This window comes from Homo sapiens, chromosome 16, assembly GCF_000001405.40.
Source record: "Homo sapiens chromosome 16, GRCh38.p14 Primary Assembly".
Taxonomy (NCBI): Eukaryota; Metazoa; Chordata; class Mammalia; order Primates; family Hominidae; genus Homo; species Homo sapiens.
The window spans coordinates 17,812,535-18,100,892 of record NC_000016.10 but is presented as its reverse complement, the minus strand read 5'-3'; the positions used below and the strand labels follow the sequence as shown (position 1 = coordinate 18,100,892).

Genomic DNA, 288,358 nt, shown 5'->3' with positions numbered 1-288,358 from the left:
GAGGCCCCTATCTCTACAAAAAACAAAAAAAATCCTCGGATGTTTAGAATTAGGTTAGTTATAATCCTTGCTCATGACATACTGTCATTATTTCTCTGAGAATGGATCTTTTAGTTTAATTGATTAAAAATTTAATAATCTAATAAATACCCCTGATCTCATCATTCAACCAAGAGCAATCACATTGACAGTAACACACATCTGTTCCTATTTCACTGTGTAGTGGGTTTCTGCTGTCTTTGCTTACTCATCAACCATTCTCCATTGTAGTAACCTAGTGAAAATTAGATGAGCTTAGACATCATCTAGGACAACCATTTTTAAAAGAATCTCCCTTTTAAAGAATTTCTCTAACCAGCGATGGGAAATTCACAGCTCCAGCAAGCAGCCAGTTTTATGATAGCTGTTAGAAAGCGGGCCCTGCCTGTAATGCCTGCCCACTGTTTCCAGCTGGGCTGTCTTTTAATTTCCTTCCATTTACCTGGAACCTGGTAAACATAATCTTCATTCAACCTGTATCAAGCACCTGCCTTGTATAAGGCGCTGCAGGGAATACAAAGGTGGTTAAGACAAGGTTTTTTCTGCCCCTGTGGAGTTCATAGTTTAGCAGAGGAGATAAGACAAATACACAAATAATTATAATACAATGTCAAGAGTGCTGTGTACTATAAGAGAGAAACAAGCAAAGTGTTATTGAAATTCAGAGAGAGAGAGAAAGAGACAGAGATTAATTCCAGGTAGAGGAAGTTGGAAAAGCTGCATGCAAGAAGTAGCACTGGGGCTGTGCCTTGATGGGAGGTGAAGGTGATGGTTTTACAGACTGGGGAGAGGGAACCAGAGAGTGCTATCCATACAGAGGAAAAAACATGGACAAAGATGTGGAGGTGGGAGAGTGCAGGGCTGATGACCCCCAGGGACTGTGGACATAGATCCTCATTGGCCAGGAGTCTCACTGTAGAAGTCAAAGTCTAAAGCAGATGCAAGGGTACTGGGGCCACAGCCTCTCACAGTATGAATTGTTCACCTGCCAGTATTCAACATTACTAATTCTTCCTCATCCTCCTCCTCCAGGAAGCCTTTGATACTTCCCCAGGTTGGCTTAGGCGCCTCCCTGTATACTCCTTAATTTCCCTGGGCTTATGTTTGTCATAGGCTTTAGCTCTGTCCTGTCCTGGTCATGGCTCTAATGTGATTGTGTCTTGGCCTCCTCCCTAAGACCATGAGCAATTGAGGGCTGGGATAATGACTTCTACACCACCGCCTCCCCAGTGCTTAGCACGGTGCCCGGCGTAAGGTAGGTCTTCATTATACAGTTACTAAGTGAATGAATGCTATTTTGGTCCTATTGCTGCCTACCTCTGTCCCTCATTATCCTGCCCATTAGACTTGGAATATGTATTTAGCTCTCTCTACTTTTTTCTCAGCTATCATTCAAGGTCTTGACTTTGCCTTTTTATAGTATATATTTTCATTTTATGCATTACCTATGGAATCAGATTCAAACTCTCATTCTGGTCCAACCTGCAAAGTCACAATCTGGATAAAGCCCATTTCTTCAGCCGACCTGGTCTGCTTTGAGCCCCAATATACCCCTCCTTAGGCATTTTTCAATTCAACGATTATTTATGGAGTGCCTACCCCATGCTGGGAACACACAATGAGGGCAGTGTTAGGATGTCCCTGGGTTAACTCACATTTGGCTGTATCTCTGAATCTCACTAGAAAAACTCAGAGGCTGGAGAAAATGGCAAGTTCCCACGGAGGAGAGAGGTCTGATATATCAGCCAGATTAATTCTTCCAGTGCCACTATTAGATGAGTGCTTGGGTCCATCAAGCAAGTCCTGATGGCAGCTACCTCTTCCGATACTCATCTGGGAATCTATCTGGGCTCTTTCAGGGGGAACAGGAGATTGTAATTCTGAAGTGGAACAGAAAGAAATGTAATTGGATCAATGGGCTATTAATGATGCTATTGAAGAGTGCTCTGCCAGAGCTGTGTTGTGAATGGGGCTGGCCACAGAGAACCCGGCCACGGCCACGTGCGAGCTCGACTTTGACACAAAGCCTTCTGCACACTGTGAAGGTTTTTTTTTTTTTGTATGTGTGATCTCATATAATTCTTTATAATTTTCCCTGGCCAGAAAGACTGTTTTAGTGGGGTCAGGTAAGGCCTGCTAGGCATTTGGCTATGTGTCTGCGGATGGGAAGAAAGATTCACATGGATATTTGTGCTGTATAGGGTGGTTGCAGGCATCAGATGACCTCCTGTTTGTGGCTGAGTTATTTCTGACGGGCAGAAATGGGAAGCAAAGTGAGTGCTCATCCATGGGGGAGTGGCTGACTAAGCAATGGGGCTTCCACCTATGGACTGGTACGTGCCCAATAAGGACAGTGAAGGTGAGTGATATCAGGGGTATTGGGGGCTTTCTTTTCTTTTTCTTTTTTTTTAGTTTAATGGGGTACACCTGCAGGTTTTTTACATGGGTATCTTGCATGATGCCGAGGTTTGGGCTTCTGATGATCTCGTTGCCCAAGTAGCAAACTTGGTACTCAATAGGTAATATTTCAGCCCTTGCCCCCTCCTTCACTTCCCCCTTTTGGAATCCTCAGTGTCTCTTGTTCCCGTCTTTCTGTCTTTGTGTACCCAGTGTTTAGTTCCCGCATGTAAGTGAGAATGTGCAGTATTTGGTTTTCTGTTTCTGCGTTAATTTGCTTAGGATAACAGCCTCCAGCTGCATCCATGGTGCTATAGAGAACATCATTTTATTCTTTTTTTGTGGCTGTCTAGTATTCTGTGGTATATATGTACCATATTTTCTTTATCCAGTCCACCACTGATGGACAGCTGGGTTGATTCCATGTCTTGGCTATTGTGACTAGCACTGCTATAAAGATATGAGCACAAGTGTCTTTTCGGTAGAATGACTTATTTTCCTTTGGGTACATATCAACGATGGGATTGCTGGGTCCAGTGAAAGTTCCATTTTTAGTTCTTTGAGAAATCAACTTGGAGGGCTTGCAACAAGGAATTGTTGAATACATGGGAACGGTTGGTAGAATATGATCCCATTTCTATAAAACAATGATTGCCCACACTCATGTGTGTCTGTATGTCTGTCTAGAATTAAATGAGGATGGACACTATATAGAAGACCACTGACTGGACTGTCAGTACAGGTTTTCTGGTGGGGCAGGTGTTGGAGCAGGTGGGGAGATGGCAATGGGGGTGAGAATAGAGGGGCAGGGCAAATGAGCCAAAATTGGTAGCAAAAAAAGTTTGCCGTCTCTCTCTCCCTGTCTCCTCCTCTCTCTCTGTTTCTGCCTCTCTCTCTCTCTCTGCTTGTCTCTGTCTCTTTTTCTCATACACACACACACACACACACACACACACACACACAAAGGAATGCTCACTTTTTATGCATTTATGTAAAATTTATATATACATGGATATATATGTAAGGCTAAATAATTGGAAAAAGGTACAAACAAGAATCAAGGGACATATTAACATTTCATTTATAATTGACACATATAATTATACATGTTTATAAGTATAGTGTAATATTTTGATACATATATACATTGTATAATGATCAAACAGGGTAGCCAGTGTGTGTCCATCACTTCAAACCTTTACCGTTTCTTTGTGGTGATCATTTTCAAGCTCCTCTTCTCTGACTATCTTGAAATATGCAATGTATGGTCATTAGCTCCAGTCGCCCTACTGTGTAATAGAACACAGGAACTTATTCTTCCTGATTAACTTTGTACCCCTTGGCCGACCTATCCCCATTGCTCCTTCTATGTCCCTTCTCCTGCCTCTAGTAAGCATCAAGTGACATTATTTATTTTTATGCACAAAACATGTATCGGTGGCACACTCTGTGCCAGGCATTTTGCTTGGTATGAGCAATACAGTGATAAGACCCAGGATCTATCCTTTAGAAAGTATTTTGTAATCTCTCTCTCTATGTATAAAACAACTAGCAGGGTGCAGTGGCTCATGCCTGTAATCCCAGCACTTTGGGAGGCCGAGGCAGGTGGATCCCTTGAGGCCAGGAGTTCGAGACCAGCCTGGCCAACATGGCTAAACCCCGTCTCTACTAAAAATGCAAAAAAATTAGCCAGGTATGGTGGCACATGCCTATAATCCTAGCTACTGGGGAGGCTGAGGCAAGAGCATCACTTGAATCTGGGAGGCAGAGGCTGCAATGAGCTGAGATCGTGCCACTGCATTCTACCCTGGGTGACAGAGTGAGACCCTGTTTCCAAAAATAAAAATAAAAAAAAATTAAATACAAATTAGAGTGGTTTCCAATTCTGCCTACACGTTGGAGTCACCACTGAGGGCTGCAGCTTTAAAAAAATACTAAAGGCCAGGGTCCCACCCTAGACTAATTAAATCAGAATCTAGATTGTAGGGACCTGAAGTTTCAAAAATCTACCCTAATGTAAAGATTGACAACGGTTGAGGGTGATTGTCTTAGAACCTGAATTCTAATACTGTAAGATGTATTATCTTAGACTCAAATATCTGTTAGTAACTTTAGGCTAGGCTTTTGCACAGATTGCTTTTATTTAATAAAATGCAAATGCAATTTCAGCCGTGTGGAAGCAGTACCTAAATGGCTGTGTGGACCCATCATTCCCAGGGTGCTGAGCTAAAGGGGCAACCAGGGAGGATGCTAAAGGTTGATGGCTAAGGGTGGTTTGATCTCATGACCCCTCCCTGTGGTTTCTCAAGGCCGCTCCCTGCCATCTGCTGAAGGTTGGTTGTTTGGCTTGGTGACGTTCAGAAAAAAGCAGTACCCCCTTGGACCGCTCTCTTATGTGGCTGAAGCAGTGTGGTTCTGAAATTAACTGGAGGATTTACCTCCTCTGAGATGTTGGCACTTCCTAATGAATTGTTTTCCCACTTAAAAATACACACTCATGTCATTTAAGGAAACTCAACAGGTGAAGCCCAGTAATTAAGGATCTCTGCAGGAAGAGGAAACTGAAAGCAGCAGCTGGATCTCTTCTTAACAGCACCATTAATCAGCACCACCTGCACAGGGAAAGCCAGGCATCAATTGCTATGCAAGCCCAGAGGGCCAGGCTAGTGTCCCAGTCAGGATGGTCACTGTCCAGCATGCATTTCAGGTTTGTGGAAGAGAAGGTACAGGGCCCCAGCTGTGGTGAGGCAAGCGGGGTGCTTAGGATGCAAATTAAAGCTGCATTCACCCTGCACTTGCCTGAACTTGGATTCTAGGTACCCTGCTCTTAAGGAAGTACCCATTCTTAGGGTCATGCTTGTGCAGTCAGCCCCTGAGAGTGAGTGCCACCTTAAGTGTTGCACTTTCTTGCCTGATCATAGTTCAAGCACTGGAAAGGCGTGTTGGTTTGGGGACTGTTTGAATCTTCACTTTTCCACTTTCTAGCTCAGTGATTTAAAGCTAGTGATAATGTTTCTCTCTGAGCCTCAGTTTCTTCATTTGGAAGATGAAGAAATGAATGTAGCATATCATATGCCAAGGTGCAGGTTTAATAGTTGACATTACTATTATTTAATAGAAAACTTCTATTTCAAAAGTTGGCTGCTGTTTGAATTAGTTGACCTAGGAGTATCATGAGGAATCCTTCTGAGACAACTGCATATTTTCTTTTCCCAGAAAAAATACTTTAATTGGTGTGGTTTTCTTATTTGCAGGGAGGTTTCCTCTGGAGTACGGTAGAGATGAGAAAAGCTTAGATTAAGAAGAGTTGCATTGGTATGCATGACAAAAAAATAGTAATTTGAGGTCTTTTCCCAGCTCAGGGAAAGAGGGTCTTGGGTGTACTGACCATTGCGAAAAATTAGAAGGAAATAGAGAAGAGACTTGGTAGAGGACCCCCCCACCCCCCACCAAAATGACAGCAGTTGGGCTTTAAGGAAAGGTTGGGGAATGTAGGATTCAAGAGACTTAGTAGAGGATCCCCCCAAAATGACAGCAGTTGGACTCTGAGGAAAGGCTAGGGAATGTGGAATTCAAGAGACTTGGTAGAGGACTCCCCAAAAATGACAGCAGCTGGGCTCTGAGGAAAGGCTAGGGAAGTGAAATTTCCTACGGCAGGGGTGAGTGAAGAACTTCAAGACAGAGATAAGTAACTTTGTGGAAGTCATGGCTTATTGCATGCTGTAATCCCCCTCCATATCCTGAGAGCTTCAGTAAAGTCAGCGGCATGAGACAGCTCTGTCTTAGAGATCATTGGGAGAAATGAAGGAAGAGACAGGTTCCATGTGAGTTACAGCAGGATGGAGAGAGGCCATCAACAGAGCTCACTACAGAGAGGTAAGAAATCTTCAGGAGTGGGAATTCAGGCTGAGGTGTGAGTTTGAGCAGGAAACCCTTGAAAACTGGGCCAAACCAAGTTGGAATGAGCAATTTCATACGTGTATCCCAAGCACTTAGGATAATGTCTGGTGCCTAGTAGGTGCTTTGTAATTATCGGTGGAATTATTGATGTTAACAGAGGGCCAAGAGGGATTAGTGAGCAGGAATTTCAGGCAGGCAATTTTCAGCCTAAAGTAATGTAAGTTGCTTGGAGAAGTAATGACTTCCCTGTCACTAAATAGGTGAGGTGCATGAAAGGCTGGACTAGCTGAGTTCAAGCTTGTCTGGACTAGATAGCTTCTAAACTCATCTGTCAGTTGGATATACACTGGTTCAGTCCATGTTTTTAAGACTGGATGGGCCTGAGTTAAAAGACTGACTCCTGCAACTAGCTGTGTGACATTGAGTAAGTCACCCAATTCCTCTGAGCCTCAGACTCCCATTTGTAAAATCAGGAAGGTGGGAGTGCCTACCCCCTCGAGATGCCTGATGCCTGGAGGGTTAAAAGAGAAGATGTCGGTAATGTATGTAAATGGCTTAGAGCATTTCCTCCCTGCCAGTAAGTGTATCCTTAAGAATAAATAACACCTCAGAGATTGTACAGCTCTGTTACTCTCATTTCTAAGGCTGGGGCTGGTGAAGTATCTTCCCACAAGTCTGAGAATGCACAAATGGAACCTAAGTTTTCTGACTCCCATCCTACTCCTCATCCACTTCACTGGCGTGACTCCACCACACAAAGAGGAATGGATTGGCCTGCTAGGGCTGGGTGAGGGGCAGGCATTTCTCAGAAGACCCAACCTCCTGAAGGCCTGATGACAATAGAGGTGCTATCCAGTGAAGTCATAAACAACCAATAGTCTAGATTTTCTGAGTTATTGGAAGGGCACCAGAGGAGAAACAGTGGTCACGAGGAGTTGCATTTGTCCTCACTGGAAGGAGAATCTTTAGTTAAGGGACATTAGTTTGTTTCTTAAACAAGGATGGATACACAAGGGCAGACCATCACCTTATGCTATGGTGGAGGAATAGTTTTGTCTGGAGATATTTCGTCAAGCAGTGGCTGTAAAGGTTGCTTATTGTGAGCCACTAGGCTGTGTGTGCATAGAGTAGGAGCTCCATAAGTACTTGTTTAATGAATGGATAGTTTCCACTACTAATTGCTTCATCTGTCTTCTTGACAACCATAGGCATAGGAAGAGACTTGTAGCTACCATCTGTATTAGTTATTTATTCCCGCATAACAAATTATCCAAAACTTAATGGCTTAACACAACCACCTTGTTGGTTTACTTACAATTCTGTGAGTCAACAATTTGGGCTGAGCTCAGGTGAGTGGTTCTTCTGTTGGTCTTTCCTGGGGCTATTCCTATTCTGCACACATCTGGGGACTCCATTAGAGACAGATTGTCTATGATGACTTCACTCCCAATTCTGGCATTTGGGGCTGTCTATTGGCCAGACCTTGCTTCACATAGTTTCTCACCCTCGAGGAGTCTAGCCCAGACTCCCCATATGTCAATCTCAGGGTAGCATTTCAAGAGGGATAAGGTAGACGTTTCTGGCCTGTTGTGGTGTAGTCTGTGAATTACCATAACATCACTTCTTTGAGATTTTCTTGGTCAAGGCAAATCACATGACAAGGACTCAAGAGGGTAGAGAAATAGGTTCTACTATTTAGTGGAAAGGACAGCAAAGTGACATCACAAAGAGGAATGCATATAGAGATGGGGGGAATATGTGACCAACTTTAGTAATCACTGTAATTCTGAATTGACTCACAAACACTATCAAGACAGATCATTGTCATACCCTAGTTCAAAAAGCAGTCCTTGCAGCAATATAGAACAGATAGAAGTGAAGAGAATGTGATTTTGCTAAAAATGACATATTTACATGACCAGTGATGGGTGAGACCTATGAAAAATCCCCAGAGAATCTCAAGAACTCATAAAGTGCATTTCCATATTTATGTAGAATATCAATCTCCTGCTGTCTTTAACTTCACCTAGTATATTCCTAGGTATGTGTATCTAAGCCCAAGTTGGTCTCACGTTTTTGCCTACTTCCGAGTCAATATGTGACATGCCATCCCATCTTTTTGTGTTACCACATTATTATAACATAAGAGGTGGTTATGTTTCCTGGTTATCTTGAGCTCGAGCAGGTCCTTCTTGGTGATAGCCCATTGGTTTCTTCCAAGTGTGCCCATGTCATGCTATTTTTCTCCAATCTAAATCTTGCCAGGAACTAAGCATTATGTCATCATCTCCTTTACATACCTGTTGGTGTTAAATCAACTTTTATAATTTTCCCTTGTCCTAGTATTTTTGGGATATGCCTGTTTTTTTCTCAGGTAGTTAAGTCTGTCTATTTAAAAAGTAATATTGAACCCGAACACTCTCATCTCTTTTAGGTCTTCATTCAAAAGTCACTTTTCTGGTGAGTCCTTTCCTGACCCTATTCTTTAAGAACTGGAACTCTTCCCAGCCGGTCCCAAGACGCTTTACTTGATGTTGCTCTCTCCATAGCACTTAACACCATCTATAATTCTATATATTATTTTTATTTTTTATAGTCTCTCTCTAAGCTCCGGGAAGGTAGTGGATGTTTGTTTGTTTTTGTTACTGTTATAACAAACAGTTATAAGCTGGAGCAGTGCCTGACCTAAAGTAGATAATAAATACTTGTTGCAAAAATAAATAATTACCTCTCTCTCTCTCTTTAACGATGTCTCTATTTGTCTGTATCTAGTTCTGTCTATATCTATCTCCATCTATACATCCATCCATCTATTTTTCCATCCATCCATCCATCCATCCATCCATCCGTCCATTTGTTCATCTGTCCATCCATTCATCCATCAACCTACCCACCCACTCACTCATCCATCCATCATGCTAGTGAGCCTGCCTGGTTAACACTGTCGCATGTTTTAAAAAATAGAATAACTGAAAACTAGGAGCAGATCAATTAATATCAGAGAGTTTCTGTGGATCCTCAGGCTCCTTTCTCTGACTGAGCATCTGTCTTTGAGGCAAGGGAAGTCTGTGGTGAAAATGAAGGCAATTCTTCAGTGAAAGAGAGACCAGGTCTTGCTACATCTGAGGGACATCATTAGGGAGCAAAAGCTCTTTCATGCCTGAAACTTTAAAAATTGAAACTGCATATATTAAATAATTTCTCTTTTTAATCTCAGAAGCTTTGGTGGCAGTGGGCTGGGAGAGTCATTGCAGTAGGGTGAGAATCTTTCATCTTTATTTTATTCTTGAGATTTGTGAGTTGTTCTCTGCCCCTGTGTACTTTGGGGGTCTTCTCTGTTTTTAAGCATTTGCTGAGAAAAAATTTTTTTTTTCTGGTGACTTTTGGTTATTAGACAGTCAGGCCAAAAGTGAGAGAAAAAATACATTCAGGTCAGTTTTCTGGGACTAGTTTTGTTTTAATAACAATGACATTCGAGGAATCCACTTTGTTTCCCTGTCACTGGTGGCCAGTTTCTGCCTCATGGGGTGGAGGTGAGGGCAGAGTTTCCTTGTGGCTGCATTCCTGAGAGCATCATTAGAAACAGAATGCTCAAGCCATTGTTTTGTTTGGCTCATACAGTATTGATTTTATTTTGCTTCTATCCATCCATGTGTCCATTCATCCATCCGTCCATTCGTCTATCCATCCATTCATCCGTCGGCCTACCCACCCACTTATTTATCCATCCATCATGCTAGTGAGCCTGCCTGGTTAACACTGTTGCATGACTTAAATAATAGAAGAATTGAAAACCAGAAGCAGATCCTAGTTTTAAAAAAATTATTTTATTTTATTTTTTTGGATCACAGGCTCGTGGCACATCCACATGGGTCTCTGCAAGGACCCAGGGCAAGGGAGAATTAACATAGTCAGCATGAGGTTGCCATCTTTAGAAAGGCTTGCTTTCAGGCTTGGCTCTTCACTGGCATCTGGGAACTTGGCTTTTGCATTGTTATCTAACTATGTAAAACACTGTTTTGCCCGCTTAGCGCCCAGAATACCTGCTTCGCGCCCAGAATACCTGCTTCCTTTCCAGGAGCCTGGAATTTCAATAGTTGTTACTAGTTTTTGTGCTTATGTGACCAGCTCTCAATAAAACACCCAAACTTTGAGCCTAAACGTGGGCTTCTCTAGGCAGAAACACTGAAGAGGTGTTGCTGAAAGAACATATTCACCGTGATCCCTAGGGCTAGAGAGAGGTGGGGAGAACACTGGGAGTCTGTGCATGGATTCTTCCAGATTCTACCTGCTGTGTGTCCCTTGCCCCTTGCCGATCCTGTAATAAACCATAGCTGTGAGTACAATCGCTTCTCACTCCTGTAAGTCTTCCTAGTTGCATTATCAAATGTGTCTCTCACTGATTTGTCTCTGGGTTCATTTCCTTTCATCCCCACCACCTCACTCTAGTTACTTACATTTCCTACCCTTAATAGGCCATCGTGTGTGCTTAATGTATATCTTTTGTTTGTGTATATTCTTGAAGAATATATATTGTGTGCGCGTATTTGTTTATTCCTAATATAGTTATTAATTGTGGAATATGACTCTGAATCAATATCTCATTTATTTTATACTTTAAGTACATATAGTAAAGTCGACTCTTTTTTTGATGCATGGTTCTATGAATTTTAACACATATATAGATTAATGTAACCACTTTGAGCACAATTAAGATACCGAACACTTTCATCATTCCAAAGAAGTCCTTCATGTTATTCCTTATAGTTGCATGCTTCCCCCACCCATAGTCCCTGGCAACCACTGATCTGTTTCCATCATTATGCTTTTGTCTTTTCAAGAAAGTCATGTTGTGGGCTGAATGTTTGTGTCCTCCTGCAAATTCCTATGCTGAAATATAATCCCCAATATGATGCTATTTAGAAGTGAGGCTTTTGGAAGATAATTAGATCATGAGGGTGGAGCCCTCATGAATGGGATTAGTGCCCTTATAAAAGGGACCCCAGAGAAGTCTCTCATGCTCTTTCTACCACTTGAAGATATAATGGGAAGTTGGCCATTTGCAACCTGGAGGAGGGCCCTCAATCTAGAGGAAGGCCCTCACCATGCTGGCCCCCTGATCTTGAACTTTTAGCCTCCGCAACTGTGTGAAATAAATTTCGTTTGCTTATAAGCCACCAAGTTTACGGTATTTTGTTATATAGCAACCTGAATGGACTAAGATAATAACCTTTTGAGGCTGACTTATTTCACTCAGGATAATGCCTGTGAGATTCATTCTGGTTATTATGTATCAGGAGTTTGTTTGTTGTTTAATTGCCGAATAGTATTCCATGGTGTGGATGTTTGTTTATCCACTTCCTCTTTGGAGGCTATTTAGATTTTCTCCAGGTTTTGCTAACTATGAATAGAGCGTCTATAAATTTGTGTATCTGTGTATAGGTTTTCCTTCCTTCCTTCCTTCCTTCCTTCCTCCCTCCCTCTCTTTCCTTTTCCTTTTCCTTTTCTTTCCCTTCCCTTCCCTTCCTTTTCTTTTCTTTTGTTTCTCCTTTTCTTTTCTTTTGATGGATTCGGCTCAGTGGCACCATCTTGGCTCACTGCAACCTCCACCTCCAAAGTTCAAGCAATTCTCCTGCCTCAGCTTCCTGAGTAGATGGGATTACAGACACCTGCCACCACGCTCGGCTAATTTTTGTAATTTTAGTACAGATGGGGTTTCACCATATTGGCTAGACTGGTCTCGAGCTCCTGACCTCAGGTGATCTGCCTGCCTTAGCCTCCCAAAGTTCTAGGACTACAGGTTTGAGCCACCCGTACCCAGCCCTGTGGATGGGTTTTTGTACAAACGTGTTTTTATTTCTTTAGGGCACCTGGGGGTGAGATTACAGGGTCACATTATAAGTGTATATTTAACTTTATAAAAAACCGCCAAACTGTTTTCCAGAAGGGCTATGTCATTTTGCTTTCCTACTGGCAGTATATGAAAATTCCTAATTACTCTGCATGCTTGCCAGTGCTTGGTATTGTCAATTGAATCCATATCTTTTGAAAGTCCTCCATCCTAAGTTTTATTTGTAGTTAAGGTATAATTAACATAAAGAGCACAGACCTTATGTGGACTGCATGATATTTTCTTAGATACGTATAGATCTTGTGTAATCACCACCTAGATGAACATATAGAATATTTCTCACACTGCAGGAGTCTCCCCGTCAATCCTTAAAGTCTATCCTTTCCAGCCGGGCGTGGTGGCGGGCGCCTGTAGTCCCAGCTACTCGGGAGGCTGTGGCAGGAGAATGGTGTGAACCTGGAAGGCGGAGCTTGCAGTGAGCCGAGATCACGCCATTGCACTCCAGCCTGGGCGACAGAGCGAGACTCCGTCTCAAAAAAAAAAAAAAAAAAAAAAAGTCTATCCTTTCCAAAGGAAACTAGTGTAATGACCTCTAACACTGTTGATTAGTTTTGCCTGGTTTTGAACTTCATGAAAGGAAGCATTCTGTGTCTATTCTTTGTGCCTGGCTTATTTTGCTTAATGGGATGTCTATGAGATGCATCCGTATTTTCATTGTTGTATTGTATTCTATTGTATGCATATACCTCAATTTCTTTATTAACAACTGGCTGTTTCTGGTTTGGGGCTATTATGGATTAAATGTGTACATGTCTTTTGGTGGACACAAACACTCATATCTCTTGAGTATAATTCCAGGAGTGGAATTTGCTGGTTCAAAGTATTTATATTGAGCTTTAGTAAATACTATCAAATAAATTTCCAAAGTACATGTGCCAATTTACTCTCCCAATGTGTACACTTTGAAAAAGATTGATGCATGTGGAATTGTATTAATCGTCTCATGCTGTTTTTTTTTTTTTTTTAACTCCCCCTCCTCACTCTCATTAAAGCTGTAAGGTCTATCTCTATTGCTATTTGTACATCTAAAATGTTACTTCTGGCCAGGCACGGTGGCTCAAGCCTATAATCCCAGCACTTTGGGAGGCCGAGGCAGGTGGGTCACCTGAGGTCAGGAGTTCAAGACCAGCCTGGCCAACATGGTGAAACCCCCCTCTACTAAAATACAAAAAATTAGCTGGGCGTGGTGGCAGGCAACTGTAATTCCAGCTATTCAGCAGGCTGAAGCAGGAGAATCACTTGAACCCAGGAGATGGAGGTTGCAGTGAGCTGAAATCATGCCACTGCACTCCAGCCTGGGCTGGAGTGAAACGCCGTCTCAAAAAAAAAAAAAAAGAAGAAAAAGAAAAATTAAAAAAAAAAGGTCACTTCTAATACCCCATGGTATTTGCTCATCCACTTTTATCTGCCTAGTTCCCCAATGATAGACAACCTCGTTACCTCCACCTTCCACAAATAACCTTGCAATGATTATTTCCGTATGTGTCTTTCTAAGGAGCTTTGTAAGACTTTCTTATAGAACTGCTGGTCCTTGCGTCTGTGAATCTTCCTTTGACTAAATAGTAACAGGTCACACCAGCATACCCTCCACCAGCTGTGCCTGAGGGTTCCTATGTCCCCACTTTTCTGCCAATATTTGTCCTTTTTGAAATTTGTCTGCTTGCGAGGTGTGAAATATCTCATTAATGTTTTAATTTGCATTTATCTGCATACAAATACATTTTAACATCTCTTTATATATATGTTTAATGTTTATGCAGGGTGAGCTGTGTTACTTAAAAGCAGCATTTTTCAACCTTGGCACTGTTGGCATTTTGGGCAGGAAAATTTGTTGTTGGGGACAGGGGCAGGCTGTCCTGTGCACTGCTGTATGTTTTGCAGCATCCCTGGCCTCTACCCACCAAATAGCAGTAGCACCATCCACCCCAGTTGTGACAACCAAAAGTGTCTCCCGATATTGCGAAATGTCCCTTAGGGAGCAAAATTGCCCCGGTTGAGAATCAGTACTGTAAAGGGACCAGATGGAGCAGACACTGATTAAGAATCAAATAGCATTGGTATAAGCCATTGAATTTAGCACTGGATAGTGGAGTTAGACGGGGATGGAAATTTGGGTTCCTAGGATGTCAAATTATTATCTTCTCTGACCTAACTAATACCAGTAGCATCAAGATCTGGAGTTCTAGTCCTTCACATTTTCTTATTCTCATTACCCATTGACTTCTGTCTTAGAGATTTGCAGCTTGAGAGCCAGGCAAACCTGGCTGACAGTGTCACTTAAGGGGATGGTAGGGCACAGAAGTGGGGGATTGAGAAGGTCAGGACGTACCCAGGGGAGCCAATCAGAGAACGATTCCAATTGCAGTTGAGGCAAAATGAGGCAGATGTGGCTGGAGAAGCTGTGCTCCTTTTCAGAGCTAGAGGTGAACCTTGGGGTCTGGAGTTGGGTAGATCAGGAGCCGAGAGGTGCAGGGAAAGTGGCCCTGTGTACCTTCGTGGTATTGGAGGCTTGCTTTTGGGGATGCCAGAGGCACCACTGGCCGCCTTCTTCTTTTTTTTTTGAGACAGAGTTTTGCTCTTGTTGCCCAGGCTGAAGTGCAATGGCGCGATCTCAGCTCACTGCAACCTCTGCCTCCCGGGTTCAAGGGATTCTCCTGCCTTAGCCTCCTGAGTAGCTGGGATTACAGGCCTGTGCCACCATGCCTGGCTGATTTTGTATTTTTTTAAATAGAGACAGGGTTTCTTTATATTGGTCAGGCTGGTCTCGAACTCCTGACCTCAGGTGATCCACCTGCCTCGGCCTCCCAAAGTGCTGGGATTAAAGGTGTGAGCCACCGTGCCTGGCGGCCTGGCCTTCTTTTATCTTTCCTGAACACTATGAGGTTGTTCCTGCCTCAACACCTTCAGGCATGATATTCCCTCTGCCTTGAAGGTTCTTCCTTTTAGGCTCAAGGTGGCGAAATTCTTCTCACCATTTGGGTTTTGGCTCGAATATCACTTTGGGCCAATCTATTGTTTACTGCCGTATTCCTAGCCTTGAGAACGGTGTTGAATGAATTATAAATTTACCATGATCGTTATTTTATAAATGAGAAAAAGATGTAGAGAGCTGAGATAACTTGTTTAAGGTCACATAGCCATTAAGTGGAAGAGTTGGGATTTGAACTCATGGTCTTCAAAGCTGTGGTCTTACCACTATACTATATTTAACCTCTGCGATGAAGGAAGAAGTATATATTTAGTCTTTGTCCTGGTTCCTGACACAGAACTTCTAAAACCCTTGGAATTTCCTGAATGATGGGTTTAGGGGAGCATCTTTTGTTGTTCATAACAAGTCCCTTTCAACGATTCCTGAGTTTTCGCAAATGAGGGGACTCTTGGTGAGCTCTAGATAGATTCAGGATGGGGCTGGCTATAGAGAAACCAACCTCATGATTAAAAGGTTGGAGGAGCTATTAGGCTCATTGCCCACCCCAAATCTTACTTCCCACCTCAAGGAGAGGAGAGAGGCTGAAGTCAACAACCATTGACCTAATCACCAAATAGCCAATGGTTTAATCACACCTATGTAGTGGAACCTCCATAATACTAAAGGATGGGGTTCAGAGAGCTTCTGAGTTGGTGAGCGCATGGAGCTGGGAGGCTGGTGTGCATGGGGCCCTTCTCCCATCCTTCCCCTATGCTTCCCTTCCATTGGGCTGTTATTGACTTTCATCCTTTATAATAAACCAGTAGTAGTAATTAAAACACTTTTCTGATTTCTGGGAGTCATTTTAACAAATTATCAAACCTGAGAGTGGGTTGCAGGAACCCCCGATTTATAGCTGGTTGCTTAGGAGTACAGGTAGCAACCTGGGATTTGCAACTGGCCTCAGAGGTTGGGGGCCTTCTTGTGGGTTGGAACCCTTCACTCATAGGGTCTGACGGTAACACCAGGTAGGCAGTGCCAAAGTTTAATTTAATTATAGAATACCCAATTGGTATCCACAGAGAATTGGAGGATTGTTTAGTGTGAAAATTCCTGTACATTAGGTGTGTAAAAAGTTCATAACTTCCATCTGTGAAATAAGATGATAACTCCTATCCAAATTAGCAAATATTCAAGCATGAGTCTGGCAATGCCCTAGACACTGGGATACCATGGGGAAGAAGAAGGCAAGGGCTCTTGCTTCGTGGAACCCACAGTCTGGTGATTCACTGCAAGAAGAGTGTGGTGAGTGCAGACAGGGGACACCTGGGGAGCAGGTGCTGGCCAGAGTTGAAGACTATGGCATGATGGAGAGGACTGTTCTAGGAAGAGACGTCATATGTGGCAAGAACCTGGTGACTTTGAGGAGCTGACAAAAGTTCTAGTTCACTGGAGGGTAGGTGAGCAGTTCAGGGGTGGAAGATGGAGTTCCTCAAGGTAAGAACCAAAGGGACAGAGAACTTGAACTTTATCCCAAGGACACCAACCTATAACAGAGACTCAGGTCTCAGAATATTGAAGACATCTGGCGTCAGGGCATTTCTAGGTAGCTCTTATTTGCCTTCATAACCAAAATACCCAGCCCCAGGTTTGATGGTGTTTCTTAGCTAGGTGGCCATATGGGGGCCCAGCCTCAGGAGGTAAATTAATTAACCATTTAATTAACCACCCAATCAATCAGTCAATCAATCAATCAGATAACTAGCCAACAAATTAACTCAGCAGTTAGGTACTGAGTGCCTGATATATGCTACATACTGTTCTAGATGATTGGTGAGGGAACATTGAATGAAAAAGCACAAGTCCTGCCTTCATGGGGTTTCTCAGGGGAAGAAAGAGTAAATGGATAAGTACAATGTGCAGTGTGTCAGGTGGGATAAGAGTGGCGGGAAGGGATACAGCAGGAGGGAATAGCAGGTGACAAGGAGGAGAGAGGCTTACAGAAATAAATAGAGTGAGAGAGAGGTGACATTTGAGCAAAGTCCAGAGGGAGCTCAGGGAGAGAGCAGGTGCAAATGACCTTGAAATGGAAGCGTCCTTGACATGTTTGAGAAGTGGCAAGGAGGTTGGTGGGGCTGGAGTGCAGGGAGCCTGGTGGTCAGTAGTTGAGATCAGATGGAAAGAAGCAAAGCCCACCGTCTCTGGAACTTGAGAACAAGCATCCCCAAAGCCCTCCTGGAAATTGTAACAAGGTTTTCCAGGCTGTGGACCTGTCATCTGAAGCAGTTGGTGCTGACTGGCTGGTGTTAATTACATGTCTCCAGCTCTAGCTCCTCATCCAGGGTGGCTTAACTTGGATTAAGTCTTTGATTTAATGCAAGGTTTGTGTCCCATGTGCTTAGGAATGTGGCTTGATTTAACTGTGGAATCTATAAATTGACCTTCCAGCTGGGGATCTTCTTTTTAATCTTTCAATTAGATCTAAAGATGCTCACTCTGTTTGCAGAGGGATAGATACCATTGCATGTCAAGGACTTTCACATCTGTATAGGAGACCCAGGGGAGATTCAGTTGACTTGGGCTATTCTTAGAAGAAGCCCTAGCTGTTCTGGGGATAACCTTCTCCTTTGCAATATACCCTACGTACCTATCAGGAGGCAAAATAAGAAAACCCCAAGCAAGAACTTAAAGGGAGAAAAACACTAACACGGAGGCTCAGTTTTCTTGGCATGAAAAAATAGCCTATTGTTTTTTGCTTAAAAAAATAAGAGGAAGAGGGGTTGGGAAGAGATACCTCCAGGTTTGGCCATTCAGTCATTCAGACTATTTATTGAATAACTTTCATGTGGCAGTCACTCTCCTGGGTGTTGATATGACAGTGAGCAAAATGGACAAAAGTTCTTGACCTCATAGATCTACATTCTAGTGGGATGGTGGGAAGGGAGAGACATTTTAGAAATAGGAATAATGCTACATGTTAGAGGTCAGAAAATGCTACAAAGAAAAAGCAGAGCCAGGGCCCAGGACATGTTGAGAGGGGTGGAGTCCCAATTGTAAATAGGGTGGTGATAAGGTTTGACTCTGTGTCCCCACCCAAATCTCATCTCTAACTGTAATCTCCACATGTCAAGGGAGGGACCTGGTGGGAGGTGACTGGATCATGGGGGCTCTTTCCTCCATGCTGTTCTTGTGATAGTGAGTGAGTTTTCAAGAAAGCCGATGGTTTTATAAGTGGCTGTTTCCCCTGCTCTCCTCTCTTGCCTGCCGCCATGTAAGACATGCCTGTTTCCCCTTCTGCCATGATTGTAAATTCCCTGAGACCTCCCCAGCCATGCAGAACTGTGGGCCAATTAAATCTCTTTTTTTTAATAAATCACCCAGTCTGAGGCAGCTCTTTATAGCAGTGTGAAAATGGACTAATACAGGTGGTCAACATTTTCTTTTTGTTACTATAAAAGAAATTATTGGGAAAATTGGTGACATATTAATAAGGTTTGTGGATTAGATAATGGTATTAAGTCAATGTCAATTTCCTGACTTTATATGGTAGTTACCTAAGAAAATGACCATGGTCTTAGGAAATACACACTGAAGTGATTAGGGGTAAAGGAATATCATGACCCCAACTCATTCTCAAACAATTCATAAAAAAATACAAATGCAATATGTATGTATCAAGAAAAGATGATAAAGCAAGTGTGGTAAAATATTGACGATTTTAGGAAGACTAGGTAAAACGGGTTTATGAGAATTTTTTTAAGACAGTGTCTCACTCTATTGCTCAGGCTGGAGTGCAGTGGCACAGTCACAGCTCACTGCAGCCTCGACCTCCTGGACTCAAGCCATCCTCCCACTTCAGCCTCCCAAGTTACTGGGACTGCAGGTGAGCACCACCATGCTTGGCTAATTCTTTCATTATTATTATTATTTTTGTAGAGATGGGGTCTTGATATGTTGCCCAGGCTGGTCTCGACCTCCTGGCCTCAAGCAATGCTCTCAGCTCAGCCTCCCAAAATGCTGGCACTACAGGTGTGAGCCACCACACCCAGCCTGTATATGAGCGCTCTTTATACCAAGCTTACAACTTTCCTGTTAGGATCAAATTATTTCAAAATCTAAAAAAAAAAAATTACAAAAATAAGCAAGGTGTCAAGGAACCATCACAACTTCTTATGCTCATCTCCCACCCCTCTGCTGTTCCATGTTCAACACAATCACTTTACTGAATTATGTGTCACCCTCTTCTTCCCTCTCCGCAGCTCCTGTCAAACATTCACTTTCAGAATTTTCTGCTTTGGTTGGCTCTGCCAGAAATGACCTTTTCTCCTTTTCTCCCTGGAAAACTCCTATTCATCCTTTAAAGCCCTTCTCTGTAGAAATGTATCTTTGTTGTTTCCTATTCTCTCAGAAGAGAAGAAATAACCCCTTCCTCTGTGTCTTGTTTATTATTATATTATTGGATGTGAAACATTATTGTTTTTGTTTCAGTGTAAGTCATCTGCTCTCTCCTCCTCACTGTGAGTATCATGTGTCTCATAAGGCATGGGTCTCATTCATCTTTCTGTCCCCAGCCTAGCCTGCTACCCAACCCAGAGTGGAAGCTCAATAGAACTTTGCTGAAATGAATGGAAAGTTCTGATTGTCTGATTGGAGCACAGGAGCTTGGGGGACAGTTTGCACAGTGAAAGAAGGGGTCTTGATGGAACAAGCTAGCATCAGTTCAGTTCAGTTCAGAAAGGTCATAAAGACCTTTCTATGGTGGCGGACATTGACATATCTGTAGTCAAGGTAAAGCTGTCTAGGGAATCTTGCAGGGCAGAGACACATCTGCAGAATATTTGCATCATAGAGCTGAGGACAGTAACTGGGGGCAGGGCAGGAGAGTCATGGGAGTGAGGTCATGCATAGAAGTATGACTTAACTTGGTCTAAAAATAAATTGCTGGTGGTAGGTTGTCCAGTTACCCTTTGTCATTAAATGACTGAGACTTCTTTTGACCAGGATTCTTGTTAAGTTTTCTTGCCAGGCTGAACTCTAAAAATGACACGCATTCAGGGCTGAACAGAGGCTCACAGATCATTAATCCAAACTCCATGGAATGCTCGCACTCCCTCATTACTTTGATACCCCTGGTTTTTAAGGCTCAGAAGAAGGGTGACCCTGAATGTTAACCCTCCAAGTGGAATGTAAAACACACGACTGTTAACGGACCTATTTCAGTCTCTCTGGGTACCTTGGGAACAGAGATTCTATGTGATACGTGACACAATTTTCAGTCATTGTAGCTATCGATATAGTTCAAGCGAGGCTTTTGCCCAAAGTGGGGAGACTCAGGCAAAAATAAATTGGGGCAGGAACAGTAGAGTCATGTGGGTTCTGTAGGAATCTGCTAATGAGGGAGAAAAAGAGAATACCATGAAATGGAATAGCTTGCTGGTTTTAAAAAAGAGTCTTTAAGAGTCTTGGAGACAAACAGCTCTTGGCTTGAGTCACAGCCCAGTCATTCACCAGCCGTGAGACCTCAGGCAAGGCACTCATCTTCTTTGAGCTTTAGTGTCTGCATCTATGAGGTGGGAATAATCATCACAGTTACCTCAAACGGTCCTTAAAAGGATGAAATTACTTAATGCTTGTAAAGTACTTAGTATAGTGTATGACATCTAGGAAGGGGTCAATAAATTTTGTTAGTAACAACAACATAATAAAAATTATTATTTTTTAATTTATCATCATCATTATTACTTAGAGACAGGATCTCGCTGTGTCACCCAGGTTGGAGTGCACTGGCATGACAATCAGTCACTGCAGCCTCAAACTCCTGGGCTCAAGTGATCCTCCTGCGTCAGCCCTGAGTAGCTGGGGCTACAGGTGTGCACCACTGTACCTGGCTATTTTTAAATTTAATTTTTTTTTAAATTAAACTTCTATGTTGCCGAGGCTGGTCTTGAACTTCTGACCTCATGTGGTCCTCCTGCCTTGGCTTACCAAAGTACTTAGGGGTTACAGTGCAAAGGGATTAAAGACGTGAGTGTGCCACTGCAGCTGGCCTGATTTTATTTTATTATTTATTTATTTTATTTTATTTTATTTTATTTTATTAGTTTTTTTAATTTAATTTTTTTTTTGAGGCAGAGTTTTGCTTTTGTTGCCCAGGCTGGAGTGCAATGGTGTCATCTCAACTCATCACAACCTCCGCCTCCTGGGTTCAAGAAATTCTCCTGCCTCAGCCTCCCGAGTAGCTGGGATTACAGGCATGTGCCACCACATCCGGCTAATTTTTTGTATTTTTAGTAGAGATGGGATTTCTCCATGTTGGTCAGGCTGGTCTTGATCCGCCCACCTCAGCCTCCCAAAGTGCTGGGATTAAAGGCTTGAGCCACCACGCCCGGCCTTATTTATTTATTTTTAAAATTATACTTTAAGTTCTGGGGTACATGTGCAGAATGTGCAGGTTTGTAACATAGGTGTACACGTGCCATGGTGGTTTGCTGCACCCATCAACCCATCATCTACATTAGGTATTTCTCATAATGCTATCCCTCCCCTAGCCCCCCACCCCCTGACAGGCCCCAGTATGTGATGTTCCCCTCCCTGTGTCCATGTGTTCTTATTGTTCAATTCCCAATTATGAGTGAAAATATGCAATGTCTAGTTTTCTGTCCTTGTGATAGTTTGCTGAGAATGATAGTTTCCAGCTTCATCCATGTCCCTGCAAAGGACATGAACTAATCCTTTTTTATGGCTACATAGTATTCCGTGGTGTATATGTGCCACATTTTCTTTATCCAGTCTGTCATTGATGGGTATTGGGTTGGTTCCAAGTCTTTGCTATTGTGAACAGTGCGCCTGGCCTAATTTTAAAACACAAATAATGGACCTCATTTTCTAGCCTGTCTCCTCTATTATTCCATGAGCATTTCAGAGCAGTGCTGTGTCTGATATATCTGTGACATCACCTCATCCCCTGCAAAAGCTGGCACAGAGAAGGTGCTTGGTGAATGCGTTTCTTGAAGTGAGTTAAAGCCACCATTCTTGCAGCCTAGATTTTGTTTCTAGGAAGGGCACCATGTCCACCTGGTTCACAGCTGTGTTCTGAGCACGGAGCTTGGCACCTCGCACATGGTAGGCAGTTAGACATTTGTGGACTGGTAGAGGAAGGAATGATAGGAGCAGCAACAAGGTTTCTGAGAACCATGCACAATCATGCCACATGCATGCACCAGAGACTATAGCCAAGGCTGCTGGCTTCTTAGGTGTATATTTCAGCACTTCTATATAACTTGTAACATTGTATTAAGTCTGATTTACTGATGTGCGCACAGTAAACACTGTGGAAGGATAGGTACCAAACTGTCCCCAGCAGTTTCCTGGGGGTTGGACCTCTTGCTTTTTATTATACACTTGTCTATTGCTTGATGCTTTTATAGTAAGCATGAATTACTTTGGCAATGAAAACACCAAATAAGATAAAGAAATAAAATATTGAAAAGGGAGAGGGGGAAGATGAAGAGGAAAGAAGAACAGAAATGAGCAGATTTTTTAGAAAGAAAAATGTCAGGCACAGGTGGGAGGGAGTAACCCTTGGTTGTGAATTTTGTCCCTCCCAGACCTCAGATATTACCCTCCAGCCCTGCAGGGAGCACTGTCTCCTCTTGGTGTGCCTTTAAATGTCAGGGTCCCACTGCAGAGAAGGGGTGAACTGAGGACATTTTCACACTTTTAGGGCAGTGTTTTGTTTGGAATAATGCTAACAACTCATGAGAGGAAAGATTTTTGCAGCTGGACAGATCTGGGTCAGGATGCCAGCTCCATTATTTGCTAGCTGGACAAGTTATTTCACCTCTTGAGATCAGTGCTTTAATCTCTAAAAGGGGACTAATAAATATCTACCTGCTAGCACTTCAGCCTTAGAGGACTAAGTAAGGTAGTAAAAACCTTCAAATACCTATGGTGATGATGATGATGATGGCATTTAGTTGGTATGGATAGACAATGAGCTACTAATTCACACCCATGTTTCTTCTACCTGTCTTTATCCTCAGAACACAAACATGGATGTTTTCAAATTTTCAAATGCGTTTCTGAAAATAGCATATGCTTTTTTTTCTTCTTCTTTAAGTGACAAGGTCTCACTCAGGCTGGAGTGCAGTGGTGGGATCATGGCTCACTGTAGCCGTGACCTCCTGGGCTGAAACGATCCTCCTGCTTCAGCCTCCTGAGTAGCTGGGACTACAGGTGTACACCACTGTATCTGGCTAATTTTTGTATTTTTCATAGAGACAAAGTCTCACTATGTTGCCCAGGCTGGTATTGAATTCCTGGTCTCCAGCGATCTTCCCACCTCAGCCTTCTGAAGTGCTGAGATTATAGGCATGAGCCATCTCACCTGGCCAACAGATTGTTTAAATATTTTTTTCCTTAAAAATATTTTTAGATTCGGGGGGTATATGTGCAGATTTGTTACCTAGGTGTATTCTCTGATGTTGAGGTTTGGGGCTCTGCTGATCCCATCATCCATATACTAAGCTTAGTACCCAATAGTTAGTTATTTTTTGTGCTATTTTAAAATTGGGTTTTATCGGGCTTCCCTAGAGCTCCCAATCTCGTAATCCTGTGGAGTGTGTTTTGGTACCACACGATCTTGGTAAGTTTACAGTAGGTTTTATTGATCAGTCTTCTCTAAGCCTTCATAAATCTGCTATTTTAGAATTTGTTCAGTAATTTCCTCAGATAATCAGTTCAAGAGATCTGTGGTTCAACATGGTGACTATAGTTAACAACAATGTATTCTTGAAATTTGCTAAGAGAGTAATGTGTGAGGTCATGCATGTTAATTAGCTTGATTTGGCATTTTAAAATGTATATATATTTCAAAATATGTTGCACGCAATAAATACAATATACACAATTTTTATTTGTCAATTATAAAACTGATTAATAAAAAAATTTCCTCAGAAGTCAATGCCTGTATCTGGTTCTCGGATGTCAACTTCCAACCCATCCCCTTTGTGAAAAGAGAGACCCCAGCGGCCTCTCTCCGGTTTGGTTTCTCTGAAAGGGATCACAGTTCAGGTCTTTGGAGGTAGCTCCATGGATATGAACATGGGTTCTGAGACTTGTGCACGTGGCCTAGAAATTTGAATTCATTTAAAGCAATGTTCTCTTACTTGCTGTCCATCTATTTCAGATTTCATGTTCTTCTTAATGATATACATATATATTTTTTCATTTTGCTTATTTATTCATTTTACTTGAAGAGATGGGCACACATGAATTTGCAATTTTCTCTGCTGCCTGCTGTTTTGCTGCTGAATGCTCAGTCTGTTTTCCTGGTACCTGCTTTTCCTCTAGAATAGTGCGCTTCTGATGGTGTTGGTTCCACCCCGCCACTCAGGGCATTGCATTCTCAGGTCTCTAGGGATTGTTGCAGAAATGAGCAGGTGACTCAGTTGGTATGCAATGCATACTGTTGCCTCTGCTGGGGAAGAGGCACCTTTGGCTCTTTTCTTCTAGAACTGCTTAAAAAAAAAAAAGCTACAGTGAACATGGCCTTCTAGGAGCCACTACCTAGGGCCTGATATTTAGAATGCCCCAATATGGTGCCCCAGGTAGAGAGCTGAGTCAAGAGGAAAAAAGTCAAGATGTAAGTGAGGCTAGGCCCATTGGCTCATGCCTCTAATCACAACACTTTGGGAGGCTGACATGGGAGTATTGCTTGAGGCTAGGAGTTCAAGACCAGCCTGGGCGATATGGTGAGACCCTGTCTGTAGACCAAAAAAAAAAAAAAAAAAAAAAAAAAAAAAAAAAAAAAAAAAAAATTAGCTGGGCATGGTAGCACATGTCTGTAGTCCCAGCTACTTGGAAGGCTGGGGTAAAAAGATTGCTGCAGCCCAGGGTTCAAGGCTGCAGTGAGCTATGATCATGCCTCTGGACCCCAGTCTGGGTGACAGAGCAAGACCCCATCTCTAAGAAAAAAAAAAAGAAAAGAACAAATATGAGTGAACAGGACCAAGCTATTCTAAAGTCAGTCTTTTCTTTCCCCTGAACTTTTTGATTATTTAAGCCAATAAATTCCTTCTTTTGCTTAACCCAGTTTGATTTGAGGTTCTTGTTAATTGCAGCAAAGTCCTAACCAAACACTTAAAACAGCAAACCTCTGAAAGTTGCTTTAAGGCTTGATTTTGAGAGCCCATTGGCTTTTTGGGTTTTGGCAAATTAGTGTAGGGTTTATGCCTTCCTGACCACATCTTTGACATTTTTGTCATTCTCTGATGTCCTTTTGTGATCACGAGTCCCTTTTTATATGCGTTCTAGGATTTTAAATATCTAAGCAAACCCCTAGCCTGGATCCAGGATTTCTTTCATTTTAAAATGTCTTTTTTTCATGATAAAAGTATTTCATTGTACCACACATCTAAATTTAGAAATAGAGAAAAATGGGAGGAAAGAATTACCCAGTGATCTTCTACCCAAACAAAACTAGTGAACATTTCCCAAAAATTCTTTCCCAAACTTTCTTATTCCCACATAGATCATTGGATTCTACTCTATAAATAGTTTGACATATTGCTTTTAAATTTTTAAAAAGTTAATACATCCATATGCCATAAAATTTAAAAGATAGCACACATTCTTCTGCATCTTACATTTAAAAACATTTTCAATCAGCAAATAAGTACATATATTTATGGGGTACAATGGGATGTTATGATATGTGCATACATTGTGGAATAATTAAATCAGGTCAATTAACATACTCCTCCCCTCACATACTTAACATTTCTTTGTGGTGAGAACATTTAAAATCTACTTTTAGCAGTGGTGGTGATCAGAGGGTGAGGATGTGGTAGATGGGGAAAGAAAGATGTTGGCCAAAGGGTACAGAAGGAATAAGTTTTAGTGATCTATTGCACACTATGGTGACTATAGTTAATAATAATGTGTATTTCAAAATTGTACCTTGCATTATTCACTTAACGGTTAATCTTGGAAATGGTTCTATGTCAGTAGAGAGTGTCCTCATTCTTCTTTTATATGTATGTACGAGAGATTATTTAAGCCAGCCCCTACTATTGGAACACAGTTTGCTTCCAGGTTTTAGGTCATTGTAACCAGTGCTGCACAGCTTTTTGCATGAAGCTTTGGTGCTAGTTCCAAAGGATTCTCTGAAAACAAAGATAGTCAAATGGCAGGGATATTTTGGAGGCCATTGATACCGTTCTGAAATTATCTCTCCTTAGGGCTGCTGTTTTTGCTACTTCCTCCAGGAGAAAATGAAAGGGCTCTGTTTGTTTATTTTTATTTTTTATTTTTTCTGAAATCATTCTTTTATTCTTTTCATGAAATTTCAGAAAAATTCCAGGAGAGCTAACAACAAGGACTAAGGTTAAAACCAAAATTTAATTTTTGGTACCACTGATTAACAAAACCATTTTGTTGAATCTTAATGGAGTGACTGAGTAACTTAGTATTAATAACTTAGAACTGATTGAATACTACTGATTCTGTTTAAGTTTTATTTGAAAGTTTAAACATGTTGCTTTAAATAATTTGATCTATTTACTAATACCTTCATATCTGCTTCATATTTAAAACTCCATGTGTAGAAAATATCAAACTTGTACGTTACTTTACAATTATTTTCTAGTAAGAGAACTCAGTTACTTGTTTATTTATTCTTATTCAGCACTGAGATCAGTGCTCGGCACATAGTAAGTGTTTAATGTGTTAGGTTTTACAACTGCTGCTATTATTATTTTTTCCTTTTGACTCTCCTCACTCTTTTCTCAGTATCACTGGAGAACATACCAAGCTATATCTCAATTATGCAGACCTCTCTTCCAAGCCTAGGGACTGGAATCATGGATGCATAATGTTTCCTGTGAACTGTAGGAAACACTCCTCACCCCTGTCAGGGAGTAATATAGGATGTCGTTCTGAAAAAGAAAAAAGAAGAAGGAAACAGTGATGCCTCCCTTGGTTAGGCTGAAATCAAAGATAAGACTTTCTCCCTTTTCTTGTTGCTTCCCATTTTTAAAGGCCTAATCAAAATCCTGCTTCCATAGCACAGAACCTGGCATATAGGAGGCTCTTAAGTTTTGAATGAACGAATGATTGATTGTTGTACCCTTTGACTGATCTCTCCAGTAGCCAACTGGAAACTTGACGAGGAACATGACCATCTTTTCTTCTTATTTCTTGCTCACCAAAAATGTCATAAATACATAACAGATACTTGTTAAACAAATGAATGTATGCATCCAGATATCTGAATTGCTACAAAACTAATTATAATCTTCAAACAGTCCAAAACCTGGCTGCTTCTTCAGCAACATCATCTAAGATTTAGAAAAGAAAAGAGAAAAAAAGCTAATGGGCCAGGTGTGGTGGTTCATGCCAGTGATCCCAGCATTTTGGGAGGCCAAGGTGAGAGGATTGCTTGAGCCCAGGAGTTTGAGACCTGCCTGGACCACATAGCAAGACCCTATCTCTACTTAAAAAAAATTAGCTAGTCGTGGTGGCATGCCTGTAGTCCCAGATACTTGGGAGACTAAAGCAGGAGGATGGCTTGAGCCCGGGAGGTCAAGGCTGCAGTGAGCTATGATTGTGCCATTGCACTACAGCCTGGATGACAGAGCGAGACACTGTCTTAAAAAAAAACTTGCTAATGGATTCCCAGGCAACACCTTAGACTTACTGGACTATAAACTCTAGGGATGGGTTCTAGATTCTCTATTTTAACCCCCAATCCTTCACCCCCGGCCAGTGATTCTGATGTAACCACCCTTACAGAAGATTATGGTACAGAACTTGAGGACCACTGATTTTCCTACCCTATCGCAGGATCCCACTGCATTTTGTTTGTTTGTTTGTTTCTGAAGTGGCCTCTTGGCTGCTCTGGGGGTGATCTTATCTGTGAGTATACACTATTTCACACTGATAAGCCACTCTGACTCTCCAGCAGCTACCCCTGGCTTTAATCCTATTAATAAACCTGTCCCCTGGCCTCCAAAGATGTGCCCTTTATCTTGCTCATTAAGGCTGCAGCAAGCGGCTTTTCCTTGCTTTCTACCACAACTCAGTTTTATTACAAAGTTCTGCTCTCTTTTGGAGAAATAGACTTGATGCTCACACTTTCAATCACCAGGTCCTTGCTGGCCAAATGGCTCATCCCGTGTTTTTATGGGGCTCTAGAGAGTCTGCCATATTGTAGAAGTAGCAGCTGGAGAAGGAATTAGCATTGGATCATCCCCTTTGATGGAAGACTCTGTGGTAGGCATGCTATAGGCATTTAATTCTTATGCCAATGAGTGGGTATTGTTATCCCACTTTTCAGGTGAAAAAACTGAGGTCAGCGAGATTAAGTAAATACCCTGAATATCAGGATTTAAACCCAAGTTTTTAAAATTCCAGAGTCCCAGTGTGGAGCCTGGGAGGGCTTGGGATGCAGAGGTGTTTGAACCCCAGACCATGGGAGACTGGGGAGCATCAGGATTGGGGTTCTAGGCAGGCCCAGTCAGTAGGGTGGGATGACTAGCAGCTATCAAATGCCAAAGAAAGAAAAATTCAGTTTCAGAAGGTAGAAGCAGGCATTGTAGGAATGGCTCAAAGCATCAAGTTCAAAGGGAGCTGGACAAGATGCTGGAACTAGAGCTGATGTTGGGGGATGGACCCTTGGCCAGGAGGGACTGAGAGGATGAGCTGGGAGGGGCTGGCTGAGGATTGAAAGAAACTTATAAAAGGGCTCCTGAGCCTCTGCCTGTGGGAAGGAAAGAGCAGCCTAGGGCACTTGGGCAGTGGGTCTGCAAGCTGATCTGGATCATAATTTGTCACCAGCTAAGCTTGCCATTTAATGCAATCATTCAACAAACATTGATTGAGTCCTTCCTGTGTGCTGGAGATGCCGGGTGCTGAGAAAACAAGGCAGCAAAGGTCCCCGCTATTTTGGAACATATGTAATACTCTATTAATAATCATTATCATAGCAACCAACAGTCATTCAGCACTTAAGTGCTAGGCACTGTTTTAATTACTTTCCATGTATTAATACATTCAATCTTAACAACTACCCTATGAGGCAAGTACTATTATTATCGCTACTTCACAGTTGAGAATGCTTTTGTTTGGAGAAGTCGTGCCGCATGCACGATGGAGAGAGGCTGGGTAGGGACTGGGCGCTGGTGGCCGTTGGTTTCTGATCCACTGGGCTGTATAGCCTCCCATGTGGAGGTAAGTTGCCATTTCTCTCAGCTGCCTTCAATAGCTTTTGATAACTTCCAGTTTCATTTACCACGTTTTGTACTCTTAATTGTTCTCAGAGGCATTTCTCAAACAGTCTGCCTTTTAAAATGTAAGAGCACTTAATTGGCCTTTGTGGTGAAAAGGCAGGCACCTGCATTTTCTAGAATGTCATCTGTATGCAAATTTCCAAATAGCCGAGTAGTCATTCCGCTGCATGAAAACCAGGGGTCCAGGGAGACCCACTCCTAGCTTCATCGCTGACCCGCCCCTGCTCCTGTGACCTGAGATATTGATTTGGCATCTGTTCAGCTGTTCAGTTCAATATGACATGCTTTTCTTTTCTTTCTTCCTAAGTGCCCAACACAGTGTGGGTGCCCAAAGGATAAGAAGCAAGGAATCTGCCTTTGAGAAGTCTGCAGTCTAGCCATGGAGACAAGACGTACCCAGGATGAAATACGGGTGAAATACTGCAATACATAATTAAGTACTAAATCTATGGTGAGCTATGGGATTGCCAGATGCTGCGCAGGTTCAAAGAGGGGAAGTGATAGCATGGATTTCTCGAAGGAGAGAGGTGAGCTAGGTGTTGAAAGATATGGATAGGTGGAAGTAAAATGGAGGACATTTCAGGCAAGAGACCTGCAAGGGCAAAGCGCATAGTGGTCAGGGAATGGCTTGACTTCTGAAAATCAAGAAGGAGATTGGATTTCCTGGAGCGAAGGTTTTTAGTGGTGTATAGATGGTAAAAAGCCTTCAACGCTACTCCAACAGTAACAATACCTAATATTCAAGGGCTTGAAATGTGCAAAGCACCATTTCAACTCTCCATTTTGATCCTGAAGACACTTCATAAAGTTTGTGGTGTCTTCATTGTACTTTGTGGAAACTGAGTTTTAGAAAGCTGATGTAACTTGCCTCAAGCAACAGTGTAATGCCAGAAGTGGAATTTGAACCTACTCAGACCAATGTTACCCTCCAAGCTATGTTATATTCCTAATATTGCTTCGCATTTTCCAGATGAGGAAAAAAGACTCAGGGATGAAGTTAGTTCGCTCTTCTTGGTTGCAGACAACAGAACCCACTCAAGCTAGTTTAAACAGAAAGAAATTTATTCAGTGCTACCAGGGAACGTGCAGACTCTCTCAAAGGGCTAAAGGTTGGCCTTGCCAGAAACCCCACTGCAGGGCTGGTCTTTGCAGATCCCACTCTTGCCGCCTCTGGGCAGGGGCACCAAGCTCTTGTTACTGACTCTAAACACAGTTCTGATGCCCTGAGAGCCACCTGCCTCCATTGCCACCATTGCCAGACAGATGGGCACTACATGGTGCCATCTTCCTCACATGTTGGGCTTCTGAATTGATATTTCACATAAGCACATCTGATTCTCAGAGAATTACATGAGCGAGTTTTGGGGCTGCCCTTTTGGGGAGGCAGGACTCATCAGTGGGAAATGCCCCTGACATAGGAAAGCTATTGTCCAAGAAGTGCCATGCAGCTGGGAAACATGACATTTTTTCCATAGTGTTAATAAATGCTCAAGCTGGCCTCCAGGCCTGGGCTACTCTGGCTCCAGGGACCATGCTTATAATGACTATACCATGACTTGCAAATAATAGACCCTGGTCTGAGGCTGGGCTGCCTAAAAGAGAACCACCTGGGAAGTTTATTAAAAAACACAGGGTCCCAGGCCTCTCCTCCAGAGATTCTGATTCAGTGAGTCCAATCAAGGTCTGGGGATTTGCATTTCCCAAAACCCTTCCAACCATTCTAATGTGTAGCCAGGCTTAGGAGTCAAGACATTGCATGATATTCTCAGTGACACTTTTCTTAAATATGCTTCATGTATTAAGGCTGTAGTTCTCAACTGGGGACAATTTACACCCCCCTCCTTAGGGGGACACTTGCTGGAGTACAGTGGCACGATCTCGGCTCACTGCAACCTCTGCCTCCTGGGTTCAAGTAATTCTCCTGCCTCAGCCTCCCAAGCAGTTGGGACTACAGGGGCGCACCACCACGCCCAGCTAATTTTTGTATTTTTAGTAGAGACAGGGTTTTGCCCTATTGACCAGGCTGGTCTCGAACTCCTGACCTCGTGATCCACCCACCTTGGCCTCCCAAAGTGCTCAGATTATAGGCGTAAGCCACCGCGCCCGGCCCAGAGATACTCTTAGACATCCTACAGTGCACAGAGACATACTGCCAAAACACAGAATTATTCAACTCCACATATCAATAGAGTGAAGGCTGAGAAACCCTGTATTACGGGGTGCTCAATTTTGCTGAGACCTCACAGCATCATTCTCTCCGGAGGTGTTATGCTCCCGTTAAGACAGAAAGGCTTGTAAGAGCTTTGGAGGTGCCAGTCCCTTTAAATCTTGACCATTGGAAACATAACCCCAGTGTCCCTGTGCCATTTCATGGAGAGAAAAGTTTTCAGAGCAATGTCACTGTGACCACTTGGTGTCCTCTGTTCTCTGGCTCTTAAATTCCACCTGCTCTCACTATGACTTGGTATCTGATAAAAGCCCTGGAAAAGTCTCTGCCGTTGCAGTCCTCAGCCCTCTTGATAATAAAGTTTCAGGGAGGTGGCATAGGGTAGTGGTTTTAAGCTTGGGCTTTAAAGGAAGATCTGAGTTAGAAACCCAGGTGTGCCACTTACCACTCTTGGGCAAGTTATTTAACTTCCCCAAGACTGTTTCCTCCTCTATAAAATGGAAATAGTGACAGTGCTTACTTACCTGGACTGTGGTGTGGATGCAAGGAGAGAATCACATGTCTCAGTCAGCTCTTGCTGCAATAGCACCATGTAATGAACATCCTCAGAATTTCAGTGGCATACCACAATAACTGTCTATTTCCTGTGCATGTATTGGCAGGTTGGCTATAGTTTGGCTGACCTAGGCTGGGCTTGCCTCTAACCCTGTGGATTGGTGAAGGCTTGTTCTACATATCTCTCCTGTTTCTTGGACCAGCCACTACCCAACACTTATTCTTTATAGAGCAAAAGGAAGAAGCTCAAGAGGGCAAGCCCAAGCAAACAAGCACATGTCAAACTTTCATTCACAACAACATTTGCTTTTATCCCACTGGCCAAAGCAAGTCACACGGCCAAAACTCGGATTGATGGGACTAGGAAGTATACCTTGCCTACAGTAAGAAGGAGAGAGGAACAATAATCTAAATTACTCATGTATAGCAAGGGTTCTAGAAATGTTTTCTGTTTACCTTAATGCTGGGAGTCATCATTTGAGCTAGCTTAGTCTTTGTTCTTCCCAAACCTGGTGCTCTAACCTCTATCTTGATCCATGTATGCATTAGCTTCAACCTCTTCCCTGTGAACCAGTCTCAGATCTGTTCCTCTTGTCCTTCCAGGGATCTCAGTTTCTTCTTCTGAGCCTTCTTGTTGAGTTGTGTAAATAAGCAGTCATCCTCTGCTGCTTCCTGGTACCCTATCACCAGTGGGTGCAGTTGATTTGAATTCACTCTGGACTTGGTTTATTGAAACTTCTCCACAGTCACTTTCTCTCCTTTTTACTTATCTTAAGTTCTTCCTGTCTTTGTAGGAACTGGTCAACCAGAAAACCTTTCTATTTATTTTCTTAAATTTTTAAAATTTTTAATTATTGTGAACACATAGTGGGTGTATATATATTTATGGAGTACATGAGATGTTTTGATGCAGGCATGCAATGTGAAATAAGCACCTCATGGAGAATGGGGTATGTATCCCCTCAAGCACTTATCCTTTGAGTTACAAACAATCCAATTATACTCTTTAAGTTATTTTATAATGTACAATTAAGTTATTGTTGACTATAGTCACCCTATTGTGTTATCAAATAGTAGGTCTTGTTCATTCTTTCTGGTTATTTCTTTTTGTGCCCATTAACCATCCCCACTTCCCCCCAGACCCTCGATACCCTTCCCAGCCTCTGATAACTATGCTTCTACTCTCTATGTCCATGCGTTCAATTGTTTTAATTTTTAGATCCCACAAATAAATGAGAACATGTGATGTTTGTCTTTCTGTGCCTGGTTTATTTCACTTAATGTAATGATCTTCGGTTCCATCCATGTTGTAGCAAATGACTGGATCTCATTCTTTTTTATGGTGGCATAGTACTCCATTGTGTATATGTACCACATTTTCTGTATCCAGTTATCTGCTGACAGACCCTCAGGTTGCTTCCAAATCTGGCTATTGTAAACAGTGCTGCAACAAACACAGGAGTTTTTTTGTTGCAGATATCTCTTTGATATACTGATTTCCTTTCTTTTGGGTATATACCCAGTAGTGGGATTGCTAGATCATATGGTAGCCCAATTTTTAGTTTTTTGAGAGACCTCCAAGCTGTTCTCCATAGTGCTTGTACAAATTTACATTCCCACAAACAGTGTAGTACAATGGTTCTCTTTTCTCCACATCCTCACCAGCATTTGTTATTACCTGTCTTGTGGATATAAGTCATTTTGATTGGGATAAGATAATAAGTCATTGTAATTTTGATTTTCATTTCTCTGATGATTAATGATACTGAGCACGTTTTCATATGCCTGTTTGCCATTTTCAGGTCTTCTTTCGGGAAACAAGTATTCAAATCTTTTGCTCATTTTTTTGAATCAGATTACTAGATTTTTTTCCTGTAGAGTTGTTTGAGCTCCTTATATATTCTGGTTACTAATCCCTTGTCAGATGGGTAGTTTGCAAATATTTTTCCCATTCTGTGAGTTGTCTTTCACTTTGTTGATTGTATCCTTTGCTGTGCAGAAGCTTTTTAACTTGATGTGGTTCCATTTGTCTGTTTTTGCTTTGGTTGCCTGTGCTTGTGGGGTATTTCTTGAGAAATTTTTTCCCAGACCAATGTCCTGAAGATTTTTCCCAAAGTTTTCTTGTAGTAGTTTCATAGTTTGAGGTCTTAGATTTAAATCTTTAATCCATTTTGATTTGATTTTTGTATGTGGCAAGAGATAGGGATCTAGTTTCATTCCCCTGCATATGGATATCCAGTTTTCCCAGCACTGTTTATTGAAGAGACTGTCTTTTCGCCGGTGTACGTTATTGACACCTGTGTAAAAAATCAGTTCATTGTAGGTGTGAATTTGTTTCTGGGCTCTCTATTCTGTTCCATTGGTCTATGTGTCTGTTTTTGTGCCAGTACCATATTATTTTGGTTACTGTAGCTCTGTAGTAAAATTTGAAGTCGGATAATGTGATTTCCCCAGTTGTTTTTGTTATTGTTGTTGTTGTTTGTTTGTTTCTTTTTGCTTAGGATAACTTTGGCTATTCTGGGTCTTTTGTGGTTCTATATAAATTTTAGCATAGCTTTTTCTATTTTTCTGAAGAATATTGTTGGTACTCTGAAAAAGATTGCGTTGAATCTGTAGATTGCTTTGGGTAGTATAAATATGTTAGCAACATTAATTCTTCCAATCCATGAACATGGGATATGTTTTCATTTTTTGGTGTACTCTACAATTTCTTTCATCAGTGTTTTATAGTTTTTATTAGAGATATCTTTCACTTCTTTGGTTAAGTCAATTCCCGGTATTTAATTTTATGTGTATCTATTGTAAATGGGATTACTTTTTTAAATTTATTGTTTACATTGTTCCCTATTGGCATATAGAAATGCTACTGATTTTTGTTTGTTGATTTTGGATCCTGCAATGTTACTGAATTTGTTAATCTATCAGTTCTGATAGATTTTTTGTAGAGTCTTGAGTTTTTTTCAAATATAAGATCATATCATCTGCAAACAAGGATAGTTTGACTTCTTCCTTTCCACTTTGAATGTCCTTTATATCCTTCCCTTGTCTGATTGCTCTAGCTAGGACTTCCAGTACTGTATTAAATAATAGTGGTGAAAGTAGACATCCTTGTCATGCTCCAGATCTTATAGAAAAGGCTTTATGTTTTTCCACGTTCAGTATGATACTAGCTGTGGGTCTGTCATATATAGCTTTTATTATGTTGAGATATATTTCTTCTATACCCAGTTTTTTGAAGGTTTTTAATTATGAAGGATGTTGAGTTTTATCAAATGCTTTTCAGCATCAATTGAAATGATCATATGGTTTTTATCCTTCATTCTTTTGATATGATGTATCACATTGATTGATTTGCATTTGTTGAACCATCCTTGCATCCCAGGGATAAATCTCACTTGATCATGATGCATGATCTTTCTAAGGTATTGTTTAATTTAGTTTGATAGTATTTTGTTGAGAATTTTTGCATCAATATTTATCAGAGATATTGGCCTGTACTTTTCTTGTTTGATATGTCTTTGTCTGTTTTTGGGATCAGGATTGGCATTAGTTCTTTAAATGTTTGATAGAATTCAGCAGTTAAGCCATCAGACCCGGGCTTTTCTTTAGCGGGGGACTTTTTATGAAGGCTTTGATCTTGTTACTTGTTATTGTTCTGTTCAGATTTTGGATTTCTCAGGAAACCTTTCTGAATGGGTTCAGCCTTCAGAAATCTATTCTTGGCATCATTATTCTTTTCCTTGCTCTGATCGTTGAACTACTACTCTTCTGTAGGGTGGCTACCCTCTTTCCATGAATTGATCTGGGCATGTGGACAAGGCTCAGAAATCAATAGGGTTCTTAGGCAATATTTGATGGTATTAAGATTTTTCAATAATAATTATCTATATTCCCAACAAATGACAATAGATTTCTGTATATAGAGAAGCAATATAGCACTGTGTTTGAGGACATAGGCTTGTGAGCATTAGTTCTCAATCTTGGCTACACCTTATAATTGCTGAGAACATTTAAGAAATACTGATGCCTGAGTCCCACACTCAAGGATTCAAATTCAATTGGTTTGGGGCGTGGCCTGGACATCAGGATTTAAAAAGCTTCTCATGATTCTAACATGCCAAGTTGGCAAGTGCTGCTTTAGAGTAGGTCAAAATTTATTTTTAAACCTTGGCTTTGCACTTAGGAGCTACAGCTTGGTCAAGCTACTCAGTCTGTTTGAACCTAATGTCCTCGCCTATAAAATGAGGCTGATAATATGCACTATCCCGGGTTATGTAAAATAGAATGAACTGGCCATATAACAAGCATGTACTGAGCACCATTATATTCCTTTAAAATGGAATTTTGTTTTATTTATGAGAGGCAGTTTCATTAATGAAAATTAGGGCAATATAGAAAATGAGAGAGAGAGAAAAAATACTCTGAGTTCTACTCCTGAAGCTTTTCATGTGTTGCCTTTAATTTTGGGGCTTTTTCATGCCGCATATATTTTTATTTTTCTTTTAACCAAGGTGGAAATCATCGTGAAATGCAATTTATACCCTGCTTTTCTTCACTCAACTGTTATGTTGATGAGGTAATAATCATAATTTCAAATTTGCTAAGGTTTCAGAATCCTGAATGTCGTACATAGTTAAGTTGGAGCTCCTGGATTGAGAGTCACAGAGAATTGTTGGCCTCTCTTCTTGTGATTTTCCTGGTGACAGTTTGGTCCCTAAGAGGCCATCTTTGCACACTCTGGAGCTCTGTGTTCAGGGATCAGCCCTGAGGGCAAGTGTGCACCAGTCTAAGCTGACTTTTCATCTGGAAAATCCTGCTGCTCTTTGCATTACAGGAGGGATGCAATCTACCAAATATGGTGCTATTTTTATGAGGGATTAAATTTTACTGGGATAAGAGCATCTCCTCCCTGTTGCCACTGTGCAGGGATGTCTGCATTCACCCCATTCTGTCACCAGCCCAATTTTCCTTCCATGTACCAAGGCTCCCACCCTTCATTTCCAATCATACAAACAGTGTCTTGACTCAAGGCAGAAAGAAGCATTCCTGTTTTCTGTCCAGTCGCACTCACCTACACACCTAGGCCCTTCTGGAGTTTAAGGGTTGTTGAAGAGACAGTGTGATGCATGGAGAAGACATTGATCTTTGGGATGTAGCAGCCCAGATTTTGAATCTAAGATCTGCAACTTGATATTTGACCTTCAGAGAGTTGCTAAACATGCCAAGCCTCCATTTTCTCACCTTCAAAAAGGGTAACAAGGTGGCAGTCTACCTCACAGAATTGTGTGAAGGTTAACAATGAACTCATTCATCCATTCAAAAACATTTATTGAGCACCTATTATGTGCCATGCACTGGGTTAGGTGCTGGGAATATGGATGAGCAAAAGCCAGAAAGTTCATACCTGTGTGGAATTTGCAGCTTGGCGGGGTGGGGGGTGGGGGTGCAGATAGGAGATGCTTAAAGCACAGATTACGATCCTGTGTGTTCAGGTTTTGATGGGAGGCACAAGATACTCTAGAAGTGCACTGCAATGATACCTGATTTGGTTTGGGAGGGGTGGGATTTAAAAAAATCAATACAATGAAGTGAGCTGATGTGGCAAATTAATTCTCACTGCTTCTCTTTAATTACAAAGAAGTGTTGGGTAAAAGAAGTGTAGCTGAGCTTGGGAAAAAGAAGGCAGAGCTTCAAGCAGCAGAAAGAAAGAGGAAATGAAAAGCTACAGTAATGAACAGGAGCTTCAGCTCAGCAGTCCCAGGCGTGTCTTGTGTGTGCATAGCTCCCGGCTTCACGCGGAACTTAGCCACCAGGGAAATGGGAACTCAAAACTCTCCACCTGCTGGCTTAAGAGTGCAGCGAGGAAGCTGAACTTGTGTCTGGGGCCTTAGGTGGGAAAAGTGTCCTCTGTGAGCAGCCGAAATCACGTGGGGCCCTGTGGGTGGATGTTCTGACTTTGCCCATTACAAGGTGAGGGAGCTGGATGTGGAGGGATTCACGTAGAAACTGGGGGCGCACCTGAGATCACCCGCAGAGCCCCTCCCTGCCCCAGGGCACCCTGCCTTTGCTGCGCTGGGAGCCTTTGTGCAGGCTGTCTCCTCTGCTAGAGGGCTCGCTCCCTTTCCTCATCACGGTCATTGCCTCCCCCAACTCCCGACTGGCTTCACTGGCCAGTATCTTGACTCCAGTGTCATTTCCTCTGAGAGGTTTTCCAAGATTTGATCGGGGGCTCCCATTCTGCTTTCCAGATTCATGCCTTTCCCCATTCATAGCCCTTGCTACAAACACAATTTAATAATTGTGTCATTTTTGTTACATGACTGCCCCTGCCCCTCACCGAACTGTTAGATTATAAAAGTAGGAACCACACACGTCTGTGTCTGTTTAACTACATTTTATTATTTCCTGGATAGTGCCTGGCGTATAGTTCCCAAGAAATAAATACCGAGTGAATGAATGAATGAATGAATGAATGAACTTGTTAACCCTCAATGAACATGGCCACTGCTCCTATTTCCTACCAATCCCACCTGGAAATAAAACAGTAACAATTTATTATTTATTTATTTATTTACAATTTCCTTCATGACCTGTAGTTATTGGAGAGTGAAAATATGTACTCTAGGCTGGGCGCGGTGGCTCATGCCTGTAATCCTAGCACTTTGGGAGGCTGAGGCAGGTGTATCATGAGGTCAGGAGTTCGAGACCAGCCTGGCCAAGATGGTGAAACCCCATCTCTACTAAAAATTCAAAAATTAGCCGGGCTTGGTGGCGCACGCCTGTAGTCCCAGCTACTTGGGAGGCTGAGGCAGGAGAATCGCTTGAACCCAGGAGGCGGAGGTTGTGGTGAGCTGAGATCGTGCCATTGCACTCCGGTCTGGGCAACAAGAGCGAAACTCTGTCTTAAAAAAAAAAAAAAGAAAAAGAAAATTTGTACTCTACTATGGCATTGGTGCTCAAACTATAGTATCCATCAGTGTCACCAGGAAGGCTTGGTAAGACACAGATCTCTGGGCTCCACTCCCAGAGTTTCTGACTCAGTAGGCCTGGGCTGGGACCCGGGATTTGCATTTCTGACACCTTCCTAGGTACTGTTGATGCTGAGGTCCGTGGACCACGCTTTGAGAACCACTGCTGTACAGCATCATGATTTTGATTTATGGGATTTTCAAGCCAGAGCTATCAAATACACTACCAATGACACTATAGCTTTATGTCCTTAAAAGACATCATACATGGGTGATGAACATGACCCATGCCTGATGACACAGAAGTGCTCTTCCTGGGAAAAGTGGGCTTTCTGTTTCCCTTGTAAATAGGGGAGAAATTGGAAAGGCTCAAAGGTCGGGCTCTGGAGTCAGATCTGCCGGGGATGCAACTTTTGCCACTTCCTGCGAGTGCTAAATCTTGTGAATGTTATGGAACCTCTCTCAGTTTCCTCATCTCTAAAATGGGATGAATTGTAGGATCTGCTTCCCAGGGTGGTTGAACAGCAAAGATGTTTTGACAGCACCTGGTGTGTAGTGAGTACTCTCCAAATGTTAGTTTTGATGGGGAAAGTAAGGCGTATCTAATAGCATCTGCCTGAGGGTGTTTATACACACTGTCTCATTTAAGTCTCCCAGCAATGCTTTGAAATAGGTATTATTAGCCCTATTTTATAAGGGAGGAAACCGAAGCACTGAGAGGGTAAGTGATTTAAGAATGCATATACAGGAAAAACATGTAGGGTTGCACCACACTCCATTTTTCTGGCAATGCCTGTCCTCCTGGGACCGCCAGGAAGCAGGTGTCTTGGCGGGACCGACAGCCCCCACAGCATGGAGGGGGGTGTTCCTGTCCATCCCATCGGACCAGGGGCCACTCATCTCCTAGTCAATTTCCTTTTCTTTCCACGTGTGCGCACACCATTCTGATATCCTCTTCCCAGCCCTGCTGAGGCTCCAGCTCTGTCCTTTCTCATCCACACTGAAGGATGAGCCTGACATAGAAAAATTTCAAAGGAGCACGAGCCAGCTGAGCTGCACTGTCTGTCTGTCATGCTTAGAGAGTGACGACCTCGGTGGGCTTCACCCGCATGACAGGGACAATGCTCCCCTGGAGAACTGTGCCAGGCAGGATCAGACAGTTACAACTGCCCAGATCCTCTCCTTTCAAGTAGGCCTGTGAGCAGCTGCCTGACTTGCAAAAGAAACAGGCCCCTGGCTCCCGTCCCAGGGAGGGACATGGCTTTGGTCCTCATTTTCCCAGTGGAGGCTAAGTGAAAGTGACAGTGTCCTCTCGAAACAGCAGTTGTGACTGACAGGTTTTGAGTTGGCCCGGGGTCCTGATCTTAACTGGTTTGGATAAAATGACTTTGAAGGTTTTACTGCAGAAGCATCCTGGTGAGAATGGGGCTGAGATGCAGGTGTGCAGGTGGCTGGGACTGCACCCTGGGCTTGATGGCTCCTTAGCTTTGTGCCCTCAGATGAGTCACCTGAATGCTCTGGAATCTCAAGGACCTGCTGGAGGGTGGGACCACCTTGGCCTGGCAGGTGGGCACATAGCCTTCCTTGACTGGGGAGCTTTTGTGCATGGACTATAGGCACCCTTTTCCAAGGCACGAATTGTGGATGATAGAAAGGTGCTGGAACCATATGTTTTATTCATTTAATTTTTTAAAACAATGGATTATGGGATGCCCCTGTCAATAACCCTCATGGCTGCCCGCTGCCCTCAGAGTGAAGTCCAGGATGGCTTACATGGCTGTCTCAGCTTGGGTTGGCCTAGAAGTAGACCAATGAGGTAACGGATGTGAGACCAGGTCTTTTTTTTGAGGAAGGGCTCAGGAAACACCCAGATAGGGGTGTGAAAGTGAAACAGGAAGGAAAAGAACCAATAAAGGGTCGCTATGAAGCACGGGACCACTGTGTGCATCTAGAGCTAAATCCTGCCAGGCAAAGCTGAAGAGTGGCACAGAACACACATGTCAGCATTATCTCCCCCGAGGGGTGAGGGAGCTGGGGTATTTATCCACCCACCCCTGCTCAGACATTGATTGGAGGACTCTGGGGGTGGGGAGCGTGAATTCGCTGGCACTGCTGACAGTGGGGACAAGGGGGGACCCAGACCCAGAAAAAGTCCCCAGGCAAAGCAGAGCAGGTTCTGGCATTTGGAAGTCGGGCAACTTTCATTGAAGAAGGGCAACCAACAGTGTCTTCTATATCATGTGGAGTCTGACTCAGCCTACCCCTTTAGCCTTATCACCCACACATACACACACATACACCTCTCACACCCCACAACCCACATACACAACTTGCAAACTCCATAATCCACACTGATGCACAACAAATACACACAACTGCTCACACCCTATAGCCCCACCACATAACCCAAAATACACACCCAATGAATGCCACTAACAACATACAATCTGCCACACAATTACATACATGCAACCCACAACACACACATCCATACAACCCACAGCCCATACACACACAGAACCCCTCCCACATAACCTAAAACTCATACTCACATACATGCAACCTACAGCATACACACATACAACCTGCAGCATAAGCATAACACACCTCCCCCATATAACCGCACTCCATACACAACTCCCCACAACCTAAAACCCACCACATAACCCAGAATATGAAGCCACACACCCACATGCATGTGACCTACAATGCACATAACCCACACCACACACAACCCACAACATACAAACACAACCGCAACACACACAACTCACAACCCCTCCCACATACCCTCAAACACACATGCAACCTATTAACAGACACATAAACCTACAGCCTGCACACACTCACAGCACACACAGCTATAACACTCTCTCTCTCTCACACACACACGCACATACACACACACACACACACCCCACACTGGACTTTTAAAAGTTCATTTAACATGCAAAGCTCTCTCTTAATTCCTGATCCTTAAAATGCCCTCTTCCTTTTACTGGACAAACCCTCCTTCCCCTGCAGGTTTCAGTTACTCTACTCTCCTTACATGGGACATCTTGACCAGTTCCAGTGGGGTTGGTTCCTGTCCCTGTAAGCACCCTCAGCTTCTTGCACTTCTTTGTTCCTGACAATTATCCCATTTGAATCCTGAGATAGTTTGGACTTGTCTCTGCTCAAATCTCAAATTGAATTGTAGTCCCCACTGTTGGAGGTGGGGCCTGGTGGGAGGTGATTGGGTCATGGGCATGGATCCCTCAAGAATGGCTTGGGTCATCCCCTTGGTGATAAGTGAGCCGTCTCTTACTCTGAGTTCACACAAGATCTAGTGATTTAGGCCAGGCACTGTGGCTCACGCCTGTAATCCCAGCATTTTGGGAGGCCGAGGTGGGCAGATCACGGGGTCAGGAGATCGAGACCATCTTGACTAACACGGTGAAACGCTGTCTCTACTAAAAATACAAAAAATTAGCCAGGCGTGGTGGCACACACCTATAGTCCCAGCTACTCAGGAGGCTGAGGCAGGAGAATCGCTTGAATCCGGGAGGCGGAGGTTGCAGTGAGCCAAGATTATGCCACTGCACTCCAGCCTGGGCGACAGAGCAAGACGCTGTCTCAAAAAATAAAAATAAAAATAAAAAAGCATGTGACATCTCCCCCTCTACATGTCCCAGTCTCTCTCTCTTGCTCCTGTTCTCGCCATGTAATGTGCCTGCTCTCTGTTCATCTTCTGCCATGATTGGAAGCTTCCTGATGCCTCTCCAGAAACAGATGCTGCTATGCTTCCTATACAGCTTGCAAAACCATGAGCCAATTAAACTTCTTCTCTTTATTAACTACCCAGCCTCAGGCATTTCTTTATAGCACTGCAAGAAGGGCCTAATACAAATCCCCACTTTAAGGTTGGCTGTGCCTGCCAGATTGCAAACTCCAGAGGAGCAGCCCTCCCAACTCTCCCATCTAGGGTTTATTCCCTAGCACCTAGAACAGTGCCTGGCATATCATAGGTGCCCCATATGTATTTGCTGAATTTATTTGAAAAATAATCTTTAACAATATATAGCAGCAACCTACGTATATAGCATTTCCTTATGTGTCCAGAAATTTCATTTATTCCTTAGAACGTGGCTGTGAGGCAAACATTAGTACCCGACTTTATGGATGTGGAAAGTGAGGCTCATGGGGCTTTTGAGTTATTCGAGGATTTACATTCAGTCTGTTGTCTGTGAGGACCAGATCTTGGGTTTCATGTTCCCTGATCAGCACTTTTCCCACCTCACCCCATGAGATTGGACGTGAACCCTCTTAAAGTGCTCACCTTGGGACGCGCTGTGTTCACTCAGATCAAGCCACTGTTTCTCAAAGCACTTTTCTTTTTCAAAATCAAAATATCTATGTTTTAAGTAGAAAGCAATATATGCTTTTCTCCTCGATTTTCTTTTGGGGGTGGGAGAAGGCCTTTAAAATGAGAAAAAAAATTGTTTTATTTTAGTTTTTAGGAAAAGCAGATTTTTTTGGGGGGGGGCTTTAGCTTTCTTATCTGTAAAACAGGGATAATAAAATAGGTCAGATTTCTTCTTTGTGGGTCTGTGACACTCCTGCTAGATCTGGGAGTCTTCTGAAACTAGTGAAAAAAATTTGCATGTAGGCACATTTTTCTGGGAAGAAATTGTGGCTGTCAGAGAAGGCTGTGCTCGATCTGATGTTTAAAGTAAGAGTGAATGAGGATTTGTTCAGTGAATAAGGAAGGGAAGGGCATTCCTGGAAAAGGGATGTTGTGGACTGAATTGTGTTTCTCCCCTTCAAATTCCTGTGTTGACGAGGTCAAGAGATCGAGACCATCCTGATCAACATGGTGAAACCCCGTCTACTAAAAATACAAAAGATTTGGGTGTGATGGTGCACTCCTGTAGTCCCAGCTACTCGGGAGGCTGAGGCAGAAGGATTGCTTTTACCTGGGAGGTGGAGGTTGCAGTGAGCTAAGATTGTGCCACTGCACTCCAGCCTGGCGACAGAGCGATACTCTGTCTCAAACAAACAAACAAACAAACAAAAAATAAATTCCTGTGTTGACGAGGTCAAGAGATTGAAACCATCCTGACCAACATGGTGAAACCCCGTCTCTACTAAAAATACAAAAAATTAGCTGGGCATGATGGTGCACTCCTGTAGTCCCAGCCACTTGGGAGGCTGAGGCAGGAGGATCGCTTGAACCTGGGAGGTGGAGGTTGCAGTGAGCCGAGATTGTGCCACAGCACTCCAGCCTGGCGACAGAGTGATACTCTGTCTCAAAAAAACAAACAAACAAAAACTCAACAAATTCCTGTGTTGAAGTCCTAACCCCTAATATCTAAGAATCTGTCTTCAGGGTCCTTATAGACCTCTGAAGGATTAAATGAGGTCATTGCAGTGGGCCCTAATCCAATAGCTTTTTCAGAATATTAGAGTTATGTGACCCCAAAATGTTTCTAGATATTCCGTTAGAGCTCTTCCAGAGGAACGGTGTTAAAATCTCTATGAAATGTCAGCAGATAACATAAACCTGAGAACCAACAATCACTTTTTAAGAAGTACAGTAAGAGGATAGGAAAGAGGTAGTATACCTTGTGTATTTTGTATCTAACATTCAATAGTCTTATAAATTAAGAGAGATTTTGGTTGTTAAAAACACATTGCTAGTGAGAGTTCAGTATAACAGGCATTTTCATCCACTGCTGGGGGCGAGGTGTCAATTGACCTAATCTTTTGGGGATGCGGTTTAACAAAACACATAAAGACTTTCCAATGTGCATATCTTTGATCAAATAACTCCACCATTGGTCCTGTAACATCTTGGAAAATAAAGGATTATGAAAATCTGTAGCATAGAAGAAAGTATTATATAAATCTTAAGATCATCTCAGATCTTAAATACTGATAAAATCGAAAATATTTGATAAAATCTGACATCTCTCACTGATAATAAAGGCTTGAATCTGAAAATGCATTTTTAAAAACATAACCAAAATATTATCTAAACCAAACGAAGAGCCAACCAATGTTATGCCTGTTAATACAGGGAGACTCTAAAGGCATTTTCTTTCTTTCTCTTTGCTTGCTTGCTTGCTTGCTTGCTTTTTCTTTCTTTCTTTTCTTTTCTTTTCTTTCTTTTCTTTCTTTCTTTCTTCCTCCCCTCCCCTCCCCTCCCCTTCCCTTCCCTTCCTTCCCTTTCTTTTTCAGAATTTCTTTTGAGACAGAGTTTCACTCTTGTTGCCCAGGCTGGAGTGCAATGTCGTCTCACTGCAGCCTCTGCCTCCTGGGTTCAAGCGATTCTCCTGCCTCAGCATTCTGAGTAGCTAGGACTACAGGCATGTGCCACTACACCTGGCTATTTTTTGTCTTTTTAGTAGAGACAGGGTTTCACCATGTTGGTCAGGCTGGTCTCAAACTCCTGACCTCAGATGATCCACCCACCTCAGCCTCCCAAAGTGCTGGGATTACAGGTATGAGCCACTGCGCCCAGCCCCACTAAACACATTTCTATCGAATGTGGGAACAAACTGCTCTCTCAGTCATTGTTTATTTATAATTGCTCACCAAGGCAATTATCGAAGAAAATGAACTAGGAATAAGTCTTGGAATCAACATGGAAAAATAATCGTTACTTAAAATGATAAGAATATCTATGTAGAAAATCTCATGGAATCAACTAAAAACTTATAGAAGTAATAAGAGGGTTTAGTCGTTTGGCTGAATTTTTCCTTTTTTTTTTAACCAACAATAATCAGGTAGAAAATATTATCATTTAAAAAGATTTCATTGAGTGTAGTTACCAAGTAATAGAAACCACCTAGCAGAAGATAATTGATATGCAGGACATAATGGAATATATTTATAAAGTGTACTGAGTGTTTTAAAAGACCACTTGATGTATTTTAGAATGATATGCTTGGGATTCCTAAGCCACCTCCCACTAGATTAATCTATAAATTTGACATTGTTACAAACGTAATGTAAATTTTTAATGTGACAAAAATGATTCTAAATTTTGTATGAATAAATATGTGAGGACACAGAGTTCCACGGATGAATTTTGTTTCTGCATTTTAATCCATTTAATACATTCTACAATATGAACTTTATACATTGGTACCCAAATAGCATTTATTTTTTTAAAAATTATGGACAACAGATAGGAAGGGAATGGACATTACTGTGGCCATGCTGAGCTCCCGCAGGCTTTGTGCTTTTAGCAGAGCACGAGTCCCAGTATGCTGATACCATGCCTTATTACTAGAGAATTTCTAGAAATGGTCCTTCTCTTCCTTAAAGGCTGATATGGGCTGTGATGCACCTGAAATGGGCATCATTTACACAGTGCGAGTCCCGAGGCCTAATCACCCGCCCTTACCCCATTCTCCACTGCCCCGTAAATTTATCCAAAAATTGAATGCAGGAAAATATACCTCATCTCTAGGTCTGTCCACTGGCAAACAGACCCCTGGCTGTGGGAATTTTGAGACCGTGGGATGGGAGACATTTGGTGGGCTTTGTCTTGGTTGTCACGTCTCTTCTCAGGGATGCTGTGAGGTCTCATGATTTAAGGACAGGTGAAGGGATGCAGTGACCCAAGTTTCTGCATCATTAAGTGACATGAGCTTTCAGGACAATGGGAGCCTTCTTTGACCTTCTGCATAATAACTCCCTCAGCAACTCAGAGTAAAGAAAAAATCACAAAATTTCAGGTTTGAAAATGTTCTCAGGGTTTTAGACCCCTCTTCTCCCATTCTTCCCAGATGAACGCATTCTCCCCATGGCATTCAGTTTAAGGCTTTTTGAACACCTACAATGGATTAAGCACAGTGTTTGCAATTTATCACGATTGCTTTTTGACTTATTTACCATTCCTTTCCCTTACTAGAATATGAGCCCATATAGTCAAGGACCTTGCCCGTCTTGTTCGTTGCTGAATCTTCAGTGGCTTTAGCAGTGCATGGCACATGGTAGGCCCCCAGTAGATATTTATTGAATAAACAGGGATGAAAAAAATATAGTTACTGCCACCTAGAAGCTGACAGTTTAGTGGAAGAAAGGGGGAATAGAAATCATTGAAGTGCAAGATAATAGTTCTCTAGTAAAGGTGTATGTAAGTTGCAAAGAAACATATGATAGAAAACCAACCCTGCAGGGGCTGTTGGAGGAGGTTGTGCATGGTCTGATTCCTGGAGTAACAATGCATATTTTTTAGGTAAATACAGTAGGGAAAGGCACTCATGGAAGGGGGATGTTAAGAGCTGAATTGTGCCTTCCCACCAAATACTGAAGTTCTAACTCTAACCTCCAGTATTTAAGATTGTGACTGTCTTTGGAGATAGGTCCTTGAAGAGCTTATTAGAGTTGAATGAGGTCATTGGGGTGGACCCTAATTGCATAGGATTGGTGTCCTTGTAAGAAGGGGAGATTAGACACACACACACACACACACACACACACACACACGCAGAGGGAAGGGCACATGAAGACACAAGGAGAAGACGGCCATCTACAAGCCCAGGAGACAGGCCTCAGAAGAGACAACCCTACTGTCACCTTAATCTTGGACTTCCAGCCTCCAGAACTGTGAGAAAATACATTTCTGTTGTTTAAGCCACCAAGTCTTTGGTGCTTGTGATAGCAGCCCCAGCAAACTAATGTAAGAAGGTAGCGTGCATGAAAATGTGGAGGTGGGATGGAGCGCGGCTTCTTTGGGGACTCTGTCTTGCAGTATAGCTATAGGAAAACTGTTCTAGGAAGAGGGCCGATTGGCAGAGAAAGAAGGAAGAGCAGGGCTTTTCAAACTCATGCTTGTACGAATGAAGCAGGACAGGTGTAGGACAATAGGGGAGAGGTGGAGTCTGTGGCTTTACCTAAAGAGGGTGGATGTGCATTGATTGTGGCTGCTCATTGTCAATGAAGGGCCAGGTGTTGCCAGAATTTCCTATTCCTCAAGATAAGTCATAAATATGAATTTTTATATATAGTCTTATCATTCTATAAAAAGTTGGCCACTAATTTAATATTTCAAATTCAATTTAGGCCACAATAGAAATATACGAAGTAGATAAAGTCTGTTGCCTGCTAAGTTATAATTCCTGAACTAGCTAAGAACCCATTCATAAAGAATGAGGCATGTGTGGCAAGGAATTTCAAATTTTATTAGTTGGCAGGAAGAATGGTTGATGAATTTTGAAGGAGAGAAAAAGACATGAACTTAACTGGTGGTGGTTTAGAGCAGGAGACAGCGAACATTTTCTTTTTTTTTTTTTTTTTTTTTTTTTTTTTGAGACGGAGTCTCGCTCTGTCGCCCAGGCCGGACTGCGGACTGCAGTGGCACAATCTCGGCTCACTACAAGCTCCGCTTCCCGGGTTCACGCCATTCTCCTGCCTCAGCCTCCCGAGTAGCTGGGACTACAGGCGCCCGCCACCACCCCCGGCTAATTTTTTGTATTTTTAGTAGAGACGGGGTTTCACCTTGTTAGCCAGGATGGTCTCGATCTCCTGACCTCATGATCCACCCGCCTCGGCCTCCCAAAGTGCTGGGATTACAGGCGTGAGCCACCGCGCCCGGCCGAACATTTTCTTAAAGGGCCAGAGAGTAGACACATTTTTTGACTTCACGGGCTCCATGAGCTTCATCTCTTTTGCAGCTACTCAGTTCTGCTGTTGTGGCATAAAACTGCTGTAGACAATATGCAAACAAATGGCATGGTTGCATTCCAATAAACTTTATTTACAAGACAAGCAGATGATAGGCCAGATTTGGTCCCATCCTTCCATGGGCTGTACTTGCTGATCCCTGGTTTAGAGGGCTGGAGGCTCAAACTGGAAAGAGGCGTTCAGAAAATGGGTAAGAGATGGACGGAAGCTGTGGTCATGGGAATGAGGAGAGGGTGCAACAGATTCAAGAGGTACTTAGCAGGTAACATTGCCAGGACTTGCTGATTGATGGGGTGTGTAGGAAAGAAAGAGAACTGTGGATAATGCCCAGGTTTCTGGCTTGACGGATGATCAGTTTGCATCCCGTTAATTTGCACAACCTCCCAAGCCAGCCCATTCCACATGGGGGGTAACCCTGTTGAATCCCTTGTCCTCATGGGCCAGCCCTGACTTATGGAAGAAACTTCTTAGATCCTAGGTATCCCTAGAATTGTCCTGCCCTGCCACTACGACTGAAATTGAAAACTTCTTTCTCTTCAGAGCAGAGGCAATGAGACAGTTTAATATCTCTTGCCTTCAGGTTATTGCAGAGTCTCTGGCCTGTGGTCTTGGGATAGGAAAATGGGTCTCTAAGCAATTAGAGCAGCAAGGTGCTGCAGAGATCAAAGCATGCTAGGACTTAGGATGCCAATTACCAAATCTCTATAGGTCCCCACTTCCCAGAGCAGTATGGAAAAAAATCTGTTAAATTGTACTCTGAGCAGAGGTGGCACGGCCAGACCTCAAATGCATCTGCCAGGCTCTAGTTCGTGCCTGCAAAGTCAGGAGCCCACTTTGATGTGCTCCAGGTGGCCACTGGAGCCATGGCTGAATATCAGGGGATGCTGGACTCCTCTTTTTACTCAGCCAGAACCCACAGATGCCTCTTAGAAACAAGAGTGCTGAGGAAGGTGAGCACCAGGACCTGCGGCAGAGCTAATGAATTCTGCGTACAGGTTTACAGTCTCTGCTGCAGCCGCCGCTGAGAAGTGTGTGCAAAATTGTCCTGGGCACTTAACATGAAGAGGAGGAAAGGATCTATAGCCCAGCATGCAGGAGGCTGGGCGGGGCTGCTTCTGACTTTGGGAAAAAAAAATGGTTAGGACTGGACTTTGAGAGATTGGCCCTGGAGGATGGGAAGGAACCTACGTGGGTTCCTTCCCACATAGGTTCTGACTGTGTTTATTTTGTCACCCACCAGGCCTAGTCCTGTAGCCAGAGGTCAGTGAGACCTTGAAAATCCAGGAGGCTAAGGGAGATGCAGTGGGGTGTAGAAAGAAAGCTCATCCATTGGGCACAATGGCAGAAAATGGGTCCCTTGACATGTATTTTATTCTTGACTCCTAATAACCCTAAAGCCAGCTGTAATGTGTGTCAACTTAATACATGGACATATAAATTAATTTATGGGATTGATTTATCACATCCCTGGGCTAAGGGGTACCAAGATAGCTGGTAAAATGTTATTTCTGGCTGTGTCTCTAAGGGCGTTCACAAAGAGATTAGTATTAGAATCTGAAGGCTGAGTAAAGAAGATCACCCAAAAGCGCTCCCTATGGCCTCTGCACCTGCCTGTCTGCCTGGTACCCCTAGGGGTTTGAGCAGCTGAGCAACCGAAGGAGCGAGCCGCACCCCTGCTGCATGCCTTGTGAGAGGGATAAGGGAACTCTCCTCTTTCACTATGATGTCTGCTTTTCTGCCCTGGTACATGGGCTAGGTGTGGGCTCTAGGGAGAATCAAGGGTCTTCGTACAAGCTGAAGGGGGCATGTACAAGCTGAAGGGGGCAAGTAGGGCTGCCCCGGGGCCAGTGTGACAAAGTGCAGCACCCTGACCAGTGGACAAAGGGGTGGTTCTGACTCAGTGAACCCAGAAGGGGAAATGCCATCATTCAGCTCCCTAAGGGCAGGGCAGTTACAGAAGAGATAGTCAATGTTTCCCTCCCTTCTTAGGAAACCTAATCACCAATGCCACACCCCCTTCACGGGCATCCTAACCCACCAGTGAGCACCACTTGATGGGACTTATTACTTATGGTCTTCTACAAGTCAGCTGCTAGTTGGCCAGAGAGGTAGGAGACACCTACCCACAAGCCAGAGGATTGGAACAGTTCAGGTGGCCAACTGTGGGTCTGGAGAAGCTTTCACGGTTGAGGGGGCTGTTGGCCTGGGTCTTGTGGAATAAACAGAGTTTAGATAGGTGGATGGGGGAGTGATTCCAGGTGGGGAACTGGAGGCACAACGTAAGAAAAACATAGTGCAGAACAGGGAGGAAACTGGCCCAGTGGAGACCCATGTTTCCTGTTAAAGAGCGCAGGTGGATTAATTCATTGGCTCTGTGCATGCCCCATCCCACATGACTTTATAGCTCCTTGTGCCAAAATACTGGAGTATAATATATTTCCCCGACCTTTCACTTTGGGCTTGGCTGTGTGTAATGCTTTGGCTAGTAGAATAAGGTGAGAGTTACAGCGTTCCAGTTCTGAGCTAAGACTTAAGGGGCCTCACATGTTTCTGCCTGCTCTGTGTCACTGTGTCACTGTCATTATCACGAGATACATCTACCTGGGATCATCTTTCAGAGCTGGAAGAGAATGAGACACATATGAAGCAGAGGCAGCCACTGCAGCCAAGCCTAGACAGAATCAGCCAGGCCAGCTGAGCCTGCATCAGCGCAACTGCAGATGCGTGAGCTACAAAAATTCTTCTTGTTGCACCCACTGGGATTTTGCGGTTGTTACACAGCAGTAAGCATGAGAGCTGTAGCCACAGTAAACTGAGAGAGGAGAGAAGGAATTCATGGGCATCAGCAAATTCTGAAAGGGTACATTTGCTTCTAAAGTCTGTATGCACAAGTTCTGGGCTATTTATATTAGCCTCTTTTTCCTTTTTGTGAAAGCTTCCCAGAGAGAGTAGCTGATTTCCTCAAGGCCACACAAGTTAGCAACAGAATCAAGGCTAAGATAGAACACTCCTTAGCTCCAGGGACAGAGTCCATCACACCACATGACTTTCCTGTTCCAGATATTCATGTACAGCATGGTCTGGAGACCAGGAAACCTTTCCTTTCTCATTGGTGAGGTCTTAAGGTTTCAGCCAACACCAATGCTCAGCCATTAACCAGATTGATATGGCTATTTGCCATAACATTTAGCAACCTCTACATCAAATAAATGGCCAGAGAGACTCCTGACACTTCCAGTATCAAAGAAAGAGAAACCATATTCTGTAGCTTTACAAGGTTGTCTGAACAAGACCTATTAAAGGGATTGGAGTGAATTGAGGCTCTGTGGCAGAATTTGTGGTGTTTCTCTGCCTCACAGTCCTTCAGAGTGTTCTCTGGATGGTACAGTCAGATAAAAAGGCAGGGGCGGCCAAACACACAGCCATCTGGCTGTGTTACCCGTCCTCTCTGGTCCTTCATTTCTTCATCTGTCAGATGAGCCACTTTGGTACTCTGTGATTTTATCATCCAAAGGACTTCCATCATGAGTGATGGAAGGAGTAGGTGGGAAGATCTGGGGAGAATAGCAGGCTTGGTGTTAAGGTCAGGGATTCCCTCATTTTCCTTCTTCCCTTCTCACTGTATTATTCTGCTCTTCATTCTAGTTTTCTCTCCTGCTGGCAAGTCTCCCTGAAGGACCACATCAACTGGTGTTTCTTGCACTTCTGAAACATATGCTCAAATGGGTCCCTCCTAACTTCTCCACCGCCCTCTCTCTGCAAAGCCTGCTAGGAGACAATGGGCCAGTTGTTTAACCTCTCTATGCCTCAGTTTCCTCATCTGTGACTTAGGGTTATTATACGAGATTATGTTATTATACATACATGGGGTTATATATTATACATGTATATTACATATATACATATATTATACATATACTACATATATTACATACATATATGCGTATACATATATGGAATACAAGTACATATGTATATATGTCGACATGTACATGTAGACATACATGTCTACATATATAGATAAAATGTGCATGTATACATTTATACATGTATACTTACATATGTACATGTACACACATTTATACATATGTATTCATATGTACATATGTGCACATATACACGTGTGTACACGTACATGTGCATACGTATATGTATATACATGTGTGTGCATGTAAACATATACACATGTGTGTATATGTATATGGATGGATATACATATGTACGTATATTACATACATATATTACATATACTATATGGGATCATGTTACACATGTGGGTTATTATATGAGAATGATGTATTCTCCTATAATTTGTGAGAATTATATGCGTGATACAGACATGCAGTGCTTAGTGAAGTGTTGGGTGCATAATGAGTACTGAACAAACGTGATCTATGACTAACATCTTCACTGTAACCTTCTGGCAGAGACTGTTATTACATTTATTCTACCCAGGGATTGATGTACTATAGAGAGTAGGATATGAAGGGATATGAAGTCAATATCTTGGAGTGGTGAGCAGAGTCCTTGAGTGTATCTTGACTTCAAAACCTTCTCTATGGAAGGAAACTCTGGGTTGGGAGACAGAGATCTGCAGGGAATTACAGATGGGAGAAGAGAGCCCAGGAAGAGGAAAGAACATGGTCCAAGGCCCTGAGTAGGAATGATCATGGGGATCAAAGATCTGCAAGTCCAGCACAACTGGGAAAACAGGGTATTGTGGGAAAGAATCAGGAGATGAGGCTGGACAGGAAAGAACCACAGCTATAAAACTGTGGGCTGGCAAGAGAGAGTGCTTTATGAAGAACCTTTTAAATACTTCACTAGGTTTAAATTTGAGAGTGGAGAGGGACTATTTTACGAAAGATTTAACCATGTACAACCAAATGTCATCAGGCTCATTATCATTACTTAAGGCACTATTCAGTTGTAAATTGCTGGTATTGCTGCATTTAGCCTTATGGTAGAATTCTTCTTTGGAGTTAAATATGCTTAGTAACAATTTGAATTTTCTTTTGACATTGGAGTGATTTAATATGAAATGTGCCCAACAACCACATGTCAAAAAGACATAAAAATTCAAGAGAGGTTGAGAGGGCCTGTGTGTGTATGTGTGCGTGTGTGATGGTGACATTGGTGGTGAGGATGGTTTTGGTGGGGAAAGGGGTGCTTTGGAAAATCTGACTCCATAGAGCTGAAGAAGGTGGAACTAATTTCCTCTCTCAGTCTCCAACCTCAGAAGCCTCTTGAGTCTTAAGTGGCAAAGAGTGAGAAAACATGGAAAGGGTTGAAGGACTCTCTTACATCCTCGCTATTCTAAGTGTTGTCTACCTGGGTGCTTCTTAGAAATGCAGAATCTTAGCTCCCTCCCAGACCTGCTGAATGAGAACCTGCATTTAACAGGATGCCCGGATGATCTGTGTGCACAGTAAACTTTAAGAATCTGTGACTTACATGACGATGATGAAAGTGGGGAGGCAGAAATGGTTTGTTTGATTTAGATGATATAAGCATCGAGGGTTTGTTTAGGTTGTCAGTGTGGTGTGAACTTTGAAGTTGGATGGACTGGGACTTTAATCCTGGCTCTCCTATTTGCCTTGGGAGAGTCCTTGGCCTTCTAGTGTCTCAGCTTCCCCATCCAGGCAATGGGAATAATAGGACCAGCATGCAGTTTTGCTGTGAGGATTAAATAAGAAAATACAAGTAAAGCATTTGGCACACATCTGAGGTTCAGTAAATGATAATTCTGTTATTCTTCCCCAAGACACTGACACTTGTTCTTTCTGAATAGGTGAGCAATTACGAGGTAACTCAATGACAAAAATAACAAACAAACAAACAAAAAAACCCTAAAATTTATTGAGCACCTTCTATGTGCCAGGCACTCTCTGCTCGCAGAGTGGTCACTAAGCAGTTTTAGTCTGCAGCCAGAAAGCCTGGTGCAAAGCTTGCTATGAGACAATGGGGCAGTTAGAGAAACTCTCGGTGCCTCCGTTTCCCCATCTGTGACATTGAGATAACAATTTTGCCTATTTCTGTATGAGAATTATATAAGTAATCCACACATGTTCAATGCTTAGTGAAGTGTTTGATACATAATGAATACTGAATAAATATTAGCTGTTATTAACATGCTTATTTTATCCTTACTGTAACCTTCTGGAGGAGAGGGCTATTATTTCTATTCTATAGTTGAAAAAGTGAGAGGCTAAAGAACTTTCTGAGGGCCATGTGGCTAGTAAATTGTAGAGCCAGGATTTCAACCCATATTTATTAGCCTCAGATACCATGTACCTCATCAACTCATAGTTTTGTTCTAATATTCACAAGCCAGGGGAGTAACCCTGCAGCCAGACCAGCTGCCCCAGGAGTTGCTCTCAGCTTCCTTCCTTCTCGTAGGAAGTGGGAAACCAAACGGAATTGGAAGAAATCAAAGTGCCAGCCTCAGGATGTAGAAAGGCAGATTCTCAAAGCACTTGTGCTGTATTTAATGCATCCCTTTGAAATGCTCTGCTCATAACCTGTCAAGGGCAATTTGGAAACATGTGCTCAAGGAGGTGAATGTTGGCTGCTCCCTGACACTGTCTCTTCTATTATATATACAGTGACAGCCACACAGATCAACCTAGGCACGACTTATTTATGGGGCAGCCCGGCCCCTGCTGAACGAGTCCTCAGTGCGTGCAATAGATTTCACTAGAAAAAAGAGAATGTGCAATTTGGGAAGGTAATTATTTTTTTGTAAGTTCATTTACAAAAGTGAATTTTCCAATTACCAGTGGAAGGAAAGAAATATTTTAGGTTAAAATTTCAGGTTGAAATATATAAAGGGACCTTGTACTAGTTTGGAAACCAGGAGTCTTAGGTTCAGTGTAGCTCAGGGTATTCCTCTGGTTGCAAGTCTGTCTCTGCATCTCACCAGTTGAGTGACCTTGGACAAATGGCTTCACCCTTCTGAGTTTCAGTTTTCTAGTCAGTAAGACCAGCATTCTGATTGTCCTGGGAAGGTTAAATAAGATATCACACTTGGACAGCTTTGTCCAAAACCTAGTGCAAGTAGGTGCTAATGCATATCAGCTGTTAGTAATAACAGTGGCAGTACTGGCTTTGTGACCTGGGGTAAGTTAATCCCCTTTTCAGGGCTTTACCTTTTAAAAATGAGAAGGTGGGGTAAGATTATTTTTTGGTTTCCTTCAGCCATATTGCATATTTTTCTTTGGTCTCTTTGTTTTGCATGCCCTCATGGACAGGAGAAATACTCTATCTGAATTTAATTCATCTGCGTATTCATTTCTACATCTGAATTTATCTCTGCATCTATCTATCAATATCTGTTGTCTGACTATCTATCTATCTATCTATCTTTTTTTTTTTTTTGAGACAGTCTTAGTTTGTCACCCAGGCTGGAATGCAGTGGCACAATCTTGGTTCACTGCAGCTTCTGCAACCTCTGCCTCCCAGGTTCAAGTGATTCTCATGCCTCTGCCTCCCGAGTAGCTGGGATTACAGGCATGCACCACCACACCCAGCTAATGTTTGTATTTTTAGTGGAGATGGGGTTTTACCATGTTTGCTAGGCCAGTCTCAAACTCCTGACCTTATGTGATCTGCCCACCTCGACCCCCAAAGTGCTTGGATTATAGATGTGAGTCTATCTATCCTATCGATATCTGTCTATCTATCTATCTATCTATCTATCTATCTATCTATCTATCTATCTATCTATCTAATCTATCTATCTATCTATCTATCATCTGTCTGTATAATCTATATAATCATCCATCCATCCATCCATCCATCCATCCATCCATCCATCCAGAGGCTCAATCCCTAAAGACTCAAGGAATAATATGAAAAAGTTTTAAAACATTTCCATACCTTGAGACTAAGCAGAGTATAAACTTGCCATTTGGGTGGATACTGAATTTCAGGTAAAACATTCCCTTCCCAACTCATTACCACCTTTATAAACAAATTAGAGATCTTGACCTTGGATTAATTGCCAGGTATTTGCTGATTGTCCGGCTTTCTTTCTCCATCTTTCTGTTTGGTGACAGTTTGAAAGGAGTGGTCTAACAAAATCCACCTTAGTACCAAATGGCTAAAGTCTATCCCCTTTTTTCCCCCTTAGACTAACATCTCAAAATAAAATAGTGATTAACAACACTTTCAAGGTAGGCTTGTTGTCTGAAATATTTTAATGGATTTCAATGAAATTTATTCTGTAAAGAGAACTAATGGAGAGATGTAATTTTCATGTGTAATAGTTATCACAGACATCATTATGCTCCCCAGGAAGCGGGAGAGAGAAGGAAAAAGAGAAGAAAGAATGAGAGGATAACTCAAGGTTGAGAGTGTGTTGTTATAAATGACAGTAATTATTCCTTGCATGTGAGTGCTGTGCTATGGCATTCAAAGCATTCATACATACCCTTTCTTATTTCACTCTCACAGCCACTTTGTAAAGATAAAGTGATTTTTTCACTATGCAGATTGGGAGCTGAGGTTCTGAAAGGCTTGCACAAATAGTCACTGCTCTGGTAAACCAAAGAGCTAGGGTTTCCATGCAGTTTTCTAGACTCAAAGATCAGTATTCTTTAAATTACAACACAGCCTTCCTAGCATAAGCCCATTATGATGGTTTCCATCTTGTTTTCCCCACCTCCTTGGCCCACGTGCACTGGAATGGTTGAGAAGTGGGTTATTTGGTGAATAGAATATCCAACTTAACTGGGAACAGTCCCAGAAAACATACCTTTTCAGCTCATTTTTAGAAAGTTGGAACACACTTTACTGTAAAACTTCACAGGGGAAAAAAATCTTTTGATTCAGAGAGCACTTCAAAATCTCATAAGGGCTGAGCATGTTATGGTTAAGAGCATCAACTCTTCTTTTAAAATTCTGAGAAACCTTTCTGGTTAGTTCGAGTTCCCTGGTTGCTCGTATTCTGAATAAACAGATGTTTGCTGAACTCGCTACACTCAAAATAAATACTCCAGTATTGCAGGGGAAGCCTCTTCACTTTCCTCGTTTCCCCTGTGTCTTTCCAGTCTCTTGCTGCGTTGGCATATGTATTAGTCTGGAGCAGTGTGACTTACTAATTAATTGATTAATGAATTCAGTCAACTATATTAAACAGGGGAACTTAGGGCTAAATGCTCTGAAAGAATTTCCTGTGGTCTGCCCACTTCTTGGATGCAAGATCAGAGATGTGGAGAGCATCTCCTTCAGTTTGGGAAAACGAGCATGGCAGCTTTTTTTCCAAGACAGCATCTTTGTTGATGGGATCCAGAATTTTCCAGGCCATGAATTCTGGCCACCTGCTCGCTCATCGACTCCAGAAGAAATAGGAAGGAGGAGAAGATGGAGAAGGAGGAGAGAAAGGGAGAAGAAGGAGGAGAAGGAGGAAGAAAAGGAGAGGTAGGAGGAAGAGAAAGAGGAAAAGAAGAAGAGCGGGGAAGAGGGGAGAGGAGGAGGAGTCAGGGGAGAAAGAGAGGAAGATGAGAAGAGAGCAAATCTTTGTACAGGGCAGACAAATCTAACATCTCCTTCTCAGGTTCCTCCAAAAGCCTTTCTCCTTCCAGCTGGGTTTCTTGCTTTGCATTCACAGCAGGTCTGTTTACAGGACTTTCTATGCAAACAGAAAGTAGTTTTAATGCAGCATTTATATCTTTGCAGGGCAAAGGTAGTCCTAGGTGGATCTATGTTGTGTCAATAGATGTGCTCATTGCTTTAACTGGAAAGAAAAGAGTCTATTCCTGAATAGAATTGCCTCTTTCCCCACTTCCCCGTGCTCCTCGCCTCCTTTTTTTTTTTTTTTTTTGTTTTGAAGGCTCATGTTTGTTTGATTCTGTGTTTATTTGGTTAGCCTGCCAGTTTGTTGGGTCTGGGATAAAGGCAGTACACAGAAAGTGCAAGAGAAACTAGACTTTGATTTCTGTTCCTTAGAAGGAAATAAATGTTAATCCTAAATAGCATTTTGGGTAGTGCAGAGGACACGTGTGTCTGTGATGGAAGGGCGTGCTTGGCTGTATTACATGTTAATTACTCAAGTGCTGGCATTGAGTGGGCCAAGAAACAAAAGAACCATGGGGTTTGATTAAGGCCACACAAGGAAGAAGAGAGAATGCTAAGGTAGATTTCCCAGAGATCCCTGACTCTGAATTCTGGTAGTAAAAATTGAGCTTCCCCTGGTCTCTCCGGGCATTGCTATCCATCTCACATCACTGCAACCTTATGGAAAACTGCAAGGTGGTTATTTGTATTAGAGCAGCGTCTCTGGAGCAGAGGATGCTTTTAGATGGTTCCTGAATAAACTTAAAAAACATTCAGAGTTTTATGTTTATTTTAATGACTATCAGAAGATGAAATATAGCTAGTATGCTAACCCCATGTTCTCAGCAGTAATATAAAGTTTCCTTTCAAAATGAATCAAGTAAAATGTAGAGTCTGTTTGAAGAGAAATATTAAGCAAATAATAGAGCAGTGATGCACCCATATGACAGAAAATTGTGAAGGCAGCACTTGAATGATTGGAGCATGGAAAATAACCACTTAAAGAAAAAAAAATCCCAAATGATACTTTCTGTTAAGGTTTAAAGATACTCAGATGAGGAGCCTGGGCTTTGATTATGCTTACTTGGCTAGAAGCAATACCTTGTAGCCTGGAAAGAAAAACACGCTATTAATGACAACATTTATAAGGATTCAGGTAAGGGTAGTAGGTAGTGGATGTTTATAATTTTTTGGCTACTCAATGTCTAACCCATTTACTATGTTTAGGGAATCATTTATAGCTGATCTTGAAGATATCCTTGGCAGCTCCTTCTGCTATAGAACCTGGAAGGCCAGTATTTGCTTCCCATGATCTCTGGATGATAGAGTATGGGCTTTTTAGACCTAAGTTCAGCTAATAATATGTTTCTTCCTAGGTCCTTGAATCTCAGGCTACTGACATAAAGCAGCGAGCTGCAGAGGAGGTGGAGACACTCTTTTTTTTTTTTTTTTTTGAGACAGAGTCTTGCTCTGTCACCCAGGCTGGAGTGCAGTGGCACGACCTCGGCTCGCTGCAAGATCTGCCTCCCGGGTTCACGTCATTCTCCTGACTCAGCCTCCCGAGTAGCTGAGACTACAGGTGCCCGCCACCACACCCGGCTAATTTTTTTTTTGTATTTTTAGTAGAGACAGGTTTTACCATGTTAGCCGGGATGATCTCGATCTCCTGACCTCGTGATCTGCCCACCTCAGCCTCCCAAAGTGCTGGGATTACAGGCGTGAGCCCCCGTGCCCAGCTGAGACACTCTTAATGGGCTCTTCTGGGGGAGAGTTTAGATGATTTTGGCCACTTGGTTTCCCTTGATTTTTTCCCCCACTTTCAAAGTCTAATTTTCTCTTTGATTCTGTGAGCAATTGGGGAAACTTCTAATAATCCCTTTACTGTTTAAGTGAAATAGAGTTCATTTCTGTTGTTGACAAACTGGAACATAGTATGAGAAGGTAGTCTAGCTGGTGGTTATGGCACAGACTCCAAAATCAGGCTACTTGAATTCAAATCCAGGATCTGCCGCTTATGAGTTGTGCACCTCTAAACAGACTCCTTCAAAATGGGGATTGTAATGGGGTCTACCTCAGAGAATTTCAAGCAGATTGAGACAAACCTCTAATATGGACTTTGTCACAGAGCAAGGGCTTAATAAGTACTAGCTATTACCATAACCAGAATTTGGAATTATAGAGGAGTAAGAATGACTTATTGCTCACTCTTTGTGACTACATCAAGCTTCTCCGAGAAGCCATAGAACAGCTGTTGTCTAGTGATATGGAAGCTACTCAGAGGTATTTACAAAGGAGTGCTTCCTTTGCCCATGAAACGAACAAGTAATCTGAACATCAAGAATTTTAGCACCAGGGACAGCACCACCCCTCAGAACCAGAGAGTGAAGACTCCAGTCTAGAGTGGTGTGCAATTCAATATGGTGGCCACCAGCCATAAACTAAAAATTAAGTTCCTCAGTCACACTAGTCATATTTCAAATGCTTAATAGCTACAGGTAGCTAATGGCTATCGTATTGGACAGCACAGAAGAATGTTCCATTGTTGTGGCAAGTTCTATTGGACAGCCCTGATGTAGATTATCTGGTTTGGCATAGCTACCATTAATAATGGAGTATTGCATGTGCCAAGTGCTGTGTTAAGCCCTTTATATGTGTTATCTCATTGAATCCTCACAACAAGACAGTAAGGCCTGGGCTATCATTAACCCCACTTTACAGATGAGAATACTGAGTCTCAGGGCCAGGCACGGTGGCTCATGCCTGTAATCCCAGCACTTTGGGAGGCCGAGGTGGGTGGATCATCCAAGGTCAGGAGTTCGAGACCAGCTTCACCAACACGGTGAAACCCCGTCTCTACTAAAAATATGCCATGCCGGGCGTGGTGGCAGGCACCTGTAATCCTAGCTACTTGGGAGGCTGAGGCAGGAGAATCACTTGAACTGGGGAGGCAGTGGTTGCATTGAGCTGAGATCATGCCATTGCACTCCAGCCTGGGCAACAAGAGTGAAACTCTGTCTCAAAAAAAAAAAAAAAAAAAAAAGTCTCAGATCACCTTTGTAACCTGTCCAAGGTCAACACAGGTAGTTAAATGAATGAAGTGATGTTGAAACCAGATGTTACTCTGTTATATGACATGAATTTCCCATGTTCTAAAGTATGTTTTATTCATATTTAGCTTATGGCCCTGCAGAAGCCCCTACATTGTTGGCTTATAGTTTTTCTCAGCAAAGAGACCACACCAGGCAAGAGCATTCCTGTGGATATCTATGTTTCTCAAAGCTCAGGTTAAGACGGGAAACCCGAGGCCACTCTTCCCGATTTATTTTTCTCATGTTTGGGGGTGGAGGGGGCTAGGCATTGTGCTAATTTTTGAATATACAATAGTAACTAAAATACTCTTTTGCTTTAATGAGAGTTACAGGGGAGAGTCTAAGGAGAGCATGGATCACACACATAAACTGTGATAACAATGCAATGAAAAACATAAGGGCTAATGAGACATATGACAGGAAGGCCTGCTGGAGTCTGGGGTTCATGAGGGGGTGTTCAAGGAAAAGTCTTCTGAGGAGATGATGTTTGAGTTGAGATGTGGAAAGTGGATAGGAATTAACTAAAAACAAAGGAAATAACACATACAAAGCCCCTGAGGTGGCCAGGAGCAAGGTGAATTCAAAAGGAGGCAGTGGTTGAAGAATGGTAAGAGATCAAATGACAAAGAGATGAAGTCGGTGAGGTAGCAGAGGTGAGATCACAGAGAACTTTATCAACCATGTTCAGGAGTTTAAATCTCTCATGATGCATAGGTTTTAAAGTGTGTGTTGTGGATAACGAGGCAATCTCATATATGTCTTAAAAGATCATTCTGGCTACAGACTGAAAAATAGAAAGTGGGGGGAAATGACAAGGGAGAACTGACTGGGGAGAGCTAGTTGGGAGGCCCCATCTTCCCTGAATGAATGACACCAGGAAAGAGCCCCAACAGTGAAAGAAAAGTTGAATGAAGAAGACCCAGTTCACATCTTTACTGAAGTTTCTCAACAAATATCATGGGAAATTCCATCTACAACCTAGAGCAGACCTTTATCCTAGCCTCCTCTCCCTGTTTCCCTCGAGACATTGGTCCTCAAGATAGTTTCTCCTCTACTTTCTCAAATCCAGAACTTTTAATTCTCAACTCAGCCACTGTGTGCATGGTGGTCTTGCTAACCTACTTGCTTCCAGTTTATATTTTTAGATTAACATTGCCCCTCAGACTTCTGTAATCTGCCTCTCCTGTCACTCACTACTTAGACCCAGAAAATGTACATCCTTAGCAAACAGGAGGAAAAGGGAAGGCAGCAAATATGCATGGTATTAGTCCATTTTGTATTGTTATAAAGGAATACCTGAGGCTGGATAATTTATAAAGAAAATTGTTTGGCTCATGTTTCTGCAGACTGCATGAAAACCATAGTGGTGGCATCTGCTTCTGGTGAGGGCCTCAGGAAGGTCACAATCAAGGTGGAAGGCAAAAGGGGTTGTGGATGTGGCACAGGTGAGAGAGGGAGCAAGGTAGAAGGGAGGAGGTGCCAGCCTCCTTTTAACAATCAGCTCTGATGTGAACAAATAGAGTGAGAACTCATTCAGTACCATGAGGAGGACATGAAGCCATTTATGAGGGCTCCACCCCCAGGAACCAAACTCCTCCAACCAGGTCCACTGTCAGCAATGGGGATTGTATTTCAACATGAGATTTGGAGGGGACAAACATCCAAACTATATCATGTATCTAATATTACAGTTTTTCTTTTATTTGTGGTTCTTTGATTTGGCCAACTACTCTGTCTCTCTTTTATGGCTTACCAGATGGTGTATCTCCATTCCCATCAATACTCTCCTGATTCCATTTTGGAACCCAGATGTTATACAGTTAAATCTGGCTTTTGCCACTTATTTTCTATGAGACAAAAATAAGTATCTCAGAAGCCTCAATGTCTTCCTCAGTAAAATGGGGATAATAGTAATATTTTTCTCATTGGTTTGTCATGTAAGCTGATTGTTTAGTGTTCATAAAGTGCTAGGCCCAGGACATGATACATAGTAATAGTTGTTGTTGTCATCATTGTCAGTCTCATTACCACCATCATCATCATCACTATCACCATTAGTACCATCTTCACCATCATCATCATCACCATCACCATCATTATTATCTTCATCATCATTATCATCACCATCTTCATCTTTATCTCCATCTTCATTATCACCATCATCATCATCATCACATCAACATCATCATCATCATCACCATCATTATCATCACCATCATCACCATCATATCCTCATAATCACTATCATCATCATCGTCATTATCATTACCCTCACTATCTTTATCATCACCACTACCATCATCTTATCATCATCATCATCCTCATCCTCATCCATGGTTTTGGATGAAGAGACACTCTTTTAGCCCCAGCCCATGGGATCTTGCTGTCTAGGCTAACTCTCTCCCAGCCAGTGAAGATAAATGTGGGTAGAAAAAGGCATGGGTTCCTCTTTCAATCTGTCTTTATAACCACCTTGACGTTGAGGTCTGTACCCCCATGGGCTGGCTTCCTCAGGTTGGGTTTTTCTCCTCCCCTTCCATCCAGGGATATCTGGGGATAAGTCACAAAAAAGAAGCTACAGAGTCAGTCCTCTTCTTGGTTGGATTCAGCAGTCCTGCCACACATTATGGTCTCCTTTGGCCCCAGCCTTGAGAATGAGTTGATGTCATTGTCCTCCTGCACCTGATGCCAGGACCAAGGAAAACTTGAAAGGGAATGTGTTTGAGGTAATACTTGACTAAAAACAACCTGAAGGGAGTGATCACAAAAGGGGCAGCTTGAGCACTACATGAGGACTTTTTTAATGAGGACATATTACTCCTGCAACTATGCTTCCTCTTCCTGTTCCAATACTCTTGATGTCCCTTATTAATCAACTTTTCAAAAAATACTATTGAACATTTTATATTTTTTATTTATTTTGTTTATTGATTATTGTCTATCTCCCTTCAGTAGGATGTAAACTTTACATAGGAAGGGATATTTGTTTCATCCACTGATCTATCCCAACTGCCTAGACGAGTGCCTGGCATGGAGAAGGGGCTCTGTAAATTAATGTTAGAGAATAAACGAATGAGGAAGGACTAATCTTATTTTAAAATACCTCTCTTTAATTCTGCATTTCAATCTTTAGGTGGGAGAAGCTAATGTTTAGATAAAAAAGCAACTGCAGATAACTAGCTTAATTAAAATGGATACGCTTTTGGGAGGAGGATGACCCCTTTCCCCTTTCTTTCATTCCTAGTCTTTTTTTCTTCTCATTGGATCTACATTCTTTACAGTTTGTCCATCTTCCCTTTCCCCCTCAGTGTTCCCAGTCACTCAGCAGAGTCTGTGCATACTCTTCAGGTCTCTCATCAGGATCTGGAATTGGCTGAATGAAGGGACAACACAATGTGAAAATCTCCTCATATTTAGGGAAGGGTCCTTTCTCTAAGCTGGCCAAAGATGCCTGTTCTTTTCTCTGGGATAGAATTTGTGCAAACAAGGCTGTTATAATGGTTAGTAACATAAATTCTGGCAACAGACAAGCCTGATTTTTAACCAATTCATTATGCATTAGTAGAATAACTCTTGGGAATTCAGTTCTTTAATGCCTTGATTTTCTAATCTGCAAAATAGGGATAATGGTAGTACCCATCCTCTTGGGGAAGTTGTGAGAGTTAAACGAGATAATGTAGCTCTGTGTAGTCCTAGCTACTATGGGTTGATTGAGGTGTTCAGAGGAAAGTATTATCAATGTATTTCTTTTTTTTTTCTAATCCCTTTCTAAAGACTAGGACAAAGTGTTTATATTTATTTATTTATTTTTATGTTTTTTGAGATGGAGTCTCGCTCTGTCGCCAGGCTGCAGTGCAGTGGTGCGATCTTGGCTCACTGCAACCTCCACCGCCCAGGTTCAAGCAATTCTCCTGGCTCAGTCTCCCACATAGTTGAGGTTACAGGCCACTGTGCCCAGCTAATGCACCACTATGCCCGGCTAATTTTTACATTTTTAGTAGAGACGGAATTTCACCATGTTGGCCAGGCTGGTCTTGAATTCCTGACCTCAGGTGATCCGCGTGTCCTGGCCTCCCAAAGTGCTGGGATTAAAGGCGTGAGTCACCACACCTGGCCTAATTTTTGTATTTTTAGTAGAGACAGGGTTTCACCATGTTGGCCAGGATGGTCTCGATCTCTTGACCTCGTGATCTGCCCACCTTGGCGTCCCAGTTAGGATTACAGGTGTGAGCCACCGTGCCCAGCTAAGTGTTTATATTTCTAATAGCCAAATGCATTTTGGGAAGATTATTTTTTGTTTTAGTTTTTGGACAATTTTAGGGGAATAATAATGATGTCTTCCCACTCCAAGCACTTTATTTTGTTAGTTTAATTTGTGTTGCCTTTTTTCATGATTTTGTTTTCCTGTTTTTGATATAAGGGAATCTTCTTAGCCAATTAAAGCATTTCTGACCTAAGGCTTTGGTGGCAGCAAAATGGCATGCTTATCTGTATTGTTCAATAGGAATCTTCGCCTTCTAGGGGAAATCTGATGCTTTCATTACTTATGCTCAGGAATGAGGGTAAGCAAACCTTTAAGGATCATAGGCTTAACTCTTTCTAGTTAAGGGCAGACACAATATTCTACAAGATCCTGCCGGTGTGGGACCCTGGCTGTGCTCCTGTCTGGAACCTCATCTTTCACCCCATTCTTTTTGTTCTCTTCTCTGTGCTTTTTATCGGCCTTTATTAGGCTTTTTTTTGGTGTTTTTGTAAAATCATATTATACTTCTCCTACTATAGGACATTTGTATACTCTCTTTTCATTGCCCTGCCTTGAACGATCTACTCTTGTCTTTTCCCTTAAATTGTTAACTTCTATGCATTCTTGAGATATCGTTCCAAAAACCGCATATGCCCAGCTTCCTTTTGGTATTTGGATGGGGGCATAAGTTGATACTAAACAAATTAAGAAAAAGTCAAGGAGTGATTCAGATGGAGATCAAAATACATCTTTGTTAAATCAGAAAAACTGACGTTGGAAAATATGGCTCATTTCTGTGGGTAAAATTTTTATACTGAATCCAGAATTAACTAGACTTACCACTTAGTCACAGGCATCACCAGACCCCCCGGGATGCCCCATGGTGGGCCTGCCTTTGTAAAACTTCAGCGTGATATGACATCAAAAGTATAGGCAACAAAAGGAAAAATACATCAATTGGAATAGATCAAAATTTAAAACTTATGTGCATCAAAGCACACTATCAACACACTTAAAAGGCAACCCATAGAATTGGAGAACATATTTGCAGGTTATATACATGATAAGAGAAAGATATCCAGAATATATAAAGGACTCCTACAATTCAACAACAAGCAAACAAAAAACATGATTTAAAAATGGATGAAGGACTTGTATAGACATTCCTCCAAAGAAGGTATACAATTGGCTGAAAAGCATATGAAAAGATGCTCAACATCAATAATCACTAAGGAAATACAAATCAAAACCATAATGAGTTACCGCTTGACACCCCTTGGAATAGAAAGGCTTTTATTATTTTTTTTAAAGGAAAATACAGGTGTCAGTGAGGATGTAGAAACACTGGAACCCTGTGCATGGCCAGTGAGGAGGTAAAATTGTGTGATCCCAATGGAAAACAGTATGGTGGTTTCTTAAAAAATTAAAAATGAAATTTTCATGTGATTCAGCAATTCCATTTCTGAGTATATACCTAAAACAATTGAAAGCAGGGACTTGGACAGATATTTTTGCATCCATATTTACAGCAGTATTTTTCACAATGGCCAAAGGAGGAAGTAATTCCAATGTCCATTGATAAATGAATGTCATTAAATGAAACAAAATGTCATATGTCCACATAATAAAATATTATTCAGTCTTAAAAAGAAAGGAAATTCTGACACATTGTACAATATGGATAAGCCTGGAGGACATTATGCTAAGTGAAGTAAGCCAGTCACAAAAATACAAATGCTGTATGATTTCACTCATATGAGATATCTAAAGTTGTTAAACTTATAGAGACGGAAAGCAGAATGGTAGTTGCCAGGGGCTGGAGAGAGGGAGAATGGGGAGTTGTTTAGTGGGAACAGAGTTTCAATTTGGGGAAGATGATAAAAGTTCTGCAGATGAATGGTGGTAATGGTTGCACAGCAATGTGAATGTACTTAATGCCACTGAGCTGTACCTTAAAAATGGTTAAAATGGTAAGTTGTATGTTATATATATTTACCACAATAAAAACAAAACAAAACAAAAACACTGCATAGAGGAACAGAGCAAAGCAGGTTTTCTGTAGTGGTTAGCTCCTAAGAGGAAGGAGAAGGAAGGGGCCCAGCAGCAGTTCTCTCCCTAATTTTCCAGGGGAGGAAGATGGAGGGAGGTTAGGACTGATTGATTAATGGAACTCTCTGCACTTGGAAAGCAACATGGGGTAGAAAAGAAGAATCTCCAACACTATTCCGAAACTAGCCTTTTGTCTTTTTCCTGATTTATGTAGAACCTTACATTTTCCTACATGGCTGTTATCTCACATTATAATTGTACTTCCATTTGTGTAATCATTTGATATATTTCCTTATTATAAGGTTGGATTATAGGAAATTGCCATTCTTATAAGTAAAAAATGATTGAATATTTGCAGTCTCCTATGGTTCAATACTCAGTAGAGAGTAAGCACCTGAAGCTTAAAGAATGGGTCTGGTCTAGATAACCCATTCTAGACCAAGGGTTTAGCACAGAGCCTGGCTCAATGTAGAAGCATAGCAAATATTATCCTTGTGAATGTGTGATTTAGTGTGGCTGTGTCCCCACTCAAATCTCAGCTTGAATTGTATCTCCCAGAATTCCCACGTGTTGTGGGAGGGACCCAGGAGGAGTTAATCAAATCATGGGGGCCAGTCTCTCCTGTGCTATTCTCATGATAGTGAGTAAGTCTCACGAGATCTAATGGGTTTATCTGGGGTTTCTGCTTTTGCTTCCTCCTCATTTTTTCTCTTGCCACTGCCATGTAAGAAGTGCCTTTCATCTCCTGTCATGATTCTGAGGGCTCCTCAGTCATGTGGAACTGTAGGTCCCATTAGAACTCTTTTTCTTCCCAGTCTTGGGTATGTCTTTATCAGTAGTGTGACAATGGACTAATACAATGTAAGTAACTATTTGCTGAATAAATGGACTGGATTCTCCTGCCAAATATTACAAAAAAAAAAAGTTTTAATTATTTTAAAAAAGAAATGAAGTGAAATTTCCCATGTTGAGTACTAATACTATAACCTTTTTTTTGAGACAGAATCTCTCTCTGTCACCCAGGCTGGAGTGCAGTGGTGCGATCATGGCTTTCTGCAGCCTCAACTTCCACAGCTCAAGCAATCCTCCTGCCTCAGCCTTCCAAATAGCTGGGACTACAAGTGCTTGCCACCATACCCAGCTAATTTTTTGTATTTTTTTCTGTAGAGATGGGGTTTCACCATGTTGCTCAGGCTGATCTTAAACTCCTGAGCTCAAGTGATCTGCTTGCCTCGGCCTCTCAAAGTTGCTGGGATTACAGGTGTGAGCCACCACACCTGGTGCTAATATTATAATATTTAATAATTAAATATTATTTATAATTTTGTATATCTTGATTTTGTTGCCTTGAAAAAATATAAAGCAATAGAAGTAAAATAAAATAAATAACATCCCTTTCTAGAATACATATAAGTAAACATAAAATAAAATAAATAATATCACTATCTAGAATATGTATCTTAGACATAGCAGCATGTTCTAATTAATGGATAAGAATCCATTTGTAGGTTCTTCAAATGGAGCCCCAGATGCAGTCCATGACTAAGATCTACCATGGACCCCTGGACTGGTCTGCTAGCCCACACTCCGATGTTGATGACACCGAAGGCACCCCTCCCAAGGAAATCTCAACTGCATGACCCCTACTATGCCCCAATTCATCAGGAAGCAGTTAGAGTGGTCATCAGCCAACCTCCTCAACAGCACTTGGGTTTTCCTGTTGAGAGTGGGGACTGAGAGACAGGACTAGCTGGATTTCCTAGGCCAACTAAGAATCCCTAAGCCTAGCTGGGAAGGTGACCACATCCACCTTTAAACACGGGGCTTGCAACTTAGCTCATACCCAACAAATCAGGTAGTAAAGAGAGCTCACTAAAATACTGATTAGGCGAAAACAGGAGGTAAGGAAACAGCCAGTCATCTATCGCCTGAGAGCACAGCAGGAGGGACAATGATCGGGATATAAACCCAGGCCTTAGAGCTGGCAACAGCTACCCTCTTTGGGTGCCTTTGTATGGGAGCTCTGTTTTCACTCTATTAAATCTTGCAACTGCAAAAACAAAAAACAAAACAAAAAAACCCATAGAATCCATTTGTAATTTACTAGCTTGATTTTAGGAACAGACATTTATTTCCTCAAATGAAATTGGGCATACACTTCTTGTCCCCCAATCTTCAAGTGGGTATTAAGTCTTAGACTAGGATTTGACTCTAGTTCTGGCGAATCCATACCCTCTCCCATCATGACTGTTTTAACTTGGATTCAGCATCACTTTTTCTCATGTTGCACTTCATCTGGGATGATTTGGTAAAAGCAATATTTAGAGCATTGAGATATCAGAGATAGAGCCCAGCCTATTGACCTGACCCTCAGTCGCATTTCATAGGGGTGAAAAGTTAAAATTTTTCCTTTTTCTCCCCGTATTACCCTACTACCTTGCCCTGTCATTTGGATTCAAAGTATATTTCTGGACATGGAATTCTGTTTTCACTAACATTTTTCTCATAGTCTATTTCTGGATATGGAATTCTGTTTCCACTAACATTTTTCTCATGGTCTATGTGAAGAGGCAAAATTACATAGTGGTTAAAAGTGTAGACCTTGGAATTAGCTTGAGCATGAATCTCAGCTGTCACTTTCAAGTCGTGTGACCTTTGACGAGTTACTTAATTTCTCTACGCTTCAGTTTCCTGATATCCAAAATGAGGGTTAAATAGGCTAAAATGTACAAAGATCTTAGAGCATACCCTGGAATATCGGAAGAGCTCTAGCAGTATTACTTGTTATTAATATCATCATTATTAATAGTTCTATTATTACTAATTATATAGTGACAATCACTTGAATCTTGTAGTTTGAGGGAAATCTTGCTAAAAGAATTTCTAGGAGATCAGAGGCAAAAAAAAAAAAAAAAAGGAAAAAGAAAAAAGAAAAAAAAGAAAAAAAACCCGTCAACTAATTTTCCAGGTTTTTGAGGGGAATCACTTAGAAAGGAGGCAGGGAGCAATTTGAATCTAAACGGCAGGATAAGGCAGATAAGGCAGTAGGAAAAAAAATATATATGTGTGTATATGGAGAGAAGAGAGAAAAGAAACTTTAGTTTTCTGCTTTTTTTTTTTTTGAGATGGAGTCTTGCTCTGTCACCCAGGCTGGAGCACAGTGGCATGATCTTGGCTCACTGCAACTTCTACCTCCCAGGTTCAAGTGATTCTCCCACCTCAGCCTCCTGGGTAGCTGGGACTACAGGAGTGTGCCATCACACCCAGCTAATTTTTGTATTTTTAGTAGGGATAGGGTTTCACCATATTGGCCAGGATGGTCTTGAACTGGTGACCTCGTGATCCTCCCGCCTCAGCTTCCCAAAGTGCTAGGATTACAGGCGTGAGCCACCGCACCAGGCCAGTTCTCTGCAGTTCTATAAAATAAGAGAGCAGGTCAATAAGATGCACTATTTCTCTAACAGCACAAAGCTGCAGCTAATGCCCTTAAAACACAAACCTAATCTTAACTAGAATGGGAAAAAGCGACAGATTTTTGCCAAATGTTTAATTTTTTTAATATTTTAAAAATTAATTTTTTAATTTAATTTTTAATTTTTGCCAAATTAAAAGAGGCAAAATGAGAAAAAGTTCTGGGGTTATGGATTGGCACAGACCTACTGAGAAGGAGAAAGCCTAGCACTTGATATATAGTAGGCACACAATAAAAGATTGTAAGATGAATTTGTTGAATGAAAGAAAATTGGAATTTGGGAGCTCAGAGGTTATGGGCAAAAGTTGACATACCCTATCTCTGAAGGAAACATTTCCACCTAGAAAATGAGATGGCACAGAGCTGTTAGGTCCAGCGTGAGAAGTTCAAGATGTCAGAGGTAATGTGGATTCAGTAAGTGTTGCATAGACATCCCTGGAGGTAGAGAAGGGAAGTTGCTCTCTGCACAGGAGTATCCCAGTATCCCAAATCACCTTGAAGAGGCTAAAGGATGCTCTGAGCTGTGTGAGACATGGCTGGAACCTTCTTAATAATGATAGTGGCAGATGATAAGGAAAACAAAATGAGTTCTTCCTGGCCGGGCACAGTGGCACATGCCTGTAATCCCAGCACTGTGGGAGGTCGAGGTGGGCAGATCACTTGCAGCCAGGAGTTCGAGACCAGCCTGGCCAACATGGCAAAACCCTGTCTCCACTAAAAATACAAAAATTAGCCCAAACATAGTGGCCTGCCCCTGCACCTGTAGTCCCAGCTACTTGGGAGGCTGAAGCAGGAGAATCACTTGAACCCTGGAGGTGGAGGTTGCAATGAACTGGGATCATGCCACAGCACTCCAGCCTGGGTGGCAGAGCAAGACTCTGTCCCAAAAAAAAAAAAAAAAAAGATTCTTCCTTTGTGCCAGGCTCTGTTTTAAGCTCTTTAAATGTAAGACAACCCTTTGACCCAGGCACCACTATCGGTCCTATGTTTCAGATGGCATATTTTATGGCAGGTAGGATTCCAAGACAACCCCAGTGACCTCCGCTTTCTAGTGTTATGTCTTGGCGATCCCCTCTCATTCCATGTGGTAGGACCTGTGACTTCCTCTTGCCAACAGAATACAGCAAAGGTGATGGATAGGATGTCACTGGCTTGATTGAATTATATTGTATGGCAAAGGTGATGGGATATCATGGCCCTCACTATCTTACTACATATATGACTCTGAGAACACTCATTTTCATTATCCTGTTGGCCTCGAAGAAGCAAGCCACCATGAGATCTACAGCCACAAGAAAATGAATTCTGCCAGCAATCCGAATGAACCTGGAGGCTGATTTTTCTCTACTCAAACCTCTAGATGAGAACACAGCCCAACTGATGCCTCATTGACAGCCTCATAGGACTCTGAGCAGAAGAGGCAGCTAAGCCTGTCTAGACTCCTGATCTGTGAAAACTTGAGATAATAAATATATGTCGTTTTAAGCTGCTAAGTGTATGATAACTTGTAACATGGCAATGAAAAACAAATTCATCTTTTGTCAAAGAATTAGAGCAATGTACTAGGTTCTGTAATTTAGATAATTCAGTGCTCTCCCAAGAGGATCAGTCTAGGGCAGGAGAGGTGAAAGTATGATTTGAGGTCCCCCTCCTGGCATGGAACTGCCCATGTCCAAAAAGTCTCTACTTTCTAATTTCCCCATGATGCCTTTGATAGGGTTGGAGCTCCTTACCCTATTTGGTTGTCCTGAAAGTAAGATACTTACTTATTTATCTGTTATTTCCTCTGAAATGTAAGCTCAGGGAGGGCAGGGACAAAATCTAGCACCTCCAGTATCTAGCCCAGTGCATGGGTTCAATAAATATTTGTTAAATGAATATATGAATGTATGAATAGCTGACTGCATACCATCGATCAAGGTAAAAGATTAAGTGACTAAGAGCAAGCAAACTGAGAAGTTAAATGACTTGCTCAAGTTATCACAACTACAAAATGGTAGGAAAAGGCAGGATCTAAATCTTGGAAGGGTCAATACTTTAGATCGGGGTCTGCAAACTACAGCCTGCAGGCAAAATCCACCCCATCACCCATTTTTGTATGGACCATGTGATAATGATAGTTTTCACATTTTCAAATACTTGAAAAAAAAAACCCCAAAGTAATATTTTAAGACATGTGAAAATTACATGAAATTCAAATTCGGTGCCCGTAAATAGAGTTTTATTGACACACAATCACAACGACATTTACTTGTTTACCTACTGTCCATGGCTGCTTTCATGCCACAGTGGTAGAGCTGAGTCCTTTCCTCAAAGACCATTTGACTCACAAAGACTAAAACATTTACTTACGTGGCCCTTTACTGAAGAAGTTGCCTCTGGAGTGAGACCATCTGGATTCAACCCTATCTCCCTCACTTCTCTCCTCTATAATCTTGGCAGGTCAGTTAAATGTTTTGTTTTCTCATCTGTAAAATGAAGATTAAAAAGTTCACCTAACTCGTACGTGGTAGTGACGATCACCTACCACACATGTAAAAGTCCCAACAAATGTTAGTCACCACAATAGTCACATCAGTGTGCCATATCACATCCAAGTCACGTTGTGAAACTGTAACTTGTAAGAGAAATGTTACAGTCGAATATCTGATGTTTATTGATGCTTTTTGATTATTATAGTTAAGATGCTGGTAACCAGAGTAGGCCGGGAGCGGTGGCTCACGCCTGTAATCCCAGCACTTTGGGAGGCTGAGACGGGTGGTCACTTGAGGTCAGGAGTTTGAGACCAGCCTGGCCAACATAATGAAACCCTGTCTGTACTAAAAATACAAAAATTAGCTGGGTGTGGTGGTGCACGCCTGTAATCTCAGCTAGTCAGGAGGCTGAGGCAGGAGAATTGCTTGAACCGGGGAGGCGGAGGTTGCAGTGAGCTGAGATCACACCAATGCACTCCAGCCTGGAAAACAGAGTGAGACTCCATCTCAAAAAAAAGAAAAAAAAAAAAAGAAGAAAGAGAGAGAGAGAGAGAAGGAAGGAAGGAAGGAAGGGACAGAGGGAGGGAGGGAGGGAGAAAGAAAGGAAGGAAGGAAGGAAGGAAGGAAGGAAGGAAGGAAGGAAGGAAGGAAGGAAGATAGATAGATAGATTCTGGTGACTGGAATCTATAAACTTTGTGTTCATTGAACCACTATTCTCTGCCAATTCCTGCCAAACAGAATAGTACCTTTCCCAGGCTTATTTGTGTATACATGTGTATGCATGCTTGCACGTAGCACTTATTGCACTTGGTGGTCAGTTCACCCCGTGGCAAAATGCCACACTCTGAAATCCTCATTACTGGATAACTTTGAAATTTGGACTCACATATGGGACGAATTTCCAGTCCCTAATACATGTCCTAGGAGCCAAACTTCATATGATTCTCCTCTGGGGGAGAGTCAGAGAGAGGATAGATAGTTCTGCCTATAAATAGAGTAAAATTATTTTTCTTCCACCAACCTCATGATACCTGAAATGCTTCTATTGTATATTCATTACTGAGTTCTCAAGTTATTTTCATTTCTAAAAATATTCTAACAACCTGAAGAGTGCCAAGTATTTTGTAGACACGTATTTCACCTCAAAGCTGAGCATGATTGTACAGAAATGTTATGCTAGTGGGTGGTCCAGTGAAAGGTAAATATCTCAGAGAGATGAACTCTCCTCAGGAATTTCATCTTCCTTTCTCTCCATGGGGCCCTGAGGATGAGTTACATTTTCAGAAGAAAATAACGAAAGGCAGAGAGATGCTTACTGGTGGCACTTGAGGTCTCCACCCAGAGTAGGTGACTTGTCCTTCCAGGTTGGGTTGCATGCATTACAACAAAGCTTGAGTTTCCCAAAATTTAGAGTGCATGAGAATAATCTATAGAGCATGTTAAGAATGGAGATTCCGACTGGGGGTGGTGGCTCACATCTGTAATCCCAGCACTTTGGGAAGCCAAGGAGGGAGGATCGCTTGAGTCCAGGAGTTTGAGACCAGCCTGGGCAACACAGCAAGACCCCACCTCTATAAATAATATTTTAAAAAAGAATGGAGTTTCCTAACTCCAAATTCCACAGATTCTGATTAAGTAGGTTTGGTATAGAGGGTTTTTCTTCCTTTGAAAGCACCCCGGGTGATTCCGATGGTCTCTGATCCATACTTTGGGAAAATGTGACCTGGATGTGATTGGCACTCAAACTTGGCCAGTTCAACCCTACGTAGATAATGATTGGCTCATGTTTCTTTGCTGGTACTGGTGATCACAAAGGTGACCCAGCTGCACCACTGGTGAGAATCCAACTCTAGAACCATGGAACCAATTAGTCCTAGAGTTATTTCATGTCAGACTATTAGAAGTCTGGTCCTTGGGCTTTTTGGTCAGATGAATATGCAATGCAGGGTCTGTACATCCAGCAACTTGTTGAAGTAGTAGGTGCCTATCTTTGGAAGTGACAGTCGTTGCCTTCTGGTCACTGTACTGTTCTCCAAAAAGACTGTCAGAAGGAAAGATTTGCTGAACTGATGAATACTGGCTTCCAAAAAGAATCCCATCCAAATGCCAGACTCTCACATCTGGAGCTAAAACAATAAGTGATAGAGGCTATAAACTTCAAAATAAAAGATTCCTTGCCCTCAGGCAGGAAGGCGTTATAAATCTCACCGAGAAGTTGAGAAGCTGGTTAAACTCATTATTTGCTGTTCAAGACTCTCCTCTTGCAGTTTTCATCCTTTGTTAAATTTATAATCTCTAAATCCTTAGCCAAGATCCAAGCCTTTTGGGAGGTAGCAGCCGGAAGATTTAGAAGTTATTCAGTCCCCAGGGGTGTTAATGGTGAAATAGACTTTGGTAATACGTTCTTAATTGTCACCATAAATCAACATTGTACAATATGTTAAGTCGGCCCATGTAACTTGCTGATTGGAGAGGATTTTCCATGCTTTGGAGACAGCTGTAAATTTGATGAGACAAGTGGTTTGTCTCGGGGGATGTGACCTAATAAACATACTAATTCATTTTTGGAATATCTGCCATGCTCTTTACCCTCAGAGGAGGTACCTGATTGGTTGAGGGAAGAAGCTCCCAAGTGTTTGGGGTTGAAGTTTTAACACAGAGAGTGAAGGACATTTTTTGCCCCTGGACTGTAGTTTTTTTCTGAAATCTTTTGTACCTTAGGGATTTTTTTTCTTTAAATGTGTCCTCTGGAATCTGTCAGCCCACTTACGCAGTCTTTTAGAGTTTCTCCAAGGATACCCCAATTATTTTTTCTTTGCATACATTGCATGCATTTTCTTTCCAATCCATTCATTAAACATTTACTGCACACCTACTAGGTGTCAGGCAGCATTCTCAGCACTGAGGCTATAGCAGAAGAAAACTCTGTACTCATGGAGGTTATATTCCAGAGGAGAACAGCAGACAACTTATTCTTGTAAATAAGAATATCAGGTTATTTAATGAAAATAATAAATGCTCTTTGATCTGAAAGAGGCTTCTCTGGATTGGGAGGTTAAATAAGTTGCATGCAAAGAGGTCAGATTTAAGGTGAGACCTTCATGAAATGGAGAAACTAGCCATGATCTAGGGGAAGAGTGGTCCAGGCTGAGGGGACAGTGAAGACAGGGGCACTAGAGTAGGAGGTAGTTTGGCATATTTGATAACCAGTATAAAAGCAAAGGTGCCTGAAGCCTATGTGAAAGGGACATTTGAAAGAGGATCAGTGAGGTGAGGAAGGGTCAAATCATAGCAGTCCAGGCAATGAGTGGTACTTGAAGCATGAAAGGAAGAAGGGTAGGGCTTTAGTGGCATGATGCAATTTTAATTTAAAACACCAGCTCATTCTGCAGAAAATGACCCATAGCAGGGCAAGTGTGGAAGCTGGGATGTCAAAGACAAGGCTCTTGCAGTTTTCCAGGTAGAAGATGGGGATCAGGATGAGAGGGATAAAGATGGAGAGACGATGATGGATTTGATGGGGGTGGATGAGCTGGCAATGGGGAGGTGAGGGAATGGAGGAATCAAGAGTGATATTCAGCTTTTGGCTTGAGCACCTGGATGAATGTTGGTGCCATTTACTGACATGGGAAAGAAAAATTGCTTTAATTTGGAGTTTTTTTGTTTGAAGTTTTATGTAGGGGGCAGGAACTCAATAGTTCTGTTTAGGCCATGTTGAGTTTGAGGTGACTAGTAGACATTGACATGGGGCTGTTGAGCCAGGGGCTCAAGGGAAAGGTCAGGTGAAAACCATGACCAACTGAGGCTGGGCGGTGGTTCACGCCTGTAATCCCAGCACTTTGGGAGGCTGAGGCAGGCGGATCACGAGGTCAAGAGATTGAGACCATCCTGGCTAAACATGGTGAAACCCCGTCTCTACTAAAAATACAAAAAATTAGCCGGGCGTGGTGGCAGGCGCTTGTAATCCCAGCTACTGGGGAGGCTGAGGCAGGAGAATCACTTCAACCCAGGAGGCAGAGGTTGCAGTGAGTCAAGATTGCACCTCTTCACTCTAGCCTGGGTGACAGAGCAAGACTCCGTCTCAAAAAAAAAAAAAAAAAGAAAGTCCTCCAGCTGAAGGACAGAAAAATGACAGCTTCCATTGGCACTGACTTTATATTAGCGTAGGTGATTAGTCAAGCTCCCAGCTGGCAGGGGCATTGAGCAATTAAGCAAATAGAGTATTACAGGCCAAAAATTCAAGCTATTCCTGTAGAACTTTCCAGACGCTATGCTAAGCACTTGGAAGAGGAATATATATACACACATACGTAGTGTATGTATGTATGTGTGTGTGTATGTGTGCGTGTGTATATACGTATAATATGTATATGTATGTATCAGTATCCTTGCCATCTTGAAACATGTTGTCAACTGACTTATAGTTGCTTTTAGGGAGTTCTTACAGGGTTCAAGTGACCAAGATTTGAATGCCAATCCTCAAATTTGCTAGTTCTGTGTTTTAAGTTAATTTTATTTTTTAACATTATCATACAGTAAAACTGATTTTTTCATGTACGGTTCTATGACTGTATAGGCATATATTTATATAATCACCGTAATCAGAATACAGAACTGTTCCATCACCCCAGAAACCTCCGTCCTGCTATCCTAGTATTAGTCATGCTCTAATCCCCATGCCAACCCCTGTGGTCTGTTCTCTGTCACCATGGTCGTGTCTTTTCAAGAATGTCATATAAACGAAATCACACAGTAGGTAACATTTTGAAACTGGTTTCTTTCACTCAAAATGATGCCTTCGAGATTCATCTACACTGTTGTGTATATCAGTAGTTCATTCTTTTTCATTGTCGAATAGCATTTCATTGTATCGGTGTGCCACAGTTTGCTAAAGTTTTTTACCCATCGAAGGGCATTTAGGGGCAATTTGGGGCAATTATGAATAAAGTTTCCATTTTGGGGCAACTGCAAGTAAAGCTGCTATCAACATGTGTGTACAGGTGTTTGTATGAACATAAGTTTATATTTCTTTTTTTTTTTTCTTTTGAGACAGAGTCTCACTCTGTCACCCAGGCTGGAGTGTAGTGGCGCGATCTCAGCTCACTGAAACCTCCGCCTCCCGGGTTCAAGCAATTCTCCTGCCTCAGCCTCCCGAGTACCTGAGATTACAGGCACGTGTCACCATACCCGGCTAATTTTTGTATTGTTAGTAGAGACGGGGTTTCACCATGTTGCCCAGGCTGGTCTCGAACTCCTGACCTCAAGTGAGCCGCCTGCCTCGGCCTCCCAAAGTGCTGGGATTACAGCTGTGGGCCACTGTGCCCAGCCTAGTTTGCATTTCTTGAGGGGAAATAACCGAGGGTGGCATTAGTAGGTCATATGGTATGTACACATTTTTCAGTTAGTTTTCAACTTTCTGAACCCCAATTTATATTTCACAGGGTTGTTCTGTGGACTAGCTGAAGTAACGTGTATTAAATGTCTGGCACATAATTTTTTTGGGTCAGAATATCTCTCCCCATATCCCAAATACTAAGGTATATTGGGATAGTGAAATTAGCACAAATATAATATCCCATTATTGAGTCTTTGGAGTTTATTAAAACATAGAATTCCCCATGGGAATCAGGTAACGCTCTAGTCTAAAAATACCTCATAAAAATAGGCTTCTATAAATATGTTACACTCTCTCAAATCTAAGTCTTTTCTAATTCTTCCTCTTTCAAAATAAACCTTAACCCGTTCTGTAAGTGGTACGATTTCAGGCGATGGATTCATTAGCCTGTGGAGGCCACCTCTATTTCTTCTCAGGGAGATCCCTGATTATCTGTACAGTGGTCTTGTTTCATCTCTTCATAATCCAAATAAGTTCTTACCAGACACTGCCAGACAGACTACTAAATTACCTATGTTTTATATGCCAAATAGGGAAAATGGGTATTATTTGAAGGGTTGCCAGATTTAGAAACAAAACAAAGCAAAACCAAGTATCAAAATAACAGATGCTCATGCAGTATTTGAGACGTACTAAAATAATTCTCTTATCTATTTGAAATTCGCATTTAGTTGTGCTTCCTTTATTTTGTCTGGCAACCCTAATTCTTCACTTTCCGACTTTCATTTTTTGTTTGTAGAGGGCTGTAGTTACTCCAGGCAAACACATCTTCAGGCCTTAACAGAGGTATACCAAATCCTTTAGGCTGGGAAGGAGAAGAATAAAGAAGAACAGTTACTGCAGATGTTTGGCCATCCAAAGAGGAAATTTGTCTGGTCTGTGAGCCCTCTTTGTAGTTATTTCTGTCACTGTTAATAGTATATTAAAACTCAAAGTTGATTATAACATTTTGCAGACTTTTTTTCTAGTTATACCCCCATGTTATTTTCATTCATTCATTGAGTATTTCATATTTCAATGTTTATTTATGGCCTAGCATTTTCCCAGCAGGAAAGAAAAGCTAACAAGGGCATCATTTCCCACCATGCAGAGGAAGGAAGTGCTATTTTGCCAATTACCCTTTACATAAATATCTGGCAATGAATGACTGGAAGAATTCTTCCAGCGGTACTGCTGTTTTACAGAATGATTCAAGCATCAAAGTATAACAGAGGTCTCCAAACAATAAGTGATAAGATGATGATGATGATGGTAATGATGATTTAATGATAACTAACGTCTATTAAGCACTTACTCTACATCAAAAACTATACTGGCCAGGCGCGGTGGCTCACGCCTGTAATCCCAGCACTTTGGGAGGCCTAGGCCGGAGGATCACGAGGTCAGGAGATAGAGACCACCTTGGCTAATACGGTGAAACACCATCTCTACTAAAAATACAAAAAAAAAAAAAAAATAGGTGGGCGTGGTGGCGGGTGCCTGTAGTCCCAGCTACTCAGGAGGCTGAGGCAGGAGAATGGTGTGAACCCGGGAGGCGGAGCTTGCAATGGGCCAAGATTGCGCCACTGCACTCCAGCCTGGGCGACAGAGCGAGACTCCATCTCAAAAACAAAAACAAACAAACAAATAAACAAAAAACTATACTAAATGCTTTATCTTTATTGTATCATTTAATTCTTGTGAGAATACTGTTGTTTTCTTCATTTTACAGATGAGAACATTGAGGCAGGGAACAGCCCCCTGCCCAAAGACAGTGATTACGTTAGTTACGCACGTCTCTGAAGAATTTCAGGTTTTCCATCAGAGAAAAAGCTGCATTGGAACACAATACCCCATCCTCTATGCAGCTCAGACATGTCACAGTTGATGCGCCCCACCTCTCAACCTCAGATGTTAGGAAAATTGGAACTATTTATTCCTAGTGAGGGGGGATTAGTTGGCTGCTGGGATACCCTGGCGTCTAGTCCCAATTCTGGCCCAAACATGTCCCTGAACCTCAGTTTCTTTACCTGTGGGAGTTTCTTTACCAGCTGAGAGTTCTATTAAGTTGTCTCAGAGTTCTCGCCCGTGTTTTCAGCTCTCTTACCTATAATCTCTGGTGTTTGATTCATGTGGAAAAGGTCACAAAGAATGCATAACTGGAATGAGAGGAGAAATACAAGGAGAAGCTAAATGTAGACAGAAAAATATATTGAATGAGACACTGCCGGCAATAGAAACAGCTCTAGTGAGAAGAGCAGAAAGAAGATGATTGAATCCAGACACTGCTCACCTAGAATACATGCTTGTTCTGATAGGGAGGTTGCATTTTATTCCTATACCCTCACCCAGAAAGACAAGCACTGGAAACAGGTTGATGAATGCGTGGAGAGTTGAAACCAAGCATGCTTAGAGGCAACCGCAGCGGGAGGGGGACCTCAAAGTTATTGAGAGCAAGCTCCTATCTTCCATTTAAAATAAAATCTGGTAATAAAGTACATCCGGTTTTAGAAAAATGATTGTATTTCTTTTTTCTTTCTTTTTATTTGAGACAGAATCTTGCTCTGTCATCAGGCTGCAGTGCAGTGGCACAACCTCGGCTCACTGCACCTCTGCCTCCTGGGTTCAAGTGATTCTCCTGCCTCAGCTTCCCAAGTAGCTGGGATTACAGGCATGGACCACCATGCCCGGCTAATTTTTGTGTTTTTAGTAGAGATGGGGTTTCACCATGTTGGCCAGGCTGGTCTCAAACTCCTGACCTCAGGTGATCCACCCACCTCACCCTCCCAAAGTGCTGGGATTACAGGAGTGAGCCACTGTGCCTGGCCAATAATTGCATTTCTTGCCCATTCTTCTTGGACTCTGATTTTTTTTTTTTTACCCAAGGTGAAGAATAACTGCAGGGAAAACAATACTTCTTGTTGATTATGAATGTGCTGAGGCAGGAAGTGGAAATATACATCATTGCTAGGTTGTAAAATAAACTTTTGAGGGCAATTGCTGCACAGCGTTTCCGGAAGCGTCTTTCCACCAATATCTGACACACAGAAGGGGGAAAGAACGCAAAATGTCATCACCAGGATTGCTTGGGGATGCCAGGCAGGTCACACCAATAACTTGAGTCCTAAAAGCATTTTGTCGTTTTCCTTCCCAATCTCCTTCCCCTGAATTGTATGGTACATTAAACGCTTAAACAATAACAGCTTTCCAGACCCAGAGGTGTCATTAAATAAGTTAAGGATCTAATTAAAGGGCTGTGTGTGGGGGGGTACCATCTCCCTGCTTGCTTTGTACTGAATCACTTGTGTCCCATTTCAGTGTTTCCAAGCCAGGAATTTGCCTGTAAATTGATCTCGCACTACTATTGTGTATTGGATTTCATTTCCTCTTATGCAATTATCTATTAGTAACTGGAGAAGGCAAAACAGCAGAATAAATAATTAAATGTAAATTAAACAATTTTGGAGTTACACTTTGGCTGAAGACAGGAGCATGTGTTATGAATTTAAACTTTCTAAGAGTGCAAAGAAAGCGTCCCCACCCTGTAATGGGTTTGTTCTATCCCGGTGGTATGGAATTCCAATTGTTGCATATCCTCTTTTTATAGAAGAGGAAACGGAGACTCTGAAAAGGTCAGACCGTCTGTTAGAATGTAAAAGCAGTTGGCAGTAAAGTCAGGGAGGAATCAGCAGAATTTTAACTGTCTCACAAGAAACCCCACATAGTGGCCTTTATTTTGGGAATGGATTTATCAAGGTCCAGGATCTTACAGGTCAAGAAACTTCCTACATCAGCACAGAAACACAGAACATCTTCTGAGGCATTGGGGAGAGAGCTTGATCCAATTAAGCTTGCAGAGATGAAGAAAACCCAAATGCCATTGTAATCATTGAAAATGAGGAAATATGGCATGCTGGAGGCAGGGTCTCTGCATTAACCTGCACTGGTAGTGCCCTACATAACTCCAGCAGCTGCCATTCATATTGAAGTTCCTGCAAAGGACACCCTTTTGTCTCCTGGACAGTCTTCCGACTTAGAAGGCAAGCTATCAGTCTTATAGATGAAGGAATGAAGGCCAAGATAAATTTGATGATATATCCAAGAAATAGATTCATTGTGTAGGAGAACCTGGACTCAAATCCAGGTTTTCTGGCACCCAATCTAGTCTTACCTCTTACGACATTTAAAAAAATTTGTGGCTCCATAGTATTCCATGTTGTATATGTGCCACATTTTCTTTATCCAGTCTGTCATTGATGGGCATTTGGGCTGGTTCCAAGTCTTCGGTATTGTGAACAGTGCTGCAACAAACATATGTGTGCATGTGTCTTTATAGTAGAACGATTTATAATCCTTTGGGTATATTCCCAGGATGAGTTCATGTCCTTTGCAGGGACATGGATGAAGCTGGAAACCATCATTCTCAGCAAAATAACACAAGAACAGAAAACTAAACACTGCATGTTCTCACTCATAAGTGGGAGTTGAACAATGAGAACACGTGGACACAGGGAAGGGAACATCACACACCAGGGCCTGTCAGAGGGTTGGGGGGCTAGGGGAGGGATAGCATTAGGAGAAATACCTAATGCAGATGACAGGTTGATGGGTGCAGCAAACCACCGTGGCACCTGTATACCTATGTAACAACCTTGTACTTTCTGCACACATATTCTGCATAGAACTTAAAGTATAATAAAAGAAAATAAATAAATTTGTATAAATTTAAAGGGTACAAATGCAGTTTTATTTCATGGATATATTGCATAGTGATGAAGTCTGGGCTTTTAGTGTAACTGTCACCCAAGGGATATACATTGTCCTCATGAAGTAACTTCTCTTCCTTCACCTACCTCCCACCCTTCCACCCTTCCAAGTCTCCAATGTTTATTATTTCACTCTCTACATTCATGTGTACACATTATTTAGCTTCCACTTATAAGTGAGAACACAACAGTATTTGACTTTCTGTTTCTAAGTTGTTTCTAAGTTGTTTCACTTAAGATAAAGGCCTCCAGTTCTATCCATGTTGCTGCAAAAGACATGATTTTAGTCTTTATAATGGCTTAATAGTAATCCATGGTGTATATATACCATATATAGTATATATACTGTATGTATGTGTGTGCGTGCATATATATATATGTGCGTCATATATATATATGCACACACACACATATATATGATGCAAAAATATGGGACTAAGTTGATTGCAAGAAGGACATTTATTTGTAGTAGGAGAGCTGAAGCAAGAAGGCAGAGTGTTGCTTTAACCTCTACTGGGAATGTGTATGTTGAGTGCCTCAAACTTTTTTATTCTTCTTCATTTATCTGCAAAGACCTCCAAAGCATTTAAAGATCATAAATAAATTATAGTAGGCAGGTGATGCTATGGTTTGAATATTTACCCCCTTCCCCAACTCCTGTCAAAATTGAATTACCATTGTAACAGTATTAAGAGGTGAGACCTTTAAGAGATTATTAGGCCATGAGGGCTCTGCCCTCATAAATGGATTAATGCTCTTATCACAGGAGTACGTTTGTTATTTTGGGAGTTGGTTCTTTATAAAAGGATGAGTTTGGTTCCCTTTTGTCTCTCTGTCCTCCTCTCTTTGCCCTTCCATTGCGGGATGAAGCAGTAAGTAGTCCCTTGCTAGATGCCAGCTGCTTCAATCTCAGACTTCCCAGCCTCCAGAGCCATGAGCCAATACATTTCTGTTCATTGTAAATTGCCTAGTCTGTGGTATTCTATTATAGCAGCACAAAATAGACCAAGACAGGTGATCCCTCAAATTTGGAATCTGTGGGTAGTGAGGACTGACTGTACTTAACAGTGTTTGAGAAATAAATGATTGAACAACAACTGAGTGAGTGAATGGCCTGTGAACAAATTTGAGGGAGGGAATCCGAGTTGGTGCATCTGCTTATACCAAGTTCACTTCCATTGCCATCTTCCTAACTCTCTACTCAAGGAAGGAGGAGGTGCTATTCCTTGGTTGGCACCTATAATATTAATTGAGTGCTGTTTTACTAGATGCAGTGGATATTGTGTACTTTAGGCAGAATCCTAGTCTCTACTCTCTCCTCTTGTGATTCTTGTTACAGACCTAATGTCAGGCCACCCTTTATCTCCATCTTTTTTTTTTTTATTACCTCTTCTGAGCTTAAAGTTGGTTAGTCAAGTTAGACCAGAATTTGCCCTTCAGGCCAGTCTTCTTTCTCCTTTATCTCTCTTCTGCTTACCTCTAAGTTGTTCCAAGATTTAGATTATAGAGGGGGAGGAGAAGCCCTTGCTTGGGTAAAATGCTTAAGCTACATGATTCAAACTTTTCACAGATAATTATTACACTGAGATATTGGGTGTTTGCTTTGATCTTAATACAGTGGTATTCTTATTTTTATTCTTCTATTGTCCTTTGTGTATAAAGGTCGCTGGTGCTGATTGGCAGGAAAGGGTTTGGGCATTCCTGGGTTTCTGTGTAGAATACTGACAAACAGCACTAAGAACCACATTTCGACATCTAACATGGGTGTCTGATGGACAGCTGGGAGTTGTTATAAATGTACATAGATAATAGGTCAGAGAGCCAAGTTCAAGCTTAGCAGGTGCTCTATAGACAGTCTTTACATGCTTGGATGAGGGCATAAAATACAACCATTTTCAGATGTTTTGTAAGAATTGATTTTTCTCTGCTTAGGATGTTTTTTATCTTGTGGGAGGACTCAATATTATTGTTATGCAAATTTACTCCCCCCCCCACAATAATAAATTTTATCCATCAAAATCCAAACAATGATTGTGGTGGTGTTTGGTAAACCAATTCTGAAAACCATACAGAGGAATAATGGGCAAAGAGAAGGGAAGATAATTTAGAAATAGAACAGAGCTGGGGCTCTTTCTACTTGATATCAAAACCTCTTCAAAACATATATCCATTAACAAACTGTGGTATTGGCACAGGCATAGACAATAAACTAATGAAGTGAACAGAACAGAGTCTAGAACCCCATAACACACACACATTCTCTCTCACACACATACAGGCGCACACACACATACACACACAGAGAGAGAGAGAGAGAAAGAGGGGGAGAGAGAGAGAGAGAGAGAGAGAGAGAAACTGGTTGTATGACAAAGACGGCATTTAAGATCAGCAGGAGAAAAGTAAAATCAGTGGGAAAAAGTATTAAATGAATAGGATTATTGATTATCAAATCAGAAAAGCCTTCTTAGTACATCCTTAGGTCACATCATATTCTAAACTCCAGGTGGATCAAAGATCTAAATGTAACAAAAGCAAAGCCTTACAGCTTTTAGAAGGAACTAAAGTGGAATATCTTTACATCTTGGGAAAATACATGTTGCTTAATTAAGATGAAGAAAGTAGAACCCTGAAGTGTAGCAATTGATAAATTTGGCTACACTAAATTTAAAACTTCTGTATGTTGAATACAATATAAGCAAAGTGTAACAACAAACCAGTGACTAGCAGAATACATTTGCAATACAGAGAATTAGTTTCCTAAAGACATAAGGAACTCCTACAAGTCAATTCCAACTACACACAACTGTTAAAAACTTTTAACAAAAATAAATCTAGCAGAGTTTTTTTGGGCAAAGAATGACAGCAATCACACAGCATGCAGAACCAGGAGAAGTTTGGAGAGCTCATCTCTGAGTGGGCAGTGAGTATTTATAGACAGAAAATGGAAGTAAAATACAGAAATAGCTTGATAGGTTACAGCTGGGCTTTGCCTTATTTGGACATGGTCTGATCGGTTGGCCGCCTGTGATTGGTGAGGCTTGGCTGTTTGTGATTGGTGGAGACCTGGCTCTCTGTTACAAAAAATAGACTCCTAAATTATATTTTGGTTTGTTTACACGCTAAATTAGGTTGTAGTCCATTACATACGAACTCAAAGTACAGAGACAGCCTCAGGCCAATGGCCTCCTGCTTATTTAATTTAACAATTTAACACAACCAAAGGGAAAAGGGGAAAATGATGAGAACAGGCAATCTGCAGAAGAAGAAACCCCAAAGACCGATAAATATGAACTGAGATCTTCTTTATTAATTAGGGTAATTAAATTTGAAAATTAAGTGGCCAGGCACAGTGGCTCCTATCTGTAAGCCCAGCTCTTTTCCAGGCCAAGGCGGGAGGATCACTTGAGCCCAGCGATTTGAGAGCAGCCTAGGCAACATAGCAAAACCCTGTCTCCCTAAAAAAAACGAACAAAATTAGCCAGGCATGGTGCTGTGCACCTTTCCACCCAGGTGCTTGAGAGGATGAGGTGGGAGGATCACTTGAGTCTCGAAGTTTTGAGGCTGCAGTGAGCAATGATTGTGCCACTGCACTCCTGCCTGGACAACAGAGCAAGACCCTATCTCAAAAATTTTTTTGAGAAATATGATGCCATTCCACACCCATCAATATGGCAGTACCAAAAGTTGAGTAGAATGTGGCGAAATGGGGATACCTTTTGTTGGGAATGTTTCAACTACTGTAGACAACAGTTTGGTAAAATCTAGTAAAATTTTGCATTTGATATTCCATAGTGAATAAATAAATTTCACTACCAGGCATACACCCCAAGAAACTATTCCATATGTGCTTAAGTACATCTCTACAAGAATCCGCATTGCTTCACTGTTTATAATAATAAAAAATGGAAACATCTTAAATGGCCATAAATAAGACATATTGTGTGTATTAGCTGCATAGCAAATTATGCCAACACTTAGAAGCTTAAAATTAGACAATTTATTTTCTTACTGTTTCTTTGGGATGGGAACTGGCTGGGTACCCCTGGTTCAGTCCTTCTCACAGGCTGTGATCACGGTGGTGGCTGGGCTACAGCCATCATCTCAAGGCTTGACTGGGTAGGATCCACTTCCAAGCCCATTCACCTGGTTATTGGCAGCCTCAGATCCTCTCTGGCTATTGGCTGGAGACATCAGTTCCTTACCACCTGGGATTCTCCATTGAGCAGCTCACAACTTGGCAGCTGTGTTCTCTTAGAGTGAACCAGCGAGAGAGTGAGAGAGGGTAAGCAAGACAGATGTCACAGTTTTTTTTTTTTTTAACAGCCTAACCTCAATTATCTCATCACTTTAGTGATATTCTATTTGTTAGCAGGAAGTCACTTGGTCTGGCCCACACATTGTGGTATAGCCACAGTGGATTACTATAGAACAGTGAACAATCCATGAGCTTAAATTGGATCTCATCAAAACTAAAAACTTTTGCTCTGAGAAAGCTCATGTGAAGACACATGATAGACTGGGAAATAATATTTACAAACCACATATCTGACAAGGTGTTAGGATCTAAATATACAAGGAACTCCCAAGATTCAACAGTAAAAACAAAACAAACATAGTCCAATTAGGAAATGGGAAAGCCTGAACAGGCATTTCACAGAGCAGGATATACAGATGGCAGATAAGGACAGGAAAAGATGCTCAGGATCTTTAGCCATCAGGGGAAGGCAAATTAAGACAATGAGAAATCACTACACATCTATCAGAAGGCTAAAATAAAAAGTAGTCACAACAGCAAATGCTGACAGGGTTGTGGGAAACCTGGATCCCTGGCACAGTGCTGGTGGGGAATGTAAAATGATACAGCCACTTTGGAAAACAGTTTGGCAGTTTTTAAAAATAAAATGAATCATACAGTTAGCATATGACCCAGCAATTATACTCCTGAACATTTCTGCCAGAGAAATGAAAATGTATGCTCAAACCTGTATACAAATATTTATAACAGCTTTATTTGTAATAGCCCCCAAACTGGAGTCAGCCCAGACATCCTTCAACAGGTGAATGGTTTAGCAAACCGTGATAGGGAGATTTCATGGAACAGGACTCAACAAGAGAAAGGGCTACACTTTTGATGCATGCAATAACTCAAATAAATATCCGGGGAATTATGCCAACTAAGAAAAGCTGATCACTAAAGGCTCCATGCTATATGATTCCATTTATAGAACATTTTTGAAATGACAAAAATTTTAAAAGTAGGGGAGCCAGACTTTAGAGATGGGGGCGGTGAAGAAGGGGAGATGGGCGTGGTTTTAAAAGGACAACATGAGGGATCCTTGGAGTGATGGAACTTTTCAGTATCGTGACACGCATTTACATGCATGATAAAATTGTATACAGTTCACTATGCACATAGATACCAATGAGTACAAGTAAAACAAGGGAATTTGGAAGAAGATTAGATTCAATCAATGTCAATATCCTGGTTATGATATTATACCCTAGTTTTGCAAAATGTTACCACTGGGTAAAGTATACATGGAAACTCTATTATTTCTCACAACTACATGTGAATCTATAATTATCCCAATAAAATTTTCAATAAAAAATAAATGAACTAGGGTTCAATACAGCAACATAAATAAATCCCAATTGTGCTGTCTACTTTTTTTGATATTTGAAAAATATATTTTAAAAGTTCCTTTAAAACATTATAAAATTTTTATTATGGAACTTTTCAAACATATAAAAAGTAGAGAAAACAGTATAATGAATATAGCTACCACATAGCATTTGTTAGCATTTTGCCAGATTTTACTCAATTATTTTACATTAAATGCAGACATCATAACATTTCCCCTCTACGTATATGAACTTGCATCTCCAAAATAATGAGATTGGCTGGGTGTGTTGGCCCACGCCTGTAATCCCGGAACTTTGGGAGGCTGAGGCAGGCGGATCACCTGAGGTCAGGAGTTTCAGACCAGCTTGGCCAACATGGCGAAACCCCGTCTCTACTAAAAATACAAAAATTAGCCAGGCGTGGTGGTGGGCACCTGTAGTCCCAGCTACACAGGAGCCTGAGGCAGGAGAATCACTTAAACCTGGGAGGTGGAGGTTGCAGTGAGCCAAGATCACACCACTGCACTCCAGCCTGGGTGACAGAGCAAGACTGCATTAAAAAAAAAAAAAAGAGATCACTTTCCTACAAAACCATAGTACCATATACCATATTGCACCTAACAAAATAAATACAAATTCCTTAATATCATCTAATATGTTGCTCCATGTTCAAATTTCTCCATTTGTTTCAAATATATATTTATAATTGTTTTTTTAAAGCCAGGATCCAAACAAAGATCATGAGTTCCATTTGATATTTATGTTTCTTACAACCCCTGAAATCTCATATCCATTTTCATACATTGGTTACAATATCTTTAGTAACCCAGGATACCCTGGGTTACTTTGGGCTGTATTTTTGCCATCCTTATGGAGTTCTTATCAACACTACCTTATCTTTTGTAGGATGCTGTCTTTGTCAGCTAGAACTGCTGTAACAAAATACCAGAGACTGAGTGGCTTAAACAACAGATTGTATTTTTCATGATTCTGGTAGCTGAGAAGTCCAAGATCAAGTCGTCTGCAGATTCATTCTGCAGACCCTCATTCTGAGGGTCCTCTTCCTGGCTTCTAGACAGTTTCCTTCTTGCTGTGTCCTCACATGGCCTTTCTGTGGTTTGTGTTCTTGGAGAGAGTTATTCTGTCTCTTCCTCTTCTTAGAAGGACGCTAATCCCATTATGAGAGCACCACCCTCATGACCTCATGTAAAACTACATGCTAAAGGCCCCACCTCCAAATACCATCACATGGAAGATTAGAATTTCAACCTACAAATTTTGGGGAAACACAAACATTTAGTTCATAACAGAGCCTGATGAGTACATTATCTCATTTGACTCAGCAACACAGGACACCCTAGCTTTCTTAATTATAGATGAGATATATTAGCTTTCATTCAGGGTAAGTACTAATGAGATCACATCTTAGATAGTCTCATCGATCTATCTATCTGTCAATCAATCAATCACAGATAGAAGAAACTGAGTTTCAGAGAGGTCAAGTGACTTTCCTAAGGTAACCACTAGTGGCAGAACCAGTCCTACTGGCTCATCATCTTTCTACTGTGTCACTACCTAGGACCACACAAAGAGAGGCAGCATGCTGACTTCCAGCCAGCAGGTTCCTGGAGCTGGACTAACCCATCACACTTTTGAAATCATGCCAGGTGTCTATGGCCATACAACCCTGAACGTGCCCGATCTTGTCTGAAATCATGCCAGGTGTTCTCTTGATGCTAAAGGCAGAAGCGTGATTTATCCAACATGGCCAGAGGGCTGGAGGGCTGGGCTGCATCCCCATCTCTGCCTTGGTGCACTGATTTGCATGTACTTCTGGTGGCCAGCCATCTCCTATCAGCTCTCACAGTTTCCCTGGAAGTTGGCCTAATTTGCAACTGCCAGCGCCTGTGTCTCTTTGCTTGAAGGCTCTCTTTGATCATTGGAGTCCACTCTGCCCATGGACAGAGGCTAGAAGGGGAGGCCAGGAGGGTTGGGAAATTAACACCCCCCAGGAGTAGCTGCCAACCTGTGACAATTGAAAGATGAGGAATGAAGACCCAGCTCCCAGTCTCCCTGGTGGATGACTCCGAGGTGTGCATTCTGTATTGGATCCAGAGTATGCCAGTGTAGATAAGCCCCAGTTACCCATACTAATAACTACCCCCTTTATATGATAACTTATTCATACATAACCCGTTTGTATGAATTACCTGATAACACCCCCTTTATATGAATTTCCATCGCTTCCCTGTCTTACTTCTCCCTGCTCATGTGGTCTTGGAGCACTTCCTAATAAGGTACTTGCAACTTGAATCCTTATTTCAGGGTTTACTTCTGGAATAACCCAAATAAAGACATTCCCCTAAATCTGTGGCCAGAATGGCCAGGAGACATGGCATTTGTTTTCTTGTGCACACAATTCATGTTGACTTACCAGGAAAAGGTTTGGGATGAAGAAAAGGTTGAGAACCTAAGATGAAAGGTCTTCTCCCACACATGAAAGCTAAATGACCTGGGCTATAGAGAGTTACCTGTGACCAGATCTTGTGTGGAAGAAGAATGAAGTCCCTAAGGGTAGGATAGCCTTAAAAGATATTTCATGATGTCCATTAAAAGAGGCCCATAAATCCAGAGACTACTATTCTGTTAAGAATCTGTGAAGTACAATATTCCTTTTTCTTCTTTAGTAGGGGAAAAAGATTCTGCATAAAATTCCACTTTTAATTAATAACATGTAGTTAAACTAATATTGGTTCATTAGGTAGAGCGAGAACTTCTACCGAGGACAACTTTCAAAGGAATAAGGTACCAATCTGATCTATGTTGACTATAAAACATTTCTCAAGCAGCTTAGCAGAGGCAAGACAGGGCCGATTTATTTGGATCGTTAACCTTGGGAAATAAAACTACAGAGCAGGGCGCAGGGTTTGTAAAATGGCAGCCTTACCCACTCTGGGGTGCTTTGCTTTCCAGTGAAAAAGGGAAAATGATGGAAAAGCCAGGGTATTAGAGGCCATAATGCTACCCAAAGAACTTTGGAGGGTATGTGCCCCCACAGCTTTCTCTTCCTCTTCCTGGAGCTAGCTGGAATTGAATGTGAACACGTCTCTGCTTTGTTCAAAGGAGCGTCTCTCCCTCCTTGGGTTGGGGCAGTTTATCACCCAACCTGTGGGAAAGGCCACGGGAAGGATTTCTGGCTGTATTAACAATGCAGTGATGTAACAATCACAAATCCCAAGAAGATCTGGACAAAGAGCAAAGAAAAAATAAACCGGAAGTGCAAACAGATGAGGGGTCATTCACCTTTCTCAGAAAATGCAGGTGTAGGGGCAGCAGAGCAGGCTTAGACTCAACGGCCACAGCTCAGGGTTATTGCTTTATTGGCCATCATGGGCTGAGACTGTTACAGCTTGACATTTTTTAAATTAATTTTTTATTTTGGAATAATTTTATGTTTGCAGAAAAGTTGCAAAAATAGTACAGACAGTTCCCTTACCTAGTTTCCTCTTTTGTAACCTCTTATATCAACATGGAATGTACATTTGTCAAAACCAAGAAACCAACACTGGTACATTACTCTCCACCAAACTCTGGACTTTATGCGGATTTACCAGTTTTTCCATTAATGTCATTTTTTGTTGTTGTTGGTCTAAGACCCCATTTAGGATATTGCTTTATACTTCGTGGTCATGTCTCCTTCCTGTCCTTTGGTCTGTGACAGTTTCTCAGTCGTTCCTGTTTTTTCTTGACCTTGACAGGTTTCAAGAGTACTGGCCAGGTGTTATGTTACCTGTCAATTTGGGTTTCTCATGATTAATCAACCTGGTGTTGCAGTCTTGGTGAAGAATACTATGGAGAAAAGTGCCCTTCTTGTGACATCGTGTCAGGGAATGCATGCCGTCACCATGACTTTTCATTGGTTGATGTTAACCTGATTACCAAAGTCTGATTTTTAAATATCTGTTTTCTATTTTTAGGGCAGCGGCACGCCTGGTAGAAATGCTTCTCTGGGAGAGGAGGGTCTTAGGGTTGAGCCAAACAGCGCATCCTGGAATAGGATGAGGACAGCAGGTCTGGGTGCGGCAGGGAGGCCAATTTGTTGATAATAACTAAAGATTATCTTGCCCACCATGAGACGTTAGACAACTGGACAATATATATGAAAGAACTATTTTTCGCACATAGAACAAAGGCAGTGCAGGACTTTGAATGTTTATAGCTACTTCATTTGTACTACTCAAAAACTGGAAAAACCCAAATATCTTTCAATATGTGGATGGATACATGAATGTGTATATTCATACAAATAAATACTTTTCAGCCACAAAAAGAATAAACGAGGGCTGGGTGCAGTGGCTCACACCTGTAATCCCAGCACTTTGGGAGGCTGAGGCGGGTGGATCGAGGCTGAGGTCAGGAGTTCAAGACCAGCCTGGCCAACATGGTGAAACCCGGTCTCTACTAAAAATACAAAAATTAGCCAGGCATGGTGGCGGGCGACTGTAATCCCAGCTACTCAGGAGGCTGAGGCAGGAGAATCACTTGAACCTGGGAGGCGGAGGTTGCAGTGAGCTGAGATCGCACCACTGCACTCTAGCCTGGGTGACAGAGCAAGACTCCGCCAGAAAAAAAAAAAAAAAAAAAAAAGAATAAACGACTGGCATGTACAACAATGTGGATGAATTTTAGAGACATCACGCTGAATAAGAGCAGTCAGACACAAAACACAAAAGAGCACACGCTGTATGATTCCATTCTTAATGAATTCTAGAACAGGAACATTAATCTATAGTCACAGAAAGGGCTGACTACAGAGGAGAATGAGGGCACCGATTTGGGTTTTGTATTTTGATTGGGATGCTGGTTATGTGAATAACCATTTGTTGAAACTCATCAAGCTGTGCTTTTAAGATGGATACATTTTATTATCTAGAAATTATACCTCCAGGATGCTGATGTAAAATGTAAAAAGAGAAAAATATCAGTAGGGATCGAGTCAGGGAAGTAGTTTTAAGCCTAAGGTTTATAGAGGGAAGAGGGTAGGATAATAGGAGAGCACAGAGCGAGGTTGATACCTAGGAGTGTCAAAGGCAGCGTGGGAAAAATGGAAAGCTATATGAAAGATATATCAGCCCCCCAAAGTGCTGAGATTACAGGTATAAGCCACCATGGCTGGCCTAAAATTTACGTTTTTAAATTCTAACCCCCAATGTGATGGTATTAGGATGTGGAGCCTTTGGGAGGGGAAGTTCAGACTAGGAATCAGAACAGCTCTGAGAGTGCTGAGTGCCCCTTGTAGGTGGTGCCTGAGGATGGCACAGTGACTTGAAGACCTGACTTCCTCAACACAGCTTCCTACTCCTAATCAGGATTTTCTCTGATCTTCTCTCACAGCACTCAATATTAAATTCTTCTGAAACTGATAACTCTCATTTTTTTAGTGAGATGGTTAAATGCTTTTCTAAAAACCCAAGTTGAATATGTAAACTTCTAGAGATGCAGATGAGAAAGTCAAGGTCTAGTTAAATTTATTTGTTCATATACCAATTTTAATTATGTGTATATTGGACTTTGTATTGAATTAAATGTTTGTGTCTACTCAAAATTTATATTTATGTACATTGTTTGTTTGTTTGTTTGTTTGAGACAGGGTCTCCCTCTGTTGCCCAGACTGGAGTGCAGTGGCATGATCTCGGCTCACTGCAACCTCCACCTCCCAGGTTCAAGGGATCCTCCTGCCTCAGCCTCCCGAGTAGCTGGGATTACAGGTACACACCACTGTGCCCGGCTAAATTTTGTATTTTTCTAGAGATAAGGTTTCACCATATTGGCCAGGCTGGTCTCAAACTCCTAACCTCAAGTATTCTGCCTGCCTCAGCCCCAACAAAGTGCTGGGATTACAGGTATGAGCCACTGTGGCCGGCCTAAAGTTTACATTTTTAAATTCTAACCCCCAATATGACGGTATTAGGATGTGGAGCCTTTGGGAACTAATTAATGAGGTTGTGAGGGTGGAGCATCATGAATGGGATTAGTGCCCTTTTTTAAGGGACCTACAGCACTCTCCCATCCTCTTTCTGCCAAGTGGGGATAGGACACGTAGTCAGCTGTCGATAACCTGGAAGAGAGCTCTCACCAGAATCTGATCATCCTAACACCCTAGTCTCAGACTTCTAGCCTCCAGAGCTGTGAAAAAGGAATTTCTGGTGTTAAAGCCACCCAGTCTATGATAATTTGTTGTAGTAGCCTGGACCAATGAAGATGGCCTCTTTATATGTGTTGTGGCACCTGTGTCTTCATCAGGCCCTCGGTCACCCAGAAGAGGGATTCTAGAAGTGAGCATTACTGTATGCTTGCCTTTGTGGCGGGGGCGGGGCACAATTGTTTCAAGGTTAACTGCTTCTGGGACAGCTGACATGTGGACGTGGCTCAAGTGGCTCATTAGCCAGTTGGCTATGGTGTGAATTCAGCAAGGGGGAGCTGGAAAGAATATCCACCCCAGTGGAAGGTACCCAGGAGGTACCCGCTCCTCTGAATTGTATGTAGTGTATTTTAAAAGGATCCTTTAAGGAAGTTCTCTCTGGCCAGTACATTTGGCCAGATTTCTCTCCGTTTTGGTTACCCAGAGGAAGTTCACTCACATGGTCTGTGAAGCTCAAAGCTCTTGACAGCTGCCCCTAAATTAGCTTCTGAATGTCTGCTAAAAAGACAAATGCCAAGGGAAGAGCCCAGGGCTGTGCCCTAAACAATGTTGTTATGAGCTGGGGTGGATATGACTGTCTCATACCCACTCATATCACCGCTTATTTATAAATGGGTTTCAAGATCTCGGGTTACATCAGAGTAGTTCATACTGTTGTACCTTTGAACCCACTGCCCCTCACACTTCTGCTGGAATATTCCCCTTCACATTTCCTCATCTATCTGCCTGGAAACCTCTTATCCATCCTTCAAAAGCCCAGCTTGGCCAGGTGCGGTGGCTCACACCTGCACTCCCAGCACTTTGGGAGGCTGAGGCAGGCAGATCACTTGAGGTCAGGAGTTCGAGACCAGCCTGGCCAACATGGTGAAACCCCGTCTCTACTAAAAATACAAAAATTAGCCGGACGTGGTGGTGTGTACCTATAGTCTCAGCTACTCAGGAGGCTGAGGCAGAAGAATTGCTTGAACCTGGGAGGCAGCGGTTGCAGTGAACCGAGATCACACCACTGCACTCCAGCCTGGGCAACAGAGCCAGACTTCACTTCAAACAAACAAACAAACAAACAAACAAAACCCCAAATCCCAGCTGAAGCATTCTCCTTTTTCTTTGGTTTTTCCCTACCATCTCCAGTGGCTCTTCTTCTGCCCAGCCACTGACAAAATTAACTCCTGTTTGCTCTATGCTGTGCTGTACTTTGTAAGTGCCTCTATTGTTTATTATGTCAAGTTGAAACCTTTCTTTCTCCCAAAAGACTAGAAGCATCTTTGGGGAAAAAAAAAAAACTCTAATTTTTTTTTCTACATCTGTATCACAATGCCTGGCACATAGTAGGCGTGCAGAAACTGCTGGAGTGCGGCATTCTAAACAAATTCAACCTCTAGTTGCTTATCTTGAAGGCCATTTCTAAGAGCTGAAGGATCACCTGGGTGACTAGAACTCCACCTGTTTTTCGACTTCCTGTATCCACTATGGCATCTTTAGAGGTCTCTTAAGCCATTGTCCTTTGCAACTCTTGATAAAGGTATTGGTCAAACCAATCACCTCTTCTCTTCATTGACTTACCCTTTGCACATTTCTCGAGAATCTGCTGCTTTGTCAACTCCTTGTGGTTGCAGAGTTGTCTCATTTTCCTTTTCCTGGAAATCCAGTGAACTAGACAGGGATTATCATCCCCATCTGGGGCTCAGAGAAATTGAGCCACTTGCCCAAATTGCATACTTAGCAAGTAGAAAGCAGGAATTGAAAGCGGGTCTTCTGATTCCAAATCAAAACCTCATGTTCTTTTCAGAATGTTAGAGTTCCCTCGCCGATGTGCCTAGCACTGTGCCATGTGTTATAAAGGACGTTGAAAAGATGAACTTCATCACCTTGTGGAAGAAGCAGACACATTTTAGAAGCAAAGAAACAACACAGAGTTAATGTGGAGAACAGAGGATGAGATAGGGGAAAGAAAAAGGCAGCTGCTGACAGGCGGGAGCTGGCCTGGCATGTCCAGCTAGTCTCTCCCGCTGTCCTCCTGAACAGGAACAATTTCACAAATGATAAACGTCAGATAAGGACCACTCTGCAGCTAATGATGGAGAAAGACAAACACAAGACTGGCCCATAATTGTGTCTGAGCACAAACAAAAGCAAGAACATTGTCCAAAGCATAAGAATCATAAAATATCTTTATTTCCTGCCTTATGCCTGCTTCTTTATCAATAATAACAATAATAATAATAATAATAATAATAAATAAAGTAGAGTTTTAGGTCAACTTCATTCCTCTTGACCCCTAGATAAGCCCTAGTCATGGAACTGGCCTCCCTTCCTGACATATCCAATCCCTGCTTCCTTGAAACCTCCTCCACAGTGTACGGCACAAGCCCAAATCCTGCAAGAAGCTCTGCTCAGTCTCTTACACTGATGCCTCATGGTTCTCCACGGTGCACCATTTCCTCCAATGCATTGGATCAATAAACCCAACTTTGTTTGATGAAAGTGTGTTCCTAGTGGTCGTTGACTAATGGACATCCACAAATGGAAAAAGACATGGTGGGACGTGTACGAGAAACACCAGACAAGTGGTCTGGATATTTATGACTCCGGGGATTCCACCAGAGATGTTTGGAAGTCGTTTAAATTCAGTTTTCTCCATTTCTCTTGCCCCTTCCATTGTGAAAGGAAATTGACACCCTCTTATTTCTTTTTTCTGTTAGCCATAAGGCCATGGTGTAGAGTAGTAGATTTCAACCTTGGTTGCACATTAGAATCACTTGGGTACGTTATTTTTTTTGGTAGAATTTTATTTTGTTTATTTTTTTTTTTACAGTTCCCTGAGTTTTTTTTTTTTTTTTTTTTTTTTTAAGTTTTTATTTCCATAGGCTTTTGGGAAGCAGGCGGTATTTGGTTACATAAGTAAGTTCTTCAGTGGTGATTTGTGAGATCTCGGTGCACCCACCATCCGAGCAGTACTCACTGAACCCACTTTGTAGTATCTTATCCCTTACTCCCTCCCCGCTTTCCCTCTGAGTCCCCAAAGTCCATTGTATCATTCTTGCGCCTTTGCATCCTCATAGCTTAGCTCCCACTTATGAGTGAGAACATATGATGTTTGGTTTTCCATTCCTGAGTTACTTCACTTAGAATAATTATCTCCAGTCCCATCCAGGTTGCTGTGAATACCATTAATTCATTCATTTTTATGGCTGAGTAGTATTCCACCATATGTACAATGAACTCAAATTAGCAAGGAAAAACAAATAATCCCATCAAAAAGTGGGCTAAGGACATGAATACACAGTTCTCAATAGAAGATATACAAATGGGCACAAACATATGAAAAAATGTTCAACATCACTAATGATCGGGGAAATGCAAATCAAAACCACAATGTGATACCACCTTATTCCTGCAAGAATGGCCATAATCAAGAAAATAAAAAAATAATAGATGTTGGCATGGATGAAGTGAAAAGGGAACACTTCTACTCTGCTAGTTGGAATGTAAACTAGTACAACCACTATGGAAAACATTGTGAATATTCCTTGAAGAACTGAAAATAAAACTACCATTTGATCCAGCAATCCCACTACTGGGTACCTACCCAGAGGACAAGAAGTCATAATACAAAAAAGATACTTGTACAGACATGTTTATAGCAGCACAATTCACAATTGCAAAAATGTGGAAGTAGCCCAAATGGTCATCAGTCAGTAAGTGGATAAAGAAACTGTGATAAATATATACATTGGATAGATTTAAAGCCAGATATGTACCTGGCTTTCAGCTCCAGAGATACTGACTTAACTGGTGTGAGCTGTGGCCTGAGCATCAGAATTTTTTAAAGCTCCCAGGTAAGGCCAATGTTTAGATACATTTGAGAATCACTGGTCCCGTGATATTGTGTGTGCATGTATGTGTGTGTCTCTGTGTAGAACAGAGTAAGAGGATGTGAATGTACGTGTAACTGAATATGTGATTGTGTGTTTGTGACATTACATGTGTGATAGAGTAGGGATGTGTTTGTGTGTGTTGTGTAAAATGAGGTTCTGGGTGTGTGTGTGCCGCAGCGGGTCATGCCTTGGTGGATGAATGTGCACCCTTTCTGTGCAGCCCTATGGGAGACCAAGACCTCAGATAGCTGTGGGGGACCATCATATCTCAGTTTATGATGGGGAGGTCAACTGGAGGATGTCTAGTCTGCAGGCCTCAGCAGCTGGGAAGGATTATGCTAATCGGGGAACTGAGTGGGGAGAGGAGCCTAGGTAAGTGGGGCAGCGTCCTGAGTGGCTGGAGAGAGCTGCTGAAAACCCAGTGTGGCTGTCAGGTACCAACCTGGGGAGGCTGCTCTTGGGATGCCTCTCCAGGTTTAGTGACTTGGCAGAAGCACATTGGGAAAAGATGCAGAGGAGGATTCCTCTGTCTCATAAAACTCATCTCCCTAGGTAATTTTGCTTAGAGCAATGGTTCTCAAATTTAAGCACATAAAATCCCATAGAGATCTTGTGAAAACACAGCTTGCTGGGTCCCACTCACGGGGTTTCTGATTCTATACATCTGGGGAGAGGCCTGTGAATTTGCATTTCTTTCTTTCTTTCTTTCTTTTTGAGATGGAGTCTCGCTCTGTCGCCCAGACTGGAGTGCAGTGGCGCGATCTCTGCTCACTGCAAGTTCCGCCTCGTGGGTTCACGCCATTCTCCTGCCTCAGCCTTCCGAGTAGCTGGGACTACAGGCGCCCGCCACCACGCACGGCTAATTTTTTTTTTTGTTTTTGTATTTTTAGTAGAGACGGGGTTTCATCGTGTCAGCCAGGATGGTCTCGATCTCCTGACCTCGTGATCCACCCGCCTCAGTCTCTCAAAGTGCTGGGATTACAGGCTTGAGCCACCGTGCCCAGCTGAGAATTTGCATTTCTACAAGTTTTCAGGTGATGCCACTACTGCTGGTCCAGGGACCACACTTTGAGAACCATTGTTTTACAACAGTGGTTCCCAGGCTCCCAGGCTACTGTACCCTGACTCTCCTGGGAAACTTCCTAACAACATATCCCTATTCCCCATCTTGAACTATAGAGTTTCAGAATTTCTCTGAGCTGTGTCCCAAGAAATGAGATTTTTCAGAACTTCCCTGATGATTCTAATATCCAGCCGGGGCTGAAAACCAGCCTGGCGTGTAAGTTTCATGAAGGCAGACATTTTTGTTGATTTCTGTTTTGTTCACAGGTCTATTCCAAATGCCTAAAATAATTCCTAACACCCAGTTAGTGCCCAATAAACATTTGTTGAATGAATATGCGACTGTTTCTTACCAACTACCATCCAACCAAGACAAAGACTTACCTGTTTTTGTTTTTGTTTTTTTTTTGTAATTTCCTTTTTTAAATTAAATTTTTACTTTTAAGTTTCGGGGTACATGTGCAGGTTTGTTACATAGGTAAACATGTGCCATGGTGGTGTGCTGCACCCATCAACCTATCACCTGGGTATTAAGCCCAGCATTCCTAATCCTCTCCCTCCCCCCACCTTAACCCCCAGCAGGCCCCAGTGTGTGTTGTTCCCCTTCCTGTGTCCATGTGTTCTCATTGTTCAACTCCCACTTATAAGCGAGAACATGCAGTGTTTAGTTTCCTGTTCCTGCGTTAGCTTGCTGAGGATAATGGCCTCCAGCTCCATCCATGTCCCTGTGAAGGACCTGATCTCATTCCTTATTATGGCTGCAGACTTATCTGTTGATTCAACATTTATCTGAGCCCCTCCTGTAGGTAAGAAAGTGTGTTACAGAACAATTTCATGCAGCTCCACATTGAGGTTTTTGAATTATTGGCTTTTTCTTTGGGCAGAGGAGACAGAGAGACGTTGAATGGGATGGGCCTTCGAGAGCCCTAAGGTTCAGAACCCTCATGTCCACGTACACGGCCACGAATGCAAACCTTTTGTCTTTTAGCTGTCAGGGAAAAAAAAATGTCATTGATGAGAGACTAGGCTGGCCACCATCAGCTCCTCAGTGAGCTCTGTCTTGCCAAGTGCTCCAGTCCCTGTGACAGGGTCATGCTGCTTCCAGGTCAGATGTGGTCCTGAGATGTTGGATCTGCTATGATTTATGTCATCACAGACACCCTCACGGTCAGGATCCATCCTGCCTGTTTGAATGCCTACTCAGAGCTCAGAATTCTATCATCATTATTTATTGTGTTTATTCCCTACCAAATACGTTCATGAGATCTTAATGGTGCTGGTTATTTGAAAAAGGAACATATCTGAGGGGTGTGTGTGTGTGTGTTTCCTCTTCCTGTACTGAGGACCTCCTTTTTTATAAAGTCATCTCCACAGATATGCTGAAGGAAGGAATATATATTAAATATATATATTTGTATAAATATATATTAAATATATATATATGTATAAATATATATTAAATATATATTTGTATAAATATATGTTTTATCAATATATGTTATTAGTATATGTTAATATTGATATATTTTATTAATATATATTAATATTAATGTTTCATTAATATATATTAATATTATTAATATTCCTTATATATTTACATATATTTTTTTTCTTTTTTGAGATGGAGTCTTACTTTGTCACCCAGGCTGGATTGCAGTGGTGCAATCTCAGCTCACTGCAACCTCCGCCTCCCAGGTTCAAGTGATTCTCCTGCTTCAGCCTCCTGAGTAGCTGGAATTAGTGGCTCACACCACCACGCCCAGCTAATTTTTGTATTTTTAGTAGAAACAAAGTTTCACTATGCTGGCCAAGCTGGTCTCAAACTCCTTACCTCAAATGATCCACCTGCCTCGGCCTCCCAAAGTGCTGGGATTACAGGCATGAGCCACCACAGCCGGCCCCTTCAGCATATATTTTTATTGAATGCCTGTAATATGCCAGATATTTGTGCTAGGAACTAGGAATAGCATGTGAGCGAGACCTCATAACATTGTAGTCTTGGACAGCACTGTTCAATAAAACTGCCCTGAGGAACACGTTTTGTATCTGTCTTGTCCATGATGATGGCCACTTGCCACGTGTGGCTATTGTGTGCTGGAAATGTGGCCAGTGTGAGCGAGAAATGCATTTTTAAGTTTTGCTTTATTTGACTTAAATTTAAATAGAAATAGCCACATGCTCTGTATAGTGGCTACCATATTCAACAATGCAGAACTGAGTGAGAATCACATATCATCTAAATAGACAATGATAATATCTCTTATGTGCTTGGAAGGAGAAACACAAAAAGCTTTGAGAGCATAGATCAGGGGCATGTGACCTCGTCACTGGGGGAATGGAAAGGCTTCGTTGAAGAGTGACATTTAATGTCTTTCAAATTCTGCCTAGAACTTCTCAATGGGAACCTCAAAAGTATCATAGTGAGGGATCAGACATCATCACATTATTACATACCTTTAATAGTCCTTGTTTTCTCCTCCCTCTAGGAACCCTCCTACCTCCTTGACTCTTCTGTAGCCCCAAACATCCCCATGCAAATAAGCCCATAAAAGGAGCCCTGAGTCCTTCAACTCAAACATGTCATCACTGTACCCGGGTAAATAAAAATAAAAACTCATGCCATATATTGATTTACTGGTGATCATATTATATATGCAATTTGTATGCTGCCTTGTCGCCTACCATAGTGTGGATATTTTCTCATGTGATTAAAGACTCTTCTTAATCATACTCTTGATGGCTGCCATAATTTTCTATCTTATGGCTATGTATCATAATATTTTTCATTAATTTCCTAACTTTGACATTTGTACGCTTTCTTTTATTGCTATTATACTTAATGCTGTGATGAACATCTTTGTGCAGAAATCTTTGTTTGCATTTCTGATATGTGCTCAGGATCAATTCTTACAGGGGTGAAGGATGACGACTGCATCAAATGTCTTGAGATTTTTTATTTTAAAGGTGTTTGATACCTATTGTCAAATTGCTTTCTAGAGAGTTTGCACCAGTTCACAATCTCTTCAGGAATGTATGAGAATCCCAGTGCATTCTGCTATTCTCTTTTAAAAATCATACCACACATGTCTGTGTGTTTCTACAGAGGCTCAATAACCGTTACATGTAGTGGCTGCATGAAGCTTGATTGCAGTGGTGTGCTGTAATCATCCTCTCTCAAAAGAGGTTGCTAATTGATGTCGTTCATGCTGGGCTCTCCCTGGTCTTGCCAAATGGAGGGCCTCCATCAAGTCACAGCTGTCTGGAATCCATCTGGCCCTTCAGGGCTGTTCTGTCAACTTTCTTCATCCGCGGGCAGCATTTCCTAGGCACACGCTTTCCCTTAATGACACTCCAACAAGCAGGAATGTTTTGGAGCAAACTCTAGGTTCACATTGGCAACACTGATGTTTGGCTACAAAAGATATCTCAACTAGGGCATTCTTTTCTATCTGCTGCTTGTTGAGATGAAAGAGCACTGGAATGGGAATCAGAAGATTTGTAATGAGACCTGATTATTTTTTTCTGTTAGCCTGTGTGTATTGTATACCAAGAAGGACTTTTTTTGTTGCAATGGACAGAAACCTAACTCACACTACTTAAACAATAACAATAAAAGGAGAGGATTTATTGTTTCACGTAAATGAGGATACCAGAGAAAGTTAGTTTCAGGTATGGCTGGATTCAGGGTTTCTAATAATGCTATAGCCTTGGTCTTGCTTTCTAATGTCCTCATTCTGCAAGATTTCTATATTGGTTTAATTCTTAGGAGACTGTTCTCTTTGGGGGTTCACAAAACAAGCTCTCCAAATACCCTAGTACAAGGGTCAACAAACCATGGTCCACAGGCCAAATCTGGCTTGCTATCTATTTTCCTAAATAAAGTTTTATTGGAACACAGCCACAGTCATTCATATATGTCTCATCTATGACTGCTTTTGTTCTAGAGCAAGAGGTGAGTAGTTATTACAGAGGCTGAATATAGCCTACAAAGCCTAAAATAGCATTGCTATCTGGCCCTTTACAGAACCGTTTTGCTGAACCAAGCTCTATTATAAAGGTCCATAGTCTCAAAAATTTCTCCAGGTTCACTTACCATGCCTGATCAATTCTCCTCCCAACCCACATTCTTGGCTTCATGAAATGGTTTTTGCCTAACCTCTCAGATCCAGAATCCTGTTCTTTGGCCTTTCTACCTGGCTAAGACTATAGCCATTCTTAAATATTTTCCTTATTTCCATTTACTGCAAAAGATGGTAAGCATGGCCCTGTTCCCATTTTTGGTCATATTCCCTGGATCCTGCCAGTCAAGAAGGAAAGTTATACAGAGCATCCACTTGCCCAAGGGGTCTGCAAGTGGATGATCCATATCCCTGCCTCAAACCCTGTGTCATGGGGCAGCTTCTGCCAAATCTGAGACAGCTTTAGCTTGGTAAGTGGGGTGTCATCTGCAGAAGTCTAAATACTTTTTATTCATGAGACTACTGAGTTCCTGAAAAATGGACTGTGGTGTCAGTCATTGACTCTCACACATGGCTTGGGAGTTTCTCTAGTTCTGTGAGTTTCAAACCCTGTCTATGAATCAGAGAAGAGTAGATTCCTTTTATTATTATTTCAAGTGAAACTAAACAGAAAAGAAATAGGGAAACAATGAGTTTGGGGTGGAGTGTGTACATATGAGTGGCTGGAATCTTAGCTGCCCTCTAATCTCATTCTCTTTTCTCCAGAAGTTTCCCTGATCTTATCCCTAACCTTAACTCTAATCTAGCCCTACCCTTATCTTTATTCTTAACTCTAACTTTCATCCTAATCGAATCTATCAAACGTAACCTTAACATTAACCATGACCCTAACCCTGAACGCTAAACTCTAATCCTAAACCCTAACTCGAACACTTAAAATAGTCTAGGACTTTGAGTTTGGTCATCACTATCTTAGAATAACTTCACTAATCACACTGTTAAGCAGGCTTTTCTGGGTATTCGTCACTGAATGAGGTTAGGTCAGACATTTCAACAAAGAGGAGGGATGAGAAGAGTTACATCTTCCATTTAAAAATAAGTGTTTTGATCATTGGAAAAGGTCAGTGTTGCCACCGTCACTCTCAGACAAATAATTAGTTTAAGCAAGTGATGAACGTGTTCCCTTTATATCAAGATAACGTACTATTTCTGCCTCATTTCAGACCATTTTTAGAGGACTCGTGTTGGGGAGAAGTGTTCATTAGTGCTCCGGGTCATCAGAATGAAATTTTATCCCCTTGAATCCTGACTGATGCTGGGAGTCCTGCCTGGCTTAATTCATGGTCCTCTAACATCTGGGGTCAACAAAATCCATGTAAAGGCAAACTGTAGAAAATGAAAGGATATATTTTAGAAGACAGAGGAAGAAGATAGAAGAAAGGAGAGAAAAGGATGGGAGGGTGGGAAGAAAGAAGAGGAAAATATCAAAGAGTGTTAACAGGATCATTAATCTCATGCTTCTGCCTGATCTGATCAGTGCTCTACTTTAAATTCTTCAATGATTGCTTAATCTTTACAGGATAAAGACAAGGTATCTTGTTGGCACACATAGCCAAACATTATCTCTTATTTCCTTACTCTGGAATATTGCAGTGCTGCGTGAATATATGAAGTTGCCCCAAAGGTGCCATGCTTGGTTAGACCTCTGTGCTTTGCCCATGCTGTTCTCTCTTTCTGTATTGCCATTGCTTTAAAAAAAAACCTGCCTGGGTAAATCTTGCCTGTTCCTAAAGATCCTGCTCAGGTGTCATCCTCCATCAATCTCCCTCTGATTCCCCTGCCACACCCCTTCTCTGTGTCCCATGCTAACATCAATCACACTACTCCTCCCTTCATTCAGCAAACATTTATTGGGCTTTGCTCTGTGCCAGGTACTATGCTAGACGGCGAGGAAGAACCATTAATATACCATCTCAGTCCCAAGTAGTTGAGGTAACAGATAAACCACCAGGAAATCATTCAACTACACTGTGATGGGGGAGGCTCAAAGGGCTGTGGGCTCGGGGAGGAAGGCAGTTCCCCCAGCCTGAGGGCTGAGTGTGCTAGGCGGGCCAACAGTTGGATGGAAGAGTGCAAACACGGAAGTGACTTGAAACCTGAAAGGTGTGAGAGCAGTTTAGGAGGGTTTACTCTGTAGTGAGAGTTAAGCAGAAGCCAGGTCATAAAGAGCTTTGCTAGCTATGTTAAGGCATTTGGATTCCATCCTTAGCACTGGGAGGAAATCACTGGGAGTTTGAAGCAGGGGGTTCACATAATCAGATATGTATTTTGGGTATATTTTAAAATTTTCTTTTTGTCTCCTACATAATAGTAATAATATTATCAGCTAATATTTCTGAAAGACACTATAGGAAAGATAGTATGTTAAACTCTGTAAATTATCTTAGTTAAGGCTCGCTTCTAACTTATAAGGTTGGTACTACTACATAAAGTTATTATTTCATCAAGGAGACATGCAGAGAGATTAAATGACTCATTAAAAGTCATGCTTTTAATCATGAGGATAATTCTACATTTCATCATAATAAAAAATTAAGATATTCATGGTCACTACTTGAAAGAACGAACTCGGAGCACATTTGCTTGTATGATCTTAGTCATCTACTTCATGTCCTTATAATTATTGAAAACGCTTCATTTTGGTTTCATAAATGATAACACTGAGGAAGTGGTTTGGCCAGCTCCTCCCAGGCATGGTCTCAGTCCACCCAGAAACTAGGATCTTGAGGATTGATGCTGTGTTTTGTTAGCCTTGATGGTGCTGGCTCCACTGCACAGAAGCATCTGGCTATGGGGTTATGATGAGTTTACAGATGCATTATCCTCCGCACACAGAGAATAAAAAAAAAATCCCTTTTTCATCCTTGATGGGAAGAGAGAACCAGGTGGTGAATGGGGTTAGAGGGATCCCAGAGACCATGTCTATTGATGTGGTTGGCATTGCACCTCTAATCAGGAAAAGGATATCTGTTCTGGTTGGAGAATCAGAACACCTTAGGTTTGGGCATGTGAAACCCAGTTACCTATGAGTTGCACTTGATGTTTTATGGAGATCCTCTTCTTTCTTCTTTTAATCCTGTATTAGTCTGTTCTGACGCTGCTAAGAAAGACATACCTGAGGCTGGGTAATTTATAAAGGAAAGAGGTTTAATGGACTCACAGTTCCACATGGCTGGGGAGGCCTCACATCATGGTAGAAGATGAAGGAAGAGCAAAGGGATGTCTTATATGGCGGCAGGCAAGACAGTGTGTGCAGGGGAACTGCCCTTTATAAAACCATCAGATCTCATGAGACTTATTCACTATCATGAGAATAGCATGGGAAAGACCCACCCCCATGATTCGACCACCTCCCACCGGGTCCCTCCCATGACATGTGGAGATTATTACAATTCAAGGTAAGATTTGGGTTGGGACACAGAGTCAAACCATATCAAATCCTTTTTTTATGTTTCCCTTCCTCCTTCCTTCTTGTTTCTTCTTCTCTGTATTGTTTACCACTACAACATCAGCAGCAGCAACAAACAGAACATCAGCAGCAGCAACAAACAGTATATCATGATGATTGCTCATTGCTCCTCATGGTCTTATCATTGCACTGTTGTCTTTGTCATCATCATCATCATCATCATCATCATCCACTATTACCACCATCACTGCCACATCAACATCAACATATTGTCTTATCTTGGTCTTATTGTTGCATCATTGTTTTTGTCATTGCCATCATCATCCCAATCCTCATCACTCCCTCTTACTGAGTGCTTGCTTTGTGCCAGGCACTGTGCTCAGGACTTTACATGCATTATCTCACATCATCTACAAAATTAACTGTCATATGTGATTATCCCCATTTTACAGATGACAGACCAGAGGCTCAGAGACGTGAAGTCATTTGCTCAAGGTCACAAAACAGTCACCAATATCAACAGAGTCTCCTCCACAAAATTAAGATTCATCCCACAGGCACCAGAGGTTTCAGTTTATTTCTAGGAATTAAGAAAATTGCAAGATTAAGCTCTTATGGTCTGTTAACTGAGGGCTGCTGTGAATTCAGTGAAAAAGATTTAGAGTTATTATTCTCTAATGACGGTTGTTCCCTGATTCAGAAGAGCAGCTCTTCTTTTGACTAATTGTTAAATTTATGTTTATGATTATTATTTCTAAAGGGAAATTTAGAGTTGAACTGTTTTAGATAATAAATCAGAACCATGATTCAAATGAGGATTTGCCTGATTCCAAAGCCTACATTCCCGCAATACTGTCTGACTTCCTTTGGTAATTATGCCAAAATTAAGTCCTGCAATTCACAAGTCCGTGGTTATCCATCTCACCAGTGGCACCTTTTTGGTTGACTAGAGGATTAAAGTACTTTATGGCAACAACAGTTACCTTCAGGAAAATCCTCCTGAATTTTGGTGGCATCATTTCCCACCGCCACCCCACATCAGTGTAAATATGTTTCCCTCCATCTTCCTTAGCAACCACCCAGCCCTTTTTTAAGAGATAGCATAATATGGTGTAAAGATAGATGGGGATTCAAATCCAGACTCTAAAATTTACTGGCTCTACAACTTGGGACAATTTACCTCCTTGAGCCTGAGTTTCCATTCTTCATCTACATAATAAAAATAACACCAACCACCTCATAGACATGCTGTGAAATTTAAATGAGATAATCCATGTAAATTGTTTGACATGTATTAGATGTCAGTAAATGTTGAAAACAACTCATCAGAATAAACTCACCCTTCCTTCCCTTTTCCCTGCAGTACCCTGCTAACTGGCTAATTGAAATCTTTAATGTATAGGAGAGAGAGAGAGAGATGAAACTGATGGATTTGAAATGGCTCAGTCTATGACTAGCCAAGGGTTCCTTAGCAAATGAGCTCAGCTAGGAATCCTGCCCCCATTCCTTTGACACCTAGCTGTCAGCTGTTCACTTGTCCTTCTCTTTGAGGCCCCTCTTACCCCTGCTGCACATAAAGACCCACTCACAGAAGAGCATTTAATGAGTTAAGCGTTAATTTACTAAAGACAATGTAGAGGAGACATAAAAGCGAGTTTATATCACATTGCCCAGATCGAGCAACTGGAAAAATCCTCATGTCTCTTATTGTTACTTCACTCCTGTGTCTTTCTCCCCCAACACCCAAAGGAATGCCCTGGCTCCTCTCTTCTCTATTATCAGAACAATTCTTCCTCACTTCAAACTTACAAATTCTGTTCATGATAGTGCTTGGTGAAGAAAACAACCCAAGGTTCACTGTGATCGCCTTTATTCAAGGCACTTTGGTGACTGGCACATGACTTTCGGGGTCTTGTGTTCTATCCCAAACAGTAAGTCAAGGTGTCTCCGAAACAAATGCAATCCTCTCTCTAATGATGTTATTACACCATCTGGGGAGTGAGGACCATCTTGCTCCACCTCATTACATGTAAAATGAAGGTGTTGGTGGATTCTGGACAGCTTTATCATGTAAGTCTGTTTATCCTCAGTAAATTATGGGCTTTGGGTTCTATTGGGCAAGAGAAATCCCATGCCAGTTTCAATATTTGTTTAAAGGTAAGTCTTAGAATCAGACCTTCCCAGGCTTGGATATAAGTTTATCAGAAGTAGAACTCAATATCCATTATTTCTATGTGGCGTTCCTGTCTATCCTTGTGCCATGGAGACACATACAAATGAACTTTGGAATTTAGCCCCATTTATGAGCTTATGTCTACTTTTTTCTCTCTTATCCATTATATGTCTGCTTATTAATTTATAAACTAATTAATTACATAAATATCTATAAGGTACCATCTATGTGCTAGGTACTGAAGATATAGAAAAGAAGGGAGACACAATCTCTTCCTTTACAGTTGTGTGTGTGTCCATTAATTAGATGATCACACAAATATAATAAAAATACAACTGTGGTATGTGCAATAAAAGAAAAGCCTGTACCAGGAATCCTATCTAGTTGGATATGTTACTTAGGAGTTTCCTAACTTTCTTGCCTCTGTTCTTTGTTTTATACTCTGACCTCTCTCTCCAGGCTTAAATGTTCTGTTTTTTGTTTTTGTTTTTTTTCTTTTGGAAGGTCACAGTAGTCTCATTACATATTCTGAAGGTGGGATAGAAAGACACATAAGTAGGGTCGGACACAGTGGCTCATGCCTGTAACCCAGCACTTTGGGAGGCCGAGGAGGATGGATCACCTGAGGTCAGGAGTTCGAGACCAGGCTGGCCAACATGGTGAAACCCCATCTCTACTAAAAACACAAAAATTAGCCAGGCATGGTGGCAGGCGCCTGTATTCTCAGCTACTCGGGAGGCTGAGGCAGGAGAGTCACTTGAACCTGGGAGGTGGAGGTTGCAGTGAGCCAAGATCATACCATTACACTCCAGCCTGGCCAACAGAGTGAGATTCTGTCTCAAAAGAAAAGAAAAAAAAAACACATAAGTAGATTGATGCAAATAATAAGAGTGACAAATTCAGGAGGCTGATACTAAAGAAAGTACACATCTGGCCAGGAGGTGATCAGGAAAAGTTTCCTAGAGGAAGAGATATCTGGGCTAGGTATTCAAGGGCAAGTTAGGAGCCAGACAGGCAAAACAGAGGTGGGAGGAAGGGTGGTCCGGGCAGATAACACCACATGAGCAAAGGTTTAGGAAAAAGAAACAATTGTGTGTGGGGAGTGTGTGTGTGTGTGTGTACCACAGGTGGTTCATGTAGTGGGAGCACCAACTGATGGTCAGTGAGGCTGAGATAGCATCATGACCCTCCAATCAGAGCTGAGTTTGCACACAGATTATGTTGACATAATTCTATAGAGGAAGTGCAACCAGTAGCCTGGAACACCCAAGACACTCATCTGCTTCTCATTCCAGACACCTCTTTAAACACACAAACACACACACACACACACACACACACACGACTGCGAAGGCAGGGATTATCGACTTTTCTTTCCCATATATTTTCAGTCTCATATTTCCAGACACCTCTTTAAACTCTTATTTGTTGAAACCCATTTTCTAATGGCTCTTTGTCTAAACACCTCTTGCTGCTTAGCCAGGTAATATGCCCCTTCTCTGACAGTAACAAGGGTGTGCATTTTGGGAGAGACTTCCGAGTGGCCAGAATGACTCCAGGGGGTGAGACAATGGCAGAAGTGTAAATCACACAAGAAATATTGAACTTTGGGAGCCAGCGAACAATAATATGCCACTTTATTCCACTCCTGCCGGAGGTTTATATATGTCATTGTCACTTTTATACTGTTCTCCACCACTGGTAATTTTCTCTCAATCTAATTTTTATTTCCCAAGGGTCTACCAAGGTTAAAAGTGCTGGAAATCCAATGACTATTCTTTTGCCAAGGGATAGTAAATTAAATTAACCATTGCTGGTGGCCAGCTCTGGTCAGAACTATTTATATGTAAACAGGCAAAAATCCCTGAAGGCATTGCTGCAATTATTAGTTGTTCATTCCGGATGTTGACCATAATACAATAGGTTTGAACAAAACTCTAGGAATTGGGGCAGGAATTAGCTTCTGTTCAGCCCGATCTTTGCTCGCACAGGCTGACTTTCTGTAGCTCAAGTATCAGCTAGTTCATGGTGAAACCTTCCCTCCCAGCTTATTGAGTGGGAGGGTGAAGACATTTTTAGTCCCAGATGAACAGTGAAAATAGGAATGGGAGGATTAAAACCTATTGCACAGGCATTGGTTGGCATTTTGTCCTGGTTTCCAGGTTCTGTCCATTCAGTGCAGTCATAATTTGCATACTGCTTCCTGGATGGCCAGCATTAATTATATCAACAAAGACTCCTCCCTTGTAACTGCCTTAGGATTTGGTATATTCCTAAGGACTTTTCCAGAGGGCGGATCTTTTTGGGGGGAACTTTTATAGGAACAAGGAACCTTCCCACTGAGTGATACCACGTTTTTGGAAAATAGTTCAATATTCCAACTTGGTGTCTCTGGTTGGATTTTCAGTGTCAGAGGATTATGGAGGGTTGCTTCAAATAAGCAAGTTCCAGGGCTTGAACGAATTCTCCCTGTTCTCGTTCTCTTTTTTTCCGCCAATGCCAAAGGGAGTCAACTCTGTCATTGCTCTTTAAGCAGCTACAACTCATGTTATCCTTCACTCCATACAACCAAATGATTTCTAGGATACCTTGATAATTTATAACCTGTTTCTATGCTCTTGGGTTCGCTCGAGTGGCTCTTTAAATCAAGCCCCTCAAGCTAGGGAACATGAGGGAAAAGGGGCTTATTTATGAAAATAAAAGAGAGAAGGTAGAATTTGTTCCAATATCTCAGGCCTCCAGTCTTCCATTCTTGTCCCTGGGTAGAAATCTCTCATAGGGCCGGGCACGGTGGCTCATGCCTTTAATCCCAGCACTTCGGGAGGCTGAGGCGGGCAGATCACGAGGTCAGGAGCTCGACACCAGCCTGGCCAATATGGTGAAACCCCATCTCTACTAAAAATACAAAAATTAGCCAGGCGTGGTGGCGTGTGCCTGTAATCTCAGCTACTCGGGAGGCTGAGGCAAAAGAATCGCTTGAACCTGGAGGCGGAGGTTGCAGTGAGCCGAGATCGTGCCGTTGCACTCCAGCCCGTGTGACAATGTGAGACTTGGTCTCAAAAAAAAAAAAAAAAAAAAAAAAAAGAAAAGAAGAAAGGAAAAGAAAAGAAAACTCTCATAGGTCCTGGTAGATCTGCTCCTGGGCCAGACGTTGATCTATTAATGGTTCCTCTTGCACCATGGCTTTGCTGAACGGTTTCCCAGCATCTGTGATCTATCCTGAAGTATTACGAACTCGTTGAGAGTAGTAGAACTAGGAAGACTGGGTGAAGCACACTCAGCTCATCTACCATATTAGATAGCCTTGAACTAGCCCACCAGGGATTTTAGTACCACATTATCTTGGCCTCTGTAGAACTGTTTTCTCCTAGACATGTATCTTGGCTTCCACCAAGGACTGAAACACTCCCTCAGGGAATCTAATATTGTTCTCATTGTTGAAAACTATGTCCGTCCCGTCTCTCTGTGGTTCCATTCATTCAAGATTTGCATGACAAAGTTTTAGAATTAAATCCGAGTCCTTGCGCACCATCCAGCCAAAGGAGTACACAGAGGCTGAGATCAAGCCAGGATTTGTTTGCCAAGCTGTTTTCTCTGGCTGTGTCCTCTAGGGGAAGAGATGTCTTCTTCCTTGTGTGAAGGCACCATTTGTTTAGTAATAAATAAATTTATTACTGAATTGCATAGAGACAGTGCGAGCTCAAGGGGAACCTGCCCATGGAGTGTGTGTGTGTATGTGTGTGTGTGTGTGTGTGTGTGTGTGTGTGTGTATGTGTATATGTGTGTGTGTGTGTGGGTGGGTGGGTGTGTGTGTGTGTGGCAGAGTAGGGGCAGGGAGAGTAGTTACTAGGTCCCTGACCTGCACTTTATAGCTTAGTGGCAATACATGCTCAGGGCCAGGCAATGTCTGCTTTGCCTGGGGAACCCATATAATGGATGCAGTGTCCCTTTGTATCTTGACTGCCAGGGGGCTGAGTCAAAAGCCTTCACTGGAATAAATGTGTAGGGTCTGGAGAAGTAAATCTCCGCATTACATTTTACCCAGTCTTGCCCTAATATTTACTGGAGCCTGAGTTTTAATTTTGCATTTCAGTTTTACCAAATTGGTATCATATATACACTTTGCAATAATTTTTTTTTTCTTTTGAGACAGAATCTCCCTCTGTCGCCCAGGCTGTAGTGCAGTGATGCGATCTCGGCTCACTGCAAACTGCCTCCCAGGTTCAAACAATTCTCCTGCCTCAGCCTCCTGAGTAGCTGGCATTACGAGTCCCTGCCACCATGCCCGGCTAATTTTTGTATTTTTAGTAGAGATAGGGTTTCATTATGTTGGCCAGCCTGGTCTCAAACTCCTGACCTCAAGTGATCCACCCTCCTTGGCCCCCCAAAGTGCTGGGATTACAGGCGTGAGCCACCGTGCCTGGCCAATCATTTTTTTTTTAAATTAGGCTGTGGCAAAAGTCAATAACCCAGAGAATGAATGGACCAGGACCTCTCCAGGCCAGAGTATTTCACAGCACATGAGAAACGTGTTCCTTATTCTTCCTCACAGTGTCATCGATGTGTCCTTCCAGGCTGGCTGGACACGTGGAAAGACACAAAGCAGTTCTCATTATACCTGATGGCTTGGGCATTCCATGGTAAACATAATAAAAGATAGTAAAGCTCATAACAAATAAAGGGATAAGGATTTGTTAAACTTGTATTAAAACTGAGTTTATTAGGGGAAAATATTTTTCCACAAGAGGTCATGAAATTATTGCAGAAAGAGAATTACAGCTAGGGAGGAGGCCCCATTTTTTCAGTCTGCCCTGAGTAAGGTCCCTTGTCTGACCACTTTTTTTTTTTTTTTCACTAGAACAGCAAGAAAGGAACTTAAGAGAACATTCCCCAATGCAAAATTTCTGCCAAAGTTGCTTTACACACGGAGTCAATATCATTTAATTATATATCTCTCCACAGAAATCACACATCCCAGCCTATAATAAAGTTACAGTCTCATAACTTTATTCATATAGGCAGTTTAGGAGTGTTTATCTCTGTACTGGAGAAATTGGTATAAATGAACTGTGGTCATATTCCTTTTTTAAATGGCACAAATGTGTTAGGCTGCAGGGTTCATAAATTAGCTTTTCAGAGAGTTCAATCATAATCGAATATGCTTAATATTCACACATTGTAATTTGAGCATTAAAGATCTTGAACAAAGATCACGGTCTTGGAAGGTATTAAATAAAAAAAAAATACTCCCCTGGAATTGCATTTATTAGCTCCTGATTTTTGATTTCTGTTTCATTAGCCTGTGGTAATAAGTATGGAACCATATAAAAGAAAAGCACAAATCCCCATTTTGGAACATTAAATCCAGATTTTTGACGATAACCTATTTTTGTGCTGCTATTAGGGGAGCGCCAGCTTGTACCCACATCTAGTTATTAATCTGTGAAATGTTTTCTCTCTGGTGCACTTAACCGTCACTGACTAAGTGGGTTATTAAATGGGAGCGAGAAATGAATCAATCAAATATATTCAAATGCTCAGGCTCCAGCATTGTTCTTCGACTTCATTATTTAGGCATTAAATTCCGTGCAACACCGGATGTAATTGTCAATACAGAGGGGTTTGATTTGTGGGAGACGAGTTCTCTTTGGCAATTACGGTTTTAGGTTTACAAGCACACCAGAAATCCTTGCAACATGTTAACACCATTAGCATGGCTTCCGTAATCACATTTTTCAATGGAATCACAGCTGGCTGTGTTGGGGAGCTGACATTTTCATTAGAGAAGAGTGCTGGTCTTTGCAGTAATACATGGAACCATTTGCATGCCCGGCCACTGGTTACACACAGAGCTTTGGTGTAGACAGTTTTTCCTTGGCACCATAAGGTAACTCTTCTCCTCCATTTACCCAGCTCAGTCAGAAAGAAAAATGCTTATAAGTAGGAGATAAACATTGAGCATACATGGACTTAAGCATGGGTGCAATAGACACTGAAAACTACCAGAGAGGGGAAAGAGGGAAGGGGGCATGGCTTGTGAAACGACCTATTGAGTACTGTGCTTGTTACCCGGGTGTAATACACCCATGTAAAAAACCTGCACATGTACCTCCTGTGGCTAAAATAAAAGTTGAATTTTTTAAAAATGTAATCACTATGCATAATGTTAAGAGTCAGACTGCCTGAGTTTGAATTCTGACTTCACTGCTTCCCAGCTGTGTGACCTTGGGTAAGTTAATTAACCTCTCTGTGCTACACTTTGCTTATTTGAAAATGGGGATGATGATGATGATGATAACACTGCCTTCATTTGGATTTCTTCAGAAGCAGACACTGAGACAAGGATTTGGGGGCAAGTAATTTATTTGGAAGGTTCAGAGAACATGGGTAGAGGAGCAGGGACACGTAGGGAGAAGGCAGGCACGAAGGATATGCTACGAAGCCAGCCCCTACAGAGGAAACACAGGCAGGAATTTCTCTGGGCAGCTCTGGTAGATATTGTGTAACTCACAACTCATAGTTCTTCAGGAGAGACGAGTGACCTGGGGCACTGGTCATCTGTTGAAGGATGTCCCCGGAGCAGGGGTGGCACAGCTTGTCACATGAGGATAAAGCAAGTTTCACCAGCCCGAGAGAGCCCTGGCAAAGAAACGCAGGTGCTGGAGACTGGAAGTTGAACCTGTGTGCCCTGCAGTGACACGGGTGAGGCCACCTGTGGCATCTGCTCCAAGCACCTGCTTCCTAAGGTCATTTTGAGGGCTCAATGAGTGAAATTTTACAAAGCACTCAAACAGAGCCTGGCTTGAATAAGTCAATGTAAGCACTTAACTCCAGCTACATCATGGGGTCGGCGTGGAAACTGAACAAAACTGTATGAGAAAAGTCAGGATCGCCAGGCGCGGTGGCTTACGCCTGTAATCCCAGCACTTTGGGAGGCCGAGGTGGGCGGATCACAAGGTCAGGAGATCAAGACCATCCTGGCTAAAATGGTGAAACCCCGTCTCTACTAAAAAATACAAAAAAAAAAAAAAAATTAGCTGGGCGTGGTGGCAGGCGCCTGTAGTCCCAGCTACTGGAGAGGCTGAGGCAGGAGAATGGCGTGAACCCGGGAGGTGGAGCTTGCAGTGAGCCGAGATTGCGCCACTGCACTCCAGTCTTGGCGAAAGAGCGAGACTCCATCTCAAAAAAAAAGAAAAGAAAAGAAAAGTCAGGATCAGCACAATGCTTGGCTCAGATGAAGTGCTTGGCAAATGTTTGTTAAACAAAATACCTACCCTTTACTGATTTCTGACTATGGGCCACTATTTTATTCACTTACCTCATCCTCTGCACTAGCCCTTGAAGACCAGTGTTAGCATCTCTGTTTCACGGTTGGTGGAGGTCAAAGGAATTACACCAGTGGTCAGAGTATAGCTTCAGACTCACAGAACCAGAGGCGTTGTGGCTGGAATCTGGCCTTTTCTGCTTACAGAGGTAGCTCTGAGATGTCTGGTGAGTTGCTGAATTCCCCTAATCTTTAGTTTCCTTATTCATGCTCTGGGGATAGTCAAAGGACTTTCTCAAGGGGATGCTTTGGGGGGGTCAAATGAAATGACACTTGTGAAGATGTGCACAGTACTTAACAAGGAATAGCAGGAATGGTTATTGTTATTATGAACAGTAGTGGTACTAGTAAGTAGCAGGGCCAAGATTTGAACCCAGGTGTGGCTGACCACATCATATCCCATTACTTCCGAGGATTACCTGATAGCAAAGCTTTTGAAGGTGCAGTGGACATCTTTTAGAAGAGCTCCCGGCCGGGTGTGGTGGCTCACGCTTGTAATCCCAGCACTTTGGGAGGCCGAAGTGGGTGGATCGTGAGGCCAGGAGATCGAGACCATCCTGGCCAACATGGTGAAACCCCGCCTCTACTAAAATACAAAAACTTAGCTGGGCATGGTGGTGCACGCCTGTAGTCCCTGCTACTGGGGAGGCTGAGGCAGGGAAATCGCTTGAACCCGGGAGGCAGAGATTGCAGTGAGCAGAGATTGGGCCACTGTACTCCAGCCAGGCACCGGAGCAAGACTCCGTCTCAAAGAAAAAAAAAGAAGAGCTCCCACTGGTCCCCTGGTATTCATGTCTATATACGATTTCCTCCCCTCGAGTATGGGCTGGGCCTAGCGTCTTGCCTCTGATGAACTCAACACAGCAAAGGGGATGGTACGTCACTTCCAAGATTAGGTTTCCAAAAGACCTTGAGTTCCATCTTGCCCGCACTCTTTTCTTGCTTGCCTCCTCTAATGGCAGCCAGATGCTACGTCATGAGCTGCTCAGTGGAGAGATGTGCGTGTCAAGGAACCGAGGGCAGCCTCTGGCCAACAGCGAGAGAAGATCTGAGGCCCTCAGTCCCGTAACCCCAAAGAAACTAATTCCTGCCGACGGCCACAAGAGTGATCCAGGAAGTGAGTTCTTCCCAGTTGAGCCTGCAACCTCGGCAGATACCTTGGCTACCGCCTTGTTGGAAACTGTGAAAGGACCCAGCAAATCCGTGCCTCACTTGTGGAAACTGTGAGATAATAAACATTGATGTTTGTAGGTATTAACTTTTGGGGTAATTTGTTATGCCGCAATAGATTTTTTTGTTTTTATTTTTTTGAGATGGGGTCTCATTCAGTCACCCACGGTGGAGTACAGTAGTGCAATCTGGGCTCATTGCAGTCTCCACCTCCCCAGCTCAAGCAATCCTCCCACCTCAGCCTCCCGAGTAGCTGGGACCACAGGTGAGCACTACCATATCCGGCTAATTTTTTTTTATTTTTTATTTTTACTGTTTTTGGTAGAGACGGGGTTTCGCCATGTTGCCCAGGCTGATCTCAAACTACTGAGGTCAGGCGATCCACCCACCTCAGCCTCCCAAAATTCTGGGATAACAGGCATGATCTTCCACGCCCGGCCAGCAATAGATTATTAACGCAAGAATTATTAAGGTTGTTCAATCACCTCTGTGTAAACAGGAACTCCAGTACTTAGTTCACTGTCCTAAAAGGCAATTCCTTCTTGTTCTAATGGCACCTTGAGAAAGAAAGGTCGAAATATGGCCCACTGGCTCAAAAATGATGCTTTAGACTAGCAGTTTTCAGCCTTTTTGATCCTTGGCACCCTTTTTTAAAAAAAAAAATCAAATGTTGCAGAGGGAGGTCTAACTATGAAACCTAGAAAAACAAGATACCGCCCTATCATCTTGAGAAGAGTGGAGCCCGGGAGCCTGCTTGGTTCATAAAGGTTGAAAATCGCTGCCCAGACCATCTTCCATCTCATGGAACATGCATCATGAGACACAGTAAACACACACTTCGATCTCCTCCATTTCCTAGGTTGGTATACTCAGTGGATGGGCAGGAAGGATGGGTGCTGCATGCAAGGGAATCCTGAGAGCCACGAGGCCCTGCTTTTAGACGCAAAACCTTCCAGGGAATCCAGTCCGTGTTGCTGCACGGCTGTCAGGCAGAATGCTGACCCTGGGGGCTCTGCTATCTCGGTCTTATGTTAGAAATCTTTGAAAGCTCTGGGGAAGAGAGTGAGAATAGAAAAATAAGACTGCATTTGGAAGGGGTGAATGGCAGTGGAGAGGGAGTAGGAAGTAGCTAGACATGAAGAGGCCCTGATTCCCATTTTGAATGTGAGAAACTTCACCTGCTGAAGATTACCCTGGGGTGGTGAATAAAACATAAGGACATTTCAGGTAAGGAAGCATGAAACAGATGGAGATGGCATGTGTTTCCCAAGCATGCCTGATGATCGGAGCTACATGGGGAAAATGTTCAAGAACATATTCCCAGGTTAACTTTGAGATAGGCTGAATCAGAACCACTTGGGGAGGGGCCTGAGAAGCTGTAGATAAAACAAACATCCTGGATGGTTATCAAGCAAGTTGGGACACAGGCATTTGGTACAGGCATACTCATTTCCAGTTTCAAACACTCATCCATCCATCTATCCATCTGTTCATTCAGTCATCCGCTCATTCATTCATCTGGGCATCTATTTAAGAATTCAACACAGTGTCTAGCATGTGTCAGGCACTATCATGGGACTATAATGACTGCCAGAAATGCAAAGACAAATAGCACATGGTCCTTATCCTTTAGAGGCCCACAGATTGGGCAGGAAATAGACAAGGATGAGATGGATCCATGAGAGAGGAAATGGAAAAGGAGGGGCGTCTAATACATACTCATTATCCCTAGACTTGCCTAATTTAACTTCCAGTCACCAACTCTTTCGACTTGGTTATTTAAAGTAAAAATAACGTAATTTAAATACGTCCTTGCACATTCCCTTAGGGGACAGGCTTGTTCATCCAACTATTCTAAGGATTTCAAAGGGACACAGCATCTCTGTATTTCTGAAACTCTAATTAGCAAGCCGGGTGGAATTGACTAGATCTTCATACATCCTTTCCCCAAGAATGACTTCTGCCACAATCTCAGTTTTCCTGCCTGCTGCGTTCCTTCCTTGGTGACAAAGGTACCACCCACCTCAGGAAATGAGCCCCTGGAAGCAAAATGATTAGCCCTGGCCTCAAAGGGCTTTCAAAAGTTTTGCAAACGATGCAACTGGAACATGGGAGAAACAGGTTAAGTTTCTTTCTTTTCCCCTTTTAAAAAATGATTGAATCCCACTGTCTTCTGAAGATGAATATTTCTGCTGGGCAGATTTGCTTTGTAAATTACAGACTCGAGTGGCTTTTTTTTTTCTTGCTGCTCGAGTGAACCGGGAATTAGACATATTTGCAATCAAATAAAATGCGAGGTCTCTTGATGGGTTGGAATTCTGACAACTCTGGGGCTCAGATGTGTGGAATGTGGTAGCGTTGGCCCAATGGCTTAGCACATGTTCGTGGGGCTCTTGTGGGAGGATAGGGTGCTGTGCTAATGATGGAATGATACAGCAGTGAGGAAGAGAGATGGGTCCCTGACCTCAAGGGCTAAGAGTTGACAGGTGGAGAGATTTTGTACAAATAATAACAGAATGTATGTCTATGTTCTAAGATAAAGCATGCAGTCAAAACTTAATGAGTCTCTATTCACTCAATAATGCCAGGCCAGTTTCTAGGTGCAAGGAACTCAACAGTGACAAAAAGAGACACAAGACATAGCCACAAATCAGTGTCTTCGTGGAAATCTCATTTCTCTGTGTGTATGTGTGTATGTACGTGTGGGAGACATGTGCCCTATTTTTCTTATTTATTTTGGTGGTCAGATGAATGAAGAAAACTAAATCAAGACAGAGGGATAAGGAGTGTCTGTGTGTGTTTTGTGTGAGTGCACATGCATGTGTGTTTTATGCAAATACATACACATGTGCACAATTGGTGGAGAATATAATTTTAGATTTGGTGGCTGAACTTTTTTTCTATCACTGCTGTAATGAATTACCACAAATTTAGTGGCTTAAGATAACACAAATATATTACATTATAGTTCTGGAAGTCAAAAATTTGAGCCGTGTGTGGTGCCTCACGCCTGTAATCCCAGCACTTTGGGAGGCCGAGGCAGGCAGATCACTTGAGGTCAGGAGTTCGAGACCAGCCTGGCCAACAGGGTGAAACTCCGTTTCTACTAAAAATACAAAAAGTAACCGGGCATGGTGGCGAGTACCTGTAATCCCAGCTACTCAGGAGACTGAGGCAGAAGAATCACTTGAACCTGGGAGGCCGAAGTTGCAGTGAGCCGAGATCATGCCACTGTGCTCCAGCCTGGGCAACAGAGCAAGATTCCACCTCAAAAAAAAAAAAAATTGAAAGAGGTCAGCAGGCCTGCGTTCCTTCTGGAGGCTGTAGGGGAGAATCTGTTTTCTTGGCTTTTCTAGCTTCTGAAGGCCATCCACATTCCTTGGCTCATAGCCTCATCCTCCACTTCAAAGCCAGCATCTTAGCATCTTCCAATCACTCGCTCTCTCTCTGACTCTGTCCTTCCTGCTTCCCTCGTAAAAGGACTCTTGTGATTCCATTGAAACCACCTGGATAATCTAGAACAAACTCCTCATTTAAAGATCCTTGTTAATCACAGCTGCAAAGTTCCTTTTGCCATGTAAAGGTAACATGGTCACAGATTCTGGGGATTAGGATGTGGACGTCTTTGGGGAGCCATTATTCAGCCTTCCACTGGCCAAGGAAAGCCTCACTGAGGAGCTATTTGATGAGGGTCCTGAGGGGATGAGGGAGGGAACTGGGTAAATAGCCGGGGGAGCATGCTCTAAGAAGAGGGAATAGTGGGTGAGAGTCTGGGAAGTTTGAGGAACCGCATGAGGCCAATGTGGCTGCAGCAGAGGGAATGATGGGGAGAGTGGCGAGGGCAGGGCCAGAGGCAGGATGGGGACTCTGTTACGTGGCATCTCATAGGCTGGTGTAGGGACTTAGCTTTACTTGTAATGCAGTGGGGATCCACAGAACCCACTGAGTACAGGGTTCCAGATCTATACTTAGGAGAAGCATCTAACCCAGACTTAGAGGGTGGTGGAGTTAAACGAATCTTCTCAGAGGAAGGAAAATGTAAGCTGAGACATGCCAGCTTCTGGGAGAAATTAGAATTAATTACAAAAGCATTTATTGAGTTCTTTGTGCCACTCTCTAGATAGATTTCATGTAGCATTCGTTGAAATGGTTGACCCCTAAATAATTCCACAATGCCACAGACTCTGTCTTGAGGGAGACAGAATTCTTGTTATTTTCCAGAAGGAGAAATGGAGGCTGATAAGGATTAGTATAAGAACAAATAACTAGCCGGGCGCGGTCGCTCACGCCTGTAATCCCAGCACTTTGGGAGGCCGAGGCGGGCGGATCCCGAGGTCAGGAGATGGAGACCATCCTGGCTAACGTGGTGAAACCCCGTCTCTACTAAAAATACAAAAAATTAGCCAGGCGTGGTGGCGGGCGCCTGTAGTCCCAGCTACTCGGGAGGCTGAGGCAGGAGGATGGCGTGAACCCGGGAGGCGGAACTTGTAATGAGCAGAGATCGCGCCACTGCACTCCAGCCTGGGTGACAGAGCGAGACTCCGTCTAAAAAAAAAAAAAAAAAAAAAAAAAGAACAAATAACTAATAAATAGGATGCGGCCAGAATTCGACCTTAGGTGCTTTTAACTCCCGAGCCCAGACTCTTTGATTTACCATATTATTTGGCTACCTCTTGGTTTCCAGTGTAATAGGAAATGTGGGATGAGCCTAGATGACCACAAATACTTGGAAAAGAGTAACGCAGGCCTGAGTCCAGAAGGACCTTGCTCTTTCTGTTGGTTTTGGAAATTTGAGTGCGAGGAGTGAGGTTAAGGAAGCCAAAGCAGCCCGGGAAGAATCAGGAGTCATTATTTCATGTCCAATTTCCCTTCTTTAATTGGGATGGCAGGAAGGGGGTGGGTCAGGGCCAGGTATGTCTCTTGCAGGCAGTCTGGGTGAGTGACGCTGGGGAGAATGCCAGGTGTATTCATTCAACAAGTCCTGCTGGGCGCGGTGGCTCACGCCTGTAATCCTAGCACTTTGAGAGGCTGAGGCAGGCAGATTGCCTGAGCTGAGGAGTTGGAGACCAGCCTGGGCAACATGGTGAAACCCCATCTCGACTAAAGTACAAAAAAATTTAGCCAGTCATGGCGGCGTGCGCCTGTAGTCCCAGCTACTCGGCTGAGGCAGGAAAACTGCTTGAACCCAGGAGGCGGAGGTTGCAGTGAGCCGAGATTACACCAGCCTGGGAGACAGAGCAAGACTCTGTCTCAAAAAAAAAAAAAAAAAAGCCCTGACTGCATGCCACACACCAGGGGCTCAGCATTGAATAAGATAGGGCCTCTGGTGTCATGGTCCTTACTATTTGGGCAAAAGACAGATAGTACAGTAAGCAAATAAAAAATACCAGCTTCTGATTAAGTGCTATGAGGGAGATAAGACGAGAAGATGCAATGAAGAATAATTGGACAGCAATTTAGATGGGTGGTCAAGGAAGGCTTCTCTGAGGAGGTCACCTTTCTTTGAGACCTGAAACATGAAAAGTCACCAGCTATGGAAAAGCCAAGGGTAAAGTGTTGCAGGCAAGGGAACAGCATCTGCAAAAGGTATATGTATATTGGACGTGAGTCATGAGTTGAGTGTGATCAAGAAATGGAAATTCGCCTCTGCTATTGGGGCTGAGTGAGAGGCTGGTCTGGAGGTGGTTAAGCAGATATCAACCTGTCTAGGTCTTGCAAGGGTGATCACACGTAAGTGAGATGGGAAGGCCATTGTAGGATCAGAGCAGGGAACTTCTTTCATCAGATTTACATTTTAAAAGGCTCATTCTGGTTCATGTCCTTTGCAGGGACATGGATGAAGCTGGAAACCATCATTCTCAGCAAACTAACCCAGGAACAGAAAACCAAACACCACATGTTCTCACTCATAAGTGGGAGTTGAACAATGAGAACACATGGACACAGGAAGGGGAACATCACACACCGGGGCTTGTCGGGGGTTTGTGGGGGAAGGGGAGGGAGAGCATTAGGACGATTACCTAATGCATGCGGGGCTTAAGACCTAGATGATGGGTTGATAGGTGCAGCAAACCACCATGGCACATGTATACCTACGTAACAGACCTGCACGTTCTGCACTTGTATCCCAGAACTTAAAGTATAATAATAATAATAATAATAATAATAATAATAATAATAATAAAGCTTATCCTAGCTGTTGGATGTAGGGTAGTTTGAAAGGAGGGTAAGTTGGGAGCTATGGTAATCATAGAGGTGGCCTGGATCGCAGTGATGCCTGTGGAGGTAAGGAGAAGCAGATGGGTTCAGGACCTAAATATTACATGTAAGGGAGAGGGCAGAATCTAGGGAGATTCTGAGGTTTTGCCTTGGACAACTGGTTGAAGGCTAATTGTGATGGGAACCACTGGAGGAGAGAGTGATTTGAAGTTGGAGGAGGTGGGGAACAATGGAAAGAAGAATTAGCAGATCCAAATGGAATTAGCAAACTGGACTTAGAAGTCAAGTCAAAAGCAGAGAATATGGAGAAGATGCTTGGGATGAGGAGTGGGTTGGAGGAAGCTCAATGCTCTGAGCATTCAGCATTTTTGGCAACGAATCTTGTGATTGCCAGAATGAGGAACTCCATCCAGTTGCTTAAACCATGTCATCGTCTCCATCTTCAAGGAGCGAAAGTGATGAGGGAAGAGAACATCTTTGTCATGTAAAGGCCTTTGGAGAATACAGAGTAATAAAGTCTTGCCTGTAAGATGCTCATGAACTCTTCCAGAGGTGGTTTTGGGGGAACTCTCCTGCACAGATGTGGAGACAAAAGCAAGCCAATATTCAGCAAGCTGAGTGCCCATTTGTTTTAAGATGAGGAACAGACTTGCTGGATAAGGGTGAGGAGGGGCTTAAAACATGCTAACAACATCAAAACAGTTAACCTGAGTAGCAGTTTGGGCTTTCCCAAGCACTTTCTGTTTTTCATCAGAGGCATTTTTCTTTCATTTAAAAACTCTTTTCTGAAGTATACTGTACAAACAGAAAAGTACATTCACATAAGTAAGCAGCTCAATGAATTTTCACAAACAGAACACACCCATGGAACAATTATCTAGCTCAAGAAATAAAACATTTTCTGGCACAGCACTTTAGAATTTCAAAAGCAGAGACTAGAATTAACCATTCCTTTGTGGGTCTCTGGTGCTTGTGCCCAGACGCAGGCACCAGATCCTGCTGGAGTCAGCCAATCCCAAGGTTGTGTGTAGAAAGTGGGTTCCTGCTCCCTCAAGTTCAGCCGTATGCTTTTCCCCGAGTCCCACATCTGTTGCCCATGTTCTGCCCACCTGCCGCTCTCCTAACGTGCCCAGGATTCTCAAATGAGGCACAAGTGTGTAAGCTTCTTGGGTTCTTTCATTGACCAAAGACGTGGTCAGTTCTCAGTCTTCTCCTTAGTCAACTTTATCCAAAATGTGTAGATGTGCATGTGTCCTCTTTCCCTTGTTCCAGGTAGCTAGAAGCATTGCAAGGAACCTGGAGTTTTCTTTACAAAAAAAAGTTATTTTTAAGTTCTGGGGTACATGTGCAGGATGTGCAGGTTTGTTACATAGGTAAACGCATGCCATGGTGGTTTGCTGCACCTATTAACCCATCACCTGGTATTCAGCCCAGCATGCACTAGCTATTTTTCCTAATGCTCTCCCTAACCCGACCCCATCCCCGACAGGCCCCAGTGTGTTTTTCCCCTCCCTGTGTCCAAGTGTTCTTATTGTTCAGTTCCCACTTATAAGTGAGAACATGGGGCGCTTGGTTTTCTGTTTCTGTGTTAGTTTGCTGAGGATAATGGCTTCCAGCTCCATCTATGTCCCTGCAAAGGACATCATCTCATTCCTTTTTATGGCTGCCTAGTATTCCATGGTGTATATGTACCATGCTTTCTTTATCCAGTCTATCATTGATGGGCATTTGGGTGGATTCCATGTCTTCGCTATTGTGAATACTGCTGCCACGAACATACATGTACATGTATCTTTGTAACAGAATGATTTATATTCCTTTGTGTATATATCCAGCAAGGGGATTGCTGGGTCAAATGGTAATTCTGGTTCTAGATCTTTGAGGAATTGCCACACTCTTTTCCACAATGGGGACCTGAAGTTTTCAATATAAGCCTAGGATTTTTAGGTTTGAGAAGATAGTCTGGGTGAAAAATAGACAAAATAAAGAATATGGGTTTTAAAGTTTTCTTTGGAGGGAGTCAAAGATTTTTTCCTGTGCCAAGGACTAGGGAATGCTTTTGTAGCTTCTTGTTTTCCTTTGAGACGGGTATCTCCCTGTAAGACAGGCAGGCTGGTTGCTGTGGTCTGAGTGTTTTTGTCTCCCTAAAATACAGATGCTGAAGCCTGATTCCCAATGCAATAGTATTAAGAGTTGGTGCCTTTAGGAAATAATTACATCATGAGGATGGGGCCCACATGAATGGAATTAATGCCCTTTCAAAAAAGAGGCCCAAGGGAGCTTATTTGCCCTTCTACCATGTTTAGGACCCTCTATCCTGTAGCACCATGACCTTGGACTCTACAGCCTCCAGAACTGTGGGAAATAAATCTCTACTATTTACAAGCCACCCAGTTTATGATATTTTGTTATAGCAGGCCAAAACAGTGGTGAAGATCAGGCACCCTGGAATCGTCCAGAACTGGGTTCAAATTCTGCCTGACTCTTGCCAGGTATGTAAACTTGGCAAGTTACTTAGCTTCTCTGAGCCTCAGCTTTTCTCATGCATAAAGTACAGATCATAAGAGGTACCATCTCAAAGGGCAGTTGTGAAGAGTAACTGAGATGACATGTAAAGTGTTTGGCACATTATTTTTATTACTAGAATAATTATTATTGAAAAAATAATCGCCATTAGAAAAATATTACAACTATTATTGTTTAAAATAGTTTTTTTACATGCAGGGTCTTACTCTGTTGCCCAGGCTACAGTGGTGATTATACAGCTGTAGTGCAGTGGTGTGATCATAGCTCACTGCAGCCTTGGACTCCTGGGCTCAAGTAATCCTCCCACCTCAGCCTCCTGAGTAGCTGGGACTACAAGTGTGAACCTCCATGCCCAGCTATTTTTTTTGTTTGTTTGTTTTTCATAGAGACAGGGTACTGCTACGTTGCCCAGGATGGTCTTGAATGCCTGGCTTAAGTGCTCCTTCCACCTTGGCATCCCAAAGTACTGAGATTACAGGCACGAGCCACTGTGCCTGGCCCTGTTATTGCTATGACTGTAGCCATTTGGGAGGTGATGAAACTGAGACTTAGATTAAGTGACTTGCCCAATGCCTCAGGGCAATGTTCCCTGACTCCTAAGCCTTTTCACTCAGCGCATTCCCCTCACTTAAGCACACCCCAGCCCCTTTCCTGGCCCATCTGGTCACAATGGCAGCTCTAATGAAGCAACCGGGGCAGCTGCCAGCCTGAGAAGAGGGACTGGGCAGCCCTCTGGCCGGGCATCATTTAATCAGATGACCTCCAAAGCGAGCTTTTCCGGCTGACCATCCGGCCTCCAGAAGAACGGCATTAAGGAGTTAATGAGGCTTGGCCAAGGCGATGGGCCATCTGTTCTTAATTATCCAAAGTGCACGAGGCCAAGGGCAGGCTGACGTGGGGGCGGCCGGGCACTGCCTGCGTGGTCGAGCTGGCTGCCCCCTCAGCCGCCTGCCTTTGTGCCTCCAGCCTCCTTGGCTCCCTGAGTGCCTCACTTTGCCTTCTCCCCTGTTTCTCCCACCTCTGAGGCCGAGTAGCAGAAGTCAGAAGCTGGTGTCCAAGAGCCCCAAGTGAGCAGAGGCAGAGATGGGAGCAGGAGACGTGGGGTTAAGGTCCAATTCTCCAGACACAGAGCCCAAGACAGGGATTCGGGGGCAAGCAGTTTATCCGGGGAGTGTTTTCAGGAGAAAGGGGAAGGAGGAGCTGAGCAAGGATGGGGAGAAGCTTCACACTGGTCCCTTGGGGAGTTCTGGGCTCAAATGTAGCACAGAGATAGCCCCACCTTGATGTGAGGAATGAAGCAGTTCTCTAGAGGGGGGCCATAATCAGATGCCAGTTGCTCTTGGCCGTCACGGGGAGCAGCTGGGGAGGGACGTGGCCACCAGAAAAGAAATTTCAGTGGGGCACCAAGAGGAGGGTGGGGAGGCAGCAAGCAGAATGTTGAACAGGAATCCTCTTTGGAAACTAACCAACCCTGTTCCTACTTTTTTTTTTTTTTCTTTTTTTCCTGGCAGGAAGCATGGTTATGTCCCCTGAAGCCCTGGTCCACATGAAGCTCTTCCTGCTTTTCTTCAGAGGAAGATGCAGGAGCTGGTTAATGGAATGGATTTTGCATTCAGACGTAGGTTTGAAGCTTGGCTCTTCCACCTAGTAGCTGGCTGATCTTGGGAAGAATTCCTGACCTTTCTGAGCCTCATTCTGCTTGTCTGTAAAATGGGAATAATAGTACTCCCTACCTTTTGGAGCTTTCTGGGAAAGATTTATGAGCTGGTGCACATAAAGTCTCTGAACAGAGCCTAGTACTTAATGTTTAATTACGGTGGTGGTGGGCGGGGGGAGGGTGATAATGGTCTTTCTTCCTGCCTCTTTCTTCCTCTTCTTCCTCCTTCTCCTCTTCATCCTTCCTTCTCCATCTTTCTCCTGTCTCTTCTTCCATCTTCTTTCCTCTTCCCCTTTTTCTTTCATCCTTCTTTTTGTCTGTCCTCCTCTTCTTCCTATTTCTGTTGTTGGTAATGTTATTGCGATCCCCTAGCAAACTAATGGACTTGGTTTGGAGTGAGGCATACTTCAACTTGGGGGAAGACCTCAAATCTATTTCCGGGTTGATGCTGTGCTATTTCTGAGACAATCATAGAAAAGCCCATGTTTGTGTGAGTCGTGTGTGTGGGAATCTTCCCAACAGGCATTCCTGGCTTTCTCCTGGGATTTAAAAACAAGCATCATAGTGGAGTAGAAAACATGAAGTTGGGCAGCACAGAATTCATGTATGAGCTCTGCCTCCTACAGGCTGTATGGCCTTGTGCAAGCTGCTCATCCCCTCTGAGACTTAGATTTCTTATCCTTAAAATATTCAAGTTGCAATGATGTTGGAAAGATTAAATGTGGTGATACTGTGGGCCTAGCCCATGTGCACTACGGGGATTCACAGTCTGGACTTGTCTGGTGTCCTGGCCCAAAGTAGGTGCTTGAAAATTAGTTTCTTTTTTTCACGTTGCATGCCGGGGGATTTGGACTAGAATTGGGATCAGTCACTTCTGGTTTGGATCCTGGAACATTTTGTTTGTCTCTTGTCCTGGTTAGCCCATGACACAAAGGGTCATGGAGTCAGAGTCTTTATTATGATGCTCCTGACCAAGAATCTGGCAGCTCCAGGCTGCTGTGTATTCAGGAATCACAAAGACTTGGGTTCAAAGGCTTGCTCTGCCACTTTTTGAGCTGTTTCTTTCATCTTTCAGATCCTGTGTCTTTATCTGTAAAATGAAGTCATTAGTATATTCCTGTCTGCATCATTGTGCAGATTAAATTAGATGATGTATTTGAGCCCAGTGTCTAGGCTGTGGTGAAAGGAGAACTTACAGCAAACCATGTCATTAATGAGATGGAGGGAGAACCATATCTGTGTGGCTGTCTGCCAAAGACGCCCAGATCTAGAAAAAAAAAAGTGATTCTAAAGAGTTAATTCAACAGGCAGAGCGGCCCTGGCCACCTCTGTTCTATGCTCCAGGCTGGATTCATTTGCACCCTCATATCTTGGCTCAGGGTCCAGCTGCCTGGCGCATGCTGGGGGGTGTGAAGATGAGCCTAATTATGAGGGAGTGTGTGTTGCATGTCCCTGTGATCATGGCAGGGTTTGATGCCAGGGGTCTCTGTGGTCTGACAAAGATGGTGTTTGGAGATGAATGTCGGATTTGTATGTAGAGTGCTGGGGAACTCGGCCAGCTTTGCAGCTTGATTGTAAATTCACTGGAGAGCTCCTAGCTCCTGTTCTGAAAAAGGACTCCTTCCCCTTTGTCACAGGAGCTGAGGTTGTCATTAATGCTTTTTATCAAATATTTCCAACTTTCTGACTTCCAGTCCTCTGGTAGGATTATATTTTCCCACCTACTTTAAAGGTAGATGTGGACATGTGAATTGCTAAGTCAACCCTCATGGACATGAAGCATGAATGAGAAAGCCATGTTTGTTACTTCCCATTGAGATTTTGGGCTTGTTACATCAGCATAACTGAGGTACCCTGACTGATACACAGGATGGATGAATGGATACAAAAATCTGCAAGGGCAGGGAGTCTGCCTGATGTCGTTCCTACCTTATTCCCAGGGCCTAGCATGGTACCTGGCACATATAAGCAGTGGATAAATCCTTGTTGGGGAAGGAAAGGAGGACCTTGGAACCACCAGCCCTTAGTTTGATCCTGATCTTGCAACTCATCAGCTGTGCGAACTTTGGAAATTCACTTAACCTTTTAATCCTCACTTTTCTCATGCATGGAATAGGAATACCATTCCCCGAAATGTTACTGTAGGATTTATTCTCATAATGCAGAAGCTTCTGATGTATAGCAGGCACCCACTACATAATGGCTAACAAAATCTTTTGCTTTGATAAAAGATAGCAGGCATGAAGGGGAGGGACTGGGCCTATGTAAGTACTTTTTTCTGCAAGGAGGATTAGGGTAGGAAGGAAGTTGTAGGTGGCATTGATGTGGGAAGGGGACCTTAATTATGAGTGGTCCCCAAAGCAAGGAGGTGGGGAAGGCAGAGATAAATAAAGCAAGTAGTTGTCAGATATCTCTTTTCTCAGTCCAAGAGAGCTAATTCAAATGGCACAAAACATCCCCAAATATTTGAGCAGAAGCCATAGCTAGTACGCTTTTAATTACCCTGCCAATAAAGATTCCTGGGCAGAACGGTCTTCCATGCACAGTAATGTTTTGCAATGTTTTTAGTAATTGGGTTAAGATAATTTATTAGAGTACCGACTGGATGTGTTTCAATAATTGCTAAGACTAGAATATTAGCCTTTCCTCCCTGAATGCAAATCACTCCCCAATGGGCCAAAGCATTGGAGAATATTGTTCTAAATATGCAAATCACTTTGAGACAAATTCCGAGTGCTGACCATAGCTCTATGTGAGCATTTATTTTAAATTGCACTTGGAAGCTCCCTGAACTTTGAGTCCCATGTTGGGGGCTTGTTTTGTTGGCGAGGTCACAGGCTGTGGTCGATTGACCTCCTACTGTTTTTATTAAAATTAAAGGAAATCTGCATGCAGATGGGAGGTAAGGAGGGTCAGCAAGGGCCCCACCGAGGTCGCTGGCAGCATTAGAGACACAGCTAATGGCTAAAACAGATTTTCCCTCATGTCTATTTTTCTACTGAGCTTGTTGGGAGGAAAACAATCTAACCCTATTTAAGAAAAAAATAATCAGAAATATTAACAGAGGATTTGAGAGGATGAGAGAGTCTTGCCAGAGGGGAGGGAGCATGTTTGCAATCAAGATTTAAAGGTAATAAGCTTCCTAAGGTTAATTTGGTTTATCTGGAATGAACACAGCACATCAGGAGAAAAAAACTCACTTAATAGAAGCTTTGCATTGTCAGGAAATAATAGTAGTGGAAGTTGCATGTATGGGCTGCTTACAGTACCAGATAGGGTCCGAAGCACATTACATGTATCTAACCCATTTAATCCTCCCAACAACCCAGTGAGTGGATATATTGTTATCTCCATGAAGAACTCGAGTCTTGAAGAAATGACAACGTTGGTTGGCTAAGGTCTTTCTTCTTATAAGTGGTTTGAACCAAGAATGCAGAATTCCAAGCTCCTGAATTGGACCACAGGGCTAGATTGCAGCTACCATGTACTAAACGGTCATTGTGGTTTTTGTAACAAGCTAGGTCCATTACATGCGCTAGTCCATTGGACTGTTTAAGTGCTTATTAAGGTGTGTTACTAGGAACAGGGTCTGTAGATCTCTGATTCATGGGGCAGTTGATGTTGGTAAGAGGAACAACAGTGACTGAGGTAGAGGGGAAGGGCATAGTGGGTGTGAGGCAGGGATTTTTTTTTTTTAAAAGATTGCAGGTGCAGAAAAATATGCACCATCCTTAACTTCCTTATTCATAAAATGGAGAATAATAATGATACTGGCTTCAAAGGTACTCAGTGCCATGGCCGATACACAATAAATGCTTAAATATCCAGTCTTAATATCTCTTTATGAAATGATAACTAGGATTTTCTTAGTTTTTTAGAGATAAAAAGAGCAATAATTGGTCACCACCAATTATTGGAAGTAGTACTGTTTGGAAGTACTTCATACTACATCTCCAAAGAGTAAATAAGGCTTTATGAATATATTCCTAACACAGGAAAAGAATTAAGGTACCATATTGAGCTATTGACCTGTAAGGAAGAAATGAGAGCCCCCATATCTCTGTGTTAATTGCAAAGTAACCAGAATCTGGCCTTTGTTCTTCCACTTCTAGATCTCTTGGGGCTGCCTGTAGGTGGATATGTTCATGGAAGACGGTGAAAAAGACAAGAATAGGATTTGCTGTATAGAATCACTATAGTCACCATCACACTGAGTATCAACAACATCTCTTGTTATCCTCACAACTGTGCAAAACAGGTAAGGAGGAGAGTATGACACCGTATTAGTCCATTCTCACACAGCTATAAAAAATACCTGAGACTAGGTAATTTATAAAGAAAAGAGGTTTAATTGGCTCACAGTTCCACAGGCTGTACAGGAAGCATGATGCTGGCATCTGCTTAGCTTCTGGGAAGTCCTCAGGAAACTTACAGTCATGGTGGAAGACAAAGGGGGAGTAAGCACCTCACATGGCCAGAGCAAGAGGAAGAGAGAGAGTGGGGAGGTTTTGCACACTTTTCAAACAACTAGATCTCATGAGAACTCGCTATCTCAATGACAGCACCAAAGGGGAAGGTGTTAAACCATGAGAAACTGCCCCCATGATCCAGTCACCTCCCACCAGTCCCTACCTCCAATATTGGGAATTATAATTTGATAAGAGATTTGCAGGGGAACAGGTCCAAACCATACCAGATAGCCAGTGTACAGGTGAATAATGAGGTTTAAAGAGGAAAAGGGACTTCCTCGTGACCACAGAGTGACTGACTGGTGGAGCAGAGGCTCGAACATAAGTCTTCTAGCTTTGGATCCCTTCAGCTTTTTTCATTCTCTCCGAGATTCCAGGTGGAGGGTAGTAGGTCCTGAATTGGTATTACTTTAATGACAACTGCAATTTTGCACCAAGCTAATAGCCTTGGAATTGTCACCATCGCCATGGGGCTCTTCGCCAAGATAGCCACCACAACCATTCCCAGGGTCACCACCATCACAGTCAAGGTAGTTTTTACAAAGTGTCTTTCTCCAAATAAGTCTTCACATTAGTTGAGAAGCTGTTTGCTAATCTCATCAGTATCCCCAAGTAAAGAAGGATAGTCTACATTATAAGAGGCAGTTACACCTTCCTCCAAAGTTTCCTAATGGATAATAAAATATGAAGAGTACATTCTTTGCTATGTAATTAATGGAAATTTACCATTTTTAAGCTTCCTTTGGGAAATTTTCCATGTCAAATGAATTTGTCGATGGGACCCGAGAGAGAGGCTATCACAACTGTTCCAATGTGTACCTCTTCATCAGGCGGCTGCTGGAGGTTAAATTTTCAGTCACGTCTTCTGATGGCTTTGATCTCTGATGACAGTGTTAACTCTATTCACTCCTTGGTATCACTCTGGTATTTTAAAATGGTCTTTTAAGATAGCCTTGCTAATTATTTTGCTGGAAGTTTAATTAAATCTTGTCACAGAGGAATATGCTATCTTGGGGAATGGCTGCTAAACATAAGTCAAATTGCTAAAAAAAAAAAAAAAAAAAAGAAGGCAGAGGAGACAAATAGGAATACAAAGAATGGTGGAGAAGATAGATTTCCATACTAAAAAAATGCAGGATTTTCTCAAGTTCAAATTCTTTTGTTTGAACCATGTTCAACTTTGAGAGGATTCTAAGTAGTCTTTAATTTTATGTTTATAAAAAAACAAATGTATTGAAAGAAAGCAATTGATGTTTTTCTTTAGTTCTGCTCTGGAACCATAAAGATAAATAGATGAGGTCACTGTTTTCAAGGGGCTCATGGTTGTCTCTGTGTGTGTCTGTGTGTCTGTGTCTGTGTGTATGTAGGGGATGGGAGGTTCAGAGAGAGACATGTTATATATAGAAGGCTAGATGTCTTAGAATATTCATTATGGTGTTGTTTGTAACAGCAAATTTCTGAAACAACCTTTTTGAAAGAAGTAGACTCAAGTAGGAGGAGTATGATATGAAATGATCTCCAACATATGTTTAAGATAAAAAAACAAAGTGCCAACCAGTATACAAAAGGGGTTGGCAAACTTTTTCTTAAAAGACCAGATAGTAAGAGGCTTTGTGGTCTGTATGGTTTCTTTTCTCGTGTGTGAAAGCAACGATGGACGACACACAAAGGAATTCATATGGCTGTGTTCCAATAAAACTTCATACATATTGAACTTGGAATTTCAAAAGTTGTTCATATGTCACCAAATACTCTTCTTCTTTTGTTCCCCCTCCCCTCAATCATCTGAAAATGTAAAAATCATTCTCGGCTTGCTAGCCATACCAAAAAATAATTAAATGAAAGCAGGGTCTCAAAGGGATTATTTTTACATCGACTTCCGTGGCAACCTTATTCACAATAGCTAAAATGTGAGAGCATCCACTGATGGATGAATAAGCAAGATGTGCTACGTACGTATGTATAATAGGCTATTGTTCAGCCTTAGGAAATCCTGACATACATTACAACATGGATGAATTTTGAGGATATTATGCCATGTGAAACAAGCGAGTCACAAAAGACAAACACTGTACGATTCTATTTGTATGAGGTACTTATATTCAAATTCATAGAGACAATAGAATGGTGGTTGTTGGGCTTGAGGGAAGGGGAAAATGGGGAGTTGTTTAATGGGTATGGAGTTTCAGTTTTACAAGAGGAAAAGAATTGCAGAGTTGGATGGTGGTGATGGTTGTACAACATTATGAGTGTGTTTAAAGACACTGAACTGTACACTTAAAATGACTTAGATGGTAAATTTTATGTTGTGTGTGTGTGTGTGTTTTTTTTTCCCAAGATGGAGTCCTGCTCTGTCACCCGGGCTGGAGTACAGTGGCATGATCTCACGTCACTGCAACCTCTGCTTCCCGGGTTCAAGCAATTCTCCTGCCTCAGCCTCCCAAGTACCTGGGATTACAGGGTGCACAGCACTATGCCTGGCTAATTTTTGTATTTTTAGTAGAGATGGGGTTTCACCATGTTGGCCAGGCTGGTCTCCAACTGTTGACCTCGTGATCCACCTGCCTCGGCCTCCCAAAGTGCTGGGTTTACAGCCTGAGCCACCATGCCCAGCCTGTTATGTGTATTTCAACACAATTTAAAAAAATTGTAAAACACACTAAAATAACAACAACAAAAAATAGGAGGCAGGCTGGACTTGGACTGTGGGGCATAGTTTGGAAACCCATGGTGTAGAACATGGACCATTTGTGTACAAATACACACAAACACACACATATGTACAAACTGTACACACAACAAATATGATAGGTTTAATGTTTTTGAAATACCTCTTGGTGATTAATTACTCCCTTAACAGCCAGTTTCTTTCTTCTCGGCACTCCTTGTGTTACAAAAGCTAAGCCATGAGACATTGCCCTAGGGAAGGAGAGGACGCTATGGAATGGAACAAAGCTCATCATTCAATGTTGAGTTTCAAAGATGACTTATTTTTTTTTCTCCAGGAAATGGCAAGACAATTATCTTTAAAGCCAAACTTTATTACAAGATAAATGCTTCTGCATTTGTTTGCCCTTTCTAAATTCCAAAAGGCCTTTTCGCATACCAATGTGCAAGCCTGGCCAACTTAGACCATAGAGTTTCATGACAGATCCTCCTCATGCCCCAGCTCCTGGAGGCGCTAGAGGAAGTGCTGAGTGGCAAGAGGAAGGCTCTTTGGTCCTCAGAGAGGACCTGAAGTCAAAAGAAACAAATGCTGGCCAGGTGAGGTGGCTCACGCCTGTAATCCCAGCACTTTGGGAGGCTGAGGCGGGTGGATCTCCTGAGGTCAAGAGTTTGAGACCAGTCTAGCCAACACAGTGAGACCCCATATCTACTAAATATACAAAAATTAGCCGGGCATGGTTGTGCATGCCTGTAGTCTCAGCTACTCAGGAGGCTGAGACAGGAGAATCACTTGAACCTGGGAGGCAAAGGTTGCAGTGAGCCAAAATCACACCACTGCACTCCAGTCTGGGTGACAGAGTGAGACTCTGTCTTGAAAAAAGAAAAATGCTGAAATATACGTGTCTTGACTGCCCTCTCTAAGACGATACGCTAGAAGTGATGTACAAAACTGGAAGCTAAGTCTTGAGGCCTTTCAGAGCACGGTTGGGCACTTTCTTCATTTTCTGTGGTACAAAGTGAATATTTTCACTTCCCCATCCTTTAGGAAACCCCCTTCAGTTTTGCGAAGGAATGCGGGTGGACGGGTTCCCTGCAGCCTGGATCCCTGCAGAGTGATGTGGAGATTCTGAGAGAACCCATGGACTGCCACTGGGGTCAGAGCAAGGACTCTGTAGATAGGGACTTTGTAACACGAGGAGAGTGGCCAGAATCACAGAATTCAACAAGTCCTCCTCCTGTGATACCCCAAACATTGAGAGACAGCAGCGATGGGCCAGTCTGCCTGTACTGTTGAAAAAACCAGAGAAGTCCCAAGATGTGTCTGGTAGACTTGAGGCCTCCTTCTAATCCAAAGACACACACACATTTTCTTATACCCGTGTGACATTGTGTGGAAGAAACAGCCCTGGTACGGAGTTTAAATCTTTGGGATGATTGAATATTTATCTTAAAGAGTCTGTACTAACTGAAGGCCGTTTTAAACTTCCTGAGATGACGATATCAAAACTGGCATGTTTAGTGTTTTTCATACTACCTAGCAGAATGGTGCTTGCAGCAAGATGAAATCGGGGAAAATAAAGTTTGCTGCCTTTTTTTTTTTTTACTTGCAAATTGTACAGGATGAAGCTTGAGCCTGCAATGTGTAATGCTTACACATGCATACCACACCTCTGGAAGTTTAAGGAAGGGACATGATTGCTTTTCCATTCTGCAGAGGTATCCTGCCCCCGGGGCAGGGGGGGGTGGTGGTCAGGAGGTGAGGAAGGGATTTACTGTTTACTGCTTGGTGTTCCACTTAGAGACGATTGCTGTAGCCCAAACAAGAGGTGGTGATCTTTTCCATAATGATTTGAAGCTTGGAATTGATTCTGTGTGAAACAGGGAATCAGTGATGGTTTAAATAAGCAGAGCAACATCCTGGTTAGATTTGTCTCTTCAGTTACATTGCTTGGCACTAGTCTACAAAAAAGGAAGGCCATGGATAGGACTGGAGGCAGGAAGGCTTTCTTGGAGACTGTTGAAATAATGCAGGAGAGACAAGGTGAGGGTTGGGACTGGGTTGGTGACAGTGGCATCAATGGGAGATAATTAAGAATAAGCTCAGATCCACACAGAAGACAAAGAACAGTCAAAGAAATAGAGGGCATCTTAGAAACGATACACAGAGAAACTCCTAGAATGAAGGGAGCAAAAGTGATCCTGGTGCAGTGCCCATCTCGTACAGTGAAAATAGTTTTGTGTCCGGAATTGGTTCCTTCTGGTGGGTTCTTGGTCTCGCTCACTTAAAGGATGAAGCCGCTGACCCTCACAGTGAGTGTTACAGTTCTTAAAGATGGTGGGTCCGGGGTTTGTTCCTTCAGATGTTCAGATGTATCCAGAGTTTCTTCCTTCTGGTGAGTTCGTGGTCTCACTGACTTCAAGAGGAAAGCTGCAGAACTTCTCAGCGAGTGTTACAGCTCATAAACGTAGTGCAGACCCAACTAGTGAGCAGCAACAATATTTATCGCAAAACAGAAAAGAACTACCTTCCACAGCCTACTGCCGCGGATGGCTCGTGTGGCCTGCTTTTATTCCCTTATTTGGCCCCACCCATATCTTGCTGATTGGTCCATTTTACAGAGTGCTGATTGGTCTGTTTTACAGAGTGCTGATTGGTCCGTTTTGACAGAGTGCTGATTGGTCCGTTTTGACAGAGTGCTGATTGGTGCATTTACAATCCTTTAGCCAGACATAAAAGTTCTCCAAGTCCCCACCTAACCCACAAGCCCAGCTGGCTTCACCTCTCAGCTTCAGTGTTGACTGCATCTCTTAAAACTGCTGAAAGGGCTCATGCACAGGATTATGTATAACTAAATTAATCAATCTCTCCCCTCCCTCACTTTCTTTGCCTCCCTCTCCCTTCTTTCTTTGCTATCATCTATCTTCCCTCTCTCCCTTTTCCAGCTCCTTTAGCCTGCTGGGCAGTGAGTCCAATTCCTTATTAGTTTCTTCCAAATCTCCCTCCTTCTGACTTTTCTCATAAACTTAGCTGTGGGCAGCTCTTGTGTTCCATGTCCCCTTACTGTATCCTTTTAAATATTTCTTTAATCTGTCAGAGAAGCTCCCTGACCTTTCCAGGGTAAGTCATTCTAGCCTTTCTGTCACTTTTCCCTGCTTCAGCTCTGTCCAGCTCAGTGATATGGTGAAGAGGTAGAGTCTTGTTCCCTGGGTTTGTACCTTGGCTCCACAACTAACCAGTTAAGTGACACAGGCAAGAATAGTCACTCTAAACCTCCATGTCCTCACGTGTGAAAGTGTTACCGGAAAGAGGTCCTGATCCAAACCCCAAGAGAGGGTTCTTGGATCTCGTGCAAGACAGAATTCAGGGCAAGTCCCTAGAGTAAGGGGAAAGCAAGTTTATCGAGAAAGTACAGGAATAAAAGAATGGCTACTCCATAGAGCAGCCCCAAGGGCTGCTGGTTGCCTATTTTTATGGTTATTTCTTGATTATGTGCTAAACAAGGGGTGAATTTTTCATGCCACCCCTTTTTACACCATATAGGGTAACTTCCTGACGTTACCATGATATTTGTAAACTGTCACGGGCTGCTGGGAGCGTAGCAGTGAGGACAACCAGATGTCACTCCCTTGCCATCTTGGTTTGGTGGGCTTTGGCCGGCTTCTTTACTGCAACCTGTTTTTTCAGCAAGGTCTTTATGACCTGTATCTTGTGCCAACCTCCTATCTCATCCCGTGACTTAGAATGCCTTAACTGTCTGGGAATGCAGCCCGGTGGACCTCAGCCTCATTTTAGCCAGCTCCTATTCAAGATGGAGTTGCTCTGGTTCAAATGTCAAAAGAAGAATAATGCTGGTACCTTTTTTCACTGGGTTGTTGTGAGGCTTACAAAGCTCAGCACAGGGCTTGCTATAAGCGCTGATGAAATATTAGCATAATAATAATTACCAATACTGTTCTCATTAACACAGGAAATGCTCAGATTTGATCAGCAGCTGCTTGAGCACAAAGAAACAAAAGGCAAAACCCCCAAAGCGGAATCAAACAAAAACAACCCCCAAACAGAATGAACCAAAAACCCTTTTAGAGTGTGGAAAAGGGAAAGGTTGTGAGTACTCATTCATTCATGTGTATGTGGAGTTTTTTTCATTTAAAAAATATCCCCATGACTCATTCCCTGTATTAGGCGTCAATTGCTGTGGTAACAAAGGACCTCAACACTTAGCAGTTTTTTTTTTTTTTTGAGACAGAGTCTCGCTCTGTCGCCCAGGCTGGAGTGCAGTGGCGCGATCTCGGCTCACTGCGAGCTCTGCCTCCCGGGTTCATGCCATTCTCCTGCCTCAGCCTCCCGAGTAGCTGGGACTACAGGTGCCCACCACCATGCCTGGCTAATTTTTTGTATTTTTAGTAGAGACGGGGTTTCACCGTGTTAGCCAGGATGGTCTCCATCTCCTGACCTCGTGATCCGCCCGTCTCGGCCTCCCAAAGTGCTGGGATTACAGGCGTGAGCCACCACGCCCGGCCTACTTAGCAGTTTTTAAAGACACAGTGTCTGTGGGTGGAGGATCTGGGAATAGCTTGGCTGGGTCCTGTGCTTGAGGGCCTCTCACTGGCTTCATCAAGGTGTCACCTGGGGCCTTAATCGTCTTCAGGTTCAACTAGGACAGTATCTGTTCCCAAGCCCACTCTGCTTTTTGGTAGGATTTAGTTCATGAGATGTCAGCATGAGGGCCTCAGTTTCTTGGTGGCTGTTAGCCCGAGGCTGCTCTCAACTCCTTGCAATGTGGTTCTCACCATGAGACAGCAAGCACGAGTAGAGCTAGAGACAGAATAATAGGATGGAAATCAGTCTTTTGTAATCCAATGCCTTGGATTAAAGTTTATGGCCCCTCAAAATTCCTATGTTCAAATCAATGCCCAAGACGATGGTACTAGGAGGTAGGGCCTTTGAGAGGTGATTAGTTAATGAGGACAGGGCCCTCATGAATGGGATTAGTGCCCTTTTAAAAGGGACCCCAGGGAAGTTCCTAGCCTCTTCTGTCTCCTGAGGATGCAGTGAAAAGACGCCCATTGGTGAACTAGGAAGTGAGTTCTCATCAGACGCTGAATCTGCCAGTATCATCTTGATTGTAGACTTACTGTGAGCTGAGAAAGAACTATTTCTGTTGTTTATAAGCCACCCAGTCTCTGGTATTCTGTTATAGCAGTCTACATGGACTAAGACACCGAATACCAGAAATGACATCCCTTTAGCCATATTCTGTTTGTTAGAAGTGAGTCACTTGGTCTGGCCCACATGCAAGGGGAGGGGATTTCACAAGGGCAAGACTACCAGGGGGTGGGGGTCCTTGGAGGCCATGTCAGAAGCTGCTCGCTACTCTCTCCCAATTCTTCTTCCCATGTCCTTTTTTTTTTTTTTTTTTTTTTTGAGACCAAGTCTCACTGTCACCTAGGCTGGAGTGCAGTGGCACAATCTTGGCTCACTGCAACATCCAACATCCACCTCCGGGGTTCAAGCAATTCTCCTGCCTCAGCCTCCCAAGTAGCTGGGATTATAGGTGCACATCACCACACCTGGCTAATTTTTGTATTTTTAGTAGAGACGGAGTTTCACCATGTTGGCCAGGCTGGTCTCGAACTCCTGACCTCAGGTGATGTGCTCGCCTTGGCCTCCCAAAGTGCTGGGATTACAGGCGTGAGCCACCGTGCCCAGCTCCATGTCCCATTCTTTAATCTCAGCTGTCTTCTAGGAGTGCATCCTACTGCACCATGGATTTCATTCTGCCTGATCACTAACTGGAAATTACCATCAGATTCCAGGACCTTCTGCATCATGATTCTCCCAGGTGCCTAAAGGGAACCTGTCTCTGTCAGTTTAAATCAAACCTGCTGGAGGTCAGAACAATAGATGTCCCTCTGTAGAGCAAGGCAGGAGACCTTCATGCTGTTGTGATTGCTTGGTGTTCTGACTTCCTGTTCTGAAAGAACAGAGAGAATTGACATTGAGGCAGCCAGTGGAAGGACCATTTGCTTGTTTCTGGAATATCTCACAGTGAAATTTTCCTCTTCCACAAAGATCATGGATAGACGAATGGGATTATGGTGAGAGACATTGATCGTGGTGAATATGTATTAATTACCTGCTATCATTATTGGTTATTACCATAGTATTATGAGATTGCTGGGGAGAAGAGAAATGGGCTTGTCTTTTCTGAAATTAGACCCATTTATTTCCCATTGGGACTGCTGCTTTCGGATTTTCCAATGAATCCATGAAAAGAGGGACTAAGTGGATATTTAGAACTGAGGCTAAAGCAGGGGCTGTCCAGAGGTGCCCCTCACTCTTCCAGTCATGTAATAATAGAACTTAGATATGGTTTGGGAGACCCAAAAGGAAAGAGTTATAAACCAAAGCAATGACAGGCCAGAACTTCTTGTTTTGTGATATTTTCCACATGGCCACAAAATGGCTGCTGCATTCCTTAAATCACATCTACATTCAAGTCAGGAAGAAGGAAGCAGAAATGGCATCAGCTGCACTGTTCGTTTTATCAGTAGAGTAAAAATGTTTTCCAGAATCACTCTCCTAACGCTCCATCCCCAACGACAATGACACACACAGTCATTTAAAGTCTAATGAGCCACACCTGGCTGCAAGGGGCCTCTGAGAAAGTAACTTTTCCCAGCTGCTATAGTGGAAGGTGGCAAGAGAGGGGAATTGAAACAGATATTGGGGAGCCAAATAGCAACGTCTGCCATAGGTATTATTACTCATTGTAATATATTTAAGTCATATAAGTAAACTGATGATTCTGCAATAACTGAGTCAAGATATGAATCCGTGTCTGCCTGTCGCCCATCTTGCTCTATGCAGCGAGTATTTACTGAGTGGCTCCTGCATGTCAGACCCTGTTTTAAAAGAATGAAAATTCCTGTGCCTGAGGTGACATCATAGCACTTGAGGAGGGAGAACGGAGGCCATTTTGCAAAGACTAAATGACATCATGATCAAGTGTTCAGCAAGTACAATGGTCATTTCTTTTTCTTTTTTTTTTTTTCCCCGGAGTCGGAGTCTTGCTCTGTCGCCCAGGCTGGAGTGCAGTGGTGCGATCTAGGCTCACTGCAACCTCTGCCTCCCGGGTTCAAGCAATTCTCCTGCCTCAGTCTCCCAAGTAGCTGGGATTACAGGTGCCCGCCACCATGCCCAACTAATTTTTTTTATTTTTAGTAGAGATGGGGTTTCACCATGTTGGCCAGGCTGGTCTCGAAATCCTGACCTCATGATCCACCTGCCTCAGCCTCTCAAAGTGTTGGGATTACAGGGGTGAGCCACCATGCCCAGCCCATTTCTTTTTTTCTAATTATTTTCTTTTTAAATTTTTAGAGTTTATATTTTTATTTTTAAAAAAGCTCCCTTGAGGTATAATTTACGTATCATAAAATTCACCCATTTTGAATGAACAATTTAATGAATTTTCATAAATTTAGAATTGTGGAACCATCACCAGAACCCAACTTAAGAACAGATTTATCACCCTAACAAGATCGCTTGTGCTTCTTCGTAGTTCTTGCATTTCTCATCACCAGTCCCAAAACCAGTCATCTATTTTCTGTCTCATAGATTTTGTTCTTCTGATATTGTGAAATTACATAACATGTGGTCTCTGGCATTGGGCATCTTTCACTTAGCATGTTTTCGAGGCTCATGTGTGTTATAGCATATTTCAGTGTTCTGTTCCTTGATTTTGCTGAATTGTATTCCACTGTATGTTTATTCTTATTCTTATTATTTATTTATTTATTTATTTTTTTAAGACAGAGTCTCGCTCTGTTGCCCAGGCTGGAGTGCAGTGGCGCGATCTCGGCTCACTGCAACCTCCGCCTCCTGGGCTCAAGTGATTCCCCTGCCTCAGCCTCCCGAGTAGCTGGGACTACAGGTGTGTGCCACCACGCCAGGCTAATTTTTTGTATTTTAGTAGAGATGGGGTTTCACCATGTTGGCCAGGATGGTGTCGATCTCCTAACCTTGTGATCCACCTGCCTCAGCCTCCCAAAATGCTGGGATTATAGGCGTGAGCCACCGCACCCGGCCTGTTTATCATTTTTTTTAACCTATTTTGTTAATTTACTCACCAGTTGATGGACATCTGGGTTGTTTCCAGTTTTGGGTTATTGTGATTAATGCTGCTGTGAGCACTTGCCTAAAAGTCTTTTGTAGGCATATTATTTCATTTATCTTGGGTAGGTACCTAGGAGTGATATTGCTGGGTTCTTTCTACATATGGGAAATTTATGTTTAACATTTTAAGAAACTGCAGAACTATTCTTCTAAAGTGGCTGTACCGTTTTACATTTATAAATAGCAATGTATGGGGTTTCCCATTTCTGACTGCATCTTATTACTGAAGGGAATTTAGAGCAGTAGTTGAGAGGTGGGAGGGCCGGGCGCAGTGGCTCACGCCTGTAATCCCAGCACTTTGGGAGGCCAAGGCGGGTGGATCACCTGAGGTCAGGAGTTCGAGACCAGCCTCAACATGGAGAAAACCCATCTCTACTAAAAATACAAAATTAGCCAGGCGTGGTGGTGCATGCCTGTAATCCCAACTACTCGGGAGGCTGAGGCAGGAGAATTGCTTGAACCTGGGAGGCGGAGGTTGTGGTGAGCCAAGATTGCACCATTGTACTCCAGCCTGAGCAACAGGAGTGAAACTCCGTCTCAAAAAAAAAAAAAAAAAAAGGTGGGAGGATCACTTGAGATCAAGACTTCAAGACCAGCCTGGGCAACAATGCAAGGGGCTAATCTCTATAAAAAGTAAAAATTGAGCCAGGCATGGTGGCTTGTGCCTGTGGTCCCAGCTACTTGGGAGGCTGAGGTAGGAGGATGGTTTGAGCCTAGGAGTTCGAGGCTGCAGTGAGCTATGATCGTGCCACTGAACTCCACCCTGAGTTACAAAGCAAGTCTCTATCAAAAATAAATAAATAAATGCATACATACCTAAAGCCCACCTCTGGCTTCATGCAGCCCAGGTTTTGGTCTCTGCTTTGCCTCTTATGACTTCTGTTGTTACTTTGGATAAACTATTTCAGTGTCAGTTTTTTTGGCTTTGTAAAATGGAAACAATAACAGAAATAATACCTACATTGTATGGTGGTTGCAAGGAGTAAATCAGATTATTGGTCCAGTGTCAATCATATAGCAATTTCTGTATCAACTCTTATCACAGTAAGTAAATCTTGTGTGTGTGTGTGTGTGTGTGTGTTCTTTAAATTGTTTTTACCTGTGGTAAGGTAAAAATAATTAATATTTGGGTTCAGTAATCTTATATAACTTTTCCCATTTGGGGGATGCATTGGTACAAGCTTCCAGTTTCAAGAACATAAAAGATGATGGGGTGGTTGGAACCTGTCTAGAAATAACATAAGTGGCTTCATACCTGTTTCTTGCCTCAATTCCTCCAATGCTCCAGCCACATTCTTAGGCTTTTGTCCTGCTTTTCTGACTATAGGGTCAGAGGACCCCTCAGTACTGTGTTCTGTTCCCCGAAGCTGGTTTTTTCAGTTCAGTTTTCTGACTTTTTTTTTCCCCAGGTAGTGACCCAGGAAGCCATCTGCCTTTCATGGCCCCTCTGCATCTTTGACCCAGGCACGACCCTCCCAATCACTCAGGAAGTGCCATTGCACCTGAGTGCCGAAGCCATTTCGGTGCTATATGATAGTTAGAAAGTGATTGTACTGTAGTTCCTGAAACAGAAAATGTGCTCTGCAACTGACAAGAAACAGAGCATCATGCAGCCCAAGTCGTTTGGAATAACTGATCATGGCATGCCACGTGAGCCCATTGAAACACACAGCTTTCAATTAAAGCAAACAAACAAAAATGCCAAGAGAAAAGTCCCAGGAAAATGCAATTTGCAAGTTGTTCGACGTTTGTTTTCAATTTCTACATTATTCCAAATGTCATCTTGTAATGAGGGCACAATTTCCTCTTTCTGTCTCCCACCTCCCTTCCCCTTCCTCCTTTCTTTCCTCCCACTCTCTTTCTCTATTTGCAGGGTTAGGGAAACTGACTTGATGTCCACAGGGATGTCCAACTGATGATGACCCAACTCACTCTGGCTCAGCTAAAAATCCCAGCTAGTCTCCAGCATGAAGACTGTGTCACCCCAAAGCTAAGTAGGGTTACTGGCTCTCTCTTTCTCCCTTTTTAGAGGGTTTCTGCAACTTAGTGAGTCCAAGGCACTCAAATAATCCCATCTTTGGTGCAAACTTAAGAGAGCCAGGGCTTAAGGCAAGCCCCTGAGATGGCCCTGCTTGCAGAGAGACAAAACTGGGCACTGATGTGCTAACCCACTGTGCAGTCTTTATACTGTATCGTCCAGAAGTCTGTATGGCAAGTGTGTTTATAGCATGGGTCCTGTCATTCTCAACTAAACTTTTTGTCAGAATTTTGGAGTTAAAGAACTCCTTTACGTGTTGTTATATGTTGACATCTAAGTTGGGAGGATCCTATGAAAGCTTAAAGGGAAGATTGTGGTACCCAGACTGTGAAAAGCAGGTGAGTACTAACACTCAGACTGTTTCCTAGTTTTTCTCATCTGGAAGATTAACACAGTCCAGAGTCCCAGGCTTGTTTTTGAACTACTCCAACTTAGTAAGTCTAACCTGAGGTTTAGTAATCTGTATTTTATTTTTTTAGATGGAGTCCCACTCTGTCGCCCAGGCTGGAGTGAAGTGGCGCGATCTCTGCTCACTGCAACCTCTGCCTACCGGGTTCAAGCAATTCTAGTGCCTCAGCCTCCCGAGTAGCTGGGACTACAGGCAGGTGCCACAAGGACTGGTTAATTTTTGTATTTTTAGTAGAGACAGGGTTTCACCATGTTAGCCAGGCTGATCTGGAGCTCCTGACCTCAAGTGATCCACCCCACTCGGCCTCCCAAAGTATTGGGATTACAGGCATGAGCCACCACACCTGGCCAGGAATCTGTATTTTAACATATGCATCAGGTCATTCTTATAATTATTCAAGGCTGGGGAATACCATATAGGGCCATGAATTAAAATTCTAGGGTCACTCAATATGCTTGTTAAAAGCAGATTCCTGGGTCCGTGACTAGAGCGTTTCAGTAGGTCTTTCTGTAGACTGAATGTTTATGTTCCTCCCAAAATTTAAATGCTCAAACTTAATCCCCAATGTGATGGTATTAGGAGGTGGGGGCATTTGGGAGGTGATTAGGTCATGAGGGTAGAGCCTTTATGAATGAGATTAGTGGCTTTACAAAAGAGACCTCAGAGAGCTGCCTTGCTCCCTCCACCAGGTGAGGATATAGCCAAAAGACAGCTGTCTGTAAGCCAGGGGACTTCCAGACAGACACTGAATCTGCCACCACCTGGATCTTAGATTTCCCAGCCTCCAGAACTGTGAACAGTGCATTTATGTTTGAGACACCCAGTCTATGGTAAGTTGTTATAATAGCTTGAATGGTCTAAAACCAGTCTTCCTTCTGGGGTCTGCATTTTTAATAAGCTTGCTGTGACTCTATGGTGGGTAGTTGAACATCCCTTTGAGAGACACTTGGCTTGGAGTCTCATTGCTTTCTGTGGTCCATAGACTGGCAACGTCAGCATCACTGGAGGCTTGTTAGAAAGACAGCCTGGAGGCCGGGCGCAGTGGCTCGCACCTGTAATCCCAGCACTTTGGGAGGCCGAGGCGGGTGGATCACGAGGTCAGGAGATCGAGACCATCCTGGCTAACACGGTGAAACCCTGTCTGTACTAAAAAATACAAAAAATTAGCCAGGCGTGGTGGCAGGCACCTGTAGTCCCAGCTACTTGGGAGGCTGAGGCAGGAGAATGGCGTGAACCCAGGAGGCGGAGCTTGCAGTGAGCCGAGATCGGGCCCCTGCACTTTAGCCTGGGTGACAGAGCGAGACTCCATCTCAAAAAAAAAAAAAAAAAGAAAAAAGAAAGACAGCCTGGACCTCTTGAATGAGAATCTGCATAATAACTATAGGTCCAGGTTATTTGTATGCACATCAGATTTGGAAAGTAATATCTTAAAGCAGTGACGCCCCAGAGTGTAGTGTCCAGGACTGCATCTTTGGCCTCACCTAGAAACTTAAAAAAATGCAGATTTTCACGCCCTACCCAGATCTACTGGAATCAAAATCTCTGAAGTGGAAGCCAGTAATCGGGGTTTCAACAAGCCCTCCAGGTAACATACTGATTTATGCTAAAGTTTGAGAACTTCTCTCTTTGTTTTAAACAAGGCTCATTTTTCTTCAGTTGTATTAGTCTTCATCATTGACATTTAAACCTGTGAATACACTGTCCTATTCTCTGAATTACTGTATCAAAGAAGCTCCATTCACTTGCATCTTGCCCCTGAAAGTGTTGGGACTCCATGAATAGGAGATAAAGAATTGAACGTTATTGACTGGCTCTAGCTCAGCAAACTTCTAGCTCAATCAGTTTCTTTCTCATCAAGGGTGGTATCGGAACAGCTGTTTTCTCCCCTTCTAGAGTAATCACTTGTGCAAGAGTGGAAATAGAAAATGACAGTCCTCACAAAGGGTTCTTATAGTAGGTCCCTATTCTGGTGGGGTGCAGTGGGCTTTGTAAATGACTCTAACCCATCCCTACTCCTGAGACTGAATGATCCCCAACAGGTGATGCCACCCCAAAGAGTGGTGCCACTGAGGCCAGAAAGAGAACGGAGATCAATATGGTGTGTGACCTTGTGTAGTTTAACTCACTTCTCTGGGTTTGTGTTTTAAGGTTTATCTCATTTACCAAGAGGTTAATGCTATTGCTTCTCCCATTTTGCAGATTTTTTTTTTTTTTGTAAATTTCAAAGGGACATTTAAATGTGTAAGTACTTTGAATAGTTAAAACTTCTCCACAAATATGCAGAATTATTCGTGTTATGAATGGAATGTGGAGTTGGATGGGAAAAAGAATTAGAGCTGCATGTTTTGAGGAAAGGGAATTTAAGGAAAACATTTCCATTATTCTTTGAACATTGATACAGCTATGCTCTTTCGTAAAGTTAATGCCTGAAGTTAACTCTTAGCTCACTGCCTTAATGTGGGTTTCCTCCAAAGCAGATCTCAGGACAGATACAAGACAGAGAGTATGTCTGGGTGGTAATCCCAGGACATACTTTGCGGGGAGAAGGGTTAGAATGTGAGACAGGGAAGGGAAGGCAGCCAGTAAAGGATGTCACCAAGTACTGCTCTGGGCAACTGGAGTTTAGCCTCGCTGAAGACCTCTGGAAGCATCCTGTTTGTCTTTGTGGGACTTCATTGGTTGGGTGCTGCTTCTGGGCAACACATTTTTTTTTTTTAACTTGAAGTTCTGGGATACATGTGCAGGCTGTGCAGGTTTGTTACATAGGTAACAAACCTATGTAACAATTTGCCATGGTGATTTGCTGCACCTATCAATCTGTCATCTTAGGTTTTTTAAGCCCCGCATGCATTAGGTATTTGTCCTAATGCTCTCCCTCCCCTTGCCCGCCACCACTCAACAGGCTCTGGTATGTGATGTTCCCCTCCCTGTGTCCATGTATTCTCATTGTTCAATTCCAACTTATGATTGAGAACATGCAGTGTTTGGTTTTCTGTTCCTGCGTTAGTTTGCTGAGAATGATGGTTTCCAGCTTCATCCATGTCCCTGTAAAGGACATGAACTCATTCTTTTTTATGGCTGCATAATAGTCCATAGTGTATATGTGCCACATTTTCTTTGTTCAGTCTATCGTTGATGGTCATTTGGGTTTGTTCCAAGTCTTTGCTATTATAAATAGTGCTGCAATAAACATACATGTCCAGGTGTCTTTGTAGCAGAATGATTTATAATCCTTTGGGTATATACTCAGTAATGTGATTGCTGGGCACCATCAATTTACTGGCACTTCTGTTCTGCCTTCTGTGTGAATGGAGGGAGCTCCCATAGCTGAGAGGGCCCTTATGCAGAGAGATGCAAATGCCAGCAATGGGAAGCCAGGCCTACATCAACTTAAGTTCCAAGGCCAGATGTCCGTGGGCAAGGCACACATCTCTGAGTGAAACCCCGTCTCTACTAAAAAATACAAAAAATACAGGTGGCGGGTGCCTGTAGTCCCAGCTACTTGGGAGGCTGAGGCAGGAGGATGGCGTGAATCTGGGAGGCAGAGCTTGCAGTGAGCCGAGATTGTGCCACTGCACTCCAGCCTGGGCAACAGAGTGAGACTCCATCTCAAAAAAAAAAAATATATATATATATATTCTCGATAGGACAGCACAGTCCATCTCTCCCTGCTTTACAGAAGAGGAGACTCCATTTCTGGTAGGTGATGTGACTTATGCAAGAACACAGAGTGTGTTTATGATCGAGCCAAGATGTATGTGCATGTTTAATTTCCAGCTCAGTGTTCTTAACACTCCTTTTTGAGATGTTCAGTGTTTTCTGAAACCTTCAGCTGCGTTTTGGATCTCCAACAGGGACTTGCACATTATTTCCCCAAATATCACTGAGGTCAGCGTCTGCAAATCAGAGTCTCCTGGAAACATTTACAGTGAGATTAGAAAAGGAATTGAACGAGGTTAGGTGGTCTCTGTTGGGCCTGAAAATGTAACATGCAGAGTGGGAAATTAAAACAGGGTCTTTGGGGAGAGAAAAGAGGGAGAGGAAAAACCCGGCTTCTCTTATCTTCCTGTCACATGTGAACTCTGTCATTGGAGCTTCCGTTTTTGATAAGCTCAGTGTGTCTTATCACAGCCTTTGACACATGCATTGATCATTTCTTAAACTGTGCCCACAGAGGCATTTTCCTTCCTCTCTCTGGACAGCTCTCCCTTTGCCTTTCCTTCCCTCCCCCTTTGCCTTTCCTTCCCTCCCCCTTTATTTGTTGACACTGATGTTGCATGCAGAGAAGGTTGCTTTCAAAAATACATCTTTTTAATAACTTGTCTCCTAGGAGAGAGGGGTACATCTATGCTTGGGTGGGTTGCTAAGAAAAATCCTGCACTGCTGTCTAACATCTCCTCCTGTCACGGGGAGCGTTTGACAAAGAAAAATGGGCCGGCCTTGCGTTTGGTGCTGATCCCCGGCACAGTCACTGATTCTGGATTGCAGATTCCAGCGGTGGAAGGCACTGTTAAGACAGCCCAGTTGCAATTTGGGCATTCCACAGAAGTCTTTAAAGCAACACTGATGAGCCAAACAAAAACCCATATTGCAGTTGTTGGTTTTTTTCCCCCCCAAGAAATTAAAAATCCTAGTCAAACACATCCAGCTAGCCGGTGCCTTATCACCAGGCAGGGAGGTAGCTTGAAAAAAAAATTTCCGATTACTCCCAGCTCGTGTGAGAGATTCTGAAAGCAGCACATTACCATTCTATAACAGGAAAGCATACATACAATTCAATTTTATGCACTTCAGGCTTGGGAGTGTTTAGTACTTAGTCTAATTGATCAGGTGGAATGGGAAGGCTCTGGGAGCTAATTATCTTCCACATTGGAAACCCTTTATTGCTTGGATGACCTTTTTGGAAAATCAGGGACAAGTAATGGCCCTTCTCAGATTTTTGCTGGAAGAATACTGTGGCCAAAAACATCAAGAATAAGAGAAATGTCTTTCCATGGAAGCACCAATGATACCATTTGCTGTTTCTGTCTTTTTATGTGGTTACTGCTTAATATCCACAGACCGTTTTATGTTTACCAAGTCATTTTGCATTGTCTATTTAGAGATTTTAAGTATTCCTTTTTTTTTTTTTTTTTTTTGAGATGGAGTCTTGCTCTGTCACCAGGCAGGAGTGCAGTGGCGTGATCTCAGCTGACTACAACTGCCGCCTCCTGGGTTCAAGCAATTCTCCTGCCTCAACCTCCTGAGTAGCTGGGACTACAGGAGCGCACCACCACGTCCAGCTAATTTTTGTATTTTTAGTAAAGATGGGGTTTCACCATGTTGGCCAGGATGATCTTGATCTCTTGACCTCGTGATCTGCCTGCCTCGGCCTCCCAAAGTGCTGGGATTCCTGAGATCTCAGTAGTACGGGGATTGATGCCTCCGTTTTATGGATGAACAGGGAATTTGTCTAATCACACAGCTGGCGGTTGGCTGACTTGTGAATTCAACTCAGGTTGTTCAAATTATTTTGTAGAAAAATCTCAACATTTGTTTTTCTTTAGGGGTGGATATCAATTTTACATTTTACAGGCAACTTTGTTTATGAAAGTCATCAGAATGGGCCTTTGGATATAAGGCCCAGTTGTAAAGAAAATGACTAGTGTTCCTCGAGAAAACCAAGTACAGTCATGGATGGCTGCGCAGGTTGCTCACTGCACAATGGTGACATTGAAGCCCAGCCCTTGCTCTCTTTGCCCAGCCTTGCATCCCAGTGTGGGTGGGGCATCTTCACCCAGAGAAGGGACCACTTTAATTTTAACAGAAGCACCTGCCGAGAGGAGGTGCTGTTTTCTAATTTGCACATGGGTGCCATATGAGCTCTTAGTAATCTTTGTCAATATTAAATGCAGAAGCTACAGCCTGAAATACTCAGAGTTCTATTTAATGATGAAAAATGAGATTATGTTTAGCAGGACTGTGCCTTTGTGGAGTTAGAGGAAACTTGCTACTCTCTCAAATTGGATTTCGGTTGAATGATACCTGAAGCTTACTTGCTTGCGAGAAGTCTGGGTTTCTTTTTCCAAAAGTTTGTTTATAGTTGATCAGGGGAACAGAGTCTTGCTGAGAGGGAAATATAATCAGACCTGATGTCTCCATTTTAGGCTGGAAAAAGGACTTTGAACTTGAGTTAGACTAGTCTTGGCATAGCCCTTAGGGTAGTGAATGAACCATGCTTTTAGAAGTACTCTGTAGATGTTTTGAATGCCTTGTCTGTACCTTGGAGGATGAAGACCATTGTGTGGTTGGAGTGGGGGTGTCTTCTGAAGAAAGGGTCTGTTCCTATGGCCATCCATCCTGATACGGGAAATAAGACCTTGGGCTGAGAGAGGAAGGAACTTCTTTTTACATCTGGGTCTAGGGAGATTAAGGACCTAAATTTTTAGAGTTTCCATTGGAGAGGCAGTAACTCCAGTGACAGCGATGAGTTTCTCTCTGTGAAAAATTTTGAAGTCCCCAACTGTTTGATAAAGGTTTGTTAAATATTATGGTCTGGGATACTTAGACCTGCTTGAAAGGGGGATTAATAGAAGGGTTTCTCTCCAAGCTTGGAGTATAGAGTGGGCACACAGATGATTGCGTAAATATGCTCAAATATATTACTCTAAAGTCTATTCCCAAAGCCCTTTGACCCTTACAAAGGGAATGTCAGACAGAGGCTCTTGCCAAAATCTTCCTCTTAATGTTGACATAGCAGGGAGGCATCATATTGCAGATAAGTAAGTCTGGTTTAAACATTAGTTCTGTAACTTGCAGGTAAGTTATTAGCTTTCTCAGTTGCCTTTTCTGACATAAGCATGTTCATCTTTACTTCAAAGATTTGGGATGAGGCTAATCTTTGAGAAAGGGCCCTTGCACCAGCCACACAGAGGTGCTAAGAAAAACGTTAGCTCCCTCCTTGTTAGAAAAAGAAGCGCTTTCAAGATTAAAAAAAAAAAAAGATTTCTGGGTGTCCCTTTAGTTACTTACACCAAGAAGGCATAATTCTGACTCCATCTAGATCAGGGGCTGACAGACATTTTCTGCAAAGGGCCACAGAGTGCATATTCTCTGCTTTGTGGGCCGTACAGTTTCTGTCATACCAACTCAGCTCTGCCATAGTAGCATGAAAACCCTAGACAACGTATATACAAATTGGGCATGGCTGTGTTTCAACAAGATTATATTTATGAAAACAGGTAGGAGGCTGGTTTGGCCTTTGGGATGTGGTTTGCAGACCTCTGATCTGAACAGTGTTCACTTAAACTCTCTGCGCAGTTATAAGCTTTGTCCACCCTCCTATTCTCCTCTCTGTAAATGGTTTTTGTTTTCTGCCCCTTTTCTCTCTATGGGCAATGCACACAGTCATTTCTCAATAAATGAGGGTGCCGAGGAGACGCCTAATTTTCAAATAAAATGACTGAGAAAACACTGAGAGAACAGAGAGGATCGATGGCTAAGCCCACACACACAGCACAGCAGAAGCAGAGCTGGCATAGCACACCCTCCCCTGTCCCTTCCCCACAGTCCATCTCTTTATTTAACTCACTGACCCATTTTGCCCTCTTGGAAATCAGCTGGATTTGAAATGGCACCTTTAGCATATTTTTACATCTTTTTGCCCTACTTTTCCACGTTCATCCATGGATGGTAGAAAGTTTTCAAATTAAGTGTCACTGTTCAAAGTCAAAAATTAATTAATTAGCCAGTGGCCAGACATGTGCGGTGCCCGGAATGCTTATCAGTCTGCCTCAAAAGCTTTGCTAATTAGAATGAAGTCAGAGTGGAACCAGGCAGATCAAAGAGCCCAATCTCTCTCCCTTAGAACTTCTCTCGCATTGGTCCTGGAATTCTAATCAATTCCACCATTTAAATAAATTCTATGGGCTGGGTCTTGTTTTGTCCAGGGTACAGAGTGAAATTAGGGATTCATCACAAGTGTTTTCAGTTTGCAAATTCCTCCATATGGGGGATATCCTTCAATAGAAAATACCTCAATGCCTCCTTCAAAACACAGGTAGGTGTTTCATGGTTAGGTACTTTATGCAGCTTGCTCAACTTTCCCAACTATGATGACAAACCTGGTTCTTGAAACTTTACTTCCAAAGCTGATTGCTCAGCACCTTCATTTGGACAAGCGTAGGGCTGAGAAAATAGCCTGATAGGTATCTTTTGTAGGTTAATACGATTTTATTTCATCCATCCGTGATAGCACATTTTATAAACAACTTTATTGAGGTGTAGTTTACCTACCACAAGATTCACCCATTTTAAGTGTGCAATTTAATTTTTAGTTAATTTGCTGAGTTATGCAGCCATCACCACAATTCAGCTTTAGAATACGTTCATCACTTCAGTAAAATCCTTCATGCCCATTTACAGTGAATCCCTAATCCATCCTCAGTCCCTGCCAACCACTACCTAGTTGTCGTCTCTCTGTATGAGTCTTTTTGGAGCATTTTATAGAAATGGGATTATATACTATTCGGTCTTTTGTGTTTGGCTTCTTTCACTTAGCATAATGTGTTCGAGGTTCACACATGTGTCAGTATTTCACTCCTTTTTCTTACTAGCTAATAATAATACCATTGTATGGATATACCACATTTTATTTATCCACTCACCGGTGAATGAACATTTGGGTTTTTTCCAGTTTGGGGCTATTATGAGTAAGCTGATATAACCATTTATGTGTGCACATATGTCGTATTTTTAGGAGTGGGAACTGCTGAGTCATAGGTAAATTTGACCTTTTTAAGATACTGCCAAGTTTTTTCCAAAGCAACTGGCCATTTTACATTCCCACCAGCTAAGTATGAGGGCCCATGTTGCTTTACAGCCTCACCAATACAATTGTGGTTGTTACTGCCTTTTTGGTTATAGTCATCCTAGTGAGTGTAAAGAGGTGTATTTTTGTAGTTTTAATTTACATGTCCCTGATGGCTTGACAGCTACTTATTGCATAGAATCATCTACACCAGAGTCTCCCATTGTGTATTTGGAAGAACACTAAGGCCATCAGATGCCTCACAAATAAACAGGTTCTCTGATCTTGTAAATTTAGGAAATAATGCAAATTGTTTCTACCTCTATTCATAGTATATTGTATTGAGAGCTCCAGTCCTGCAATAGAGAAACCTGCCTGAATTTATTTAACTCAGCACTTCCTAGATTTATCTGAAAATGTAAATTTTGTTCCTAGAAGGTAAATATTAAATGTTTTTTGGAAAGTGCCAAATTCTGCCTATTCCTCAGCCTCGGCCTCGCTGGAGAGAGTGAATAATGGGATGGGCAGCGTGTCCCATGCAGTGATCCTTTTTCCATAGGAAGCCGATGACTTAGGGAGGAGACCAGGGGACCTTTTTATTCCTGGAAGTTTATTCTATTTCCCCATATCACTCCCCAAACCCCCTCTACCAGGGTTGGGTTTCTGCAAAATGTGGAGTTTGGGAATGGAATGGGAAGATCTGGCTTGTGGAATGGAATGGAAGCTTTTCTCTCATTCTTGGCATTGTTTTGGTGAAGGAGTGAGGTGAGCTGGATGCTGAAAGAAAGGCATGCCACAGGTCTCATGGGACTCATTAGGATCTTGGAATAGGATGAATGGTGGCCCCAAAAGATATTCCCACTTAGAACTTGTGAGTGTTAATTTATTTGAAAAAGGAGTCTTTGTAGATGTAAACAAGTTAAGAATATTTTTGTTATTCATTTTTTAAAATTGACACATAATTGTACATATTTGTGGGATACATAGTGATGTTTTGATATACACAATGTATAGTGATCAGATCACGGTAATTAGCATATCCGTAATCTAAAACATTCTTTATGCTGAGAACATTCAGGATCCTCTCATCCAGCTATTTGGATATATATTTGAAAATATATATTATTGTTAACCATAGTCATCCTACAGTGTTATGGAACACTAGAACTTATTCCTCCTGAGCTGAGATTTTATATCCTTTACAATATACCTATACCCCACCTTCCGCCCCACCCTTTCCACCCTCTAGTAACCTCTGTTCAGCAAAGTAAAGGATCTTGAAATGAGATCATCCTAATTGTCAGGGAAAGACCTGAATCCAATGACACATGTCTTTATAAGAGACAGATAAGGAAAAGACGCAGAGAGGAGAAAACAGACAACCCAAGGAATCCCTGGACCCACCAGAAACTGGAAGAGGCAAGGAAGCATTCTTTCTTGGAAGCTTTAAATTTCCAAGTTTGTGGTCATTTGTTATGGCAGCCCTAGGAAACCAGTATAGATCTGATGTTTCACAAAGAGTGTTACGATCAGAAAATAAGTATTTATTGGGATGGGAGCATTGAAGTCCTTCCTTCCAGCCCACACTTGGTTCTGAACCAGGATGGTGATGCAGATAATGCAGCAGATAGTGCTGGCTAGGTCTGAGCACTCGTAGGTCAAAATATAACCTAATTATCCTAGATACAAAAGTGAGGAAGGGGCATGTGAGGAAGAAGAGGCAGGGAAGAACATGCGCAGTAAAATCAGTGAAATGTATATTTTTAAGACCCCAGAGTAAGTCTAATAGGGGTTGGAAATGCTTACCAATGTGGGCTGAGGAGCAGAAGGTCCTAGAGCAGATGAAGGTGACACCTCTTAGGACAAGCCTGGGACACACAACCTGGGGCTTTCCTGGGTCAACTCTGCAACTTTTCATTTCCCCACTTTTCAAAGCCTGGAGGATGGCTTCTCTCCGCAGAGGAGGAGGAGGGGGTGGTGGCATTGTGGGTGGTGGATAGGGTGGGATGAAGGGTAAAAACTTTGTCCCAATAATGTAAAGGTATCATGATCTATTTTTACAGATTTCAGTCTGTAAGAATGAAGCTATGTAAGATGGCTCTAACAGCTCCTGAAGCAGCAGCCTTCAGATAGTTAATTATGACAGTATCTAACATTTATTTATCACAGCTCCAGCCACAGGAGCTTTACATGTAGAACCTCACTTTTTCCACACCATAATCCTATGAGGCAGAAATTATTAGCTTTTGCCTTTCTTTTAGATGAGGAAACTAAAGCTCAGAGAGGTTTTGTGACTTGCCCAACATCTTGTAACCAGTAAATGGGGAAAGCAGGATTCAAATCCTGGTTAATCTAATTCCAGTGTCAAGCTATTCAACGACGTTAGGCCATGAGACCAAGATCTCCTGGTCCTGTGGGAAGAAGGAGGCTAGATTCACTCAAGTTCCAGAATTCTTATTCTAGACCAAAAGAAAGCTCATGACAAAGGTAATTTTCAAAGTTGGCTTGTTGAGTAATCTCAGTGCTTTGATGTGTATAAGGGCATAGATGCTGGCTCCAAAGTGATGGTTCCTGGTATAATGATTGAGAGGCAGTGGGTAGGGTATAAAGTACGGACAGTCCTGAAATCTAGTCCTGGCTCTGATCATGAGTGAGTGGCCCTGGGAAAGTCACTGAAGCTCTCAGCCTTCGTTTATTTGTAAAGGGGAAATAATTATCTGATATCTAACTTGCAGAGATGTTGTGAGTTAAATGATCATATGTATATATAAAACCATAACAATACATATAAAACTATACATATAACTAATATTAACTATGTATGACCATATAAACCTGGGGTCCCCAACCTCCAGGCCATAGACTGGTACCAGTTTGTGCCCTGTCAGGAGCCAGGCCACACAGCAGAAGTTGAGCGGCGAGCGAGCGAGGCTTCATCTGTATTTACAGCTGCTTCCCATTGCTGGCATCACCACCTGAGCCCTGTCTCCTGTCGGATTAGTGGCGGCATTAGATTCTCGTAGGAGCAGGAACCCTGTGTGAACTGCACGTGCAAGGGATCTAGGTTGCGAGCTCCTAGATGAGAAACTAATGCCCCGTCACTGTCTCGCTGCAGATGGGACCGTCTAGTTGCAGGAAAGCAAGCTCAGGGCTCCTACTGATTCTACATTATGGTGAGTTGCATAATTACTTCATTATATATTACAGTGTAATAATAATAGAAATAAAGTGCATGATGAATGTAATGCGCTTGAATCATCCCACAATCACCCTGTCTGCTGACCCCAGTCTGTGGAAAAATCATCTTCCACAAAACTGGTCCATGGTGCCAAAAAAAGGTTGGGGACCGCTGATATAACTATATATAAAACTCTCTCTAGCGGTATATATTTATATATAGCCAAAGGCTGAATACCATGCATCATGCTTGGTGCATAGTAGACACTGAATACTTGACAGACATTTATGTTATCATGATTGTTACTGTTTTTATTATAACTTCAACAGGCGTATGGGATAAATAGTTGTCCCCAAAAAGTTTCTTTAACTGAAATTACTGACCCAAACAAATGCCCCATATTATTTAGAGGAGAAATGAATGAAGTCTTTTTGAGGTTTGCTAGTTTAAACATTAGTATTGGGTTTTTAATCTGGCTGAACAAATTGAAAATGGACTAAACATCTGCAGCCCCATGGAAACAATCAACAACCATGCATGCCTCAAAACAGGTGAATTTCATCGACGTTTAAGGCATGACTTGGTGCAAAAATTACCTATTAGGGTGGTTTCCCTATCTTAGGTTAGAAACCACCCTGGCTTTCAGAGGCAAGGCCATTAGTCTCTAGCTCCTGTTTCAGGGCTATAGAGACAGTGACGAGAGGAGAGACTGGAGCAGGTCAGACATACTGGCAGGTACAGCAAGAATCAAGTTGTAAATAACTCAGTAAATGTTAGAGAATGGGATAGGTGACATTTGAAATAATAAGCGAGCCCTCTCTGAGCAGTCACTCCTCCTAACCTTTTGGAAAATTACACTGACCTGCGTCTTAGCAAAGGGCATTTATCAAAAGGACAGCTGGCCAGACTTGCAGAATCCATGGTGAGAGGGGATTTTCAGCAGGAGGCTTGGCAGGTGGATGGAATTGGAGGCCCTGGGGTGAGACCACGTGGTCTTGGGATTGCTTACCATTCAGAACTTATATTTTGGGAGAGAGTAGAGGGAATCAGACATCTACTTCCGCTCCTGCTAGTTGCAATTGTGTGGGAATACAGACACTGTGCCACATAACCTTCTATTTATTTTTTTCTCCCCAAGCAAGGCTAGAGTCTTAGAATGTATATGTCTCCATTTAGAGCTTCTGGAGATGAAATTTCTAGGATTTGTTTCTAACATTATGCTAGCCGGTCATGTGGGGCTTAAGTTCAAAGGACCCTTGCTCTCTGTGGGAACTGGTTGGTAACCTTTGACCTAATGAATTCACTGGATGCAAATCCCAGCTGGAACGTGTTCTGTGGGCATGCCGGAGTAATGCTTTTCAAACTTCAGGTTGGGGCCCATTAGGGGATCATGATATTAATTTTGTGGGCCATAGCTGCTTTTTCTATTCTAAAAAAAAATAAAGTAGGGCCAGGTATGGTGACCCACGCCTGCAATTCCAGCACTTTGGGAGGCTGAGGTGGGAGGATTGCTTGAGCCCAGGAGTTCAAGACAAGCCTGGGCAACATAGTAAGACCCTGTCTCTACCAAAATAATAATAAAAATTAGCGGCCAGATGTGGTAGCTCACGCCTGAAATCCCAGCACTTTGGGAGGCCGAGGTGGGCAGATCACAAGGCCAGGAGATCGAGACCATCCTGGCTAACACGGTGAAACCCCATCTCTACTAAAAATACAAAAAATTAGCTGGGCATGGTGGCACGCATCTATAGTCCCAGCTACTTGGGAGGCTAAGGCAGGAGAATCATTTGAACCCAGGAGGCGGAGGTTGCAGTGAGCCGAGGTTGTGCCACTGCACTCCAGCCTGGGTAACAGAGCAAGACTCCGTTTCACACACAAAAAAAATAAATAAAAGCCAGGCATGGTGGTGTACAACATACAGGTGCACACCTGTAGTGCCAGCTACTTAGGAGGCTGAGATGGGAGAATCACTTAAGTCCCAGGAAACTGAGGCTGCAGTGAGCTATGATTGTACCACTGCACTCCAGCCTGGGTGACCAGAGTGAGACCCTGTCTCAAAAAAGAAAGAAAATAGAAAATGTCCGAATGTATCACATGACATATGCAAAACTGAAATATTTAAAGCATGTCAGATGGAGCTGCTGCGGTTGAAGCCTGCAGAAGAGCCATCTCATTTAAACTTCCTCCTTTTTCTCAGTGGCCTCCGAGGATGTTCAGAGCAAGATGTGAAAAACAGATATCTAGAGAATCTGAAGGGCTGTTTGCAATGAGCCATGATGTGCTTTTGGAACTCACTGATGGTACTGTGCTTCTTCAGTGAAGAGCATCGTAGCCTTGTAATGGGTCTGGAAACCATCTTCCTAGATGCTAGATGCTTGGTATGAATAAGCCAAGTGAGTGTGCTCTTTCAGCCCTATGGGAGCAAAATTTGAATGCTGAGCCCCTCTTGGTGAGCAGATCCTGAGAAAGGGCTCATGGCATCCGAAGACACAGGAGGCCAGTTGTGTAAATTTAGCATGCCGTTTTGTTCATGAGAAACATGAGATGCCCATTACAGAAACTTACCCATTCATGTCACCAGTCAGGGCATATCATCTGTGCTCTAGAATTAGAGGGCTGTTTGGTGGAGCTCAAGCTCAAAAGGAATTTGCTTCAACTGGTTTTACTCTGGTGCTAGAGGCTCTGAGTTTGAATAGAGGGGAGTGAGTGAACTTTCCCCTTACTTGGACATGGTTGCCTGGTTAGAGCCCCTCTTCCTTGAACAGCAGGATTGTAGCCTTGCAGGATGTAATCCTCCCACACTCTCTCCGTTTTATGAAAGAGAAAATGAAACCTCAGAGGTTAAGTGTCTGGAAACAGAGACTTGAACGATGTCAGAAGTAATTTCTCTCCATCTCTCATCTTTGGCTCTTAGCTGCATATTAGCATAAAGCTTTATGGAGCTCTTGGGATACAGACGAGCTGCCTTCCTGGGGTCACTTGGACACAGGAAGGGGAACATCACACACCAGGGCCTGTTGTGGGGTGGGAGTAGCGGGGAGGGATAGCATTAGGAGATATACCTAATGTAAATGACGAGTTAATGGGTGTAGCACACCAACATGGCACATGTATACATATGTAACAAACCTGCATGTTGTGCACATGTACCCTAGAACTTAAAGTATAATAAAAAAATTAAAAAAAAAAAAGAAAATGTGGCGACCAACAGATATCTTTTTTTTTTTTTCGTTGTACAGCTTTGACTACTTGGAAAAGTTGTACTGATCTTCTTTCTCCTGCTTCCAAAATTCCCAAAGAAGATAACTCATTGGCAGGAGCTCACCCATGGCCAGTTAGCTAAGGCCAGAGGTGTTGCAATGCAAAGCTATTATAGCTCCAGTGGGAAGAACATGGGAGGAACTGGGAAAAGAGGCAATTCCACAGATTAAGGAGGGAGGTTGGGGGGTAGTGCTGGATAGAAAGTAAAAAGCAGGTATTTCCTTTAAGAGCCTATTGCCATACATAGCGCCTTACTTTCTTGAAAACATGTTGAAGGACCATGTTCATTTGTTAATTATTATTATTATATATTTTTTTAGACAGAGTTTTACTCTCATCTCATCTAGCTCAGGCTAGAGTGCAGTGATGGGATCACAGATCACCACAGCCTTGACTTCCTGGGTTCAGGTCATCTTCTCACCTCAGCCTCCTGAGTAGCTGGGATTACAGGCATGCACCACCATCCCGGGCTAATTTTTCTGTGTTTTTTTTTTTTTTTTTTTTTTTTTTGTAGAGACAGGGTTTTTGCTGTGTTGCTCAGGCTGGTCTGGAACTCCTGGGGTCAAGTGATCCTCCTGCCTGAGCCTCCCAAAGTGCTGGGATCATAGGCATGAGCCATTGTGCCTGGCCATTAATTATTTTATTTATTCATTCTCTCAACTATTATTTAATGACTATCTAGTATGTACCTGACATGTTATAACATGCTTGTTGATTCTAAATCATTGAGTCAAATTAGAGTAAGAACAAATAGGCTGAGTAGGGTGGCTCATGCCTATAATCCTAGCACTTTGGGAGGCCGAGGTAGGCAGATAACCTGAGATCAGGAGTTCAAGACCAGCCTGGCCAACAAGGTGAAGCCCCACCTCTACTAAAAATACAAAAATTAGCCAGGCGTGGTGGCGCATGACAGTAATCCCAGCTACTTGGGAGGCTGAGGCAGGAGAATCACTTAACCCCAGGAAGCAGAGGCTGCAGTGAGCCAAGATCACACCACTGCACTCTAGCCTGGGCGACAGAGCAAGACTCCGTCTCAAACACATAAATAAGGACAAATAATATGAGAGATATAATACGAGTGGTACTAAACGGAGACAACAGTACGTCTTTGCTCTAAATGCCTGATATGTGTGTTGTATCTGTTTATCTGTCTCCCTTTACCAGGCTGAATACTCCATCAGAGCAGAGATTTCATCTTAGTTATTCTTATAAAATCTAAAATGTAAACAGTAGGGTTGAAGGGTTAAGAACACTGGCTCTGAAGCCAGACTTTCTGGGTTCCAGTCTTAGCTTCACCACTTGCTTTTTAGCTATCTCACCTCAGGAAAGTTACTTAACTTCTCTATGCATGAACTTCCTTATCTATAAAATGAAGAATTTGGTAGTTTCTACCTCATAGGGTGTGTAAGTACTAAATGCATTAATATATGTAAAATACTCAGAATAGTGCCATGGTACTTAGTCAATGCTCAGTAAATACTGAGTTCTGATGACCTGTTAGTAGTTGAAGGAAGAATATGATCATCCTGACTGGGGGAAATGTTTGGCTTTGTGGCTGATGCAAAGCACCTCTTTTCCTTTCCTGGTGCCACAGGACAAAGTCTGAGCAGCATTCAGAACCAAGGATCCGAGCTCATAGCGTCATGCAGAATTTGTTTTTCTTGGCTGCCCCTTCACCCGGAGGGTAAAAGACAATGAAGTAATCAAGCTCCAAATAAAAGTTGCAATACCATTTTCTTTTCCTCTTCAAGGAATCTTTCAGCTGTAGCATCCCGTGCAGTTTCTGCATAGGGGGTATTGATGATGTGCCATATTTCATTATACTCACTGCTCTACTTTGTGAACAAAGAGAGAGAAGGCCCTGCTCAGTGCCTGGGGGACATGTTCTTCTTTATCCAAATGGAGAGTATCCAGGTGGAAATACCACCTGTGGATAGAGCTGGGTTATAGCCAAGAGGGACGATTCAGCAGAACTGATCTTAAAGAGGCCTTAGTTTCTGCACTAATCGGTTGGAACTAGGGCTGCTATTGGATATAACCTGCCCCCAAATGCAGACTCTAGGATGGTAGTTTTCAAACCTGAATGTGCCTATGAGTTCTCTGGGGATATTGTTAAAATGCAGATTCTGACTCACTAGGTCTGGGATGGAACCTGGGATGCTCCGTTTGTAACAGGTGTGCAGATGATGGTGAAGCTGCTGGACCACAGTTTGAGTAGCAAGGATGTTGCCTATCCCTCAGTCTTGCTGGCTTATTTACCACCCATTTACTTACTCTAACATTGCTCTCACATAACCACGTTGTAGGCAACGTTGCAGAACTTGATTATTTATTTATTCATATGTTCAACAAATATTTATTGAGCATCTACTCTACTCCCGAATTGTTATAAATGCCATGGATTTATTCCAAACCAGTGTTTCTCAGCCTGGGTCCGACTGACATTTTGGGCTGGATGATTCTTTGTTACAGGGAGCTGTCCTGTGCATTGTAGGATATTTGGCAGCATCCCTGGCCTCTACTCACTGGATGTCAATTGTGACATTGCCCGGGGTCCCCTGGGGGACAAAACCACCCTGGGTGGAGAACCACTGGGTCAACTCAAGGTTGGTCAGCTGTGACAACAGAAACCACTACATACAAAGTCTGTGCTTTCCAGACATAATATTGCATGCATGAAGTGCTCGTATGTGTATGATCTTGTCTGAACCTTGTCAGGATGCTCAGTTTCCCAGATGAAGGGATGAAGCTCATGGTATAACTGAGATTTGAACCCTGATCCTCAGGGGCCAAGTCCCAAGTGCTACCCACTACACCACACTGCCTTCTCTGCACTTCCCTGACTATTTTTGGCTTAGATAAGCCACTGGGCCTCCTTAGTTTAGTGTCTTTCTCTTTCAAAACTATAATAATAATATAATAATAATAATAATTAGAACATCCCTTCATGCATTCAAAGAGGTGGAATAGTGCAGTAAGTAAGAGCTTTCTGGGGCTGGGCATGGTGGCTCACACCTATAATTACAGCACTTTGGGAAGCCAAGGTGGGAGGATCACTTGAGCCCAGGAGTCTGAGACCAGGCTGGGCAACGTGGTAAGACCCTGACTCTACCAAATTAAAAAATTAGCCAAGCATGGTGGCACGTGCCTGTGGTCTCAGCTACTTGGGAGGCTGAGGTGTGAGGATTGCTTGAGCCTGGGAGGTCAAGGCTGCAGTTAGCCATGTTGGTGCCACTGTACTCCAGCCTGGGTGACAGATCAAGACCTTGTCTTAAAAAACAACAGCAACAGGCCGGGTGCGGTGGCTCACGCCTGTAATTCCAGCACTTTGGGAGGCCGAGGCAGGCGGATCATGAGGTCAGGAGATCGAGACCATCCTGGCTAACGCGTTCTCTACTAAAAATACAAAAAATTAGCCAGGCGTGGTGGCAGGCGCCTGTAGTCCCAGCTACTTGGGAGGCTGAGGCAGGAGAATGGTGTCAACCTGGGAGGTGGAGCTTGAAGTGAGCCGAGATTGTGCCATGCACTCCAACCTGGGCAACAGAGGCAGCCTGGGCGACAGAGCGAGACTCCGTCTCAAAAAACAACAACAACAATAACAACAAAAACACAAAGAAAAACAGCAACAACGATAAACACTCTCTGGAACTTACCTGGTCCCACTGTTCTCTACTGTGTTACTTATTTAATTAGACATTTATTTAGAAATTTTAATTAATTTTTGTTTGAACTTTTTTTCTTGTATGGGTACATACTATTTCACATGTTTGCAGGGTACATGTGAGACTTTGTAACATGCCTAGAATGATCAGTCATGGAATGATCAAGTCAGGATATTTAGTTGTTTTAACTCTGTTTTCTCTTACTCATATGTGGAAAGGGGATAACAGTATGTGCCTCATGGTGGCATGTGGTGGTGTTGCTGTTGCTATCAGAAGACAGAAGAGTGTCTAAGGCCAATTTTAATGCATAGACTAATTTGCTACTTCCTTTGTATCATCCTTTTAATTTTTCTTACTATCTAAGAATTCATGGCGGACAAATCCTACCAGTCCCTTTTCTTCCCTTCCAGGATTCTGACAAAGGAGCTTCCACACAAAGCAGCACCTCCCCACCCCTAACACTTCCAAAGCAGGGTTTCAAGTTGCAAAGAAGGGTTTCAAACCTCGACTGGGAACATGGCTAGGCCTGAGGCTGAGTAGACCCTCTGTGATATTGTGATAGAAGAAAAAATATATATTTGATCTTCTTCCTTAGTTCTTAACAGAGAGGCCCTAAAACCATTTTAATTTTCTGAGTCAGAGGGGTGAGAGGAGCATCTTTTGTTACTCTTAATAAGACTTTGAACCATACCTGAGTTTATGCAAATGCCGTGACTCTTGGTGGGCCCCTAGCTAGCTTCAGGATAGGGGCTGATCACCAGAGGAATCAATCATGTGATTAGAGGATTGGAACTTTCAGGGAGGGGAGAGGGGCTGGAGATTGAGCTGATCCCAAATGGCCAGTGATTTAATCTTTCATGCTTATGTAATGGAACTTCCATGAAATCCCCTAAACTGGATGGGCTCAGAGAGCTGCTGAGTTGAACACATCCATGTGCCAGGAAGGTGGCACACCCTAACTCCTACAGGGACAGATGTCTCCATGCTGAGGACCCTTCTGACCTCACCCTGTGTGCCTCTTCATCTGGTGTACATTTGTATCCTTCATAATAAACCAGTAATAGTAAATAAATGGTTTTTCCTGGGTTCCAGTAGCCATCATAGCAAACCATTGAACATGGGGGTGCTGGTGGGGGAACCCCTTATTTATAGCTGGTCTATTAGAAGTACAGGAGACCTAGAACTTGCAATTAGCATCTGAAATGGGAGCAGTCTTGTGGGACTGAGCCCTTAACCTGTGGGGTCTGATGCAAATTCTGGGTAGTTGGTGTTAGAACTGGGTCCTTGGACACCCAGTTGGTTGTCTGAAGAGTTGGATCATTGGGTGTTGGTATGGAAAAAAACCCACACATTTGATGTCAGAAGTGTTATGAGTAGAAACAGATCTTAGCCTCCTACTCCTTGTGTATTAGTCTATTTTCATACTGCTAATAAAGACATACCCGAGACTGGGCAATTTACAAAAGAAAGGTTTATTGGACTTACAGTTCCACGTGGCTGGGTAGGCCTCACAATCATGGTGGAAGGCAAGGAGGAGTGAGTCACATCTTACATGGATGGCAGCAGGCAAAAAGAGAGCTTGTGCAGAGAAACTCCTGTTTTTTAAACCATCAGATCTCGTGAGACCTACTCATTATCACATTATCATGAGAACAGCATGGGAAAGACCTGCCCCCATGATTCAATCATCCCCCACTGGGTCCCTCCCACAACACGTGGGAATTATGGGAACTACAAGATGAGATTTGGGTGAGGACACAGAGCCAAACCATATCACCTTCTTCACCAAGTTAAAGACTATTTTTTTTTTCAATTTGAGAGCAGGTACTGTTTATTAACCAACCAGCTTAGAAAAATAATCATGGTAGACACCTTGGTTCATTTTTCTAATAAGCCTGTTGATCTTGTCCTCCCTGTTGCCAGCATCTCCACCTTCTACAAGATGGGTGGTCTTTTTCTTCATTCCAACTCGTGGAGAAGACAATTTGAAGGGCCACAGGAAGTTATTTGCCTCTTTGAAGTGTTTTCCAACAGTATAGATCTCATGAATCAGATCCTCCATGCAGATGATGCCGTATTTACCAAGAGATCGAGCAATCAAAGCGTTATCTGTCAAAGCAATTTGCTTCTTATTGATTTTGCCATAACCACGCTTGTAGATTAGTTCATTTACTGACTTCAGATTGGGGCACCCCCATGCAGTATATGGCTCTACAATCCTCAGCATGTTAATCGAAGCCTTGTTGAGCTTCACGAAGGTTCCATTGAAGACTCGACGAAGGCAAAGAAGCTGCAACATCTTTCGAACCTTTGGGCTCACGCCATTGATACCTCTGATTCTGAAGACAAACGCCAATTTGGGTTCTGCAGGTACATAGAAGTTGCCAGCTTTTCTTGCCATCCTCGCCATTCGAATTTCAGTTCTGTACATCTGCCAAAGACTATTGACTTACAGGTCAGGTCTGACTTTGAGATAGCCATCGAGGGGTGAGGCCCACAGGCCTATAGGGCACTGAAGAGGGAGAAAGGGGGGTGTCTGGGAGGTATGCAAAGAGAAAGTGGTAAGTGGCGGGCCCTAACCCTGCAATACCCTATCCCTGCCCTTTAGTAAGCCATGTTCCGGTGAGTGTTGTTCTCTGAGCAATTACATTCATCCTTTCTTTTCTTGGGGAGGACTCATGGGTAAAAAGAGTTGGCAGCTTTCTTCCCACAAGACAAGAGCGATATCCTCTCCTTTATGGACTAAGGAAGAAATGTGGAATCTGGGGAAGGGTCTGTCCTTAACTCTCACCTTGGTTTTCAGAAATGAGGAAATTGACCTCATTTGTCTTTTACCCAAATCAATTTTCATCCCTTTGGCATTTGTTAGATTCACTCAGTCAATTGTTTAATTGCTTCATCCAGGTGGCTGGTGGGGGTCACAACTGCTCCTCTTCGGACACCCTCTGCTTCCAGCAATTATCCCTGTCTCCCCCTCAGAGCAGTGCCATATGCCAGAGTGGGGCTTGTTGGGGACCTGGGCCAGGCTTGAGGAGAAGTTTTAATTCAGTCTAATAATCCAGACTGATACCCTTGTGCAAAATGCTCAGATAGAATACACATTCGTGGTAAAAGAATTTTCATTATCTTTGTTTTTAAAACCGTTGCATTTTTGTTACCCATTTATTGGCATCTTGCTCTTTTCACTTAGCAGTATCTCTGTAGCCCTGGTAAATCATTTTAATGGTGTTCTAAGTGCAACAGGAGGCTACTGGAAGTTTTTGAACACAGGGATATGTTTTGTTATTTGGGAAGTTATTTCCACAGCAAGTCCGACAGCATCTGTGAGGAAGCATCCCAAGACCCGAGCCACCCAATCCCTGCTCACGACTCCAGTTCTGTGTTTTATAGCCACCCCCTGGGTTTTCTAAACCCCAGTGCCTACTCCCCTCCCTGATATTCTCACACCCAGACTTCAGCCACCCGGCCGCCCTCTCCCCAAAGCTCCATCGCTCACTCTTCTCTTTGTACTCACTAGTAATTCCTATATCTGAAGAACTGATTTCCTTTCAACTCGACTTCTTTGAAGTCCCAAGCCTTTGAATTATTTTCACTTCTTTTATTCTTGAGGAAAATTCCTAATGGTTGTTTTCATGAGCATCGGTGACAGGGAGTTTGCTACCAGCAAATATTCCCTGCCAGTGTCTTCTTGGTGAACAAGTAAGTATCAGAGGTTAAAAGAATCTTAGGGCTCATAGAAAATAATTGGCCAACCAGGGCGAGAATCCATTTCAAGGGCTATTTAATGGTCATCAAATTAAATACTTCCAGGGACTAGGAACTCACTACCTCCAAGGCCAGTTTATTTTATCATTGGACAGTCTTGACTGTTAGACATTTTTCTTATATTTTTCCTTTTCTGAAATGCCACCCTTAATCTCTAACTTACACTTCCAAAGTCAAAGTGTTCCCATTACCTTCTTAGTGTCTCATTGTGATTTCCCCAAACCACAATGACTGTTTTCTCGTAAAGCATATGCCTTGCTCAGTTATTATTTACTTTTATATATCTTTATCAAGGTATAATTGAAATTCAACAAATAGCACATACAGTATAGAGTTAGCTGCATCTTCACTTACCTATACACCCTCAAAACCATCATAATCAAAATAGTGAATATGCTCATCATTTCCAAAAGTTTTCGCATGCCCCTTTTATAATATCTCCTTCTTACCCCTTCCTCTTCCATTCTCAGGAAGCCCTAGCTTGCTTTTTATCCTTAGTTTGCATTTTCTAGAATTATGAATAAATGGAATCGTACAGTTCATACTCTTTCTTTGTCTGGTTACCTTCACGTAGCATCATTACTTTGAAATTCATCCTTTTTGTAGCATGTATCAATAGTTCATTGCTTTTTATTGCTGAGAAGTGTTTAACTGTATGGATGTACCACAATTTGTTTATCCATTCACCAGTTGTTTTACTGGAAACATCTAAATTGTTTCCATATTTTAGCTATTGCAAATAAGACTTCAATGAACATTTGTGTACCAAATCTCTGTGGACATATACTTTCTCTTCTCTTGAGTGAATACCTAGGACTAGGATGGCTGGATGGTATGGTAAGTATATGTTTAGCTTTTTAAGAAGCTGCCAAATTGTTTTCCATGTGGTTGTGCCACTTTACATTCCTGCCAGCAGGGTATGAGAGTTCTAATGACTCCTCGTCTTCACCACTCCTGGAAGTGGTCAGTCTTTTTGTTTTTAACCTCTGTTCATTTTTGATCCTGTGATCTTAGAATACATTGAACATGTCTTCATCTCTCCCAGGCAAAGATCTGTGACAGTGTGCCTGCCATATTTTATTCTTCAGAACTGCCTGGTTATACTGAATTATCTACTCAACAAAAACTATTGGGATCTACTATGTGCCAAGCCTTGTGTTACTCAGGATACTTGGATGAAGGCAACTAGGATGATTTCTAGCAAACAATTCCAGGACTTATGATGTGGGTTGCAATGGATTGCCCACCCAGTGAAATGGAAGTCTGGGTATAGAATAACATGATGTTTTCCAATACTACAAATGGTTCACTATTGCTTGAATGTAGGGTTAAGGCAGCAAGAAATAAGGTGAGGCTCCATTATGAAGTCCCTTTTCTACCATATTAAAAGATCAGTGATGCTGGCCATCAAAGAATTTTGAGAAATGGAAAGGCATGTTTGGATCTGTTCTTTATAAATTTCACTTTGATGGGGTAAAGGATTCTCTTTCTCTTGAGATACAGGCCCTGCCACATCTCTCGATCAATCGATAGATAGATAGATAGATAGATAGACAGACAGACAGACAGACAGATAGATAGATCATCTTCTTTAGATTCCCTTGGGTGGATTTGGAGCATTTCTGTCTGTTTCAAACTTCACACATCTTTGGCTTTTAAAATCTAAGTGGTGGTACCCGTGCTTGGGTCCCAACTACTATGTTCTGTGAATAAGACTGGTTTTCCAGGTGTCAGGGCTGAAAGAGAAGGGGTGTCCTTGTAGAAATGACCATTGGTTTGGACTGCCATGTCACCTGCCAGAGCCCTACAGGAGTGTACTGTTATGGGGTGTCCATTTGGCAAGATGCTGACTAAAACCACCGGGATAACAGAGGTCAAGGGAGAGGCCAGACCTTCCTTGGGGTTTTCTCTCTCTCTCTCTCTCTCTCTCTCTCTCTCTCTCTCTGTCTCTCACTCTCTCTCTCTGTCTCTCTGTGTGTGTGTGTGTATAGTACTGACATTTAGTTGTGACACCCTGGTATGGTTGCACCATTGTTAACCGATTAAAAGACTTTCATTTTGGTTGGTAAATAGCAGCTTCCTGGTGCACCCCAGTTACTGTGATCCCCTGGTCTTGCACAAAAGGGGTCCTAGTACTTTGCTCTAATGTCACAGCTGGTATCCTTCTCCGTTGGTCAGTACCTATGCCATGATGGTTTTTATGGTTATCAAATACTTTAAATTCACATCACCATCAAAACACACAAATTAGCAGCCCAAAAAATGATTATGCTGGTTTGATCCTGTGTGTGCTTGTGTGTGGGTACACACATATATTTTTAAATACCAGGCTGTGCTGAAGGTGGTACTTATGTGTTTAGAAAGAAAAACACTAGAATATCTCTCTAAATCAGCATAAATGATTCACCAATAAAGCAGTGGTGTCTGAAGGGAAACCATATCATGGAGAATCACCCAGGCAAATCAAAATGAACACTCCAGCTATGGTTTATAGTTTGTAGAAACTTAAAAGATTCAGTGTCAACTTCTAAGTCAGTGGCTGATTTTTCTAAGTAGGGGCTATTTTCTTTCATCCTGACTAGCAGTTGGTTTGGAGCAATAGCTAAAGTAATTTTTTCTTAGTTAACTTCAATATAATTTTCATCATACTTGATTTTTAGACACTGAAATTGCCCATAATTGTGTCTGTCCTATCACTATGTTAATAAGGAAAATTATAATGGATTATCCTTTTGTTTTCCTGGTCATTTGTTGATGCCTTTTTTGTTGTAAGGATGTGAAAACATAAGGCAATTTCACCAATTACTGGTAATGTTATTCAGATATTTAATTTATTTTATGCATGCATAATCAGCCATAAATACATTTTAGCTAATGGAGATGACAAGGGTGTAATATAATTTGAGCCCAAACAAATTCAAAACAACATTAAGAAGGAAACACAAAACCATGGGAAGGAAAGAAATAAGCAACTCAATCTGTCTTTAGTTTCACTTATGCCAGATCTTCTAATGTGGACCGGGTCTTTTGGATTAAAATAAAATAATGAAAGAGCTTAGTAAAGTGGGTGGCGCATAGTAGGTGCTTAATAAATAGTTGTTTTCTTTCTTTCTCTCTAAAAGCCTAGTTGACTATTACAGCATACTTTGCTGTCATAGTGTTTGCTATAGACTGAATGTTTGAGTTTCCCCAGAGTTTATATGTTGGAATCTAACCCATTGTGATGGTATTAGGGGGTAGGACCATTGGGAGACAATTAGGATATGATAGTGGATCCCTCAAGAATGGAATTCATGCTCTTATAGGAAGAAACACAAAAGAGATTATCTTTCTTTCTTTTCTTTTTTTTTTCTTTGAGATGGTCTTGCTCTGTCACTCAGGCTGGAGTGCAATAGCATGATCCTGGCTCACACAACCTCCACCTCCCAGGTTCAAGTGATGCTCTCACGTCACCCTCCCAAGTAGCTGGAACTATAGGCATGTGCCAACACCCCCAGCTAATTTTTTGTATTTTTAGTATGGATGGGATTTCACCACGTTGGCCTCTCAGCTATGAGAGGACACAGTGAGAAGGCAGCTGTCTGCGAACTAGGAAGAGAGCCCTCACCAGACCCCAGATCTGCCAGCATCTTGATCTTGGACTTCCCAGCCTCCAGAACCACAAGGAATACATGTATATTGTTTATGCCACTCAGTCTACGGTATTTTTATTATAGCAGCCCAAACTGGCTAAGACAGTATTATTTCATCCAAGCCTGTTCAAGCTCTTCCCTCTGCCCTCCAGACTGATGGCCAAATCTAAGGGTGCAAAAAGAAAGCACCGTGGAACCAGTGGAGTCTTGGAATTAGAGTCAGCATCTGAGTCCACAGGAAAAAAAGCACAAACATGGAACTTCTCCCTTCCCATCCCCAGAAAGTGCCCTGAAAACAAAACGTGCTGTGACCCCATTTTATCTCAGTTACACATTCTAGCCAAGTGCCTGCCTGCTACAAACTTCATTTATGGCTTACCTTTACACTTTGATATCTTGAGTTTGCTAAAGCCTGGCAAATCCAGGCAAATTTCTTCTTGTCAGAAAAGACTCCTAGCAGCTGCCCAACTAGAAACCCTTCCTCTTTGAATACTGATTATGACAGGGAGAAACTCATTTAGTTGCTAATCTGTCTTTAACACCTGCTAATCTCCATTTCTGTTAAAGAGACTCCGTAACCTGTTCCTGGCAGTCTTCCAGCTGGGGTGGCACCAGAGAAGAGGGGGCAACCAATCCTCAAATCTGGATGCACTCCTATTTTTGTAATTCCAGGAAGGCCCACGTTAGACTATTTTAAATTGTTGTTGCTTTGCCCAGAGGAAAAGCGTGTGAATGAATTATGAGCAGGTGGCTTCTTGTGAAGGAACCTGTTACCTCCCCACTGCTACACGGCATTCTTCCTGGCCCAGCAAACCATCTGGGGGTCCCAGTAGTGCCAGTAACTATGTCTGGAGGCCTTTCATTGCCTTATAATAAAGAGAAGAGAGTCACATTTATATCCAGGAGTGAAGAAAAATATGGGCATTTGGAGCTGTGGTGAGGAAGTCTGGGATAGCTTGGCAGTTACAGGGGAGGATATAGAAAGTTTTCAAATGTCAAAGGAGCATTTTTCTTGCTTACACTCTAAAACAAATGCAGCGGCAGCTGTCCATGGCCTCACCCTCCCTAGCGAGTTTCTTTTGCTGTTTGCTCTTTCTTCCACATGCTCTGGTAGGAGGGCCCTGATGTCTGTCTCTGTCTTTGGAAATAGAATTCATGTGTTTTAAGCCTGTCAAACAATTGGATGCCTGAGGGGCGTTAAATGAGAATCCTGGGCCTCAGAGTGGCATCGTCAATCACGCACAACCCAAAAATAAGTAAATGCCTGTTTGCCCCTTGACAGTCTTGTTCAAGAAAAGCACTTTAGATCCTGGCTACACTATCCAATATCCACGCCACTCGGTGTGGTGTATCTAGTTCTTGTTTGCTATTTCTCAACAAGCTGGAGAAGGTGGCTGCGGGTGTGAGGGGCTTAGTTGAAGAATGTATTTATTTATAATTTCTGTGTTGCCTGTGCCACTGGAACTGATGCTAAACCTTGTGGTGCTTAGGGATAGATTTAAAATGAGGAGATTCCGAGTAAGGCCATTTAGACTGGAACTGGAAGAAGTTTTCACCTCTTCACCTCCAGACTCATGCCTCACAGAATTATTGGAAGAAGAGTCAGGAGCTATGTAGTAGGAAATTTTCTGAGGCAGAATTTGAATCCAGGTTTGCTTGATTTTGAAGCTGGTGCTACTAACTTCAATGATGTAGTTGTGGCTGTATAGTTACCGAATTATAAACAGCATGGTTCTAACAGTTGGGTTACAATATGCCATCACCTGAGTGTGACAAATGACATACTGTGATGGCTCGCTCGCTGCTCCGTTTTGTTGCATAGCAACTGTTTCGGTGCTTCGAGTTGCAAATGTCCATATTTACATATTATGTGTTAAATTTCTAATTTTTCAAACACTGTGCTCTTATAGAGTGAAAAAAATCTAAACATTGAAAATTTCATGAATCTGGCTATTATTAAAAAGTCAAGAGACAACAGATGCTGGTGAGGCTGTGGAGAAAAGGGAACGGTTATACACTGTTGATGGGAATGCAAATTAGTCCAGCCACTGTAAAGAAGAGTTTGGAGATTTCTCAAATAACTTAGAACTATGATTTGTCATGACAATCCCATTACTGGGTATGTATCCAAAGGAAAATAAGTTATGCTACCAAAAAGACACATGCACTCATACGTTCATCGCAGCAGTATTCACAGTAGCAAAGATATGGAATCAACCTCGATGCCCATCAACAGCGGATTGGATAAAGAAAATGCGGCACATATATACCATGGAATACTATGTAGCCATAAAAACAACTAAATCATGTCCTTTGCAGCAACATGGATGTAGCTGGAGGCCATTACCCTGAGCAAAGTAGCACAGGAACAGAAAACCAGATACCAGATGTTCTTACTTGTAAGTGGGGGTGAAATATTGGGTATTCATGGACATAAAGCTGGCAATAATAGACACTAGGGACTACTAGAGGTGGGGAGGAAAAGAGAGGGAGACAGTATTAAAAAAAAAAACTATTGGGTACTATGCTCAGTACCTAGGTGACAGCTGCCCCAGTTGTCCACCAAACCTCAGCATCATGTAATATATATCCAGGTAACAAACCTGAACATGTACCCCTTGAATCTAAATAAAATAAAAGTTGTCAGGGCATGGTGGCTCAGGCCTGTAATCCCAGTACTTTGGGAGGCTGAGGCAGGGGGATCCCTTGAGCTCAGGAGTTTGAGACCAGCCTGGACAACATAGGGTGACCTTGTCTCTCCAAATAATAAAAAATAATCTGGCTGTGGTGGTGCATGCCTGTGGTCCCAGCTACTCAGAAGGCTGAGGCAGGAGAACGCCTGAGCCTGGGAGCTTGAGGCTGCAGTGAACTATAATCCCACCACTGAACTCTAGCCTGGGTGACAGAGGAAGACCCTGTCTCAAATAAATAAATAAAAGTTGAAATTACATAAAAAAATAAAATGGCATTCATCTGCAATAAGTCCCATACTAGACCTTTTAGACTTTTTTGTTTTTGTTTTTTTGTGCCATAATTAACATATAATAAAATGCACAGATCTAAAGTGTTCAGTTCAATGAATATTGGTAATAGTATATACCAGTGTAACACCACTCAAAAGAACATAGATCTCCATCATCCTAGAAACGCTTTGACTCCTTTCCAGTTCATTCCTTCCCTATATCCCACTACCTGATTTCTGTCAACCTAGGTTAGTTTGGTTTATATATAGATTTCATAAATAGGGTCATTCTTATGTGTTGGATGTCATTTTGTTTCAGGATTCTGTTGCTTATACTGTTTTTGAGATTCATGCATGTGCGTATTGTGTGTATTTGTCATTTATTCTTTCTCTTGGTGTGTAGTATTCCTATGTAGGCATCCGGCATTCTCCTGTTATGCGCATTTACATGGTTTCCACTTTTCTGCAGTTATGAACATGGCTACTATGAACATTCTTGTGCATGATTTGGAGTAAACGTGTTTTCGTTTCTTTTGGGTAAGTACTTAGGAGAAGAAGAGACGGGTCATAAGTTTGACATGTATGTCAAACTTGAAGAAAGGGCCACATAGTCCTGAAAGTGTAGTAACATTGTACTCTCACACCAGCAATGTATGTGAGTTCCAGTTGCTCCTTGTCCTTGCCCACATTTGATGTCAGTCTTTTTCATTTTAGTGTTTCTACTGGGTGTCAAGTGCTATTTGATTATGGTTTTTAATTTGCATTCCCTTTGATGACTAACAACATTGAGTCCTTTTCAAATACTTGTTGACTATTGATGTATCTTCTTTTGTGAAGCATCTGTTCAAGTATTTTGTTAATTTTGAAAAATTAGGTTGCTCAATTAGATTGTTGATTTGTAGTTTTTGTGTACACTGGATATAAGCCCATAGTCATATATAGGTGGTATAAGTATATTTCCAAACCATAACTTGTCTATTCATTTTCTTTATGGTATCTTTTGATAAGCAGAAAATTTTAACTTTGATAAAGTCCAACATTTTTAAATCTTTTTCTTTTTTTTTATCATGTTTTTGGGGTCATGTTCAAAAATTTCTTGCACACTCAAAGTCTTGAAAATATTCTTTTTTCCTAAAAGTGTTATGGTTCTGAGTTTTATATCTAAGTACATAGTTCATCTTGTGTTTGTGGGGGAAAATTGTCATGGTTCATTTTTTGTCTTATAAAGCATTCAATTGTTTCATCAACATTTGTTTAAAAGGCATTCTTTGCCACGTAGAATTGACTTTGTACCGTTATGTGAAATCCACTGACCATATGAATGTGGGTCTATTTCTGGACACTCTCTCCTGCTCCATTGATCTAGTGTTCTATCCTATGATCCACTATTAAACTGTCTTGATTACTGTAATTTTAGAATAAGGCTTGAGATCAGATAATGTTAGTTCTCCAGTTTTGTTCACCTTTTTCAAGATTGTTTTCATTATTCTAGACATGTAGATTTGCCATAAACATTTTTAGAGTTATCTTATGTAAGTCTGGTAAGTAGCCTGCTGGAATTTTGATAGGAATCATACTGAAGTTATGTGCTAATTTAGAAACAATGAATATCTCAATAGCACTGAACCTTCCAATGTACGAACATTGTAAAACATTTCATTTATTCAGGTCTTTAACTTTTCTCAGCAATGTTTTCTGGGTTTGAGTAGGTTTCATTACATTTATTTCCAGGTATTTGATATTTTGATGTTATTGAAAGTTATATTGTTTCTTATTTTGAAACAGTCTCAAAATTTCCAATAAGTTTAGAGTACAGAATAAAGAAACTTTTTCAAAGCATTTGAAAGTTTCCAACATGATACTTTATTATCTCCTAATACTTGAATGTGTATTTTCTAAGAACAAGAATATTCCCCTAAATAGCCACCATACGAACATAAAAATCAGGAAATAGACATGTATCCCCTCTTAATACCTAGTCTTCAGACTCCATTCAAGTGTAGTTAGTTGTCCCCAGAGTGGTCTTTGTAAGAAATTGATCTGGTCCAGAATCGTGTTATGTTTAGTTGAACTAGTCTGAAACAGTTCCTCAGTATTTCTTTGACTTTGGTGACCTAGACAAATTATAAGAATGTTTTGTAGAATTTGGATTGCTCTGATCTTTCCTTTTGGTTAGATTCAGGCTATTCCTCTTTGGCAGAAACATCACAGAGCGAGATAGTGTTCTTATGGAGTCCTATCAAGTGACATATAATTTTGATTTGTTCCTTTACTGATGATATTCACTTTGATCAATTGATGAAGGGGATGTCTATTAGGCTTTCCACTGTAAATTTACTATGTATCCCCTTGTAATAAATATTTCGTGTAGTGATATTTTGAAACTGTTTTGTTCTTCATCAAACTTTGAATTTAATTACTATCAGTATAGGCTCATGCCTTCATATTTTACTTAGCTTTAATCCATTAATATTATTTTTTATTTTGATGCTCAAATTGTTTCAGATTTTGTGGATAGGGGCACCTTCAAGATTTCCATGTCTTTTTAATTATACCCCTATTTGTTTTATTATTTTTAAAAGAGCTTTCTTACTTTCTGGCACAAAGTGTTCCAGATTCATTTTGTACTTCTTTTTTCTTTAGCCCTGGAATTAGCCATTTATCCAACAAGCCCTTTTATTTTATTTTGTGTCTACTTTTATTTTAGAATGGTATTTAGAAACCAAGATCTGAGCCTTAGGTGTGCTCAGTAACTTCTGTGTATATTCCTATTTCTATATTTATGCCCATATCTATATACCTTATGTGAATATCTATCTATACTTGTTGAAAGCCAAGGGTTTACACCAATATCTTTCATTCCAGCCCTACAGAGTTTATTCTAATTATCTGCCTTTCCTTGTTTGTATATCTCTTTATTGGCAGAAACCTAGCTCCCATTTCCCTCAATGTGTTTATTGGATCAACCCCATCATAGGTACCAATCTCTAGTCATGGCTGTCACTCCTGCCCCCTGGTGGCTATTCAGGCTCTGACACCTCCTGCTGGGCTTCCCTCCCAAGCAGATGCCCTGTTCAACCTGCACGGGCTTTGGTGCCTAGCACCTGGTCACCCTCTCATGTAGGCAGCCCTTCAGTCTGCTCAACTCTGATGCCCTGTGATAGGCCATCTTCTCTTGTGGACGTCCTCTACACATACTCAGTCCTCAACACCATGTAGAGGCCCACAGCAACTTTACCCTACTTCTCTGCAGGGTTGCCTAATGTGTTCAGCCCCACCTGATGGCTTTTGGACAGAATTGTTCAGGAAAGAAAAGGAAGGGGAGAGTTACTGTGTTTTACATTTTAATTTTCAATTGTTTGTTGCTTATATATAGTTATACAATTAATTTTGCTTATCAACCTTGTGTCCTGTGACTTTTAAAAACTTACTAACTAGTTGTAGAAGTTTGGTAGATTGCTTTGGACATTGTACTTCTGCTTACACAACAATGTAATTTGCAAATTAGTAGAAGTTTATTTCTTTTGCAATTTTTATAACAATTTTATAACAATTTTTATAAAAAATTGTATTGCTACAGTTATGATTTCCAGGATAATACTGAATACAAGTGGTGAGGGCATACATCATTGCCTTGTTTTTGATCTTGGGGGAAAAATTGTTTATAATTTTGATATTAATTATGATGAAGTATTTGGTGTAGCTGTAGGTTTTTCATAGATACACTTTATCAGCTTGAGAAATTTCTAGTTTGCTGAGTTTTTTAGTCATAAAAAGGTATGGGATTTTTGCATGTTTTTATTTTTTAATTGACAAAATTGTATATATTTATGGAGTACAACATGATGTTTTTATATAGTTATTGTTTGATCTAGGCATTTGATAGTCATTGTGAAATGACTAAATCAGGCTAATTAACATATGCTTTACTTACATACTTAGCATTTTTTGGTGATAAGACCATTTAAAATCTGCTCTCTTAGCAATTTTCACATAAATATGTTATTAGTTACAGTAACATAATGTATAATAGATCTCTTGAACTTCTCCTGTCTAACTGAAGTTTTGTATCCTTTGACCAACATCTCCCCAGTCCCCCCATTCTCCAGCATTACTTTTTTAGATTTAACGTATGAACTCATTCATGCAATATTTTGTTTTTTTTTTTGTGCCTGGCTTACTTCACTTAACCTAATGTCCTCCAGGTGCATCCATGTTGTCACAAATAAGAGGGCTTCTTTAAGGCTGAATAATACTCTGTTGTGTGTATATACTATATTTTCTTTATCCACTCATCCATTGATGAACATGTAGGTTAATTCCAGCTATTGTTGCTGCAGTGAACATAGTTCAGGTATTCCTTCGACACACTGATTTCATATCCTTTAGATACATACCCAGTAGAGAGATCGCTGGATCAAATGATTGTTCTATTACTAATTTTTTGAGGAAACTCCATACTGTTTTCCATAATAGCTGTACTAAGTTACATTTTCACCAACAGCATCTGAGGGTTCCCTTGTATCTACATTCCTGGTCAACACTTGTTATCTTTCATCTTGTTGATAAGTCATTGTAATAGGTGTGAAGTGCTATCGCATTGTGGTTTTAATCTGCATTTTCCTGGTGACTAGTGCTGTCGAGCATCTTAAAAATATACCTGTTGGTATATGAAAAGTATATAAAAAATAAAGCTGGGGGGTTGGAGTACTGGGGAGATATTGGTCAAAGGATACAAAATTTCAGTTAGACAAGAGGAGTAAGTTCAAGAGATCTACTGTACATTATGGTGACTATAATTAATAATATTGTATATGTAAAAATTGCTAAGAGAGTAGATTTTAAATGTTCTCACCACCAAGATATGCTAAATATGTAGGGAATTGATATGTTCAGTAGCTTGATTCAGTCGTTCCACAATGACTATCAAATGTCTAGATCAAACAATGAATATATCAAAACATCATGTTGTACTCCATAAATATATACAATTTTTGTCAATTAAAAAAAGATGTAGAAATCCAATATCTTTTATATACCTGTTTGTATGTTGCCTTTTGAGATATGTCTGTTCAGATCCTTTGCCCATTTTAGTCAGGATGTTTTCTTGCTACTTAATTGAGTTTCCTGTGTATTTTAGATATTAACTCCCTCATAAGGTGTATGATTGGCAGGTATTTTGTTCTATTCTCTCGGTTGCCTCTTCATTCTGTTGATTGTTTCCTTTGCTGTGCAGAAGCTTTTCAGTGTGATGAAATCCCTTTTGTCTATTTCTGCTTTTGTTGCCTATGTCTTTGGGGTCCGATTAAAAAAAATCATTGCCCATAGCAATGCAATGGGGTTTTCCCCTTATGTTTTCTTCTACTGGTTTTTCAGTTTCAGGCCTTATGTTTAAGTCTTTAATCTATTTCTGGCTGATTTTTGTATCTGATGTGAGATCAAGGCCTAATTTCATTCTTTTGCGTGTGGGTATCCAGTTTTCTCTGAACTGTTTATTGAAGAGACTATTCTTTCCCCATTGTATATTCTTGGATTCTTTTTCAAAAATCAATTGACCATAAATGCATGGACTTATTTCTGGGTTTTTTATTCTGTTCCATTGGCTTATGTGTCTGTTTTTATACTAGCCATGCTGTTTTGATTACTATTGCTTTGTAGTATATTTTTAAATCAGGTAGGAAAATTTCTCCAGCTCAATTATTTTTACTCATGATCACCTTGGCTATTCTTATGCTAGGCTACTGCAGCAGGGACTGATGCAATCTAATCTGCAGTTGAGCTCAGTTTGGGTTTTGCTGTGGCTTTTGTTTAATTCAATTTGTCTCTGGCTTCAAATGAGTGTGGGATCAGGACTTCCTTTCAGCAGGACCCAGGTCTGAGTGCTGGTGAGAGTATACCAATCTCTCTGTGCTTCAGGAACATGTTTCTAGCTTTCAGAACTGGAGGAAGTCTTTCCTGGCTCTACCACCAACCTACCAACGTGTTGGGTTCTGAAGATTTCTCTTTGCTCTCTATTCCTGCTCACTGATTTCAGAGCCTAGAGACTTCAGTCCTGCTTCTTGCCTCTGAGTCTTCTATGGATGCAGCTATATCTACTATATAGGACTAGTATGCATTAGAGGGACACCTCATCATATCTAGTCTCAGCCCTTTGCTATAGCTTAAGTGACTTGTTTTGATCCTTTGGGTGCATTCTATGTCCACTGTGTAAGGGAACCCACTGACTTTCTTCTAAATACTGAAATTTATAGGTAAAATTGAAATACAATACAAAAAGTGTTGATAATTCTGCCTCAACTGATGTAGTAGGGTAGATTGATTACAACAATAGCTTTGATTCTCCATCCCTCCCTATATCTACAACCTTCATAATGTGACTTTGTAGCTCTTTTCATAAATAGTTGGAATCTATCTGTCTACTCCTTGAGTCTGGGTTTACCTTGTGTTTGAGTTGGCTTGGGCTGCCATAAAAAAATACCACAGACTAGGTGGTGGCTTAAACAACAGAAATTTGTTTTCTCACAGTTCTGGAGGCTAGAAGTCCAAGATCAAAATGTTGTCAGGTTTGGTTTCTCCTGAGGTCTCTCTCCTTGATTTACAGATGACACCTCATCTCTTTTTGTGTCCTGTTCAAAAAATTTTTTGCATATCCAAGGTCTTAAAAATATTCTTTTATTCCTAGAAATGTTATGGTTCTGGGTTTTATGTCTAAGTATATAATTCAACTTGAATTAATTTTTGTTGGGGGAAAAAGTATTATGGTTTCTTTTTTTCCTATAAAGAATTCAATTGTTTCATCAATAAAGACTGATAAAACAACAAAGGCCATGTGTCCTCACAGGGTCTCTCTCTCTCTCTCTCTCTCTGTGTGTGTGTGTGTGTGTGTGCGTGTGTGTGTACTTCTGGTATCTCTTCTTCTTTTTATAAGGACAGAGGTTATATTAGCTTAGGGCTCCACCCTTATGGCCTTTTAAAACCTTAATTACCTCTTTAAAGCCCCTATCTCCACATACAGTGACATTGGGGGTGTAGGGCTTCAACTTATGAATCTAAGGTGGGACAAAATTCAAACCATAAGATCTTATAAATTACAGGGGCTATTAGAACATGTTGGAAGTGACAGTGTGTCAGCTTTAAACCTCCCCCTCAGCAGATGTTGTACCTGTTACTTTCTTTTGGAGTCTGCCCAGCTGCCATGAGCTAGCCTGTTGAATGTAGAGATGACACAGGGTTCAGTGACTCCCTTTACTTTAGGCAACAGCCAACCAACCACGAGACATGTAAGGCTATCCTTGACCAGCCATTACCAGATGACCTTGCCAGCTGACTGTAGACATAAGATGAGATCACCCAAACTTTGCCCAGATCAATAGAACTTCCCTGCTTACCCATAGACTTATAAGCAATAATAAAAGTGTATTGTTTTAAACCGTTGAATATTAGGGGAGTTTGTTTCTTAGTAATAGGTAGCTGATACAACTGACAACTACCTACGTTTCCTTTCTGCAAAAGAAGATCATAGTCATAGTCTGCAACAGGACTAAGTGAATTTTGTGTAGTCCTGGCAAAGTCGTTCTGAGGCATCCATTCATCTGCATGTGATAAGAAGAAAACAGAATTACTTTGTTTTCAACAGCTTGCATTAGATTTCCACTTGGGAAGGAACTGTTTTTATTTGGAAAAATACAGTAGAAGCCTTCTTATCTGATATAATTAGAAGTAGTAGTTGGCTGGTTAATGTAGCAGAAAAATTAGAGTTTCCTGTTAGCCATGAGCTTTCAGCTTTCTGTAGAGAGCATTTAGTATGTTTTGTTGAAGAAATGGAGGGTTTTGGTTATTTTGATAAAGCAGATTTAGTAAATGTTGGTTAGGAGCATTGCTTCTGTAGCTTGTAACCTCTCTTTAAGGAATGAGAGGGCCTAGGTGGGTATCCTAAGAAGAAGAGACAGAACCATTATTATGTATGCAATTCTGAGTTCCAGGTCACAGATGGGGAAATAATGCCCCTCATTCACTCATTAATGCAAAAGATTTTACTGTATTTTTTCCAAACAAACAAGCATCTCTTAAGTTCTGTCTTGGGAGCTTAATGAAATTAGGGACTTTGTCATTCATGTTTATCCACTATGTATCCCAGTATATCAGTGCTTGTCAGAGACTAGGTACCATCTACTAGGTGAATTTAGAAGTAGAAGGGAGCTTACTTATATCATTTGGTTGAAGCATGGTAAAAATGAATCATGTAAAATCTGGCAGCAGAACTTCGTTGAGGAAGAGAACTACTGTTGTAGCACAATAGCTTAATATACAGACCAGTTGGGCTTGGAAAGTTGTGAGATGACAAGGAATAGTTTGGAAGGAGTCAGTGAACAAGGAGATTGTAAAAACATCCTCAGGAGAGAGTCATAATAATTTTGGAGTTATGGCTTGCGTGGAGCAAACAAAGGGGTAGGAGGAGGAAGAGGAGTGAAAACAGAGCCAAGTGAGGTAGTGCATGGGAAATTCTGTGGCAGGTAAAGAGACTGACTGAATTTCAAAACTGTGAGGTACTTTGCTGCTAAGTTTACGTCTGTGCTGAAACCCCCTTCATGGTAAAGGCTGCCACGCAGGTAGCCTGGGTTAAAGGATGAGGATTCTGGGTGAAGTGATGGAGATTAGTGAAAAAATGGGCAGACAGTGAGTTTATCCACAAACTAAATGGTCTCTCCTGAATATTGGGACTCTGAGTAAGAAACGATCCAGCGATTGTGACAACTCTTTCTGGACATCTTGAGGAGCTCCACAGAGATGGGAGATTAACACTGAGCTTTTCCATGGCATATGGTGTACGGCTTTGCCAGTTTCATTTGAATTTCAAAGGAGTGGGTGGCTCAGGAAGTTGATATTGGGATGATGTAGATATCATTTTAGATATTAAGAAAGAAGACCTTATCGGGGACTGGCCAGTGGATGGGCACAAGTTAATAGGAATAAGCACATCTTCTGGCAAAGGGAACTTTTTACCTCCACACCCTGCTTCGCACTAATATAACCAAGTAAGTCGTAGGGAGCACCCTGCCTTTAAATTACACTCAAAATCCATTTTGTAACTTTAAGTATATGTTTAAAAGAACTGCATATATTTGTTTCTTCTATGTTTGGAGGTCGTGATTGTAGCACCCTTAATTGAGAAAGCTCGTGTGAACATTGTTCTCTTTTATCTCTCCCATACTGAGATTTAGATAATGATAATTTTCAAACAATTATTTCTCAGCATGTTTTATGGCCAATATTGCACAATTATAATATTTTTATGTTAGAAAAGTTCTCCTTTTCCCACTTGAGTGTTACCCAATTTTCTTTCAATGTGAGTTTTGTAGCCTCGGTAAAATTTAGTCACTTAATTACCCTGGAGACAGGAAGGAGAAAGGTAAGCCTACTTTGGACACTTATGAAAGAAGTTTAGTCATTGAAGGACCTGGTTATAAAAGTTTGAAGCATGGACATCATACTGGAACAGGATCCCTAAGGTAAAACTTATTTATGTCTTATCCCCATAGTTCCATCTTTGGTATTTGTTTCTTGCCATAGGTGACTGCCTATCTTCAGGTGTTTTCTGATGAAGGAAGCTAAAAATCCTGGATAAATGCCAGACCTATACCTCTCTCCACCCCCAGATGTTGGGGCTGTACCTTTAATGTGGAGGATTGGGTATCTGGAAGAAAATCAAAAGTTCCTGATCATTGGAAGGAGGAATGGTACTCAAATTCTAGACCTCAGTACATTGGGGTTTAAATTCTGATTTCCCCACTTCTTAATTTCCCTCTACTCATTTGTTGTTATCTAACCCCGTTGAACTTTAACCCTCACATCCTTAAAATGATAATCAGACATACATTTATCAAGGAATTGTTTTTCTTTAAAAAAACAACCAACCAACCAGTTTCCTGTATTCCACTCTAGAGATTCTGATTTAATTGGCTTAGGCTGCAGTCTAGACATTGAAATTTTTACAAATCTCCCCAAGAGATTCTAAGGTGCAACAGAGAAATGGCAGGGAGGAGAGGAAAAAAGGAAAGAGGGGGAGGGGGAAGGGAGAAGGAGAGAGTGTGCTACCCATTAACTGTGTGTCTCCTAGGGCAAGTTACTTAACCTCCCTACTATAGTGTGAATGTATCCTGCAAAAGTTCATTTGTTGGAAACTTAATCATATTTTTAACAGTATTAAGAGGTGGGGCCTTTAGAAGGTGAGGGCCTTTAGGCCGTTAGGGCTTTACCCTCATGAGCAGATTAATGTCATTATCACCAGAGTAGGTTAATGATTTTGGGAGTGGGCTCCTAACAAAAGGGTAAGTCTGGCTGTTATTTTTTCTCTGTGTTGAGTGCTTGCTTCTGCTTTCCACTTTCTGCTTTCCACCCTTCTGCCACAAGATGTATCTTACCAGATGCAGGTGCCATGTCCTTGGACTTCCCATCCTCTAGAACCATAAACAAAATACACTTCTGTTCTTCATAAATGTTCTAGCCTGTGATATTCTGCTATAGCAGCAGAAAATAGACTAAGACACTCCCTCTTCTTCCATTCCTTTATCTGTGAAATGGGGATAATAATAGAACCTACTTAACAGATTTTTATAAGTATTAAGTTAACATAATTACAATACTTACATGCAGGACTAGTTTTAAATTGTATTAATAAATAATATTTTACATATTTATTGGGTATAAGTGAGTATCTTTCACACATATAGAATGTGTAGTGATCAAGCCAGGGTATTTGGGATATTCGTTACTTTGAGTATTTTTCATTTATATGCATTGGTAACATTTCAAGTCTTCTTCCAGCTACTTTCAAATATGCAATATACAGTTGCTAACAATGATCACCCTAGTAGCTATCAAACATTAGAACTTATTTCTTCTATCTAACTCTCGGTTTGTACCTATTCACCAATCTCTCTTCATTTCCCCCTCCCACCTTCACATACTTCCCACTCCAGTATCTATTATTTTACCTTCTATCTCTATGAGATCAAATTTTTTAGCTCTATCATGTGAGTGAGAACATGTGGTATTTTTCTTTCCAGAAGGACTAGTTAAGTATCTACTGTTACTATTAATGATTAAAATTATCATAAACAGATCATATACCCTCTTTCAGTAGTTTGGTGTAGCAAATGGGATTAAATTTATCTTTTTTCTAAAGCATTTTATTGAAGTAAAACATATACTCATAAACGTACACAAATCATAATTGTACTGCTTGACAAATATTCAGAGGTGGACACACCACTCAGATCAATACGGAAAATATTTCCTAGAAGATTTCCATGTTCCTTCTCCATCATCTTCCTCAAAGATCACCATTATTTTGACTTGTGCCACCATTCATTAGCTTTTCCTATTTTGGATTTTTGATAAATGGAGTCATATTTCATGCACCCTTTCATTTTTGTCTTCTTTTGTTCAACATTTTATCTACAGTATTTATCTGTAATTGTGTGTCTAACAGAAGTTTGCTCATTCTAATTGCTATGTAATATTCCATCTTATGACTATTACAATATGCTTATTTATTTATTATGCTGCTGGATAATTGGGTAAGCTCCAGTTTGGGGAAGCATTTGTGAAAAATGCTTCTATTAAATATTCTTTTCTCTTTCTTTCTTTCTTTCTTTCTTTCTTTCTTTCTTTCTTTCTTTCTTTCTTTCTCTCTCTCTCTCTCTCTCTCTCTTTCTTTCTTTCTTTCTTTCTTTTCTTTCTTTTCTTTCTTTCCCAGGCTGGAGTGCAGTGGCATGATCACAGCTCACTGCAATCTCAACGACCTGGGCTGGAGCAATCCTCCCACCTCAGCTTCCTGAGTACATGGGGCCACAGGCACATGCCACTACAACTGGCTAATTTTTAAATTTTTGTGGACATGGGGTCTCACTATGTTGCTCAGGCAGGTCTTGAACTCCTGACCTCAAACAATCCTCCCACGTCAGCCTCCCAAAGTGCTGGGATTACAGGTGTGACCCACCACACCTGGTCTATACATATTCTTATACAGATCTTTATCTCTATTATATTTATTTCAGTAAAGTCTACTTTGCTTGATATTAGTATAATGACATTGGCTTTGCTATGTCCTTGGGTATTTCTTACCATCCTTTTACTTTCAACTTTTCTATATTTTTATATTGATGTTCAGTGTCATATAAACCACATATAGCCAGTTATTTATTTTATTTTATTTTATTTTATTTTATTTTATTTTTTTATTATACTTTAAGTTCTAGGCTACATGTGCACAACGTGCAGGTTTGTTACATATGTGTACATGTTCCATGTTGGTGTGTTGCACCCATTAACTCGTCATTTACATTAGGTAAATCTCCTAATGCTATTCCTCCCTCCTCCCCCAACCCCACAACAGGCCCCGGTATGTGATGTTCCCCTTCCTGTGTCCAAGTGTTCTCATTGTTCAATTCCCACCTATGAGTGAGACCATGAGCTGTTTGGTTTTTTGTCCTTGCGATAGTTTGCTGAGAATGATGGTTTCCAGCTTCATCCATGTCCCTACAAAGGATATGAACTCATCCTTTTTTGTGGCTGCATAGTATTCCATGGTGTATATGTGCCATATTTTCTTAATCCACTTAATCCAGTCTATCATTGTTGGACATTTGGGTTGGTTCCAAGTCTTTGCTATTGTGAATAGTGCCGCAATAAACATACGTGTGCATGTGTCTTTATAGCAGCATGATTTATAATCCTTTGGGTATATACCCAGTAATGGGATGGCTGGGTCAAATGGTATTTCTAGTTCTAGATCCCTGAGGAATCACCACACTGTCTTCCACAATGGTTGAACTAGTTTACAGTCCCACCAACTGTGTAAAAGTGTTCCTATTTCTCCACATCCTCTCCAGCACCTGTTGTTTCTTGACTTTTTACTGATTGCCATTCTAACTGGTGTGAGATGGTATCTCATTGTGGTTTGATTTGCATTCCTCTGATGGCCAGTGATGATGAGCATTTTTTCATTTGTCTTTTAGCTGCATAAATGTCTTCTTTTGAGAAGTGTCTGTTCATATCCTTTGCCACTTGTTGATTGGGTTGTTCATTTTTGTCTTGTAAATTTGTTTGAGTTCTTTGTAGATTCTGGATATTAGCCCTTTGTCAGATGAGTAGATTGCAAAAATTTTCTCCCATTCTGTAGGTTGCCTGTTCGCTCTGATGGTAGTTTCTTTTGCTGTGCAGAAGCTCCTTAGTTTAATTAGATCCCATTTGTCAATTTTGGCTTTTGTTGCCATTGCTTTTGGTGTTTTAGACATGAAGTCCTTGCCCATGCCTATGTCCTGAATGGTATTGCCTAGGTTTTCTTCTAGGGCTTTTATGGTTTTAGGTCTAACATTTAAGTCTTTAATCCATCTTGAATTAATTTTTGTATAAGGTGTAAGGAAGGGATCCAGTTTCAGCTTTCTACATATGGCTAGCCAGTTTTCCCAGCACCATTTGTTGAATAGGGAATCCTTTCCCCATTTCTTGTTTTTGTCAAGTTTGTCAAAGATCAGATAGTTGTAGATGTGTGGTATTATTTCTGAGGGCTCTGTTCTGTTCCATTGGTCTATATCTCTGTTTTGGTACCAGTACCACGCTGTTTTGGTTACTGTAGCCTTATAGTATAGTTTGAAGTCAGTAGCGTGATGCCTCCAGCTTTGTTCTTTTGGCTTAGGATTGACTTGGCAATGCGGGCTCTTTTTTGGTTCCATATGAACTTTAAAGTAGTTTTTTCCAATTCTGTGAAGAAAGTCATTGGTAGCTTGATGGGGATGGCATTGAACCTATAAATTACCTTGGGCAGTATGGCCATTTTCACGATATTGATTCTTCCTATCCATGAGCACGGAATGTTCCTCCATTTGTTTGTGTCCTCTTTTATTTTGTTGAGCAGTGGTTTGTGGTTCTCCTTGAACAGGTCCTTCACATCCCTTGTAAGTTGGATTCCTAGGTATTTCATTCTCTTTGAAGCAGTTTTGGATGGGGTTTCACTCATGATTTGGCTCTCTGTTTGTCTGTTATTGGTGTATAAGAATGCTTGTGATTTTTGCACATTGATTTTGTATCCTGAGACTTTGCTGAAGTTGCTTATCAGCTTAAAGAGATTTTGGGCTGAGACGATGGGGTTTTCTAGATACACAATCATGTCATCTGCAAACAGGGACAATTTGACTTCCTCTTTTCCTAATTGAATACCCTTTATTTCTTTCTCCTGCCTGATTCCCCTGGCCAGAACTTCCAACACTATGTTGAATAGGAGTGGTGAGAGAGGGCGTCCCTGTCTTGTGCCAGTTTTCAAAGGAAATGCTTCCAGTTTTTGCCCATTCAGTATGATATTGGCTGTGGGTTTGTCATAAATAGCTCTTATTATTTTGGGATACGTCCCATCAATACCTAATTTATTGAGAGTTTTTAGCATGAAGGGCTGTTGAATTTTGTCAAAGGCCTTTTCTGCATTTATTGAGATAATCGTGTGGTTTTTGTCTTTGGTTCTGTTTATATGCTGGATTACATTTATTGATTTGCGTATGTTGAACAAGCCTTGCATCCCAGGGATGAAGCCCACTTGATCATGGTAGATAAGCTTTTTGATGTGCTGCTGGATTCAGTTTGCCAGTATTTTATTGAGGATTTTTGCATCGATGTTCATCAGGGATATTGGTCTAAAATTCTCTTTTTTTGTTGTGTCTTTGCCAGGCTTTGCTATCAGGATGATGCTGGCCTCATAAAATGAGTTAGGGAGGATTCCCTCTTTTTCTATTGATTGGAATAGTTTCAGAAGGAATGGTACCAGCTCTTCCTTGTACCTCTGGTAGAATTCGGCTGTGAATCCGTCTGGTCCTGGACTTTTTTTGGTTGGTAGGCTATTAATTATTGCCTCAATTTCAGAGCCTGTTATTGGTCTATTCAGAGATTCAACTTCTTCCTGGTTTAGTCTTGGGAGGGTGTATGTGTCAAGGAATTTGTCAATTTCTTCTAGATTTTCTAGTTTATTTGCATAGAGGTGTTTATAGTATTCTCTGATGGTAGTTTGTATTTCTGTGGGATTGGTGGTGATATCCCCTTTATCATTTTTTACTGCGCTTATTTGATTCTTCTCTCTTTTCTTCTTCATTAGTCTTTCTAGCAGTCTATCAATTTTGTTGATCTGTTCAAAAAACCAGCTCCTGGATTCATTGATTTTTTGAAGGGTTTTTTGTGTCTCTATCTCCTTCAGTTCTGCTATGATCTTAGTTATTTCTTGCCTTCTGCTAGCTTTTGAATGTGTTTGTTCTTGCTTCTCTAGTTCTTTTAATTGTGATGTTAGGGTGTCAATTTTAGATCTGTCCTGCTTTCTCTTGTGGGCATTTAGTGCTATAAATTTCCCTCTACACACTGCTTTGAATGTGTCCCAGAGATTCTGGTATGTGGTGTCTTTGTTCTTATTGGTTTCAAAGAACATCTTTATTTCTGCCTTCATTTCATTATGTACCCAGTAGTCATTCAGGAGCAGGTTGTTCAGTTTCCATGTAGTTGAGTGGTTTTGAATGAGTTTCTTAATCCTGAGTTCTAGTTTGATTGCACTGTGGTCTGAGAGATAGTTTGTTATAATTTCTGTTCTTTTACATTTGCTGAGGAGTGCTTTACTTCCAACTGTGTGGTCAATTTTGGAATAAGTGTGGTGTGGTGCTGAGAAGAATGTATATTCTGTTGATTTGGGGTGGAGAGTTCTGTAGATGTCTATTAGGTTCGCTTGGTGCAGAGCTGAGTTCAATTCCTGGATATCCTTGTCAACTTTGTGTCTCATTGATCTGTCTAATGTTGACAGTGTGGTGTTAAAGTCTCCTGTTATTATTGTGTGGGAGGCTAAGTCTCTTTGTAGGTCTCTGAGGACTTGCTTTATGAATCTGGGTGCTCCTGTATTGGGTGCATATATATTTAGGATAGTTAGCTCTTCTTGTTGAATTGATCCCTTTACCATTATGTAATAGCCTTCTTTGTCTCTTTTGATCTTTGTTGGTTTAAAGTCCATTGTATCAGAGACTAGGATTGCAACCCCTGCCTTTTTTGTTTTCCATTTGCTTGGTAGATCTTCCTCCATCCCTTTATTTTGAGCCTATGTGTGTCTCTGCACGTGAGATGGGTTTCCTGAATACAGCACACTGATGGGTCTTGACTCTTTATCCAATTTGCCAGTCTGTGTCTTTTAATTGGAGCATTTAGCCCATTTACATTTAAGGTTAATATTGTTATGTGTGAATTTGATCCTGTCATTATGATGTTAGCTGGTTATTTTGCTCGTTAGTTGATGCAGTTTCTTCGTAGCCTCGATGGTCTTTACAATTTGGCATGTTTTTGCAGTGGCTGGTACCAGTTATTCCTTTCCATGTTTAGTGCTTCCTTCTCTTGTGGGGCAGGGCTGGTGTGACAAAATCTCTCAGCATTTGCTTGTCTGTAAAGTATTTTATTTCTCCTTCACTTATGAAGCTTCGTTTGGCTGGATATGAAATTCTGGGTTGAAAATTCTTTTCTTTAAGAATATTGAATATTGGCCCCCACTCTCTTCTGGCTTGCACAGTTTCTGCCAAGAGATCAGCTGTTAGTGTGATGGGCTTCCCTTTGTGGTAACCCAACATTTCGGTCTGGCTGCCCCTAACATTTTTTCCTCATTTCAACTTTGGTGAATCTGACAATTATGTGTCTTGGAGTTGCTCTTCTCGAGGAGTATCTTTGTGGCATTCTCTGTATTTCCTGAATTTGAATGTTGGCCTGCCTTGCTAGGTTGGGGAAGTTCTCCTGGAGAATATCCTGCAGAGTGTTTTCCAGCTTGGTTCCATTCTCCCGGTCACTTTCAGGTATACCAATCAGACGTAGCTTTGGTCTTTTCACATAGTCCCGTATTTCTTGGAGGCTTTGTTCGTTTCTTTTTATTCTTTTTTCTCTAAACTTCTCTTCTCGCCTCATTTCATTCATTTGATCTTCCATCACTGATACCCTTTCTTCCAGTTGATCGAATTGGCTACTGAAGCTTGTGCATTCGTCACGTAGTTCTCATGTCATGGTTTTCAGCTCCATCAGGTCCTTTAAGGACTTCTCTGCATTGGTTATTCTAGTTAGCGATTTGTCTAATCTTTTTTCAAGGTTTTTAACTTCTTTGCCATGGGTTCAAACTTCCTCCTTAGCTGGGAGAAGTTTGATCATCTGAAGCCTTCTTCTCTCAGCTCATCAAAGTCATGCAAAACAAAACACCAGCTTTGTTCCGTTGCTGGTGAGGAGCTGCATTGCTTTGGAGGAGGAGAGGCGCTCTGATTTTTAGTATTTTCAGTTTTTCTGCTCTGTTTTTTTCCCCATCTTTGTGGTTTTATCTACTATTGGTCTTTGTTAATGGTGATGTACAGATGGGGTTTTGGTGTGGATGACCTTTCTGTTTGTTAGTTTTACTTCTAACAGTCAGGATCCTCAGCTGCAGGTCTGTTGGAGTTTGCCGGAGGTCCACTCCAGAACCTGTTTGCCTGGGTATCAGCAGCGGAGGCTGCAGAGTAGCGAATATTGCTGAACAGAAAATGTTGCTGTCTGATCATTCCTCTGGAAGTTTTGTCTCAGACGGGTACCCGGCCATGTGAGGTGTCAGTCTGCCCCTACTGGGGGGTGCCTCCCAGTTAGGCTACTCGGGGGTCAGGGACCCTCTTGAGGAGGCAGGCTGTCCGTTCTCAGATCTCCAACTCCGTGCTGGAAGAACCACTGCTCTCTTCAAAGCTGTCAGACAGGGACATTTAAGTCTGCAGAGGTTTCTGCTGCCTTTTGTTCGGCTATGCCCTGCCCCCAGAGGTGGAGTCTACAGAGGCAGGCAGGTCTCCTTGAGCTGCGGTGGGCTCCACCCAGTTCGAGCCTCCCGGCCGCTTTGTTTACCTACTCAAGCCTCAGCAATGGCGGGCACCCCTCCCCCAGCTGCCGCCTTGCAGTTTGATCTCAGACTGCTGTGCTAGCAATGAGTGAGGCTCCGTGGGTGTGGGACCCTCCGAGCCAGGCACGGGATATAATGTCCTGGTGTGCCATTTGCTAAGACCATTGGAAAAGCATAGTATTAGGGTGGGAGTGACCCAATTTTCCAGGTGCCTTCTGTCACAGCTTTGCTTGGCTAGGAAAGGGAATTCCTTGACCCCTTGTGCTTCCCGGGTGAGGCGATGTCTCGCCCTGCTTCGGCTCACACTCAGTGGGCGGCACCCACTGTCCTGCGCCCACTGTCTGACAAGCCCCAGTGAGATGAACCCGGTACCTCAGTTGGAAATACAGAAATCACCCATCTTCTGCGTCGCTCATGCTGGGAGCTGTAGACTGGAGCTGTTCCTATTTGGCCATCTTGGATAAAACCCATAGCTTGTTATTTTTATCTAGGTTGAAAATCTCTTTTAATTGGATTACTTAATCCATTAACATTTATTGCTAGTTACCGAAATATTTATGGTAAAATGTGTCATCATACTTTCGTTTGTATTTTCTTTTGGATTAATAAATTATTTTTTATTCCATTTTGGCTAGTTTTTAACATGTTCATATACATTCTCTTATTTTCCTCTTAGGGGTTTCAGTAGATATTACAATATGCGTCATTGCCTTATTAAGGTCTACTTGATGTAACAATTTTTTCTTATTTCCCAGACAAAGCTAGAATGTTACAGGAGTTAACTTTTATTTAACATCTCCTATTTTTTATGTCATCATTGTTATATATTTCAATTCTAAAAATATAGTGAACACTGCCAGACAAATTGTGGATGTTTTGGTAGTCAATATTCATTTGGATTTACTTACATATTTGTCCTTTCCATTGCCTTTATTCCTTACTGTACTGCTTTTTTTTCCCTGTAGGATCACTGCTTCTGTGTTTATTTTTACTTAACATCCTTTAATATTTCTCTAGTACCAGTCTGCTGTAATTAAATATTTTAGTTTTTATTTATGTAAAATTATATTTATTCTACCTTCATTTTCATGTCGTGTATAGAACTTGCGGTTGATAGTTATTTTCTATCAGCCTTTTAAGAATATTATAGCACTGCCTCCTAGTTTCTGTCATTTTAATTGAGAAATCTGCTGTTAGTCTTATTGGTATCCCTTGGAAAATAATATAACCCTTTCTCTCTTCTGGCTGCTCTTTGCTGATTTTTCTATGTCTTTGGCCTGCAACAGCTTACCCAGATATTTTATTTTGTGTTCATTTTCTCTCAGTATTTATAGAGCTTCTTAAATCTGTGGATTGATCTTCCATCAGTTTTGGAAAAATTCCAGTCCTTATCTCTTTAAATATTTCTTTTCTATCTTTTCTGTTTTCTCGTTTTGAGATTCTTATTGCACATTCATTAAACTTTGCTATCATGTCCCTTGGGTCACACCCTTATCTGGTTTTCATTCCTCCCGCTCTCCCCATGCCTCAATCTGGATAGGTTCTACTTAGTTATCTGTTATTTCATTAATCTTCTTTGCTCTATCTTACCTTCTCTAAAAATCATTACTGAGTTCTACATTTGAGTATTGATGTTTTTCAATTTTAAAATTTCTATTTCCTTTTTTCTCTCTTCGGTGTTCTAATCCTATAATTCACGATCTCTTTCTCTGTTTTTGGAAATAATAATAATGGTTATTTTAAAATCCATGTATGATAACTCAATATCTGGATTCTTTCCAGGCTAGTTTCTATTGTTTGTGTTTTCTTAGGGTTTTTAGTCATTCTGCTGTTTCCCAGGATGCCTGATAATTTTTTTTTTTTTTTTTTGTAGAATGCTGGATATTTTGTATGAAAGATAGTAGAGGCTCTGGACAATATATCTTCCTCTACAGGGGATATATTTTATTTTCTGGCAGGCAGAAAGAGTATGAGCAGATTACCTTGCTTTAGCAGAAGCTTAGGCTTCAGTTTTTGTAAGTATTGGCTGTATTTCCAGCTTGTACATACTCCTAAAGTGTAACCCCTAATCCTAGGGCAATGCCCATTGACGTTTCAACTCAAAATCTGCCCTGCACCACCACCCTCTCCCACTTCTCCCTAACAAGCGTCCATTATCTTTGGTATCCTTTGACCTCCAAAGTTTATCTCTGCAAATCTAGCTTTGTAGCTTCTTGGCTCATGCTTTCTTCCTGTGTTCTCAGCATTTTTCTTGATGTGTATGTACATCGCCGAAGCTCCCAAATCCCTTGGGAGAGAATTGTATGTAGAATTTCAGGCTCACTTTTCAGAAATTCTCTTTTTTTCTCTGAAAACTTAGACCTTCATGTTCTGGATGCTTTGGGAGTCTTGAAGTTCATTGCTAAGACAGCTGCAAGTTCCAGGTTGCTGATTTCTATTTGGCCTCAATGCCATGCACGATGACTTGGCAAATGCCTCAAAGGGAAACACACTGGATAATAACACAGGGCTCACCTCAATAGCATCCTTATCTCTTCATGATCTTGCCTTATCCACTTCTGGCTGCCTTGGTTGCCCTTCAGTGGTTTCAAGCAGCCTTATTTTTTTTTCACCCAGATTTTATAGTTATTATTGGCAGAAGATTTAGTGTGATATAAGCCACTGTCCTAGGCAGAAATAGAAGTGAGGTCACATTCCCTTTATTAACTAAATTAAATATCTCTGAAACCTTATACTGTGAGAATATCTTTTTTCCTGTCCTGAGTCTATTCTCCTATGGTAACTTCTCATAATACAGGGGTGATTCTACTATTTAAGGAGGCGGGTCTGCTTACCATAATTATAGAGAGATAAAAACAAAAACCTTCCTCAGCTGAGGAATAATGTTGTTTTTGGATTTGGTAGTTTTTATTTTCAGATGGTTGCTCTTTTTTATTTTTTTAATTTTATTTATTATTTATTTATTTATTTATTTATTTATTTATTTATTTATTTATTGTTTTTTGAGATGGAGTCTTGCTCTGTCGCCCAGGCTGGAGTGCCGTGGCTCTATCTTGGCTCAATGCTAGCTCCATCTCCCGGGTTCACAACATTTTCCTGCGTCAGCCTCCCGAGTAGCTGGGACTACAGGTGCAAACCACCATGCCTGGCTAATTTTTTGTATTTTTAGTAGAGACAGGGTTTCAGTGTGTTAGCCAGGATGGTCTCGATCTCCTGACCTTGTGATCTGCCCACCTTGGCCTCCCAAAGTGCTGGGATTACAGGCATGAGCCACTGTGCCCGGCCCAGATGATTGCTCTTGAAACACAGGTCTCCAGCTGTGCTGGTATAATTCATAAACTCTTGCATAAAATCAGCCATGACCTGGGATTATACTACTGCCAAACCCAGTTACCCAGTTTATTTTCCCATTTGCGCAAACTATTGTTTGAATAGGTGGTGTCTCTAGGTGCAGGTCCTAGGTTTCCAAAACTCTTTAATACATAGATCTCACAATTTAGCTGTACGTATACAGATACACATACACAGGCACACCCTCCCCTCCGCCCCACTCCCCCACACACATACTATTCTCTCTCACTTCCCACCTTTCTTGCAATTGTTTTCTTAAGGCAAACCACAGTAGCGGGGTAGCTGGATCTGTTATAGAAGGATTTCCACCCTCAACCACACAAAGAACAAAGAAACTCTGCTCTTTTAGGCCGAAGACCAGCTCTGACCTATTTTGCAATGTATGACATCTTTCTAGAGAAATATTTCAACTCATTACATAACCTATTTAAGTTTGTTACTTTCCCCCTTATGGTTGAAGCTAACAGCTAAGCTGTTTTACGTTGTGCTTCCTCCACCGCACACCCCACCAACTTAACACTCTATCTTGGACACCTATGTTGAAATATAATATTGGGATGGCGCAAAGTCATTGCGTTTTTTGGCCATTAAAAGTTAGGGCGAAATCCGCAATTCTGTTTGCACCAACCTAATACATAGGTCTACCGTATTCTTGTGTGATATTTGCACAAATCAAGCAATTGAACTTAGTTTTCATTCTGCCCCTATCCACTTGGAAAAGCAAGTGTGTTTCTGTCTTAGCTCTAGCAATTTGTTTGACCATAAGAAACACATGTCTCTATCACCCAGGCCTGTTTGGAAATTTGAAGTTCTAGCGCTAAGAATAAACACATATCAGAGAGATAGTGCCATAAAGTGGGGGAAAGTACTGGATTTGAAGTCAAGAGATATTTGGTTGATTTTCCAGGTTTATATAATTACTAGTCAACATACCCAAAGGGTGACCTTGGACTTGAATTACTGAAGACCTGGTTTCACAGTCTATACAGTGAGGATGGTCTGCTAAACTCACTGCACTTATGTGAGAACCTAATATATAGGTCTGAAATATAACAGTTGGTAGTAGAAACTGAGAAGTGGGCAAAATAATTATATCAGGCTGGTCTTCATCTGCAGAGCTGTTAATCTGGTAGGCATCAATATGATTGTTAGGAAGAAGCCCAATTCTTGGAGCCAGAAGGCCTCAGTTCTAGCTATGAAACTAAGTAGCTGGATGGATGTTGGTGTCTCTCTGAGCTTTTATTTCCTCATCTGTAAATTTTTGATGATAATACCTGCCTCAGAGAGTTGTCATAAAGATCAAAATGACATGCCTGTAATCCCAGCACTTTGGGAGGCCAAGGCGGGCAGATCACGAGGTCAAGAAATCGAGACCATCCTGGCCAAGATGGTGAAACCCTGTCTCTACTAAAAATACAAAAATTAGCTGGGCGTGTTGGTGTGCACTTGTAGTCCCAGCTACTTGGGAGGCTGAGGCAGGAGAATCAGTTTAACCAGGGAGGTGGAGGTTGCAGTGAGCCGAGATTGTGCCACTGCACTCCAGCCTGGTGATAGAGTGAGACTCCATCTAAAAAAAGAAAAAATCAAAATGGAATAGAATCCAAGAAGGTGTTTTATAAACTCTAAAATTACAATGTTACAATGCAGATGAAAGAGATCATCCACAACTCCCCACTGTGTTCATGCCACAGAGAGAATAGGACCAAACTTGGTGAAAGGTCTTAAATTTCATTTTGATACCATGGTATAATTTCACAGGAAATCTTACCAGATTTTAAAGAAATACAATAAAATTCCTCATGTTCATAATTTTGCATTAGATTAGAATAATCATTTCAAGAGGCATTTTTCATGTTTGGGGGAAGTCTTGGGGTTCTTATAATGAATGAGATGGTTTCCTGTTTTTTGTTCTCTCACCTCAGAAAATATTGATAATTATAGCTATTTCCTGCTATGAAATGATATTGAGAGTATAGACAGACTCTGATAAAGCTGTGTTAGTCATAATAATAGCAGCATATCTGGATTCATATTATGTGTCAAGCATTGCTCTAAGAACTTTATATGGACTCATTTAATCCCCACAATTGTATAAAAGGTACTATTGTCCTTTTAAAGATGAGAAAACGGAGGCATCAAGAGGTTGAGTTGCCCAAATTCTGACTATTTGATGGTGCTTGAACTAGTGTTTAAAGGCCCATAGATTAATTCAGAGTCTATGTTTTTACAAACAGGATAACTGAGCTTGATTAAACAGAAGCATACACAAGGACTATCATAAGGGTGTAGGGTAGCTCATTGAAACCAAGGGGAAGAAAGTAGATAGACCTTGAGAAGAGGAATTAGAAACTGGAAACCCATTAAATCAGTCAGCCAACATGTCTGATTCTCAGTCTCTCTCTTATTTCCCTTATCGTCACTTCTTTTGGTAGGCTTACATCCTTCTCTCTCATTCTGTAAACCATCTATCTCAACTTTGATATCTATGAAATACGATATGGCTGTCTCACAATTTTAGGTATTATTGTTACCATTCCAGCAACTCTTAGAGATTTACTTATAGCTACAGTCCCAATTTTAAATATCTGAGAGAGACACCTACTTGGTCTAGTTTGCTGTCTACTCATTATCAGTCACCCTGAAGGATAGAGATGGGAGTGGAGTCTCACAGTATAAGTATCATTCCTGGAGACCTCATCATACATAAAGGTGGCGTGTGGGGGGTGGTGCTGGTCCAAGAGAAGGAAGCAACAGTGCGTTGGCTGGCAGGCACCTCCCTCAACACAAGGTGTCCATTCAATGGGATTTTTAGTGGCAACATTTTTTAAATGATTGACTTATTGTGTATAGTTCTGTGAATTTTAATAGATATATAGATTTGTGTAACCACTACCACAGTTAAGATACAGAGTAGCTTCTCCTCCCCCAAAAATTCTCTTATGCTATCCCTTTGTAATCACATCCCATTCCTCAATTCCCAGCAACCACTGATTTGTTCTTTATCTTCATAATTACAATGAAGGCTTTCTTGAGTGATTCCTGGGTCCCCTGTTTCTGGGTAGAGGTTCTTGGCCAAGATGAGGCTGAAAATTTTCTTACAGTTTCAGCCTTGGTGTATATCAACACACTCCTTCATGTGTTCCCCTAATATCAATTCATGAAAATTCATGAAATACAGTCATGACTTAACTATCCCCACCTTTGACATGCTTGAAATGTAGGAAAGGCAGTGTTCCTGGTTATTTAAGTGTTTAGAAATTCATTCATTCAGTCAATATTTATTGCATTGTGAGCCTATTATGTGCTTGATAATGTTCAAGGTGGGGGGAAACAGTATCACAAATGAGATCCGTGTCCTGGAAGCTTACATTATAGAGGATTCACAGTCTAACTTGGAAAAAATATATAACAAACATCAAGTCATGTATGTCACACAGAAACTAAAGTTTCCATGTTACTGAATGGTCTCCTATGGGTTTCCTCTTGGGTCATCTTCCCCAGGGCCTCAACTCTTTTTTTTTTTTTTTTTTTTTTTGAGATGGAGTTTCGCTCTTGTTGCCTAGGCTGGAGTTCAGTGGTGCCATCTCGGCTCACCACAACCTCCGCCTATTGGGTTCAAGGGATTCTCCTGCCTCAGTCTCCTGAGTAGCTGGGATTACAGACATGTGCCACCATGCCCGCCTAATTTTGTATTTTTAGTAGAGACAGGGTTTCTCCATGTTGGTCACGATGGTCTCGAACTCCTGACCTCAGGTGATCTGCCTGCCTCAGCCTCCCAAAGTGCTATGATTACAGGTGTGAGCCACTGCTCCCGGCCTCAGTTCTTGGTATTGTGTTTATTCCTTCCAAAATTCAAGGTGGGTACTCAACATTTCACTCAGATCCCTGGCTTATGGTAAAGAAAAACTGTCCCAAATCTGGTTTGATACAGAAGTTTTTTCATGCTGTAATTCATAACCTCCTACTAGGAAGGAAATTAAGATTTGTGATAAAATGCTTAAGCAGTTTTATATCAAACTTTAATGAGATTATGACCTCTTCTGGGAAACTACCTACCCAGCTACTTAGCTGACTGTCAGTCAAGGGTCTAATGATCTTCTTAACCAGGCATTCTTTTTACATGTATTCAGTCTAACAGTGATTATCTCATTCTTCTCTTTTTCCAGAAAATGTCCCTTCCAAGGTCAGCAAAGTCTCTTGCCTTTGCCACAAATTTGAAATACATTGTTGATTCATGCTCATAATTAAATTATCTGATAGGATAGTTAAATTTTTTTTGAAATCTGCTCATTCTCAGAGCCTTTTATCAAAAAGAAAAGAGATGAGATACAGACTATAGTTATGCGAATTGTTACCATTGGGAAAAAGTGGTGAAGGATATATGGGATTTCTCTGTATTTCTTACAACTGCATGTGAATCTACAATTAACTCAAAAAATTTTAAAAAAGAAAAGAAATTCCATCTTTGCTTTGTTCTTCTGCATCCATTTTCTCTGTACTTCCATGGCATTTTTCTTAGCTGCCCAGAGAGACTCTTCCACTTTTCATTAGGGCCCTTATTCCTGTCGGTCCTCCTCCTTCCTATCTATCTCTGCCATATTCTCTTACATATTGTAACTATGTTATATACTCGTCTCTATGCTTGTATTATCCCATTATTAAGCTTTGGGGCCATAAAAGATCAAAGTTGTGCTTTGTGCCTTTTTATCTCTTGATATGGTTTGGTTGTGTCCCCACTCAAATCCCATCTTGAATTGTAGTTCCCATAATTCCCATGTGTCACAGGAGGGACCAGTGGAAGGTAACTGAATCATGGGGAGGGGCTTTTCCAGTGCTGTTCTCGTGATAGTGAATAAGTCTCATGAGATCTGATGGTTTTATAAAGGGCAGTTCCCCTGCACATGCTCTCTTGCCTGCCACTATATAAGATGTGCCTTTGTTCCTCCTCCACTTTCCACCGTGATTGTGAGGCCTCCCCAGCCATGTGGAACTGTGAGTTCATTAAACCTCTTTCCTTTATAAATTACCCAGTCTTGGATATGTCTTTATTAGCAAAATGAGAGCAGACTAAAACATCTTTTCAAAACAGGGGGGATGTGGGGATGGTTAATGGGTATCAAAAAAAGAATAAGATCTAATATTTGATAGGACAACAGAGTAACTACAATAGTAATTTAATTGTACATTTAAAAACAAAGAACTTGGCCGAGCGCAGTGGCTCATGCCTGTAATCCCAGCACTTTGGGAGGCTAAGGTAGGCAGATCACAAGGTCAAGAGATTGAGACCATCCTGACCAGCATGGTGAAGCCCCGTCTCTACAAAAAATACAAAAAAAAAAAAAATTGCTGGGTGTGGTGGCATGCGCCTGTAGTCCCAGCTATTCAGGAGGCTGAGGCAGAAGAATCGCTCGAACCCGGGAGGCAGAGGTTGCAGTAAGCCGAGATCGCGCCACTGTAGTCCAGCCTGGGTGACACAGTGAGACTCCACCTCATTAAAAATAAAAATATAGAACCTAATTGGATTGTTTGTAACACAAATGATAAATGCTTGAGGATGTGATTATTACACATTGTATGCTTGTATCAAAATATCCCCTATACCCTATAAGTATATACACCTACTATGTACCCCCAAAATTAAACCCAAAAAGGAGGTGTTCATGAAATAATAGTTGAATTGAATTAAACTTTTAAATACCAAACACCTGTGATATCTGTACCTCTAAGCTAACATCTAAGGAAGGGGAATCAGGTGGGCCTGGAGCATCCCCTGGTTGCTTTTTGATGAGGAGAGTGGATTAGTGCTTCTCAGTCTTGACCATATATTCAATTCCCTTGGTGGCTTTTAAGAAATACCAATTTCAGCCGGGCCTGGTGTCTCACACCTGTAATCCCAGCACTTTGGGAGACCGAGGCAGGTGGATCATGAGGTCAAGAGATCGAGACCATCCTGGCCAACCTGGTGAAACCCTGTCTCTACTAAAAATACAAAAATTAGTTGGGTGTGGTGGCGGGTGCCTGTAGTCCCAGCTACTCGGGAGGCTGAGGCAGGAGAATCGCTTGAATGTGGGAGGTGGAGGTTGCAGTAAGCTGAGATCATGCCGCTGCATTCTAGCTTGGCAACAGAGCGAGACACGGTCTCAAAAAAAAAAGAAATACCAGTGTCAAGGCCCCACCCCTAGCAGTTCTAATTTAATCCATTGAAGGTGGGGCACAGGCATTAGTATTTTTGTAAATTATCTGGTTTTTATAAGTCTAGTTTGTGGGCAGGTTTGGGAACCACTGGTCTAGAACAATAATTTCCAAAATTGTTTTTCTTTTTCTTCCCTATACGCTTGAGTGAGAAAACACACTTCCAATCACTAAAGGTGACTGGCCACCGTAAGGCTTTTCATCCAGCAGTAGCGGGTGGGAGTAGCTAAGAAACAGGTGGGTAGTTTGAAAAAAAAACTCCCTAGGGATTCCAATATATCCTTCTAGGAAGGTACTCATTTACTTCCTGACCACGTCCCCTACTACTGTGAGCGTTTCTGAAACACTTATTTATTTATTCCACAAGTACTGACCTATCTCCTCTCTTTACAATGGGCACCACTGTATAAGGTTAGGAGCACAGACTCTGATGTCAGTGTATGGGTTCGAATCCTGTCTCTACCACTTAGTAGCAGAGTCAGCCTGTTACTGCAGTTCCCTATGCCTCAGTTTCCTCATTTGTAAACTGTAACAGTAATAAAATCCATCTTGTAGGATTCTTGTGAGAATTCAATGACAATTCATGGAAGGCTTTTAGACTATAATGGGCTTATCATAATTACGTAATATATGTCAACTGTTATCTTCCTTTCTCCTTTTTCTTTTTCCTCTTCTTCCTCTTCAGCATCTTTCTCCTTCTCCTCTTCATTATTATTATTATTCTAGGCATCATGCTAAGTGCTGTAGCATTGAGTCAGACAGACTGAACTCTTGCCCTCATGGAGTCCACTGGGGAAGCAGGTGTTAAATGAGTGACAGCACACAGCATCATTACATGTCAATATCCAATAATCTTTGTACCAAACAATGGCATGAAAAGTTTAATTCTCCAAGTGCCACCTTACACAACCCATTGTCATCCTTGCAGTGATTGTGAGAAAAACATCCTGCATGAGACAGTTGGTTTCCATGGAACTTGAAAGTTTGCAGGTTGGTAGCATTCCATTGTACTTCTCCAAAAGAGACTTTCAGACATTCAGCCTTTCCCAGTCTGGGCTGGGCCAGCTTGACCAGACACCCAGCTGAACTCCCTTCTGTAAATGCAAGCTGGAGGCCACACTGCTGTGTCTACTTTCTATCCTTAGCCCAGCACAGCATGCTGTACCATTAAACCACTGCGCTTCCTCCCCAGCAAAGTCCCTTGGAATGCTGGGGTGTGATCCGTTGGCACATAAATTGAAGTTGCTGTTCCTTTGTCATGAGGCGAAGGGTGGGAACATTTGGGATGCTGTGGAACCGACATCCAGCCTGTTTCATTCTTCGTAAGCGTGGCACAGTGTTAAATTTTTCAGAGAGCCGTGCCTCTGTGCAGTCAACTTGGATTTCTCTATCTGAATTGATTGAGAGTGTAGAATCACAGAAGGTGATTAACATAAATTTCAACTTCTATTTCTGCCTGTTGTTGCTTCATAAGTTGAATGGAAACTTGTTTTTTTTTAATACCCACTCAAACTGCTTGGTTTTGAATCCCAACTGTGCTATTTGCTGGGGTGGTCCTGGCTCTGCGAATCTCAATTTTCTTATCTGTAAAATGACCATAATGATGGTATCTATTGCAGCGGTTGTTTGTAGGACTAACTGAATTAATTAATATAAGTACTTTTTTTTTTTTTGAGATGGAGTCTTACTCTCTCTCCCAGGCTAGAGTGCAGTGTTATGATCTCGGCTCACTGCAACCTCCGTCTCCCAGGTTCAAGCAATTCTCCTGTCTCAGCCTCTCAAGTAGCTGGGATTACAGTTGCGTGCCACCACACCCAGCTAATTTTGTATTTTTTTTAGTAGAGATGGGCTTTCATCATGTTGGCCAGGCTGGTCTCGAACTCCTGACCTCGTGATCTGCCCACCTCAGCCTCCAAAGTGCTAGGATTACAGTTGTAAGCCACCACCCCTGGTCCAGAGTGACTTTTCAAAAATGCTAAACTACTGCCAGGCCACTCGCTTAGGGTCCCTCAGTGGCTCCCCATTGTTCTTAGGCCAGAGCCAAGTCCTGACCATGGCCCTGCATGCATGTCCCAGCACTGTGTTGTGCTCCAGGCAACAGTGCAGCATGTGCAAAGGCTTCTAACAACCTTTCCAGCACCTTCATTCGCTTCTCCTCTTCTCTCCTAGCTCCAACCACACCAGGTTACACTGTTGCTCCTGACTTAGAGCCTTGGCATATGCCATAGTCTTTGCCTGGAACACATTTTCATTCTCCACCCCATTTGTTAAGTGGTTCTCATCTGTTAGTGTTTAGCTTAAATGCTACTTCCTCAAGAAAACCTCTGATTGTCTGGATTAGAGTGAGTTCCCCTGACACTCACATGCAAAGTGCCCTGTAGTTATCCTTTGAAGCGTTTGTCATGATTGTAATTGAGTATCTAACTGTATAATGCTATGTTTGATCTCCTTCACCAGCACGGAAACCTTACAAAACCAGACACTATGTCTTTCTTATTCTTCACATGTTAATTTCCAGCCCCTTGTGCAGAGTAGGTGTTAGATAAATATTTGTTGAATGAATACATAAACTTCAGGGGCAGATTTAATTTTTCTCCCCTACAATAGGCTGTGATCTAATTGGTAAGTTGTATTCTCTTAAAGCAGGATTCCAAATGTACCCACTATTTAAGCAGGCTTACTTCCATTACCATATATATTTTGGGGGAAATCCCATTAAATCAGGCCATGCATCTTAGTCACTAAATGTGCTCATCATTACCCAGTTCTGAAAAACAGACTTGTGTGCAATGGCCATTCCAGCTGAATCCCTGCTTCAGGCAAGCGTCTCCAATACGATTATCTTGCTTTAATATGTACGCAAAATCTGCCTCTAACAAATTGCTTTAATAATCACTATCTCCAGCAGAACAAACCTGTAAAGGAGGCATTGCATTTTTCCTTGGCTAGAGACATAAAATAGATAAATGCCATGATTGGAAGAGGTAGAAATTGGGTGACACTGGCTGTTCTTTCTTTTCAGAATTTGCCTTGGTTGAATCCTTTTCTCTTTTTAGGTGACAAAACTCATTTCTTTTGTATCCCATTTCTTGGAACACCTGATAGTAGCCTTGGCCTCCAAAATACATAGGCACAATGAGCTCATTTATCTTCCCTTCTAACTCTCCCCCTCACCATTGTTGCAGTCACACTTCGGTGCTCTGACTGCCAAGAGCAGATTCATCAATGACTGTAAGTAGGGGTGCTAATATCCACATCATTCACTCCATTGTGATGGTTGAAAAATGCCATTAGCTTGGGAGGCATCATTCTGGGTGGATGCTCAGTGGAACCAACTCATGATTCTTTGTCATTTCTGGTCAAATTTCAGAAGAGAGGCTTCGAGTGGACCTGGTGGGATAAAAACAGACAGATCTGGAAAGACCAGGAGTAGATAATGCCAGCTTTGTTCAGCCTCAGTCACATCTAGAAAGTTTGCTTGTCTTGGCCACTTGAGTCTTGAAAATGAACTGGGAATGTGCCTTCTTAGAGGGAGGCAGGGATATCTGATATTTACTCTTCTTATTGAGGATTAAACAGTCACAAAAATAACATATTTAAGGAACACTTATTAGACATCATGAGCTAAGTGCATTTTACATCATTATCACATGCAGTTCTCAAATCGGTCCCATGAGGTAGGCTTTATTATCAACTGCATTTTACAGAAAAGGAGTCTAAGGCTCAGACTGGTTCAGGACCTTTTCCATGGACACATTCTAGTGAGTGGGAGTGGCAAATTTTTGGTCCATATATGAGGAGCTTTAAATCCACGCTGGTAAGCACTGTTTCTTGCCTTTACTTAGGAAAGGATTATAAAGATGCCAACTAATAAATCAATCTCGTCTATTCAGGGAAGGACGATGTTTTGACTTCCACAATCCCCTTTCTCTAAAGAAAGCTACAGCTGGGAGATAAAAGAACCTCCTTCCCTAGAGTAATATCCTGTTTTCTATCAGCTAAAAGAATGGAGCCAGAGGGATGGTATCCAGAGCTAAAAACCTCTTCAGTTCCTCGTGAACTGCAGAACTTGTTAAATCACAAGCTGAGGGTAGCTTTCTCTCTCTGGAATTCAAGGTTGGGTTCATGAGCTATAGAAACGAATAAAAGTCAACAGCCTCTCTCGTGGAACTGATTATTGGAAGGTTTTTTTTTTTTTCTTGCTTAACACTGTTGGATATAATGCAAAACTCTAAAAGTTTATCTCGGTAAATATAAGCTGGCTCTTTCCATCTAAGGGGATTCATTTAAAAAATACTATAGAGCTGAGTCTGCATGGTCCTAGACCCTCTGATGGCAAAGTCACCATTAGCAAAAACTGCTGGAAAAAAAAGGAAGCCTGGACTGTGTTTTATGTTAAATTAGCCATCAGAGGGACTGTACTTGAAATTCAAGCCAAGTGCATTACCAAATGTAGAGCTAAATAATTCAAATATGTACACCCTTAATGAAAATCAGTTTTCTTGACTTGGGCTTCCTTCATAGAATGGAAACAGAGAACATAATTTTTTTAAAGTATTTGCTATCCTTTAATCACTAGACAATTCACTTAAGCATAAAGCCTTTAGGAGTTGCAAAGGGAAAATACTGGTCTCTTATGAGTAGCAATGCCTCGCACATGGTCTGAAATAACATCAATGTGGGTGATAGATAACTGCCTAATGCATAAAGAGAGTTTATTGGTTCACACACTGAACTAGTCAAGGGCTAGACTGAGTTCCCAGTGTAATGTGATTCTGGGCTGAAGTGAAGAATCAGACCCAATCTCTCTCCATCTCTCTTCTCTGTTTTTCTCTGTGTTGGCTCTAATAAGTCTGCCAGAAAAGACAACTATATGATCTTGTGGTATGCTTTTCAAAGTCCTGAGATTGCAACCCATTGGTCCTAATTGTACCATGTGCCCAGACCTGAACTAATAGTAGCCAGATAGACATGATGGCTAGGCTTATATCACATGCCCATTCCTGGAGCTATATTCTCTGAAGACTATGGACAGAGTGAGAAGGAGAGCGTGTATTCCTGGAAAAAAATAAAATACTATTTCCAGAAGAGAGGAAATGAATACTGGGTGGTAAAAATGAATAAAACATCAACAAAAGCAAAAAAGTCCATTTGAACAGGGTAAGAGAGGGCTATGCTTACAAATAATGGGATGTTTGGATCTGAAGAGACCATCCAGGAATTTTGGTCTCCACCCAGGAATGTCTCATGTATGTAGACAGGGAATCCTGAAGAATTCACGTATGAAAATCTATTAGAACTAATCAGTGAGTTCAGCAAGGTTGCAGGATATAAGAACAATATACAAAAACCGATTGTGTTTCCATATACTAGCAATGAACAATCCAAAAGGAAAGGAAGAAAACAATTCCATTTACAAAAGCATCAAAAATAATAAAAAAAACTCAGGGTTAAATTTAATAAGGGAAGTACAAAACGTATACAGTGAAAACTACAAACATCATTGAAATAAAAGAGACCTAAATAAATAGAAATATATCTCATGTTCAATGACTGGGAGACTTAAGATGACAATATTTCCTAACTGATCTACATGTTCTGAGCAATCCTAAAATCCCAGCAGAATTTGACAAACTCCTCCTAAAATTGATAGGAAAGTGCAAGGGACCCAGAATAGCCAAAAAATTCTTGAGGAAAAAAGACTTGGAAGATTCATGCTTCCTCCTTTTAAAATTTACTACAAAGCTACAGTAATCAAGGCAGTGTGGTATTGGCATAAGGATAGATATATAGATCCATGGAAGAAAACTGAGAGTCTAGAAATTAACCCTTACATTTTCTACAAGGGTACCAAGATAACTCAAAGAAAAAAAAAGAAGTCTTTTCAGCAAATGGTGCTGGGACAACTGGATATCCATATGCAAAAGAAAGAAGTTAGATTCCTCCCTAACAATATGTGCAAAAACTAACTCAAAATAAATTATAGACCTAAACCTAAGAGTTAAATTACAAAACTCTTAGAAGAAAATATGGGAATAAATCTTCAGGGCCTTGGATAAGGCAATAGTTTTTTAGATATGACAGCAAAAGTATGAACAACAACAAAAATCCAGATGAATTTGACTTAATTAAAATTAAAAATGTATACGTTTCAAAGTTAAACTATCAAGAAAGTTAAAAGACAGCTCACAAGATGGAAAAATATATTTGCAAGTAATATACCTGATAAGGGATTTGTGTCTGGAATTAAAAACTCCTATAACTCAACAGTAAAAGACAAATAACCCAGTTGAAAATGGGAAAATAATTTGAATAGACATTTCTCCAAAGAAGATACACAAATGGCCAGTAAGCACATGAAAAGATGCTCAATATCTTAAGTCATTGGGGAAATGCAATTCAAAATCACAATAAGATACCACTTCATACCTGCCAGGATGGCTATAATAAACAAGACAGTGTTGGAAAATGATAATGTGGGAAAGGATGTGGGAAACTTAGAACCCTCATACGTTGCTGGTGAGAACATAAAATGATGCAGATATTGTAAAAACCACTTTGGCAGTTCCTTAAAAGTTAAATATAGAGTTGCCATATAACCCAGAAATTCCACTCATAGATATATACCCACAAAAATTGAAAACATATGTCCATGTAAAAACTTGTACATGAATGTTCACGGCACATTACCCATGTTAGCAAAAAAAAGTGGAAGCAACTCGAGTGTTTATCCATTGATGAATAAATAAACAAAATGTGGTGTATCCATACACTGGAATATTACTTAGCCCTAAAAAGGATTTAAGTACTGATTCATGCTACAGCTTATATGGACCTTGAAAGCATTATGCTAAGTAAAAGAAGCCAGACACAAAAAAAGAAGCAGCCAGACACAGATATTTCATATAAATGGAATCATGTGAAATACTCAGAATATGAACTCTGTAGAGACAAAAAACAGATTAGTGCTTGCCAGAAGTGGGGTTAGGGGAATGGGAAGTAACTGCTAATGGACACAGGGTTTCTTCGAGGGGTGATGACAACATTCTGGAATTAGATATTGGGGATGATGACATAATTCTGTGACTATAGTAAAAACCATTGAATTGCATACTTTAAAAGAGTGAGAGCCAGGCGCTGTGGCTCATGCCTGTAATCCCAGCACTTTGAGAGGCCAAGGCGGGTGGATTACCTGAGATCAGGAGTTCGAGACCAGTCTAGCCAACATGGTGAAACTCCATCTCTACTAAAAATACAAAACTTAGTTGGGCATAGTGGCAGGTGCCTGTAGTCCCAGTTACGAGTGGGAGGCTGAGGCTGGAGAATTGCTTGAACCCAGGAGTCAGAGGTTGCAGTGAGCCAAGATCGTGCCGTTGCACTCCAGGCTGGGGAAGAGGGGCAAAACTCTGTCTCAAACAAAACAAAAAAAATCCACAATTGTTTAATATGTGAATTAAAGTTTAGTAAAGCTGTTATAAAAAAAGGCATATTTAGAGGAGAATCTGATTAGTTCAGTGCTGATTAAAACAATAAATTAAAACAAGATGCACAGACAGAGCTTGGAGTCAAATCCTGTCTTCGTTTCTGAGGCTCAATTATGTCATCTGCAAAATGGGAGGAGGGAGGGTAAATATCAACACCCACAGAGTATTTGTGATGATTAAATGAGATAATGTATATATAGTTCCCAGAACATAACAAGTGACTCAAAAATTGAATCTAACAATAAGGCAAGGCAGGATTCATAACTTTGATAAAGAAAGGTTTACCGATTTCAGAAACGTGATTTGGGGAGACACTGAGTGTTTTGGGTGATAGGTGGCTCCTGGCCTTGAGTACGTTACAGTGGACAGAGCCGAGGGAGCAGCAGCTTCCTCCTGCTGATCCCCAGCCCCTGTTTCTCTGGGCTTGTGTGCAGTCAAAGCTATAATAGGATCAACAGGAAGGAAGGACAAATTCCTTGAGCGTTGTAGGGGAATCTGGTCACTGGTTATAGGGCTGAGTCCAAGAAGTGAATCCACAGCCACGGGTCTGTCTTCCTGCCCTTTCTTCTCAGGGGTCTCTCTCACTTCACAGCAAAGATGGCTTCCTTGCACAGCTCATTGGGGGAAAATCAGAGGCTTCACATCCCCTGGATCCTATGCACCACTCAGCCCAGACACAGCTTAGACCTGGAACTGTGGGCTCTGCAGAGATGAGGAAGTTCAGGCAAGTGCAAGGTCAGAAAAGGCAAAGGAGAAGAAAGGCCATCTAGTCTGGATGGTTCCACCCCCAAGCCCATATCTGTACACCGATATTGACTTGACATTTACTATCATTCTCTTACTGATTAATTTAATGGTAACTTTTAGGGGAAGGCATGGTGTAGAAAGAGAGATACTATTAAATATGAGCAATTTTATTTTACTCATCAAAAATAGCTTTAGTTTGTCTTTAAAACTGAATTGTTTTCTTTTCTTTCTTTTTTTCTTTTCTTTTTTTTTTTTTTTTTGAGACAGGGTCTTGCTCTGTAGCCCTGGCTGGAGTGCAGTGGTGCCATCATAGCTCACTGCAGCCTGGAACTCTGGAGCTCAAGTAATCCTCCTGCTTCAGCCTTCTGAGTAGCTAGGAGTACAGGTGCATGCCACAACACTCGGCTATTTTGAAAATTTTTGTAGAGGCAGGGTCTTGCTCTGTTGCCCAGGCTGGTCTCAAATTCCTGGCCTTGGCCGGGTGTGGTGGCTCACACCTGTAATCCCAGCACTTGGGAGGCCAAGGCGGGTGGATCACCTGAGGTCAGGAGTTCAAGACCAGCCTGACCAGCCTGGTGAAACCTCATCTCTACTAAATACAAAAAAAATTAGCCACGTGTGGTGGTGCATGCCTGTAATCCCAGCTACTTGGGAGGCTGAGGCAGGAGAATTGCTTGAACCTGGGAGGCGGAGGTTGCAGTGAGCCAAGATTGCACCACTGCACTCTAGCCTGGGTGAAAGAGTGAGACTCTGTCTCAAAAAAAAAAAAAAAAATTCCTGGCCTCAAGCAGTTCTCCTGCCTCAGCCTCCTAAAGTGCTGAGATTACAGGCATGAACCACACACCTGGCCTTGACTCTGTTGTTTTTTCTCTCTCTCTGTCTCTCTTAAAGTCACAATTCTGAGTCAAGGCTCTTCTGAATGGCGTTGGCCTGCAGAGGTTCCTGCAGAGTCATTTCGATGAGCTGCTCTTTATCATGACTCATGCTCCTTGACCTCTCTCATGTTCTTAGTATGGATAATATAATTTTGAGTCAAATGAAAGAATATTGGGTTTTCATCTGCAGTTTCTACTCAGTGAAACTCTCAATCCTTTAATTGAATTAGATGCCACAGAAGTTAAAGGGCTTCTCTGAAAAGTCACCGGAAGCCTCATGATGAATAGATGTGCAGCCCCGAACTAGTCCTTCATGGCCCGTGAATCAATTAACACCAATCTCTCCTGGCTTAAAAAATTTCATGATTTATTAGGCTGTGATATTTGGTGATGTTAGCACATGCTCTGCAAGTGACAAGGTAAAACTTACCTTCTTTGCATTTCTCTGTGGCTTCCCTTGTGGTCTTCTGACTTTTTTTTTTTGTTACTTAGGGTGTAAACATTCTTTTTACATATAGGAGATGCATCCTTTGTGTATCTAGTAGGAAGTACTTTCTTGATTGACAGAAGCCAAAGAGAGCAAATATTCCTTTTTTGCTACCTCCTGGCACCTGGAGGGTAGTTACATAATGTAGGCTTGGTCAATCGGAAGCTCATGCCTAGGACTTTGCATCTTGAGGATTTAGTCATGAAAGCATCAAGCATCTGGTGGCACTGGTGGTGTTGAGAGCCCAGCAGGCTCTGAGCGTCCCAAAGTGGCTTTGTCAGTGATCGCACCCTTGACAGAATATCCTGCAAAGTGGCCTTGGCCGGGCATTGCACGGCTAGACCTCTCTGGGTTTTGCTTATTTTCTAAGTCTAGGTTCACTGAAAAATCATTGCTATGAAGCAGATTGATAAATAGGAGAAAAGGCATACAAATATACTTAATGTGTGTATATAGGAGCCCTAAGAATGAAGACCCAAAGAGTCAAGGGAAATTGTCTATTTTCATGCTTATGTCCAACAATGTATGGACAGCCATGTAGAAATAGGATGGGACAAAAAGGGTCTGATCAAATGCTGACAGATGGAGTGGGGAAACCCAGCAAGGCCTGTCTGTCTAGATTCTTCATAGTCTCTCTGAGCATGTATTCCTTCCTCTGCATGCGGGGCAGGGTCCTCTCTGGAAGTGGGGCGGGGTGGGGGATCCTGTGACCCACAATCAAACAAGGTAGGTGAGGTAATTTGTTTATGACCAGTTTTTTTTTTTGGTGCAATCTCGGCTCACTGCACCCTCTGTCTCCCGGGTTCAAGCAATTCTCCTGCCTCAGCCTCCTGAGTAGTTGGGATTACAGGTGCACGCCACCATGCCTGGTTTTTTTTTTTTTTTTCTTTTTGTATTTTTAGTACAGATGGGATTTCACCATGTTGGCCAGGCTGGTCTCCAACTCCTGACCTCATGTGTTCCACCCGTCTTGACCTCCCAAGTGCTGGGATTACAGGCGTGAGCCAGTGCACCCAGCATGGCCAGTTTTTACATAGAATATTTTTAGGTTTTAAGGTTGGCTTTGGGGAAAAGGGATTCTAGTTTCTTTGACCCATCCTTGGGGAAGAGGGATTCTGGTTTCTATGGCTAGCCTTGGGGGAGAATGAGACAGACAGACAGGAGGGCAGGAGAATGTCAGAGAAAACACAGGCTGCTTCTGAGGCCTTCATGTTGGGGTAATGTTTTTCTGAGCCCCAGTAATGATTGCCTGCTTTGCTGTTAATATGCATGAGCTTCTCATGATCTTTTGCTACCTAAGTAGGCCAGAGTTGATTTCTATTTGCTTTAAGAGTGTGTGAGATTTGTCTTAATCAGGTATGGAAGGAAACACAGACGTGGAAGTTTTTACTGACAGTTCTCTAGAAACAGGAGGCACTCCATGCCACACAGGACTTTAAGGGGGAGCCCCAGGGGTGGGTAGGATGTAGAGGGAGAGAAGGAAGGACATGGGCAAGAGACTTGACTGTGGTTTCTGCTGGAAGAAATGAGTTAGACAGGATAAGCTGCTTTAGGATTGGCTAGTTGGCATAATTTCAGCAAACCCTGGGGTGTAGGGGCTGTCTCTAGTTGTATGGTACCAGCCCTGGGGTAATATGGGCAGATGGACAGTGGCCCAGAGAGAGTGAGAGTCCCGTTAAGGAGACAGCTGGGGATATGAGCTCGGGTTGGTTGGTTGGTTGGTTTGCATATGAAAAGCATGCTCGCAGGTGAGTCATTTACTATTTCTAAGCATTGGCTCGCCCTGAAAGGGCCTATCCTTCTGAGGTCAGCAAGGCCCTAAGATGTCCAAGCGTTAAATACAGAAACCAGAAAATGTGGTTATTACACTATTGTTTACATCTGAGAACGCTGACTGTACAATTTTGATTTTAAAGAGTTCTGGGCTGGGTGCAGTCACTCACGCCTGTAATCCCAGCACTTTGGGAGGCCAAGGTGGAGGGATCACTTGAGGCCAGAAGTTTGAGATCAGCCTGGGAAACACAGCAAGAACCTGTCTGGTTAACAGGTTAAATCTGGTTAACTCTTTTTTAAGACTTACCCATGGGTATAAGTGGTAACAGCCTGATTCACCCATTCTAAAGTTCTTCTTTAGCTTTTCGCCTAATTATTTTAGCTACTATTGATGACCATTTCCTGGAGCCATTTTTTTATGGGTACAAAGTTGTGATAGTATAACTCTATCATTTGATTAGTAGCTGAGATTTTTCTAAAAGAAGAACTCTGCACTATCAACTCTTTGATTACCTCAAAGTAGAGTTAATATAGGAAAATCAGGTTAAACTTTTTTTTTTTTTTTTTTGAGACGGAGTCTCACTCTGTCACCCAGGCTGGAGTGCAGTGGCACCATCTCAGCTCACTGCAAGCTCCGCCTCCCAGGTTCATGCCATTCTCCTGCTTCAGCCTCCCAGCAGCTGGGATTACAGGTACCCGCCACCACGCCCGGCTATTTTTTGTATTTTTAGTAGAGACAGGGTTTCACCGTGTTAGCCAGGATGGTCTCAATCTCCTGACCTCATGATCCACCCACCTTGGCCTCCCAAAGTGCTGGGATTATAGGCGTGAGCCACTGCATCTGGCCTTTTCTTTGTATTTTTAGTAGAGACAGGGTTTAGTAGAGACAGGGTTTCGCCATGTTGACCAGACTGGTCTTGGACTCCTGTCATCAGGTGATCTGCCTGCCTCAGCCTCCCAAAGTGCTAGGATTACAGGCGTGAACACTGCACCCCGCACGTTAAGCTTTTTATGTTTTCCCTTTATCATCAGTTTTCTGAAAAATAAGTTGGTATCCTAACACCTCCACAGATGACCATTGAGGTTTCTTTTTTTTGTAAAGTGTTAGTTTGAACTCATTAATTTTTAACATATTTAGTTGTTTACATTTATTGCATATATTCTTTTTGAAACGAACATTAAGCAACCTTGGGCTAGTAGAAATATCTTCTTGGGAACCTCTCTTGAATTCTTTTGATGTGACCCCAGTGATCTTTGATAATCCTCCTGCCTTCTGGTAGAATAAGATGTTCTGGGCACACCTTTTGTATTTCCTGCCCCAGACCAGGAATTGACTACTTGTATCCAAGGATCCCTAGTTTCTTTAAGTGGCGAATAGTATTTAGAAACTGCAGTCTGGGCTATGTCATTGTTTCTGTTAAAAGTAACGGTGGATGGGCCCGGTGGCTCACACCTGTAATCTCAGCACTTTGGGAGGCTGAGGCGGGCGGATCATCTGAGGTCAGGAGTTCGAGACCAGCCTGGCCAACATGGTGAAACCCTGTCTCTACTAAAAATACACAAATTAGCCAGGCATGGTGGCACGTGCCTGTAATCCCACCTACTCAGAAGGCCAACAAGGCAGGAGAATCGCTGGAATCCAGGAGGCAAAGTTTGGAGTGAGCCGAGATCGTGCCAGTGTACTACAGCCTGGGTGGCAAGAGCAAAACTCCATCTCGAAAATAAATAAATAAATAAAGTAATAGCAAAAACTGCAGTTACTTTTGCACCCACCTAATAGGTCTTTAAAATTGACTAAGGTAGGAAATGAACTTTTTTCTTTTTTTTTTTAAAAGAGAGAATGCATCAGGTATTCATGCTGATACCTTCAACTCACATTTTAGGTCAAAAGGTTTACACTGAAGTTTTCTGATTCTATACTTGGGTCTTGCTTCCTTATGACAAAATCCTTGGCCCAAGTAGCATCAATGTAATTACTCACTTCTTTATCCTACCACATTCGTACAACAGTTCCAGAGTAACAGCAGCAATATCACAACTAACAATATGTTAACTGAAAATAACTTGCAATTTCTTTAGTTATTTTTAACCTTAAGCTGTATCCCACAGGGAGATACAGGCAAATTAGTGTATTTTAAAGTAGTGTAACATAATTTCTCACTGTTAAGCCGCGAACTTGACATAGTTTAGTTATTTTACTTCGTTTGGCTTTACGTTTGAAGGAATTGTTTTAGATTGTTTCATATAATTTGATTTTATAATTTTGTAGAATATTTACATGCTTAAAAAGTAAAATCTTTGGAACAGATTATATTCAGAGAAATGTAATTTATATCCACCTCCCCTTCACGTATTTCATACCATTTGTATTAGGTAACTTCTTTTTTAGTTTTTGTGCATTCTATTATTGTTTATATACACATATGCACAAAACTGAATATCTCTTCATATCTGCTTCATTTTTTAGGGAAAAAGTAGCATGCTATATCCACTATTTTGCACCTTATTTTTACTTAATATATCCTGGTGATCACATCTTAATGATATATAGAGGTACAGGTAATTCTCGTTATTCATAGTAGTTTTGTTCTGTAAAGTATCCATGAATACTAGATTAGTAAATCCTGAATTATTGGTCCTAGGGAAAATACATAGTTAGGTTCCTGTGAGCCTTGTGTGACAACATTTTCACCCACCAATCAACATATAACCTTGTTTTATGTGTGTTTCTGTCTAAAGACACCTGATTTAATATATAATGTTAATTCATTAAGAGTGAACTAAGGGACTATAACTCATGCCTGAACAAAGCTTATATAACATATTTTTTCTCCATAAGGTACTTCACACACAACTTTTTTTTTTTTTTTTTTTTTTGAGATGGAGTCTCCCAGTTTTTTCCCAGGCTGGAGCACAGTGGCATGATCTCAGCTCACCGCAACCTGTGCCTCCCGGATTCAAGCAATTCTCCTGCCTCAGCCTCCCGAGTAGCTGGGATTACAGGCACGCACCACCATGCCTGGCTAATTTTGTATTTTTAGTAGAGATGGGGTTTCTCCATGTTAGTCAGGCTGGTCTCGAACGCCCAAACTCAGGTGACCCACCCGCCTCGGCCTCCCAAAGTGCTGGGATTACAGGCGTGAGCCACTGCACTCAGCCCCTTCACAGCCTTCTCGTGCTTACAAACATTGGACAGCACTTCAGTACTTCACTTGGGGGCCATTTGAGACAATTAAATCACTATCAAAAAGCACAAAATGCAAACAATTTGGCAGTTCATAGACTGTGTAAAGGATATTTACATGTATAATACGAGAGATTAAGTAAGAAGACAGAGTGTCACCTTGTGTGGCCTCACCAGGAAATGTGCACATAAGCAGCTCAAATTTTTGCCATTCTGTTCACATGCCTGTCCACAATTGACTGTGAAAGTGCCTTCAGTATTGAATTTGGAGTTGCAAATAAATTTTAGCTAGTATGTGAATTTGCAACTGTAGAATCCACCAATAACAAGGATTGATTGTATTCCTCATTTCTTTTTTTATATTTGGACAGTACTCCATTGTGTGGATGTACCATAGTTTATTATACTAGTCTAATGTGGTGGCTTATGCCTGTACCCAGCACTTTGGGAGGCTGAGGTGGGCAGATCACTTGAAGCTAGGAGTTTGAGACCAGCAGGGCCAACACGGTGAAACCCCATCTCTTCAAGAAAAAAAAAAAAAAAACTACAAAAATTAGCCAGGTGTGGTGGCAGTAATTCCAGCTACCCGAGAGGCTGAGGTACAAGAATCACTTGAACCTAAGAGGTACGGTGAGACAAGATCACACCACTGCACTCCAACCTGGGCTACAGAGCAAGACACTGTCTAATAAAATAAATAAGGTCCATTGATGGAAATTTAGGTATTCTCCCATCCTTTGCAAATATTACAAATAGTACTACAATGACCAGGCTTGTGCATTTGTGTGTTCATGTTTTTGACAACTTCTCCTTGGAATAGAGTTCTTAATGTGGAAATCCTGAGTCGAAGGATCAATACATACATAGATTTTTTTGGTAAGCATTGCCAATTTTCTCTTCATAAGGATGGTACCATTTTTGCATTCACACCAGGATGGATGAGTGTGTTTCCCCACAGCTTCACCAACGGAATACATTGTTCAGCTTGTGAATATTTGCCGATCTAATAGGTAGTAAATGGTTATCATGGTGTCATTTTAATTGGTATCCCTTTTATTCTCAGTGATGTTGAGCCTCTATGCATAGTGCCATGGGGCATTTACATTTATTTTCTGCAAATTTTTGGTTCACCTATCTTGTGGGAGGCAGCTTCTTATTGGCAGGGAAGATAAGAAGGAATGTACAATACTGCCAGCGTAGGATTCCCCAGTCAGTGGGCAGAGAGATGAAGAACACAAGCAGTGGGTAGGGTCCCTGGGGCCAAGCACGTGGCAGTTTTCAAGTAGAAAACATAGTCATATCTAGAAGACAAGCTTCCTATCACAGGGAGGAGGAATGGTGTGAAAGAAGGCATTGGACTCCCAGCCAGTGCTCTGGAGCTTAAAGCATACTTACAGTTGTGAGGGAGGAGTATAGCAATGAAGGTTAGAGAGGGAAGCCTCAGATCTAAGGAAAAGTGAATGTGTTTGTCTGTTCTTCCGCTGTTATAAGGACATACCCAAGATTGGGTAATTTATAAAGAAAAAAGGTTTAATGGACTCACAGTTCTATGTGGCTGGGAAGGCCTCACAATCATGGCAAAAGGTGAAGGAGGAGCAAAAGCACGTCTTACATGGAGGCACGCAAGAAATCATGTGCAGCAGAACTGCCCTTTATACAACCATCATATCTCATGAGACTTATTCACTATCACGAGAACAGCACTGGAAAAGCCTGCCCCCATGATTCCATTACCTTCCACTGGGTCCCTTCCATGACACATGGGGATTATGGGGGCTACAATTCAAGATGAGATTTGGGTAGGGACACAGCTAAACCATATCAGTGAGCAAGGAGAAGCCCTTCCGTGTGGAATCGGTTCAACAGAGTGAAGAACGGAACTGAATGGAATCATTGTAGAGTTGTGAACACTGGTGCAGGAATCGTATAATGGAACCCTTTTCTTCCACTTAGTAGCTCCGTGTTCTTGCCTGAGCTTCATCCTCCTCCTGACTTTCATTTTTCTCACTGTATACACAGTAGATTTGGCCTCCTAGAGTTTCTGTGAAGATTAAATGATTTTTTGTGTGTGTGTGTAAAGGATTTTGCATCATACCAGGTATATCCTAAGGGAGCAATAAGTAATAGCTATTACTATAATAAAGAGGAATTTTCCTATCTTCATCAGGGCATGTTTAAGAGTAGATGTAGGGACAAAGAATGTAGGTAGGAGGCATAGATAGATATTTCCATGAAGAGCAGGGGCTGCAAGATGAAGTGGAAGGTGCATGTACCTTCATCCTGTAGATCATGCTTGCAGAAAGAGAAGACAGCAAGAGAAGACAGCTTATGATGCTCTGTGCAGGAGGAATTTTAAGTGGTTTCCTTAAAGGGCACATTTAACATTTTTCTTTAATATCTGTGTTAAATTTGAACTCTTTGCCACCAGGTCCAAACATGCTCCTGCTTGTACGTACACCTTGAATGAGCTTTGGGTCAATCAGTTCTCCCTGGATTCAATCCATGATTTTGGGTGGAGATGATGTCCTTCTCCCAACTTCTCTAACTATGAGGGAAGAGGTGTGAACCAGGGCTAAGCGAGTTTATACTTAGATCTATGCATTTGCCTCACTGATTAGTTCAGGGATTGGGTATGTGGCCCAAACAGAGACAAGGAGGCACAATATATTGTGTGCTTCACCTTCAGGAAAAGAGATTCTCCCTCTACTCACAAGAAATTTGAAACCAGGAGGATGTAAGTTCTGAAAACACTGCGTCTGTCTTTTGACCATGATGGAATAAATTGTATTAAAAAAAAAGAAAAAGAAAAGACAAAAAGGAAAAAAAAGGTTCCAACATAATCCAATATGAGGTAAGTCAAGTCACAATTTAAAGACAAAGGAAGAGAGGAATTAAATCTTGTTAACATCATTTTAACCCCTGATCAAGCCATGCCTGCAGCTAAACCAGGCCCTCAGTTTTTCCCTCGGTGGGTAAATAAATTCCTCTTGCACTCTGGCCAGTATGGAAAGTAGGTTTGTGTTACATCAAATGAATATTAGATGACAGAGTGTACCAGAGTTAATGTCCCACCCAGTTTGCTTATTTTCCCACATAGAGTACCTCCAGTATGCCAGGTCACTGTTTATCTCACTAAGAATTCAGAGCATCTTCCAGGCTCTAGGAAAATAGCACCTTAAACTTTAGATTTTGAACGTCTGGGAAGCAAGCACAGGATGACACTTGTGTACTAAGTTTTTATCCAATCAATTCCACTTTGAGAGGTAGCAGGTGTAGCGTTTCATTACAGACACTCTAAACTCCGAGATCCCGTCCCCATCCTCTGATGTGGCTCCTGCCCACCGGACTTGTGTGGCCTATTTAGAGACCATGATTAAGATAGAATCTGTATAGATTCTTTTCCAGCCAACGAAAGAATTTCCTTCTTACTTATTCAGAGGGTCTAGTGTGCAATATAAATTTAGCCAATTTGCAGAGCCTGGCTTGCCGATCTTGTTAGAGAGAGCCAAAGGCTATTGTCTGGTGTTAACACTGAAATAGAAGTCCTACTAGAAATCTCATTTCTAATTGCAGGAGGGTCATTTGAGAATGCAGGTGGACCCCTGTTTCCCAGGCTTATACAGTGTAAGGTAGCAATATGTTCTGAATCCCCAGGGAGTTTAAAACTTCTGGGATGCAATGAAACTGAATGTGTACCTCATCCAACCCCTGCAAAGAATGCCTTGGAATCTCTTGCCTAATGCATATGGCAGAAACAAAACTGGGAACTGGCCTGGTACAGAAAGTCCCAGGAGATGGCTCAGAATTGGCCTAAAAGTATGCACTAAAAATATGCATGAGATCAGGGGCTCTTTCAAGCTCTGGAATTTGGCCGAAGCTACTGTCCCAAAAATGCCCCATGAGAATGTATGCTTGTACATATGACAATTTCAGAATGGCAGAACTGTTTTTTTAAATCATCCCAGAAATCTCAAAGTTACTAACCTATTTCAAAAATTATATCTCAGCTCATAATAGTGGGTTGTTTTTATATTCTTCTCATATGTTTATTGAAAAAATACCTAGTGAACATTAAAAGGCATAAAGCAGAAGTAATGAGACCACTGAAAGACAATCACTATTTATTTGATGTTATGTCCTTCAAGAGTGCTTGGCAGATAGTCCTATCTTGGTGTTAGTTATAATTTTTGTGGTTGTTGCTTACAAAAACCAATGGAAACGGCTTACATTGTCTCATATATTCTTCTGAATATTGAATGCACATTTGTGCCATTAAAAACTTTCATTGCCTTATTCTCAGTGGCAATGTAGTAACTCTCCGTTATGTGAAAATATTTTTATTTACTTAAATCCCTTATTGTTGCATATTTAGGTGTTTCTCTTTCTTTCTCTGCACTGTTATAAAGAGTATTATACCAAACATTATAGTAAACACTTTTACAGGAAAAAATAGTTGCATATGTCTTTATGGTTCCCAAGGATAAATGTCTTGCAAGTGACAAATCTGGGTCAAGGGGTCTGAGTATTTATAAGACATTGCCAAAATACCCTCCAGGAACACTTCATTATTTTATACTACCACAAACAGTAAATGAGTAACAGTTCCTGTTTCTCTACACTCTTACCAAAGCTATATGAGCTTTTAATTTGCCATCTCTAAGTTATCCTTGAGTGTCTTGTTTTCAAATGTTGTCATTTCTAGGTGCTCAATGATTCGTGCCATTTTTATTCTTAGTGGAAGAGACTGTGTCAGTGAAATTGCTCTAATAGAAAGACATCAGGTTTTGCAATCATGCTTTCAAAGATAGGCAGTGTTTTGGTGTCTCTTGCTTCACAAAAAACACGTCAACACTTAGTAGCTTAAAACAATGACTTGTATTCTATCTTGTGTTTCTGTAGGTTGACTGAGCTCACTTGGGTGATTCCTCTGCTCCACATGCTGTTGACTGAGACTGAAATAATCTGAGGGCTTGATAGGGCTGGAACAACCAAGATGGCTCCCTCATGAAGCCGGTAGTTGGTGCTGGCTTTCAGCCAGGAGTTTACCTAAGGCTACTGACCAGAGCATCTCCATTCTCTTCCACGTGGTTTCTCCATGCAGCTTGAGTTTCTTACAATATGGTGTCTGAATTCCATGACGCAGGGAATAGGAGTGGCCAGTTATCTTACGGCTTGAGTTTGGAAGCTCAGAATCTCACTTGTGTCACATTCTCTTTGTCAAAGTTAGTCACAAAGCCAACCAAGATTCAAGGGTTGGGAAAATATACCTCTCCTCTTTATGTCAGGAGTGCCAAGTGCACGCAGGATGGGGAGGGATTACTGGGCACTATCTCTGGACACTAGTTAAAGACAGTGTGAGGAGGTGGAAGAAAAGAGAGGGGGAGAGATGGGCACTTTGTGACTGTTACTTTGAGCATGTTACTTAACTTCTCTGAGTCTTAGTTTCCAAAAATGAGAAAGAAGAATATCATCTATTTGTAATCATGAGAGTGAAAACACACACACACACACACGCACACACACACACATACATGTGTATATGTATATGGATACACACAACTATAATCCAGTCTATGTAATCTATCCTATCTATGCAGTCTATCTAATCTATCTATCTAATCTATGTATCTATGTAATCTAGCTAATCGATGTGTCTAATCTCATCTATGTATCTATCTAATCTATATATCTATAGCTAATCTATATATCTATGTAATCTATCACTGTGTATTGCAAGCACGGTGGGGCAGAAACGGTTACCATTACAATTACTGGTGATGTCACTTTCTAGCTGTGTGTTTCAGGGAAGTCACATAGCCTCTATTGCCTCATCTGGAAAATAGAAAGAAATAATATCTCACAAACTTATTGAGAAGATTAAATGAAGCAACGCAGGCAGATGTTCTTTGTCACCTCTTGACCTTGTTCTAAATATCTTCTTCCTTTCTTGGGATATGGAAATCAAAAGCAGATATAGGATATCCTATTAAATGTTTCTTTTTATAAGGATTCTTGGCTTATAATAGCAGGTCTTCTTTGATTGAAGACCATCATTTTCTCATTTCTTCTATCAGAGTACATAGAAGGCCCATGCTATTTGGATTTTTGTGTTCATTTTAGAAATAAACGTATACACAGACATGGTAGCAGGATTAGAAAAATTAAAATCTCACCATCTGGTATCAGCATTCAGTCTGGAGAAGAAACTATTACTTTCCAGTCTTCAGTCTTCTACAGGCAGATTATTTTCAGAAGGGTGTTTCCTTTGTGTTTGGGGGATTGGGAGATGGAATACTGAAATGACAAAAAAAAAAAAAGTCTTGTGTCTCAGATTTGAGATGATGCTGGGACAGATATAAAGAAAACAGTCCATCTGAGCAGAGAAAAAAGATTCCTAGGAAAAGTATAAATTTTGAGAATGATGAGAATCAGGTGAACTAGAGGTGAGGTTGGAATTCAAGATAATGTCATCCAGTTCTTTAGGGAGACAGAGTGGCCCTAGATAATTTCTGTTACTCTAGAAAATGAGGCCATTGTGAATGAGCAGCCCAGGGAGAGACTTTATCAGGGAAGCACATTCTCTGTATTTTTCCTTGTGTTTCCCACATGCAAAATCTTTCACTGAAAGAAACCCTCAGTAGAACATTAAACATTACAGTTAAACATTACAGATGGAACACACCCATTTATCTCCATTCCTCCCCAGAGACTCCCATTTAAATGGCACAGAAGAGATAAACCAGTATGAATAGAATGAGAAACTAGGATGAGAGGGGGAATCTAGAATAAGAGACAAGACAATATTGGACAAGAGATGTCAACTGCGTTTTGAGCAGTAGTATGTGGATTGATGAATGGTAACCAAAGTAACCGAGTGAAGAAAACTGAAATCTAAGGCCCCACTGAGGGGAGATTATAAACCAAAATCAAGGGGAATTGGGTCACAGAACCTCAGAAACTTTCAGCAGTTGGAGGCTTCAGGTACCTCAGATAGCATGAGCAAAGGAGGTGCTCGTGACAAGAGAGCTAGTTGATAGATAGACTCCCAGACACCCAATCCCACCCTGTGAACCCAGGCAGGGAAGTGGAGGTGAAGATTTGGAAAAATTGAACCAGGGCAGGGTCTTTATTCACAAATATCAGACAGTGGGTAATAGGCATGTGAGGTTCGACAATGGGAAGAGTGAATGAAAATCAGTACACTGAATGGTGTGGCTACCCAGCCCATTTTCTCTGAGCTTCTGGAATGCTGGAAGCCAGCATTTAAACATCTTGTAGAAATGGGGACTTACTGTGTTGACCAAACTGATCTTGAACTCCTGGGTTCAAATATTTTTTAAGATTGTTGTAGAAATGGGGTCTGGCTATGTTGCCCAAAGTGATCTTGAACTCCTGCCTCAGCTTCCAAAAGTGTTAAGATTACAGGCTTGAGCCACTGTATCTGGCTTAGAAGAATTTTTCTGAAAGTAACAGAAAGGACCAAGAAAAAAGTAAATATGGATACTGACATTTGGGATAATCTTAACAGAATGGCTTGGTCCATAAAATTCTTGAATTGGTGAATCCTATCCATAGAGCCTCTGATTAGTGTGAGGTGTGTGTGTGTGTGTGTGTGTGTGAGAGAGAGAGAGAGACAGAGAGAGAGATTTATCTCACTCAACTATTAATACAAAATAAAGAGTAATCAGGTACTTAAGGAAAGCCTTCAACATGGGGTGAGGAACAAACTAAAACATACAAACAATATAACTAATGCAACTTGTGAAAAGCAGACAATACAGGCAGCAGAAGAAAACTTCAAATAAATGATAATTAAGAGCCTCACAGAGATTAAAGAAGATATTCCATCCATGCCACAAGAGAAGGATGCTACTTAAAAAATGAACTGTAAGAGAATAAGAAACAACTCTTGGAAATTAAAAATCAGAAAGGTAAGTCACTTAAAAGCATAGTTGAAAAAGGAAATTTGCAAGAAGGCAAAAACATGATTCAAAGATTAAAAACATAGAGCAGATATAAAAAAAGTAGAAGAACAATTCAGAAGTTGTATGTGGGACTCCCAGAAATTGCAAAGAGAGGAGACACAAAATTGCAGGGAGAAGACTATCAAAGAATAAATACCGTAAAAGTGTTGGGGAGTGTGTGAGGGAGACAGGAGGGGGGTGGTACTAAATCTTCCAAAACCATTTACAAGAAGTTAAAATTGATAAATTAAGAAACAACCAATATAACCATGTTATTCAGACATATGGAGCAAAACTACCGGAAGTGAAAGACATGAAAATCTAGACTACAGGGAATCACTGAGTATCCAGTAAAATAAATTTAAAAACTTGTAATAAGGTGCATCATTCTTAAGTCACAGAATTCTGGGGATGCAGAGAAAATCCTAAAAGCTTCAAGGGAATAATAACAGGTCACATTAAAAGGATTAAGCATAAGAATTGATATTGAATGTCTTAATAGAAATACTAGAAGCTGGAAGGTAATAGGTCCATGCTCTCAAACTTATAACCTAGAATTCTATATCCAATCAAATGATTAATCAAGTACGAGGATATAATGAAAATTTTCAGACATGCAAGGACTCAAAATTGTACCTGAAAAGGCTTTGGGAGGCTATTCCTCTCCAAAAATTAAAGAAAGAAAGTCAAGGCAGGGCATGGGGGTATGCACCTGTAGTCTCAACTATTCGGAAGGCTGAGGTGGGAGAATTGCTTGAGCCCAGGAGGTCGAGGCTGCAGTGAGCTATGATCGCACCACTGCACTCCAGCCTAGGGGCCATAGCAAGACTTCATCTCAAGAGAAAAAAGAAAATCAAGAGAAATAAGATAGGAAATCAGAGAAATAGGATTCAGTGGAGGAGAGAAGTTCAATGTAAACCCAGCAGGATGGGAAGGGATGAAGCGTGGAAGGAGGTAGGTGAGGTAGCAGGTCTAGAGTGGAACACATTCACACGGGGGAAGGTGTCTCGAAGAGGTACTTCTTATAAAAGGACTGATAGCTTACTGATGAGTTTTATTATATTTATTTATTTATTTATTTATTTATTTATTTATTTATTTAGATATGGAGTCTTGCTCTGTCACCCAAGCTGGACTGCAGTGGCGCAATCTCGCGTCACTGCAAGCTTCGCCTCCCAGGTTCACGCCATTCTCCTGCCTCAGCCTCCCGAGTAGCTGGGACTACAGGCGCCCGCCACCACACCTGGCTAATTTTTTGTACTGATAGTAGAGACGGGTTTCATCGTGTTAGCCAGGATGATCTCGATTTCCTGACCTCGTGATCCGCCCGCCTCGGCCTCCCAAAGTGCTGGGATTACAGGCGTGAGCCACCGCGCCGGGGAGTTTTATTCCATTAAAATTTGTTTAGTGTTCTGTTGGAGATTTCTGGGAAGAATTCATGTTGGGTACATAAAAAATAAGTCAAAGGGCAGAAAAAAAAAGCATTAACATCAGGAAAAACTAAATCTATATGAAGAAGAAACTTAATCATTGTATTCTACTTGGATTAATAGCCATAGTAACACATATACTGATTATTAATTTAACAAAAGCAATGGGATATCACTAAATTAGCAGGATGTGATAATAGCTGTAGTAACATATATACTGATTACTGATTTAACAAAAACAACGGGATATCACTAAACTAGGATGTGAGTGCATGGGGAGAGGCAGGAGCAGGAGGAGGCACTAAGTCTTTCAATACCATTAACAAGAAGTTAAAATTGATCAATTGAGAAATAGCTGCATAACCATGTTATTTAGGTATATGGAGGGAAACTACCATGAAAAAGGCCTGAAAATTAAAAGTTATTTCCCCTTAAGAGCAGTAATTAATGGTAGAGAGGGGTGGGGAAGAGGACTGATGTTTTTATTGTTTTGAAAAAAAATTAACATTTTAAAGAGAAAACCTCTCAGAACAGGGGCTGGCCGCTGGAATGTGAAGACAGAACTTTGGTGAGACATAGCCCCTTTCCACTTTTGTATTCAATAATCATTCAATGCTGATTTTGTGCCTGACTTTCCATTACCTATGACATCTCATTTAATCTTCTGATCAACACTTTGAGGGAAGCACATTTTTTAAAAAATTTACTTTTTGTGGGTATATCTTAGGTGTATTAGTTCGTTTTCACGTTGCTGATAAAGACATACCAGAAACAGGGTAATTTATAAAGGAAAAAGGTTTAATAGACTCAGCTCCACATGGCTGAGGAGGCCCCACAATCGTGGCGGAAGACAAAGGAAGAACAAAGGGCTTTACGTGGAGGCAGGAAAAGAGAATGAGGGCCAAGTGAAAAGGGAAATCCCTTATAAAACCGTCAGATCTTGTGAGACTTATTCACTGCCACGGGAGCAGTATGGGATAATCCCCACCACACCCCATAATTCAATTACCTCTCACCAGGTTCCTCCCATGACATACGGGAATTGTGGGAGCTACGATTCGAGATGAGATTTGGGTGGGGTCACAGCCAAACCATATCAGTACGTGTATATGTTTATGGGATATATGGGATATTTTAATACAGGCATACAAAGTATATGTAATAATCATGTCAGGGTAAATGGAGTATCCATTTGAGGCAAGAACTTTTATCCTCATTTTATAGAGGCCAAGACTCAGGGAAGTTAAGTAGCTCTGTGGGTGAATCTCACAAGGATTTCAGCACATATTTGTCTGACCCCAGAATTTTGTTTTTCCCATCAGTTCAGGTTGACTTCTTGTAGTTGGGGTCTATTTATGCTCTAAACTTGCCATAGAAGAAGATAATTTTAGATCTAGGAGGGGCTCTTACAAATCTTCTCATTCAAAGTTTTCATTTTGTTGGTGAGTAAACTGAGATTATAGCACTTGACTAAAGGGGTGTGGTTCCTAGCAGCTGATCTGGCTCGAGCTCCACATCTTTTTTTTTTGTTTGTTTTTTTGTTTTTTGGAGACAGTCTTGCTCTGTCGCCCAGGCCGGAGTGCAGTGGTGCAACCTCGGCTCACTGCAAGCTCCGCCTCCCAGGTTCACGCCATTCTCCCGCCTCAGCCTCCCGAGTAGCGGGAATTACAGGCGCCTGCCACTACGCCCGGCTAATTTTTTGTATTTTTAGTAGAGACGGGGTTTCACCGCGTTAGCGAGGATGGTCTCCATCTCCTGACCTCGTGATCCGCCCGCCTCGGCCTCCCAAAATGCTGGGATTACAGGGGTGAGCCACCGCGCCAGGCCCCACATCTTTTAATCTGCCTGACACTGTCAGTGTTGTGGGGAAAAACCCAGAAAGTTAGGGCTCCTCCCATAAACAGAAATCACAGCTATTTGTTTATCCCCAAGAATAACCGCCCATCTGGCTGTTTTAAGACAGAGAAAAGTGAAATTCCAACCACGGAAAATCGAGAGGACCTGACGGTATGGGTGTGCCCGGCATGGTCTTGTTTGGTCTGAACCGTATTTAACGTAGCACATCACATCCTATAAAAGTCCTTGTCATCTCTGTGATGGGACATGTGTTGATGGCTCCCTGGGAACTAGGCTCTCGAGGGAAAGTCACCTGCTCTTCCTGTAGGAGTTTCCCGGCATGGGTGAAAACACGAACTGTGTGCTGTTGTCAGAATGTTTGCATCTCCCTAGATTCATATGTTGAAACCTCATCTCCAGTGCAATAGTATTAAGAGGTAGAGTCTTTGGGGGATGATTAGGTTATGAGAACAGAGCCTCCATAAATGGGATTAGTGACCTTGTGAAAGAGGCCAGAGGGAGCTTTTTCTCCCCTTCTTTCATGTGAGGACACAACTAGAAGGTGTCATCTTTGAAGCAGAAAGTGAGATCTCACCAGACAACAGATCTGCTGGCACCTTGATATTGGACTTCTCAGCCTCCAGAACTGTGAGTGATACATTTCTATTGTTTATAAATTACCCAGTCTGTGGTATTTTATTATAGCAGCCTGAACAGACTAAGATACTGTGTGACAGTGTCCTGGTGCCAAAGAGGCTGAAAGGGAGGGAACTAAAAGAGAAAAATCTAACGTTTATTGAACACCCACTATGTGCCAGAAATTGTGCTAAGGACTTTATATTAATTATTTTATGTTTGGAACAATTAAGATTAGTACTCTTATTACTCCCATTTGACAGATGAGAAAACTGAGGAGCAGAGAAGTTAAACAAACTTTTAAGAAGGATCAGGGCTTGAATGAAGGGCACATTACCTTCTCTTACTCTTTTTTTTCCTTTTGAGACAGGGTCACGCTCTGTCACCCAGGTGGGAGGGCAATGGCACAATCATGCCTGGGCAACTTTTAATTTTTTATTTATTTATGTTTTTTTTAGTAGGGATGAGTTCTCACTATGTTGCCCAGACTGGTCTAGAGCTCTTGAACTCAAGTGATCCACCTGCCTTAGCCTTTTAAAGTGGTGGGATTACAGGCATGAGCCACCATGCCCAGCCTCCTGCTCTTACTGTTTTTATTGTTGTTTTGTTTTTTTTTTTGAGATGGAGTCTTGCTCTGTCACCCAGGCTGGAGAGCAATGGTGTGATCTCGGCTCACTGCAACCTCTGCCTCCTGGGTTTAAGGGATTCTCCTGCCTCAGCCTCCTGAGTAGCTGGGATTACAGACACCTGCCACCAGGCCTGGCTAATTTTTGTATTTTTAGTAGAGACGGGGTTTCACCATTTTGGTCAGGCTGGTCTTGAACTCCTGACTTCGTGATCTGCCTGACTCGGCCTCCCAAAGTGTTGGGATTACAGGCATGAGCCACTGCGACTGGCCTGCTCTTACTCTTAATTTTTTTGCTATACAGCCTAGTTTTTTGTCTGTCTGCCACCCAAGGTAGCTCTAAAACAAAGCTGACCAATGCGAAGCAAACACTATAGGCAGATGAACTGTACAACTGGACTCTCCTCGGCCTCTGGTGTGCTGTTTGCCTGCTGTGTCCTCATTTCCTGGACGACCCAACTTCCAACATGCTACCTTGCTCTCTTGCATGAGCATTCCTCATTCATCCTTGAAGACTAGCTTTAGACATCATTCTGTCTGGAAGTCTTCCTCACCCCCATTAGCCTGGGATGGAGGCCCATCATTTTACCCATCACTGCTTGTCACTTACCATGGTGTTTGTCATCAATTGTTTGTGCACCTCTTTCCCACGAAATGAAGATTGCTGCAAGGGCTAGAAAACCTCTTGACAGTCTGTGCCAGGCTGAATAATGTCTCTCCTCCCAGATATATTCACATCCCAATCCACTCAACCTGTGACTATGTTACCTGACGGCAAAAGCCACTTTGTAGATGTGATTTGGTTAAGGATTTGAGATGAGGAGATTATCCTGGATTATCCAGATGGGCCTGATAGAATCACAAGGGTCCTCATAAAAGGAAGGCAGGAGAGTCAAAGTCAGAAAAAGGAGATGAGAGGATGAAAACAAAGGTCGGAGCGATGCACTTTAAAGATGGAGGAAGGTTCCGTGAGTCAAAGAATGCAGATGGCCTCTAAAAGCTGGAAAGGCTGGGACCTGTGATCTCAGTGTTTTGGAAGGCTCAGCTGGGAGGATTGCTTGAGCCCAGGAGTTCGAGACCAGCCTGGGAAACTTAGATATACTCTGTCTCTACCAAGAAAGAAAAATTAGGTGGATGTAGTAGTGCATGCCTATGGTCCCAGCTACAAGGGAGGCTGAGGTGGGAGGATGGCTTGAGCTGAGGAGGTCGAGGCTGCAGTGAGGCTTGACAGCAATGCTGTATTCCAGCCTGGGCAATATTTCAAGACCCTGTCTCAAAACTTAATCAATCAACTATATATATATATATAAAATATATAATCATATACATGATATATATTATATCATATATATTATATATATCATATATAATATAGGATGTATTACATTATACATTTAATCTTCTGATCAATGCTTTGAGGGAAGCACATTTTTTTAAAAATTTACTTTTTGGGGGTATATATATAATGTAATACATATATAATGTATTACATTATATATTACGTGTGATGTATTGTTATATATTATATGTGTATTACATTATATATTATGTATGATATGTTATAATATATAAAATATATAATATATATTATATAATAGTTATATAATATGTACTATATATTATATATAGTATTATATTATACTATATATAATACTATATATAGTATATATAATACTATATATAATACTATATATAGTATATATAATACTATATATTATACTATATATAGTATATATAATACTATATATAGTATATATAATACTATATATTATACTATATATAGTATATATAATACTATATATAATACTATATATAGTATATATAATACTATATATTATACTATATATAGTATATATAATACTATATATTATACTATATATAATACTATATATATAATATATATTATAATATATATATTAGAACCTGGAAAAGGCAGGGATATGGATTCTGCCCAAGACATGCAGAAGGAAGGTAGCCCTGCTGACAACTTGATTTTAGGACTTCTGACCTTTGTTGTAATTTGTTACAGCAGCAATAAGAAGTGAAAACACAGCTCTAGTGCTTAGATAGAGCTAGGCACACAGTAGGAACTTAAGTGTTTCTTCCACAAATGAATATTTGAGCCATTTGCAGTGCAATGTTTGTGTCTCCGTTTCACGTATATCTTCTTGTAAGTCAAGGTTTATGAGTGGTCATCAAATGAAAAGTGGAAGGGACATTTCTCTGAAAGTCTGTAGCAGAGATTTTCCTGTCATAGACAACACAAGCTGGTTTGAGCAGCATTAAGTGTGAGGGAATTCAATAGATTTATTCTGTAACTTGGGAAAACTTGTTTGATCTCTCAGGGTCTCTGTTTTCCCATCTGTAAGAAATCAAAAGTTAGTCTCGCCTTCTTCCTGACGGTGAAGTTCATAAAGACAGATGATGTTATTCAACCAGAGTATTCCTTGGAAGACAAGGTTCTATATAAATCCTGGGTAGCCTGATTGTTGCATTAATAATAAATATTTAAGAAATAAAGCCCACGTTTTCAAAAACAAATAAACGAAGACACCCAGCATCACCTGTCACTTAGGGAAGGTTGTGCTCTCTTCCTGAACTAAAACACTTAGTGTTTTTAATAGCTTCACTTCTTAATATTCTGTAACCAAAGAAGTGGAATGCACAACTTTAGGATTAAATATTAAAATATTAAATATTAAATCAGACAGCAGAAATTCATCACATGCTTGAATCTGCCCAGTTTACTCGGGGTTTCCTAGGCACGCTAAGAAATCCAAGTACTGTTCTTATTCACTGAGGTCATTTCTTTCCTCTTTTAATGCCAGACACACAGGCACCATATACATCTTTTTATTGATCAATCTCAAAGAGTTGAATGAAATAGAACAAATACTAGCATCTGTACTTGAAATAACCCATCTGGCATGATGAATCTAGAGGTTGCATTTACTAGACATGGCCAGTTATTCCGAATGAGGAAGCGGCACATGATTTGTCTTCTTGGCCAATGTCTGTTTCTTCTTGACTCCTCGTACCAGCAGCTTTGTGTAGCCTGCGTTGCAACCCTGGGCCCGATCTTTGTGTAAATTTTGACTGCAACAGTGGCCTGACAGTCAGCTGGGTGTCATCATAATCCAAGCTCCAGTACTCAAAGAAGACCAGAGAACCCTGCTAACTTGATTGATGGAATCTGGTGTTTCTCTACCCAAGGAAAACAACTTTGATGTTTATCTTCACTCTTTCTGCCTCCCCTGTCTGTCTTTCAAATTCTTGCTCAGAGAAAGTCTTCTGCCCTCCAAAACCCATTTCTGAGAGATGACCTGATGCTAGGCATTTATAATTCATTCTTTAGGTAAGCCACAGGGTTTAGTGAAAAGACAGAAAGACCTACTCCCCTGCTTAGCTTGTGACCTTGAGCAAGCTGGTTCACCTTTTGAGACTATTTTCTCATCTGTTAATGAAGATGGAAGGAATAGTGTGATTATGTTTACACAGTGGTATGTTGCCATTCACAAGCTTGGAGGTATTAATTAAGTCACATTTCCTTTAGTGATTAGATTAACACAACCCTAAGCCTTAATGCTGGCCTGGCAAAAACTCCTCTGAGCATGTGTGTTGGAGGGAATATATAGCGGGAGAGGGAAGAAGGAGAAAGTGTTTATCCGTAACGATACTCAACCACAATTGCTATTATCCTAGCCCCAGTTTCTCTTTCTTATTTTTTATTTTTTTGAGACAGGATCTTGCTCTCTCACCCAGGCTGGAATGCAGTGGCACAATCTCAGCTCACTGCAACCTCCACTTCCCAGGCTCAAACAATCCTCCCACCTCAGCCCCCCAAGTAGATGGAACTACAGGTACGTACCACCACACCTGGGTAGTTTTTGCATTTTGTGTAGAGACGGAGTTTCACCATGTTGTCCAGGATAGTGTCGAACTCCTAAGCTCAAGTGATCCACCTTCCACGGCCTTCCAAAGTAGTGGAATTACAGGTGTGAGCCACTTTGCCCAGCCATCTAGGTCCAGGTTCTCAATTAAAGGTCTTCAATTTACATTCATATGCAAAGTCAGTAACTCAGAATATGACTATACTGCTCAGGTGTCTGGGTCCCCTGAAGTTTCCAGGCTCAAGCACAATTTGTGTGCAGAATCAGCTTCTGTAAGTGTTGAGATATTGGCATTGTACCAAGATAGCTGGGCGCATTTCCTCTCTATTTCAAGGTGAGTCATGGGAGGCCTTCAGTATCTTTTAATGTTCACTGGTTAATAGGTCTATATTTGTCTCAGAGATATTCTACTCTCATTGAAACTCAAAATGATCAGAGGTCAGTTCTCCCTATGGGAATTTACCTGTATCTCACTTCAGCAGCCACTGAGTTCCACATTCCAAGAAATCACATAAGGAGGTGGTCTTTGTGAAGCCATAACCTTGTCCTGATAGCATATATACACCGTGGTACAGTGGCAGATGCATAACCTCCTTATTTTCCTTTTAATACACTGGTACCTTCTTCATTTATCCATTTATCCAAAAACTTACCCATCCTTCCAAGCTCAGGCCAGTGCCTCCTCCTCTGCAACACTTCTACTCATCTCCTTTTCCTCCAAATACTTTAATGAGTGAACTCATCCTGTCTTTCATATTAAATCATAGTTCTGGAGCTTATAAGCCACAAGGGCAGTAACAATGCTAAATAAACACACAGTGCCTTTTCCATCTTAGACTTTGGATCAGGCTCTTTACATTTTATTTATTTATTTATTTATTTAGAGACAGAATTTCACTCTTGTCACCCAGGCTGGAGTGCAGTGGCACGATCTCGGCTCACTGGAACCTCTGCCTCCCGGGTTCAAGAGATTCTCCTGCCTCAGCCTCCTGAGTAGCTGGGAATTACAGGCGCCCGCCACCACACCCAGCTATTTTTTTTTTTTTTTTGTATTTTTAGTAGAGACAGGGTTTCACCATGTTGGCCAGGCTGGTCTTGAACTTCTGACCTTAGGTGATCCACCTGTCTCGGCCTCCCAAAGTACTGGGATTACAGGCATGAGCCACCGCGCCCAGCCTCTTTACATATTATTTATTCAGAGTTTTGTTGAGTAAATACCCAAGCATCTGATACTGTGGTGGGTGCTGGGTGCTGAATAACAACACAAAGACATGCCTGGTTGCTGCATGCTTGCAGCGTGTGGTCTTGATCAGCTGTGGAAAACTGTGACCTATGCCTGCTTCTGTATGGTCCATAAGCTCAGAATGTTTATTTTATTTTTAAACATGTTTAAAGTGTGTGTGTGTAAGACAGAGAGAGAGAGAAAAAATACGCAGCAGAGACCTCATGTAGCCTGCAGAGCCTAAAATATTTACTACCTGGTCCTTTACAGAAAAAGTCTGCTGACCTCTAAAGATCTCACTGTATCTATACAACTATCCTGCAAGACAGATTTTTTTTAAAAAATTACATCCGTTTTACTTATGAGAAAACTGATATTCATGGAGGTGAATTATCTTGTCCAAGATGATACACTTAACACTTTCTGAGCTGGAGGTTCAGATTAGAATATGGTCGGTTTGTCTGGGGCCCACAGTCGTGTGGTCATTCTAGACTTGCAGGGAGGAGGCCAGTGTTCCTGTCCTGGTTATACCCCAGTTTAACCATGGAAACCACGTACTCCCCTGCCACCATGTTCATCCTGCAATGCTATAATAGTAATCCATTCTATGGGATGAGGAGGCAGTGCCTTTAAAAAGTCAACTGCTGATAAGATCAAGAAAACAGACTTCCAGGATTAGGAAGAAAGATTGGCAGTCGAGAATTAGAAACCCCAGTTGCAGTCCTCTTTTGGCCTCAGAATTTCCATACATAAAATGTAGAAGTTGGATTGCTTGACTTCTAAAGTACCTCCCAATACCTCCCAAACCTGAAAATTCAGAGTTCTGAGGATACATTTCCTTTACTCTGGTTGGACTGTACTTATTTTTCTTTATAGTGACCATATCATAACTGTTGACCAACTGAATAATAATGATTTAATATTTAATTTAAATGTTTTATATTGGGAGAGTGTAAAGTGCTATCCACACCTCTAAGACATCTTGCTTGTTCAATCTGCAGGGCTGTTGGCATCCTCTCATGTTCTATCTAATACTTTGTAATAAGAAAGGCAAAGACTCTAAGACAACCAGGCAGAATGGATACTCCTAATGATGACTAATGAGGCTTCCCCATAGGAAGGCTGTACTCTGTATTCTGACCCCCAACCAAATTAACCAAATTAACATTGGCTGATTGGAAGTGTGCTCTGCAAATTTGCAATAGAAGATGTGCTGGCTGAGGTATCTAACTTCTATAGATACGACCCAAATTACTTCCACAGAGATGCTTACCCATCTATACTACACAGCCCTTTCCCCAAACCTGGTCCTCATTATTATGCCTATGTTCTGCTTGTCTGAATCCAGTGGTTTGAGGTATGTTTTGGAAAGTGAGAAGTTTGCTATTTAAGACAGACAGGTGATTTGCACTCCCAAATGTTTATTTTTATTTTTATTTAATTATTTATTTATTTATTTTTGAGATGGAGTCTCACTCTGTCACCCAGGCTGGAGTGCCATGGCACGATCTGGGCTCATTGCACCCTCCGCCTCCTGGGTTCAAGCGATTCTCCTGCCTCAGCCTCCTGAGTAGCTGGGATTACAGGTGCCTGCCACCATGCCCCGCTAATTTTTTTTGTTGTTGTTGTATTTTTAGTAGAGATGATGTTTCACCATGTTGGCCAGGCTGGTCTCAAACTCCTGACCTCAAGTGATCCACCTGCCTCGGCCTCTTAAAGTGCTGGGATTACAGGCGTGAGCAGCCACACCTGGCCTGAGTCACTGCACCCAGCCATGCACTCCCAAACATTTCTGAGGACAGTGGCTCTCTGTCTGGGTTGTGTATTGGAATCATCTGAGAAACTTTAAGAAATGCCATTAGAATCTCATACCTAGAGATTCACATTTAATTGAATTGAGTAGGGCAAACACTTAAAAAGCTTCACTGGATATTCTAACACGAATAGGGGTTTGAGAACTACCATTCTAGGAAAAGGTACATGTAGATCAAATGGCATAGTAGGTACGGTATCTAATTCTGAATTATCCAATTTAAGATAGAATCAAACTTCTATGTATTTTTGTAAAAATAATATACATGTAGTGTTTTAGATATTTGATCTTACAATGTATAAAGATTAAGGTTTTGGAGAGAACGACAAAGAAGAACTACAGTGTAAAACATGCTTTACTATTTTTTTATTAGCTCATTTTGAAATACCCAGGCAAAATTGACGGTAAGTGGACATAAATGATCACCTTTCAGTATTGCTTCTAATTATTTACAGAGTTAATTCAGTTCTAGTCAAAGCTTTTTAAATCATACTTTTGCATAACTGTTTCTTTATTGTTTTAGAATATGGATTTTTGTTATTTATTAACCCTATCAATTTGTTTTTCTTTTCTAGAGACAGAGTGTTGCTATATCATGCAGGCTGGTCTCAAGCAGTCCTCCCACCATGGCCTCCCAAAGTGCTGGGATTACAGGCGTAAGATACCATGCCCTGCCTTCATGTTTTTTTGTTTTTGTTTTTTAAATACCATCAGCACCATTTTGGTGAACTACACAGCATATAAGAAAAATAATCCCTTGCTTTTGCCGCAAGTAACATTTTATAATGGCAGAAGAGGCAACCCTGGCAGGCTTCGCTATATTTCCTGTAGAACTTCCTACCAGCGTTGGCTAAAAGGATGCTGAAGACCAATTGGGGCAGAGCAAGATTACGATATTGTAGGTAAATGGATTTTGATTCTCAGTGGCGGGGAGGTGGACACCAAGGCTACCTGTGACATCATTGTAGAATTATCTCTAATTGCATTACCCTTGTAATCAGAAGAAAACAAAAGAAAGGAGTAGACAGCACAACTAATAGTGTAATTCCATTAGTCTGAAGAGGTGGGTCAAGGGCTTATTGAATAATGAAAATGGCTCTAGTACCGACGTTCAGTATTGCACACGCAGGCTTACACATACATTTGCATTCAAAAGCCCCCACAGAGGGCAATCTGGTTCTGCCAGAGGCAGTGATATAATTAAAGGAATGGGATTATTTTTAGAAAAGAGTCCCCAAAGTGGCTTGTGATTGGTGCAAGATGTAAATGCATGGCTGTAAGCTAATTGTAGAATCCTGGTCTCCTGCGGTAAATAGGGCTTAGAACAAATCGATAGGAACCTAATTTTATTCTGCAGATGACATTGTTTTTAATTTGATTCAACAAACATTTATTAGGCATTTACTATGTCCCTGGTGCTGAGTTAGATAGTAGGGATATAGGGACAAAATCATAGACCTTGACTTCAATTTGCTCACAGCCTGGTAAGAGAGAAATCTGTAAATCATGAATTCCAATTCAATGTGTTAAGAGGTGCCCCTGGTGCAAGGTGCATGGGAGGGTTGGTTGCCTCTGTTTTGGTGACAAGGTGTGGTTAGTTCAGGATAGTTTGGTTTATGTGCCAGAGACACATGCAAAGGAGGACAAATGAAAAGTGAAGCAGTTATAAAGATTCAGAGGGGGCCAGGTGCAGTGGCTCACACCTATAATCCCAGCACTTTGAGAGGCCGAGGCAGGTGGATCACCTGAGATCAGGAGTTCGAGACCAGCCTGACCAACGTGAGAAACCCTGTCTCTACTAAAAATACAAAATTAGCCGGTCATGGTGATGCATGCCTGTAATCCCAGCTACTCGGGAGGCTGAGGCAGGAGAATCACTTGAACCCAGGAGGCAGAGGTTGAGGTGAACCGAGATCGTGCCATTGCACTTCAGCCTGGGTGACACAGTGAGACTCTGTCTCAAAAAAAAAAAAAAAAAAAAAAAAGATTCAGGGGGAATTTCATTGAAACAAATGCAAATGTGGGAGACATCATGGGAACTGTAAAATCATCAGGAACTCTTACTATGTCTCTGCCCATGTCATGTCCTTTCTCTTTAGTCCAACTCTGCTCCATCATCTGCTGATACAGAGGTCTACAGAACCTTCCAGTTCAGCACCTAATTCTGTCTCCATGCCTCAATTCCAGATATCCGACAGAGAGAAAGAGAATGTGATTGACTCTTAACTAGAGTCACGCACCACTCTGGATCAATCATCTGAGGCCTGGGAGAAGTGTCATAACACAGGTACTGTAGCCTTTTGGCAAGGTTTTTTTATTTTTTTAATTTTTATTATTTATTTTATTTTATTTTATTTTTGAGACGGAGTTTTACTCTTTCGCCCAGGCTGGAGTGCAGTGGCACAATCTCAACTCACTGCGACTTCCTCTTCCCAGGTTCAAGTGATACTCCTACCTCGGCCTCCAGAGTAGCTGGGATTACAGGCTCGCACCACCACGCCCAGCTGATTTTTGTAGTTTTAGTAGAGATGGGGTTTCACCATGTTGGCCAGGCTGGCCTCAAACTCCAGCAAGGTCAATATTTTAAAAACCATGTAAGGAAGAAGGAATTGAGGGAGAGTCACTAACTGGGGTCCCAATGGCATTAGCTTTTTGGCACTAGACAAGTTCCTAAACCATAAAGTGGCTGAGTAGGAAGTGGTTTATCCCACGTACATACAGTTGTGCACCTTTAGAATTATTAACCGGTTAACATTCCGGAGTGACCCCCATTCTGGCAAGACTAGGACTAAAGAAACTCTGTTTGCCTTTTGGCTGATGACAGGGCTCAGCATGACAGGGCTCAGCAATACCTCCCCTTACAACAGAAGTATGAAGCAGATCTTGAGGAATCTGAGAAAGATTAGAATCTCTCTCCCTTTTTGTTTTATAGCACAGTATATCATAATGGCACTGGGCTATAGTTGATTCAGTTAGCTGTTAATTGAACATCTATTATGCTCAAAACACTTTGGGGTCTATAGGCCAATCAACATGGGGACTATTCTCTAAGAAGCTGTTATGCAAACTCCACTTGAACAGAGTGCAATGGTTGTTTAGAAGATAAGCTCTGACAAATGATTTGGGAACAAAAAAAGGCTCCATGTAGTCAGGAAAAAGAGATGTCAGTGAAGTTGGGGGGCTGTTTAGGACATTAGGGAGAGAAAAACACAGTCTCTAGACAGTACGGAAGAGAAGGCTTTCCTTAAAAGAAATATCAAAGAGATTTTAGGTTGTTAACTTTGGTGCACAATGTAAACTCATATTTACCCCATGGAATCTTCAGTAAATATTACATTATTCACTGATTTATCAGAGTCAATTTTTGGGGGGCCCTTTAAGAAGACAGGTTAGGGCAGCACATATACAAACTACCCAAGTAGGGGAAAAATGCGTGGACTCATTCTCAAGTTGTTTATAATATGTAGGTGAAGGTCATCACCCTAGGATGGCGACTTTGAAATTCCTAGTCATCTATCAGTCTGCCAATCAGTTAAGCAAAGTATTGAAATAACACCCCATGTGACTATGTGACCATCATAGGACATGAAAGTATTGACTGCCTTGACTAACTGTTTGAACTCTACACTGTTTTATTGTGGGGGGGCACAAAATGAAATGACACAGAACCCCTGCCCCTTGGGAACCCACAGCCTATTGGTGAAAACAGACACATAAACATGTAAAAATATAAGACATAAAATGAATCAATATGACACCATAATTGAACTTCAGTAAAGAAATAATCTTCAACAAACATTGACACATTCCAAGGACAGCAGAAACTCTGAACCAAGAGCGCTGAACTCAGAAAGCCCCTTGATGTGTGATGATTGTTGGACATTTCTGACAGCATCACTATTAGCTGTATTGATAACACTTGGGAAAGGTCAAGTTTTGCAAAGACTTTCTGCCCACCAAGAATAGCAAGGAATCGATTGATTCTGAGCACAAAAACAATGTCAGAAGCTAGAGGGAAATGCAGTGCGATTGCTATTACTGGGAAGCTCCCCTTCTCTCAAATAAATGTCCTGGGAAATCTACATTCAACTTCCTGTAGTTAGACTGTTGGACTCTTTGAATACTCTTGGACCTTTAGCTTTTCACTAGCTTGGTCTTTTGTACCTTCAGTCTGAGCTCATAGGCTAATAATTAAGGATGTCTTCATTGACTATTTAAGGTAACATCCTTCCGCCATCACTGTGCTAACACCACACTAATAATTTATTTTTTTGCACTTAATATGAAGTCATCTTCAATATTTTAAGTTTGCCTCTTTACCTGTGGCTTGTTCCTCATTCTCTTCTAGAATAAAAGCTTCATGAGTGCAAGAACTACGATTATCTTGTAGACAGGGTAGAGGCTAGCCTAAACTAGATTCCTGTGCACCTCTGCGTGAATTAGAAAAAAACACCCTCTCCAAAAAGGTGGGTTAGAAAAAGTCACATCTTCTTGGTAGATGCCGGTTGCATGGGTTCATAGCTTTGACGAGTGGATTTCAACCCCTCGCTTTTCTTCGGCATGTCGTACAAGAACTTCAGAAATATATGTTGCAGCCCTGCTTGTCTAGTGCTATTTGGGATCACCCCTGGCACATAGTGAATGAATCAATATGATACCGTAATTGAATAAGAGGAGACCATAATACCCTCTTAGACCTACCAAACAATCCATGTTATACAGCAATATCTTATATAGGAACAACAACAATAAAAAACCTTGGAAGGCCTTTGAGACCAACCTTGATTCCCTTACAGACCAGCTAGAGCCAGTCAGAGGCTCACAGCTGGAACACAACAGCACTTCAATAGCACAGTAACCAATTGAGGCTGACTTCTGTGACCTTCTGATATTTCATAAATGCACCAGCCGCAGGAACTCTTATTTAAGTACTCCTGTTAGCCTTGTTCTTGCCTACTGACTTTACAGCCCCCTGTACATGGCTGGGCTAGTGGGACGGAAGCCTTCCAACTGAGCATCCCTTGCTAGAGGTCCTGTGAGTCCTGACAAAGCCTGTCTCCTGCCTTTTAAGAATAGCAGAGTCAAATAAAATCTTGCCAGTGACTTTGGCCCACGCGTGGAGTGACGCCGACGGATCTGCCTGAAATGGAGACATTAAAGAATTTTGCAAAGCAAAGAAAAACCCACGGTTGCTTCCATAAATCAAAACTTCAAATAAGAACGCAGCTTTAGCAATTCATTCCCTGCAGAATTAACCTTTGTTTCCCGGCAGGCTGCTTCTAAGAATATGCTTCGTGCCTAAAAGGAAATAGGAGAGCCCTTACAGAATGGGTTTTATGTTTACCACGCAGGAGGAAAAGCTGAAATGAAAGCAAAGTTGAAAAGGAAGCTTGTTTCTAACTAATCCAGCCTCTAGATAGAAGTCCTAAGATGCAAAAGCAATTATCATATACATGAATCTGTGTCCCTACTCACAGATGCACAAATGCCACTTCTTCGTCTGCTGTTTCTGTAACTTACTCCTGGCAAGGATAACAGAGTTCTGGGGACTGGAAAAGGACTCATCATCCAGATTCTTCTCTTCTTTAGGATTCAACTTGGGACCTCCTCCTGGAAGTCCTCCTGGATTTGAGAAGTACCCTTCCCCTGTGTCCCCATAAAACCCTATGAATTTCTTTATTATTGAATTTGTCACATTGTATTACAGTTATCTGTTCATGCGTCAAAGACAAGGGTATTTTATTTGACTTTAAAAAAATCATTAAAGTCAAATACTTAGCACATTGTCTGGAATAGAATGACATCTCAGTAAGGTCTTAATGAAATAGTCAATGGACCATTCTGTTAACAGTTGCCTATCGAACTCATACTATTTGTTGTCACTCTGCCACACACTAAGACTGTATACAAGAAATATAACATGTAATAACAGTGGTTGCTATCATTTTTGAATATCTATTCCAAGTCAGGTACTCTGCTAATTGCTTTACAAATGGGTTTCACCTGAATACGTCGCAGCAGCTATGACCTTCATTTCATAGATCAGACTGAGACCATAGTAGATGAACTGACTTTTCCCCAAAGACACACAACAGGCAAGAGGAAGAACCGGGAGTTGAACCAGTCTCCAAATCCTCTGATCTATTACCCTATAGGAGTTTGCTTCTCTGACCTTAAGAAACATGTGATATAATGGGGGTTCGGTGGAGTGGTGTCAAAAGTACAATGCATTTGAAATGCTGGAAAACCATTAAGTGTCAGACGGTAGGGTGGTGCCTTCATGGAGAAACAGGGATCAACGAAGCAGGAGCTCCCTGTGTACTGGATTAATCAAGGAAAGATTCATGGCGGGTCCAGAACTTGAACTAAAATCAGAATGGAATTTAAATATATGGAGAAGAGAAGGTAAAGTAGAGAAACTTACGTTCATTGAGTACAGAACATTGGTCTTGGTAAAGAGATTGGGTTTTGAAACTGGCAGAATCTGGCACTGAATTCAAACCTGCTATTTTAAAGCTGTGAGAACTTTTGCAATTTGCCCAACCTTTTGAGCCTCTCCACCACCATATGTAAATAGGCATAGTAAGACCTCTGGTATCAGTTAAGAATGCTTTCATATGCAAGTAAAAGACATGTTGAAAAATGGTGTAAAACATAAGGACACATATGCATCTCAGGGTTTGTTGAGTAATTCAGTGGTGTTATCAAGAACTCAGGCTCTTTTTGTACATGCGGTCTCCCATGCCCAGCTGTTAACTCCTCATCCTTATGTGTGAAAGATGGCTGCCACAGAACCAGCCATTGCAATCACATTCCAAGGCAGAAAGGAGGAGTATGGGAAGTGCTAACACAACTTGTCCTTTTTATCAGGAAACTAACTAACGCCTTCCCAAACACTCTTCTTTAGGAATTTCTCCCCTTTTATTTCATGGAACAAAGCTGGGTCTCATGTTGACTCTGAGCTGCAGGGAGAATCTATCTATCTGCAGCTATCTAGCCTGACTTTATTCTCTCCATAGTAGGAGGTAAGTAGAGGAAAACAGGTTGAGAATGGCTTTTGGGATAGCCAAACAAGAGCACTGGCCGTGCCTACCTCACTGGCAGTTTAAGGATCCAGGAAAAAGATGCAAGTAAAAGAGCAGTGAAGCACTCATAGAAAGCAGCCAGGACATGCTGCTCTGGGGAAACGTTGGACAAAACCATGATTAGGCTGGGTGCGGTGGCTCACGACTGTAATCCCAACACTTTTGGAGGCCAAGGTGGGCAGATCACCTGAGGTCAGGAGTTCGAGACCAGCCTGGCTAACATAGTGAAACCCCGTTTCTATTAAAAATACAAAAATTAGCCAGCCATGGTGTTGGGCACCTGTAATCCCAGCTATTCAGGAAGCCGAGGCAGAAGAATTGCTTGAACCTGGGAGGCAGAAGTTGCAGTAAGCCGAGATCATGCCATTGTACTCCAACTTGGGCAACAAGAGTGAAACTCCATCTCAAAAAAAAAAAAAAAATCCATGACTAACATTTGCATATTTTACTTGACTCAGAGATAAAAAGCCAGGTAGAGAAATTTGGACTTACTGTAACAACAATAAGAATAACACTAACACTTACTAAATGCCAAGCACTGTGCTGAGAATTGTCTTTCCTTTTCTTTTCTTTTCTTTTTTTTTTTTTTTTTTTGAGACAGAGTCTTGCTGTGTTGCACCCAGGCTGGTGTGCAATGGTGTGAACTTGGCTCACTGCAACCTCTGCCTCCTGGGTTCAAGCAATTCTCCTGCCTCAGCCTTCTGAGTAGCTAAGATTATAGGCATGTGCTACCATGCCCAGCTTATTTTTGTATTTTTAGTAGAGATGGGGTTTCACCATGTTGGCCAGGCTGGTCTTGAACTGCTGGCCTCAAGTGATCCACCCACCTTGGCCTCCCAAAGTGCTGGGATTACAGGCATGAGCCACCACACCCAGCCATGCTGAGAACTTTCTATCTACAGTATCATTGAACATTTCCAGGTACCATGATTATGATTTCTGTTTTCATAGGAGGAAATAAGAGGTGAGGTAACTTGACCAAGGTTCACACTGAGAAAGTAGCAGAGCCGGTAGTTGAACCCAGGTACCATACTAGGTCTTGATCCTTGAATGATGGGGTAGAGCCATGGAATGGGCTGTCCCAACAGGGTGGACTTGTGTGGAATGAAAATGCAGAAGTAAGAACAAGAAGAACTGGAATTCTGTTCTCATCTCACCTCTCATTGTGGAAACTTGTTTACCTCAATTATCAAATGAAGGCCATCCGCCAGCAAGGGTGACTTGCTCCCAAGACAAACTGTCTTGTGTCCCTCAAGACAATTGAAAATTGAAGATAACCTCAGTAGACCAGTTGAAAGTTCATACCATTTAACCCAGAAACCTCACTACTGTTTACCCAAAGGAAAATAAAGCATTATATAAAGAGACACCTACACTTATATGTTTATTGCAGCGCTATTTACAATAGCGATGTCATGGAGCCAACGTAAGTGTCCACCAATAGTTGATTGTATTAAAAAAGTGATATATAGGCCGGGTGTGGTGGCTCACACCTGTAATCCCAGCACTTTGGGAGGCCAAGGCGGGCGGATCACTAGGTCAAGGGATTGAGACCGGCCTGGCCAACATGGTGAAACCCCATCTCTACTAAAAATACAAAAATTAGCTGGGCATGGTGGCACGTGCCTGTAGTCCCAGCTACTCGGGAGGCTGAGGCAGGAGAATGGCTTGAACCCGAGAGGTGGAGTTTTCAGTGAGCCAAGACTGCGCCACTGCACTCCACCCTGGTGATAGAGTGAGACCCTGTCTCAAATAAAAAAGTGATATATATATTGTACATACATACATACATACATACATACATCATGGAATACTATACAGCCATAAAAAATAATGAAATCACGTCCTTTGCAGCAAGATGGATGGAGCTGTGGGACATTATCCTAAGTAAACTAACACAGAAGCAGAAAATCGAATATCACATGTTGTCACTCACAATTGGCTACTAAACGAAGGGCATACATGAACATAAAGATGGAGAAAACAGACTCTAGGGAGGAACTTTAAAAAGGGAGAGGGTAGGAGGGAGTGAGCGTTGAAAAATTACCTATTGGGTACCGTGCCTAATATTTGAGTGATGGGTGCGCTAGAAGGCCCTGCCCTCACCAGTATGCATGTAATACCCATGTTACAAACAAGCACATGTACCCCCTGAATCTAAAATTTAAAAAAAAATAGTTCAAAGTTCAATAGGAAGTTCCCCCCTCCCTCCCTCATCTTCCATCTCCTTCCCTTCCTTCCTTTCCCTTCCTTTTCCCTCTCCCGTCTTCTTCCCTCCCCTCCTCTCTTTTCCTCTCCCATTGATGATGTTATCCAGCATGTTGGTCAAGCTTCAGTCAGGGAAACAAAGCCATAATGATTATTATGAGAGCAAGGATTTGTTACAGGAATTAGACCGCATCTACCTGTGCAAGGAGCTGGGAAGTGGGGGTCTGGAGGGGGAGCTGGAGCTTCGGAAAAAGTCACTAGCCCACCTGCCTGAAGCACTGGCCCAAGTGGGAAATAGGAGAGTCTAAGCACATCCAGCCGAAGTGAGACCAGAAAGGGGAGCTCGCGGATATTTCTGCAGAGAACCATCCAGAGCGTGTGGCTGCGCTTCTGCGAGTCTGCAGCCAAGCATCTGGTGGTGGCCTGGAGCTTCCTTGGTTCGCAGGGCCAGGGTTTAGGAAGGCAAGCTAGAAACACGGCATGCAGCAGGGTGAGGACCAGCCAGAGCCTCCTGGGAACACCTGCCACCATTCTACCAGTCAGACACAATGGCGTTCTGAGGGCTATGGCTGAGCTTCACTTCTGCTTTTAAAATTCCCCACAAGTTCCTCTGTGGGACAGTTTTCTGCTGAAACCCTACAGGGAGGGAGTTTCTGGGAAACATAGTTGTCAGCTTAATAAGGTGACAATGGCACAAACATATTCTGTCACAAACATATTCAGAGATTGAGGTCCAGGTGAAATATGAGAGAGCCTGACTTCTTTTCCAACCTTCAGGCTCCATCCAGGATCCAGTTCCTACTCTCCTGTCTGTGTTCGAGAAGCAAAGTGAGAGGCAAGGAATGGAGTTTTCTGACCTCATCATTCTCCAGTGGAATCTCCCTCTCTCTCACACTCACTCTCCACAGACACACTGCTCTTTAGTTCCTCAAACATGCTGAGTTCTTTCTTACCACAGGACCTTTGCACATGCTGCTCACTTTCCCTGGAATGCTTTTCCCTCTGGTATATCTTGACTGAGTTGCCTTCCAACATTCTTCCTTGCCAAATCAATTCCTACTTGTCCTGGTGATGGGCTCCCATAGAACCTTACATTTCTTCTTTAGAATCCTATTGTTCCCCTTTATAATTCTTAAGAGTTATAATCAAATGAATTAAAAAATAGTTTTGAGTACCTTTCTCCCCAACTAAAATGTGAACAACCTGGAGGCAGAACTGTGCCTGTGCCCTTCAGCACTACAGCCCTGTTCCTGATGAGTATCTGGCATACAGTAGAAGCTCAATAAATGTTTGTAGGATGACTAGATAACAGCGGATAGGTGAATGGAAGAATGAAGAGATGAACCAAAAGGGAACTTATAAAAGGTGGGCCTGATGATGATTCTCCCATATGCAATGGGCTAGCACTTGAAAAGATACTGTATCTCTGTGGCTCTGGAGATTTGAACTAGTGTGGGCAGGCTGGGCTTCGGGCTTAGCATAAGAAAGATCTTTTTTTTTTTTTTTTTTTTTTTGGAGATGGAGTCACTTTATCACCCAGGCTGGAGTGCAGTGGCATAATCTTGGCTCACTACAATGTCTGCCTCACAGGTTCAAGCAATTCTCCTGCCTCAGCCTCCTGAGTAGCTGGGATTACAGGCATGTGCCACCATGCCCAGCTTGCCCAGCTAATTTTTGTATTTTTAGTAGAGATGGAGGTTTCACCATGTTGGCCAGACTGGTCTCAAACTTCTGACCTCAGGTTATCTGCTGCCCTCAGCCTCCCAAAGTGCTGGGATTACAGGCGTGAGCCACCACACCCGGCTGGGGAGAACTTTCTAACTATGAAGTTGGCCTCCATTTTACAGTGAACTCTCTTAAGGTATTCAAGCCAAGCCTGGAGAATGTCTTGCTCAGTATTAACACAGAGAAAATTCACACATCACATGTGGGTTGAATAAAAGACAATAGGAGACCTACGTGAATGCACAGTCTGTGGCTTTATATAGGTACACTGACAGTAGAACATAAGGGTACAAACAGGGTTTGGAATGATGAAGACATGGGTTCAAATCCCAGTGATGCCTGCTACCAGCTGGGGGGCCCCAAGCTAGTGATTTTTGTCTCTGAGAACCTCAAGGTCTTAACCTGTAGAACTGCATTAACGATGCTCCTCATCTCATGGGGTTGGTGTGAGGATTAATGCAATCATGAAAAGTGACAAGAGCCCACCAAGTGCTTGAAGATTATTCATGCTCTTAGACATGTGTTACCAGCAGGAGCTTTGGATGATGAGAGTAGCCGTTTCACCTTCTACCACTGATAATGATACTAACGTCAATAGTATGTACCTAAGAACTTTGATGGAGTACCAACCCTGTACTAAGTAGTGTGCTAAGCAGTTTACATGCATCCTTGAATCTTCCCCAAACTGTAGGAGTTAGGCAGCTCCTCAAGCTCTCGAGCTTCCCTAACCCTCAATTTCCTCATCTGCAAAATGGAGTTGAAGTATCTGTCTTATCAGGTTTGTGAGGAATGAGCTCTTCCAGGTAGAAGGCTAAAGGGAATGTCTTATTTATGCTCCAAAAAAATGGAAGTAATATCAGCACCCCCATTTCCAGGTGGGTAAACAGAGGCTTAAGAGGTTTCCTCAGTCACAAATCTAGCAAGTAGCAGGACCAGGGTTCATGCCCAGCTTGTCTTGACCACATCTCCCAAGCAGTGATACATTGGACAGGCCATATACATTGGCCCTGATGACACTCTTCTTGGGGCACAAACTGCCACTCATGCAGGCTGTCACACAGTGACAGAGAAGACAGAAATTTGGAGACCTTAGCTAGGCACAGTCCCAGCCGGAGCCCCTCCACAGCCAGGAACAGAAGTCTTTACGAGGATTAGCCATGCCTCTAACTCCCTGGAAAGCCAGGGTGGGTTGGGCTGGGGGGAGAGGGAGACAATCAGTCATGCCAAATTATCGTAATTATGCACCCTGCATGGGCCTGCCGCCCGGCCTGTGCATGCGAGCCCCAGCAAGATGGCGTTTAGCTCCCTAACGGGATTTGCCTTCCATTCCTATCAGTAGCCTGTTAACAATTCCTTAACAACAATGATTAAAATAAAATGCTGGGGCAAGAGAGATGACTGGTGTTTTAACGTGTATTTTAATAAACTAATGTTATCTGGTTCCTAGCACAGAAGTGTCTAAACAGTATTCAGGCGACCTATCAATCAGCTCTCCGTAGAGTGAGATCCGCAGACACTGTGCCCCCCTCCAAGGCCCTTCGTTGCTATAGCAACCCCAAACCAGGAGTGGTAGCTGTAAACTTTAAAAAAATATGACTTTTTTTTTCCCCCAGCCAGTCATGCTTCTCTATCAATACTGAAACCTTTGCCTGAATTCTAAGCGAGGCGGGGATTTTTCCCCCCTCTCTTCCGAGTCATAAGTCTGACTTGGAATCTATAGCAACCAAAATTAGACTATAAATCATCTTAATGGTGCTTTTCAGAGAATTCTTTACTGGATCAATTCAGATCATACAAGGTGGCAAGCTTCTGAGCCCAGTCACTAATAATGGTAGTGTCAGAGATGTATGGCAAGGAAGAAAGGGGTTGGGGTAGATGCTGTTGGAGTTAATCTCTTTGATGATCGGCCACCAAACTTCAGCAGTGGATTTCTTGTCTCAGCTCCATCTCCCTTTCAGTTGCTCTCTGGAGTCATCTCCCCGCAGGAGCTGCCTCAGACTCTTCAGAAATAACCCAGCCCCACAATTCTAGGATCCCCTAGCACATCATATCGTTGTGGGGTTACACACTGTGCTATAACGCAGTAGTCCGGAATTCAGCTACAGTACTCCAGATCCGGTTTAAATCTAACACTTAGTACCTGTTTGATTTTAGTGATGTAACTTCTCTAAGTCTCAGTTTACTCAGCAGCAAAATGGGGGAGAATAATAGTGCTTATCTTCTATGCTATTTTTCAGGATTTTAAAAATGATATTTGCAAATCACCTAGCAGGTGCTTGACATACAGTAAATGCCCAAGAATGATGGCTATTATTTAAAATATATAGGCTGTAAGATATGAACAGTTATTGAATCTAAGTGGTGTTCACTGTACTAAACCTTTCAACTTTTTTGCACGTTTGGAAAATTTTGTAATAAAACTTGGATGAAAAGAAATCTAGAGTCAAAATAATTTCTGTTTTTAGTTGACAAATAAAAAGTGTATATATTTATGGTATACAACAGGATGTTTATATATATGAATACATTGAGGAATGGCTAAATCAAGCTAATTAAATGTATCACCTCATATATTTTTTACGGTGATAACACTTAAAATCAACTCTCTTAGCAATTTTCAAGTATTCAGTACATTGTCATTAAATATAGTCACCTTGCTGCACAGTAGATCTCCTGAATGTATTCATCCTGTCTAACTGAAATTTTATATCTTTAACCAACATTTCCCCAATCCCATACCACCCCCTTCACAGCTCCTGGTAAACAGTCTCCTACCCTCTGCTTCTACAAGGTCAACTTTTTTAGATTCCACATATAAGTGGGATCGTGAGATATCTGTCTTTCTGCACTTGGGTTATTTCATTTAACATAATTTCCTCTAAGTACATCCATGTCATAAATGACAACATTTCCTTCTTTTTAAGGCGAATAGTATTTCATTTTGTGTATCTACCATGCTGTCTTTATTCATTCATCCTTTAGGGGACACTTAGGTTAATTATATATTTTGGTTACTGTGAATAACGTTTCAGTGAACATGGGGGTACAGATATCTGTTCAACATACTGATTTTATTTCTCTTGGCTATATACTCAGTAGTGGAATTGCTGAAATATTATATTGAAGGCTTACCACGTGCCAGGCACTGTGTGAGATGCTAAGACCATGGAAGAGTCTGAGACAGGTGAGGTCTCTGACTCCAAGAAGCCAACATTCTAGTGCGGGAGACAGAGAAATTAACTTAAGGACCTCATACACGATGGGAGAATTATTCCATGAGTAGCAAGCAAAGGTACTGTAGGAGAACAGATGGGGAGCAATGGACTCATGCTGGGGGCAGATCTATCTAACTTGAGACTTGAAAGATGAGAGACAATGCTGGTTGGCTAGGCAAAGTGGTGTGGGGGAGGTAGGCTAGTGCTGGTGGCAGATGGAACAGCGTGTATAACATGTTCGAGGACCTGAAAGAATGCTTTTCTCTCCCCACCCTGCCCAAATTGGACCCGTCTTTCAAGGTTCAATTTTATTCCATTGTATTCGATAAACATTTACTCTCTGACTGCTCTCTTCCAGGGTCTGTGCTCAGTAGAGCGAATTCAGAGTTGAATGGCCAGTGGGTCCTATTTGGCCTACAGTCCATAATTTGCTGACCTCAACTTTAGAGAAGGTATCATACTACTGAAGTGTCCCTCCATGAAGCAGGAGGGTTGGTCTCTTGTGCCCTTATATATCCATCAGCCATTGGCTGTGGGCTGCTTCTGGGAAGGTTGGAGGGTGGAGCGTAGTCTTTTTTGCAAGGTGGTTTCTGTCAGCTGTGGGCAATTTTCTGTATCAGAAGGGCATCTCCAAGCCATATCAGCCAACATTTATGGCAGCTGGATCATGGATGCAGCAGCCCAGTAGAGGGGCCTGGATGTGCAGTAACATCATTTATTCCTGCCTACCGTGTTCCAGACATGGGGCACATTGATGGGCGAGACAGACAAGTTCCTTAGCCTCATGGCCATGCTCACTCACTTATGTATCATCTGTGGCTGCTTTAGCACTGCAGTGGCAGAGTTGAGTGGTTGTGGCAGAGATCATATGACTGCAAATGCTCAATTAGTTATTATTTATCCCTTTACAGAAAAAAACCTGTCAACCCCTGTGCTAGAGACCTGCCCATGGGGATCTGGCGAAGGCTAGACTCTACCTGGACCATGTTCTTGCTCTCTGGTCTTTCCTTCGCCTTATTCCACTGTCCTTCCTTGAGAGGTTTTTCTTGAAGAGCTTTTGTTACTGAAATGCCAAGGGTTAGGTGTAGGTCGCACGGCTCGCTGCACAGAAAGCCAGTCACTCAGACAGCAAGTATTGCCAAGAAAAAAGGCCTTATTCAGGTGTGCAGCTGAGGAGATGGGAGATAAGTCTCAAATCTGTCTCCCCATCTGACTAAAATTGGGGGTTTATATAGCTGGGAAGGAATGCAGCTACACGCAGGAAAACAGAACTTAGGAAGGGGTAAAGAAGTGGAATTCCAGGTTCTTCGAAGCAGGGTCTCACTTTGTCACCCAGGCTGGAGTGCAGTGATGTAATCATAGCTTACTGCACCCTCAAACTCCTAGGCTCAAGAGATCCTTGCCTTATCCTCTTGAGTGGCTGGGACTATAGGTGTGCACCATCAAGCCCAGCTAATTTTCTAATTTTTTTTTATTTTTTGGTAGGGATAGGGGTCTTACCATGTTACCAGGGCTGTCCTCAAACTTCTGGCCTCAAACAATCCTCCTGCCTTGGCCTCCCAGTTGCGGTCTCTTGATATTATCCTGAGGGCCTGAAGGTTGTTTCCTAACAAAGGAAGTCAGATAAGACAAACATAAGTTTCAAGCTTTAAGAATGAGAGGGTCAATTTCAATGTTGGCTCACTGCATCCTCTGCGTTTCAGCTGCAAGCGATCAATTTCAGGTGCAAGGGTCAATTCCAATCTCGGCTTACTGCAGCCTCTGCCTCTCAGGTGCAAGCAATTCTCCTGCCTCAGCCTCTCGAGTAGCTGAGATTACCGGCATGTGCCACTATGCCAGCTAATTTTTGTATTTTTATTAGAAACAGGGTTTCATCATGTTGGCCAGGCTTGTCTGGAGCTTCTGACCTCAGTGATCTGCTCACCTTGGCCTCCCAAAGTGTTGGGATTACAGGCATGGGCCACCGTGCCTGGCCCACTGTTTCTTGATAGATCACCTGCCCCCACATCACCCTCTCAGCCACTGCTTGGAGAAATCCAACCTAAGATGAAGGCATATAATAAATATTCACTGAATGAATGAATATTTTGCTAAGTTGCATGGAGAAGATGACAGGAGATGAATCAACAATTGACGGAGCCTGCCAGAAAAGGCTGGAGAAAGGTCACTGGGCAGGAGGGAAGGAGGCTGGGATGGTTTTTGCCCATCCAGATCTGACCTTAGTTCATACACATACCTGGTCCTAGGACAAGAGTTGACTCACACGGGTGGCCAAGGAAGCTATTTTGTGCTACAGTGGATAAAAGGACAAGGGAATGAAGAAATATTTGCTAGGTCAGGAACTTACTTCCTCTGTACCCATTCCCAGTGTTTGGCAGTGGGGATACGAAGACCAATTTTATTTTGTATCACAAGGAAAAATCCTTGATAAATAGAGCTCCATGAGCCAGGTGTGGTAGCTCTCGCCTGTAATCCCAGCACTTTGAGAGGCCAAGGTGGGTGGATCACCCGAGGTCAGGAGTTTGAGACCATCCTGGCCAACATGGTGAAACTCTGTCTTTACTGAAAATACAAAAATTAGCCAGGCATGGTGGTGCACACCTTTGGTCCCAGCTACTCAGGAGTCTGAGGTAGGAGAATCGCTTGAACCCGGGAGATGGAGGTTGCAGTGATCTGAGATCGCGCCACTGCACTCCAGCCTGGGTGACAGAGCAAGACTCTATCTCAAAAACAAAAAAAAAAAAAATAGAGCTCCATGTATAGCAGGGTGATTAAGCGTCTTCTCCAGAGAGTGGTGGTGATTCCCTGTGGAGGCTGTGGGCACCTTGGAAAATGGGTTTAAATTAGCAGCACTTCTGCATCAGGATGCCTGCATGCAGCCAGCCACGAGGGCTTTGCTTCCGCTTTTGGATCTGCCAGCACACAGGCAGTTCCTTGGAGGTACACTCATTTTCAGTCTCTCATTGGCCTTGGTGTCCCATGTGTGCAAGCGTGCTCAGTGCATCCTCACCCTAGCTCCCACGTCCAAGGGAGAAGAAGAGGCTAATGTGATTAGTCAGAGTATAAACCCTGGATTGGGCCACACTGATTGGGGCCAGGGTCGCTGTGTTCTAAGAGACGTGTACCAAGCTAATCTCCCTCTGTCGTGTTCTGTCCATGCACCTGTGACAGTGCATGAGGTGAGCTGGACCAGCCATATCCTCTCCCTCCCTCCCTGTCCTCCTTCCCCGTTATGCACGTGGTGATCTATCTCCTGAGTTGTATCAGCTGCGCCTCTTTCATCCAGAGTTCCTTTATCGCTGCACCCACTCAAGATTCTGATCTAGGTTAAGAAGAAGGTACCTATCAAGTGTCTGCTGCATAGACCAGCTTTTTCCAAATCGTCCAACATCGGGCTATTGGGCATTGGCCCAGCTAATAACGAAGCGGTGTTTGCTTGCATTTGGCTGAAGTTCTTCACTTCCATTTCCTTCGGGAACTCCACCAAGAAGATTAAAAGGTGGGACAGAACTGGGGGCACAACTGGCTCCCTACCAGGAAAATATCATCAAATGCATCTTAAATCCTAATCATCTATTTGGTTCAAGAGAGCACAGGATGAAAAGACAATGCTTAGAGAATAATATTCTGCTGAAAATGTCACTTGGGGGCCTCCCTTTCGGAGAGGGTTTTCAGCTCTTGTTTTCTCTGTTCCCATGACTTCTTCAGGTGATTAAGCGTCTTCTCCAGAGAGTGTTGGTGATTCCCCATGGAGGCTGTGGGCACCTTGGAAAATGGGTTTAAATTAGCAGCACTTCCGCATCAGGATGCCTGCATGCAGCCAGCCATGAGGGCTTTGCTTCCGCTTTCGGATCTGCCAGCACACAGGCAGTTCCTTGGAGGCAAACTCATTTTCGTTTGGAAGTATTTAAAAACAAGCTGTCAGGGAGACCACCCACGCCCTACCCCGGCCTGCTGCAATGCTGATTTTTCTTGGTGTGCATCGGTCGACCTTATAAGAACTTCATTTTAGTGGCTTTCCTCCCTCTGAGGGGGAAGATCAGAAAGTTCGGGGGTCCTTGAGTCTGGATAGGGTCAAGACAGCCTCTAGATATGGGGGAAAATCCAACAGTTTCTTATTTTGCTAATGATGATGACGGTGGTGTTCATAAATAATAACAGCCACTCTGTAGATAGATGAGGGAGCAAGTGTTCACGGGGCAGGTTTAAAGAAGCCTTGGACCATATACTCACTGTCCATCTGTGGCCCTGTTTAAGGGGATAGGAGGACTTTGTTCTGGGGACCCAGCCACAGAGATCTGTCTTGACTCTGTGTAACTCTTTATTTTTTATTTTTTTATTTTTTTGAGATGGAGTCTCACTCTGTCACCCCGGCTGGAGTGCAGTGGCACAATTTCAGCTCACTGCAACCTCTGCCTCCCAGGTTCAAGCAATTCTCATGCTTCAGCCTCCCAAGTAGCTGGGATTACAGGCGCCCACCGCCACATCGAACTAACTTTTGTATTTTTAGTAGAGATGGGGGTTTCTCCGTGTTGGTCAGGCTGTTCTCGAACTCCTGACCTCAAGTGGTCCATCCACCTCTGCCTCCCAAGTAGCTGGGACTACAGGTACATGCCACCACGCCCAGCTAATTTTTGTATTTTTAGGAGAGATGGGGTTTCACTCTGTTGGCCAGGCTGGTCTTGAAATCTTGGCCTCAAGTGGCCCACCCACCTTGGCCTCCCAAAGTGCTGGGATTATAGGTGTGAGCCGCCGAGCCCGACCTAACTCTGTGTAACTCTCAATCATGTACAATAAAGAAGGATAAGGACTTTTTGGAGAACAATTGTGTGCTAGACACTGTGCTAAGAATTTTATACATTACTTCATTCTCGGCATAGGAAAGTGTTATACCCATATTACAGATGAGAAAACAGAATCCTAGAGCAATGCTGTGGCTTACTTAAGGCCATACAGCTAGTAAGGGGAAGCGGTGGGATTTGAGTCTGACTTCTGTCCATCTACACAGGTGATGATGATGATGATGATGATGATGATGAGTTATTACTACACCATGCTAGTTCAGTGGTTCTCAACTTGGCATTACTTAAATGTAGTGGGTAGAGGCCAGGGATGCTACGTATCCTGAAATGCAGAGGACAGACCCCTGCAACAGGTAATTATCCAGTCCAAAGAGTCGACCATGCTGAGGCTGGGAGACTTCGTGCTAGGTGAGACACTCACGGCTGATTCTTTTTGACCATCTCTCTAGTGTTGAGTTAAATAAAGCTGCGTTCAGGTGGTACTAAGGAGAGCCATCTGGGACAAGTGGGCCCACATGCTGTGTGCGAGAAAGGCAGTTCTGCTGAGACTGGGCATGCTGTTTGTTGTGCCTGCACTCTGCCCTGTCCCACCTTACAGGATGGAACCTGGAAAAGGGTGTGCTGTGGTCTGAAAGCTTATGTGCCCCTGACATTCTTTTTTTTTTAAGACAGAGTCTTGCTCTGTCACCCAGGTTGGAGTGGAGTGGCGTGATCTTGGCTCACTGCAACCTCTGTCTCCCAGGTTGAAGCAATTCTCCTGCCTCAGCCTCCCGAGTAGCTGGGATTATAGGCAACCACCACCACATCGAGCTAATTTTTGTATTTTTAGTAGAGATGGGGGTTTCTCCATGTTGGTCAGGCTGTTCTCTAACTCCTGACTTCAAGTGGTCCATCCACCTCTGCCTCCGAAAGTGCTGGGATTACATGTGTGTCCCCCTGAAATTCATTTGTTGAAACCTAATCCCCAGTGTGATAGTATTGGAAGGGCTTTGAGGAGGTGATGAGGTCATGAGGGTGGAGCCTCCATGAATCATATTGGTGCCCTTATAAAAGAGGACCCAGAGAGCTCCCTTGCTCCTTCCACCATGTGAAAAAAAACATCAAGAAGGTGGCCGTCTATGACCTAGAAGCTGGACCGCCCAGCTGAGACCAAATCTGCTGGTGACTTGATCTTGTACTTCCCAGCATCCAGAATGGTGAGAACTACATTTCTGTTGTTTATGTATTTGTTTTTGAGACATGGTCCCTCACTCTTTCGCCCAGGCTGGAGTGCAGGGGTGCAATCATGGCTCACCACAGCCTCGATCTCCTGGGCTCAAGTGATTCTCCTGCCTTAGCCTCCAAAGAACCTGGGCCTCAATCTCCCAGGCTCAAGTTGTTCTCCTGCCTTAGCCTCCAGAGTACCTGGAACCACAGACATACACCACCGTGCCCAGCTAATTTTTTTTTAAATTTTTTTGAAGAGATGGGGTCTCGTTGTGTTGCCCAGGCTGGTCTTGAATTCCTAGGCTCAAGCACTCCTCTTGTTTCAGCCTCTCAAATTGTTGTGACCACAGTCATGAGCCACCACACCTGGCCATCTGTTTTTTATAAATTATCTGGTCTGTGGTATTTTGTTATAACAGCCTGAACAGACTAGACTATCCTCTACGGGATGGGCCACATAAACATGATTTTTATGCTTCTGTATTGAGAGCAGGTATGTCTGTATATCCATATCTATATCTATATTTATAACTATATCTGTCACCAGAATAGGGAGGGCATAGGAAGGCTGAGTCACTTCCCAAAAGTCCACCCACTGTGTGCAAGAGAACTCAAACCCCAATCCTCTGATGCCCAATTCAGAGAATGGCCCCACCTCTCACACTTACCAGGCATATGGCATAGCCTCTGCCTTCTTCCCAGTCCCGCTGCACCTGCAAGTGTGGTTATTACCTCAATTGCCTCAGCTCTATGCACACCCCCACGGGTGGCAGGTATGATTGCCACCTCCGTTTTACAGATGGAGTCAGTGAGGCTCAGGGAGGTTAAAAACTTGACTCAAGTTCACACACTGGGGACTGAAATCCAGGATTGTTCTACTCTGCTGTCCATCCACAGTTTCTCAGCCTTGGCACTACGGACATTTTGAGCTAGAGAATTCTCTGTTGTGAGGGGGGTCCTAAGCCTTGTAGGGTGTTTAGCAACATCCCTGGCCTTTATCCACTAAATACCAGTAGCGCTGCCTCTCAAGTTGTGACAACCAGAAATGTCTCCAGGTGCTTCTTAATGTCCCCTGAGATGCAGAATTGCCCCCAGTTGAGAATCATCACTCCAGAATTGGGCCCACCATCCCTCTTCTGTCTCATCTCTAGTAACTAGGTTTCTCATGGTTCTGAGATTTATCACACCCTCTCCTGCCCACATTTGCCCTTCCACATCCTGCTCTCTGGGCAAGGCAACCCACATAATACCATCTTTCTTCAAATGTGTTAGTGTTGATGACTTAAATATACTCAGCAAACTTCCCACTGTTTGCTCCTGCCTCTCACCATGGATGTCTTCAAATAGCTCATCCTTCTGGAAGATTTCCTTATCTTCAATTCGATTATTTAGCTGATAACCCTACTGTCACTCCCAAGCCCACTCAAGTTTCCATGCCTCCCCACCCACTGGTTACTACTGCTCTCTCCCTGTCATCCCTCATGGAGTCCAGCACAGTGCTGAATCATCAACCTAGCCACAGGAGTCTTGTAGTCAGATCCTATCACCCCTCCCCTTAAACCACTTTGGTTGGCGGCCAGGCGCGGTGGGTCATGCCTGTAATCCCAGCACTTTGGGAGGCCAAGGCAGGCGGATCACGAGATCAGGAGATCAAGACCATCCTGATTAACACGGTGAAACCCTGTCTCTACTAAAAATACAAAAATTAGCCGGGTATGGTGGTGGGCGCCTGTAGTCCCAGCTACTCAGGAGGCTGAGGCAGGAGAATGGCGGGTGAACCCAGGAGGCGAGGCTTGCAGTGAGCCTAGATCGCGCCACTGCACTCCAGCCTGGGCGACAGAGCAAGACTCCGTCTCAAAAAACAAAACAAAACAAAAAAAAAACGCTCTGGTTGGCTTCCATTGCAGTTAGAATAAAATCCAAACTCCTTCCTGCAGCCTACAAAGTCTTGCCTGGGCAAAGCTCTGCCTACTTCTCGGACCTCATCTCCTACCTGCCCCTGCTAGCTCACTGTATCGCAGTCCATGCACCTACTGCGTGTTGACTGGACACACCCAACCTGTTCTTACTCCCACATCTTGGCCTTGGTAGGATCCGTCCCCAGAGTACGTTTTCTCTCGATTCTCTTTTAATGGCTCCTGCATGTCACAGAATTAAATATCATCTCTGCAGAGAGGCCTCACCCAATCACCAGTACAAAGTAGCCCGTGGCAGGTCTCTATTGCACCACCTGCTTGCTTTTTTCTTGGGCACCGATTATGAACCTCTGTCCTCTTGTTTGCGTGTTTATTGTCTGCCCATCCACCCCACTCACAAGCAGAACTAACCTTCCCAGGAACAGAGATCTCACCTGGTTTGCTCACCTGTGCATCCCCAGTATCTAGACCAGCACTAGTTAAGAGTCGAAGTTCAAAAAATACATGTTGAATGAGCCTGTCAGGTCAGTTAGCACGCAGATTTCATTAAACAGAGGTAACTTAGGAATTCAAATTATTATGCATAAATAAAGCACACAACTACATATTTGGCTCTCCCTGTCCAGTTCCTTTCCAACTCATGAAACACAGCATGAATAATATATTCTGATTTTTTTTGATTGAACTGTCAGCATGATTTATTTCATAGCATCTTCTTCTCTCTCCCTTTTGTAAATAATGGTGCGTCTGCAGAGCTTTTTGCTAACATTTTTCTTGCTAATTTGTCTGGGGGGTGGGAGGATGATGGCATTTTTTTTTTACCCTCTTATAATGGGTTCGGAGGACACTTTTTTCTGCATAGCGTTGGGACTCTAAAAAATCAAGGTTATACAGTGCATTGATTACTCGCTGTTTTACAAACCGGCTCAGACTCATTTCACAACTTGAGAATAATTCTAATTGGAAATCACCTCCTTTAAAACCATCAGATTAATGGTATTCCCATTACACTTCCTGCCCAACCATGTGAACAATAGAGCCTGAACTGCAACTGCTAGAATTGTGCATCAAAGTAAATAATGCACTAACGAGACAGCAATTTCATTCCTCCTGTGGAATTCCCCAGGCATTTCTCCTTCAAGAGGCCAGGATGGGTTCAAGGCAAATCCCTCTGGACCGTGCAGGGTGACTGGAATGAATGTGGACCCCTGAGTATGGAAGATGGTGCTTGTAGGATGTGATACGCATTCTTCAATCATTGTAGTATTTTTGAACTCTCATAGACAACCAGTACGGGGATGAGGAGACATCAATAATTGCTGATGGGCTTGTTAGACTCTCTGGCACTAATATTATGTGAGGTGTATAACACATAATATATTTATGTATCAAGATTAAAAAAATGGAGCGTCACTTCCTACCCACCCTCCCTCCTCTTCTTTCTCAGCTCCCACATCTCATCAAACACAATTGTCAATTTTAGCTCCTAAAATATTGTTGTTTTGAATCTTGTCCTTTCTCTTCATCCAGAATTCATTTCCCCAGCACTAGCCTCCTGGATGCTATTTCTGCCCCTACACCAGTAGCGTGATTCCTGGCAGTATATTAGGATTGTCCGATGAGCTTTTAAAATATACCGGTGTCCAGACTGCGCTTCCAGAGTGCCTGATTCAATTGGTCCAGGGTGAGGTCCTGGCACTGGATTTTTAAAAATTGCTCCCTGGTGAGTCTCCTGCGCAGCCAGAGTTGGCAGCCAGCACTGGCTTTGCGTAGCAAACAGCAGGGTCTATGATAAAGCCCGCCTGACTGTGCCATCCCCGGCTTAGAAACCAAGACTGCTTCTGGGTGCCTTCAGCGTGGAGTGCAAGGTCCCTAGTGACCTGACACTAGCTGGCCTCTGGAGCCCCATTGCTCCTCTTCCTTCTCATGCTTTGTATAGTCCAGCAGAATGGCTGCTTGTCTTTCTTGAGGACAGCCTGCTTGTTCACACCTCATGCCTTTGCACACTGCTGCTTTGCACCTGCAATGCCCTTTCTCCCTGAAACCGCACGCAAGTGGTGTTTAATTTTTCAAAACCTGCTTTAGATTTTGCTTCTTCTAAGTCCCTCCTGAGTTCCATCTCTCCTCTGTGCTCTTATAGTTTTGTTGCATATCGGCCACAGGTTATTGTAATTGACTCAAATTTGTACGAGTTTTCTTGTTAAACCTTGAACGCCTTGAAAGCCAGGGCTACATCTTATTGATCCCTATGACCCCAGCACTAAACACTGTGCTAGGTACACAGCAAAGGCTCTATAAATGCATATGATTATGTCCCAAATGGCGGTCCCAGAAGATGTGCTCATTCCTTTGCCCTCAAGTCATAGTCCCTTTAAAGTTTCCAAAATATAGTTCCATAAAGATGCGTGGAGGCAGACAGTCCACGAAAAGTGAAATTGAATTACAGTATTGTTGTGAAATGAAAAAAAAAAAAAAAAAGGCACGTAGCCCTGGATTGAAATCCTGCGTCTACTACTTACTAGCTGTGTGGCCTCAGACAAGTTACTGAACATCTCTGAGCCAGAGTTTCCTCATCTGTAAAACTGACAATCATATCTAATTTATAGGACGGGAATAAAGATTAAAAGACAGAATGTTAGCAATGTACCTACCAAGAAGTCACATCATAGAATGGGCAAGTGCTTAATAAAAGATAAATCAGGGTCCCTTATCCTTACTTCGTTGCCCAGTTTGTTTGTTTTCTTTTTGAGGCAGAGTCTCACTTTGTTGCCCAGGCTGGAGTGCAGTGGCGTGATCTTGGCTCACGCAACCTCTGCCTCCCGGGTTCAGGAGATTCTCCTGCCTCAGCCTCCCAAGTAGCTGGGATTACAGGTGCCCAGCAGTATGCCTGGCTAATTTTTATATTTTTAGTAGAGATGGGGTTTCACCATGTTGGTCAGGCTGGTCTCGAACTCCTGACCTCAAGTGATCTGCTCACTTTGGCCTTCCAAAGTGCTGGGATTACAGGCATGAGCCACTGTGCCTGGCCTCGTTGCCTGGTTTTAATCTTCTTGGAAAAATCAGTGATTAAGAAACTACCCCTAAATAGCAATCATCATCATAGGCAATAACAGTTAAGCATCTTATTATCTTCTTGCCATTTTGCATAGGACTTTGTGTGCGTGATGCTACTGAATTCCCAGGGCAGCCCCATGAGGTTGGCACTACTTTTATACCCATTTTATGACTGAAAAAACAGAGGCTTTGAAAAACCCTAGAGGCAAAAAGGGAAAGATGGGCATCTAAACCAGGTGGGCAAATCTCTTTCTGGAGCTCATTACACTGCCTGTCCCACCCATCTCATTCTATCAGCTACCTTTCTTCTGGGGCTTTGTTGGATTGTGTTTAGGTAACAAAGAATAATAATAGAAGGGCCACCTGACTGGTTGTCAATATGAAATGAATCAATTGTTCTTTGTATTTTGTCTTCCCTCCTCCAGCCAAACCTTGAGAACAAGTCTGGAAACATTTTGCATGTACTGGCAAACAGGATGGTGAATTGACAACACTTCTTGTTAGTAATTAGGGCATGGTAATGTGCTCCTTTGGTAATTAGTGCATTAAGGTAGCATAGATTGTATCGCTTACAGTGATTGAAAGGTATGGCAAGCTCAGAACATTATTAACATTTGAAGCTGGAAGCTGCTGGGAGGTAGTGTAGTGTGGACACTACGAGGGCTGGAGGGGAGTCGGAGGCCCTGGGTTCTTGGCCTGGCTGTGCCACTTATGTGCTGTGTGAGCTTGGACAAGTCACTTGGCCTCTCTGGACTTCAGTTTCTTTGGGGGTAAAATAAAGAGATCCGATTCTGGTGTGTGAAGGGAAGAGAAGGAAGAAAACAGGAGATGCTATCAGTAAAGACCTTGGCTAAAAAAAGAGATGAAGCTGATTCATCCTTGCTTCCACCCCTGGGAACACAAGGACTCCCCAGTGGGTGATGCGTTTAATCAGGGTAATCTAGGCTGTGCTGTAAGAACAGACTAACCCAGAAATGTTAGTGGTTTAGCATGACAAAGGCTTACGTATCACTCACGCAAATTCCAAAGCTGGTTAGGCAACTCTATAGGACCGTCTTTTAGGTGATGACTCAGAAATGTAAGCTGCTTTGATCACATGGCTTCCAGGTTGCTGCCACAACAAAAGGGACTGTTGGAGGGTCTTGCAGTGGCTCATGAACGCATTAGCCAGAAGTGACACGGAAGACTTCTACTCACAATTGATTGGGCGGTACTAGTCACACGGCCCCACCCAACCTTGAAAAGAGCTGGGAAATGTGGGGAAGGTACAACTCTACCAGGGAAAGAGAGAAAGTGAGCACTTACTAAGAGCTTCCTATATACTCGCAATTGATTGGATGGTACCAGTCACACAGCCCTACTCACCTTGAAAGGAGCTGGCAAATGTGGGGAAGCTACATCTCTACCAGGGAAAGAGAGAAAATGAGCACTTACTAAGAGCTTATATGTTCCATTTGTTCTTCACTATCTCTTCTATCATTCTTATTTTCCACATAAAGACATCGAGTCTCAAGAGCTTAAGTGTAAGTGCAGAAATTTATACTCTTAGGAATTTGCTGACCTGGAGTTCTAGCCCAAGTTGCTGATCTCAAAGCCCAAGCCCTTTGTACCTTTGCACAATGTTTAAATGTAGTTATAGGGCCCTCCTAGCCTGGATGATCCTGGGACTGCCCTCTTCTTTGAAACTCTGTACCTCTCATGTCCTTAAATGAAATCCCTTGCTAGAACACAAAACAAAACAAACTCAATTTCCTTGGTGGATTCATATATTCAGTATACTGTATTATGGAGGTTTTGTTGATTCAAATATTTTCTAATTGATGTGAAATACTGCCTTATGAAAATTCTTTGTGCTGTCCTGTAAGATTAGGGGAGAAAAAAGAAAGCCACAGAGCCTGGATGTCTTAATCTCATAGCAGCACACAATGGGTTAAAACTCAGGGCAGAGGAAGAGTTTGTGATTTTTCCCGGTCACAGAGAGATGAGAAATAAAATAGGGTGCTCTGGATCCCTGTCCTTTCGTCTGTTTCTCCTGGGATGGGCAGTGGTATCCAAGGTGCTAAAGAAAAAATTTCAAGGAGTGAAAGATGTCACAGAAGACTAAATGCCATGGACAGCTGTGGAGATGAAGGGACCCATTGAATGTGGCAACACAGTGGCTATCGGTGACTTTTGCCAGAGCCACTTCAGTGCAGTTGTGCAAACAAAGACCTGATTTAAGGATGCAGAAAGAAGAGGTAAGGAAGTAGATAGAGATGGTGGGTGTAGCATATGCTTTTAAGAGACTTGGCAGCGATAAGAAACAGGAACCATGGCAGGATCCTGAAGAAGAACAAGTAAGTGCTTAATTAAATTTGTTGATTGAGTGCTTTTTTTGGCTTAGCCAGTTTAGTTCTTAGTTACTTCCTGTCCATTAGTTTGATTGCTACTTAGGGAACAGGAATAGGTTTTGTTATTGGCTATTTTAAGTGGTAATTTATGAAGGTCAATCTACTGAAAAAAAGCCCATATGTATCATAGAGTCCGCTGGGGATTATTTGGAAGTTACTCACTGTTTTGGATGATGCAGGACACTGCCTTGAACCATTAACACAGATAATTAAATGCTGGCTCTAACAGATGAGAATTCCATTCTTTTGTTAATCATTAGAGTGTGTGGTTGTAAGCATGCACTATGAACCCCAGTGGTGCAGCATACTAGCCTGTAACCTTGGACACATTGCCTAGCCTCCTCTGTGCCTCAGTTTACTCATCGGTTACCTTGGGGACAATCATAGAACATGCTGCAAAGGAGTATTGGCAGAATTGGGTGAGTTCATGCGTATGAAAGGACTAGAAGGGTACCTTGCACACAGTAGGTGCTCAATGAAATGGTGATTGTGTAAATATTTGTTGAATGCCTACTGTGAACCAACATGGTTGGTGGCATTGGGGATGTAAGTGTAAACAAGATAAATGTGATCCTTGCCTTCAAAGCTTTCAGACTAGTGATGTTACAGAGAAGTAAACAGGCAATTCCAATATACTGTGACATGTGTGAAGATGGAGAAAGTACACAGTGCCATGGAGCATATGAGGGGTACCTAAGATAGATTTGCAGAGGTGCAGAGAAGACTCCGTCACAGAGGCTGTATCCAAGGTAGGTGTGATGAATCGAGAGATGCTGCTTTGGACCAGGGAAGAAAGGAGGAGCTTACATCCACTCTCGTCCCTCTCCAGCTCATCTCCCACACCATCAGAGGGATCTTTTAAAAATGTAATTTGAGCCTCCTTAGAGTCTTAATAGCCTCCCATGGCATTTGCCATAAATGTGAACATTCTTAGCACAGTCTTTAGGATTCTGCATCAGGCTTCTCCTTTCTTGGGTCTTTTCTCTCACTAGCTCTTATGTGCTCTGGGAAATTCTAACCATTTTTATTTTTGAAATGAGTCGTGTTGCTTCCCTCCCCACCCTCTTGTCTAAGTTCATCTCTACCCATTCTTTATATTTCAGAGCACTGGTACATCCTAAATGGCCTTCAGACCACGGAAGGGGCCCCATCACAACACCCAGCTTCCTTATTATAGCACATAGCCATTTATGTACTTGCATGTGTGACTCTACCTCTCCCAGTGGGGTGCGAGCCCCAGACAGACAGGGATCTTAAATATTTTTATCCATCTTAGACTCTAGCACTCAGCACTATGCTGTGCAGAGTGAGCCCTCCACAAGTTATTTGCAGAAAGAAGGAAGGCTCCTTGAAGGTGAGTGTGATTTTAAACTGCGCACTCCGCAAATCCAAAGGCCCAGCAATGCTCATCACAGATTCTGTAGTAAACATCAACATCTGCCTTCTTGGTGCTGCGTTCGTGTGCCCAGACGGTCAAGCACATGGCTACCCACTCTCACCTTGCTGAGAGGTCAAGGGACTCAAGAAGACCAAGTGCTGGGGCTTCAGTAAAGGAATCCAAGTGGAGCTGGAGAGCAGGATGGATGATAGGAAGGCATCCTGGGTCATTAGGTGCACAATTTTAAATGCATAGACGCATGCCGTGTGTAAACCAATAGAAGCAGTAATCACTCAGGAACATCTGCAATGAAAACTGAAAAGGTCATTATCTTTGTGTTGAGACAGCATCTGCTTATGGAATTCTAGAAAGATCTAAAGGCCAGGTGAGCTCTAGTAGAAACAGTGAAAACACTAGAATCACACAGTTGAGTTTTATTCATACTAAGTAGAACTTGGAGAAGTTCCTTAGCTTTCTCTGTGTGCCTCTGTTTCCATATCTGAAACATACAGATCATATTTACTTACAAGGCTGTGACAAGGATTAGAAATAACATGTGTAGAGAGGATAGCACAGGGGCGGGCACATAGTAGGTGGTCAATAAATGGTGACTGGTGACCATTATCCCTCTCTTCCACATCATTAATTTCCTTGGCTTCAGGAACTCAGCAAAAATTTTAAAAAAAAACAGAGAAATTATTATTGCAGAAAATAAGGTTGATAAAAATTACTACAAGCCCTATGTTAAGACTTGGAACCATAATAGTGAATGAGGAACAAAGACTCTGGCCTCATGGAGCTTGGAGCCAGTAATATTTAACTTACATGTAAAGGAATTTTTCCAATTAAAAAAGCAAATGGGGAAATTTTTTTGAAGTAGCAAAAGGTATTATCAGTAGACTCACTTCTTCAAAAATGACCACTGTAAACATTTTGCTGTATTTTCTTCAGTTCCTTACTGTATGCTAATTATTTTTACTGAAATCTATAACCTAAGTATATTCCTTTTCCTGTGTTGTTGATAATGCTTTGTGTAAGTCATTTTTTAATGACTGCATAATGTTCCATATAATGAATGAATTTACTGAAGCAATTACCTGTTCTTATACATTCTTGCATAGTCTTTTTCCTCATATACTTTCAAATGTCTCCTTAGCATAAAGTCTCAGAACTAAAACATCTGGATAAAAAGCTAGCTGGAGATTTTTTAAGGCTCTCGAAACATCCCACACAACTCTTTTAAGCAGTGTATAAGCAAGAACCAATTATGTTGTAGAAAATATTTCTTATAATGTCCCTTTAAAAAGAGAAAGAGGATTGAAAATTCTGCAAAGAAGATACTAAGTTAAAACCAAATTAATCATCCTGGCTTAGCTTGGAATGCTAAATATTAATGTTCCTCTTTAGCATGTATGGCATATTATGTACAATTCACCTGAATATAAATAGTCCAGATTGTGACATTACATTATTCATGATGAATCAACTGTCCATGCTCTGTATGGCGCATCACTCAGATATGCAGGACTCTCGCTAATTAATCAGCAGGTAGAAAATGGATTATATTCCCCAGGAAGAGGTACTGAATGGGTATAATGTTTATTGAGCATTTATTATGTGATAGTTGTTTTATATAAATCATCTCACTTAATGAACAGTCCTTAAGGTTGGTAATTGATGTGCTGTAGGCTCCCCTTCCACAGGCTGCAAGAACTCCTCCCTCCTCCATCCCAAGTCTTCATGTGGTTAATGTGTAATTAACAACACTCCGGTAAAGAGACCAAGAACTATACTGCAACATCTTTGGAAGGGTATTATTTTTACCTGTCTACTAGAAAGGTTAGTTGGTAACAATCAGAAAATAAAGAGCTCAGGAGGAGAGAAGCAGGTCATGTGATAATGGGCAAGGTGAAGCTTCGGATGGTCAGTCTCAACATCCTATTTTGTTCTTTTTTTTTGTTTGGCTCATTTGTGGTATCTTAAATATTTTTGAGCATGACCCTCTCAGCACTACAGACTCCTAAACTGCATTTGAGAAGGAGCATAAGGGATCCTGCATAGTCCAATCATTCTTTGAAAAACATTGAATTAGAATCTTCAGTAATCTTTAGGAATGCAGTGATTTTAGTTCATGAGTACCAGTGTCTATTATCCTTAATTACACCTTTGGTAGCCTGTAGATATTTAGCCCTCGGTCATATATGAGCACATGGAAGTCTGTGGAATTATGTGCCATTCAACAAAAGAAGTGTTCTTGTACTGTTTGATTACGTACAAAGTCATTATATTTTCTGATTAGTTTGTAGCCAGTTGGGAGACTCTCCAAGCTGGATTAGGGAGCTCGGGTGTGTGTGGTGGCTTTTGCTGGATGGGAGCATTACAGTGAACCAGGTCTCATTTGGTTTTGGTGAGAACATGTCTACAGCTCATAAACCCTAATATGGGGCATATTAGCATTGTTTTTCTGATAACCCAGAACGGGTATAATGTTTATTGAGCATTTATTATAATCTCAAGTTTCCTTTACTTATAAGGCAAACGAAGAGGATAAATAAAGAATGAGTGTCCCCCAGACCATCTGGAAACCCCACCTGTGCATCTTAAATAAGGAAGGACCAAGCAGATATCAGAAAGAGGTGAGCCTAAATAATTGTGAGCCATAATTGCAGGACTTGGCCAAGAATGATAGGCTCAGTTACTCCTCTGTGACTTCCCCATTGCAAGCAGCCTCTGGAACATTTTAGGAAGCCCAGAATTTAACCAATCCATGTAGAAGCTTCTCTGGTTTAGTGCGTGCTGCCATGATGGCAGTGGGCGATGGGGAGAAATTGTCAAGATGGCAGCCAATTTGGGATAGGCTTTGGTTCCCTGAATCCTCCAGCAGAGGGACCTGCTCAGCTAGGGAGTCTTCCAATCTCTTAGTGGACTGGAGAATCACTGACGTATGCATGCAAAGCATCTTGCTACATAAAAGCTGTGATGTTTTATGACTATCGTTATTGCTATTGCTGTTCAAACAGAGGTAAGGCAGGGTCAGTCCTGGCTGCCGCAACTATCAAGTATGTAATTTTTGCCAGATTTCTTTCCTTCAACTTTCTTGTCTGTAAAATGAAATAATAGTGACTATTATCTCTTTTCTTCTATTTACTAATCTATAAAATAAAATAGGAGGGCATAGTATCTATCCTACAGAGATGAGGGAGTTTGGAGAGAGAAAGAGAGAGACAGAAGTTATCAAAAGAGTTACAGGTCTTTGATAACTACATAATGCTGTATAAAATAAGGGGTTACTGTTACAATGTAATTGATCATTTAGGTGAAAACATGCACAACATTTAATGGCAAAGGAAGAAATGTATGAACTATAACCCAAAACTCAATTTCTGTCCCATGAATTTATGTTAGAGAAACCAGTCATGAATCAATTGCAGCCCAATATCTAACCAAAAGACCAGTTAACTTAGTCATTTATCTTGAGTCTCCAAGTTCTAAATCAATATTTTATGAGATTCTCACAAAACCAAGCATGTGAAACTAATTCTCGGCCACACAGCAGGGCCTTAGCCGAGTTTCTATTTAAGGGCATATGCTGCCTTTAGGGAGTATCCCAGAAGGTTTGTCCATTTGAAGAATGCTTTCTTATATTTCTGTTTTAAAAAAAGAAAGCCAAAGATACTGTTCCCTGTTAACTAACATTTTTTGAATAAGAATGTAGATTCCTACCAAGTTGTCCAAGAAAGAAAAAAAGTTCACCCCTGCAGTAGTATTTGTATGCTATCTTGTATATGAAAGCAAATGCTATAGAATACAAGATGTTTGCCCTTCACTGTGGCTTCCAGGAAACAACAAATTCAACCCTGAGCTATAGCAATCAGTTGATGTTAGGTAGCTGGTGACAGCAGTGTGCTCTTTTCCAGACTGATCTCTGATTGTCTTTTCTCTTTGCATTTTGTTATGTTTAAAAACACAAGGGATGTTGGGGGAACAAGAAACTAACCAGCCTGCAGGAGTCGCTGGAGGTAATGCTATAAATCGGTTGGTATATATTCATTTATTTATTGACATAAAATTATACGAAGACCCTTAAATTTAATGATTGCTCTCAACAGTGTCTAATACAGTGATTTTCCTCCTCTCCCAGAATTAGAGATTTTAGAACCAAAAAGGACCGTAGTCCAAGTCCTCATTTTATTGTATGTTGAAGGACATGGGCTTCAAAATCAGACACACCAGATTTTGAATGCTGACTTTGCCACAGAATAGCTGTCTAACCTTAGGAAAATTTTCCAAACTGCCTGGACCTTAGTTTTCTCATCTGTAAAGCAGTGGTAATGACTCCTAAACCGCAAGACAGTTTACAATAATAACAATAATTTATGAAAGTACTTAGCGTAGTATCTGGCACACAGAAGTTGCACAAAACATGGTTGTTACTATATTTAAAGGTGAGGAAATAGATAAGGCACTGGAGGAATTAAATAGACACTTCCCCAGCTACTCAGGAGGCGGAGGTGGGAGCATGAGTTAAGTCTAGGAGTTCAAGACTGTAGTATGCTATGATGGTGCCTCTGAATAGCCACTGTACCCTAGCCTGGGCAACATAGTGAGACCCTGTCTCTTAAAAAAAAATACTTAATGCTGGGCACAGTGGCTCACGCCTGTAATCCCAGCACTTTGGGAGGCCAAGGTGGATGGATCACAAGGTCAGGAGTTTGAGACCAGCCTGGCCAACATAGTAAAACCCCATCTCCACTAAAAATACAAAAGTTATCCAGGCATGGTGGCGGGCACCTGTAGTCCTAGCTACTCAGGAGGCTGAGGCAGAAGAATCACTTGAACCTGGGAGGCAGAGGTTGCAGTGAGCCGAGATGGCACCACTGCACTCCAGCCTGGGTGACACAGCAAGACTCCATCTCAAAAAACAAAACCAACCAACCAAACAAACAAAACCCTTAGTGAGTGTTAAATGCATTATTGGATTAAAATACAAATATCCCAAAGTGAGATTGGTCACGCACATCTACCTACTATAAAACCGGAACAAGTTCACATGCTGATTTTTCAGATTTTTGAATGGAACAAGATAGAAGAATCGTGAGCTTTCAGAAGGCACACCATAGGGATTACGGATTCTTTAAGTCCATACAACGGGGACAGGGAAGGATGTGGGTGAAACATTTCATCTACCATACTTACTTGATTCAAAGATATACTTTCCCAGCACTTTATTATCATAATTATCACCATGCAGAAAGGTTGACTTTTACAGTGAACACCTATATACCAACCATCTAGTTTCTATAATTATATTTTACTGTACTTGTTTTATCACATATCCACCCATCTATCTCCATCCATCCACTCATCCATCCATCCATCCGTCCAGCTTATATTTTTGACGTATTTCAAAGTAAGTTGCAGGCATCAACATGTATGTTATTAACTAAAGTTTCCTTGAAACCCTTCCTTGTCAAGCCCTGATCCTTTGTCCTCCAGAACCAACAACTGTTCTTTTTTTCCACCAGAGGTTAGTTTTGCCTGTTGTAGTTTTCTATAAATGGAATCATACAATATGCACTCTTGTGTTTGAATTCTTTCACTTAGCATAATGTCTCTGAGATCCATCTATATGCTGTGTCTGTCAGTAGTTTGTTCCTTTAGCTTACAGAATAGTGCTTCATTAGGCCAGGCACAGTGGCTCACGCCTGTAATCCCAGCACTTTGGCGGGCCGAGGCAGGTGGATCACCTGAGATCAGGAGTCCGAGAGCAGCCTGGCCAACACGGTGAAACCCCATCTCTACTAAAAATAAAAAATTAGCTGGACATTGTGGCAAGCTCCTATAATCCTAGCTACCTGGGAGGCTGAGGCAGGATAATCACTTGAACTCAGAAGCCGGAGATTGCAGTGAGCTGAGATCGTGCCACTGCACTCCAGCCTAGGTGACAGAGCAAGACTCCGTCTCAAAAAAAAAAAAAAAAAAAAAGGTGCTTCATTGAATGAAGATGTTGCAGTTTGTTTATTGTTCCTCAGTTGATGCACAACTGTTTTAGCCTTTGGTTATTATGAATATAGTTGCTACTGACAACTTTTCCTTAGGTACAAGTCTTCTGTGAACACATGCTTTCATTTCTCTTGGATAAGTACCTAAGATTGGAACTGCTGAGTCATAGGATAGTTGTGGGTTTCATTTTATGAGAAACTGTCAGAACTTTTTCCAGAGTGGTCGGCCAATTTTACCCTGCCATCAGCAATGTATGTGAATTACGTTTGCTCTGTGTCCTTGCCAATGTTTGGTGTTGTCAGTCTTTTTAATTTTAGCCATTCTGTTGGATATATGGTGGCCTCTTATTGTGGTTCAAAGACATACTTTTATTTTTTTTCACATTTGATGTTATCTCAGATGCATTTTACAATTTATGTCAAGATTTAAGTTAGTTTGTTGTTTTTTATTTTTCTCCTTTCCCCCAAAAAGAAGAATTGATATATACAATATATCAATTGTGTTTCCTATAATGAAGAACATTATGGAATTGAGAAAATGTAATATCTTAAATCTTGCTGCCATGAGCTCCAACATAAGGAACCATCTCTGTGATGTTAACTGCTCCATACCAAAGGCCTAGGATCATAATGTATAATATTCTATTACACTTCCTAGAGCCCCCTTTTCTAATTATTCTGTGCAACCAAGATATCCAAAGGGACACATATAATGAATCCCATCTCAGGTCAGTTGCAAGGTCAAAAGGCCCTGCCTTGATGGGAAATCAAGCAAACTTCATGGCGACATTGAAAAGCCATGTCCAAGTCTTTGAGAGCCAGTCAGTTGGTACTTGGAAATGCTCAAAAGACTAGGAAAGTAATCACTTGGCTTTGATCCATTAGCTCAGCTGTAATGTAGCAGAGCTAATGCAGTCATAGGCAGCAGACAGCTTCTCTGGCAGAAAAAAAAATCAAGAGTTCCTCTCACTTTTGCAATGAAAATTAAATGTGGAAATAATTTCCTGCTCCTTTTTGGAATATTACTGTGCTATTAACTAGGCTAAGATCATTAAAAAGTAATGACATGAAGTTGCATGCATCATTATTTTAAGAGAGAGTGAATGAAAATATACTGTCGATCTTTTCTGCTTCTTGCCTTATCCCTGGCTTAATCAACATTGGTAAGGCCTAGAGTGAACATGTATTTTAATATTAAAGTTATAGCTTTGGCCTTGAAAAAGGAAATGTGGATCATTAGAAAATGGATTGACAGCCTTCATAACACATCTTCCTGATTTTTTAAATCAAGTTTTTATTAATACAAAATTAAGAGTGACTCTCAAAAAACTGAGTTGCTCAGAAAACGAATAGAAAGTTCACCACTGGCTTGAAAGAAGTAACTAGGTTTTTTTCCTCATTGCTATTTTCAGGGGAAAAACTGTCAGTGGCAAATTATATGCATCATGTTACAATCGCTGAGACCTATTTATTCTTCACCAATATGATGGCTCCTAAGGTCCTGGAGCAATGTAAATTAAGACAAACAGTCCATCCCACTGAAACATAGGAAATTTGACTGGTTGCCTAGCATATCCCACATGCAGAATGTCTGTATGTGAGGAAAGGAGGATGCATGGATCTGGATTCTGAAGAAACGGCTTTGGTAACAATAGCACAGATTCTCAAATTACAGTAACTGCCTTCATCGCCTACTCTTCCCTCCTTCCAGCACACCCCAGTAGCCACTCCTGTAACACAGGTGAACAGCGTGGTGGTAACAGGAAACTAATCAGAAGTGATTGCAATATTATCCGTTGTCTGGACAGATGTCATCTGCGCCCAGCCTGAATATATGTATCAGATGGGGTGAGAGAGAAATGAGATGCTTCTCTTCTCCTGTCTTCTAGGGTTGGAAGGAGAGCTGTAATTGGCCTCAGGTAGGCTTGTTTAACACAGATATTCTAACTGCATCAGCGGTGAAGGAAAGGAACAAACAGAAAATATTATGTCAACAAAATGTCGTCTAATGGGGTGAATAGATACAGAAGCAAAACCTGAAAGCTTTATTCTCCTTTCACGAAGTTTGCTATCAAATCTACAATATTAGACCTCTATGTAAATTTGAATATTATAACCTAACATGTTGTTGTTCATAAATGTTTATTTCCCCCTAGGCCAAAGACAAATATTTTCGCCGAGGAGAATTTGGAAAATTTCGCAGTATATAAAAAAAGAAAATTAAAAGTCTCCATCATACCATCTATCAGCAACCATTGTTAGCACTTTTGTGTATTTATCTGCAAGTACTTCCCCTGCTCCCACCTCTCGCTTTTAGATAATTTACATAATGATGATGATACACTATGTACAGTTTCACACCCTGCTGTTTTTTCCTTAACATACTTGCCTAAGGTTGTTCCTATATCATTAAAAAATTCTTTATAAAATACAGTCTTTCGAACTTTATACTCTTAGAGAGTTTTGCACAATTTTATTTGCACATGCAATTAAACATTACATTATTTGTGTAGGGTTTCAGTTATACTCATATGGGAAGGTCTTAGTACTCACTGCAAAACCCATGTTAATGGCCTTTATGAGTCATTAGAGAACTTGCCCCTTAATATGTCCAAAAAGATAGCCATAGTAAAATCCCTTATGGACCCTTCTTCAGCAGAGTGTTTTACCCAGACAGAACTGGACTCCGAAGTCAGGGAACTCTTTTGGACTGGAGAAGAGGTAGCTCCTCTGGACCCATAGGCCCAGGGAGCCTGGGGCAGAAAACTGGATTCCAGGACTAAGGCTTTGAGCTCGTAGTCTGACAGAGGAGGAATGGAATAATTTAGGAAGTTTAATGCTGAGTAGTTAGAAGTTCCCTGGTCAATTGGTGAAAAGAAAAGTCAACATAGGTCTGTAAAACTGCTTCAATGCCAAGGTGAAAATTTGCCTGCTTTGGAGTCAGAGAGATGTGACTTCTGATCCCACACTTAGAAGCTGTGTGTGCCTGGTCAAGTTGCTTAACCTTCTGAGATTCTTTTTTCATCAATAAAATAAGGCAGATAACTGTACCTACTTGATATGATTGTTGGGAGAACTAAATGAAATAATGTGTGCAAAGCTTTTAATATGTCATAAATAAATGGCACTTGCTGTTGTTTACAATTAGGGTTATCATTATTTTTTATTTGTTTTTTTTTCTTGAACTTTCTCAAATTCACCCAATGGTGGGTTGGATGATCTTACATACATAAACTTCAGAATTGGTCTTTAGTTTAAACTCAGTTCTAGCATGTACCAGCATGTGCCCTTAAGGGCTCATTTTATTTATTTATTTATTTATTTATTTATTTATTTATTTATTTTGAGACAGAGTCTCACTCTGTCACCCAGGCTGGAAGGCGTAATCTAGGCTCACTGCAATCTATGCCTCCCGAGTTCAAGCGATTCTCCCTGCCTCAGCCTCAGCCTCCCGAGTAGCTGGGATTACAGGTGTGTGCCACCACACCCTGCTAATTTTTGTATTTTTAGTAGAGACAGGGTTTCACCATATTGGCCAGGCTGGTCTTGAACTCCTGACCTCAGGTGATCCATCTGCCTCAGCCTCCCAAAGTCCTGGGATTATAGGCAGGAGCCCCTGTGCCCAGCTAAGAGTTTATTTCTTAAGCTTCTATGTTCTCTCTGAAGCTCAGTTGACTTCTACCCAAAGTACACAGAATGAAGAGTATGTTGCTGTGAGGTTGTGAGGAAGGAATAAGATAATACTCAGTAAAAGGTGGAAAGATACTTCATTTAATGAAATACATTGAAGTAGGGGTAAACTTACTTGCATGCTGGGCAAGTACATCTACTCCCATGAAGTTGATCATATTTGCAAGGGTGTAGGTTGTGGGTGTTTATGTATCTGAATATTTGTTAAAATGTTCAGTTCTGATGAGCTGAATACTTCTTGAAATCTAGGCTTGGCACATTTGCAGAGGGATGTGTGTCTTGGTCACAGGTAATTAGGACAACCTAGTGGGGGTCTTTGATGGGGCAGGACAATGCACTCTGGATCTGGTCTTGGACTGGAGAATTAGATTATTAGGATTAGGAAGACTTTCCAGAGCAAGAGATATCAACACTTAAGATACCTCATATCCTTTTCCCATAGAGTGTGCACAGCCCTAAGTAATCACAGGGCCTCCATTGCTAATACGGATTTTCCTGGGGACAGAGCAAATTATAATTTGGTTTTCAGGATACTCTTTCTCAGAATCATACATCATCTCTGGATAACTGTCGGTCTCTCAAGAACAAGATCAGGAAAGAGAGAAGACTTGTCTAAATCTGGGGCTTAGCCGAGGAAGAATGGCTGAATAATAAGATGGAGTAAATATTCCGAATGAAATATTCATGGTTGCAGAAAATAGGATCTGTCTAATAAAATGATCGCGCTAGGTTTCAGAGCCCCCTATGCCTCTCTGCAAATTATCCCCCAATCACATCTCTCCTGTGAGCATTAAAATATATAATTAATGCTCATTGTTAATAATACATTTCTAATTTCCAGTTGCAAAGATACAGCTTTTCCCTCCATTGGAGGATCACCTATATTTTGTCATTAACATTTTGTCATAAGAGGCAAGAATGATTTAAATGAACAATAAATCGACAGGCAAGCTGCTGATTTGGGCTTAAGCCAAACTCTTTGGGGAAGGGGTTCATTTATCACCTGGGACTTAGTGTAGTTCTTCTGCTGATTTATGTGGAAAGGAATGAGAGAGAGTTCTGTGGAAGGGTCTTGCGGCCCTGGGGGATTAGTAACAATAAATAGAGTAACTGGAGCAGCAGCTGTCACAGTCAGAGTAACTCCAGCTGAGAGAAGGATGGAATTTCTGGTTATTGGACCAGTTCTGGAGAACACCTGGCCCAAGTGTTCTGAATATCCAGCTGCCTATTGTACATCTCCATTTGGGTATTCCACTAACACAGGATACTCAACTCCCACCAAACTCTCTTCTCAAATGTGTTTTTCTTCCAGGGTATCTTTTCTTATCTACCTGTTTTGTCAAGTCAGGAACTTGGGGGTCACCCAGTGACACCTCCTGCATCTTGCCTTCTACATCCAAATAATCACAATTCTTTTCAAAGCATTCCCTCTTCCATTAGCTCACCAGGTCCCCACAAAAGCTTTGAGATGCAGGAGAAGCAGAATTTTTATTTCCTTTTTTCAATGGAAGAAACTAAGGGACTCACCCATAACCATACTGATAATGAATGACTTTCAGTATTTTTATATCAATGGTCCAGTGTTTTCCCCAGTATACCATCTTGAATGAGAAATTTGTTTTCTTCTTTATCTCTGACTTCTCTTACTTTGTGCCCAATAAATCTTTCTGGGACCTCGTGGTTACTCTGTCTTCCCAGGTCCCCACAAAAGCCTTGAGATGCAGGTGAAGCAAGATTTTTATTTCCTTTTTGGAATGGAAGAAACTCAGGAACTCACCCATAACCACACCGATAATGAGTGACTGTCAGTATTTAGGTGTCAGATATGTTTAACCCATTTATGCCAGAGATTGCAATTTTTTTGAATTGCAGACGTGTGAGAAATCAGACCTCAGCGATGACCTTGAGCAGTAGGATATAAATAACTCCCACATGCTTAGCGTTCCAGTAATGGAACACTAGACATACATGGGTTTTAATCAATGGTCCAGTGTAAGGAATTCCATTGTAAGGAATTCTCCTCTCTCTCAGGGAGTAAAACACAGACAGTATTCTTTTACCTAGTTTCCATCAAAGCTTGTGTATCCTATGTCCCATTCTCTAAGAATCTTTTTTGAATTTGTTAATGTGTTAATTCAATGAAGATAAGCCGACCATGGTTCCATGCACTCATTACCTTCTGTAGATAACATTTTTATAATGACATTTGCTCATCCTTCAAACCTAAGTGACTCCAGGTATTAAGTTTTATTCTTACTCAAGGAGGAAGATGGTCTTGAGAGTACGTCCAGTACAGATCTGGGTTAGAGAATTTGATTAAGAATTCTCTAAGCCACATCAGGAATATCAGAATCTTTCACTTTGCTCTTTTAAGGGAAAGGATGCACAAAAAATGGACATTTAAGCAGTGAGCATGTCCTTTTATGAAAACTCAATCTACTTGGCCCATTGGAGGGATGGTGGTCAATGAATGACCTTCCATTGTGGACTGCTTTGTTGTGCAGTACGAATCCTTGCATATAATTGTGTTTGGACTGCATAAAAAACCTGTTCTGTGGCCAGGCATGGTGGCTCACGCCTGTAATCCCAGCACTCTGGGAGGCTGAGGCGAGTGGATCACCTGAGGTCAGGAGTTCGAGATCAGCCTGTCCAACATGGTGAAGCCCTGTCTCTACTAAAAGTACAAAAATTAGCCGGGTGTGGTGGTGAGCACCTATAATCCCAGCTACTCGGGAGGCTGAGGCAGGAGAACCACTTGAACCCGGGAGGCAGAGGTTGCAGTGAGCTGAGATCACGCCATTGCACTCCAGCCTGGGCGACATAGCGAGACTTCATCTCAAAAAAAAAAAAAAAAAGGCAACAACAAAAAGTCTGTTCTGTGAAGCTTCTTAAAAAAATATGTTCAGAATCTAATTCAGAACAGAAATAATAACTTATTTAAGATCACACACAACTCAAGTCCAAGTACTTTCATGGGCCAGAATCCAGTTAGTTGGATTCCTGGATATACAATGTTGGGGGGAAAATTAAGGTTTTGAGACACCAAAGTAAGAGGTTCCAAAGAAGAATGGCGAATCTAGGACTCTTGGAGCAAACTCAGATACACCTTGCTCTAAATATGGTTGCACAGCACGTGAGCCATGAGATCCTGGAACAAGCTAATTAATCTCACAGACTTTCTGTTTTATCTGTAAAATTGAGATAATGACACCAACAAACCTCCTTATTTTTAACCTCACAAGTATTTAAGGATCACCAATTAGTGAAGCTATGAAAATACTGTGCGAACTGTGAAATACCATGCAGATGTCTGGGTGCAAAAATGCAATTAGAGAATTTTTATTTCTTCAAATGGAGCTGCACATGTTTGTAGGCATTTTAAAGCAACGAGGAAGAGGATGAGATAATGAAAGCTAGGGGATTATTTTTAGGATCTTGAAATTGTGTCTGTTAAAGGTTTTTGGCTGTAAGCAACAGAAACCAAGGCTAAGCAAAAAGGGCAGTTTATAGGAAAATGTGGGGGCATCTCGGGATACGTATGTTCAGTGATTATTTGAGAATTGAGTGGACAAAGGCTAAGATAAAGTCAGAAGAAGCAGTGGTGTTATGCTGACAAAGGTGGGTAGTTCAGTGTCTTTTTTTCTTAGGGTGTCAAACTTCTTGGGTATCCATATTCCTACTCTTCTTCTCAATATGACTCAAATATCGTCTTCTGTTTTTGTCTTCAGCCTGGGCTGGAAATGGTTTTCCCATCTAGAAATAAGCATGCAATGCATGCTTAATAATTCCTTTCAGCCTTAACTTTCCTTCTTAGATTAATGACCCTAGCTGAGAACTTTTCAGCAGAGAATATTTTCTTTTGAACCATAATTGAACTTCTCCAGTTGGTCTCAGCTCCCCATTCCTAGAAAAGACTGATAAGCCCCCTGAGTATCTGAGTCCCTTCATGAGCTTGTCTAGCTCTTTCTCTGTTTAATGGCTGTATCTCTCAGATAGACTTATCTGGCCTTCTAGTTCTGAGATTCTGATCTCTAAGTGGACTTCATATGGCCTTTGGAGTCCTCCCTCTGTAAATGAAGTGGTTAGCCTTCAGAGGGTCTATGTTCCAACTTCTTCTTCTTCTTTCTTTTTTCATCTTTCTTCTTCTTCTTCGTTTTTTGCTTTTGAGACACAGTCTCACTCTGTCGCTCAGGGTGGAGTGCAGTTGTGTGATCTCAGTTCACTGCAACCTCCAACTCCCTGGTTCAAGCGATTCTCCTGCCTCAGCCTCCCGAGTAGCTGGGATTACAGGCATTTGCCACCATGCTCAGCTAATTTTTGTGTTATTATTAGAGGCGGGGTTTCACCATGTTAGCCAGGCTGGTCTTGAACTCCTGACTTCGAGTGATCTGCCTGCCTCAGCCTCCCAAAGTTCTGGGATTAAAAGTATGAGTCACCGTGCCTGGCCTCCCAGCTTCTTGATTGGACTGATGTAGCAATCAGACTAAGACCCCACCCCGCACCCTTTGAGCGGAGGGTCCTATTCAAAATGATCACAGAGAACAGGCTTGTCTAGCACTCTCAAAGTCAGAACGTCTAGTCTCCTGAATAGAACAGTTTGCCCCTCAACTTGTGGGATTTGGATTTCCTGGGGCCCTTATGCTCTATCATGAAGCATCCATCTCTAGAAGTAAAATTGTACTAAATTTGGTGAAGGGGCTTTGTTTTCCAAAGACAGTGACTTCTTTCAGTTGAGCTATCCTTTAAAGAAAGTTGTAGGATGGAAAACTCTTTTTTTAAGACAAAGCTTATTCATGTGGATTTCTTTTCTTGTTTGAGACCTCCAGGAGGCAGCTTCTATTTGGGGCTGTGTTGTAAGGACTCTCATGGTTCTGTTGTGTGGGCCTCCTCAACGCTGCATCTTTGCTGATGCCTGCTCTTTAACGATATATGCTGAAATTAACATGTTTTGGCTCAATCGATGCTATTTCCAATTGTACTTCTTTTGGAGGAAATAAGCCCTTGGATGTATGTTATGATAGTGGAGCCAAATATCGGATTCCATCTATGCTGATGAAATGAGTAATACAACCCGGTGTGCCGGAGGATCGTGTTATACACAAATACACTTTTCCAAGGCCTTTTGGGAATGAGCTAATACAAGGATTTATAATTAAAACTCGCAGGGAAGTGGGCTATATTTTTATCCACTGGCCTTTAAGATGACCAGATCCACCCAAACCCTTATCTTTAGCTGGTTGCCAAAGTGAGCCCAAAACACAAGTAGATGTTATAAGCCAAGATCTCCCATTTGTGTCTCCCAAAACTTTTAGGCTATTTAGAAACTCATTGGAGGTGTTCTTTGGGAAGGAAGAGCACGTGTGACAGGTTCCAGTTGTCTCAGTCATAGGTCCCCACTCCCCTCTTTATTCAGAGATACTATTTTTATGCGTTAAATATGGAGTTCCTTATTTCTTTTGTTGGGAGAATCTTAGGTTTAAGCCACAGAAACAGATTAGCTTACTTAGGCGAAAAAGGAACTTAGTAAAGAGAAATGAGGAGACACAGAGAAGTAAAGGGGAAGCTGGACAATACTGGAAGATAGGACTGGGGACAGCACCTGGATCCACGTAGCAGCAACTAATAGACCAAAATTTCATGGTGCCAGGGTTGGGCTCCAGTGGTTTAGGGACTTTGTGTTAGGAATTTGTTTAGGAATTCAAATTCCCAGGCATAGGAGTCTGATTGGCTTAGAAGTATGACTGGGTTGGGTAAGTGGGCTCATTCTTAAAATAATGCGTTTTAAAATTAAGTAATATATTGATGTCTGTGATGAGACTGTATTGAAAGCTGCTGAAAAAAAATGGGACCTTGAGATGCATGGAAAAGGAGCCAATTATCATAGCTTATTTTTTGGTGCTCATTTTCTAGCAACAATGAAATCTCTACCTCACCTCTTCTTCTTACTCCCACCCCCATACTCACTGCTGGTATTAGATTATAGCTGGGCCCCTCCATGGCTTTTGTCAGGTATCCACTCTGTCCAGGTGAGAGTGGAAATAACTTGACTGAGTTTCCCACCAAGACAGTGTGGGAGGAGTGGTTTCCTGGTGTAGCCATGGATGTCGGGTGAGGACGGAAGACCACCCGGACAACAACAATGATGTCATGCACAAAAAGATTTTATGCTAAGAAGAAACCTGAAGACTGCTGGTCTGAGTAGTTATGCCAGATATTTAAGGCTAACCAATGGTCTAGAAGAGCGGTTCTTAAAGTGTGGCCCCTGAATCAGCAGCATCAGCATAACCTGGAAAGTTGTTAGAAGTGCATATTCCTGGGCCCCACACAAACCTTTCTAGTTGAAAACCCTGGGAGTGGGGCCCCAAACTCTGTGTTAATAAAACCTCCATGTGATTTCGATGCACATTGGCATCTGAGAAACTTTGATCCAGTCAATCATGCAGAATGCTAAGCACATATTCAGAAACTCCTTTATTCCTCTACTTCTAACCCTATATTTGCATTTTCTTAGTTCCCCCCACTAGTTCTGCATTCTTCGCTTCAAAAAACAGTTGAAACTCCTTGGAATGCAATGCTCTCCCTAACCCCATATGCATTTACAAGACCAGTTCTCTTGCAAGAATGAAACTATGAAGCTCACCCACTTTGACCCAGCAGCATCCTGTTATCTGGGATGGAGGAAATAATGTTATATTCTAGGTGCCAAAGAATTTTATTTTTATCAGAAAAAAAAAAGAAATTTAGATATAGGCTTGGGAATTTGGAGGGGTTCAGGAGTTGTTTTGACAGGATTAGTTTGTAAAGTACTACCAGATCACTAGGGTGAATGACTTAGAGAATGCTAAATATTCTCTTTATAGGTGAACTTCTAAGAACTTTTAATTAGCTGAGGAGAATCGAGAATCTTCAAGAAGGAAATGAAATGCAATGCAAGTATGCAATGTTACTTAACTCTGTCCCATCAGTGAACACACTCTAGGTAAAACATAGATGTAGACAATATGCCTAGATATTGTGACCCTTCCTAAACTCTTCCCTGTGCGTGGTGCTGGGAAGTTTTCTGATGAGCATGTGTTCTGAAATATTTAGTGGTGTCAGTGAAATTTGACATAAGGGTAGAAATGAAGTCATCCATCATAAATATTTAGCTCTTACTTTCCAAGTTAATGAATGAGTTCACTGGCCTGAGAGTTGAGAAATTTGGTCTCAGGCCCTGGGTTGTGCATTAGTTTCAACAATTTGAAAGATCTGGAGATGAGGATGTTGGAAAAAATCTCAAGGGCTCTGTGCTGTTCTAATCCCGTCTGAATGTTAAAATTTTGAAAGAGGCTATCATATTTTATGGCATTCCAATTGCAGCAACTTATCTTTAACATTCAACTTGCCTTTTTATGACCATTCCTATTTGACATTTGGAGTGCTTTGGAACATTCCCATACTGCCTTAGCACTTTTTTATCTCAAAAACAAATTTGACTGGACATCTTTAATTGCCTGCTTCTATTCAGAGCAAAATAAAGTAAAATTTGGGATGAAAAACCTCTGACATGAAACCTCCAAAGACAGTGAATTACCTGATCTATTGTTTTCTTCATAATAAATTTCCGAAGCTCATATCATGCCTCCTGGTTGCCAACTGAGAATTTGTCGGGTGAGTTATTTGATAAAAGACCAAGCTTAAATTAGGTCCATATTTCAAAAGATCTGACTGCCCTAGGGACTAGCCATACAGGTATACCAGGTGCTCCGTTTGGAGCCCTTAGAGGAGGGCCGTGGCTGTTTACGGCACAAAAAAACTCCTGAGTGCTGAACTGGCTTGCAGACTCACTCTTCTATAGAAGTTGTATTGGCATAATTTGATGCCTATTTTCTAAGAACTCGCTCTGCAGAGATAAGAGTATAAAATCATGAACTTTAGAGTCAGATAGATCCGGATTCATATTTTGTCTCTGATATTTATAAGTTAAGTTATCTTTGAAACTGGCCCAATCATCCCATAGAACTAATGTTTACAGTTTTTCGAATAACTATAAAAATTGACCCTCTAGTCTTAAAACTTGAAAAATTTACATTTATCTTATCTGAGTTCCTTTCTCAGGAAACTGACCATCAGGTCTCCCAGATAGTATCAAGGAATTGAAAATTAACAGATCACTGTATCTGGACAATGAGAGGCCAAACACTTCATTCATCATGATTGCTTCCTTACCCCTCCCTAATTTCTGTTTTCCTAATCAACCACCTGCTTCCTGTTGACAAACTCCTCTTCCTTACCGCTACTTAATTCCTAATTCCTGTTTTCTTATACGTAGCTACATTCCTTCCCTGCTATATAAACCCCCACTTCTGGTCAGCTGGGGACATGGATTTGAGACTGATCACCCATCTCCTCAGCTGCAGCACCCAGTTAAAGCCTTCTTCCCTGGTAATACTTGTTATCTCATTGATTGGCTATCTGTGTGGCAAGTAGCAGGACCTAGACTGAACCCCTGGCATTTTGATAACATCTTGATGGTTAATAATAACGTTGCAAGCTTTGTTGGCAGGGAAATGAGTTTTCTGGAGTGCTAGGGGCAGATATTTTTTTCAGGGACATCTAAGAACTGACTTAAGAATGGAACGTGCTTTTTCCCCCATTACATCTGTTAAGAACATGGGTCTTGTGAATACCGAATATGGGTTTGAGAACCAGGAGAACTTATTTTAAATAGAAATACATAGCTTGTCAGCGAAAGTCTTTGTGCAATTCTAATGCATACCTTGAGTATACAAAAATCAAAAATTAAAAAAATTAATTAAAAAAGCAAAAATCAAGAATACTGGTAAAAATGTGACTCTCTAAATTTGTTGCATTTATGTAAATGTGTACCTTTCAGAGACACTGGGGGCCAAGGGAAGCTAAAATGAGACACATTGCAGTGGCCTTTGTTTTATATGGCCACCTCGCATTCAATAGGTTTCTGTATCCTTAGCTAAATAAATTGGTTATATCGGGGAGGAGGGAGGGAGAAAGAGAGATGGAGACAGAAATGAGGAGGGAAGGGGAAAGAGGGAAAGAGAGAGAGAGATTTTCATAAACCAATAACCCACCCCAAATGTTGAACTTATACATGAGAATCTCTATAACTGTAACCCACATGTAACTTATGTATGAGAATCTGTATAACTGTAATCTGCACATAACTAGGACCCTATGTGGCCCTGTCTTATATAATGTCTCATTTTCATCAGAAAATGTTAAAAACAAATCAAAGCTTTCTTCAAACTCTTGAGAAAATGACAAAGGAAAGAATCATTTCTGATGTCCTATGTATCTCTTGAAAAGTTTCTCTATTTCCCTGCTTCCAGTCTCTTACATTCTTAGGAATGCTTCCTTGCAAACTCTCGCCTCTTTCTCTGTACTGCCCCCAAATGCTGCTTCATATATAATCTGGTAGGCTCTTCTGTTTTCCCACTTTTCTTCCTGCTTTTGCATTTTTAAAATTGTTACGTATAGATCAAATACATTTCTATTTCTTCATTTTCACCTCCATTTTAGCACTATTTGGATTCTGCTTGTATTAGTCAGCATTCTCCAGAGAAAAAGAAACAGGTGTGTGTGTGTGTGTGTGTGTGTGTGTGTGTGTGTGTGTGTGTGTGTGTTTCTATCCATCTGTCTGCCTCTCTGTCATCTGTCTCTATGTCTCTCTATCTACCTACCTACCTACCTATGTATCCACTATAAGGACTTGGCTCATGTGATTTTGGAGACTGTCAAGTCCTATGGTCTGTAGTCAGCAAACTGGAGATCCAGGAGAGCCCATGGTATAAACTGTAGCCTGAAAGCTGGCAGGCTTGAGACCCAAGAAGAGCTGATGTTTCCACTTGAGCCTGAAGACCGGAAAAGGCCAGTGTTTCAGCTCTAAACAGCCAGGCAAGAGGAGTTCCCTTCTACTTAAAAGAGGGTCAGTTTCTTGGTTCTATTTAAGTCTTCAGTGGATTGGATGAAGCCTGTATACCCTAGAGAGGGCAGATACTTCACTCAATCCACCAACTCAAATATCAATCTCCTTCACAAACATCCTCACAGGCACACCCAGAATAATCTTTGACCGAATGTCTGGGTACCCCGTGGCCCAGTCAAATTGGCTTATACTTTCTAGTAAGGAAGATCTCATGAGCTGGACCAAGATCTTTTCCCTTTTACAGGCAGGGAGTAGGGAGGAGACTGACTGTAAACATAATTTAATATCTCATCCTCTTATTCAAGTCACAATGACCTTGCAAGATCACTATGAGAATTAGAGATGATATACGTAAAACAGCTAGTGCATAGCATAGGGTAGAAGCTCAAAAGAAGGAAGCTATATTGCTCAATTATTCTTGGTTTCTCTCAGATTTACTGTATGTTGTTATGCTGGATGTGAGACAATACACAAAACACAAGCAAAAGAACAGTGAGCTCTGCTCTCCAAGACACACCCCCTCCAGGTGGTTTTATGGGTGAGTGTTAATGCAATTTAATGCAGCAATTGACAAACGATGGTTTATTCTACACAGTGGTAGGACAGCAGTAGACTCTGTGGATACACAGAGAAATAAGACAAAGCCTTTTCCCTGGAGGAGCTCGCTTTCTAATAGTAAAGATAGTCTGGTAAACAGATAAAAATCAATGTAAAAAGTGCTGATTAGAGACACAGAGTTCCCAGAGCACAGAGGATGGAGTGACAAAACCCACGTGTGAGAAAAGGAGGAGGCTTTGATCTGAGTTTTCAAAGATAAGTATGTGTTCTCCATACAAAACTAAGAGAAGGAAAATAGCAGTTATTTTGCTTATTGTGTGTTAGGCACATCCATATCTTTCAAATTTTCATGCATAAAATTTTTCACTTATTTCTAATGAGAGTTCCTAGGAAATATGTACTAGTATCCTCATTGTACAGATAAAGACACTAGGGCTCAGAGAGGTTAAGTGACTTGCTCCAATTTACATAGCAGGGAGAAGGGAAGCCTAGATTTGAACCAAGGTGGGTTTTTTCTGTTTTTTGTTTTGTCTTGTCTTGTCTTGTCTTTAGAAGCCCTCTATGCCTCTGATTCCTCTGTAAGGGAATGACTTCAAAGGTGTAGAGATGTGGACAAGGCCAGGCACAGTTTGAAGATGTTTTGGGAACACGTGATCAAGGGTCACATTACAGGAATGTTGCTCTTTTTCGGGGATATGTCCATTGATGACAGAGACAGAGAAAAGAACTGAGCAAAAGATGCATAGTAGGGAGATGGGAATTGAATGATGACAGGTTTGGGGAATATTGAGGCTTGTCTGTCCTCACACATAAAAGTGAAGCTCAAGCTTGTAATGACATATCATTAAAAGTATAGTGCTCAGGTGGACCTTCTTTTAAACCCCAGCTCTGTCAATTATCAAATGTATCACTTGGACAGCTGAGCCTCAGTTTCTTCAACTGTAAAATACAAATAATTATAGTATCCAACCCAAAGGATTATTGAAAGTGAAACTGAGGCAATGAATGTAAATTGCTTAGCAACATGTCTGATATATATTAATTGTTCAATAAATGTAATTGTTATTATTACCATCATTCATTGTCTTGGCAGGGTGTAGACTCATTTTTCTTGTGTGCCTAATTTAAGGAACTCTAAAGACAGTCATCATGCATTCCTGATAGGTTCTCTGTGTATGGGTGCATCTGTGTAATCATATGCTTTAGATACAGCTGTGCCTTTCATGGCTCCTAGTAATTTATGCCAAGCTGCTGGTCTCATGGGCTATTTGTGTTTGTTCTGCTATTACATAATGCCTGATTCTGTTACATGACTATTCTGCAACTCATCTGTAAGACCGATGAAAGCAAATCTCTGTGTGCACCTATGTCTGTAAGGCAGGAGGAGGTGAGTGCTATTGTCATGATATTGTTGGAGTCTTTGGCTAAACTTGCCAAAGTTTAGCAAGTTTAGCCAAAGATTCCAGTGATAATGCAGTATCAATTCTCTGAAGCACATTTAATTAGATTGCGTTTTCCATGCACCCATTATTGTGCCCAGTGCTTCATCCAGATCAGCATTATCAAAGGCTTTGTTGTCCCGTGGTCCCCAGTGCAAATTTTGACATGGCCATTCATTGTGTGCTCTTGGGTGATTTCTTTAAATTCTCCAAACTCAGTTTCTTCACCTG

The 288,358-nt window shown here is 41.9% G+C and overlaps 2 long non-coding RNA genes and 1 pseudogene across 3 annotated transcripts in view, besides 7 other annotated features; 1 reads left to right on the top strand and 2 right to left on the bottom strand.

The window, feature by feature from the left end:
- LOC105371108 (uncharacterized) overlaps positions 1 to 7,736 on the bottom strand; it is an 8,774-nt gene extending 1,038 nt beyond the window's left edge. The window contains exons 1-3 of the long non-coding RNA XR_933147.3: positions 7,652 to 7,736; positions 1,695 to 1,919; positions 482 to 543 (exon numbers count right to left, since the gene is read on the bottom strand). This is a non-coding gene — a long non-coding RNA (uncharacterized LOC105371108). The remainder of the gene's footprint in view (positions 1 to 481; positions 544 to 1,694; positions 1,920 to 7,651) is intronic.
- Positions 127,799 to 128,327: an enhancer, noted in NCBI's record as "H3K27ac-H3K4me1 hESC enhancer chr16:18066423-18066951 (GRCh37/hg19 assembly coordinates)". NCBI's record gives its function as "activates a minimal SCP1, AML or CMV promoter by ChIP-STARR-seq in primed H9 embryonic stem cells {active_cell/tissue: H9 hESC(primed)}" and the evidence as "EXISTENCE:reporter gene assay evidence [ECO:0000049][PMID:30033119]".
- Positions 128,328 to 128,856: an enhancer, noted in NCBI's record as "H3K27ac-H3K4me1 hESC enhancer chr16:18065894-18066422 (GRCh37/hg19 assembly coordinates)". NCBI's record gives its function as "activates a minimal SCP1, AML or CMV promoter by ChIP-STARR-seq in primed H9 embryonic stem cells {active_cell/tissue: H9 hESC(primed)}" and the evidence as "EXISTENCE:reporter gene assay evidence [ECO:0000049][PMID:30033119]".
- Positions 128,392 to 239,803, top strand: LOC107984893 (uncharacterized). 2 transcript variants are annotated; one of them, XR_001752093.2, is made up of 4 exons: positions 128,392 to 128,502; positions 128,947 to 129,053; positions 133,205 to 133,350; positions 239,704 to 239,803. It is a non-coding gene; the product is annotated as an uncharacterized LOC107984893 (long non-coding RNA). The 2 variants fall into 2 exon arrangements; XR_001752092.3 differs by lacking the exon at positions 239,704 to 239,803 and having other exon boundaries at positions 133,205 to 134,664.
- Positions 136,937 to 136,986: an enhancer, noted in NCBI's record as "active region_10517". NCBI's record gives its function as "activates an Ori minimal core promoter by ATAC-STARR-seq in GM12878 lymphoblastoid cells {active_cell/tissue: GM12878}" and the evidence as "EXISTENCE:reporter gene assay evidence [ECO:0000049][PMID:35858748]".
- Positions 137,277 to 137,496: an enhancer, noted in NCBI's record as "active region_10516". NCBI's record gives its function as "activates an Ori minimal core promoter by ATAC-STARR-seq in GM12878 lymphoblastoid cells {active_cell/tissue: GM12878}" and the evidence as "EXISTENCE:reporter gene assay evidence [ECO:0000049][PMID:35858748]".
- Positions 160,813 to 160,902: an enhancer, noted in NCBI's record as "active region_10515". NCBI's record gives its function as "activates an Ori minimal core promoter by ATAC-STARR-seq in GM12878 lymphoblastoid cells {active_cell/tissue: GM12878}" and the evidence as "EXISTENCE:reporter gene assay evidence [ECO:0000049][PMID:35858748]".
- Positions 167,498 to 168,176, bottom strand: RPL7P47 (ribosomal protein L7 pseudogene 47; annotated as a pseudogene).
- Positions 179,233 to 179,392: an enhancer, noted in NCBI's record as "active region_10514". NCBI's record gives its function as "activates an Ori minimal core promoter by ATAC-STARR-seq in GM12878 lymphoblastoid cells {active_cell/tissue: GM12878}" and the evidence as "EXISTENCE:reporter gene assay evidence [ECO:0000049][PMID:35858748]".
- Positions 263,146 to 264,345: an enhancer, noted in NCBI's record as "P300/CBP strongly-dependent group 1 enhancer chr16:17930405-17931604 (GRCh37/hg19 assembly coordinates)". NCBI's record gives its function as "activates an origin of replication core promoter dependent on BRD2, BRD4, P300/CBP, MED14 and CDK7 cofactors, with strong dependence on P300/CBP, by STARR-seq in HCT116 cells {active_cell/tissue: HCT116}" and the evidence as "EXISTENCE:reporter gene assay evidence [ECO:0000049][PMID:35650434]".